This window comes from Eupeodes corollae, chromosome 1, assembly GCF_945859685.1.
Source record: "Eupeodes corollae chromosome 1, idEupCoro1.1, whole genome shotgun sequence".
Taxonomy (NCBI): Eukaryota; Metazoa; Arthropoda; class Insecta; order Diptera; family Syrphidae; genus Eupeodes; species Eupeodes corollae.
In genome coordinates, this window is record NC_079147.1 from 248136322 (window position 1) to 248424679 (window position 288358).

Consider the following 288358-nt stretch of genomic DNA (forward strand, 5'->3'; position numbering starts at 1 on the left):
TTACATAAAAGTCCAACAGTCCGTTTTTACATAAAAAATAAAATCTACAAAAAATAGTACGAAAATTTGGTAAAAATTGATACGAGTACATATAGACAAACTTTTAAGCAAGACAAATCGACAGACGGGATGGGAAGTTATCAGTGCGGGTCGCATCCCAGTCTCTTTTTTATTTGTAACTGCAAAGCTATGGGACTATCAGCCAATAGTGGAAGCATTTTTATTAATTTTTCAATAACCTTAATACCACCAAATAAATCTGTGGATACGTAATCAATGTATAGTGAAAACATTAATGGACTTTATCCACAACCTTGTGGAACACCAGTCTTGTATTAAATAAATTAGATATTCTACTTCCATTCCATACAGCAGCAGAGGTATCGGTTATAAGAAGCTTATATTAATTGAAAAATTTTTGTTGATAAGTCTAGGGTAGAAATTTTATAGTTTAAAGAACCCCTGTTAACCGCATGAAAGGCCGCTTTTAAATTGACAAAAGGACATAAAGTAAAGTTTTGTTCTCTAAAAAAAATATTTTGACTATATATTTGATTGCAAATATATGATCAACTCTTGATAGACCCGATCGAAAACCGGCTTGAAAAAGTAGAAGTAGTGGACCCATTTCGTCAATCTATATAAAAGAAGATGGGTGAATATTTTCCGAAGGCACGGTAAAATCGAAATGCCCCTGTAGTTTTCGGGCGCTGGGGGTCACCCCTTTTAAAATGTTGCGCAAATCCATTCTTTTAAAAATAGTTTCGGAATAGATTCTTCCTCAAAAAGCCTGTTAAAGAATAAATTAATTAATATGAACACAAAAATTTACTTATGAGTTTTTGTAAAATTCAACGGGACTACCGTCAATTCCCGCAGACTTATCATTTTTCATTGATTTCAAAGTATCTTACAACTCTTTCATTGAAATTGGCTTTTCAAGTTCCGGGACTTTCACTTAAGATAGAGCATATTCAAATGTTTGTTGAACCGATAACGAGTTCAGAAGAACTTTGAAGTGATCAGCAAGTTTTTTATCTGCCAAAAGCGAAGATGCCGCATTTTTACACCTATACCTAACAACCTCACCTTTGACCAAAATGTTTTTGAGTCCTTAGATGATGAAAGACCGGTTGCTTCAACACTAAAATTAAGTTTCCGTTTTTGAACTAAAAGCTGTATATAGTGCTTGCTCACCTATAAGTAAAGTGTTTTGAACAAAGTGTTTACTATAAATTTGTTTCATAATACAATTAATAATGACAACGAACTAAAATATCATTTTAAAAAACTCAACAGAAAAAAAGCCAGCATTTTTGGAACCAGATAAATTTATTTTAAAAACACCTAAGTATAAATATTTACAATAACATATTCTAGTTAACTAAGCCATATTCGAAGCCAAAAAAACAGAAGTAGTGTAAAGCCTTAGTTGACTGTTTTGGGCTTTATCTGATCATTTTTGGTTCTTTTTTTGCAATGAGGTTTTAATCTGAACTTTAGCATGCAAAAGACTTATAAAAAAGTATAGCAAGTATTTTACTTTTTAAAACAATTCATATTCCGCCAAAAAGCGCCCTGGTTAGAAAGGAACTAATTTTTATCTCTATTCTACAGAAAATGTCCTTCATATTTTGTCTTCCAAGTTTTCTTATGTCGATATAGTAAAATTGGCTTAAAAGAACCTTAATTCATTGTTCATCCTCTCATAACAAAGAAAGGACTTTTGTTTTGTCCCTTTTTTCATATCAAAAACTCAAATGAGAAATCAATCAAAAGAACAAGATATCTTTTGTACAGCCAATTGCCGCTTTTATAATTTCTTTCCTTTGAAACTAATTAAAACCAAACTAAAAAAAAAGAAATTTAAACTTTATTTATTTAACCAACAAAATGAAAATGCCAATTGCAACTTCTACCCTATAAAGAAAAGCTATTGTTTTATAATTCCATTAAATTACATTGCCTGTCGTTGAATTGCAACCCGTTGATCCGTATTGATTTACAGATCGATACTTATAGTTAGGAAGGTAGGTGGATGGGTTTTGGTTGCAGCTACCATTCAAAACTGTAGTGCATTTGATGAGGCATTTGAACTTTATTGCACCCCCTCAAGTACACACAGAAAACACAAAACACAAAACAAACAACAACAACAGCAAATACTTGAAATGATTTTCTTTTTATTTATTGTTGAGAAGCAAACAACCTCTTTCTGTCTTTACTTTCATCAATTCATTACATCAATTTGGACTTTCAATTTAGTTTTAATTCAAAAGGAAATAATTCTTCTTCCTAGAAAAGCTATAAATTGTTAATTGAAAACTTTGTTGTTGTATTTTTCCTTTTTTATTTTTAATCAAAAGCAACAAACTATCTACAAAAACGTTAACCGACCATCTGGATTAACATAATCAAACCTTTCGACCACACAATGTGGGTCAGGATAATGGAAAGGACATTCCATTATGGCCTGGCATAAAGAGGGACGAGGGAATATATCTATGCATATGTATATATCTTTTGCAGCATGTAACTATTTAGCCAAACTGATTGTGCTGAACCTTTTGTCGTATGTAAGCCTGAAAATTTGATTACGTCCGTTATCCTAGCAATTATCTAGGACAGGCCATATATGCATATCGCAAAATCCTGTGTTGTTAGTTTCAGTTTGTATGGAGAAAATTTTCAGCAGCAGTACGATGGTGAGCGCAGGAGTGGTGAAACGACATTTTGGGATAGAAAAATTGCTATTTAGTTACATAATATGGAACCATGATTTCGGTTGACTTTGCTTATGGTCCATATTCACATCCACATCATAAGTTGAGTCATAATAAGCTGGTTAATCTTTTCTCGCTTTCTTTGTATCCGTAGCCGATGCTTTGTTGAAGACATTTTATAGCTATTATTGGCCAGAAGATTTTGGTAAAAGCATCCTTACAATAAATTAAGTGAGGAGAAGGCGATATGGGATGATGGGAGGTATTTTCTATCCTATTTTGATATAAATTTATATACTTATGTTTATGGATTTATTATAAAAGACGATTAAGAAACTCATGATGATACATAATGCTCAAGCATGAATAAAGATTTACTTAGGATAAAATAAGACATTGGTTTTGGTTTAGTCTTAGAAGTTTTAGATAAAATATCCCATAAATATAATTTAAACTGTTTCTGATCCCAAGTAAATATGTTTTTCAATTAAAAGATTTTCAAAGTCTAAAGTATATAAATATGAAATAAAATCTTGAAGCTTAAGTCATTTTGTTTACAGAGGAAAGAAGCTTACGAGTCTTTTGTGTTTCCATTAGGTCTATTTTAAAACTAAATCTAAAGAATAGAGTTTTTTCTTATGACAGAAGAAAATGTGAAAAGGAAGTAAAATACAAAACATATCTTTTTATTTTAATTTCTTTTTCATGTAGAACTTTGTTTATGAATTAAATAACTTTTTTTTCAACAAATAATTGTTATCTGTTAAAATCTAAATTTACTTATATATCAGTTAAAGCTTGAAAGGTGTGATTAAAGAAGAAAGGTGTGATTTTTTGTTAGTAAAATAAACTTGAAACTTGTTATTAACTGAATATTAGCTTAGCCTTTAGCGGCCACACAGGGTAACTCACTAACCCACGATCAAAAACCTAACTGAACAAGATGTGTGGATATTTAAAGGCTTTTAGCTGATTTTCTCATCTAAGTGAGACCGTTCTACAACAATTCTTATGCTTTTGGTTCGATAATTTAAAGTCGATTTAAAAAAGCATATCTGTATTGAAAAACGGTTACGGCCACACTGGAGTCACTAATTACCCCAGGCCAAGGTAACTTGCTTATCACCATAACATGGCATTTAATATATTATTTTTTAAAAGACTAATACCTCTGATTCGACGAATCACTCCTGGTATACGCTAAGCGTTAATACCACCGCCATAACTAGATTTACTTAATAAATGGGTTTTTTTAGTGACTTACAACTTCTTAACGGAATAAAACAAAGATGCTTTTAAATTGACATCAAATTTGAAAATATATATCTCCACAAAAACAAAGTCAAGTAGCTTTAAATCACACGATCTTTGAGACCAATTCACGGGTTTTTAACTTTGCGAAGGTTTTTTTAACTTCCAATAGGAAGTTATTGTAATGGGTCCGATTTGTCAAATTGAAAATTTTGACATTTCTCGACGTTTCAAGGTCCCTCGAGTCGAAATAAAAAATTTTTAGAAAGATGTCTGTGCGTGCGTGTTTACGTACGTTCGTACTTCCGTACGTTCGCGACGTTTTATTCGTTGTCCATAGCTCAAGAACCAGAAGAGATATCGATTTCAAATAAATGTTGTTGTACAGATAATAAGGCAGAAAGATGCAGAAAGGGCTCTCAAGAACATTGCGTGGGTGGTTTTTTTATCATAGCAGTTTGAAAAAAAGGTGAAAATTTTGGTTAACCCTAAATATCTTACGAACCAAACACGCTAGAGACTTGAATTAAATTTTATATAATAAACTATAATGTGATACCAAACAAGTATATTTTTTGGAAAAATTCCATTTTGTCACCTCCAAAATTTTAAGACTAAATTATGATTTCATATCCAAAACAATTTTGTGCAACGAAAAATTGACATCTGATAAAATTTTGAGAAAAATCGAATTGACAGTTTTTTTAACAAAAGTTGGTAAAAAATGAAAAATGAGATAATAGCTTCTTATTATTTTTTCTTATAAGAAATATTGTTTTCAACATTAGGACAAAGTTTGCGAAAAATCTAATAGACAGTTTTTTTTACAAAAAATAAAAACCTAACAAAAAATGTATAAAAGTTGTTAAAAATTGATTTTCGACTCAAATGTATTTTCAAAAATTGAAGTTATTGGCTTTAAACTAATTTTATCTTATAAAAAATATTGTTGTTAACATTCAGTAAAATTTTGAAAAAAATCAAATTGACAGTTTTTGTACAAAAAATTAAAAACATAAAACAAATAACAAAAGATGGTAAAAATTGATTTTCGACGCAAGTATCTTTTCAAAAATTTGAAATATCGGCTTCAAACTAATTTTATCTTATAAGAAATATTGTTTTCAACATACAGTAATTTTTATATAAAAATCCAACAGTCCGTTTTTTCATAAAAAATAAAATCTACAAAAAATAGTACGCAAATTAGGTAAAAATTGATACGAGTACATATAGACAAACTTTTAAGCAAGACAAATTGACAGACGGGATGGGAAGTTATCAGTGTGGGTCGCATCCCATCTTATTTTTTTAATTTCATATTAGAAGAACCAGGATGGAAAATAAATTATCTGAAGATAAGAAAGAGGCAGAACAAGTATGTTTAAATTGTAAGGTGATCGCCAATTGGTTGTGTAGTTAGGTAGGTGTCTAAAACGTATAAGGAATAGTTCATTGGCGTGCTCAGCTTCATGCAGATAGATAGATAAACCCATGTTTATGATGATAGTGAAAGAATGTTATTGGTGGTAGAAGGTGCTTACAACAATCCAAACACATTCCTTCTTTCCTACAAGTTTTCAGCGCAAAAATGGACTTATTGCGTTCAGTTTAATTTTAAAAGAAACAAGCATACGAACAAGTACAACAAATAGCTATTCATGTGTTGTTTATAGTCAGGCTCTTGTGCGTTTTGCAATTTATCCGTAATACCAAAACTTTTTGAAAAAAATGTTTGTGATAAGCTTTCGTTTTTATTAAAAGAGACTATATCACTATTTTAAAATGGATTTGTATCCGGCAGATCAACTTCTACAAATCTTACAATTTTCTCCAACTTGGTTTTAAATAATCTAAAAAGAGGATTTCAAGTCGATGTCATATATACGGATTTTTCCAAAGCATTTGATAGAGTTCACTATAAAATTTTGATCCAGAAACTAGAAAAACCAGGTATACATTCTAAATTGTTAAATTGGTTGCGTTCATATCTTACAGGACGCATTCAATACGTCTCAAGTCCAATAGATTTTTCCTCTGGTGTTTCCCAAGGAAGCCATCTTGGACCACTTTTGTTTCTTACATTCATAAATGATCTTCCTGATTTTCTCTTAAATTCCTTTTCCTTGATGTTTCCCGATGATCTTAAATTGCTGAAATGCATTAAGGATCCGGTTGACTGTGAGCTTCTTCAAGAAGATCTTTAAAGCTTATCCACTTGGTGTAAAATCAACAAATTAAACCTCAACATATCTAAATGTCAATGTTTTTAATTTTCAAGAATAGTTTATAAACTTATATGGAACGCTGATGTTGTGCCACCTTATAATACTCGACGTCAACTTCTTGGCATTCAGACCTTAGAAAATCGCCGCAAAATATATTCTATAATGTTTATTAAATATATTTTATCCTATCCTGCCCGTTTTTATTGTCTCTTATAAATTTGCATGCTCCAACTCGAGTGCTTAGAAGTCGTTATTTATTCCATGAGGTACTCCATAAAGTAAATTATGCTGTTAACGAGACAATATCTCGCTGTTTCAGAGAAATTAATCAAATATCTGGTTTTATTGATCTTAATTTTTATTTGAGTAGGGATATATTTAAAAATATGCTCAGGCGGTTTAAATGGCCTAATTGTTGGTTTCGAAATTACTTTCGTGCAAAAGTTACTTTCACGAAACAATTTTAATGAAACTTAAAAGATTAAATATTCAATCGAAAAAAAAACAGAATTTTTTGAAAATTTTGAAATGTTTGAATCCAAAGGGACATCTAAAGTTGTCAAGGACAATCTTTGATCCACATTGGATCTACTGCGGGAAAATTGAACTACAAATTTCAAAGTAGACATAGCGAATTTCAATTAAAAGAAAAAAAAATTAGTGAAATGTTTGAGATTGCTTGGACTTATCTCACTTTTTACAAGAAAACTTGTTAAAATTTAATTGCTTATAATGGTAAAATACACCTGTCAAATTACGCTTGTATCAATGTATCGGGACGTAGAATACTAGAATCAACCTTCTTACATCAGTTTACTACTAAGCGCTAGAAAGTTTCAACTGCCATGCACTTTTAAATGTAGGTTATTAAGGTGTGAAATAAGCCCCGCCGTCTTGTTTACATTTCAAATTAACTTCAAATTATTAAACTATTTATAGAACTCTTCTTTCTATGTAAGTTTTTAGATGGAAAAAGTTTAATTCTCACCAAGAACCTGTAACACAAAACTGAACGTATTTGTAATACAAGTGAATAGTTACAAGCCGCAAGTTTACTTGCAACAAGTACAACAGACTAACATTACAAGTCAAAAATTTTATGTTTTTAATCATTATGTAACACAAAGCTACAAGTTTCGAAAAAAATTATATCTTACTTGTAGAATAATCGATAAAATCTTGCAAGTGATTCAAAAATTTTTAGAGAAGATGCCTTTTATGAACAAAAGAAGACCTATTTTTACTCAATCGACATTTCAATAATTAATCTGTCATCATTTTTATGTGTTTTTTTTTTACAAATAAATAAAATAGTTTTTTGACAATATTCACAGATTCTGTAACTTGTATTTTTAATTTTGTCAAATCATTCCACGTTGTAATAGGTCTACTGAATAAAGAAATAAATTATGGAAAGTTTGCAAAACAAATTAGCATAATGTCCTTTTTAAATTCTGATATAAAAAGTGATAGTAATAGCTTTCAAAACTATAAGCGCAATGCTTACCTTTTTTGGAATGAGCACTTCTAAGTATATAATGCCTACACTTTAAAGTGCATTTGAGTTTATACAATTGTTAAGTTCCATATGAAATTATTGCAATCGGTCAAATGTTTCGAATTCAAAATAATGACTTTTATCAATTTTTCACTTTGACAAAGTAGACCCATTACAATAGCTTCCTATGTGGAGTTAAAAAAATACCAAACAAACTAAAATTTCCTTCAAACTTCAATATTTAAATATTTCCATACACACAATTTAAGCTTATCAGTCCGTAGCAGCTCATCATCACTGCCAACCTTTATAAAGCACGCGTTTTATATATCTTTGACCTCTATTCCGATTCGTCTCGACAGTTTCCATAACTACGCACTCATGATGGCCCTCGTTACAAGAAGACCTTCAATGAGGAGCATCTTAACAACCGAATGCTCTCTTTCGAGGAAAAAAAGAAACACAAAAACAGAAAAACTTGCAGTATCAGCTAGAATATGTTGGCCTGTAGGTATTTCCAATGCTTCCAAAAAATTATATACCATCAAAACATTAAAAAGAATTTTCACCCCCTTATAGCCCCATCATCATCATCATGCACAAAGCATAACCTTAAGAATCTCTTACGTATAGAGGCAAAAAGCAATTTTCATCATTCAACCAAAAAAGAAAATAAGAAGAAAAACCCAAAACGTACACCAAGCTGAAGAATAAAATCCGCCATCATCGCCCGACCTCACCGCGTTCTCCAACCTCTCGTAAAAACAACTCGCAAAGAAAAAGAAGATGTGAAAAAATCACAAGAAAAACAAGCATTCTACATGGAATTTAAGGACATTTAGCTCGGCTATGACGTAGTCAAAAAATATAATTCTGCCTCACCGCAGGCCTTCTTGTCTAGGATACGACCATATACGAGCAGGCGAAGGATATGCAAGTGAGCCAAAAAGAGAGGCACACACAAACAAAACGAGACAGAGAAGACCTAGAGTAAAAGCATTCTTGTGATGTATGAAAATAACACACTCCATACCATAAGTCGGTGTATTTTTAGTACACCCATAATCAATCTGGAACAATGGTCCATTTTATTCGGATGAGGATCCATTAACGTCATCAATTGAGGAGCAAGCGGCGGCGGCGGGATGGAAATGGAATTGTGTGTTTAAATAAATGCAAAAAAAACGTGCTTTCTTGGTGGCGCTATTTCCAGTGGAGCGTATTCGTATAGAGCACCAGCACAGTGTTTGCCCTCGTTAGCTGCTTTATGGTGGTACACCCCCTTTTTGTCTGCCAGTAGATTCATCATCACACAGTTCCACATATTCTCCTTTAAAAAGGAACTATATTTCCAATGGCTTATGATGATGATGATGGTGATGGTGGGCAAACTTCCAGGACGTCATAGTCATGTATGGTTTTGGGAAGCTCTACAAGGTTTTTTCAGTTTTTTTTTTTGTTTGTATTTTATTTTGGCCAACTGTAGTGACATCGACCACATGCGCAGAACAACCTTATTGATCTGTGTACATTGCTTCTCTCGCTCGCAGTTCAGAGCACTACTCAAAACTTATGCTGTTGATGTACCTAAATCGAGATAAAAGAGCGTGTCCTGTGGTTGATTTCAACAGTAAAAGAATCTATTTGTATACAGTATAGCTTTAGGGTTTTAGTTAACTTGAGATTTGCTTGTTGGCCAACAATCATGTTTGAAGAGGAATCCAACAAGTTGCATGAGTTGTGATTAGGGTGGTTAAGGAAGATTGTGCAACAAATGGGATGATTTTTAGAATGGACTATTTTGAGTTAAAAAAAAATTTGATGTATCAGATGGCACTTAAGTTGAATAATAAATTTGTCGAGCTTCATTACCTCATCCTTACTTGGACCCTTGAAATTACCAACATATTTTATCTTGTTGTTGGTTTGATGCCAGACAGTTTACGACTGTTGAGTCGAAGCCTTATGCCGGATGCATGCATAGATGCAAGAAAAAGAACTTTATGTCGAATACATTTTGCTCCTATAAGGCGGCATGCATGTGAATGGCTTGAAGGTGTCAACATAAGCTTTCACAAATATAGAAAAGCCAATTTTTCAATAGTGATATTATTTGTTACTTTCCATAATAGGTTATTGTAATGGGTCCGATTTGTCGAATTGAAAATTTTGACATGTCTCGACGTTTCAAGATCCCTAGAGTTGAAATAAAAGACTTTTAAAGAGATGTCGTTCGTACGATCGCAAAGTTTTTCTTCTTCGTCCATAGCTTAAACACCATAAGAGATATCGACTTCAAATAAATGTTGCTACACAGATAATAATGCAGAAAGATGCTTTCAAAACAATTGCGTGAATGTTTTTTTTTTAAATTAGAACCTAAAAAAAACAGTACTTATAGTTGGTTAAAATTGAATTTCGATTTTATTTCTTTTCAAAAACTTAAAATTAACTCTTAAACTTATTTCGCCTTAAAAAATATTGTTTTCAACATTCAGTTAAATTTTGCGAACAATAGAAATGACAGTGTTCTTATAAAAAATAAAAACCTAAACAAAAAAAATAATACAAATTCATGAAAATTAATTTTCGGTACATATATATTTTAAAAACTTTGAGATATTGGCTTTAAACTACTTTAATCTTTTAAAAAATATTGTTGTCAACATTCAGTAAAATTTTGGAAAAAATTTAATGGACAGTTTTTTTTACAAAAAATAAAAACTTAAAAGAAAATTTAGCAAAACTTCAAACTTCTTCAAACTTTTTTTTATTTTGCAGAAAATATTGTTTTCGATATTCAGTAGTTTTTATTTTATAAAAATTCAATAGTCTGTTTTTTCATAAAATCAACAAGAAATAGTACGCAAATTTGGTAAAAATTGATGTTCGGTTCCTGATATCTCTCAAATTAATTTCAATCATTCTATTTGTAAAAATTTAGGAAATTTAAAATTGGTAAAAATTTGTTTTCGACTAAAAATATATTTTCAAACTAAACTATTTCCTTATATGAAAAATTATATTGGTAAAATTTGTAAGAATAATTCAACTGACAACTTTTTTAACCCAACACGAACTCCTGCAAACTTTTAAGCAAGATAAATCGACAGACTGGATGGGAAGTTATCAGTGTGGGTCGCATCCCAACCTTTTTTTTTTTTTTTTTGAGTTTAAGAGGCAATCATTTAAAGTATGTTATTTCAGTCAACCTAGAACCGGATCCTAATTTTAGTCAAATTGAACATTTGATAGCAACTAAAAAACTGTGAAAGTAAGTTTTTTTTTAAAGGAAAACAAAAAGACCGGATTTGAACTCATAATTTTAAGCTTCCAATCGTACCCTTGAAACTTCCACCTTATTTTTTTTAAACCAAATTTGTATTTAATGAATTTTAAAAAGTTAATATATTTAGTACTACCGAAAATTGAGCTTTTTCCTATAGAAATTTTTAAGACGTTGTAAAATACAACCCACCCGACGGTTTTTTCAATTTTACGAAATATTAACAAAAATATTTTGCAAAGGGTATAACAATTGTGAATCTAGTATCTTTAAGTTTTCTCAATACATTTTGTTTTTATAACAAAATCTGAACTAATATTTGCAAAGGATTTCATGTTTTGTATAGGGTATTTTTTTCGAGGTATACAACTTTAAAACATATTACAACAAAGTAAATATTTCAAGTTGACATTAAATATAGTTTATTTTAAAGATAATCGTGTGGCATTGTACTCGTATTAACTTCCCATAGGAAGTTATTGTAATGGGTCCGATTTGCAAATTGAAAATTTTGAAATTTCTCGACGTTTCAAGGTCCCTAGAGTCGAAATAAAAGATTTTTAGAAAGATGTCTGTGCGTGCGTGTGTACGTACGTTCGTACGTCCGTACGTTCGCGACGTTTTTTCGTCTTCCATAGCTCAAGAGCCAGAAGAGATATATCGACTTCAAATAAATTTTGTTACACAGATAATAAGGCAGAAAGATGCAGAAAGGGCTCTCAAGAAAATTGCGTGGGTGGTTTTTTTTACCATAGCAGTTTGAAAAAAAGGTGAAAATTTTGGTTAACCCTAAATATCTTACACAACTTGAATTAAATTTTATATAATATATTGTAACGAGATATCAAAGAAGTATATTTTTGAAAAAAATCCATTTAACGGTTTTTTTATTAATCAAAAAAACTGAAAAAAAAATGTGTAACCTCCAAAATTTTGACACGAAAATATGATTATCATCTCCAAAAATATTTTGTGCATCGAAGAATAATGTTTTTGACATCTAATAAAATTTGAAAAAAATTCAATTGACAGTTTTTTTTATAAAAAATAAAAATCTAAAAAAAAACATTACTCAAAGTTGGTAAACATTGAATATAGATTCAAATATCTTTTCAAAAACTCCAAATTTAGGCTTCAAACTTATTTGATCTTTTAAGAAATAACGTTTTCAACATTCTAAAAATGCTGAAAAAAATCGAATTGACAGTTTTTTTTACAAAAAAAAAAAACTTAAAAATTAAAAATATTAGCTTCAAACTTATTTTATTTCACAGAAAATATTGTTTTCTATATTCAGCAATTTTTATATAAAAATCCAACAGTCCGTTGCTTATAAAAAATAAAATCTACAAAAAGTAGTACGCAAACTTTTAAACAAGACAAATCGACAGACGGGATGGGAAGTTATCAGTCTGGGTCGCATCCCAGCCTCTTTTTTAAATATGATTTCTAGCATTTGACCGCTAAGGCTGATTCGGACGGTGTCTAATCTGGAGTTCCAATTCTTAATTATTTTTTGCAAAGTTTGTGGCCGTGGTCGGTTTGATTTTATTTGGGTAGACTAGTGACCAATTACGGGTCTGTAACATTTTCTTCAATACCTCAATTGTTTCCCGAGCTTTGTGACATGTTCAGTAGTGATCATCATTCACTGTAATTTAAGTCAGTTTTTTTGTTGAAGAAACAATGTCTTAAAATATGCACTTGGAAATTATTATCACTCCAAATACGTCAGTTTTCTTTGCTGACATATTAATTCAAACAAGCAATGATCTTTATTATTAAACAAAATGTTTGCTTATGAAAAAAAATAACTATATTTTTCTAAATATTCACAGTTTGGAAGAGTTTTTGTATTCATGTTGTAATGTCAAACCAAACAAGAGGAGATCAAAAAGTTACCAACTTAAAGTTATTTACATACCTCAAAAAAATGAGCTGTTTGAACTGTCAATTGAACTTTTTTTTCTTAAATCTTACCAAATGTTAACAAGCATTTCTCCGTGATATACAATTGTTTTAAAGTCCTGTTATTTGTTGTTCTTCAAACTGTCGTTGTGAGTTGAACATAATTTTTGTTGGAATTTTTGACTTATAAAAAACTGTCGTTTGTTTTTTATTTTCTAAATTTATAATAATGTTATGTTATGTTATGCAAAGTTAATTAAAATTATACGGCTAATTTGAATAATATTACGTGTAACTTTTTAAGCTCAACCGAAATTTTTTAATTCTTCGAATTGAAAAACCACACTTACTTACTGATATTTTTTTTAAACAGAAAATTCTTGTTAATTTTCTATTGAAAGCTAGTGAAATTTGTCAAGTTGAAAATTTTGAAATATCTAGATGTTTCAAGGTCCTTAAAATTAAAATCAAGGATTCTTAAAGATATTTCTGTGTCTGCGTATGTACCTACGTACATTCTGACGTCCGTAAGTTAGGAATACCTTTTTTAGTCGGCCATAACTCAAGAACCAGCAGAGACATAGACTACAAATACATTTTTTATAGATGAAGAAACGACTTTGTAAAATGTTATGTCGGTATTTGCCTAAAAATTTTCAAAAAATTACATGATAGATTGATCCCAAATATCTCTTAAATCAACATTTTGTTTCGACTTCAATTCAAGTTATAATGATTTAAAATAAAATTAAAATAAAATGAAATAATAAAAAATTAAATATTGACTTTGATTTTATTTCAATTTAATTAAATGCTAGAAAAATTAAATATTTTTTATGAAACTTAGGAACCTAAATATCCATCCTAATTTGGATGCTCATGTATCCAAAGAGTATGTTCAAAAATAATTTCTGTATAATAAAATTAAAGTAAAAAGTTCGATTTTAAAAACTTAAATGCCATTTAAATTTTCAAAATAAATTTAATTTTCAAACATTCGCAGAGCGGTTTTTTAACATTAATTTTTTTATATAAATATTTTAATTTGAGCTTGAAATAATGTTTCCTATGCAGTTATTAAGAAGTTATTTTAGTTTTGTAAACAAATAATGAATCGTTTTCAAGATATCCAATATGACAAAAAAAAATTTTAAAAATAAAAAATTAAAAAAAATACATTTTTGATTGTCAAACATTATTGTTGATACCTTAATAAGCAATGTGTTTATAGCTTAAGGAAAGTTATCACATCCATATAATTTGTATCAAGTTGTCAACTTCATTAATTGCCTTCTTCACTTTTGTTTTCTGTTTACGTCTCTCTATTTGATTTAACACTATAACAGATAAAGATAAAGTCTTTTAAAAAAGTTATCCTATAAAACAAAATAAATCGCTTGTTTCTTTTAACAATTATTAACACAGTGCAGGAAAAAAATTTATTAAGATCGGTGTTTTAGTTCTTTGAAAAAGTAAAAACAAAATAACGGTTTTATGGGTGGAACCCTTCTGGATCAATAAAAAAATATTTTTTATATAATTGATGATAGTAAAATTTTGAAATAATATTTATTAAAAATCTGTCGGTTCGTTTTTGAGAAAATTCGAATTTTGGCTTTTTGGCTCTCATTTTTAGTCTAAGAAAAAATAAATAAAAAACACCTCACGTGAATCGGTTTAAAACCTTAATTCCAAAATTTTAAGTCAATTTACACAATTGTTCGGGCTAGAGGGTGGGACAGCCAGACAGAGAGACGGAAAAATAGGGGGACTAAGTTTTTTTCGACTTCTCTTAAATCGTAATATCATGCTGGATAAAATCTCAGGTTAGAAGTTTTTTACGAATGCAATGCTTGCCTTATTTTTTCTATGTGTCGCAATTAAAAAATACAACTTAAGATCTACAAAAATTGAATTTCGAGTCAGAAGGTGGTGTTTAAAAATATTATTGGGCATTTTTAAGGGCAAGAATGGGTCTTATGCCAGCTTCTTTTGCATTGTCTTATTTTCTGTCTTTTTTGTTTTTAGGAATTATTTCCATTAACAAACAAAATTATGTATTACAGCTTCTTATCAGCTCAGTATGTATGAAATTATGGGAGATTTGATTACTGTTTAATACAAGCAACAAACTTTTATTCACCTCTGTTTCCTGTTTTCAACTTCACATCAAACCTTCCTACCCGACCCTATTCAGTTCATACTTCTCCACATAGTTATCTTCAAACTCTCATCACCTTGCTGCTTCTGTTACCTGGTTACTCTTCGTATCTATAACTTTGTTTATTTCCACAATTCAACTGTCAAATGTTGTTTACCTCAAATGCATAACCAAAAACCCTACAGATTACGAGAACCTGGAACGAAACAAGGGGAAATAAGTAATTATCCTTCCCGCGCACCGTATACAATGTAACACTCACACAAAATCTGCCCTTAGAAGTTCTCAAAGTTTTTCACTTCTTCCAGTCGAAGTAAGGGCATAGAGTCGTTCGGTCTATTCATCCAGTTAAGTTGTACGAAACGAAAGTTAAGAGGTTTTAGTTCTTCTTTCTTCAATTCGGAGGACATTTTTATTCAAGTGCGAGTATTTCCGGTGTTTTTATTTTCCATTTAAAACCTAATGAATTCAAGTTACTTAACGGAACGAAAAATGTTAAAAATAATTCCAAAATCTTAATCCACACACAAAGAATCGAAGAGCGATGGGTCAACGTTTTTTTCCGAAAATGTTATTCCTTCAAAAATATTTCCAGACTTCATGCATTTGAGAGTGAAGAAGAATATTTTTGCAAACTTCCAGCAGTTTGACTGGAATTAAATCCAAACAACAGCATTGGAAGTGATTTCTTTTTGTTTGTATTTCAGAGCAAACCCTCTCCCCCCCCATAAAAAAAAAGATTTCTCTTTGTGATTGTGTTGGTACCTATTTTCTAAGTGAGTGTCAAGTGTATACATATAGTGTTTTGGGGGATGCTGATGCGAATAGTATAGTCAAAGATTCTCACGTGTGATTTCGTGAATAACGTTCGAATCGCTGTCACCTACTGCAGATGCCAGAGTTCCGCAGTCACGGCAAAACCGTTAACCGTTAAATCGAAGCAATTTCAAGCAATCTCCTTCCCGAGTGGAAAATCGAAATAAATTCAATTCAATATTATTTTGTGTGTTTTGTGTAAGTCTATTCGAAAGAGAAAGAAAATTGAAATTCACATAAATTCGTGCCACAGGATGATGAAAAGGAAAAAGAAAGGAAGGCCCATTTTGTAGATAGAATTATACCGGTATCCCACGTTAATCCCAAAAATAATTGAATCTCAATCCTCGTGCAAATTAAATCAACGACACAGGCTATCCTTACATAACTTGTGTGATTTTTTCCTACTTCGTCGTCGTCTATTCAAAATCTTCACAAAACCATCGCAAAAGAATACATGTTGAAAAATAAAAAGAAGGGAAGAAAAAACTCACCCGAAAAATAGCGAGTATAGTATCAACATCCCTACGGTCGGTATTCGGTGTATCCTGGCGCACATCTTTGTTGTTCTTCTCGTTGTAGTTCTAGTCCTCGTCCTCGTAGTAGACGTCGTCGTCGTCATCGTAGTTGTTGTCTTCGAAAAGCAACCACTGCTGCAGTGTCCCAGAGTGTAGTTCCAACAGAAGTGCTTTTTTCAGTGTCTCTGTGAGTCTTGTGTGAGCGTGTGTGTCCTTAAATCGAAAAAGAAAGGAGATGCCTTTCGGCAGGAAATCACCCCTAGAGGCATTAGCTCTTCCTGGCGTTATACTTGCCTACAAGTATAGCCAATTTCGGCAGAGAAGACGTGAGGCAGCAAGTCGACGTGTTACTGAAAGGGAACTATCAGCGTTACATCATAAAATCGTAAGTTTTATTTCATCTTTTATAGTTGTATCTTTATTTTTTGTTCTCTTGGGATTCTTGTGTTGCCCAACTTTCTGTGGAGATACAAGTGCACCATTAATGATGACAGTGGAGGCGACTCGAAGGCAGCAGCGGTGGCATGTGGGATGTATCTTTATTTCATATCCATGTTAAAGCCACACCACACTACACAGAATGTCTGCCAGGCTTAAGTGAGGATATCCCTGTTGAAGGTTGCTGAAAATGGGTGACAGAGCCTTCTTTTTGGGTTAAATTTTTAATGGACATCCCCTGCCCTTATTATCCTGTGGGACCATCTTGAAGTAATGTTAATGGATATACTTCTCAACTACCAGTCGAAATCTATTCCTATTCATGGTCTATTGATGGTTGTAATGATGATGATTATCCAAAATGATGGGTTATTCTATTTCACATTAGGAGTGGGTTCTGTGGCGTATACGTAATTTTTTTTTTTTTTTTTGATTTTCTCTTTCTCTTAGAGGCAATGTGTGTTTGAGGAAATATCGAACGTGCCGTATTCAGATATGCAAAAAAAAGATTGTTTACAATCAGAAATGAAATGTAAAAGAGGAAAAATAATGTCAAAGGACGACGACGACGACGACTACAACGATTCTGATGCTGATGATGATGATGATTTATAATAAAAAGCGAGGGAAAAGCAATTTTGTTGATGTAGGTTCTTTAAAAAAAAAAAGGAAAAACACAAAAAACTCACTGAAAAGTATCTCATTTCAAATTTTCCTTTTAGAACTTCTTTGGGGGAATGATATGGTTTGTTTTTGTAGTAAGTTTTTTGTGTTTCTATACTTGTTTTTCATTTTCTCTCTTTTTTTGAGAAAACAAGATTGAATAAGAAAACAGAAAACAAATTATTTCTTTCCATCTAAACATTGGGGAGTTGATGAGTATTTTTAATTCAAGGATGTTTTTTTCTACACAAAATTACTTCATATGTATCCAAAAACTAGTGGGAGAGAAATGAAAAGGTTCTTCTTCTTTGAATTCTCAGATAAGGAGGGCTTTCCTTTGAGAGTTGGAAAATATCAACGGTTTTTTGTTTTTGCTGCATGATTTAAGTTGCTGATTTAATTTCATGTTTCATAGGCATTTTATGTTTGTAAAACATATTTGAAATGTAAAATTATTTCATTTAATTGCTTGAATACATAGATACTAAACAAACATGATTCTTCATACAAATAGGATGTTGGATAAATGTGTTTAACTATAAAACTTATTTCACAACTTTTAAGTAAACTAATTTTTTTAAATGTTTTATAATTTGCTTGCACGTTATTTCAATCTTAACCAAATATTTTTTTTTTTCTAAAAGTTGATCATATCATATTTTGATAAAAAAATTAAAACTTTTTTTAGGAAAGCGAAACGTTCTTGAAGTTTATACAAATATAAGAACAAAATTTTCTTGCATTTATTTTATGAAACGATTAATTTATTACTAATAGATGGAATTCACATGATAGAATTTATCAAAAACAATTTTTGTTCAGTTGGAATGTTAACACCTTATAAAAATGAAATGAAATAAATCTTCAAAACTGGAATAATTTGTTGTTAAAAAATAAATAAATTGGGTTGTGCAACAGGCCGTTGAGAACTTGGGCCTAGTAACTTACAAGTACAACTTTCAACCATTCCTGTGTGCGAGTACTGTTGTCATAGATGGAGGAGACCTACAGTTTTAAGTCGAATGGCTAATTTGAGAAAGCACTTTTCATGACAATTACTCTTGGAGAATTTGTCAATTCCTCTCAAGAGACAGTACCCGTGAAAAAAACTTCAGATGTCACAGGTAGGAATTGAACCCAAGATCTCTGGCATGATAGTGCAACGCACTAACCATTATGCCAAGGGAACTACAATAATTTGATGTTACACCTTCGAAAAATATAGGCTCAAAAAAATAAAATGTATGACTGGGTTGCAAAAACTTGCTCATGTATCTAAAGAGATTGTTTTAATTGATTTACTAAATTTATTTTACCAAAATAGTTAGATAGCTTTTTTTTAATTAATTTTTCATATATCAAATTTTTAAATGTTGACTTAAAAATCTTTTTAGCAAGAATTTATTTAGTCCTTATAAATAAACATTTTAAATTTGAATTTCGTTTTAAAAATGATGACCCCATTCTGAAATTTACAATTTAAATAAAAATTAATATCGTTTTAAAATTCCAAAAAAAAAAAACAATAATGAAATTTTTGACTATCAAATATTATTGGTAAAGCTTAAGCAATTTTGTAGACAAAAATTATTATAATCGGGTCAATAGTTTTGAAAAAAACTTAAAAACAAAACAACGGTTCGAACCAATGGTTTGGGCTGTAGGTGCCAGGGCAGACGCACTTTACTTCTCTTCCATCACTCAAAACTTGTCTAACAGTTCCTATGTGTCCCAAGTAATGATGATGTCTAATATTAAAAAAAAAAGAGGCTGGGATGCGACCCACACTGATAACTTCCCATCCCGTCTGTCGATTTGTCTTGCTTAAAAGTTTGTCTTTATGTACTCGTATCAATTTTTACCAAATTTGAGTACTCTTTTTGTAGATTTTATTTTTTATATGAAAAAACGGACTGTTGGATTTTTATATAAAAATTACTGAATATCGAAAACAATATTTTCTGTGAAATAAAATAAATTTCAAGAAAATATTTTTAAGTTTTGAAAAGCTATTTGAGTCGAAAGTAAATTTTTACGAAGTTTTAGTATTGTTTTTATTTTAGAGTTTTATTTTTTGTAAAAAAAACTGTCAATTCGATTTTTTAAAAATTTTACCAACAATATTTCTTATGAGATAAAATTACTTTAAAGCCAATACTTAAAATTTTTAAAGAGATATTTGAGTCGAAAATCAATTTTTACCAACTTTTATAATTTTTTTTTTAGGTTTTAATTTTTTGTAAAAAAACTGTCAATTCGATTTTTTTCAAACTTTAACTGAATGTTGACAACAAGATTTTTTAAAAGATAAAAGTAAATAAAAGTCAATATCTTAAAGTTTTGAAAAGATATTTGAGTCGAAAATCAATTTTTACCAACTTTTATAATTTTTTTTTTAGGTTTTTATTTTATGTAAAAAAACTGTCAATTCGATTTTTTTCAAACTTTAATTGTATGTTGAAAACAAAATTTTTTGAAAGATAAAAGTAAATTAAAGCCAATATCTCAAAGTTTTGAAAAGATATTCGAGTCGAAAATCAATTTTTACCAACTTTTATAAATTTTTTTTTTAGGTTTTTATTTTTTGTAAAAAAAACTGTCAATTCGATTTTTCTCAAAATTTTTCAGAATGTTGAAAACAATATTTCTTATAAGATAAAATAAGTTTGAAGCCTAAATTTAATGTTTTTGAAAAGATGTTTGAATCGATATTCAATTTTTACGAACTTTGAGTAATGTTTTTTTTAGATTTTTATTTTTTATAAAAAAACTGTCAATTAGATTTTTCTCAAAATTTTATCAGATGTCAAAAACATTATTCTGCGTTGCACAAAATTGTTTTAGAGATAAAATCATATTTCAGTCGTAAAATTTTGGAGGTGACAAATTTTTTTTTTCAGTTTTATTGATTTAAAAAAAAAAAACCGTTATATTGATTTTTTTCAAAAAATATATCTGTTTGGTATCACGTTACAATCTATTATATAAAATTTAATTCAAGTCTCTAGCGTTTTTGGTTCGTAAGATATTTAGGGTTAACCAAAATTTTCACCATTTTTTCAAACTGCTATAGTAAAAAAACCACCCACGCAATTTTCTTGAGAGCCCTTTCTGCATCTTTCTGCCTTATTATCTGTATAACAAAATTTATTTGAAGTCGATATCTCTTCTTGTTCTTGAGCTATGGACAACGAAAAAAACGTCGCGAACGTACGGACGTACGGACGTACGGACCTACGGACGTACGGACGTACGGACTTTGAGTAATGTTTTTTTTAGATTTTTATTTTTTATAAAAAAACTGTCAATTAGATTTTTCTCAAAATTTTATCAGATGTCAAAAACATTATTCTGCGTTGCACAAAATTGTTTTAGAGATAAAATCATATTTCAGTCGTAAAATTTTGGAGGTGACAAATTTTTTTTTTCAGTTTTATTGATTTAAAAAAAAAAACCGTTATATTGATTTTTTTCAAAAAATATATCTGTTTGGTATCACGTTACAATCTATTATATAAAATTTAATTCAAGTCTCTAGCGTTTTTGGTTCGTAAGATATTTAGGGTTAACCAAAATTTTCACCATTTTTTCAAACTGCTATAGTAAAAAAACCACCCACGCAATTTTCTTGAGAGCCCTTTCTGCATCTTTCTGCCTTATTATCTGTATAACAAAATTTATTTGAAGTCGATATCTCTTCTTGTTCTTGAGCTATGGACAACGAAAAAAACGTCGCGAACGTACGGACGTACGGACGTACGGACCTACGGACGTACGGACGTACAAACGTACGTACACACGCACGCACAGACATCTTTCTAAAAATCTTTTATTTCGACTCTAGGGACCTTGAAACGTCGAGAAATGTCAAAATTTTCAATTTGACAAATCGGACCCATTACAATAACTTCCTATGGGAAGTTAATAATCCACTAAATTAGTGTTTTATAGAAATAATTTGTTAGTAAAAAATGTTTTTCGTTCAAGCTTATTTCAGAAACTTCAAAACTAATTTCAAAAATTGAGTTTCTCAACTGAAACTGGTTGTTCTGGTCCAAAAAATTCTGTAATATTAGCACACCAAATCTTATTTGCTTTTCCGAAAGAAAATGTTTTGTTTTGAAATCAAAGTTTCACCACTTCGTATTTGAATTGCACTATTTAAAGAATTAAAAAAAAAACAGAGCATGTTTTCAATCCTAAAGTTAAAAATTAGAATGAAGTACATTCCGATTTTGCAAGGCAAATATCTCTATTAAAATTTAAATCCTTTTTGTATCTCACTTAATATTTCAAAAATTTCCCATTTTTTAATCTTCATTTTAACTTTTGAAAAAGAACCATAAATTTATGAAGTCATGGATTTAAAATTAACTGTAGGTGCCGACTTTGAAATAAAACTTTGATTTACATATCTGTCGGATAAAAGTAAAAAGTATATTCACTTTTATTCCAGACAACGAATATATTTTTTCCAACTTACCATGGCATTATTAAGATGATGGACTTGTTATCATGACAAATAACTTACTTTTAAAACTTTTATCATTGTTCTGCTTTAAAGCTGGAGAATTAAAGAGAGGGAATACAAATAAAGAAAATCAACGAAATAACTTCAAAAATATTTCATAGTGTCGCTTATTGAATAAAAAAAAGAGGCTGGGATGCGACCCACACTGATAACTTCCCATCCCGTCTGTCGATTTGTCTTGCTTAAAAGCTTGTCTATATGTACTCGTATCAATTTTTACCAAATTTGCGTACTATTTTTTGTAGATTTTAAATTTTATGAAAAAGGGACTGTTGGATTGTTATATAAAAACTACTGAATATCGAAAACAATATTTTCTGTGATATAAAATAAGTTTGAAGCCAATATTTTTAATTTTTGAGAAGCTATTTGAGTCTAAAGTAAATTTTTACAAGGCTTTAGTATTGTTTTTTTTTAGAGTTTTATTTTTTGTAAGAAAACTGTCAATTCGATTTTTTTTTTAAATTTAACCGAATGTTGAAAACAATATTTCTTAATAATAAAATTAGTTTGAAGCTAATATTTCAAATTTTTGAAAAGATATTTGAGTCAAGAATCAATTTTTACCAACTTTTGTTAATTTTTTTTAGAATTTAAATTTTTTGTACAAAAACTTTCAATTCGATTTTTTTCAAAATTTTACTGAATGTTGACAACAATATTTTTTGAAAGATAAAAGTAAATTAAAGCCCATATCTCAAAGTTTTGAATAGATATTTGAGTTGAAATCAACCAACTCTTTTACCAATTTTTATTCATTTTTTTTAGATTTTTTTTTTTGTAAAAAAAACTGTAAATTCCATTTTTCTAAACATTTTTCAGAAGCTTGAAAACTATGTTTTTATAAGATAAAATAAGTTTCAAGCCTAAATTTCAAGGTTTCGAAAATATATTTAAATCGATATTCAATTTTTACCAACTTTGAGTAGTGTTTATTTTAGGTTTTTATTTTTTATAAAAAAAACTGTCTATTCGATTTTACTCAAAATTTTATCAGGTGTCAAAAAACATTTTTCTTCGTTGCACAAAATTGTTTTGGAGATGAAATCGTATTTCAGTCGTAAACTTTTGGAGGTGACAATTTTTTTTCTTCAGTTTTTTTGATTTATAAAAAAACCGTTTTATGGTAAAAAAACCGTCCTTGCATTTTTCTTGAGAGCGCTTTCTGCATCTTTCTGTCTTATTATCTGTATAACAAAATTTATTTCAAATCGTTATCTCTTTTGGTTCTTGAGCTATGGCCAACGATAAAAACGTCGCGAACGTACGTACACACGAACGCACAGACATCTTTCTACAAATCTTTTATTTCGACTCTAGGGACCTTGAAATGTCGAGAAATGTCAAACTTTTCAGTTTGACGAATCGGACCTATTACAATAACTTCCAATGGGAAGTTAAAAAGAGGCTGGGATACGACCCACATTTATAACTTCGCATCCCGTCCGTCGATTTGTCTTGCATAAAAGTTTGAAGGTTTTCGCGTTTTGTTAAAAAAGTTATCAGTTAAATTATTCTTAAAAATTTAAAAATAACCAACAATATTTTTCGTATAATTAAATAGTTTAGTTTGAAAATAGATTTTTAGTCGAAAACAAATGTTTACCAATTCAAGCAGCATTTCTTAAAATTTTACAAATTGGATGAATGAAATTAAATTGAGTGATATCAAGAACCGAACATAAATTTTTACCAAATTTGCGTACTATTTCTTGTAGATTTTATTTTTTTATGAAAAAACCGACTGTAGGATTAAAAATAAAACTTCTAAATATCGAAACCAATATTTTCTGTGAAATAAAACAAAGTTTGAAGACAATATTTTTAATATTTCAAAAGCTATTTGACTCAAAAATAAATGTTTACGAAGTTTTTGTATTAGGTTTTTATTTTTTGTAAAAAAAAACTGTCAATTCAATTTTTTTTTTAAATTTTACAGAATGTTGAAAACAATATTTTTTATAAGATAAAATACGTTTGAAGCCATAATCTCAAGTTTTTAAAAAGATATTTGAGTCAAAATTTCAATTTTTACCAACTTGTTTTTCTAAGGATTTTATTTTTTATAAAAAATTTTACCAGATGTTAAAAAGGTTTCTTTTCGTTGCACAAAATTGTTTTGAAGATGAATTTATTTCTTATTCTTAAAATTTTTGAGGTGACAATTTTGTTTTTTAAGTTTTTTTGATTTATAAAAAAACTGTTAACTGGATTTGTTTGGAAAAATTTACTGGTTTGGTATTACGTTACAATATATAATATGAAATTTAATTCAAGCCTAGCGTCATGGATGCATGAGATATTCAGTGAAATCCCTTTGTGCATCTTTCTGCATTATTATCTGTATAACTAAATTTATTTGAAGTTGATATCTCTTCGAGTTCTTGAGCTATGGCAACGACGAAAAAACGTCGCGAACGTACGGACGAACGAACATACGTATACAACCACGCACAGTTATCTTTCTAAAAATCTTTTATTTTGAATCTAGGGACCTTGAAACGTCGAGAAAAGTCAATTTGAAAAATCGAACCCATTACAATAACTTCCTATGGGAAGCTGAGAATAGGCATTGCTTAAAATTGACCTCATTTAATTTTTTTTAAAGTGCAAGAAAGTCAATTTTTGAATTTTCAAGTGAAATAAAACTTGTCCTTATTTTACTACACCAAATCGTCCTCCAAGATTGTGCTACTTAACAACACTTGACAATTTCTACTTTGAACAACGGTCTTTGCTCTACAGCGCCTTTGAATACGAAATAATCTAATTTCTCTATGTATGTTATGAAAACGTTATTACTGCTATCAACACAAGAAAAGAGTTAAGGACATTTGTCTTTAATTTTGGGATATTCCGAAGAGAAAAACCGTAAAATATACTTAAACAATTATTTTTGTTTTCATTTTTGTTGATGACTTTTGTATTATGTAGTAAAAACTAACAATAGCAAACAGAAGAGAAAGAAGATATTTATTAGCCCTGCTACCATTTATTTCTATTTAAGACTGTTATAATTTTATGATTAACAAATAACATAGAACTTTTTCACATATAATCTCATTTATTGGTATCATTTTACGATGTAGTAAACTGTGTTGCGTTGATCTGCGCGTATCCTGAAATAGAAGAAAATTGTCGCTCTTAAAAATGTTTCTAAAGCCATAAAACTACTTCACCAAAATTTCAACTACTACCCAAAAAAAAAAACACTTTCAATCATCGAAAAAAGCAAATTGTATCTTATAGTCTTTTGTTTTTAATGCATATTGAGTAAATTCATGGAAATTGCATTTTGATATTAAGGTCAATCGTGATGTTATCTGGTCATATAACTCTGGCTCTATAAACCCATCAAGTTTTATGTATAACAAACTTAACGATCCCTAATTTCGGTAGGGGATATTTTTAAATTTTATAGTTTTTATAGGACCGCCCAATACGACGATGACGACGCGACCTAAGAAGCGTACATTGTACTTCAGTGTGATGGTATGTGTCATCTATTTTCTATTAGTTCGGTTCTTAATAACAACTGACATAAAACAAACTTGAACCTGATGGTCTTTTCTTGAATAAGAAAATGAAGAAAAAAACAAGCTCCAACAATTTCGCAACTACCCTCGGAAAATGCCACCCAACCGACCGACACAATCAGCCTTGATATTGGTTATATGCTCAGTTCATAGTCGAAAGCAATTTAGTTTTTTTTTTTATAAAAGGACAGTACCCGAGCAGAGGAGGAGAATTAAAACAAACTTACCCTTCCTTAATGCCTTGAACCTCTGAAGACTGTATGGGAGGTACATATAGTTCTATGGGGGGTACTCTATATTATATTATAGACCTTTCTGATTTATTACTAGGTAGGTATATAATATAAAGCTACCCTTCCTCTATCTATCTACATACATACCTATGTACATCAGTTTAGCCTTGAAGTTGGTTGTGCATTTGTATGACTTAATCAGGATAACCTTCGAACCAAGTGTAAGGACAAAATGTCAGATCAAGATTGGAAAATACGTCTGAGAAGTCCTCAACTCACATGAGTTCAATATGCACAGAACAATATTTTTTTTTTTGAGTCATCAAGTCAGGCTACTCGTAGATCTATATACATACGAGGATGTATGTGTATAATATCAAGATAAGAGGGTTAAAGCCTTTTTGCAAAAAGACTCAAACGTGACTGCGTGTTTTTGTTTTGTTTCTCTGTGATGGCTTTATGGCTATTTGCAAGGATAAAACTCATTTGGGAAATATTTTTGTATGCGAAATGCGTGTTATTTGGATTAGTTAGGCCTCGAAGAGATTTTTAAGATAACAAAAAAAAAGGAAAGAAAAACATTTCAACTAAAAGAAATATAAAAACTCGAATCAGAACAGAGAAAGCTAAAAAAAGTCCAACACAAAATACTTAGAAATTGCTTCTGAAATCAACCCGAACCATCAAAAAGGAGAAAAGTTTTTTATTTGTAAAAGTCGATTTTCCTGTCCGAATCTGGAATGAGTAATTTACAACAACAGTCGATTCCAGTTAAATGGGGAAGCATTTGGGTAACGTCGTTAATCATAAAAAAAGGTTTTGCTTTTTGTTTTCTAGAAAAGAAAATTGGAGAAGCATGTCACAGTTTATCAATCTTTTCACATTATTTTAAATATTTATAGCTTTTGTTAAAGCTGACACCTTTAAGACATTAAAATATTTCCAAAAAAGTAAACACTCAATTTATTAATGTTTTATTTTATTTAACGAAAGTTCTAAGATATTTTAAACTTTCCATAGGAAGTAAGAGTCTGAATAAAAGATTTTAAGAATCTGTGTTTGCGAATGTACGAATGTTTGGACGTCTGTACGTTGGGGAGCTTTTTTTGTCGTCCCTCTCTCAAAGTGTTACTGATTATATTGCAGAAGTATGCAGAAAGGACTCTCAAAAAATGAACCCAAAATACCAAACGAACCAATTACGCTAGCAACTTGAATTAAATTGTATTTATTGGTATATTGTGACGTGATACCAACCAAGTATATCTTTTGAAAAAAATCCAATTAACGGTTTTTTTTACAAATCAAAAAAAATATAAGAAAAATATTTGCCACCTCGAAAATTTTACGAATAAAAAATGATTTTATCTCCAATATAATTTTGAGCAACGAAAAATAAAGTTTTAAATATCTGGTAAAATTTGGAGCAAAATCAATTTCAACGTTTCTTTTATAAAAAATAAAAACCTAAAAGAAACATTACTCAAAGTTGTTAAATATTGAATTTCGACTCAAATATCTTTTCAAAAAATTTGATATTATGGTTTCCAACTTATTTGATCTTATAAGAAATATCGTTTTCAACCTTCGGTAAAATCTTGGGAAAAATCGAATTGACAGTCTTTTAACAAAAAATTAAAAACCCAAAAATTAATTAACAAAAGAAGGTAACAATTGGTTTTTGACTTAAATATCCTTTCAAAACTTTGATATTTTGGCTTGAATCTAATTTTACCTTATGAAAAATATTCGTCTGCACATTCGGTACAATTTTTTGAAAAATCGAATTGAAAGTTATTTAACAAAAAATAGAAACCTAAAAAAAGCATTTATAAAAGTTCGTAAAAATTGATTTTGGGCTAAAATGTCTTTTCAAAAATTAAAAATATTGGTTTCAAACTTAAGTTATCTCACATAAAATATTGTTTTCGACATTCAGTGAATTGTTGATAAAAATCCAACAGTCCGTTTTTTTTTTTCATACAAAAATAAAATCTACAAAAAACAGTACGAACATTTGGTAAAAATGATGTTCGGTTCTCGATATCACGTGAACAAGAAAAGGTAATGACTTCAAATTAATTTTATTCATCCAATTTGTACTTGTTTATATAAGAAATAAAAACTTTTGAGAAATGGTACTAAAATTTGTAAAATTGGTTGACGACTTAAAACTCTCGTTAACAAAAAAAGAATGTGGAAACCAAACTTTTATCATATGCAAAACATTGTTATTAATTTTTAATTTTTTTAGAAAAATCAATTGACAACTTTTTTAACAAAACACGAAAACCTACAAACCTTCCCAACAAGAAAAATCGACAGACAGGATGGGAAGTTATCAGTGTGGGTCGCATCCAAGCCTATTTTTTTTTAAATCCAAATTAAAATGTTCTCATTTTTTATAATTTTACAGAAAAAATGATTGAAATCGGTTAATTAATTTCTGAGAAAATTTAAAAACAAAACGACGGTTTCAGTAAGTTTAAACAAAAAGGAGAGAACATTTAATAAAAACCTATCGGTTTGAGTTTTCGATTTTGACCGAAAAATTTGTATTATGTCTACCGCTATTTTTGATCTTAAGAATTTGATCAAAAAAAGCCTAAGGCGAATCTGTTTGCAACCAATCGAACCAATGGTTTGGGCTGTTGGGGCTAGAACAGATAGACATACTATTAATTTAAACCGTACATTCTGTCAAACACTTTATACACTAAATTAATGTATAATTTTACTTTTGATATAAAGGATCTACATTAATTGCAAGTATTGTATTTAAAAACAAATTCAATGGCAGAGAATGCAAAAACTTGGGTCTGGTCATTCCGTCGTCAGTTAGTCAGTTAGTTCTCCTACACCATTGATACTATTGAATTCAGATGTGAACATTAAGATCTTAAGACCAAAAACAGTAAAAGTCCCAAAAATTCAAATTTTCTCAAAATCAGGTTTGTAGATTTGTAAGAAATTTTTTCTAAAATGTGTTTCCTCAATGTTAGCTTCTTTAAAAATTAGTAATATATTTTTGCTTAACCAACACTTTGAGGGGGTTTAAATTCATTTAAAAGTATAAATAAATATATTTGCCAGTATTTCTACAGCTTATAAAAACAGGGTCAACAATTTTTCGGTTTTAAAAGTGAAGCTAAAAAAAACCTAAAAAACAATCCATTTTTAATGAACAATTCCTCGATTGCTTAATAATCCCATATAGAAAATAACAAGAATTTATTTTGAATAATATTACGATACTTTAAATGACAGCTGTCAATCACTTCGTTCAAGCAACTTCAAACCATTAAATAAATGACCCTATACATATCAATAATAGGATAATTTAAAATACAAATTTCCCCAACATTTTTTTTATAAATTTCCGAAAGTATTTTTTAAAGTTTTTGTTTATTTTTGTAAAAAAAAATCTTTGAATTAATGTTTCCAAGATGTCTACAATGTTTGAGTTTATATTTATTTTGTTGATTTTTTAAAAATGTTTACCAATTTTTTTTTAAGGTCCTCAAACGATAACGAGCAGTACAAAAATTTGATGAAACTGACTTTTTGAATCTTTGGTTTTTTTCTCAAAATAATTTTGAGAACAAACAATAATTTAACTAAAATTTATTAAACAAAAATCAGCGAATAACTCGCTACAATTTTATTAACTTCCCATAGGAAGTTATTGTAATGGGTCCGATTTGTCAAATTGAAAATTTTGAAATTTCTCGACGTTTCAAAGTCCCTAGAGTCGAAATAAAAGATTTATAGAAAGATGTCTGTGTGTGTGTGTGTACGTCCGTACGTTCGCGACGTTTTTTTCGTCGTCCATAGCTCAAGAACCAGAAGAGGTATCGATTTCAAATAAATTTTGTTATATAAGGCAGAAAAAAGCAAGAAGGGCTCTCAAGAAAATTGCGTGGGTGGTTTTTTTAAAATATCAGTTTGAAAAAAGGATGAAAATCTTGGTTAACCCTAAATATCTTACGAACTTAAAACGCTAGAGACTTGAATTAAATTCTATATAATATATTGTAACGTAATATCTAAAAAGTATATTTTTTTTTAAAAAATCCATTTAAAAAAAAAATTTGTCACCTCCAAAATTTTACGACTGAAACATGATTTCATCTCCAAAACAATTTTGTGCAACGAAGAATAATGTTTTTGAAATCTGTTATAATTTTGAGAAATATCGAATTGACAGTTTTTTTTATAAAAAATAAAAATCTAAAAAAAATATTACTCAAAGTTGGTAAAAATTGATTATCGACTCAAATATCTTTTCAAAAATTTGAGATAATATCTTCTTACTAATTTTTACTTATAAGAAATATTGTTTTCAACATTAGGACAAATGTTGAGAAAAATCGAATTGAAACTTTTTTTACAAAAAATAAAAACCTAAAAAAATATATATAAAAGTCGGTAAAAATTGATTTTAGACTCAAATATCTTTTCAAAAATTAAAAATATTGGCTTCAATCTAATTTTATCTTATAAGAAATATTGTTTTCAACATTCGATAAAATTTTGAAAAAAATCGAATTGACAGTTTTCTTACAAAAAATAAAACTCTAAAAAAAAATAATAAAACTTGGTAAAAATTTACTTTCGACTTTAAGTCAAAAATTAAAAATATTGGCTTCAAACTTATTTTATTTTTCAGAAAATACTGTTTTCTATATTCAATAATTTTTATATAAAAATCCAACAGTCCGTTTTTTTATAAAAAATAAAATCTTCAAAAAATAGTACGCAAATTTGGTAAATATTGATACGAGTACATATAGACAAACTTTTAAGCAAGACAAATCGATGGACGGGATGGGAAGTTATCAGTGTGGGTCGCATCCCAGACTCTTTTTTAAAATTAGATAAAGACTAATATTTTTAAACATTGAAGGAAGCTTACCGCTGTCAAAGTCTAAAATATTTTGTATTTTAATTACACATGCTTTTCATTTAAACTTAACGCCTGAAAGTTAAAGCTTAACGAAGGAAAAGATATTATCTTAATAATTTTTATGGAATCAAAGATTTTCGTAGTGTAGAAGATTGAAGTCAGTTGAAGAAATGAGGTAAAAATCATTGCAAATTTAATGCATGACTTGGCCGCAGGAACTTGCTCCTGTATCGAAAAAGTACTTATATTACAAGATTTAAAATACTAACTGAAAAATTAAGTTTCTTTATAAAAATTAAGATGCCTTTTGATTTCTCTAAAACACCTAAATTTATTAAATTATTTTCGAAAGTCTTTAGAGCGTTTTCTTTTAAATTAATATAAAAATCTCAAGTCTACCATTATGTCTCGTTTGATTATAATCTCATGATTGCAATACTTGCCACACAGTTTCTGATGTGTGTTGCAAGTAAAAATCTTATATTTAAATGGAAAAAGAATCGATATCCTGAAAATTGAATATTAAATTTTACACGTTAATTGTCCTTGTTCCTCAAAAGCCCATGGCATTCTTGATGTTACCTTCTTTTTCTAACTTAACTAAGCATTTTATAAATAAACCATTCACAATAAAACTTAGAAGTAGCAACAACTAGCAAAAGTTTGAAAAATCTTCGAACAAAAATAAAACCTCTCAACATATTTCTATGAATAAACCCACTTAGTTTAATGTGATTCTATTAACCCCTAATTGCAGGTTTCTCTTCGACATTCTGTTCATGTGACAAATTAATTGACTTCACAACAACCTATTGAACTTCCTTGAAGGAAAAAGTCTCAGAAGTTCCATTCAACAATGGTCCCTCGGTCTTGCATACCTTCCGTATAGTTCAACGTTCCGTATAGTTTTCCTCTAGATCCTCATTCCCTTCCACATTTATAGTTGTTTTGAAAAGTCAACTAAAAAATATAAATATAAAAGGATACGAATAATGAACTCTATTGCGGAATAATAATTTGTACCTGAAGCATTTTTTGAATAATCAATATATGTATGTATGTATGTATATCGTATATGGACTGCAAATGAAGGCTCTAATGATGATGGGTTGCTATTTTTTGAGTGAGGGACGAGAGAAAAATGGTGGTTTGAGAAATTTATATTTCAATTCATTTAAAATGTCAAGAACACACATATCAGGTGCCTGCTTCACATCATCAGCCAGGCAGAGTTTTGATTGGAATTATTTTTTTTATTATTAAAGAGAGCTTGCTATTTTTTACCTCACCGCACCGCACCGTACTTGAAAATAATATTTCATTCTTCAGCAAATGAATAAGGATCCTTAATTAATAGCTAGCCAAGCGATGAAAAGTAAATGTGACATAGTAGAAAATCAATTCAATCAACGTCGGTCGTTGGTTTTCTATAACAAGGACCCACCTTGATTGTATGTTATGAAAAGGCATCAATTTATGGGGCCCAGTGGGGGATTGTGTAAGGATCATAATAAAAGCAGAAAAGATGTTTTTTCCTAACTTAACAAATATTGACTATCAAAGTTTTGATTCAAAAGAGTTCTTGAAAAATGGGGAAACTTTTAACGATCAGATGCACCATTATAGGAATTTCACCTCCAAAAATGAAATTATGTTACTCAAGGACTTTTCTGTAGCACAAGTCCGCCCCTGATTAACTATCCGAAAGCAAATCCCAATCCCAACTATAGGCGTTCAGATATTCACTTGAGGATATACAATGTACACATTTTTTCCCGTACTTTCTGATCGATGTCTAAAAGGACAGATGATTGGGGTAGAGGAGGTTTCGGATAAAAAATAAAACTGCTTTAGTTGATGCTTGTAGAATGTGTATAGCTTTATGATGTCTACCTGTGACCGACCTCCAGCCCTACCGACCGACAACTACGAAGTGTTGGCTATAAATTGATTATCATTTTCCATTTTTGGAGCGAGCTCTGGAGGAAAATTCGATAACAATCCTAATGGAGTTTAAAATTAACGATGATGACGACGACAACGACAACGACGGCGAGATTGCGATGAGAAAAAGGTGTTCATTGTGATGGTTCATGTAAATCTGATTAGTTTCACTTTGATGAGTGATTTTATAGATGGATTATATTAAATTTTATTTTGATTTTTGTGTATGTTTTGCTTGGAATAATTTAAATCATGATTTAAAAAATGTATCATGAATTTAAGTTGTAGTTAGATGCTTATTGAAAAAGTATAATTTTTTTTAAAGCTAATGATTACTTTTGTAAGAGAGTAACAGAATTGTTAAATTCTAAGCGAGACAGTGAGTTAGTCAATCAATAAATTAGTCAAAAAGTTAATTAATAATTAAATTAATAAATCAGTCAGTAAGCCAGTCAGAAAGTCAACCAATAAGTCAGTCAATAAGTGAGTCAGTAAGTCATTCAGGAAATCTGTCAGGAAATCAATCAAACAGTCAACTAATCAGAAAGTCAATCTAAAATTCAATCAACAAGTTACTAAGTCAGTTAGTAAACCAATCAAAAATTCAATCAATAAGTCAGTTAGTCACTCGGACCAAAAGCCGCTAGTAAATTACTCAGCAAGTCAATCAAATAGTAAATAAGTCAAAAAATCAGTCAAAAATTCAATCAATAAGTCAGTCAAGTAGTCAGTCGTTGAGTCAGTTAGTTAGTAAGCCAATCAATAAGTCAGTCAATAAGTCAGTTAATAAGTCAATCAATAAATCAGTCAGAAAGCCAGTCAGAAAGTTAATCAATAAGTTAGTCAATATATGAGTCAGTAAGTCATTCAGCAAATCAGTCAGGAAATCAATCAAACAGTAAACCAATCAGAGAGTCAATCAAAAATTCAATCAACAAGTTACTAGTACAGTTAGTAAGCCAATCAAAAATTCAATCAATAAGGCAATCAATAAGTCATCCAATAAGTAATTTAATAAGTTAGTTAGTCACTCAGACCCAAAGTCCCGTTAAGTCAGTCAGTAAGTTAGTCAAAAAGCCAAGCCAGTAAATCAGTTAATAAATCAATCAAAAAGTCAATCAATAAGTCAATTACTAAGTCATTCAATAAGTAAGTCAGTGAGTCAGTCATTAAGTGAGTCAGTAAGTCAATTAATAAGTCGGTCAGTAAGTCATCCATCAGGTTAGTCCATCAATAAGCCAGTTAAAAAGTCAATCAATTATCTAATTAAATAGGCAGTAAGTCAGTCAATAAGTGAGTTCTCAAGTTAGTCAGTAAGTCATTCAGAATTCAATCATTAAATCAATCAAACAGTAAACCAATCAAAAAAGTCAGTTAGTAACTCGGACCAAAAGCCAGTCAGTCAGTCAGTAGATCAGTCAGAAAGCCAACTAATAATTTAATCAATAGGTCAGTTAGTAAGCGAATTACTAGTCCGCCAAAAACTCAGCCAGTAAGTTACTCAGCAAGTCAGTCAGCAAGACAATCAAATAGTAAATCAGTCGAAAAGTCAATCAATAAGTTAGTCAATTATTCAGTCATTAAGTCAGTTAGTTAGTAAGTCAATCATCTAGTGAGTCAATAAGTCAGTAAATCAGTCACTAAGTCAATTAATAAGTCAGTCAGTAAGTATTACATCAAGTCAGTCCATCAGTAAGCCAGTTAAACAGTCAATCAATAATTCAACCAAATAGTCAGTCAGTAAGTCAATCACTAAGTCACTCAATAAATCAGTTAGTCTATTAATAAGTAACTCAATAAGTCAATCACTAATTCATTCAATGAGTTAGTCAATAAGTCAGTCAATATGTCAATTATTAAGTCAGTCAGGAAGTCAGTAAGTCAATCAAGATCTCAGTTAATAACTCAGCCAGGAAGTCAGCCAGTATATCAATCAATAAGTGAGTCAGGAAGTCAGTCAGTAAATCAGTCAAAAAGTGAATCAATAAAAAATGCATTGAAAAATTAACAAGTTATTAAGACATTAAATCAGTCAGTAAGCTAATCAATAAGTCAGTTAATCAGTCAGTCAGTAAGGCAGACAGCAAGTCTGTCAGGAAGTTAGTAAAATAGTAACCCAGTCAGAAAATGAATCATTAATACAATTAATGATTAAGTCAGTCAGTAATTTAACCTATAAGTCATTAAATTAGTCAATCAGAACATCAGTCAATAAGTCAGTCAAAAAGTCAGACATTAAATCAGTCATAAATTTAGTAAATAAATCAGCAAGTTACCGATTAGTTTCCATCTATACTACTGAATTTCTGCAAAATTTAAATGTCTATTAAATCAAGATTATGCTTAAAGAATGAAAGTTTAAATCCGTTTTAAACGAATTTTCTGAAAAACTAGTATTAAAAAAAACTATGGACGTTACCCAAAACCAATAAATTGAAATTCCTCCCCTTTGATTATCAAGGAATTCGAACAGAATCAAAACTTATGTAAGCTTATTTAATAATAAAGCCTTAAAACTTCCTCTTTATAATTCTTCTCAATACTGATTCGTCTATTTCTATCAACTGCCAAAAACACCTGGTCCTAAATATTCTTAAAAATAATCTAAAAATTAAAAACAGCTTAATCTATATTTTGGTTGGTAAAAAGAATGCAAAATCTCATTTTCTTTCCAAAAGTCTGCATAGAGATTTTGAACTAGTTTCGTTTTACACTCCATACAAATTTCCGGTTAAATTTTTATTGAAAACTTAGAGTTTAGTTTTCACTTTTTTCGGGCTAAATATTACAACCCATAAACGAAAAAGAATTTAAACTAGAAACAATTAAATTCAAGTTAAAAACGAAACAAAAAAAAAAACAATATTGAAAGTATTGTTAAGCATGGGAATTCTTTCCTAAGCCGCACATCACGAATGTGGAACGCTTAACCAGGCTAAATATGTTGATTATTTTATTATTATTATTATTATTTTTATTATTCAAATCGACTTTTTATGATACCAAACACGATAATTGGTTTGAAAAACATTGAAAAAAAAAAAACATTATTCTGAACCTGACTACAAAGAAGTCTATTTTTCTGGTCAATTACCCCAGTTCTTCACTTATTCACATTTCCAATCATCCCAAACAATATTGAATATTTATTTTGAATCAAAAATCAACAATAACTGAATAATTAAAATTTGGCAAGGAACTATGTAAAACTTGCTTCCTCCAAGCTATGAGTATGGCCAATAATATAAACATCACTATTGTTGCGCTGTCTTGGCTCTCTGTCTATCTATTATAAAGACTCTTCAAGAAGTACAATAAAAGCCTCATTGTAATTCAATGACCACAACATCCCTCAAAAACCTCCTTAACCCTGCCTCGGTGTCGTATTGTGTCGTGTTGTTGTGTTTCGATATAATCGATTCAGAGTGCAGTTAAGTAGCTTTTGTCATTTCTCATAAACCATACACAACACTTTTAGAAAAATAACAACAATATCTATCAACTATGTTCTAAAATTATATTATGGCATCAGAACAAATGTGGGAAAGTGTATATTTTAAAATCTTATAGTTTTGATAGACCGCACAGAAAATACAGAAAAGAGTACTTTTTAAAATCTCGGTCGGAAAAGAATAGAAACGAATATGGAATATGGTTTTCCATTGGTTGCACTTTTCCAATGTTAAAATTTAATATAGAAAAACCACTCCATAGAACCAAATCTCTTCTTACTTTTTTTTTTTAAGTTTTAGTTCAGGCGCCAACAAAATATTTGCATAAAACATAAGTTCTTCAAGAAGGGAACTATGATGCTTATGGTTTTTGGGGTTAAATAAAAGCTCTGTCTTCTACAAAAAGGGCTAACGAATGAATAATGTACGAGTATTTTGTTCGAGAAGACATAAGGGAAAACTATTTTTTTATTTCGGGTGAGATTTAAAAAAAATAAAAATGAAAGGAAAGGATTTGTTTCTTCATTTTTCAATATTTTCAACAATATAATTCTTAAAAGGAGAAACAACCATAAATAAAATTATGACAGCAGAACATATATTTGGATGACATGAAATACGTTTTAGTTCAAAAATGAGGTCAAATTTTGTTAAATTCGAATAAAAAAGAAAGAATGCAGTCTGATCGGAATCATTTCAAGGCTAATTTTGTTAAACAAAATGTAGTTTCCACAAAAAAAATTTTGCCAGTAATTAAATTTAATACCCGAAAAATTAAAAAGAACAATGAAAGGAAACACAAAATGTACGCACATGAAAAGCTTAATGTTTTTTTTCCAAAAAGTAATCTTGGCGAAATTGCAAAAGCAAGAAAGAGGCTGGGATCCGACCCACATTGATAACTTTGCATCTTGTCCGTCGACTTGTCTTGCTTAACATTTAAAAAAAATGTTCATAACAATATTTTGTGGGGATAAATAATCAGAAACCAATATATTTCTGTGTTCTCCTAATTCTTCAGTCGAAAACAATTATTGGTTGTTTTTGTAGGTTTTCGTGTTTTATAAAAAATGTTGAAGTTTTCTTAAAGCGGATAGTGGAGCACTATTTCTATAACCAATGATTTTTATCCCACCTTATTTATGAACAGTTTAAGGTATATAAAAGCCCAATGGGGCAAAACGAATAAAATTATGTTGAATTGATTCAATACGTTTTCTATGTATATATAAGATGAAGACGAACATGGCAATTGTACAAAGGATCATTGAACTCCTTTCTCCATCGTTTTATTAAAATAAAGCATAGAACTTTCCTTATTAAAAATAAAATTAATGTGAAAGAGAAATGAACAACTAAATCTTTAAATTTTGCTGTTATATGCAATGATCAAATACTGTACCGTTTTTGTAATAAAATTTATCGTTTGGCATTTTAAAGGGCTGACTATTTTTCGCACACCAAAATGTAAAACTATCAATGTGGGCTTGTAAAAGACTACGATCATGGGTGGACTTTATTATTTTAAAAATATTCATGTCATCAGCAAAAATGAGAACTTCACTTGAGTGTAGACATGTCGATACGTCGTTAATGGACAGAATGAACAGAAAAGGAACAAGATGGCTTCCCTGGGGAACACCAGATTAAGCAATAAAAGGTTCTGAATGATAATTTCTAAATTTTACCTCATACTATCTGTTTTCAAGGTATGATTTAATTCAAGGTAAAAAAAAGGTGGAAAACGAAGAGCTAGCGAAGAACTATATATAAAAAAGAGACTGGGATGCGACCCACACTGATAATTTCCGATTTCATGTGTTGATTTTATTCTCTTCAAAGTTTGTAGGTTTTCGTGTTGGGTTTAAAAAGTTGTCAGTTGAATTATTCTTCGTATGAAGAAATGGTTTAGTTTGAAAATCTAGTTTTTTTAAATAGGGGTAGAAAACTAATTTTTACCAATTTTAGTAGAATTTCGTTAATTTTTACAAATTGGATGAATGACATTATTTTAAGAGATATCAAGAACCGAGCATCAATTTTTACCAAATCTGCAAACTATTTATTGAAGATTTTTTTTTCTTACGAAAAAACGGACTGCTGGATTTTTATAAAAAAAAAACAACTGAATATCGAAAACAATATTTTCCGTGAAATAAAAAAAGTTTGCATCCAATATTTTTCATTGAAAGCTGTTTTAGTCGAAAGTAATTTTTTTAAAAATTGGCAATTGATTGTTCAAAAATATTTACTGAATGTTGACAACAATATTTTTTTAAAGATAAAAGTAGTTTTAAGCCTAGGCTCAGGCAAAAAGTCTTGAGTTTCAACAGTGTGAGCGAGCGCATCACGACAATCCGCATCAAGGCTAAATTCGCCAACATAAGCCTAATATGCGCGCATGCCCCAACAGAGGAGAAAGATGAAGACACCAAAGACATATTCTTCGAGCTCTTAGACAAGACATATGAGCAGTGCCCTGGCTATGACATTAAAATTGTCTTAGGAGATTTTAATGCCAAGCTAGGAAGAGAAGACATCTTTGGTGGCATAATCGGGAGATACAGCCTGCACGACACCACCTCCGACAACGGATTCAGGCTGGTCGTCATCTCAATATCCACAAGGGGACATGGAAATCTCCTGATCATTCAACCGTCAACCAGATTGACCACATTGCGACGCACGATACTTCTCCAGTATCCAGCATATCCGAACATTCCGAGAGGCCAACATTGACTCGGACCACTAGCTCGTTGTAGCCAAGGTACGGCTACGGATATCCCGATCCAAGCCAAAACAAGAAGGTACTGTGAGATATTTCGACGTAAGACGGCTACAATCGCAAGAGACTACCATGTCCTTTTCCGTTCGACTCTCTAATAATCTCTTAAGGAATCCTATGCTTCCTGCATTAAGCATTGAAAACCAGTGGTAACATTGCCTTGCAGCCATCAGAGATGCCGCCTCTGAAGTGCTAGGTTTCACACGGCCACCACAGCGAAACCCCTGGTTTGACGGCGAATGCCGGCAAGCGCACGCAGCGAAACAAGAGGCATACAAAACGGCGCTGCACAAAAGGACTAGAGCTGCTCGCGAGCTCTACGAGCAGAAGAGGAGAGAGGAACACCGGCTTCTTAGACGAAAAAAAAGAAAGCATGAGAAGCACGCGATCGAGAAGATAGAGGGATGTCACAACAGGAATGAGGTTCGTAAATTTTACCAAAAGGTAAAAAAAACTTCCCAAGGGTACCAGCCACGAACCGAAGCCTGTAAAGATGATCAAGGGAACATCGTAGTAGAACCACAGTCGATGCTGAGAATATGGAAAGATCACTTCTCCAAATTATATAACGGCAATGACGAACCGAATTCCGCTGTAAGGGAGATAGAACCACTCAACCTCGGCGACGCAGATCAACAATTCCGCCTACCTGACGAAGACGAAGTGAAGATAGCTATATCTAAACTGAAGTCAAACAAAGCTGCTGGAGCTGACGGCATCACCGCCGAACTATTCAAAGCAGCAGGCGATGACTTGGTAGGGAGCATGCACCAACTCATCTGCAAAATATGGTCGGAAGAAAGCATGCCCGATGAGTGGAATCTCAGAATAGTGTGCCCGATACATAAGAAAGGAGACCCTCTAAACTGCACCAACTACAGAGGCATCAGTCTCCTTAACATTGTGTATAAGATCCTCTCTGCCGTATTATGTGAACGTCGGAAGCCATTCGTCAACAACCCGATTGATCCTTATCAGTGTGGCTTCAGACCAGGAAAGTCCACTATCGACCAAATATTCACACTACGGCAGATCTTGGAAAAAACCCAGGAGCTTCAAATCGATACCCACCATCTCTTTATCGATTTTAAAGCCGCGTATGACAGCATTTATAGGGAAGATCTCTACCGAGCAATGTCTAGTTTTGGCATCCCTGTCAAACTTATCCGTTTGTGCAGAATGACGATGGAGAATGCACGCTGCTCTATCAAGGTCGGAAAAGATCTTACCGATGCATTTGATGTCAAAAAAGGTTATAGACAAGGCGATGCACTGTCATGCGACTTCTTCAACATCGTTCTGGAAAGAATTGTGCAAAACTCAACCGTCAACACTAGAGGCACAATCTTGCAAAAATCCATCCAATTACTCGGATACGCAGATGATATTGACATAATTGGAAGATCAAAGCGTGATGTCAGTGGAGCGTTTTTGAGCATTGCGACGGAAGCGAAGAAAATGGGTTTAGTGGTCAATGAGGGCAAGACCAAGTATATGCTGTCATCAAAAAAGGACACTGAACGACGACGTCTTGGACAAAACGTCACCATGGACAGCTATAACTTAGAGGTAGTTAAGGACTTTGTCTACCTAGGCAACGATATTAATGCAGACAACGACACCAGCGCTGAAATCAAACGAAGAATAACTCTTGCAAATCGCTGCTTCTTTGGACTTAGAAGGCAATTCAGAAGTAAAGTCCTCTCTCGAGCATGTAAAATCACCATCTATAAGACACTCATCATCCCGGTTCTCATTTATGGCGCTGAGGCCTGGACCCTGTCAAAGAAAGATGAGAGCGTCTTAGGATGCTTCGAGCGAAAAATTCTTCGGGTGATTTTTGGTCCCGTACGCATAGATGGAGAATGGAGGAGAAGATATAACGACGAACTGTACGGGCTGTACAGCGACACTGACCTAGTTAGCAGAATTAAAATCCAACGGCTTAGATGGCTAGGTCATGTAGAGCGGATGGACATCAACGCTCCAGCCCGGAAGGTCTTCGAATCCAATCCCGAGGGACGGCGCAGTAGAGGAAGACCGCGACTCAGGTGGCGCACCCAGGTGGGAGAGGACCTCAACCAACTTGGCGTGCGAAACTGGAGACAGCTAGCTAGAGACCGAGCTGGCTGGAGACGCTTGTTGGTTGAGGCCCAGGTCCGCATCGGACTGTAGCGCCACCTTAAGTAAGTAAGTAAGTAAGTTTTAAGCCAATATCTCAAAGTTTTAAAAAGATATTTGAGTCAAAAATCAATTTTTACCAACCTTTGTTAAATTTTCTTTTAAGTTTTTATTTTTTGTAAAAACACTGTCAATTCGGTTTTTCTCAAAATTGCACCGAATGTTGAAAACAATATTTCTTATAAGATAAAATATGTTTGAAGCCATAATCTCAAGTTTTTGAAAAGACATTTGAGTCAAAATTAAATTTTTACCAACTTGTTTGTTAAGCTTTTTATTTGTTTTTATAAAAAACTGTAAATTCGATTTTTCTCAAAACTTTACCAGATGTTAGAAACGTTATTCTTTGTTGCACAAAATTGTTTTGGAGATGAAATCGTTTTTATTCGTAAAATTTTCGAGGTGACAAATTTTTTTTGTCAGTTTTTTCTTTTATTTATTAAAAAAACCGTTAATTGGTTTTTTTCCAAAAATACGTTCGTGCGAAAGTTTGGGTTTACCAAAATTGTCATCTTTTTTAAATTACTATGGTAAAAAACCACCCACGCAATTTTCTTGAGAGCCCTTTCTGCATCTTTCTGCATTATTGTCTGTATAATAAAGTTAATGAAATAAATCCGTGGATAAGTTGGTGAAAAGCCATAACCTTGTTCTAAAGCGTTTGAACATATGTTTGAGAATGTGAGGAGGTTTATAACGGTTGATCTTTTTTTTCACAAATTCATGTTGCTGTTCGCAAATGGGATTCTTACTAAAAAATGTTACATTTTCACTTGAAAAAACAATTTAGGAATGCAAGAACGCTTTGCAATGGGCCTCTAGTTTTTTTATTTCCGACTTGTTACCTTTCTTGAAAACTTGTGTATGAAATGACTTCTTCCATATACTGGGAAATTTGCCTGTCTTTAGTTAAAGTTTGAATATGAATGTAAAGGGTTTAATTGAAGCAATGATGCACTTTTTTAATACTACGGGGAATACCATCGGGGCTGGCTGAGCAGTCATCATTCAAAAAAAGATCAAGGACGGTACTCTATAGCACAGGAATTTGACTGCAGCTAGATTGCGAAAAGGAGTGAAGATTATGAAAATATATACCTTAGCATTTTCTTCAAAAGCGTTACAGACATCAACAGTTTAACCTTATGAAATTGTGAGTATAATACTCAATGTAATATAATCGCTTTGACGCAGTAGTTAAATAGAATTAACTTTCAGCCTTCAAAGTTATTCTTCAAAAAAAGTCCTTATTGCAGTTTTATGGTTTGAGACAAAAAAAAATAAACCAAAAAATAAAATGTTTGGGTTTTAATCCTTAACAGGATTCTCTTAAGTCTTCTCTCACTCCTCAAAAAAATTTGCAAATTTTATTCTCTACTAGCGCTCCATGATTATGACAGCCACTTAAAATATATATATTAACAAAAACTAGTGGACTGACAACAAAGTATCGATTTCTTTAATGTTGACTCATTTACATTAATTCATTTGTTTATACCTAAACAAAGTTGTTTTTGGTTTAGTTGATTTTTTTTTCTTATTTCAAAACCACATTAAATGGCTTCAGCTCAATTGAAATATAAAACTTACATCAACACCTAAGCGCAAGGCAATGGTCTAATAGCATTAACTTAAACCACCTACATCTAAGTATACAGACATGTCACCCTCAATTCAACAACCACCCCGCCCCCTTTCCCCTTAATACATGAAGCAAACATTCTTACTACCTTAAAAAATAGAAAACAAAATAAAAACCATAAAGATATAAATCTAGTCCCAGGAATTTAAAAGCCCAAACCCAAAAAATAAAAAACAGAAACTTAAGCTAAAATATTTGGCTATAAGCGATGACCTCACCTATTTCAGTACTTCATTTAGAAATCGCCACTGCCAGCCAAATCCAATCCAACATCGGATATGGTTTGCGTGTCTTATGTTCATTTCCATTTTTTCTGTCCCAGTCTCTAATCTAGTCCTTATTTTCAGGACTTCCTTGGCTTCTTTTTGCTGTTTTTTTTTTTTTTTTTCTTTTTAATTCTTGTCGTATATTTTATGATTGTTTTCGACTGTTTTAAAAACTGCTTCTGCTAGCCTTGGACAATAGGCTGTCGCATCCGTCGTAGTTTTTGACTTACAATATCCAGTATCCTAGATCATCAGACTGCTCATTAATTGATTTGACTCGTCCACTGTTTTAAAAGATCGACATAACGACGATGAAGAAGTTGAATTCTCGAGTTACATAGAATTCTGAAGACAGAAGAAACAAAAAAAAGTTAATTAATGACATTATAAATCTCATTTTGAACGGTCCTAATGATTTAAACGCGCACCTAGACCGCATAGAGACAAAGCGAGTAGAAAAGAAAAACCAGCAGCAACCAGCAAAGTGATAAAAATCACATTTGAAATGAAATGAACTTTATGTCCTTTATTTTCTCCACAGCAAAAAAAAGGATTTATTTCGTGTCTGGGGAAAAGTTTTCGGTGATAAATATGAGACATAGTATATTTTCCTCCCTCTGAATGTTAAGGGATTGTGTTTTTTTTTACTTTTTATTTTCAAAAATTGATTTATGGAAGAAAACAGATTTAGTAATAGTTGTTGTGGAGAAAACTGAGAATTTCGCTTAATGGGTGTTTTTTTAACAAATGGCCACGTTTATTTGTATTTATCGGTCTGATGTTAATTTGTTTGTTTATGTGAATAGTTTTTGTAAGGAACACTGCGCAGAAAGAACGCTTTGTTGAAAGCTTTATAGATTAGAACTAAGAGAACGACAACCAGGACATTTTCACTTAGACGGAATTGAATCTTTTGATTTAAATACAAAAATAAATGATTCGTTTTACTAAAAAAAGAATAAGAAAATAAGAAAATAATTAAGCTTTTAGAACAGGTCAAAAACAAATTGTACTCTAGATTTCAATCAATCAAAATCAAATAGGAAATTTACGAAATCGGATTTTATTCTAGTAAAACATTAAAATTAAAGCTCATCGAAAAATAAAATATAAAAGAGGCTGGGATGCGACCCACACTGATAACTTCCCATCCCGTCTATCGATTTGTCTTGCTTAAAAGTTTGTTTATATATTTTATTACTGAATATTGAAAACAAAATTTTCTCTGAAATAAAATACGTTTGAAGCCAATATTTCAAATTTTTGAAAAGATATTTAAATCGAAAATAAATTTTTAGCAACTTTTATACATTTTTTTTTAGGTTTTTATTTTTTGTAAGAAAACTGTTAATTCGATTTTTTATGACATGTCAAAAACATTATTCTTCGTTGCACAAAATTGTTTTGGAGATGAAATCATATTTAAGTCGAAAAATTTTGGAGGTGACAAATTTTTTTTTCAGTTTTTTTTCATTTATAAAAAAACCAATAAATGGATTTTTTCAAAAAATATACTTCTTTGATATCACGTTACAATATATTATATAAAATTTAATTCAAGTCTGTAGCGTTTTTGGTTCGTAAGATATTTAGGGTTAACCAAAATTTTCACCTTTTTTAAACTCCTATGGTAAAAAAACACCCACGCAATTTTCTTGAGAGCCTTTTCTGCATCTTTCCTTTCACAGACATCTTTCTAAAAATCTTTTATTTTGACTTTAGGGACCTTGAAACGTAAAGAAATGTCAAAATTTTCAATTTGACAAATCGGACCCATTACAATAACTTCCTATGGGAAGTTAAAAAGAACAATTTTGTTTTCAATATCTTAAAAATACATTCCTTGCCTCTTAAATAGTTCCTGTTTCTTATCCTCCACTGCTTCCCAATTTGTAAATTAAAGGTTATTTAATTCTTGTTAAAAAGAAAGATTTAACCTTAAGGCTAAAGAAAATATTATCAACCAAAAACCACAAAATTAAGGGTCGAACATTTGTGCCACTTGAGTAGGATATTTTAAGGAAAACCGCATTTTAAGAGATTTCTGCTTCTTTTTATTGGAAAAATATCTTACATTTTAGATAACAAGTAAAATTTTTAGTAGAAGTGTAGATTGGGAGAAATGTACACAAACTAGCCAAATAACTAAGTGAAATCTACAAGCTAATTTGATGGCTTCGAATATTGTTGTCTTGTTCCATAACCAAGGGGGTGTCAAACACCCTCAAACATTTTCAATAATATTTAAATTTGGAGAATAGGGCGGCCAGGTTAATAGATTTACATTTTGGCTCTGTATATAGGTTTTTACTACCCAGGCTGTGTGTATTGGTGCATTATCATGTTGATACATCTACGGTAGGGGCCCAAAAAGGGGTATGAAAAGTAATTTTCCAATATACCATTGTATGACAACGCATTCATTTTAGTTGACATAAATTATAGTTCGCAGGTTCCATAAAAAGAAATGGCACCCACGTCACCACACCCCCAACACGGCTATGCAGCGGGTCTTTCTTTTGGGGCTTTCAATTTTTTTTTCCACTCCGAAGTCCAGGTTACATGTACGCTATTAAAACTGAGGCGTTTCTCTTTTTAAACTAGTTAAGAGGTGGCTTCTTCTTTATTTTCACTCTTTTTAGATGTTAAGCTTTCGAAAAAACACGACGCATAGTTTTAAGGCTTTTAAGACTTGTCTTAACACCACATTTTTCCCTGATTTTCGACAAAAAGTCGTGTGAATTCTCCTTTCATATTTTTTCCATATTTAAAATGAGCACTTAGAGATATCAAGAACCAAACATCAGTTTTTACCAAATTTGCGTACTATTTTTTTAAGATTTTATGTTTTTATGGAAAAACGGACTGTTGGATTTTTATAAAAAAAAAAAACTAATAAATATCGAAAACAATGTTTTCTGTCACATAAAAAAGTTTGAAAACAATATTTTTAATTTTTGAAAAGCTATTTGAGTCGAAAGTAAATTTTACCAAGTTTGATTATTGTTTTTTTGTTTGGTTTTTATTTTTTGTAAAAAAAACTCTCAATTCGATTTTTTTTCAAAATTTTACCGAATGTGGGAAACAGTATTTTTAAAAAAATAAAAGTAGTTTAAAGCCAAAATCTCAAAGTTTTGAAAAGATATTTGATTTGAAAATCAATTTTTAAGAACTTTTACTATTTTTTTTAGGCTTTTATTTTTTGTAAAAAAAACTGTTAATTAATTTTTTTCAAAATGTTCGAGAATGTTGAAAACAATATTTTTTATAAGATAAAATTAGTTAGAAGCCATAATCTCCAATTTTTGAGATATTGAGTCATTAGGTAAATTTTTACCAACTTTGAGGAATATTGTTTAGGTTTTTTTTGTAAAAAAAACTGGCAATTCGATTTTTCTCAAAATTCTACTGAATATTAACAACAATTTTTTTAAAGATAAAAGTAGTTTCAAGAAAATATCTCAAAGTTTTAAAAATATATTTAAGTTAAAATTTAATTTTTACCAACTTTTATTAAATGTTTTGTTAAGATTTTTATTTTTTGTTCGAAAACGTCAATTCGATTTTTCTCTAAATTGTTCGAATGTTAAAAACAATATTTCTTATAAGTTAAAATTAGTTGGAAGCCATAATCTCAAATTTTTACAGAGATATTTGAGCCGAAAATCAATTTTAGCAACTATTACTAATTTTTTTCCTAGGATTTTATTGTTTGCAAGAAAGACTGTCCATTCGATTTTTCTCAACATTTAAGCAGATGTAAAAAAATGTTTTTTCGTTGCATAAAATTATTTTGGAAATGAAATCATTTTTTATTCCTAAAAATTTAAGAGGTGACAGATTTGTTTCAGTTTTTTCGATTTGTAAAAAAAACCGTTCATTGGATTTTTCCCAAAAATGTACTGGTTTTGTATCACGTTACAATATATTATACAAAATTGAATTCAAGTCTCTAGCTACATTATCTCGTAAGATATCTAGGGTTAACCAAAATGTTCACCTTTTTTTCAAATTTCTATGGTAAGAAAACAACCCACGCAATTTTCTTCAAAGCCCTTTGTGCATCTTTCTGCATTATTATCGGTATAACAAAATTTATTTGGAGTCGATATCTCTTCTGGTTCTTGAGCTATGGACAACGGAAAAAACAACACTAACGTATGAACGTACGTACATACACACGCACGCGCATAAATCTTTCTAAAAATCTTTTATTTCGACTCTAGGGACCTTGAAACGTCGAGAAATATCAAAATTTTCAATTCGACAAATCGGACCCATTAAAATAACTTCCTATGGGAAGTTATTAAGTTCGATCCACTAAGAGTAAGAGTCCACGTGTCAAAGATAAACATCAAACTAAATGCATGTTCCATTTAAGTGTCGCAAAAATTGAGTTTTAATTTTAACGCATGTTAAAGCGGAACAACGTATAAAGGTTTTTTTCCGGAACTTGATATTTGTGCACAGAAAAAGAAGAAGAGTTGGACAAAGATATCGGGCACAATGTTAATATTTTAATATTCGTTTTTCGTGCTATGAGCTATTGCAAAAAAAACTGTATAGGGTGTCCTATTCAAGTGGCGAAGAGTTTATATTCATGAAGTTTTTAAACTTTCAAAATTTTGAATTTGTATAGAAATTAAATACGTTCTTGTTTTTCATACGAAAAATGTGTCAATCTCCTACTCCATTTGCCGTCCATATTAAAATAATAAATATTAATGGTTTAAGAAACACATTCATGTCTTGCAATACCAAAAAGCGATAATCAATTTTATGAAACGGTAGGTGTCGTTTTGTTAAACCGATTGAGATTTGGTATAATGTCACTTTGAATCTGTAATTGTTTGACATCTGTAAAGAAAAAACTAAGCCTTTCATATATGTATATACAAGCAATGTTTCCAATTATTATTGTATAACTTGTTTTTTATTAAGGTTTTTAATTTTATTGTCACCACATAATAAAAAGTAATATCTCGTCCTATAAAATACATACATAGGTACTTAAATTTTATACCAACTCGATCCCTAGCTAACTGTCTCAGTTTCGCACTCCAAGTTGGTTGAGGTCCACTCCCACTTGCGGGCGTTGATTAGACCTTTGTCACTGTACAGCCCGTACAATTCGTCGTTGTACCTGTTTTTCAACTCTATTTATGCAGACGGGACCATGAATCCCACGAAGAATTTTTCCTTTTCTAAGCAAAGCATCCTAAGACGTTTACATATTTCTTTGACAAGGTCTAAGCCTCAGCCCCATAAATGAGAACCTCAATTAGGAGTGGTGACTTTAGATGCTTGAGAGAGACCTTTACTACTCAATTGATTTCTAAGTCCAAAAGAGCAGACATTTGTAAGAGTTATTCTTGCTTTGATTTCAACACTGCTGTCATTGTCTTAATTTATATTAGTGTTAGGTAGACGAAGTCCCTAACTACCTTAAAGTTAAAGTGTCCATGGTGACGTTTTATCCAAAGCGTCGTCATTCAATGTCCTTTTTGTATGACAGCAAATACTTGGTAATAACTTCATTGGCCACTTAATTTATCTTCTTCGCTTCCGTCGCAATATTGAAATACGTATTGCATTATTCTTCACAGAACTTAAAGAAGTATAGCATGACACTAAAAAATCTTGTCTAAAACCATTTTTGACATCAAAAGGATCGGTGTGATCTTTTCAGACTTTGATAAAGCGTGCATTCTACATCATCGGACAAGTTTGACAAGAATGGCAAAACTAGACATTGCTTAAAAGAGCTTTACAGGCTCTTCCTTCTATATGCTGTCATACGCGGCCTTGAAATCGATAAAGAGATGGTGGGTATTGATTTGAAGTTCAATGATTTTTTTCAAGATCTGCCGCAATGTGAATATTTGGTCAATGGTGGGATTGTCTAGTCTGAAGCCACAGTGATTCAGACGCTCACATAATACGGAAGAAATGATGTTACACACAATGTTTTGGAGACTAATGCCTCTTTGCTTGGCGCAATTAAGAGGGTCTCCTTTCTTGAGTATTGGGCAAACTGTGCTAAGATTCGACATATCGGACATGCTTTGTACTGACCATATTTTGCAGTAAGAGTTGGTGCATACTCCTTACCAAGTCGTCACCTGCTGCTTTGAACAATTCCGCTGCAATGCTGTCAGCTCCAGCAGATTTGTTGGACTTGAAATGAGTTATAGCTATCTTCACTTTGTGGAGGTCGGGTTGGCGGAATTGTTGTTCTGTGTCGCCTAGATTGAGTGGTGTTATCTCCCTTACAGCGGAATTTGATTTTTCATCGCCGTTATATAGTGAAGAGAAGTCGTCTTTCCATATTTTCAACATAGACTGCTGTTCTTTGCCGATGTACCCCTGATCGTCTTTACAGACTTTGGTTCATGGACGGTAATCATGGAATGTTTGTTTTTATCTTTTGTAAAATGTATGAACCCCATTTCTGTTCCTTTTAAGACGTTGGTATACCTCTCTCCTCTTCTGCTCGAAGAGTTCGCAACCAGCTCTAGTTCCTCTATAACATTGAGAAGTCGTCTGCCTAGGTACCAATGCAAATTCAAACAACGACAGCTGAGCTGAAATCAAAGTAAGAATAAGTCTTGCATATTTCTAGTTTCTTGGACTTAGAAAGCAATTGAGTAGTAATGACTTCGTTTTATGATCCTAATTTAGTGTCGCTTACAGTACAGTCATTGTTAAATAATGTGACCGATACATAAATTGTGACTTTATATTAAATTAAGTTTGTACTTAATTTTGATTAAATTTTAAATTTTAAAATCACTTTATAACAATTGTGCAGAGCTTCCTCAAATTTTTTACTTATACTTAATATCTCAAGTTAAAATAAAGTTACCATGTTTACCATTGTTAATTCACAAAAATGTTTCCTGCACTTTATCAGAAGTAATTCATTCAAAACAGGAATACCATTTGATGTACGTCAAATTGAATGCATCATAAAAACAAAACATTTAAATCGACACATTAAATTAAAATCATGAAGGTGAAGATAACAACTAACCTTAGTCAGCTATGAATTTATAAATAATTTAGCTTACACCCTGAACACGATATCGATGACGAAAATGTTTACCAGCGAAACAATAAATCAATGATAAACACCGCACCAATTACAAGATGTCATAAAGCTATCCAATTTATGTCACAAAGTCGTCACATTTTAACTCTCTACCATCATCAGCAACACTATACTGACAACCGAGCGCTACTCTGCTCCGCGTCGCCGTGGCCACCACTCAGCGCCTCACCACATCGCGCTATATTATCCATCAATTTCAATTATACAAAACTCAGTAAAACCCTTTTGCTGGTGCTGGATGGTGTGTGAGATGGGCGCGATGGATGGATGCATCGCATATAATTAAATTTCCATACTCTTAACATGTCCTATTCAATTTTAATTGAACGCAATTTTTCATCTGAGCATTTGAATAAAGTGATGCAAAAGCCATACATAAACATATATTCATAGTTTACAGTCTGTACCATGTGCCTATGTTAAGCTCTCACAAAACAGTCATTAAAAAAAGCCTTAAAGATAGCTTCGACATCACAAAGTTCGTGAATATAGCATCAGCAGCATTTCTGCACATATGCATCTGTATATGCGCGGAATATGCATGCAGCAGCACATCGTCAGTAGAATATAGATGCACGAACATACATTGCATATATCTGCATCAAAAAACATCAGCATCAATCTAAGGCTAACCTGTCATCAGCATAAACAGCATCAGCGCATTTCAGCAACATCACATTATCCTTGTGATATCCTGCTATTGCACTCGATGCACTTTTATGTATATAAAAATAAATGTCCCCGTCCATATAAACATACCTTGGTATATGTATGTGTGTTTGTGTGTGTATGTTGAATGTGAAAGGAAATCTAATACGTCACACTTTTGTGCGAGTGTATGGCATAAGGATACAAGTTTGTTTTCCGGTTCAAGAAAAAGCATAATGAAAATGAAAATAAAAATAAAATTTGAACAGAAAATAATAAAAAATATAAAACATAAAACGGAACTTCTGCCATAACAGTTCATCCGGACTTTACAGGGTGTTTTGAAGTCTTAACTATACCAATGCCAAAAGATGAAAACTCGGATTCAAAACAGTTCTAGGGTATGAGATAGAACCTCCTTATTAATCAAAGAGCTTCAAAATTCTTCAAAACTGACCTTCCATCGACTTCAAGTCTAAACATACAGTATCTAGCTTGTTTGTTATTGACGAATTTCTCCTTCGTTGTTTTGACGGATTGAAGTCTGAAACTCGTATAATAAAAGCTGGTATGCCCCCAGGGCTCCGTTTTCTCTCCGAACCTTTTCCTCATTTTTATAAATGATATCCTGTCTGCTACTTTGTTTCGCTGACGATAGCGCTCTTAGCTTTTCGTATTCGTTTCCAGACTCAAAACTCTCTTCTTCTAAAGTGGAACTGCAACGACAAAATATGATAAGCTCTTTAAATTCCGATCTACACAGTATTGTACAATAGGAAATAAGAAACAGCGTGCAATTTAATGATTCGAAGACCTAAAGCTGTCTTGTATCGTTTAAGCGAAACATACTCTCTTTGTCACTATCTATGAGTGGCACTTGCATTAACGAAACTAAAAATCTTCGACATCCTCGTAACTTATTTAAGAGTCTTAGTCAGTATTCAAAGAAGAGCTTTTAAAATGATTGGTGACATTATCATCATCAACACGATTACGTCACTGGAACATTGTCACAAAGTTTCTTGTCTCATCCTTTTTTACTGCTATTTTAATGGACACTCTAGTGAAATAGCCCTTTGCATTCCTACTTTTAAGCAATTTAACCGTAATACCCGTGCTTCTAGAAATGCCCATCAGTCTTCTATTATGCCCAACTTCGGCCGTACTATAAAGTTCAGAGATTAATTTTTTAGCCGTACTACGAGAATGTGAAATACCTTTCTATGCTCTATATTTCCCTATCATTGCAATGTTCAAGAATTCAAAATCAATGTACACCGACCACCCTTCCCTCTTTCCTAATGCTCAAACTGCGTCTTTTGCAAATTAAAAGTATATAAAACCCTTTTAGTCTAGCCATTGAACCTAGGATCTTAGGCATCCAAAATGGCTTTATTTTTATTCTACAAACCTGTTTTAATGGAAGCGGACTGAAAGTACCTTTTAAATGCCTAAGACCCAATGCGAAAGGGGTTTGAAAGTAGATTACGTTCCAAATTGCTTTAAATTCCTGAATATTGCAACGCCTGGCAAAGTAAACAAAGTAAAAGAGTGGTAAGGTATTTCACATTCACGTAGTACGGGTTAAGAACATATCTCTTATATTGTTGTTAGATTCCAGAAGAACATGTCTCAAGATGGGAATTATAATCTAGCTCTGGATGTAAATTGTGTAAGTCTTATAGATAACAACAAGATCAAAGGGTATAAAAGTCTTCTAACATTGTCTCAGGAAACTCAAATACCTTGCGGAATTTTCGGAGACACAAATGTGGTAGGTGATAAGAGATTTTTAGTGTCTTTGATGCCAGTAATACTCATGGATGATGCCAAGGAGAGGTAAATCCCGCTTTAACGGCGCATTTCTTATTCCCCATTTAAAACTACTGTCAAGGTGAGAATTTTATGAACTTATCATACATTGTCGTTGAAGATCTACAACTAAAGAACAGGGTTACAAATCTGGAAACGATTTTAAAACACTGTATGTTAAAAGTTTCTGAATGGGGATAAATTATGAAAAATGGAAAGAGTGTCAGAGACATGACAGAGCCCTGTGGCACACCAGCATTTATTTTGAAGTTTTCAGACTTGAACTCATTCGAAACTACTTGTATTGAACTATTCAAAATATAATTTCTAATCCAACAGAGAATGGATTTATCTTAACCAATAGTACAAATTTTCGATAAGAAGGCTTGATGCCAAACTCTATAAAACAGTTCTTGAATATTAAGTGTGATAACGTCACTTCTCTAAAACGATGTAAGGATTTGTTTTATTGTTTGTTGCGCATAAGTGGGCCTATTGAAGCCAGTGCTGCTGATAATAAAGAAGCCTTTGATCTTGATATTTTTCGAGTCGATAATTTAACAGCATTTCCATAACCCTAGAAAGTAGGGACATATGTTTAATCGGGCTTAAACTAGGGAGGGAGGATGACTCGACTTTTTTGGGTTTGAGGTGGACAAACGCCGTTTTCCATCTACTCCAAAGAAGACGTATAACTTACGAATTATTTTTGTCTTGAACGATAGAGAAGTTACTATCTGAGCCAGCAGGTTTGCGTGTGTTAAGATGTTGTAAGACTATAGCTACATCTTGAATGCGAATGAAGATTGGTCCTATTAAATTATTAACGATTTATTTTATAGGCGTAGCACTCTTTGGAAACATTGAAGTGTTAAACCACCTAGCAATAAAATAAATAAATAAATTGGGCGGCGCAACAGTCCTTTGAGAACATAGGCCTAGTGACTAACAACTTTCAACCAATCCTGTGTGGAGTACTGTTGTCAGGGATGGAAGGGACCCACAATTTTAAGCCAAATCCGAACGGCAAATTTTAGAAAGCACTTTCCATGAAAAGAATTACTCTTGGAGAATTTGTCACTTCCTCGCAAGAGGCCTTGCAAAAAAACTTAGATGGCATAGGCATGGATCGAACTCAAGACAGTCCAACGCACTTACCGTCATGCCACAGGTACTACTAGCAATAAGCTTTCTCTTAAATGGAGTGTCAATGATATGGAGCACAGAAACCGAGAAAGAGGAAGAAATTTTCTGACCCTGATGGAAAAAATTCATCATCCGTTTCCAGGATTTCACAGAGGTTCTAATATACTCCGAGTTTTTATAGAAGTAAAAAAAACTAAAAAGAGAAGTTGACTAGACTGAACCATAAGGAATCCCTTAAGTTAATTCAATGTGCCTTTCACGATGTGGATACTGCAAGCATTGTTTTAAAAAAATAAATGAATTAGGTGGCGCAACAGTCCGACAAGGGCCCAGTGTATTATTACTCTCAATTATTCCCGTGCTCGAGTACTGTTGTCAGGGATGAAGCGGACCTAAAGTTTTAAGCCAAATCTGAACGGCTTATTTGAGAAAACATATGCATTACACTATCCATTACCCCACGGTTACTAAGAGCTATTCGAAATATCCTTGCGTAGATTTTGAATACCTAAAATTTCAAGAGTTTTATATACAAAACACCCTGTCTAGTTGGACAGTTTAGAGGTGCAGATAAAAATACGAAACAACAGTGTAGCTAACACAAAAATCTACCTCTAAAGTTTTTCTTCATAAATACAAAAGGAGCTCTGCCATGCAGCTCCGAGCCGCATCAACAGAACCATACTCTTGGGGGTTCCTCTGCAAGAAACACAGTCTATATACACTCTCTGATGTGAGTATTTTCGAGTTCAGAATTTATACATTTTTTCAAGACAAGAAAACCGTTTTTATGCCAGAGTGGTGCCAAGAGAACACAGGCTAGTTTAAGGTTGGATGAGAAATAGAAAGAAGGTTATATCGTGTCTTTTTTCCTTAGATACATGTTCCTATGTACATATTCATACCTATAGAGGAGGCGAGGTCAGGCAGGACTTATTTTTCCAATTCACGGCATCTATGATGTTCGAGGTGGTCGTATTTGGTGCGCTATAGTTTGTTCATTTTTGTATAGACCCACATACATACCTAGATGGAGCTGCTGTCAGAGCAAAGAAAAGTTTTCAGTTTTTTTGGCCTTATTTTGCTTTGCTTGTTTGTTGAGTTGGTATCCCCGCCTTTTTCAATGGATATAATTACGGTCTATATTTGCATAGGTAATCATATTTTTTTTTCCTTAGGATTCTTTAAGGCTCTCTTTTATATTCACAACAACAAGTTGTTGTTGTGATTATATTTATACAGCAGGAAAAAAGAAGAAAACAAGAAGAATGAAGAGCATTATATGGACGAACAAATTTAGCATTAAAAAGAAGGTCAAGTGGAACAGGTGATGAAAAAGTTAACCCCAACAATATCTATCTAGACCTCTACACACAACACCTGAAGCTGCAGATTAATAAATTTTCTGGAGGACATATTTCTCTGCCTATACTATTTTTTTTGGTAAAAAGAGCTTAGATTTTTTAAACTAGTTGATGGAAAATTTTGTTTTACAAGAAGTTTAGCATTTGGGATTTTATTTTAAATTCTGGTTCAGAACATTTAAGGATGAAAGTTATGAGTGCTGAGTTGTTTTTTTCTCTTTTTGAGCATTCATTTTGACCCTTTCTGTATCGTTTTTTACAAAAGAAAAATGTCAATTTTCATTTACACAATTAACAGTCAAAGATTGTTTAAGGTAAAATATGTCAACTTGACAGATTTACTGATTATAAAATTGCTTATGTAAAATGCTTTCCTGGCAGTAGCAGTTGTATTGACCATTCGAAGCAGTTTTATCTGTTCTTTTTTTTATAAAACAGTGATCGAGCATACCCCTTTAATTATCATTCTAGTCTCAACAGTTTTTTAAACTGAGTTTAATTGATTACTTCAAAACGCATTTTTTGAATCAGTTTTTTGGACATGTTCGATAACAATCTAAAAAAGTTATTAACCCGAACGTCTAGACATTAAAGCGTTTAATGACGAATATTGTCAAACAAAAGAGAAAAAAAGCTGGGATGCGACCCACATTGATAACTTACCATCCCGTGTTTCGATTTGTCTTGCTTGCTTTAAAGTTTGTGTTAAGTTAAAAAAAAATTCAAGTGAATTATTCTTAAAAAAAAATAAAATTGCCAACAATATTTTTCAAAAAAAAAGAAAAGTTTAGTTTGAAAATCTAGATTTGTTAAATAGATTTTTAGTCGAAAACAAATGTTAACCATTTTTAGTAGCATTTCTTAAATTCTTACAAATTGAATGAATGAAATTAATTTGAAAAATATCAAGAAACGAACATCAATTTTTATCAAATTTCCGTACTATTTTTTGTAGATTTTATTTTTTTATGAAAAAACGGACTGCTGGATTTTTATTAAAAAAAAAACTACTAAATATCGAAAACAATATTTTCTGTGAAATAAAAACAGTTTAAAGACAATATTTTGAATTTTTGAAAAGCTTTTTGAGTCGTAAGTAATTTTTTACCAAGTCTTAGTATTGTTTTTTTAGGTTCTTATTTTTGTATAAAAAAAACTGTCAATTCGATTTTTCTCAAAATTTTCAGGTGTCAAAAATATTATTCTTCGTTGCACAACATTGTTTTAGAGATGAAATCATATTTTAGTCGTAAGATTTTGGAGGTGACAATTTTTTTTTTTTGCAGTTTTATTGATTTATAAAAAAAATTGTTATATTGATTTTTTTTCAAAAAATAAACCTGTTTGGTATGACGTTACAATATATTAGGAGTATATAAAATTTAATTCAAGTCTCTAGCGTTTTTGGTTCGTAAGATATTTAGGGTTAACCAAAATTTTCACCTTTTTTTCAAACTGCTATGGTAAAAAAACCACCCACGCAATTTTCTTGAGAGCCTTTTCTGCATCTTTCTGCCTTATTATCTGTATAGCAACATTTATTTGAAAACGATATCTCTTCTGGTTCTTGAGCTATGGACGACAAAAAACACGTCGCGAACATACGGACGTACGGACGTACGAACGTACGTACACACGCACGCACAGACATCTTTCTAAAAATCTTTTATTTCGCCTCTAGGGACCTTGAAACGTCGAGAAATGTCAAAATTTTCAATTTGACAAATCAGACCATGGTTTCTTTTTGTATGAAACTGGAGGTGCCGACCGATTTTTAACAAAACATATTCTGCTGTTATTTTTCAGACGCGAAATTTTTCATTAAATTGATAGTCACTTAATGACGCGAAATAATTTTGTATTCTTTGTCTAAAAATTCACGTGTGGAGTACTTCGCGTTCATCTTCACTTTCACTTGAAAATAAAATTGTCACCTCACGATCGAAACTCAATTGCCTGTCATAATTGTCAACTATTTACCGACAAAATTGTAATTTATACTATTTTTTCTGTTTCATATGTCGGGAATTTTTGTCAATTTTTAAAAAAATTCTCACAATTAAGGTTTGTCATTTACAAATTGTCACCTGTCGCAACTGTCAATATTTATAAAATAGGGTCCTGGACGCTTTTTCATACAAATTAACAGGTGACAGTTTTACAAATTTTTCACAATGTATTTCACAAAACTATTGAAAAATTGTCAGAAATATATAATGACAAGTTTTTCAGACAATTTTTTCATTGTAATATAAACTGTCACTTTTGTCGTGACAATTTTGTCACAGTCATACTTACTGATAATTGCCAAAGAATAATTCCTCTTTGTGTGAAAGCTGTAAACGGTAACCAATTCTCAATTAAATATATTCCGTGTCTGTTCTTCCGATACGATATTTTACTTCAAATTGTAGGCCACTTAACTATTCCAAATAATTATTTATTCTTTGGTTAAAATCCTAAAGACGTATTACACCGAGGTCCAACTGAGAAATGTCATCGCTTTCACTTAAAAATATATCGGTCATCATTTTAGGTCTCTCTACTTTCAATACTTGACAGTAACTGAGTTTCCTTTCTCAATTTTCAATTAAATACTAACAAATATAAGAATTATAATTATTGTTTCATTTCATAAAAGAATGGTCAGTAGAAAATTATCAGAAAATTCCTGACATTATTGGTGGGAAAATACTTGATAATTTATTGTAATGACAGTTTTTTTATGAAACGGGTATTTTCCTACAATCAAACCAAATTGTTAATTTTTTTATGGAACAGACTTTGACAATTATCAAGTTGTAAATTAACATATTATCACCTCTCAAAATTGTCAATGTTTAAGAAGTAAGCCCCTTATCAAGTGTGAGCAGGTCTGTCGAGTTATCAATATAGTGAAAAAAGTTTACAATTTTACTAAAATATTGTTTGTATTAAACAGTTGCCAAATACAAAAAATCATAGATGAAGGTTCAAGAGTGTCTGCTGATTTCATTAAATGAGGTTCTCTGTTGTTACTTTGTATGCCAAAAGCTCAGAGAATTTTTAATTTTACGTGTTGACAACTTATTGGAAAAAAAGTACCAGTGAATTCAAAATTAAACTGAACTGACAATTTTTACAACCAACACTTATTTGTATAATTATCATACTTATTACTTCAAATGCAAACATTTGTCTAAAAACATCAAAAATAGAGCAATTAAGGTTTGGTAAAACGAAATGTATAAAAAAATTCCTTCCTAATTTTTCCGAGGAATTGCAATAAATAAACAACATATGCATCACTCTGCTAGTGGGCTCAAATATCAAACATTTTCAGATGCTTCCAAAAGATTGAAAAGTAGTTAATAATTAAATTTCGATGTTATTAAACGCGAGTTTGTCAAAATCCAACCTTGAACGTGTCTGATTTACCAAATTCCAAAGTTGACCTCAATTTTCCAAACACGTCATCATTAGTTTTGTTCGTTTATTCTACAAACTTATCATTTCAATTGTATTTGCAATTTCTACTTAAAAATAAAATAAATTAGGTGGCGCTGCAGGCCGTTGAAACTAAGGCCTTGTGGCTTACAACTTTCAGCCATTAATTTGTGCGAGTCATGTCAAGAATCATCCATCCAACCTACTGTCTTATGACGAACCCGAACAGCTTATTTGACAAAGGACTTTTCATGGCAAGAATTACTCTCGGACGATTTGTAAATTCCTCGCAATACACAGGCAGGGATTTAACGCAAGACCTTTGGAATGACATTTCTACGCCCTTATCATCACGTGACGAGATCTACAAACCCAGTTTAATACATGTTGGTTGAATTTTACAAATTTGACTGAAGAATCAGAGTAATCGTCTAGCTTCTATGATGTTGCACATATAAATATTCCTCTTTATTAAGATTCCTTCGACTTCTTTTGCTTTATATTTAAAAAAGCGAGATTAAGAACACTATGTTTTTTTCAATTGGTCACTTTTCAAAAGAGTCTAATACAAATACCGTCTTTTGAATCGTTTTAATATAATTTCTGATGATACGTCTTAAGTTGAAATCAAGACTCTAAAAATCCCACAGAAACTTTAGCAGATCCATACAAAAATGTATTTTGTTGTCGGTTGCACAAACTTATGAATGTTTTTAAGAGTAGTTTTAAAAAATTTACAAACATTCCTTATTTTAACTATTTCGTGAGATCTCTGACCAATGTTGAAAAAATTAAAAATTAATCTCAATAATGTAAATACTCTCAAAGTTTTCATATCAAATGTGAGATATGTTTGTGTATTTTCAAAAGCTACCTGTCATATAGTTAAACAGTTAAAAAATAGAAATTACTCATAAGGAATTTACGTATCTATGCTCAACCAAATTGAAATAACATTTCTCTTAACATCTTTGATATCACTAGGGATCCATCCATGATGTGAATCAAAAGTCCCTTTATATAGAACTCAATGTAATCCTCCATTGGAATTTAATGCTTTAATCTCCTTTATATCCCATCTAAGTTATTCAAGCTTAAGAGCAATTCTCCTGACTATGTACGACTATATCCGCTTTCATATCAATAATTCACTGCATTGCACCAATTAATTATTCATCGTTTAGCTGGAAATGTCATGCAGACTTTGAAAGAAAATAATTTCTCATTTTGAAATCAACTGCATTTCCGGAAACCACAATATCATCACCATTCTCGTAGTTATTCTTCATTTTCATTCTTATTCCTTGCTCCAGAAAAGGGACGACGACATTAAAACTTAAACACGTCTTTTTCATTTATACACTTCATGCATATTCTTGATAGTTTTTCTTTGCGTTATTTTTGCTCCTTTTTTGTTTGTAAAAAAACTTTTCTACTCTCTCTTGATATTTTGAAAAGAACTTAAGCGTCTAAGACTATAAATTATATAAATCCTCGCGTCTGCTGCGAATTGTATACTTTAAACTTTCCACATCCAAACAATATATTGCAGTTTTTGTGTTTGGCTTGGCTTACTACTCGTATAGGTTTATACAAAAGCCACTGCCGCCAGGATTCCTTATCCTTACCATGTTTATACTCTGTTCCAAACGCGCTATTAATTTCAATTTGCATAAATTTAAAATAAAAATACAAGACCGACAAGAACTATACTACACAGTATACACCTACCTAAGCTCACCACCTGCCACCGCAACCGCTCGCCGTTGCTTTGTGTAGTTTGTGATAAGGACGCATACGGAGAGAAGTGACAGTGGTCAAAGGGGCAAAAAAGTCCTTTCTTTAGAAGTACTCGGTTGAAAGTGGTTGAACATTTACGCGAACATTTTAAATATTTTTATAGGAAACTTACCGACACCGATGGTCAATGTGAATAGGTACTATAGGTAGGTGTTCGACCTAACCCGCTCGGTTGATGGCAGCTTTGGTTAACTAGCAGCAAACCTTGTATCCTGTGAGTCTGCACAGGTGTTTCCGAATTTTTTTCCATTTACATGCGTTTTCCATGTCGTGTATGGGAGGTAAGTGTAGGTATACGACATTTTTTATTGGCAGGTATTTAGTTTTGTACAGGGTGTTAGAAATAATTTTTTAATCAAGCTTACTTATTTATTTACTTAAATCAGCTAATTTGTCAGGTTTCTTTGGGGAATATGAAAGTTGATACTAGACAGAAGGAGCAGAGAGTCAATATTTTCATTTAATAAAAATAAATGAGAAAGTCTGCTCTCAAAACTCGACATGTCAATAAGATTTAGTCCGTGGTAATAAGATGAAAGATTGTAGAAATTAGCCCATCTTAACTCCCTAAGCGTCTTATATTTACCATACTTCCTTACAGGATTCAACAGTTAACTTTGAACTTGTTTGACTAGCAACCATTGAAAAGTATGATCTATCCAATAAATAAGATTCAAGCAAGTTTACAAAATGTTCACTAAAACATACATAGCTCTAATTTGATAAGCAAAACTTGATGTGAGAGTTTGTCAGGGCCGTCTTTACCCTTTTGGGGGCCCTGGGCACTTTTCGAAAATGGGGCTACTTTATGATTATATAAAAAATCACATAGCTTTGAATTGATATTTATTTTTTTGTTTTTGAAATAAATACATTTTTTGTAATTCATTAAAAAGATAATTATTTATTGCAGCATTTAAAACATAAACATAAACAAAGTAAAAAAATAAAAACAAAAAATAAATATTTCATATAAAAATTCAAAATAAAATAAACAAAATTTAATAAAGGGGTCTTTTTCTTGATTTGAGAATAGCAAAATCATTGATTACATCTTTAAAATCCATTCCTATGAGGATGTCGCTTTCTTGACATCAGCGACAAACATGTCAATCTTTCTTGAATCATTGTAGCTCTGAGTTCGTTTTTGATTCTTTCTTATTTAGAGAAGGAACGTTCCACACTGCAATTGGTCAACATCATACTGAAGAAAATTCTTAGTGCAATTTCAACATTTGAAAATTCATATTCAATTTCATTAGTTTTTAAAAAATTATAAAGCTCTAGAATCTTGTCAATTTTTTATTTTTGTGTCTACTAATTTTCATTGTAGTTCATCTCCATTCGCATCTCCGGTGTAAAATTTAGCAAAAGATTTGCAGTTCTCTTTAAGTCTTCTGAATTCAGATTTTTTAATCGAAAAAAAAGTCAAAACGCTGGCCAATCTTCGTCTGTTTCAAATGAAAGCTTAGTGTGTCGACAATGGGAAGAAGGGTTTCAATTTTAAATCTTTCTTTCCCAGTCAGAATTACTGAGGGTCCAGAGCCGTCAAAAATTATAGATTCATCTATTGCACTCAGCAAATTTATTGCAACATCCAGGGTAATATTTTGGTTTTGAAGTAAAGTACTTGTTTTATTAATGCTTTGCAATACAGAGTTCCAAAGTTCTTGAAGTATGGTAAATTCAAGCTTGGACATTTTTTTGCAAAAACTAAATGCTTCTTCTCTGGCCTCTCGTGCCTGTCCTAAATCGTTCGCTATAGACATCAAAGCTTCTTCAATTTTTTGATGACCTTTATATAAGGCGCTTAGTGCATCAGCTGGCATCGACCATCTTGTTTAAGAAAGACTTTTTAAAACTTTTTTTGGACATAAATGAGCCGTTAACACACTCCATCGATGAGAAGATACCGAAAAGAAGTTTTACAATTTTTGAATAATGTCAAATAATTTGGTTGCTTCTAAGACACACCCAGCCGCATGCACTCCTACCAAGTTTAATGATTGCCCTGCATATGCTACAAAAGTGGCAAATTTACATTTTACTTTTATTCTTGCCTGCAAATCAGAAAACCTTCCTGACATATTTGCCGCGTTTTCACGAATAATAAATGTTAGTTGATCAACATTAACGCTAATTGAAAAATATTTTGCCATTTTGACTTCTTTTACAGTAATTTTCAAAACCTGTTTTCCCATGAGATGAATAAATTCATTACAGATATTTGCTGAAAAACGTATGACCACTGGAAATGGAAGCCATATCGAAGCTAAAAACCTTACAACAGCTATAATCCGAGTTGTTACAGTTTCATGATTAGGGCCCTGCCCCTGGCTTTTTGATTCACCTCCGGAATTTTTAGAAGATGTGGCAGACGAAATTTCTTCAACTTGGGAAGATGACGACTTATTGTCATGTATAAATATTTCTAAAGAAACTGACTAATGAAATAAAAATGTGTGTTTGAACATTTTTAATTTCTTTTTACGAATGAAGATAAGTTTGGACACTAGGCATCAAAGCGCATTGAAATTTCTGTGTAAAACTGGATTTTGAAAATAAACAATGAATAAGTAAAAATTAATTAATTAATTAATTAATTAATTAATTAATTAATAATTAATCTATTAAGAGCAGCTCTATTCTAAATGTCCATACAAACTAACATCATAAATTGGTGTATCATTAACCCCTAGGCTTTACTTTTTTGGATTCCCGAAAAAATAAAAATTTTATATTTAATTTGACATACTCGTATTTTCTGGACGGAAATCTATAAAAGTGAAACTCACAATAAGTCTGAACACTTACGAATAAAATGATGTTTGTGAACCATAAATGGTCCTTGTATTATAATTTCACAATGTAGCTGCATTAATTGAGATTTCATGTTTGTGTCCACAGTCCGTTAAATCCACGGCACTTTATTGCTGGAAAATTAAATGGAAAGTCTATTTGTCTAAAATATGCAATTACTATGGCAAATTGTAATAGATTCTACGGTGATTGGTAATGCCGAATTTTATTCATGAAATCATAATGTGAAACCATTTTTTGACTATGTAAGCCCCCTTTTCAGTAAGGTGTAGATATGTGTAGGGATTATAGTATTACTTGCAGACGTTTCTCCTGCAATTGAAGTGAAATACGATGTCAGTTTTGGTAATTTCTCAATTAATTCTTTCTGTTGTTTAGATTTCTTCCTTTTTTCGGATCCACATACATATAATTTCGCAGGGAATGTGATTTAAATTGTTCAGCAAAGGTTGTTGTTCAGCAAGGAAAGTACAAATTCTGAATATTCATTATGCATCTAAAATTATATCGAAATATTTTTTCTTGAAAATAGACCAATAGAGGTTAAGTGATGTTTTAGCATTGTGAGGGCCCCTGCTCATTGCGGGGCCCTGGGCCTGGGCCAATGGGCTCAGTGGTAAAAAGGGGTCCGGAGTTTGTCAAACGTCTTATTGAATATCAGTAAAAATACAGTCCAATTGTATATTGCTTTCAAATGAGTCAGTACAGTTTTAAGCCGGTTTCATTTAAAAAGTGACGGTAGAATACCAAATGTATTTTCATTAAAAAAAGATTAATCCAAAAATAACATGTTTGCATTAAAAATAAATGTAAACGAAGTTGAACAATTATTAACTCTACATCAGGTTTTTCTTAATGCTAATATTATTTTAATGCAAAAATGTTTGCAAAAAACTTTTATTTCACATTAAAATTTATTAAAGTGCAATACAAAATTTGTAGCATTAATTTATTTTTTAGGAACAAATCCTTATGTGTATGTGTATACTCGTTAGATTGAAGAAAATAAATAATTTGACGTAAGAACAATTCTTAATTCAAATTTCATAACTGTCAAGGTACTATGAATATTGAAGTGGAAACTTCATTTTGACTTATTTATAAATATTAAAATGCATAAATTACATTTATTTTTGACCAAACATAGTTTAAAAATCTATGGAGATAAAAACAGGCTAATAGTTTTGCCAATAACAAAAGAGTTTATGCAAAAACTTGAATATACAAATCGAAATAGAAAATCGCATTGAAAACACCATGTACCTACATTGAAAATAAGGTGCAGTGAATTAAGACCTAACCATGTACCTACATTGAAAATAAGGTGCAGTGAATTAAGACCTAGTGAAATTAGACCAACTTTTAAAGATTGGCCTTATTGCACTTTACAAAAGTGAAGTAAGGCCAATTTTCAGCAGTTGGTCATATTTACTTTTGTAAAGTAAAAAAGCCAAATTATTTTGAGAAATAAAACCAAATTATTTGTACGGTGAGGTAAAAAGCAACCCCTTACTTGGACACAGTATAGGATGGGGGTAGGTGCGAGGTTACTGTTGAAAGGAAATAAAACCAATTTGGCTTTATTTCACTTTGTTTAAGTGTAATAAGACCATATATTGGAAATAGATTTTTTACATTTTATAAAAGTAAAATATGTACAATTCTCGAAATTCGGCCTTATTTTACTAGGTTTTATTTTTATTTTATTTTTCAGGTGGTTGAATTCTTTTCAAATGAAAAATAAAATCTCCAATTTTTTAAGATTGAATTTTTGCTAATGAATTTAAAAAGAGGCTAGAAAAATGCTTTGATTTTAATATTTTAAGTATATACAAATTCAACTAAACTTATTTTGTAGTATTTTAATTTCTCTTTTCTATTCAACTAAGCTTGGCAAAAGTAGAGTTGATTAATTGTACCATTGCAAGTTCGCTAATATAAGCCAAGTACTTACTTTAGTTGCTTTATTTCAAGAGAGTTAATGAACTTGATTAAATCAAGTTTAAGAGTTAATAATGATAGAATAAATAAATAAGACCTCTATCATGACAGTCCTGCACACTAACCATTACTCAACGGGTACTAATTTTAGAATAATAGGATTAAGACTCAACAAGTGTAAACAGGTAGGTATTTCAACGCTAGAGTAAATTGTTTAAGGTCTTTCGACTTTGCTGTTGTTGAATTCAAAAGTTTTAATAGTAAGAGTAAGCTGAATAGATAGAAACCAAAAACCAGAAATACGTCAAATAACTACATAAAACGATTATTTTAACAATAACATACAAATAATTTAATTATGTTTAGGGTTCCAGAGAAATATTAAAGAAAAGATGTAAGGCATTCTGCATTGCGACAAATCACCCAAAACCAAGGGTCAACAAAGGTCTAATAATTTAAAAAGATCAAAATTATTATAATTTTTTTTTTATTATTCACTTAGCATGTTTAACAAAATAAAAAAAACATAAATTTTGTGATGGTGATGGGAAATATAATTCCTGGAATTATAATATTTTCTTAGATACAAAGGAAAATGGGCATTTTGGTTTACCTGTTGCTCACAATTGTGATATCCATATATCCTTTGTTAGTTCAGACCTAATAAATCAGATTTTTGTATTTACACAAAGTTGTAAGCCATAGAACTAAGGCAGTGTATGGTAACAAGGATTGTAACTTAAACAAAAAAATAATTGCAATAGTGTGCCACTGAAATGACAGTATTTAGTCCCTTTTGATGAAATAAAAAAAAGGCTGAGATGCGACCTACACTGATAACTTTCCATCCCGTCTGCAGATTTATCTTTCTTAAAAGTTTGTAGGCTGAGATGCGACCTACACTGATAACTTTCCATCCCGTCTGCAGATTTATCTTTCTTAAAAGTTTGTAGGTTTTCGTGTTTTGTTAAGAAAGTTTGCAGTTCAATTATTCTTAAAACTTTAAAAATTACCAATAATATTTTGCATATTATGAAATAGTTTGATTTTAAAATCAATTTTTGTTAACGAGATTTTCAGTCGAAAAATACTTTTTTACCAATTTTTGTAGCATTTCTTAAAAGTTTTTATTTCTTATATAAACAAACACAAATAGAATTAATGAAATTAAATTGAAGTCAATATTTTCTATCGTTCACAATATATCGAGAACTGAACATCAATTTTCACCAAATTTGCGTACTGTTGGATTTTTATAAGAAATGTACTAAATGTCGAAAACAATATTTTCTCTGAGATAAAATTAGTTTGAAGCCAATGTTTTTAGTTTTTGAAGAGATATTTGAGTCGAAAGTAAATTTTTACCCAGTTTTGCTTTTTTAGGTTTTTATTTTTCATAAGAAAACTTTAAATTCGATTTTTTTCAAAATTTATCCAAATGTTGACAACAATAAATCGATGTTTACCAACTTTTACCAGATATCAAATACATGCACGCACAGGCATCTCTCTAAAAATCTTTTATTTAGAGGGACCTTAAAACTTCGAGAAATTTCAAAATTTTCAATTCGACAAATCAGACAATAACTTTCTATTGGAAGTTAAGAGACCTCAAAGCAAAAAATGGATAGTAATGGTTGGGGAATAACCTCTTATGATATTTGGGTTACAGAACTTTTTTATTTTTGGTAGTTTATTTCAACCATCCCAAAGTGTAAGAAATGAAAAAAAATTTTCATCGATTATTTAGTTTATAGAACTTACAACCTTTACAAGATGATTTTAGTGATAAGTTCCAACAACATCTTGTGACTTATTTCATCAACAATAACATCAGAAATATTTATGTAGAATCTTAAGCCCAACTTAGAAACATAGTCAAACTCCTATCTGAGCTCAATTTGAGATATACTTCTTTCTTTAGCCGCACTACACGAATGTGGAATGCTTTACCAGGCTCTATATTTCAAACTCAATTCAATGTGCAGATATTTAAAATCAATGTTTCTCGGTATCTTCTTTCTACCTAATCGAGTCTAGACCAGTTCAATATTTTCTTGCGAATTCTTCTTTGCATTAAATTTTATTTTTTTCTTAAACAAGTCTGAATGTGGAGATTTTCTGAAAGAAACCAAATAAAGCAATTAATTTTGACCTCTGCGCTTAAAAAACAAAATTATGGCAAAATACTAATTCATATTTCTTAAGAGATTTGCATTTGCATTTATGGTCCTACCCCTTACAAAAATATTATAATTATGTTACTTATTTCTAAAACTTAAATTTATCACTTTTGTAGTAAGCATTTTGCACATAAGTTACGAACTGCGAACTCTGGATGTTCGCTTATTTTGACTTTTCTTTCACATGGGCTTTATTTCTATTCGCAGACTGCGACGAATTGAATTACCCTTTTCTCCATATTTTTCTCAGCCTACAACAAAAACAAAACAGGAGTGGTATAATTATGTTCGTCCATTCATTCATTCTGGTTTCACTCTCATGTGCAAGGCTCTTAACTCATTCTGTAGATATGTTCAAATTTTTTGTCACTTTATATCGAAATAAATAGCGGCTCTTCACAAAAGAAATTAATTCTAAGGTGCTTTCCGAAAACTCAACGCAATATTTGGATGTGCCTTAATTCTTTTTAATAGGGTTGCCAGCTTCAAACAAAACACAAACAAAATTGACAACTTGCTTTGACAAAAATTGTGCACGAATTTTGAATTGTTAAAAAATATTTCAAAAATAATAAAAGTTCGAATCTTCAAATTTAAAAACTATAAAAACCTCTGAATTGACAGCTGTCAAATTATTATTTTTTTTCTAAGTTAGCTCGAAAACTGCTATAAATTCCGTTTTTTCCATTTCAAGTTAAAGTATGAGCTTTCTGCTAGTTTTCCTTACAATATTTTTTGTTTAAACTTTATAGCCTAAACGAGAATGTCAGTATTCGTAAACTGTGATAACGAATATTTGTCCTATTTTTTTTAAGCAATTTAAAGCCGAGTTCAATTAATTCTTAATCAATCAGAATGGATCCATATTTTTCAAGCACTTTTCATTAGAATACCCTTCTTTTTATCATATTTTACACTCTCATTTTAATGATGCACCCTGTTAATTCTACTGACCAGCTCTTTTCGCAACCCCAAAATCCTAACCCTACTTTTTTTTTATCAATGAACAAGAAGTCCTATGCACAGTCAACACAGAATTTGTTGTTTTGTTACTTTGCGGTGGAGGAACTATGAGTGGTATAAGGACGAACTACAGCAGCAAGGATATGAAGTGAAAGAGCGCTATTGAAGGTGATTGTGCAGAATGCATGCATATTGGTCGTCTGTTTTTCGACGTTAGGACGACGACTACGACGACTACTACGACATTATGGTATTAAAGCACGCTAAGTCCTAGAATCTCTAAACTCGTATAAAACATCAAACACAAGACTTCATTTTTATATTATAGTTGTTTTGTTTTGCTCGTAGGAAGGTGGGAAGGTAAGAGGTAGGTATAATGGACGCACTTTTGGTTTGATTGTTATTGCAGTTGCAATTAGGAGTGGAAGTCGCATTTAGTGAGTAGGACTCTCGAGAGAGAATAATATGGAAATGGCATGATGTGCTTTGCTGTGAATAAGGATTCAGATTGGGATTGGAATATGGGGTAGTAGAAGTGGAAGTGTTTTTGTGACAGGCTGTCAAATGGCCATGGATAGGATATGGAGCAGGCACCGAACGACTGGGCTGAGCTGAGCTGAGCTGGTGGCAGCGAAGTGCTTGTAAAATGTCGATCTATTTTTACGATGTCTGGGTATTAGAAGTATGTGAGCGAGGACATGCAAATGATGTTAATGATAATGATGATGATGATTCAGATTGCAGCAATTTGTTGAGGAATTCTGTTTCTCTTTTTAATTCCGCCATAGCTATAGATAATGATGGTGCTTAATCGGAATGCTTTGCCTGGGTATTATATAATTAAACGGATAGTAGATATCATTAAATGAACATGGGTAATTGAAACTTTGTTGGAACTGATTAATTAAAAAGACAATTTATTCAAAACAAAAATATCTATGTAATTAAGTCGTTTTTCATTAGGAATTTTGTGGAATTTAGTAATTTTTAAAGTCATCCTTCACTCTCTTTTCATTTAAGGACATTCCTTTTCTTTCTTTAAATCATCTTTTATCCACTTTTATTCATTTCATATGATACAAAGTCATTTCCTTTCTTAAGAACTTTTAACTATTTTTCAAGAATTCATTAAATCTTTTTCAAGCTATGGGCCATTTTCTCTTTGTTCTTAACACACTAATGCCCCAAAGCAAGGTCCACTCTCCAAAAACTCATGTCCTTTGCTTGTGCAAAAAATTACACTCTAAAATTAGAAATAAAAAAACAACAAGGACTAAAAACACAACCTCGTACTAGTGTCACGCTATGCACGAGAGCGGACACAGAAAATAATAATACAAAAAAAAATCTGAAATATAATTTCCCTTAAGTGACTAAGGACTTTGGCGTAGAAAAAGTAGAATTACGCCAAAGGACAAAAAATAACTACCTACTCTTAGATTGCGTCCTCTCTTAGGAATTAAAAAACAAGAAATGTTAGGAAAAAAAAATACCTACTAACAGCATTCTTGATGGTAGGATCGTATATAACCTTGATGAGGGTAAGTTTTATTGCGTGGGACGAAATACTCGTATATAAGAAACTCTTATAAGAGTGCCAAACAGTTAAAACGGCAGAGCAGGCGGTGCTGAGTAATAAAGGGAAGACTTGCTGCTGTTTACCTTGGGTTTGGTTTTTAAAGATAGAAATTTTGAGCACAGTAAAAAAGTGATAGCTTAAAAAAACTTTCGGGTGGGTACCTAACCTACCTATCTAGGCACTCTCAAAAATGTGCCAATTAGAGTAATGTTATAATTGTTGTAATAGTCCCTTTGTTGGGTAGGTACACCTTGTATCACATAAATAGGGACAAGCTTTTATCGATTTTTACGAAACGATATTTTTCAAACCTTCAGTTTTTTTTGGAAAAACTAAATGTGGGATGAATGAGGTATGTATTAGGTTTATATTCCAATGAAAAATGTTTGGATTTAGTTGATAAATACAAGTTTTATGGCGGTATTTCCGAAGAAGGTCATAAAAATTACCTGTTTTCTTGTGTCACATGAATAGGGACAAGCTATAAATAAATAAGTAAATAAAATGACAACAAATGTTGTGATTTAAGTAAACATTGGTTTTATTGAATTGAATTATTAAACTAATTTTAAGTAATGTGTGCTTCCTCCGGAATTTTGAATTACTTCAAGTAACCTGTGGCGTATGGATTCGTAGAGCGCTGTCAGATAATTGAGCGAATTTGGGTCCATGACCGTTTTATAGCTTCAATAATCTTTTCGGTTTTTAGGTATTGCCACCTCCTTTTGTGGACATTTCTTGAATGCCAGTTCAGGAGAATATGAATGCAGGCTTTTTTTGTCCGTGCGGTATGCATTGGTGCATTATCCTGTTGCATAGTTCATAGTGGTCTACTAAATAATTAGGAAAACTGCCAAAAATCTTGTTCAGAATCCATTTGTAAATGATTGCCGTCATTATAAGGCTTTGAAAATCCAGCTCAAGTCCATCCAAATCAATTCTTTGTTTTCATCTGAAAAGACAAAGGTTTGCCAAGCTCGATTTCACCTGATGTAATTTGTTGCAAAATTAAGGAGTTGGCTTTTTCTATAATGTTTTTTAACTTCCCAAAGGAAGTTATTGTTATGAGTCCATTTGTCAAATTGAAAATTTTGACATTTCTCGACGTTTCAAGGTCCCTAGAGTTGAAATAAAAGATTTTTAGAAAGATATCTGTGCGTTCGTGTCACCTCGAAAACTTTACGAATAGAAAATAATTGTATCTCCAAAGCAACGAAAAATACCGAATTCATAGTTTTTTTTAATAAAAAAAAACATTACTCTAAGTTGGTAAAAATTGAATTTCGACTCAAATATCTTTTCAAAACTTTGAGTTATTGGCCTTTAACTAGTTTGATCTTTTAAAAAGTATTGTTGTCAACATTCAGTAAAATTTTGAGAAAAATCGAATTTACAGTTTTTTTACAAAAAATAAAAACTTAAAAGAAAATTTACCTAAAGTTGGTAAAAATTGATTTTCGACTCAAATATCATTTAAAAAATGTGAGATGATATCTTCCAACTAATTTTAACTCATAAGAAATATTGTTTTCAAAATTTTTAAAAATTTTGAGAACAATTTAATTGACAGTTTTTTTTTTTTTTAAATAAAAACCTAAACAAACAAGTTAATAAAAGTTGGTAAAAATTGAAGTTAGGCTCAAATATCTTTTCAAAACTTTGAGATATTGGCTTCCAACTACTTTTATCTTTTAAAAATTATTTTTTTCAACATTCAGTAAAATTTTGAGAAAAATCGAATTGACAGCTTTTTCTACAAAAAAATAAAAACCTATACAAAAATATTAATAAAAGTTGGTAAAATCGATTTTTGACACAAATATCTTTTCAAAACTTTAAGATATTGGCTTCCAAATACTTTAATTTTTTAAAAAATATTGTTGTCATCATTCAGTAAGATTTTGAGAAAAATCTAATTGACAGTTTTTTTACACAAAATAAAAACCTAACAAAAAACAATACTAAAACTTGGTAAAAATTTACTTACGACTCAAATAGCTTTTCAAGAATTGAAAATATTGTCTTCAAACTCTTTTTATTTCACAGAAAATATTGCTTTAGATATTCAGTAGCTTTTTTTATAAAAATCCAACAGTCTGTTTTTTTCATTAAAAAATAAAATCTTTAAAAATAGTGGAGAAATTTGGTAAAAATTGATGTTCGTTTCTTGATATCTCTCAAATTAATTTCGTTCATCCAATTTGTAAAAATTTAAGAAATGCTCCTAAAATTGGTGAAAAATGTGTTCGACTAAAAATCTAGTTAATTTATATGAAAAATTTAAAATTTTGTAAGAATATTTAAACTAGCAACTTTTTTAACCCAACCTACAATCTTTTAAGCAAGACAAATCGACTGACGGGATGGGAAGTTATCAGTGTCCCAGCCTCTTTTTCTCATTTTACGATGTTGTATATGGTCTGCCTTCTGTATCACTCGAGCAACAGTCCGTCTACTATCATTTTCCACAGCTTCTGCCTTGAATTTAGTAATGGAAAGCCTTACATTTGATGTAGCTCTAACTATCGCCCGTGTTTCTTGAAATGATTGGCTTTCTTGACTCTTCCTTTATAGTTTTTTCCATACCTCTGTAGGTTCTTAAGGTAGTTGTATACAACATTTGAACTTCTTCTAATTTTGCTTGACTATAAAACGGCAAGTTTTGCCGAGGTTAGCTCGAAATTGGCCTGTTTCTTCCTTGGTTAGAACCTTACCTTTAACCATACTTGTTGTTTCTTTCGAGTTTATAATCGTACTGAGCCACCTAACAATTAAAGTATAATTTTACCGGATTTAAAACTCACTAATAGGTAAATTTCGATCTTGTCTCTATTCATGTCACACAAAACAGGTACTTTTTATGACCTTCTTCGGTAAACCGCCATAAAACTTGTATTTATCAGCTTAGATCAAATATTTTTGTTTGCCATATAAACTTAATACATACTTTATTCAATCCACGTTTGGGTTTTAAAAAAGAACCATAGGTTTTTAAAAATATGATCAAATAAAAAAATGAAAAAAGCTTGACCCTATTCATGTGACACGAAGTGTATACCTATGTATTACAGTATAGCTTTTTTATGTGGTGACGTTCGCGGGCAGGGTAAGTCCTTCATTGCCAGAACATACAACGGAAGCGCACCTTCACCTAGAAGCCGCCTCCGTTTTTCCTCCGGCAGAGCGCGTGGCGAACATTAGCAATGCTTCTCTGTCGGTGGTGATTTCAATGAGAAACTTAGTTGGAGGATGTGGGCTTTGCCTTTAGTTGCACGCAACTTTTTGTTTCGTTCTTAAATTTTTATGTTTTAGTCGTTAATCGTAAACATAGTCATTTTTAATTGAAAAAAACGATCGTAAACAGTGGAATAAACATCAAAAAGGATGTAAATGAGTTTTCCACACCTTTGTGAAGGCTTCACAAGGCTTTTGATACATGTATAAAAAGAAGAAAATGACTGTATATAGTTTTTTAACAACAATAAATTCTTAAATCCTTTTCATCAGCAAACATTCACTTAACTCAAGTGCACTTTCCCTCTGGTTCTTCCATAATCATCATCATCAACAACCAAATATACTTTTCTGTATATATGTATAAATGTATATCAATGTTTTAAAATCCTTTATCCTTCGAATAAATAAAAGTTGTAGGACGATATAATAAAGAAAAAAAGAATCAAAAATAAAATGTAACCATTTCCACGCGAATCTCAAGTGCATATTTTATTTGCAACAAAAAGAAAATACATGGATTAGATTTCCTTTTGTGGGTGCATCCGTGTGCAGTTAGTTTTGCATTGAATAAATTCCACCAACATGCTTCCTTTTATATACAATCCTACCTCACCGGAAATAGCAGATACAATGAATACCCTAGAGATCCTTTGTATCCGGTTTGCGATATATGTATGTTTGTATGTAGATGCGATGGATGATGGTGCTCTGTTCGTGCTGTAAATTCTATTGTGTGTTGCTTTGTTTTGTTGTTAGATAAAAACGACGGATTTTCGACATATAATACGGACCCGTAATACAATGCAATGAAATTTCTGACGTTCGTCGACGCCTTATCGAACATTGTACTGTGTATATGTGCTCTACGTAAATATGTCACTCCTAACGTGTTTCATAATAAACGAAGCGAATATCATAATAATTTCACCAAAATGCATATCCAGCTGTCAATTTATGGCAACGGATTATGACAAACAAAAATTCTATAGATACTATTTTCTATTATTTTTACAATTTATTTTGAGATAGATTATTTTCAAACAAAAACTAAAGAAAGGCGATATGAATAAATTTAAATGTCAATCATAATATTGCAATATTAAAGGTTGAAAGGGAGATATGGGTTAAATTGTAAAATGTTGCTTTCCATACAATGTATAATAATCTAACTTGAAGGCTTTATTTTAAAGCAAAGACTGTGGAAATTTAATTGCATATTCTATTTTTATTTTTACATAGAGTTAAATGAGTCTGATCTTGTGTAAGACAAAAACAAATTTAAGTCAATACTGTTTTTTGTTTATCTAATACTTGAGCCGAAAACCATATTTCTCATCAGTTTTTTTGTTGTCTTTGTAGGTTTTCTTGTTTTGTAAAAACAAAAAGTTGTCAAGTGAATTTAAAAAAAAAATAACAAAAAATGATAAAATGAAATTGCGTTCAATATCTAATTTTGTTCCCCAGATTTTTAGTGGAAAAACAATTTTTATCAATTTTAGTATAATTTTTTTGAAAGTTTTTAGTTCTTATATAAAAATACAGATTGGATTTTTGACAGCAAAATTAAGCATAGAATGAAATTATTCTGAAATCAATACCTTCATTGTTCACGGGATTTCGAGAATCGAACATCTATGTTTACCAATTTTGTGTAGAGTTTTTTTGTGGACATACATTTTTTTCAATGTTGAAAACAAAGTTTATTGTAAGATGAAATAGATAGACAATTTTGATATTAATATAGTTATAACATCAGAATAAATGTTAAAGACAAAACACGGACTGTCGTCTGCCTGAGAAGCATTATTATTTACATTTTGTAATTAAGTAATTTAACATATTAAAACATAAGAATATTATTTTTTTTTAAATTTTCATTTCAAATGACTATAAGAAACAAATTGTAATCAAATAAGGACTTTTAGATTAGTTAAATCAAAATAGACATTTTATTCAATTTTTTTTTATTTAGGAACTTCAAGTTTAGTCAAAACAATTTTCTAGGACTTTGAGATTAGTTAAATCAAAATATTTTACGTAATTTTATTTAATTCTTATTATTATTAAATTAATGGAAACTAGAACAAAATTTTCATTATAGTGTAAACAAATTTAAATGACTTTTAGATTAGTCAAATCAAAACAAAAATGTATTCGGTAAACGGATTCTTATGCATGTTATTGGTATGAATCAAAAATGTTCAGCTATGAGTCGGGCTCTGTATTTTATCGCTTCTTTGTAGAATTCATAAAGGCGTATCCAGTTCGCACCATTCAGATAGTTCATAACCTCTTTAACTTGTCTGCATTGGACAAACGCTTACAAAATGTAATACATCTTCTCTCTCATGCTAATAACAGAGAGTGCAAAGATCAATAACCTCATTACGATGGGACCTAAAGTTAAGTCTGATCAGTTCTCCTCTTATCTTAAATATGGATCTAATGATAGAATTGTTATAATTGCTGGTGAAATAGTTTCTGTCGTTGGGATTAAATACGCACTTTGAATAATATTGCCTTTCAGTCGGTGAGCGAGCTTTTTCAATATGCGCATACCTTTCATTCTCATCAGTGACGGATATTCCTTGGTAAAGCATCGCCTCCAATTGAACCGCATTCCTACTCCAATTCAGGGTCAAGCCACTGTCCGAAGCTAACAAGTTCCAATGCTTTACAACCAACCTTTGTGCATACTCTATTATCTTTCTCGGTAGCCTATGCTCCTCCATATTTACTAGTCTCACAATGTAGTCAACATTCCATTTAAGGGTTGAAATAAACAGTGACGGAAGACCAGTTTTCAAATAATACATATATTTTGGGGCATTTATCGGCAGAAAGAATATTTTAATTAAGAAAAAGCGTAATAGGTTTTCAACTATAGCATTCTTCTGTACTCTCCATACCTGTGCAACATAAAATAGGATACTTGGGCAGTAGCATTAAACACTCTATATTTTAAGTCAGCCGCTATTAGCTTTTATTATAGATTGCTTTCCAATTTACATATATTGCCGATTTAGCCTTATTAACTTCCCATAGGAAGTTATTGTAATGGGTCCGATTTGTCAAATTGAAAATTTTGACATTTCTCGACGTTTCAAGGTCCCTAGAGTCGAAATAAAAGATTTTTAGAAAGAAGTCTGTGCGTGCGTGTGTACGTACGTTTGTACGTCCGTACGTTCGCGACGTTTTTTTCGTCGTCCATAGCTCAAGAACCAGAAGAGATATCGACTTCAAATAAATTTTGTTATACAGATAATAAGGCAGAAAGATGCAGAAAGAGCGCTCAAGAAAATTGCTTTTGTGGTTTTTTTACCATAGCAGTTTGAAAAAAAGGTGAAAATTTTGGTTAACACTAAATATCTTACGAACCAAAAACGCTAGACACTTGAATTAAATTTTATATAATATATTGTAACGTGATACCAAACAGGTATATTTTTTGAAAAAAATCAATATAACGGTTTTTTTATAAATCAATAAAACTGAAATATGATTTCATCTCTTAAACAATTGTGTGCAACGAAGAATAATGTTTTTGATATCTGATAAAATTTTGAGAAAAATTGAATTGACAGTTTTTATTACAAAAAATAAAAACCTAACAAAAAATGTATAAAAGTTGGTAAAAATTGATTTTCGACTCAAATATCTCTTCAAAAATTTTAAATATTGGCTTCAAACTAATTTTATCTTATAAGAAATATTGTTTCAACATTTGGTAAAATTTTTAAAAAATTCGAATCGACAGTTTTTTTACAAAAAATAAAACTCTAAAAAAATACGAAAACTTGGTAAAAATTGATTTTCGACTCAAATAGCTTTTTAAAACTTAAAAATATTGGCTTGAAACTTATTTTATTTCACAGAAAATATTGTTTTCGATATTCAGTAATTTTTACATAAAAATCCAATATTCCGTTTTTTCATAAAAATAAAATCTACAAAAAATAGTTTGCAAATTTGGTAAAAATTGATACTAATACATAAAGACAAACTTTTAAGCAAGACAAATCGACAGACGGGATGGGAAGTTATCAGTGTGGGTCGCATTCCAGCCTCTTTTTTGTTAAAGAATTTAGTTTGTTTTTTCTCAAAATTTTAAAGACGTCAAAAATGCTGCTCTCCGTTGCATACAATTATTTTGGAGTTAAGACCATTTTTTGTTCGTAAAATATTCGAGATGACAGACATTCTGAGATCTTGCATGGATTTTTCTATTTCGAAAATCTGTCAAAGTATGAATTAATTTTTGCTCATATGTATACAAAATTGCACTGATTGTTGATAAGTAACAAACCACGAATAATAGGATTTCCTCTAGCGACGGAATGATTTTCACAGCTCCTGACGGCCATATTGTTTATTTTACTTTCTGTCAAAATATATTCTTTTAATCAGTCACTTTCATTATTACAAGTTGCAGCGTCTAGAAACACGTTCAATTGAACAAAATCGGTGTTCTCTAGTATCGACGATGTACGTGTTGTGTATTTTTAATGGAGTATAAGGTCAGTCTTCCAAGTCGACTATTCAACGTTTGGTAGCCAAATTTAAGTCTGGCGGCTCAGTGAACAATCAGACAATACTAGTGCACCAACAAACCTACCATACACAACATCGTGTGTTCGCTAATTTGATTTTGGAAAAAAATTGTTAGTACTTTCCTTTTGGAGTTCTAAAAACGCCTTGTAAGATGTCATTCCTGCGCAAGAAGTTATGGAAAGTCAACATTGTTGACTTAAAAATTTTGTTTAATATACTCAGCCATTTCAGAGATAGAAGGCATACAATTAACAAGTGTTAGCTTAAAATATTTAAAATTTCAGCATATCAACCATGTCTATATATTTGATACAAAAATTGATGAGGACATGATTAAAAACCCCAGGAATGAATGCTCCAAAACAACGCCGGACTAAGTATAAACAATATGTTTAGAACATCAAAAGAAAGAAGTTACCGAGGTTGAAATCGTTAATAAAAGAAACTACAAGAATCTAACTTCTTTAAAGTTAACTCAAAAATATTTTGGAATACGATTTTCATTTTAGAACCTACACCAATTTACCCATAAAACCGCATTGGTATATTAAAAAAGAGGCTGGGATGCGACCCACACTGATAGCTTCCCATCCCGTCTGTCGATTTGTCTTGCTTAAAAGTTTGTCTATATGTATTTTTACCAAATTTGTGCACTATTTTTTGTAGATTTTATTTTTTATGAAAAAAACGGACTGTTGGATTTTTATATAAAAATTACTGAATATTTAAAACAATATTATCTCTGAAATAAAATAAGTTTGAAGCCAATATTTATAATTTTTGAAAAGCTATTTGAGCCGAAAGTAAATTTTTACCAAGCTTTAGTAGGTATTGTTTTTTTTTAAAGTTTTATTTTTAGTAAAAAACTGTAAATTCGATTTTTTTAAAAATTTTACTAAATGTTGAAAACAATATTTCTTATAAGATAAAATTAGTTTGAAGCCAATTTTTCAAATTTTTGAAGAGATATTTGAGTCGAAAATCAATGTTTACCAACTTTTATACATTTTTTTTCAGGTTTTTATTTTTTGTAAAAAAAACTGTCAATTCGATTTTTCTCAAAACTTGTCATAATGTTGAAAACAATATTTTTTATAAGAAAAAATTAGTAAGAACCTATTATCTCAAAGTTTTTAAAAGATATTTGAGTCGAAAATCATTTTTTACCAACTTTTGTTAATTTTTAATTTTTTGTAAAAAAACTGTCAATTCGATTATTTTCAAACTTTAACTGAATGTTGACAACAAAATGTTTTGAAAGATAAAAGTAAATTAAAACCAATATCTCAAAGTTTTGAAAAGATATTTGAGTCGAAAATCAATTTTTACCAACTTTTATACATTTTTTTTTAGGTTTTTATTTTTTGTAAAAAAAACTGTCAATTAGATTTTTCTCAAAATTTTATTAGATTCATTATCATTCATCACATTATTCTGCGTTGCACAAAATTGTTTTAGAGATGAAATCATATTTCAGTCGTAAAATTTTGGAGGTGACAAAATTTTTTTTCAGTTTTATTGATTTATAAAAAAAACCGTTATATTGATTTTTTTCAAAAAATATACCTAATTGGTATCACGTTATAATATATTATATAAAATTTAATTCAAGTCTCTAGCGTTTTTGGTTCGTAAGATATTTAAGGTTAACCAAAATTTTCACCTTTTTTTCAAACTGCTATGGTAAAAAAACCACCCACGCAATTTTTTTGAGAGCCCTTTCTGCATCTTTCTGCCTTATTATCTGTATAACAAAATTTATTTGAAGTCGATACCTCTTCTGGTTCTTGAGCTATGGACGACGAAAAAAACGTCGCGAACGTACGGACGTACGGACGTACAAACGTATGTACACACGCACGCACAGATATCTTTCTAAAAATATTTTATTTCGACTCTAGGGACCTTGAAACGTCGAGAAATGTCAAAATTTTCAATTTGACAAATCGGACCCATTACAATAACTTCCTATGGGAAGTTAAAAATATACCCTTATAACAAAAACTTTGAAAAAGACAATATTTGTTTTTACTGAAATAGAAAGTAGAAAAATTCGATCAGGAACACGAATTGAAGGGAAAGTTATGATTTTGAATTTAACAATTAAACTCAAAATACCATCAATTCATAGTTTCTGATAGTATAGGGTCCGCCATCTAACTTTTTTTTCACCTAGTGCTTATTTCGTAAATGGTAACACTTAAATAGCTCATATCTGATTTGACAAATAATTAGTTTTATCCTTCCGCTGAACGAATATGGTTCTGTATACGATTGAACAACGCTGGGAAGTATTGCCTGCGGTCGACTTAGAGAAGATGCCGATCTTTTCTGATGAAGCTCATTTTGATCATGGCGGGGATGTAAACAAGCAAAATTGTCGCATTTGGGCACGGAAAACAGCCGATACACACAAATTGAATCACTATTTGATTCGAATTTTGGTCCAGAGGCATATTTGGACAATTTTTCGAAAATTAGCCAGGTGTGGACGTTACAGTCAATGGTTACCGGGCCATGTTGAACGAATTTTTGTTCAGAAAAATTAAAGAAGAGGATATTAGCAACATTTGGTATCAACAGGACGGCGGCGCTCGCTACGTGCCACACAGCCAAAGCTACACTCGATGTTTTACACCCTGTTCCAAAACAAAAAAAAAGCTTGGCGGACCCTTTATTTCAACCTTCTGAACAAAATTTTATCAGCAACTTCATTAAGGCATTATTTGAGAAATTTTTATATCTTTCCAAAGGGTAAAAGTTCATACGAAATTTCTGAACCTCAAAACTTCCTGTTTAATTTTCCTTCTTATCTTAAATCCAATAGGAAAAATTCACTTACCTTTTCCCTTTAAAGTCAATCGGAAGATGTCACGTTTTGTTTGTATTTAAAATAGGCTATCATTAATTAATCTGCCTAGAGAAACTCTAGCCATATTCTGTGCCATTTTTCGCTCAATAAATGTGTCAGGCTGTCATTTCATATTTATAAGCTAGAAGATATGTCAGCAACACGTATTGCATTATTGAATTCTTTCTTAATATTTCAGTTCTGTTATTTGAAACTCTTATTTGTGCCAAGCTCTTGGTTTTTAATAACTTCACCAAAAAATTAAAAAATAACGAACCAAATGCTTCTTCCAAAAAAATTTTAAAATCGCAAGTTGTTTGATTTCCAAAGGATTTAATTTTCTTCGTTGATAAGAACGCTTACCCTGGTTTTTTTCTAGAACCTGTTTAAAAAAGTTATTTTCAGATAAAATTATTATTTTTGTTGAATTTCGTTTAATGATAACACTGAATTAAAATTTATAGCATGCTTATTTAATATTTTTATTTATTATTACTAAGGAATAAAATTAAAATTAGAATAGCAGCTTACTGTCCTTAAATATAGATATTTCCAATAATTTTTATTTAACAAAACAATAAAATTAATTAATTTTCAAAGTATGTCACCTAAACATTGAAACATGTTTACTATTAACAAAATAGACTTTTTTCTAAAAAAAAATTAAATTTTTGTCCGCAAAATTTTATTCCATTAAAATCTCTGGCCAAATAAATAAAAAAATGTGACATCTTTCTTTTTGGAAAAGGTTTTAACCTTAATTTCTTCCTAGTTGTATATACAAATCTGGTATTCAATTTAAATACATAATGACATAATATTTCGCATACAACATTTTTGGTTTTTTTGAACAGAAATTCATGATTTTTTCACGCTGCCACGCCATCCACTATACTGCCACCTAATCAAAATCCTAGTCAGCTATTTTCCAGCTAAAAATTCCACACCCAATTCTGTTGAATAATAATATTCATCCAACTAGGCAAAAAGAAAATACTGTCGTCCACGTTTTCCACTACTCTTTGGCCTAGGTATAAGGTTCATTCACATTCAGGATTCAAAGGACGACCTATTCACATAGGTATTCATTTAAGAAATATGCTTCTTTTCTACTTATATTACAGGGCTATTTTGCTGGGTTAAAAACTCCTTCCTTTCATGTTTGTCAAAAAGAGTGGCAGCTCTTTACATTCATTCTCTTAACATCTAGATTTTCTCTTAATTATACATAAAGATATATAAATCTTCCTAATAAAATAATTCATCAGGCTTTGTGTTGTCAAGTGGCATAGTTTTGAAAAAAGAAAGAATAATAAAAACTTCCTTTTCTTTCTATCTACGCATTCATTGTCAGTGCGTGGTATTTCCTCCTCCTTCTTTTATCATCAACACACCATAGGACTCATTGAAGGTGAGCATTTTTGTCACGCGCGACGAGGTGCGTTCTTGCCGAACGGAGACTCCTCCCGGGTGCTTAAGTAGAACTTGCCACGCAATCTGTAATAATTGAAATGAAAGTATGTTGTAAATATCATGTTGAGACAATAAAATGTGAATTACGCAAATTTAATTTAAAATAAGTTGTATCCGTTTACGCTTTTATTACCAACGAAATCTCCAAAAAATATCCTATATATTTCAATCTAGCTTTAACCCTATTAAGGATACAAAAATAAACATATCCTTTTGGAGAGTTACGTGTCATAAAGGGATACAAGGAACAAATAGAAAATCCTTTTTTCAAGATGACAGTTCATTAAACTTAACACGCAGTTTATTAGGTCATAAAAAGGATTCTGCTTATTTTTTGTCAGAATCAATTCAAATCCCTTAATGGGGATGTTAACATTGAACACACACTAATTCCAATCAAAAATTCAACTATAAATTACTGACTTCCGGTTTGTCTGGGTGTGTGGGTGTTTTTTTTTTTTTGATTAATAACAATCACTTTCAGCATGAAAATAATATCACATATTATTATTTTGTAAGACTCAATAATTTTGATTTAATTAATAACCATTTAGTTGTTGTGATTGTCTACGACAGGATAACAAATATTAATAAAAAATGGACGCACATTATCCACTTACATGGAGTGGCTTTGACTTTACCTAGAATTTTGTCTCTTTTGTTATGTAATGCTAATGAGCATTGCGTGCGATAAGATAATTTATAACCAAAACTTAATGTCGCCATTAAACAATAATATACTCAAGTGAAGTTCAAGTTTCTTCTTGGACAATACAATTTTCTACAGTAACAAAAAACAAAAAACGAAGAAAGACAAACCCATAATTATAACAACTCTTGTTTGTAAAGGCTTTCCCTTTTGAAATATGTATTTTAAATTAAATTTTTTTTGGCTTCAAAAATCGTCATCTGGCATCAAGAACGTACATATTTTTACTCAATTCTTTAATGTTATTTATTTTTTAATTTTAATAAAATATCACTTTAAAATATTTATGTGATAAGTTAGATTCCTTAATTTTTGATGAGTAAGATCGTGGGGTCTTACAATATTTACAGTACAAAATGCCCCAAATGTTCTTACAACCGGTAAACTTGTTTTTTGGTATGTTAATATTACTAGAGAGAATTAACATTGTAAACTATTGATAGACGGGTCATTTAAAATTGGTACCTGACACAGTTAAGGCAACTTTCTAGTCCAGATGATTGACCAGCTGCAAAAATGTTCCTCCAATTAAGGCAACATTATTGAAATGCTAGTCAAGAAAAATACTTCCAAGTCAAGCCCCCTTATGCCAAAGGGCCTTGAGAATAAAGAAAAGCTATTACCAGTAGCTAAAGCAGTAAAGCTACGCAGTTCAAGCTTAAGCTTTGTTTCATCTGAATAAAAAAAGGATTATGCCAAAAAGCTTCAGCAAGAAAATTCTAGTTTTATTTTCAGCTTTCGCTTGTTAACTCACATGTTTTGGCTTAGAATCTTAAGCTAAACTTGTCATTTCCGTAACTGAAAAATAAAGCAAATTTAAGGTTTAAGTCTACGCAATCTATCTAAATACTGTACATGTACAAGCACTCTTTTCGTTTAAAAAGAGCATCTAAATTAACCGATGATTGATTAATAAGTCAAAGAAAATTACTGTTATATCATGCTTCAGCTAAGTACATATGTCCAATGATCATCCCACGAGACCCTATCGCACCGCTGAGCTTCTACTTTGGTACGCATACAGAGCGTTTTAATAATATTCTCTTGAGCATGTCCTGTTGTGCTAACTATTCTAGGATTAAAAGGTCCAATTCCAATACAACAGTTGTGTTAATTTAACATTTTTATAATATTGGCTATAACAATATTTATTAAACTCCGTTTCTGTAGACCCATTCTAAATGGAGGCTTTGATGCGACCCACACTCATAACTTTCCATCCCGTCTGTCGATTTGTCTTGCTTTAAAGTTTATAGGATTTCGTGTTGGTTAAAAAAAATCTCAGTTGAATTATTCTTAAAAATTTTAAAACTAATTACAATATTTTTCATATCAAGAAATAGTTTGGTTTGAAAATCTAGTTTTCTTAAATCGATTTTTAGTCGAAAACAAATTTTTACCGATTTAAGTAGCATTTCTTGAATTTTTACAAATTGGATGAAAGAAATTAATTTGAAAGATATCAAGAAACTAACATCAATTTTTACCAAATTTTCAAACTTGTTTTTGCAGATTTTATTTTTTATGAAAAAATAGACAGTTGGATTTTTATAAAAAAAACTACTGAATATCGAAAACAATATTTTTTGTGAAATAAAATAAGTTTAAAGACAATATCTTTAATTTTTAAAGGCTTTTTGAGTTGTAAGTAAATTTTTACCAAGTTTTAATATTGTTTTTTTGTTAGGTTTTTATTTTTTGTAAAATAAAAATAGATTTTCCTCAAAATTTTTCTGAGTGTTGACAACAGTATTAAAAAAAAAGTAGTTTCAAGCCAATATCTCAAAGTTTTGAAAAGCTATTTGAGTCGAAAATCAGTTTTTACCTATTTTTATTAATTTTTTTGTTTAGGTTTGTATTTTTTATAAAAAAAACTGTAAATTCTATTTTTCTTAAAATTTTACTAAATGTTAAAAACTTTATTTTTCGTGGCGCAAAATTGTTTTGGAGATAAAAACATTTTGTATTCGTAAAATTTACTAGGTGACAAATTTTGTTTTAAGTTTTTTATTTTTATTGAATTTTAAAAAAAACCGTTAATTGAATTTTTTCACAAAAATACTGGTTTGGTATCACGTTACAATATATTATTTAAAATTTAATTGAAGTCTCTAGCGGTTTTGGTTCGTAAGATATTTAGGGTTAACCAAAATGTTCACCTTTTTTTTAAACTGCTATGGAAAAAAACCCGCCCAGGCAATTTTCTTCAGAGCTCTTTCTGCATCTTTCTGCCTTATTATCTGTATAACAAAATTCATTTGAAGTCGATATCTCTTCTGGTTCTTGAGCTATGGACAATGAAAAAAACGTCGCGAACGTACGAACTCACGAACAGACATCTTTCTAAAAATCTTTTATTTCGACTCTAGGGACCTTGAAACGTCGAGAAATGTCAAAACTTTCAATTTGACAAATCGGACCCATTACAATATCTTCCTATGGGAAGTTAAAAAGACTACTTCTCAGGTTTTTGTCAAAGAAATCCCAAAATTTAAATAGAACTTTAAAATGTTCTCATTTTTGACGTATTAATTCCCGTGTATTTAATTTTTGTCTTCGTTTACACCCAGTTGTTGTTGTTGTCTGCCATGTCTTGGCTATTTGATAATGACGTGTAATGAAGATCACCAGTGAAAAATACTTTTAATTGTTTTGCCAAATTGTGAAGCACGAAGTGACAAAAGACAAGATACACAAAACATGTTTTATCATTCGACTGAAAAATAAACCTCAAAAGCCTGCCAATTATTAATTTAGCGCACTTATTTACATAAAGCTTTGTATAAAAGGGTTTCTTTTCTTTTTTGAAAAGTGAATGTGGACTTTTTATTTACTTGTAACCTGCGCAAAGAGTTTTTTTTTAGATAATAAAAAGCACATTATGTTGTCTGCCATACAATGATATAATATTGGAATCTTTTCTGGGAACTCATTTGAATTTCTAAAGATATCACTAACTCTAGCCCTCATTTTATGGCCAACTTATTATAGGTAATAGTGAAATTTTTGATGTGTAAAAAATCGGTAAGGAGCAATTTAAGAATGTCCAGGGTAGACACTCTCAATAAAGAATAACACGATGCCAAATAAGTTTAAATGTACTGGAAATGTCTGTTTTAACAACAGATTTTTAATCAAACTATTTTTTTCTTTCCCAAGGACATTTGTTGGAAATGCAGTTCTCGGAAAATATGAGCTCTTTGGGTTCTGAGAACACTGATCAAAAAGGTTATGTGGCTGGCAATGAAATTATACTTTTTCTAATGTTTTTCATTTCCTTAGTTTGATTTCGAATAAATCTATAGCGTCAGGTTTTTGAGATACAACTTTCTCAAAAGTGTTCTTTTTGATAAAATTCATTGTAGTTTTCTAAATCCCAATTCCATATATTTTCAGTATCTTATTAATTTTCCAAAAAAAAAACTCTCATAAGTTGTTAATCTTTACGTGCCTCTCATAAACTTAAAAAAAAAAAACCTGGGTAGTTATTCCGTAATTTTCAAAACGATAATCGTCAAAACGATTATCATTAACGGTATCCTCAATAATTCAATAATTTGCTTCACGTAACTTTATCACTATCGTCTCGTTCAATCGTTTTCAGTATAAGTTCGTTGAGTATATTCATAATGTCAAAAGGAACTCAACGAAAGACAAGCTTGTTCAATAACTTGAAAATGTTATTAAATTTGGTTTTTCTCTATGAGAAATTTTAAAAATTTGCAAAAAAATGTATTGTTCATAAACATGCCACCTATTTTGTGATGTTTTTAATTATTGTCACTTTTTGTGTTTTAATTTTTTGCCGCCGAAGAATAAACTATAATATCAAAAATTTTGTTCAATGTCTGATATTTTTGTAAATCAGCTGCAGTAATAATCCCAATTTTATCCAAGCGAAGGAAGTGAAGACTCTATTTTATCCACAGAGAACATAACTTGGCTTAAAAAATTTTTGTTGTTTCCAAAACTTCTTTGGCCTAGAGCTTTGTACAAGAGCGATACTAAAATCGTTGCCTGTCGAATATACCAATGTTCCTTCGCCCCAAAGTTTAAATATATACAAAAATGCTTACATATGGGTTACAATAGATACTCGTAGAAGGTCCCATTCATCTATTAATTTTCTTTGTTACCGAATTCATTGTATTTTTTGAGTTTTTATTTTCATTTTGTAACAAAACTAAACTACACCGAAACTTTTTTACTTCAATTTGCTTAGTTATCAATGGAAATTAATAGCAGACGATACCTACTTAGCTATCGTGCAATGCTATCGTTTTGACGATATCACTTTGACGATTATCGTCTTACGTGAAGTGAGACTATCGTCTAAACGATATCGTCTAACGATTATCGTTTTACGGAATGACCCCCCTGTTCTATTTAAAAGCGGTTCCTAAAACAGAAACACTAATCGTTGTAAAAGCCGTGTTTGTTCTCATATAGAGATTCGTAAGCCTAAGGTAAGAACATCAAGTTTTTGAATAAACTGAAAATAATGTTGAAAAAAGATATTTCCGAATTTAAGCACATACATTAATTTTATGAATTTGTAATAGTGAAATACGAACACAAGTAGTCAAATTCTCCGGGTACACAGCGAAAACCGTTTCTAAAGTGTGTGGCCTCATCCTAGTGGTTGGCAGTGTATAAATCAAATCAGAGTTGGGAATCGTAATTAGCAACAAAAATAAACTTTAAAACGAACAATTCAAAACCATACATTTCACCAAGTTTTAGTATTGTTTTTTTCAGGTTTTTATTTTTTGTAAAAAAACTGCCAATTCGATTTTTCTCCAAAATTAACCGAAAGTTGAAAACAATATTTCTTATAAGAAAAAATAAATCTGAAGCCATAATCTCAAGTTTTTGAAAAGATATTTGTGTCGAAATTCAATTTTTACCAACTTTGGGCAATATTTTTTTTTAGGTTTTTATTTTTTATAAAAAAAACTGTAGATTTGATTGTTCTCAAAATTTTACCAGATGTTCGAAACGTTATTCTTCGTTGCACAAAATTGGATTTTTTTCCAAAATTATACTGGTTGGTACGGACGTACGCACACACAGATATCTTTCTAAAAACTTTTATTTCGACTCTAGGACGGTTTCGTTAACGACGAAAAATGTCAAAACTTTCAATTCGACAAATCGGACCGATTACAATAACTTCCTATGGGAAACAAACGGTTCGTTTCCATACAGCCAACGAAACATTTAATTTATTGAAGTAAGCTTGGTTTCCAAGAACAAGCGATATGACACCGCTGGACTGTTTTTTGTCGCTTGTCTACGTTGATAAGCCAGACGCGATTGACGCCGTGTAAACGAAATATTAGGAGCGTTAACTCGGCTTAAAAACTGGCCTCATAAATCAAAAAATTGGGCCTCTCGGTTGAAATTTATTAGGGCGATTGAGGCGATTTGCCCGAAATTCATTTTTGAAAAATAGTAGTAAGAATCTGTCCTAAAAATAAAGCTACATTATTTGCTCTAACTTTAAACTACATGCGATTTATTTCTTCTTAAAAATTGCACGTCTAAAAAACACAAAATTACGTTAAAAAAAGAAACATTTTAAAGAATTTCGAAAAAAATTAATTAAATAAGGTTTTTGTAAGAAATCAAATGGCATTTGAAGATAACAAGAGATTTGTAAATTAGAAATTATTAGAATCGTAAATGTAATAATTGTTTAAAGGACAATTGTACCGAGAACCGTCATAAAACTTCATTATGTTTAAAAGGAAATAGCTCATTTTGTAAGAACTCTACCATTGTTTTTTTTTCAAGCTGTTTTAGTAAGAAAATTTCACTAGCAATTGTCATAGTTGATCCCTTTTTTCCAGTATATTACTACAGAATATAAAACTTAAATATATACAACAACAAAAATAAAAATCTGAACATAAAAAAATATTAAACTTAACAACCTAAGGGACTTACAACAGCAGCAGAAGCAAAAGTAACATAACACTTAAAATTCTCACCGTTTATCAGCTCCCATTCCCATAAACGCCTTCACATCCGTTCGGCAAGATTCTTCATTGTCAAACAGTTTGGTTGAATTCTCACAGCTTTCCGATGGAAACGACTCAGCTGAGGCTACCGATTCAACAAAATACTGCCAAGCTCTTTGGTGGCTGCATCCAACTGACATCATATGAAAACAACAACAACAACAAAAACAATATCATAAATAAATTTACAATGAACTTAAAAACAAGAACAACAAAAATACAATAAAAGGAGCAATTGAGTAATCCGGATATATACGGAGTTGCAGGACTCAGGACAGGACAGGACAGAAATAAATGTTATGCATGTATGTAGGTAGGTAGGAGTATGTGCTCACTTATAATGTTCAACCAGCGATTATTGGCTATCTCCTGCCTGGCACATCCTGGCTGTAATGGTACTCCATTATTCGGATAGAAATCAGCATGTCCCAGTGGCTCTGGATTGCCCAGTACTCCTCCATCCGTGTGAATGACATCGACAAAATGTGCGTCCGTAGGGCCAAGTCTTTGGTTGGAGCTTTGTCCGTTGAAAAGTGGTAGGGCTGGGTCTAAACCTATACATTTTTTGAAAAAAAAAAATTACATTATTTTCATTTCCAAAAATATTTATATCTTGAAATTTTGGAAAAATAAATTCATTATCATTTCAACACCTTCAAAATTTAAGACAAGACTTTTAAAAGGTCAGTCATATACCTACAGTATAGTGCCTACATTTCGGTGTCAAGATTATTTTATTAAGCAACTCCGGAAAAGGATGTGGAAAACCATTTTACTTATTCATGGATATAATTTTAGGTATTTGTAAAGATTTTTGTTTTTGTATTTTACTCAAAGACCCTGACTTCGTTTTTCATTTAGAAGAAGGCGTACAAACGATACATTAAAAGGGTTTTGTGGTTGTTGGTGTTTCATTTCTGTGCTAGACATCGCGACGTGGGTGGATTGACTTGAAACATGCTTTGGCTCTCTTTGAATTGATTTTTGAAATTGTTTGCATAAATAATGTGGTCGATGTTGTATAGTATAAAATATATATGGCCATTTTAGCTGTCTTGTAGTCTATGGAAATGATGTAATAACTGGACTATATCGAAGCCTGGCCGGAGGAAAATCCTTGTAAGCTAATAAAGTGAAAAAAATGTTTTGAAGGAGAACACCAATTTATTGTTAAATTTGGCAGGAGATAAAAATGATTTATTGTAGGTGGCTTCGATTAAAAATGTAAAAAAAAAACAAATTTACAAAGTATTATTTTTAGGCGAGTCCTTTGTTTTTGAATATTGATTTTCAATCAACATCAAAATTTGCATTTGGGTTTTTCATCAATCATGGTAGGCACAAGATTCAAAATGATGAATAAATTGACTCTGTCTGCTAGAGCTGTCTCGTTGAATTTCTCGAATGATGTTGGATTAAGTCTAAGTGGCGTTGAAAAAATTGTCAGAAGTTGTGTAAAATGGTACCTCTGGAAGGATGGTTTTTACATAATCATCAAAACGGAACCTTTAGTTCCATTGTAAATGCCAACAAGAACGTGCTCACCTAAACAAGAGCTATGTACATTAATTGCAATAAGATTTTAATTGGTTGCTCGCCATTTATTAAGTAAAGGAATTGACAGGTGTCAGTTTAAGATAAAACAAGTGTAGTATTACACGGGAGAACAATGTGTTTTTACTGTTGAATAGTTTTTCAAAGACGATAAATGATGTATGTCCACAATTTAGAAATGCCAAAAATGAGCGAAATATTTATTTAATGTTTCAACTGCAATAAAATACTTTTAACATTCTAAATCGATTTTGTGTTTAAGAAAATTTTAAAAATCAGCATGAACATCAAACCTTTGGATTGTGTCCAGCCAACTTTAATTATTTGTTTAATACTGGGTTTTCCAATAAGATATTTTATTTTGATATTAAAAAACAAAACACACTTTTTTTAGAGCAATTATTGAATGTTTACTTAGTTTCAAAGATCAACGAATTTTATTAATAATAGTAAACGATTACCTCTTTTATAAATACCACGGTCATTAAACAAAATTCATTCTCCTCCGTGAAATTGGATATCATCACTGAGGATGATTTTGTAATAAAAATGAGGATCATTTCGATGAATTTCAAGGACTCAAGACCAAGATATAACGTTGTTAGTGATCAATAACAATAAGTTCTTGTGTCAATAAATTAAGCATTAAAAGCCTTAAGACCAGAGTCTTTTTGCAAAATACGGTGTTATGACTGGCTACAACAGCAGTATATTTAGTTCCTGAGTCTAGGATGTAAGCAATGACCGGACTCATGTCTAGAACATTAATAGAGTTTGAATACAACAACAACTACTTTATTGTGCTACCACAAGGCTAGAATTTCATAGTTTTTACGGGTACCAAGAGTACCTTTGTATGTGATACCTAGTCTTTGGTTCAATCATATTAATTGAAAAACTTTTCTACCACCGGTTTAGATTTGTGGTAGCACAATCAAGTTGTTGTTTTGTATAACACACGGTTCCAATTCATAACATCACTAACTTGTTTCAAGTCTTTCCACTACATCCCAGTTGAATTTGCCTCACTGACTTAAGGTGCTTTAGTTTTGAGAGGACTCTGACTACAAAATGTCGACCTGCTGTTTTGTGTATCTCACCGAACAGTAGAACAAATCTTTACATCGTTATGGAAAAAGTAAGATTATTGCACTCGATATTTCAAAGGCGTTTGATAGACATCAAGCTCTTTTTTCGAAAATGTGTGCTTTCGTAATTGATGAATCTCTTTTTTGTTGGGTTAGAAATTACCTTTCAAATCTGATATCCACAATATAAACGCTGTTGTGCCGCAGGGTTCCGTTTTGTCTCTGAAGCTCTTCCTTATTTATATAAATGATCTCTTGCCTAAAACTTCAAACTCACTAAGTTGTTTCGTTGATGACAGTACCCTCAACTTCTCATATTCGTTTTTAGATTCTCATCCTAGTTTTTCGGACTACAAAAGACAACTTATGATAAGCTCATTTAATTCTGATCTTGACAGCATGGTACAATAGGAAATCAAAAACCGTTTAGAATTTAATGCTTTGAAAACTCAATGCTGTCTACTGTCACAAAAGCGTAAACCTCCCCCAATTCCACAATCCATGGGTGGTACTTGCATCGAGGAGATTGAACAACTATCAGTCCTATGTATGTGCATCACAAACCACTTATTCTAAGTGTTTAGGTTTTCTACGACGATGCAAGAAGTTTTTTACCCTTCCTCCCCTTAAACAATTCAACCGTAATACCCGTACTGCTAAGAATGCCCATCAGTTTACCCTAGAGCCCAATTTCGGACGTACTGTCAAGTACAGAGATTCTTTCTTTAGTCGCAGTACACGAATGTGGAATGCTTTGCCAGGCTCAATAGTTCCCACTCATTACAATGAGCAGACATTCAAAACCAATGTGCATCGGTTTCTTCTTTCTAAAAAATCAAAACTAACAGTCGCTCCCACACAAATTTGTTGATCAAAAAATCGAATTTACTTAAAACAATCTGATAGATTTGTATTCAATTTTCTCAAACGATTTTTTCCTAACTATAAGGGCCCCACACAAAAAAAAACAGTTGTCACATTAACAATCGTCGATAGTCAACCATATTCTGGCATTGACTACCAAATAGTCAATACAACACTATTATTTTAAAAAATTAACTACTGGGTTTTCAATAAACTAAAAAATTAGTCAATATAACAATTTCGGTAGTCAACAAAATTGAATATCGAAAATTGACAATTTGGTTGTCATACTAATAACATATCGATATTGTTATATTGATTATCCGGTAGTCAAATTAAATTTTAGTTTTAAGAACTTCTCAACCAAAGTTTTCATATTGACTACAATAGTTGTCGTATTGACAACCACATTATTGAATATGACAACCGTAGTGTCAATTCCTTTCAACCAAAGTTATCATATTGATACCAAGTTGTACAAAATTTCGGATAACAAAACTGACAACTGAAAATTGACCTATTGACTGTCATCGTTATCGGATAAAAATTGACTATTTAATATTCAATTGGACTACCAAAATAGTCAATAGAATGATTGTTTTCGTTCTGTGCATAGAAACGTTATTTTTTTAAATCTTCTCAGAAACTCCAGAAACGATTTCAATATTCTTTTCTGCATACAAAATAGCAAACATTTTTTTACCAATTTGATGTCTCGAAAAATGGTCATATACTATATATAAATATGTTCTAAATAACCGCATACTAAAAATATTTGTAAACAAATTTAAAAATAATTTTAAAAAACCGCGCAAAAAAAGAAAACAAATTCAAAATGAAATATTTTGACAAATAAAATGGTATTTAAATTCTTGAAGACAAACTTATTTTTGTATATATATAATATACATATATAGATAATTATTACAGACAATAAGTGTTTATAAACAAGAGTTCTTTAAGGAAAATTCTCAGAAATTAGCATGCAGTTTTAAGGTGTTGCCAACCTACAGGGGAAAGAATTTGACAGCAGTCACTTCAATGTTACTAAAAATCTAGCATTACAAGAGAACACTAAGTTTACAGATCTTTGAAAAAAATTACTCGCAATGGTAAAAGTTGGCACTAAAGCCTGAAATGTTCATAATTTTAGACGTTATTTTCTCATGTATGGTATTTTTATTGCTTGATATTTCCTACACTTCATTCATAAAATAAAAATGACCTCTAAAGATGTTGCTTTGAAAATGTTCTTTCAATTGAATCAAGCCTTATAATTTACATAAAACGTCATCCGTTGTTAGTAAATTAATTACATGACATCAAAATAGTATTGCTTATCTTAGGAATAAAAGATACGGCAGAAAAAAGCGATGCAATTAATGTTTATATTTTTTAGTAAAATGCACTTCATATAAGATAGTAATTAAAAAGCTTTTTTTGATTTAGCAAAAATGATTCGGTTAAGTTAACATGCCAATATACCTTAAAAAATAACCAACAAACTTAACAAACTAACAACAAAGAATACTTGAAACATATCGAATTACTCAATTTATTTATTGTACTACAGTCAACAGAAGATCTATACATTATGAAGATATATATAAATATATCTTGAGCACGTGAATAGAGTACTTGTGTCTTGAAAAGTTAAGTTAAACATTGAACTTATTGTTAGTTATATGCATATTCGGCCAAGGTACACAGTGATGGATAATTTTCTGTTAATTCTTAAAACAAACAGAACCAAAGTGTTAAGTTTTTGTTTACACGAGCTTAGAGCAGAGAGAATACCAGAGAACAAAATTATAAATATAAAATAATATAAACATATCCAACCTAATGTTTGTAAAAGTTGCGTCTTTTTAAGTTAAGTTGATAAATGTAAATTGAAGGTACTTAACCATGTCTATCTTGAACTTGAAGAATTTAGTTAAAAGCATTTTCTTTAGTGTGGTATTGTCAATAAGAATACGTTGCAATTTTGAGTTCTTTTATAATATGCACTTGATGGTTTCATAAGATTTAATGATGGATGAGTTTTAAGATGGCATTCATGAACTTGCTCTTCTATTGCTTAAGTGTTTTCCAGTTCTTAAGACTTAAAAAAGAGTGAATGCATTATGCATAGTACATTCAGTTAATTTAGCTTTACTTGATTTTTTCAAAGGGCTGTTACTTGGTCTATAAGTTTAAAAAAATGAAAAGGTAAAGAATTTCGAAAAGGAACTTGTTCAACTGTGCATTGTTTTAGACAATTTTTGTGATGAACGAACATGTAAACTAACAAATGTCAGTACCATGTTACTTGATTTTCCACTGAAATCCAGGAGACTTTTAAGTTAGTAAAACTTTGAAGGACAAATATGATTAATTTACTAACATAAGAAAATTTTCAATATAATTGTTTTTGTTTTTGAATTGTGAACTCTTGGTGTATTAAAGTGTCATTATTTGTCATTAAAACATTCGAGCAATGAGCCTCTGGATTCTATTCTCAATAACGTCTCAATAACGAAAATATTTATCGACTTAAAAGAAATGTCCTTTACAAATTAAGATTAGCAAAAATTATTTTTAAAAAAGTCAAATGAAAAGTGAAAATTGAGCTACCTATCAAATGTTGACATAACTCACTTTTAATTTATGAAAAATAAGGTTTTTGGCACCCGGTAAATTTTGTGTGAAGACTTAATTGGCAGAAAATCCTAAACTACACAAAAATTGGCGCATCTTGAATTTCGCAATAATTTCAAATATGTCAAAAAGGCCTTTTGTTAATTCAGTATTATTTATTCAAATTTAATATTATAAATTTATGTACAAAATAAACAAATGGGAAGAATAAAACAAACGAGTTTTTATTCACTGAGTAGTGGGTATTGCCTCCCCTTACATCTATTAAAACATTAATTCGAATCGGCATGACTTCAGACTTCAATAAGCTTTTCTAGGATTTCGTCGTCAAATTATCCCACCCCTTAGATCTCCGCTCACTTAGTGTCTAGGGAAGGGCAGGGAGCTTTCTTACCATTTATTCGATGGGATTCATGTCCAGGATCATGACAAGCCAAACCTTTTCTAAATCTTCCAAGTAGTCCGTAATGCACCCGACAACGTGAGGTCTCACATTGTCTTTCATCAGCAAGAAATTTTCACCAACAAATAGTACCAATAGAAACCCAATATTGTTCCAAAATGTTGGTGATTTAATAATTGCAGTTCACCGATGGTTCCACTATGCATAGCCCAGTTATTACGTGTGTTGAAATTCCTGCCCAAACCATGACGTTACCTCCCTAGAAATTTTCACGCTGGGCAACTGATGTAGAATTGTATCTCCCACCTGATCTTCTCCACTCTCCTGTACATGCATCTGGTGAGCGTAGACAAAATCTGGACTTATAAGTGAAGAGAACTATACCCTAGTCGGCCTCGGTTTAATTTTAGTGAAGGTGAGCAAATTCCATTCGCTTGACTGTTTCGTGAGTCTTGGTTTACGACCAGATCACTCTCAATTTAACGCTGCCCACAGTTTAAGCAAACAGTTGTCCCTCTCACTAATTAAAGCCTGTGTGACACTTTAACCACTGTTTGGTGACGATCTCGAAAGCTTTGAAGCTCCAAATATCTCCGCAAAAATAAAGAGGAATATTATCAAAATAATAACAACAACCCCTCTTTTTGGTAACTCAGTGTAGATATTGAATTAAAAATATTTTACTTATTTAACAAAATCTTCTTTGGTAACATGGGCTTAAGTTTTGTTAACAATTTACTTAAGGTGGTGCTGCAGTCTACCACGAACCTGGATCTCAACCAACATCCGTCTCCAGCCAACTCGGATCCTAGCTAGCTGTCTTTAGTTTCGTATACCAAGTTGATTTTGGTCCTCTTCCACATACTTGCGTCACCTGAGTCGCGGTTTTCTATACTACGCCGCCGTCGTCCTTTGGGATTAGATTCGAAGACTTGGGATTTAGCGTTGATGTCCGTTCCATTCCCCAGCTATGTAGGTCGTTATTTTTATTTTGACCAGGTCAGTGTTACTGTACAGCCCGTAAAGTTTGTCGTTGTACCTTCTCTTCCACTCTCCACATTTTTGACAGGACGAACAAATTAGGTGAAGAATTTTCTCTCCAAGCATCCTAAGACGCTGCCATAATTCTTTTACAGGGTGCAAACCTCAGCGCCATAAATAAGAACCGGGATGATGAGTGTCTTAAAAATGGTGACTTTAAATGCTCCAGAAACGACTTTGCTACTCAATTTCCTTCGCAAGAGTTATTCTCCGTCTGATTTCAGCGCTTGTGTAGTTGTCTGAATTAATAGCTTTGCCTAAAGTCCTTAGGTCGTTCAATTTTTGTTTTGATGATAGCATATACTTTGCTTTGCCCTCATTGACAACTAAACCCATCTTCTCTGCTTCCGTCTCAAATGCTCAGAAATGATCCACTGACATCACACTTTGATCCTGCAATTATGTCAATATCGTTTAGGTATCCGACGAATTCTTCTTTTCAGAAACGATGTTAAAGAAGTCTTGTCTACAACCTTTTTTAGCATCAAAACCATCCGTGAGATCTTTTCCGACCTTAAAGCAGCGTGAATTCTTCACTACTTACTGATATATTTTTTAAGAAAATATTTTTAAAAAATGCTATATTTGTTGTATATTCTCCAAAGTTCCGTTCTAGTAACTATAGTAAAGTTAGAGTCCAGTAAATTTAGAAAAAAAAATAGAGGACAAGACTGGATGGCATGGACTTGCTCCTGAAACCAAAGACTCCGTTTACAAATTGAGCTCATTATTAAAATTTGTACATGTATTAATTTACCAATAAAATAAGTTTGTTATCAAACATTTTAACGTTTTTCAATTAATCAAAAAAAAAACGCTATATTTTAGAAATTGATTCATTAGTTCCTGAGAAAACTCAAAAACAAAATAACGATTCTATGGCGGTAACAAGTTTAGAAAACATTTAATTAATATCTATGAGTTCGTTTTTGAGAGAATTTGAATTTTTGATTTTTTGCCAAAATATTTCTATGCGGACTGCTATTTTTAGTCTTAAAATATTTAAAAAAAGGTCTAATGAAAATCTGCTCAAAACCCTAACTTACAATTTTGAAGTTAATCGAACAAATGGTTTGCATTGAAGGCACGAGGACATATCGTTCCAAATAAACATTTGGTATAATATGTATTTTGTTAACGAAAAAGGGTAAAGGGTTTTTAAATTGGCGCGGGTAGATTTTGGCGCTCCGTGGCTGCCATTTTAATTTGGTGTCATCAGTTAAATCTTTTATTTTTTATTCAATTGTTTCTTATGGAAAGTTATATGATTAAATGTTCAAATGATAAGACTTTATTATCAAAATGAGTGTTCGCCAACGCAAACACTGCGTTCCATGCGCCCATTTTACCGTAGACGTTGTGACCCTTCACAGATTGTTCTTCAACATTTAGTTGCCAAAGTTGAGACGCCCGATTCAGTTAACAATCAGGCAACACCTGTACGTTCAAGGAACGCAAGATCGGCTAAGAATATCGCCGCGGTCCGTCAAAGTGTATAGCAGAACTCGAAACAATCTATTCTTTTGCAGTGCACAAGAATCGAAGTTTCGCAGACTTCAACTTGCCGAATTTTGCGTCGGGACTTGAGACTTGCTCCTAGACCCGTACAAGGTCAAACTGACCCATCAGCTCAAAGTTCATGACCTAACAACGCCACACCCTTTCTTCGCTGACTGGGCTTCGAATCGTTTGGAAGAGAACCCCAATTTGAGCCGAAAAATCATCTTTAGTGAGTAGGTGCATTTTTTAATGAATGACTGTGTTAAACAGCAAAATTGGCGTATATGGGACAACACCAACCCGCGCAAGGTTCACCAAGTGATAATGCATCCTCGAAAAGTTACCATTTGGTGTGGATTTTGGGCCGGACGCGGCGGCGTAATTGGACCGTACTTTTTCTAAATCGACGTTATTAAGTTGGTCACCATCAACAGCGAGCGCTACTTAACCATGATAACAAATTTCTTATGGACCTAGACGGCGCTTCGTTCCACACAGCAAACGCCACTATTGACATTTTGCGTGAACAATTTGAGGGCAAGGTTATCTCTCGCAGTTGTGATGTAAATTGGCCACCAATGAGATTTTACCCCTCTTAACTTTTTCCTGTCTAGTTTGTTGAAGTCGCAGGTCTATGCAAATAAAGAATCATTGAAAATTGGACCAGTCTGATCCGTGCCACCGTAAGAATTCTAGGTGGGCATTTGAATGACGTCACATTCCACACTTAATGACATATATGCGCCTTTAAATTAAAAAATTATTTTACTAATACCTGACACACGGCTTGTTTTATTCCATTTCAACATCTATTATTATTATTTAATTTACTTTAAATTCATTATTGTCGAAATTCTGTCGTACAAAATTGTGGTTGTCAAAAATCCTATATTTTAAAATGCTTTCATTATCGCATAATATTTTAACTATAGCAAAACTATATTTCTTTTAAAAAGTTTTTTAAGTAAAATATTTTTGAAAATAAGGTATAATAAAAGTTTTCAAAAATACAAAACATTTCTAGGCAATAACATTTTTGTAAATTCACAAACGCATCACTGCAGAGATAATTTGCGATCATCCCTATAGCACGTTCATAAACGCATATACTTGGCATCACTTAAAACGTCATTATTGCAAAGTTCAATATACTGATGCGCAAATATAAAACAAAAAAAAAGCATCAAGAATTTTACTGCCGGCAGAAAATCAAAGTCAGTATTGTGGAGAAAAGTTCTAGCGGAGATAAAATGTGTGGCTCCAGGTTTTGATTACAATGAGAGTTTTTATTACTATAACATCCATCATAAAGCAAATGTTGTTTTTAAACGTAAACATTTTTTTCAATCAGCATCGCATCGTAATCAGCTTAGCAACGATCAGCATCGCAAAAAACGGTGATGCCTAATCACCACCAACAAATTTGACGTTTGTAAATTTACCCTGTGTTAATTTTCTTTGGATAAACGTTAAAACGTTTCGAGTTTCTAAAAAGCTGTTAGTTTTCAAGTTTTAAGTGACTTTGCTCATGAACATATGTATCAAATTTTATTCTTTAAGATATAGTGTCTCATGATGAAAAACTTGAAGCATGTAGCATTGTAGCATAATGGCACATGAAAATGTAAAAATAAAAATCTGCGTCAATACTTATCAATCACTAGAGACTTATGATTGTCCTTTAAAAAGTTTAAAGAATACTTTTAATAAATTTTCTTGTTCTTCATAAGAAGCTTTTAATATCAAGTGTAATTAAATGGAACGTCATGTATTTTAAGTCCTTGTTTCGTACTCGTAACCATATGAAGGTTTAACCTTGTTTTTCCATCGTTTGTTCTTATAACCTTAATTTTAATGACATTTATTAACGTACGTCCTATTTCATCTTGTTTGCTTACCAAACCCCAAGACCATATTGCAGATACAGAATAAGCCAAACAAGCACAATACCTCTTTTTATACGTCTGTGTGCTCAATTAATTTCCTCCTCATAACTTTTTCACTTGATCATCGTCATCAGCAAACTCTCGTAAGCATCTGCCCAACCGACACTAATTTATTTGTCGCTAACGTTATTTGTTTGGAATATCAAATTCCGCAAAAAACTTTATGTACCTACCAACATTCATATTTTCTAATATTATATGTTTTTGAAATATCACATCAATCAAATTATATGTACGTGCTTCTTTTCTACAGAAGAACACAACACATAACAGAAAGTTGTGATGACCTTGGCAAGCTGAAAGCTTTTTCTATTTTATCTTGTTTTTGTAAAAATTTCCTGAAAAACAAAACAAGAAACTCAAACTCAATTTCAATTTATCACACAAACCTGTTATTCTTGACAGCACAACTCCCCATTCCTGAATTTGTTGGCCAGCGAAGCCTGCAACTTCAGCACCCAAACTGAAGCCAATCACATGAATCTGTGCCTTGGGGAATCCAGTGCCGATGAGGTAGCGCAAGAACCGAGCAATATAACGTCCAGCTATAGGTATGTTATCCACTGAATTTGTGTACCATGGCATTGCTGTTAGTGGACTCCAATCAACCAGGATAACGTTGTAATTTCCGGCCTTGAGAAATGCTACAGTAGAGAAGAGTGAGCAGTATACAATATTTGTATTTGATGTGCATTGGGAAAGAACGAGGAAAAATAGGAGATGAAGAAAAATGAGGAGTAGAAAATCCAAATGGAAGAAATAAATTGAATTAAGTTTCACATCTCTCTGGATGGCAGGAGATGCCGGAGAGAGATGCAATACATTGCCAGCGAGAGAGAGACAGAGAGAAAGAATAAAAGAAAATGTGATTATTGAAGTTATACCATCCTTAATTTGTTGACTACTTTGTTGTTCATCGCCAGATGATGACTCAGAGAAGCCATGCAGGTATATGACCAGCGGATGTGACTTATTTAAATTACTCTGCTGCAACCGTTGATCATTTTTCAGATACAGTTGATAGGGATTTCTGGGATTTTGACTAAAAATGTTTTATGGATAAATAATAAGAAAAATGTCAATTAAAGTTGATTTGATCTCACTTTGTATACAGAAAAAACTTGACATCTTGAACTTCTCTGATCGGGCAGCAACTATCGCATGAACCACGTGGCGCAGGACTGTAGATGAGTGGAGTTCCAGCTGAATTAAGAAAGATTAAATTAATTTATGAATAACTTGATTTATCATTAAATTGAAACGTAAATTAAGTGAAACTCTTAAAGAAATACACTCTCAGCTATTCCTGTGCAATCAAAAATCAGACTATTTTCGCTCTTGGAAAGAGTTTTTTTACACATGCAACCACTATTTCTCTGATAGTGACAAAAAACTTCACATTTAAATAGAATGCTGGCAAGAAGGATCCAGACTTTTAATCAGGGGAGGGTCATACACTCGACATATAGACAAGTTTTTACACACCGCTTAAAAAGTAATTTTTAAATTTAGACGACTCTTTACAATATATGAAAGCATTCCAAGATTCCAATAGTTTTCTAAATAAGACATTTAAAGTACTAAACACAATAGCTTAGAGGGTTATTGGTGCATTTCAGGCAGAAATTGTTTTGAAACGTAGTTTTTTCGAAAAATAAAATATTCTTTTCTTGATTCCATTTCTGTTAATGCGAAGAACGTTGCACAAATTCAAGAGAGACGATCCATATAAAGAACTGTCGGGCTTTTTTTGACTTAGTATTTTCGGAATCAATTTTCAGGAGTCTATTATTACTATCTCTATGAGTCTGCTTTTTCTTTTTTTGACCTCAAAGGAGTCAACAAAACTTAAAAATTGTAGAAAGAATAATACTTGGTTGTTGAATTTGAAAATATAGGTGCATTTAAATACATAATTTCTCTTGGGAAGAAACTTTTGTGTGGCGCTTACAAATTAAACGTTTCAGAATTTCTTTTCGCTCCAAATCTCAAGAGATTCAAAGCCTTTATATCAATAGATATGAAACGTTCATTATGGTTTTCAATTAGCCATTAGTTTAACAAAAGTGTCACTTTTGCTGTTTTGTTTAAATCTTAGATCTAGATCTTTCAAAGCAAATTCACTTCAAAAAGTAGATTTATATAATTTTGTAAGGTCTTTAAAGATCTTTTGTATTCAACAAAAAATCAATTGCTAACGTGTTCTAAAAAGTCGGTTTAAAAATATTTATTATATTTTACAATTTGCAAAATAAGTTTTTCTCTAAAAATTAAATGAAATTTTATTTCTCAAAACTAAAACTATTTTTTTTTTTTTTTTGGAAAATCAATAGAGCGAGTTTTTTTAAATTTATTTGTATATATACAATTTTGAATTTTTGTGATATATAGATTTTTTTTAAATGAAAATCAATATATTTTAAAATAAAAAAATGACATTTTTAGAAAACATAAAAACAAAAAAAAAAGGGTTGGGATGCGACCCACAATGATAACTTCCCATCTCGTCTGTCGATTTGTCTTGCTTAAAAGTTTGTGTAGGTTTTCGTTTTGGGCTAAAAAAGTTCTCAGTTGAATTATTCTTAAAAAAATTAAAATTGCCAACAATATTTTTCATGTAAAGTAATAGTTTAGTTTGAAAATCTAGTTTTGTTAAATAGATTTTTAAAACAAAAATAATATTTACCAATTTTAGTACCATTTCTTAAATTTTTATAAATTTTATGAATGAAATCAATTTGGGAGAAATCAAGAACCGAACATCAATTTTTACCAAATCTGCGTACAATTTTTTGCACATTTTATTTTGTATAAAAACAAATTACTGAATATCGAAAACAATATTTTCTGTGAAATAAAATAAGTTTAATTTTTGAAAAGCTATTTGAGTTCAAAGTAAATTTTTACCAAGTTTTAGTATTGTTTTTTTTTTGAGTTTTATTTTTTGTAAAAAAAACTGCCAATTTGATTTTTTTCAAAATTTTACTGAATGATGACAACAATATTTTTTAAAAGATAAAAGTAGTTTAAAGCCAATACCTTAAATTTTTGAAAAGTTATTTGAGTCGAAATTCAATTTTTATTAACTTTTTATTTTTGATAAATAAAACTGTGAATTTGATTTTTCTCAAAATTTTACCAGATGTTAAAAACTTTTTTTTTCGTTGTACAAAATCGTTTCGGAAATAAAATCATTTTGTATTCGTAAAATGTTCGATGTGAAAAATTTGTTTAATTTATTAAAAAAAACGTCATTTGTATCTTTTTTTTAAATATAATTGTTTGGTATAACGTTACAATATATTATATAAATTTAAATTCAAGTTTTTAGGTTTTTGGTTCGTAAGATATTTAGGGTTAACCAAAATATTCACCTTTTTTTAAACTGCTATGCTAAAAAAACACCCACGAAATCTTTCTGCCTTATTATCTGTATAACAAAATTTATTTGAAGTCGATATCTCTTCTGGTTCTTGAGCTATGGACGACGAAAAAAACACACGCACGCACAGACATCTTTCTAAAAATCTTTTATTTCGACTCTCGGGGCCTGAAACGTCGAGAAATGTCGAAATTTAGAGTTTGACAAATCGGACCAATTAAAATAACTTTCTATGGGAAGTTAATAACAGTTTCATGAAGATTACTCTTCGAGATCAATACCGAAATATGGTTTTCTTGTAGAAAGAAGCCAAAGTAAGAAAAAAATTTAGAAAGTTTTAAAAATATTTATCAACAAATTTTTGCAAAAACTCCAAAGTAACCAAAAAATTTGTATGGGGACTACTGTTATTTTTTGTATTAAAAAAGAGTTAAAAAAACGCCTTACGCTTATCGGCTTAAAACCTTAATTTCCCAAATTGAACTCAATCGACACAAGGGTTTGGGTTGAATACCAAGGACAGACAGACAGATGGAATCGGAGAATCCACTTTTTCGACTTTTCTACCATCGTAATGTCATGTTTGAAGAAAAGCTTGAGTTCGAATTTTTTACGAATGCAATACTTGCCATATAGTTTCCATATATTGTAAATAAAAATCACTTTAATATTCACTATTAACGTGAGTCAAAAAATAATACGGGACTGAAGGCAAGTTTCAGGAAGGCAACTTAATATCAAATTAACGATCTCTTATTCAAGTGTTCTTTTTAAGAACCTAAATATTTGGTCCTTTTCTTAGAAACAAATTTTATAAAAATAATTTAAAGCATTGCTTAAGTTTTTCCAAATTAAAAATTGATTGAAAAAAATTGTAGTTGTTTGTCGTTAAATTACTAACAAATCTTTAGATAAAATCTTTGGTTATACATCTAATCTTCATAAGCTTTACGGCACATATGACAACCCCTCCCTGGATCTTCCATTTGTCAAAAGTTGATGAATTTGTGCTGCATTATTTGAAAGGGACTGAATTTTTAATTCATATTATGTTCTTGGTCCAGCCCTCAGTTAAAAGTTGTACTTTTAGCAAACAAAATTTAGGTAAGTAAAATACAAATTTAGTTTTTAAACATAAAAAATAAATAATTAAAAATATAGTGGGAGTCATGTCCATTAACGCAATACGATCGTTTTAAATTCAAAGGAGTTCCTTCTTATAGGTGGAGGGTCATGACTCTACGACCCCCTTCAACCTGGATGCACCATTGTGGAGAGGCACTATCGAGCCGAATAGAGAAAATAAAACAAATCTGAATTTCGGAATTTTTCTGTTACTCTCCTTTTTGCTAAAATGTACACATGAATGTCGTTGATTCCTGACATTCTGTACGTAGTAGCCCCTAAGACTGTTATCATCCATAGATGCTTTTTATCAAAAACTGTAATAGCAGTGATTCTCTCTAACAAATCTGCTATACTGGACTTTATTTTAGCACTTTGTATTGTTTCAGACTGTTCTTTTTAGCCTCTCTTACCATTTCTGACGGTAATTTCATTTCTGTAATTTATTTTTTTTTAATTTAATGATTTGTCCTAATCTGTCTTCAAATAAGGGACCGCTAACTTTCTACAATTCAGTGACGTCTGCTATTTTATTATTTACTGTAACACATTTGTTTTTTTTTTGCTTTTTATTCTGATTGATTCCTATTATCCCAAACCGTAATTAAGTATTTTTTCTATCTTGAACTGTTATTACCCAACTTTTCTCGACTGTAAATTTGTGACATTTCAACTTAAATCAAGTGAATTTTACTATACTAAACTGTAATGTAGCCACCTTTCCATTTGAATTTGTGAAGTTTGGAAATGTATTTCCTCGAATCTGTCATTTCAAACTGTAATACGGAAATAAATCCGTTTTCTGAGTCTTTAATAACTTTACAATCCTATACTGTAATCTTTTAACGAATGCTATTTAACACTATTTTATTGGTTTTTGCTTCTATACTCTGTACACATAAGAACCTTCTATTGAAGGCTAAAATAAAGCGATGTTTTTTCTATTTCAAACTGCAAAAAAAAAAGTGATCCTATAAAGCATTAAAATAATGGCATTGTTTTCTTTTTAAGCGGTAATTCAAAAATTTTGTCATTCAGACTTTAATAGAGTGGATTTTGTTATATGTTCGTTATTAACCAGACTCGATTTGTTTTACTATAAAGTTGTTTCTGTCTTCAGTCTATTTTTAATTGTAATAGAGTGATGAATCCTTTTGCTCGAGTATTATAATTCTGACTGTAAAAACAGCATTATTTTACTGTAAATCAACGAAGTTTGCTTTATCAGACTGTAACACAGCATTATTTTATATTAACACTGTAATTAAGTTATGTCTAATATTTTAGAGTCTTTTTAAGTATCTTGCTAAATCAGACTTTAACTAAGCCGCATCTGCTCTCTGTAATTTATACTAAATAATGTAATTTGGTAATTTAAAAAAATCAACTAAATGTTGACGATATGAAAGCAGTGCGGGGGACATTTAATCATATCCTATTATCACTTGGTGAAACTTAAGCTACGAGTAGCTTAATACCTTTGACATGACAATTTTAACAACTACAAAATTTAGCCTGGGTCGTCTTTTACTAGCTTTTTATTTAATCTAAATTCAAACTTAATTACGATTTTCTATCTGACCTACCTTCGTGATATTATCTATCACTAATTTTGAAAAAGACAAAAAAAAACTCGTAAAAATGATACTGTGAGTAAATTACATTTCATTTCATATATTTACTCCTTTATTCAAAGCCCATACTGCCAAAGTCCTTTATATGCCTCTTAACACAAAAAGGTACAAACTGTTTGCGAAAACTTGATACGCATTAATTTACTCAGTCTCAAGAACTGTAATTATTATTATATCACACCACATCAGCAACAAAAACTACAAAAACACAACATTTTCCTTGCTATTAAAATGTATGTGACAAGCCCTTTTCTTAATACTCCTATACTATGCTGTTTATTCATCGGAAAAGAGGGTGTGTGCGAGGGTTAAGTTGAGTTGAATATAAATAGTAATGGCAGGAGGGGACAATTAAGAACGAATGCAATGACACTTTCCGTTTAACTTTCTCATATCAATTTATTATATCAAAGCTTTCAAAAAGTTAACGTTTCGTTAATAATATAATAATTATCATATGCATAAGTGACGTTCCTACCTCTATAAAGACTTTTAAGTCATGTTTAATAAAAATTAAAACAAACAAAACAAAAAAAAACAACAAGTTTGAAAAGTTTTAGATTAATTTAAATTATGATGATGGGTCTAACAATGAGGTTTTATTTAATAATAAATTCATAAACAGTGTCAAGTTTTTAATTAGTTGCAAATTTTTCACACCACATACGGAGATGAATACTTTATGACCTTGATTGTTTTTTCTTTTTGTTTTTGTTGTTGCTGTCATCCGCATGTATGCACATTTCATATTGACAGCAATGTCAATGTCACAACAAGACAAAGTTGTGTTAATTTCAATTCAAGGCAAGGTATTTTTAGAACTAGATTAGAATGGCTTAGAATTTTTGTTAATTACCCTCATTCTGAAAACTAAAATAAAATATATATAAGTACATACATTAATCATTTTCTTGAAACTAAGGTTGGTTCCGTTTTTGTCAAAGTTTTTATTATTTATATTGGTTTATCCATTTTGCGGTTTCAAAAGAATAGGACTCGAAATCGACATTTGTCAAACTAAGTTGTTAAACCAATTTTTTTTTTTTCAGTTAATAGTTTGACATTTACGAAATTGGATAGCTTAAGTATCGCATAATGGATATAAATTGATAAAACATACTACTAAAATTGTGATTCTGCCACAGTCACATATCGTGCTTTAAGATGAGAGTATGGTTTACGGAATCGTCTAACTACGCAATTGGCAAAATTTGAAGAGACATACATTTTGGTTACAGATATTGTAAGGCTTGTGCATTATCCTTTTGCTCGTACCACTGAAAATATCGCTGCTGTTAGTGAAAGTGTTGCCGAAGACCCGAATGTGTCGATTAATCCTCATTCTCATTAATTAGGACATAATGACGCATTTGGAGCTAACCTACATCCATATAAAGTCCAGCTCACAAATCAATTGAACCCGGATGACCATTCACAAAGTGGTCGTAGATACGTTGAATTGGTGCTTGAACATTTTTTTCGAAGAAAAATTTTCTTCAGCGACGAAGAACATTTCTCACTCGTTGGTTGTGTTAATAAACAAAATTGTCGTATTCAAAGTTCTGAGAATCCTCAAGTGATTGAAGAGATTCCATTACATCCACAAAAAGCCACTGTTTGGTATGTTCTTTGGTCCAGAGAGTGATTGGACCTTACTTTTTCGAAAACCACTGTCACCGTCATTTCGAAGAGTTGTGGTCATACGATTACCGACTTTTTTTTGCCTGCTATTGAAGAATACGGTAGTACCCGTGGCATGATGGTAAGTTCGTTGAACTGTCATCCGAGAGGTCTTGGGTTAGATTCCTGCCTGTGCCAACTAAATTGTTATTCATGGGTACTGCCTCTGGCGAGGAATTGACAAATTCTCCAAGAGTAATACTTGTCATGAATAAATGCCTTTTCAAATTATCCGTTCGGATTCGACATATATAAACTTTAGGTCGCCTCCATCCCTGAAATTACTCGCACACATTAATGGTTGAGAGTTGCAAATCTCTAGGCCCTGGTTCTCTACGGACTGTTGCGCCACCTAAAAAAAAATTGAAGAATACGACCTGGAGAATATGTGGTTTCAACAAGATGGTGCCACAAGCCACACAACTCGAACGTATATGGCTTAATTGTAAGTGACATTTCCTGGCCGCGTAATTTATAGTCGTGGCGATCTCAAGTAGCCACCAGGATCATGTGGTTTGTGGGGCAACGTGATGGCTGAGCTACCGCCCAGTATGTGTCAAAAAAGCCCAGTATGAAGAAAATTACCTCGATGCTTGCAATAATTCGCGTGGTGGTGAATTAACGTGGTGAGGTGCTTACCTCAATTTATTTCTTAAGTTAAAGTGGAGTTTCCCTGTGGAACCTCCAATACCTTTTTCTTGTAAGTTAAGTGAATACTTGATCCACTTTCAGATCCTAAAATGTTTTGTTCCGGTTCAATATTAAAGAATTTGTAGGGAATCTTAAAAAATATAGATACAAATTTCAAAAAATTCAGCATTGTCTGAATTTTTACCAAGTGAATATCTAAATTTTCCTGAACTACTTGCTTTTTAATAATTTTCTATTATTTTTATTTCATAAGTGACACATAAAGTAGTTAAATTTTTGAACAGATGATTAGTATAAGTATGAGCCGTTCTATATTATGAACAAAATCTAAATTTTATTTTAAGAAATAGGACTCATTATTCTACCTTTTTTAAACCAAAAGTCAATTTTTAAGTGATTTTTTCTAATATAGGGTCCGCGAAATAACTTTTCTTTTGAAAATTCTATAAAAACATCGAGTGTAGCTTCGGCTGTGTGGCACGTAGCGCCACCGATCAGTTATAACAAATGGCGGACCCATTGAAAATCACAATTTCTAACGTTAATTTTTCAAAAAATAGGTTATTTTGATTTTACAGAAAAATTCAAATTTTGACTTTTGATAGAGAACCTTAAAAAGTGTTGAAGAAAAATATTTTTTTATAATTTAAATCAGTCATCAAGTTAAGAAAAAAATATTACTCTTCATTAAAGCTCCAGCCCAAAATAGAATAGCAGTTAAAAATACCTTGAATGCAATGAATTTGTAATGAAATTCTTTTTTGCTTTTTTAATCGTTCTTTTTAAAAAAGGAATTAAAATTTATAACATCTTCATTGATTCTAATAAACATTTATAATAATTTGTACGACAGAGTTGTTAGTCTTAATATGCTTATGTGGGAACAAATATTGAAAAAGTAGAAACATTTTTTTTAACTTTCGATTTGTTCGCCAAATAACTTCCAAAATTTTCCGAAGCCAATCCTTGATCATAAATGTCCCATAAATTATAAGTCGTCAAAGTTTTTAATTTATTACTTATTTGCAAACATTGTTTTTCTAAGCGTGACTTACATTCTAAGGTATTGGATATTTGCCATAAAAAAGCTATTAAATGTATGTATAACATTAAAAGCAATTTCAATTCAAAATCTGTTTTGATTCATATAAGTTTTAAGAGTTTGTTAATTGTTTATTTTAGTCGTTCGCATTTTTTAAAAGATTATAACTTTTTTGAGCAAATAATTTTGTATTTTTTTTCTAGTTCTATTGAAGTCCAGTTTTTTTGGAAAAAATAATTAACGAAGACAATATTTTGTTTTTGGTTATAATAAACAAAAGAGTTGGCGTACGAACCTGAAACTTGAATTAAATTCATATTTAATTAATAGAAATAGTAAAGTTGTTTTGAAAGTTTTGATGGTATTTCTTATGTAGTTTTTGTTTATAGTCAAACATTTTTCAGACCCCATCCAAATGAGTCAAATTCATTTAAATTGTTTACGATCGAAGCTTTAAAAAAAAATTAGAATTCAATTGCTTTTAATAAAAAAGATAAGGAAAAAATCTTTTTTACAAATGAATATAAATGAATTATAAATGGCTATTAAAACTTAAGTTCATTTAATTTCTCGTAAACACATTTATAAACGTGACCTATCCCCAGACACTTATAATGCTATTAAATTAAAACATTATTTATTTACACATTATTAGGGTGACCATTTTATGAATTTTATTTAGGTTGTTTCTGTTAAGTTTGGTTTCTCGTAATTAAGGATATTTTTCATGATTTGACTTTTGGCTATACCTTGTTTATCAAAATGTTGAGTGTCCTTTTTAAAATTGTCAATTTTTTTTGAAAGGAGTTTTATTTGCTGCCAAGAATCAAAACTTCAAATTCAAGTTTGAAAAAATACGCTTCATTATTTTAATCAGATTTAGATTGGTCAAAATTGCTTTTCCGATTTTAACTATAATTACTTTTTTATGATCACTCTTATGCATAGGAAATTGGTATCTCATTCTTATGAATAATATTTAAAAATAAATTCACATTACGTGAATTATACAAAAACTATTGTTGTTAATTTCGAATTGACCAATTATGCAGATTTGATTTCTTTGTGACTCAGGAATCAAATTGTTATGAATCCGTTTCTGGTTTTTATTCACAATATTTTTATTTTGCAATTAATTCATTTAAGAAATATTTTTGAAGCAAAACTGTTTGTTTGATAACTTGAGATTCATCGCTATATTTAGAATGGGAGAAGTTTATATCTAAGGACTTAGCTGATTCATTCACATGCATTTCTTTTAATAACACACAAAAACTGCTTAACTATTATTGAAATTATCCTTTAAATAAACAAAAGAGTTGTTGTAAAAACCTGAAAACTATATTGAAATGATCATTGAAATATTTGCATTTGACCAAAGGGTAAGATCAACGGACACTTAGCTTTAATACATTCATTTTAGAATGTATTTATTTTTTGTCATTTATAAATAATTACCTGCTCTTTTTTGATGTTTTTTGTATGGCAAAATTTTAACAATTATTATGAGAAAATTATTTTAAAAATATATAATTAAAGTTATTCTATCATTTAGATAGTTCTGAAACAATTGGACAACGTTTTGAAAACCCAAACACTGGTGTTTATACATGTTTAGATTTCTAAATTGCATAGTCAAAATTAACCTAACAATAATACGAATCAAAAAAAAATAAAAAGTAAATAAGAAGTTAAGAAATATCTTATGAAAAAATTAACAGCCGGTTAGGTCTTAATATATTTATTAAGTACGCTAAATGTCCACGTTAAGTTTACAATAGGTATTTACTTAAATCTTAATATAATACTAACCTAATACTAACAAGAATTTGTTGAATTTACTGATTATTTGATTAAGAGCGCCATAGTTCCATTTCATAAAATTAGTTCTTAGTGTATATTTTTCTTAAGCTGACTCAGATTGGAATTCAATTGACAAAGAACAGATGGACATGAAAACTATATTAGATTCATCAAGCTTCAGAGAGCTTTGAGTGCATGGAGGTGATAAGATTCTATCAGGCCAGAAGACGAAATAGTATGGTGCCCATATAATCCAAGCGTATTTAAAAAGAAAAGAAGCATATACAATTTTAATAATATATGGATCACGGAATTCTCGGGAAAATCTTTTGACGAAACCAAGTGTTTTGTTACTAACTTACTTAAGGTGGCACTACAGTCCTGTGTGAACTAGGGTCTCACCCACCAAACTTTTCCATCTAGCTCGGTCCCTAGCTAGATGCCTCCAGTTTCGCTTACCAAGTTGGGTGAGTTCACCTTCCACTTGTGTGCGCCACCTGATCCGCGGTCTTCCTCTACGAAGATCTTTTCTCTCGAAGCGACCCAAGGTGCTTTCATCTGCTTTTGGCATAGTCCATGCTGTTGCACCGTATAGCAGGACGGGGATGATAAGGGTCTTATATAGCAACACTTTGGTCCCTCGAGAGAGGACTTTACTACTCAATTGCTTTCTTAGTCCAAAGAAACAGCGGTTAGCAAGAGTTATTCTGCGTTTAATCTCAGCGCTGGTGTTGTTTTCTGCGTTTACAGCGGAGCCTAGGTAGACGAAGTTCTTGACTACCTCAAAGTTACGTCTGTCAATGGTGACGTTTTGACCAAGACGTCGGTGCTGTCTGTCCTTTCTTGACAACAGCATGTACTTTGTTTTGCCCTCATTAACCGTTTAACTCATTTTTGCCGCTTTTGCCTCAATACTCACAAAAGCCCCATTGACATCACACTAAGTTCTTCCGATTATGTCAATGTCATCAGCATATGCTAGTAATTGGACAGACTTTTGAAAGATAGTGCCGCTAGTGTTGACTTTTGAGCTCTGCACTATTCTTTCAAGCTCGATGTTAAAAAAATCACATGACGTCGCATCACCTTGTCTAAAACCTTTTTTGACATCGAAAGGTTATGTTAAGATATTTCCAACCTTAATGGAGCGGCGTGAATTCTCCATGGTCATCCTGCACAAACGGACGAGTTTGGCAGGGATGTCAAAACTAGGCATGGCTCTATACAGCTCGTTCCTGTAGATGCTGTCATATACGGCCTTGAAATCGATGAAAAGATGGTGGGTGCCGATTTGGTGTTCTTAGTTTTTTTCCAGGATCTGCCGTAATATGAATATTTGATCAGTGTTTTGTTAGCTTTTTTCATAATATAATTATAATGATCAGTGTGATCATAATTTTCCGTCTAGTATAACACCAAGTTCAGAAAAACTAGATTCTCCATTCAAACGTTATGAATTCAACATATAAGTAGTAATAAATAATTATATTACGTTTGTACGTTCGCGTTTGTCAATATTTCAAATCAAACGATTTTTATTGCAACATTCCCAGAATTGATTTAGATCATCTTGCTGCTCTTTAATAAATTGAAACATTTTAACAATTTTGCATAGGGATATATAACTATTTAAAACAGTCGGCGAATCATTACTAAACAAAATAAAAAGCAATGGACCAAGGTTACTCCCTTGAGGTACACTAGAATTAACTTTAGATTTACTCCTAAACCTGACACTATAATATCTATTTTTAAAAAATTACGAAATCCACATAACGAAATTGTTGTTTAGTCCAATTGTACTGAATTTATTTAGAAATAATTTCATGAATTAATTTGTCAAAAGCCTGGCTTAAGTTTGTTTAGATATAATCGAATTAAATGTGTTTTTCGATCGCGGCTAAACAAAAAGTAGAAAATTGCAATAAATTTTTAGTTGAACATTTTTTTTCACAAACTCACGCTGATTTTTACATATTTATAACAAAAGAACATTTTAGAAAAATGTTGTCAAAGACAAGGGATTGAAAATTTTAAAAAGGTTATACTAGCTTGATATTCGTCAAATTTACGTTTACTATAACCTTATTTCCAAAACATGTTGGAGTTCATTTTAATATCACTTAAGGAAGTGCAAAAAGTTTTAATAAGTCACAAAGTCATATTGCAGTTCCCGGTAAACTTTTATTTTTTAAAGAATTTCTAATTTACTGACCTAATGAAACATAATGAATAAGATAAGACCAATCGTTTTGACAGTTACTATCATTTTTCTCTTTGTTTTGGTTAACATTTCGAATTAAGTATTTTCTATATACCTAAGTCAGGTATTTAAATATTATTCAAGACTTGAATATCCTCCTTTCATACTATTGTCCCTTGTCAAAAATGTGAGAATTTTAAACCTTGATTATTAACTTCCCATAGGAAGTTAGTTTAATCGGTCCGATTTGTCAAATTGAAAATTTTGACATCTCTCGAGGTTTTAACATCCCTAGAGTCGAAATAAAAGATTTTCCAAAAATAGTTTGTAAAACCATAGCAATTAAAAAAAAAAATTTAGTTAACCCAAAATATTTCTCGAACCAATAATGCTTGAGACTTTACTTAAATTTCAAAATAAATATTTTAACGTGATACCAACCAAGTATATTTTTGGACAAAAAATCCAAAAAATGGTTTTTTTATAAATCAAAAATCTGAAAAAAAATATTTAGCACCTCGAATATTTTACGAAAATCGACGAGTCAATCCATTTTTATACAGATGGTTCAAAAACAAAAGAAGAGGTTTGTGGAGGTGTGTATACTCTGAACGACTCAAATTAAGTATCTTATTCCGCCTTCCCAATCATTGTAGCGTGTACCAGGCGGAACTATTGGCGATAAATGAAGTCTTGTCCTGGCTTAAAGAAAACGTGATATCAACATCTGATATCCGTATTTTCTCAGATAGTCAGGCCGCTATAAAATCTCTGGACTCTGTCTCTACAAACTCTATAAGAGTCCATAACTGTCGATCATCACTAATGGAGATGCCGCCATAGAGGAATTCCAGGTAACTGTAAGGCATATGAACACCCCAGGAACGGTACAGTGCAGCCCATCGTACCACGTTTGGCTCATACTGGCATACCAATCGCTATTTGTAAACAGTTGCTAATGCAAGACGCTATGAAGAAGGCAAACACCAGTTGGAACAATATCACCACGAGTCAGGTCCCAAAAAACATCTGGCCAACACTAGATTTAAAGCGTTCAAGGTGCTTGCTGCTTCTAAGCTGATCGCACATAACCTCGATAATAGGTATCATTATCGAACACTGTCTAAATGGAAAGCCCGCCACGTGCCTAGGCGTATTCTCAAATGACTTCTGCAGAAGAGGAAGAGGAGGAACAGTTCTTCACCTTCTCTGTACATGCTCTGCTCTAGCTTAAAAACGCAAGAATTACCTAAGAGAATTCTTCTTTAATAATCTAAACTATCTAAATCATATCAGCAAAATCATCCTCTCACGATTCGTATGGGATTCAAACTGGTTCCATTGAGCCTCAAGATTCACAATTGGCCATTAAACTGGCCTTGGTGTGTCCGTTTCTATCATGGACAGCCACTATTGTTTTCAATATTCAGAAAAACCGAATCGACAGTTTTGCTAACTAAAAATAAAGACCTAAACAAACCAATACTAAAATTTAGTAAAAATTTGCTTTCGACTCAAATATCTTTTCAACAATTAAAAATATTGGCTTTAAACTCATTTTAACTCACATAAAATATTGTTTCGACATTCAATACATTCCGAATGCATAAAAATCCATCAGTCAGTTTTTTTCATTAAAAATTAAATCTACAAAAAAAAGCGTACGTAATTTTGGTTGAAAACAATAGAAGGTATTAACTTCAAATTCATTTCATTAATCTTATTTGTATTTGTTTATATAAGTAATACAAACTTTTAAGAAATGCTATTTAATTGGTTTTCGACTAATAATCTCCTTAACAAAAATAGGTTTTCGACATTGTTGGTAATTTAAAATTTTAAAGAATAATACATCTACCAACTTTTTTAACAACACTTGAAAACCTAAAATCCCTATTAGTAAGACAAATCGACAGATAGGAAGTTATCAGTGTGGGTCGTATCCCAACCTATTTTTTTTTAATGATGAAATGATGATCTCAACTAATATTGAATCATTAAATTCGATAAAGAAGTTTTTCAGTTGTGTAAATTTTTTAATTATTGTTATTTATTTATAAATAAACAAATATATACTAACATACAAACATCTTTAATGCAACTTCAAAACCTTGAACCCCAAGAGCAAATTTGTTTGTTCCAGTTCTGTACTTTATTTATTTTGAGTTCATTCTTATTTTATTACTTCTTGAGAATATAAATATTGTTTCTTAAACAATTGAAGTACTAAATAATGTTCCAATTTTATATTTTACTGCCCTAAAATTCATGGCCCACATTGACTTTAAAAAATACAATATATTTATAATAAATAATATTAGTAACATTAAACTGGTTATTTTAAGACCAATAACATTATTAAATTATTCAAAAATTGTTAATATATTTTTTTTTAATGTTTGTATTAATTTTTAAATTATTATTTGTATTATTTTTTTACTTGACTTAAATAAAATGCAATTATAATTTATTAACAAAGTATTTCAAGCACAAAATAAATAATTGATATTCTCACCAAAGAAAAATGTAAAAATTCGACATAAAGTCGATGTTGAAGGAAGTGTCATTGCAATTAATGATGCTGATGATGATTATGGACTTCCACGAATACAATTTAAAGTAATTATGTAATTTTATTTGTTCTTCTTGAAATAGAATCTTTAAAATGCAATTTTCAATCACTTATCACCATGAACTTTGTTCTTGATCAATTTTGTTTGTATATATTTTTATAATTATTATTATTTTGTTTATTTAGAACTGGGTAACCGTTAATTTCTTTGAATATTCGCGCCGTAGCCGGACCACACTACCGTCTCATCGGATATGCACAAAGTTATAATTACCATACATGCGAAAGGTGCAGAAATCACTAAAAATCACTATTTCATATTTTCTTTTATACAAAATACAATATAATTATTACTATATTGCGTATAAACAAAACAAATAGTGTATAGATAATTCAACTTGAACTATTCAAGGCTGGAGGAAGCTATTTTATTTAATAATTCTTTTCAAAACTCAGAACTGCAACCGGTAAGAAATCATCAACCCGCATAGAAAACATACATTTGTTGGGAATAAATAAAAAAATAAAATATCTAACAATTGGCAGCAAGTTACAATATCCGTTCGATCTGACTTAAATGATAGATAAGCCAACAAAAGAAATAAACAATAGGCCAACGACGACGGACCGATAGGAGTAGAATATATCGATATAATCGTATAGCGTTGTGTTATCGAAACTTCTCTGACCAACCGATGAGTAAACTAAACGCGACCGCCGACAGACTCGACTCAATTCAAGCCCTCGTCTAGCTGTGCCGGGCTTTAAGTAAAGTATCTTAGCATAAGCTTGCCATCGAAATATAGACGAACACCAACAACAAAACCACCAAAACAAAGTATCACACTCATAGCCGTATATCGTCTTGCGCCAGACATTGACTAAGGTCAGTCAGTGATGGAAATTATGTGCGTCTTGTTTTTGCGCTGCGGTTGGTTGGCGGTAAAATATACAAAATATACGAATTCATTCGGAAATTAATGCGAAAAATTTGAATGAACGTGTGCCATCCATAGCCGGTCATCATGTTCAAAACCTTAGTTGAGAAAATCAGCCCCAAAGTCCACTCGGCAAGTTTAAAGCGTCGACAAAGAAAGAAAAGTACTATATGTACATTGTACCCCCTGCCTCCCCCAACTATTTATGTTTTCTATAAATTTCCGCAATTGTTCTGATGAATACTAAATTTTAAGTTTGTGTGCCTAGGGGGCGAATATAGGTACGGTATACCCCCAATATGCGGACGGCTGATAAAAAAAGTTATAGGTGCGGAAGTTAAGTTTTTTAAGAGCTGCGAGAATGTAGATTTTTTTTTGACCAAAATGTTCTGAGTTGAGGTGATGTAGAAGCTTTAATTATTAATTTTTTTTGTTTTGTTTTGATTTTTTATATAGAGAAACAACAAAACCGGTGGCATTTAATTTTTGTATTTATTTGAGATATGCATAATTTGTATTCTAGAATGATTTTGAAATATTCTAATTGGTCATGTTTTAAGCATACATAATGATTTTTATGCTAATTAATTGTATATTTATATTATATATAGATACCTATAAAAAAGGTGGTGTAGATTATTTTATTGATATTTTGTTAGTTAAGTGTTTTTAATGAAGTAGGGTGTTTTTTATTTAATTTATTTGTTACACTAGGGAATTCCTAAATTGGACATATTGATTTGTTTAAATATATACAGTTTAGTGATTGATAAGGCGGTCTATACCTACTGGTAACGTTCCGGTTAGATTTGTTTTTGGTGAGATTGTTAATTAAGTTATAAATTATTTAATGTGTTTAAAAGATTTTTAATAAAATAAATTCCAAAACAACTTTTATATCTAAAAGGAAATAAATTTATTTGTATTTCTGGAAAATTACGTTACATTTTTTTCCTGTGAAAATATTTCCTGGTAACACAATTTTGACCAAATAAAATACCTTAATTAACACCTAGGCTGACATCTATGTAGTTCCTTGCTACTTATGACAATTAAAGAAGGGTGACGTTTGGGTCACAGGAAAATGAAAATCGTACACCCTAGTTCATTGAAAAAGGTCTTTGTTTGGCAAATATTTTATTTAGATAAAAAGAATTTTTTGTAATACTGTTTTTGAATATCAAAAATTTTAAAATTAAAACAACTTATTACATAGACAAACATTAAATTATACTAAATATACTAATTTGATAGATGATATGTTTTTAAATTTAATAAATCATTGTGCTGGAAATTATTGGTGTCTAATTGTATTTAATTGAATTATGAAAAAAACATTTTTAAAAATGTAGGATTGTTAAGTTTATAACAGATGATGAGTTTAAAGACATTCACTCTATTTACATACAAAAATTAATAACAAGTAAATAAAAAGTAAAAGTTTTTTTGAAAAAAAAAGTTCTAAAAGAAAAATTGTAATGCTATACAAATAAAAAGCACGACTGGGTCGTACGAACTTTTCATGTATCAAAAAAATAAGCTAAATATATTTCCTATATTTAAAGATTTAAAAATTTACCTGCAAAGAACTCTGTTTTTAAAAACTTAAGTGCCTTTTGATTTTTCAAAAAAAAATTATCTTTTCGAAATTTGTATTGGAAAATCGTTAAATAATAAATAATAAATTCTGTTTATATACAATTTTTATTAAGAGTTATTAAGAGCTTATGAATATACGTTTCACATTTAAGTTCATACAAAAATGACCCATTTTCAAGATATCGAATTTCGAAAAAAAACATAATATTTTTAACTTCCCATAGGAAGTTATTGTAATGGGACCGATTTGTCAATTTGAAAATTTTGACATTTCTCGATGTTTCAAGGTCCCTAGAGTCGAAATAAAAGATTTTTAGACAGATGTCCGTACGTTCGCGACGTTTTTTTCGTCTTCCATAGCTCAAGAACCAGAAGAGTAATCGACTTCAAATAAATTTTGTTATACAGATAATAAGACAAAAAAATGCAGAAAGGGCTCTTAAGAAAATTGCGTTTGTGGTTTTTTTACCATAGCAGTTAGAAAAAAAGGTGAAAATTTTGGTTAACCCTAAATATCTTACGAACCAAAAACGCTAGAGACTTGAAATAAATTTTATATAATATATTGTAACGTTATATCAAAGAAGTATATTTACAAAAAAAAAACAATTCAACGGTTTTTTTTTAAACCAAAAAAACTGAAAAAAAAACTGTCACCTCCAAAATTTTATGACTTAAATATGATTTCATATCCAAAACAATTTTGTGCAACGAAAAATAATGTTTTTTTTATAAAAACTAAAAATCTAAAAAAATCATTACTCAAAGTTGGTAAAAATTGAATATCGATTCAAATATCTTTTCAAAAACTTGAAATTTAGGCTTCAAACTTATTTCATCTTATAAGAAATATTGATTTCAACATTCTGAAAAATGTTGAGAAAAATCGAATAGACAGTTTTCTTACAAAAAATAAAAACCTCAAAAAAAATTAATAAAAGTTGTTAATAATTGATTTTCGACACAAATATCTTTTCAAAACTTTAAGATATTGGCTTTAATTTACTTTTATCTTTCAAAAATATTGTTGTCAATATTCAGTAAAATTTTGAAAAAAATCGAATTGACAGTTTTCTTACAAAAAAATTAAAACCGAAAAAAATTAACAAAATTGGTAAAAATTGATTCTCGACTCAAATATCTTTTCAAAAATTTGAGATAATAGCTTCTAACTAATTTTTACTTATAAGAAATATTGTTTTCAACATTACGACAAATTTTGAGAAAAATCGAATTGAAATTTTTTTTAACAAAAAATAAAAACCTAAAAAAAAATGTATAAATGTTGGTAAAAATTGATTTTCGACTCAAATATCTTTTCAAAAATTGTAGATATTGGCCTTAAACTACTTTTATCTTTCGAAAAATATTGTTGTTAACATTCAGTAAAATTTTGAAAAAAATCGAATAGAAAGTTTCTGTACAAAAAATTAAAAACTTATAAAAAATTAACAAAAGTTGGTAAAAATTGATTTTTGACTCAAATATCTTTTCAAAAATTTGAAATATTGGCTTCAAACTCAATTTTATTAATAAGAAATATTGTTTTTACAGTTTTTTACAAAAATAAAACTCTAAAAAAGACAATACTAAACCTTGGTTAAAATTTACTTTCGACTCAAATAGCTTTTCGAAAATCAAAAATATTGGCTTCAAACTTATTTTATTTCACAAAAATATTGTTTTCGATATTCAGTAATTTGTATATAAAAATCCAACAGTCCATTTTTTCATAAAAAAATAATATCTTCAAAATTTGGAAGAAATTGATACGATTACATATAGAAAAACTTTTAAGCAAGACAAAAAGACGGGATGGGAAGTTATCAGTGTGGGTCGCATCCCAGCCTCTTTTTTATCAGAAATAAGAGAAATAATTTGTTTTAATTACCAAATATTATGAAAAAAAAAGAATTTTTGTAGAAAGATTAGATCTTGATAAAATCTAAAAACAAAATAACGTTCATATGGGAATACCCTACAAATACAAAAATATTTTTTTTATATTGAAAAAAATAAAAAAAAAAAGTGTTAAAAAATAAAAAAAAATCCGTTTGTTTTTGAAAAAATTCCCCCACTTTTTTGACTTCTCTACCATCGTTATGTCATGTTTAATCTCAATTTTCTCTTGAATTCTCAACTTCCGAATTATTAACGAATGCAAAACTTATAATAATTATTTTAAAGATTTGATGAAAATAAATTGAGAACATTTGAATTTAACACATTTAAGTAAAAAAATAATAAATACAAATAAAAACTGCAAAAAGCGTCATTCATTCTGTGTTTTCCAGTTGGAAGCGCTGGAATTTGACATTTGGCAAAACCCGGCTGTCATTTGAAGTGTGATGTTTTAGTTAAATTTCTGCCATTTACAATAGTTGATCACTTAACAAAAGTTGTGATTCCAAAGTTGCTACTTTTGAGTATTATACGCGTTGCTGAAAGTCGTCATAATCGACTGCGACTACTCAATCATTAAATTTGTTGATGGTGAAAACATCTTTTTTTCGGAACACTCAAACTTATTGTCGAACGCCTCATTTTAGGCAGACGATTTAAAATCATCAATGGCATGATATGTGGTTCCAGCAAAACGTGGAAACAAGCCATACAATACTACTATTTATGGTCTATCGCTTTATTTCTGTTAGGCTTCAAAAGACCATGTTCACGCTATTGATGTCCGATCTCTAGACACACTAAAAACCAACATTTCTCCAAGATACCACCCAAAATGTGTGGAAACGTGCTTTATTAACTCAAAAGAATCGCAAGCTGTAAATTTTCCAAAGGTTCCATTTGCATGATATTGTTTTTCACACTTAATGGGATCAATTTCCAAACTTTGGACTGGATTAAAACTTTAAGAACTGAACGCTACGGTTGATTTAAAAAATTAAATTTGGATTATGTATGGAAAGGAAAATGACGCCATTTTCATTTTCGTTTGCATTTAAGTAAGTACCAAAAATCAAATTTATTAAAACAGTTATCTTATATCAGTTTTTGAACAGTAAAGTTTTCTAAAAATGAAAATATTCGACGTTGCTATGGTTCTAAAAAGCATTTTATTAAAAAGAGGTTTAAAAGACTAGGAATTTTGTGTGGTATCTAAAATATATTTGTTTTTATTTTAACAACCTTTCAAATGACTGCTGACATGAATACAGAAAAAAGTATCTCGCAGTTAAAAATTGTTCATTAAATTTGTTCGCTGTTCATTGAGTTTTTAAAAGCGTTAAAGACTTATTAATCAAGGCGTCTACCAAATATATCTAACGTAAGAATTTTTTCAAAAAGGTAATTTTTAATTTATAATTTTTTTGGGCAAATTCAATAGAAAAATGTTCAATTCTCAAAAGTTTCCATAAATATTATTTTAATTCACTGTGAACACTACGAAACGAAATTCAAATGTTATACATAGGTTTTATAAGCTCTTTTTAACTGTAATAGTTGTTTATTTGACCTGTTTTTGAGATACCAAATTTAGTTTTTAATATTTTTTAAAAAATGTTTACATTTTTGATCACCAACAATTATCGAGACAGTATAAAAGCTTGTGCAGAAAAAAAATGGGTTTATTAGTTTTTGAGAAACCTTACATACAAAATAGCGGTACTATATTCTTGAGCAATACAAAAATATTTGGTTTCATTGAAAGAACCAAAGTTAAGACAAAATTTAATAAAAATCTATTGGTTAATTTTTAAGAAAATTCGAATTTTCGATTTTTGGCCAAAATATTTCTATGGGAACTACTGTTATTTTCAGCCTAAAAAAATGAAAAAATACCAAAAGCGAATCAGCTAAAATCAATCAACCCAAGAGTTTGCGACAGACAGACGGGATGGAATTGGGGGACCCACTTTTTTAGACTTATCTACCATAGTTTTGTCAAGTTTGATTAAAATCTCTAGTTTAAAATTTTGTATAAGTACAATACTTGCCATATAGTTCCTATATGTCGCAAGTTCATTGAAGCTGCATTCCTCTCCTTAAACAGTTTAACCGTAATAATTACGCTTCTAGGAATGCTCAACTTTTCGGACCCTACTTCGGTCATACTGTCAGGTACAGAGATTCGTTATTTAGTCGTACAAGGTGAATGTGGAAAGCCTTACCACTCTCGGTCTTTCCACGCCATTGCAATATTCAGGAATTCAAAACCAATATGCACCGGCACCTCGTTTCAACCCCTCTCCTTTTGCTAGTGATCAAACTGTGTCCTTACATAATAAGGGTAGTAATATCTACTTGAGTGTGCGCTTATTAAAAAAAAAAAATTTAACTAAATGACAATTAAATTTTTTAAGCTAAGTTTATATTGCGTATTTTAAAATCTTAAAATTTAGTTTCCATTTTTAAATGCAATCTTTCGGTGCAGGAGCAAGTTCTTGCAGCCCAGTCGTCATTTTATTTTAATTTAAATCTCCTTATCTCAGTGGAATTTTATAGTATTGTAATATGACACAGTGAACGTTTTTTTCCCTAAAGAAATACGTAAAACATTATGACGCACGCACTATATTCGAATGGCACGAAGTTTCCACTATCACCCCAGATCACGATGCTTCTATCTGAGTTCTTAAAATCACATAAGAAAGAATACAATTTTAATCAAAAGTAGATATCCTTCATACCCTTGCCTTGTTCTGCATTCTGGATCTTCTTGCTAAAAACTTTTATCAGCAAACGGAAATCCCCAGAGTAAAATTAAGTTAAAAGATTCCATTCATATTTTCTTAATGGAAAGAAACACTTAAGTTTCACAACAATGCAGATGAAAAACAACACATCCGAACATTTTATACCTTAAAATATTAATATAAAAATTGAATATGGTTGAAAGTGATAATTAAATGAAATGAACATAATTCAATTATGTGGTTATGTGGATTAAATTGAAATTATTACCAGATTATTGACATTAAAATCAACTTGAAAAACAACATTTGTATCTTTTAAATCAATCCGGAAATCTAAATATCACACATAATACCTTTTCGATTGGACTAAAAGTCCAAATAGTAAAATCTTAAACATAAACAATACAATGCCCTCAAACTATAAGATAATTTTCTCGTATCTACATAATAACAATTTTATAAGCGGGTGACAATTACTGAATTCCTTGATCTTGACTCTTGTAGCTTTTCAATTATTTCAGGAAATACAAAATATGGTATGGAACTACTTTGTCATAACGACTTTAAACAAACTGTTTGGTGTTTTTTCTATATGCTAAAATATTTACAACTCAATTGAATTTCAGAGGCGCCACCTATAGTTTGTTTTCTTTTTTTTAAATTTAATTAAAAAAATACTGTGACGACGACGATCTACACAAATTTATGTAAAATATTCATTAGCTATGTCTGAGAGGAAAAATACTTCATAACATCATCAGCTCGACATTGACTTTGACCGAATGTAAACTTTTGATATAATCTGTAGATGGAGATAATTTTATGGAAATTAATTTTAAAGATTCGGTTATTCGTACGCAGATGATTCATCAGATAGTTTTTATTATGTTGTGAATTGTTTTGAACAGTGCTGTCGGTTTTAACATTCAAAAGAAAAGAAACAAATCATGTAAAAAAAATTATAACAAATAAATTTTGTTACACAGATAATAAGGCAGAAAGATGCAGAAAGGGCTCTCAAGAAAATTGCGTGGGTAGTTTTTTACAACAGCAGTTTGAAAAAAAGGTGAAAATTTTGGTTAACCCTAAATATCTTACGAACCAAAAATTGTAGAGATTTGAATTAAATGTTATATAATATATTGTAACGTGATATCAAAGAAATATATTTTTTGAAAAACATCCAAAACGGTTTTTTTTTATAAATCAAAAAACTGAGAAAACAAATTTGTCACCTCCAAAATTTTACCACTAAAATATGATTTCATCTCCAAAACAATTTCTTGCAACGAAAAAAAATGTTTTTGGCATCTGCTAAAATTTTGAGAAAAATCGAATTGACGGTTTTTTTTTATAAAAAATAAAAATCTAAAAAAAACATTATCCAAACTTGGTAAACATTGAATATCGATTCAAATATCTTTTCAAAAACTTGAAATTTAGGCTTCAAACTTATTTTATCTTATAAGAAATATTATTTTCCACATTCTGAAAAATATTGAGAAAAATCGAGTTGACAGTTTTTTTTACAAAAAATTAAAAACCTAAAAAAAACAAATAAAAGTTGGTAAAAATTGATTTTCGACTCAAATATCTTTTCAAAACTTTGAGATATTGGCTTTAATTTACTTTTATCTTTCAAAAAACATTGTTGTCAACATTCGATAAAATTTTGAAAAAATCGATTTTACAGTTTTTTTTATAAAAAAATAAAAACCAAAAACAAATTAACAAAAGTTGGTAAAAAATGATTTTCGACTCAAATATCTTTTCAAAAATTTAAAATATTGGCTTCAAACTAATTTTATTTTATAAGAAATATTGTTTTCAACATTAGATTGTATTTTGCAAAAAATCGAATAGACAGTTTTTTTACAAAAAATAAAACTCTTTAAAAAAAAACAATACTAAAACTTGGTAAAAATTTACTTTCGACTCAAATAGCTTTTCAAAAAATAAAAATATTGGCTTCAAACTTATTTTATTTCACAGAAAATATTGTTTTCGATATTCAGTAATTTTTATATAACAATCCAACAGTCCGTTTTTTCATAAAAAGTAAAATCTTCAAAATATAGTACGCAAGTTTGGTAAAAATTGATACCAGTACATATAGACAAACTTTTAATCAACACAAATCGACAGATGGGATGGGAAGTTATCAGTGTGGGTCGCATCCCAGTTTTTTTTTGTATTTTAAAATCCAAAAGTTTTTTTTGTATTTTAAAATCCAAAATTTAAGAAAATAATTAAAGACTTAAGCTTTTTTCTGTCAAAACATTAAATACGTTCAATCAATTAAATAAAGAACACTATAAAATGGATGTTTTGAGAAATTTTACCAGATGTTAAATTAAATAAGTTTGATGTCCATATCTTTCTGTGTTCTTAAAATATTCGAGACAAAATTCAATGTTTACCAATCGTATTAGTTTTTTTTTATTTTCACTAAGAAGAACTGTTAATTCAATTTTGAATTTGACTAGATGTCAAAAACATAGTTCTTCGTTAAGTAAGATTATTTTCGAGGTGATATAATTCCTTCTTCACAAACATTCGAGTTGCCATATTGCACTGGTCGACAAAATCACTTTTTTGGGAGCAAAAACAAATCAATACTTTTTTAAAGGATTACGATGTCGTTAATTCGAATCTCGCCTTTAAATATTTCTATAACTTCCGCTTCTTCAAATATATCCTTTTTAAAATGTTAAAAACAATTAAAAACGAGGTTTTAAAGTCTTAGTTAAAATTAAGAATATCTCTTAACAATATATTGTATGATGATTTGGCAAAGTAAAAATCTTTCCCTTCTAGATGCAATTTAAATCATTTTAGAATCGTACTCAAGTTGACTTATATGAAGCTTTGAGCAAACCTTACAATTGATACTTTTATAGTTTTGAAAAATAGTAGTACCTGTTACGTGATGGTTAGTGCGTTAGTTGGAAGTTATGGTTCAATACCTAGGCTTCAATGCTAGGCTAGTTTTATGAATTTTTGTCTAGCTTTAAGATAGGTTTAAGATTGAAGTATTACAAATGAATTAAAAAAAAGTGCGTTGGACTGCCATACCAGAGGTCTTTGGTTCGATACCTGCCTGTCCAATCTAAAAGTTTTTTTTTTGTCACGGGCACTGCCTCTTGCGAGAAATTAACAAATCCTCCAAGAGTAATTCTAGTCAAGAAAAGTGCTCTCTCAGACTAGCAGTTCGGATTCGGCTTGAAACTGTAGGTCCCCCCATTCCTGACTACTTTACTTGCACACAGGAGTGATTGAGAGCTCTATGTCACTAGGCCCTAGTTTTATTTTTTTAGTTTTGAAAATAGGTTTTGGTGTTAATTTTTAGAGCTCATTTCGAAAATTAACTATTTGTCAAGTTTTTAAAAATACCCTTTTTTACATTATTCGTATAGTATATTTTGTTCAGTTTTTTTTATTAAAAAAAATTGTTGCATTAATTTTGTTAAGCTCAAAATGTGAAATTTACATAAATTTAATTGAAGTCGAAACCATTATAAGCTCGTGAGATATTCTTGTTTAACGAAATGTGTCTTATTAACTTGCCATAGGAAGTTATTGTAATGGGTCCAATTTGTCAAATTGAAAATTTTGACATTTCTCGACGTTTCAAGGTCCCTAAAGTCGAAATAAAAGATTTTTAGAAAGATGTCTGTGCGTGCGTGTGTACGTACGTTTGTACGTCCGTACGTTCGCGACGTTTTTTTCGTCCTACATAGCTCAAGAACAAGAAGAGATATCGACTTCAAATAAATTTTGTTAAACAGATAATAAGGCAGAAATATGCAGAAAGGGCTCTCAAGAAAATTGCGTGGGTGGTTTTTTTACCATAGCAGTTTGAAAAAAAGGTGAAAAGTTTGGTTAACCATAAATATCTTACAAACCAAAAACACTAGAGACTTGAATTAAATTTTATATAATATATTGTATAGTGATACCAAACAGGTATATTTTTTGAAAAAAAAATCAATATAACGGTTTTTTTTATAAATCAATAAAACTGAAAAAAAAAAAATTGTCACCTCCAAAATTTTACGACTGAAATATGATTTCATCTCTAAAACAATTTTGTGCAACGAAGAATATTGTTTTTGACATCTGATAAAAATCTAATTGACAGTTTTTTTACAAAAAATAAAAACCTAAAAAAAAAAATGTAAGAAAGTTGGTAAAAATTGATTTTCGACTCAAATATCTCTTCAAAAATTTTATATATTGGCTTCAAACTAATTTTATCTTATAAGAAATATTGTTTTCAACATTAAAAAATTCGAATTGACAGTTTTTTTACAAAAAATAAAACTCTTAAAAAAAACAATACTAAAACTTACTTTCGGCTCAAATAGCTTTCAGAGAAAATATTGTTTTCAATATTCAGTAATTTTTATATAAAAATCCAACAGTCCGTTTCTTTCATAAAAAATAAAATCTACAAAAAATAGTACGCAAATTTGGTAAAAATACATATAGACAAATCGACAGACGGGATGTGAAGTTATCAGTGTGGGTCGCGTCCCAGCCTCTTTTTTTTTTTAAATAATATATTAATAAAATGCACGGTTGCGTGTCTTACGTTAATATCTGAGCAAATTTAAGAATTTAATTTCTGAGCAAAATTATATTTTTATATTAAAAGAAACCAGAGACGTTATTGAGAAATTTCGACCATGAAATTTGTATATGTTATTGTTGGTCTTTTTAAAAAATAGCAACAGAGCTTTACTGCTTAACCATTATTTCAAAACCTGAACTCAATCGGCACATTGGACTAAATTTTACGGGAGAGGATAGACAGAAATACGGAATCACCGGACCGACTTTTTCAACTTTTCTACAATCATATAATGTCATTGTATTCTTTGTAACTACACTTTAATCCTTGTTTGTTTATAATCGTAGATGCAGTGAGGCAGATAAAGGGTTTTCCAATAAGAAGTTCAATTTTTAATAGCCTGCTTTTTGGACAGCTGTAACTTTTTAACCTGTCATCTTTTGAACTTTGGGAAATAAAAACTACGCCATTATTAAAAACCATCTTCCCTTCATAACCTTTTGAAATTGTTAAATTATATATCAAAGAACGTGACACAATTGGAAAAAGTGAATTTCGTACTATTAGGTTATCGAAGCACCCTCTTGACGGGCAATAGTGAAACAAGTGGAAAAATGATGAAGGGAATTTGGATATTTTAAATAAAAAATTATAGTTAGCAAAATTCACAAAATCAACACATAATGTGGAAATACAGTGATTTCTGGGTGTACATTGATAATTAAAATTAAAGAATTTAAACTTCTTACTTTTGGACTCAATTCTGTTTTGCTACGAATATTTACTTAATACTACTTCTGTGCATACGTTTTTGTTGGGCTGTGCCCTGCTGCAAACCCAGTATGATTGGGTTGTTAAATCATAACGTATTACCTCCCTAGTGGCTAGTGGCTTTCGGATAAAGAAATATGCCGGAAGTCTCCGCCATACAAATTGAGATCCATTTTAACCCTTTTTTATTGTACCATTTTCATTCCATAATTTGAGCACGCACAGAATTTTAAAAACTATAATTGTATAAACTAGATAACCTAATAAAATTTTTAAAAAATCCTAAAATTAAGAAACTAATGTGAGTATAGTAAAATGAATTATAAATATAGCTATAATTATATTAATTAAATTTATTTTAAAGGATTTTAAAACAGCTTCACACAGACAATTGTGTTTCTCTGAAGAGTTAATAAAATAAGTTCTGTTGCCACCAAATCGTGCCAACAGTTGGGAGATATTGGTGTTAAACATTGCATATATAATTGTTTATATTGTCTAACGTTATATCATTTTTTATTGAAAGGTAAATCCATGATGTAATAATTTGTTTAATATTGACCTCGGAATATGGTTTAATAGAACAAGATGAGAATCTCTAAAATAACAAAACTTCCAAGCAACCAAATTGTAGGCAGGTACATAACTTATACCAATTTGCAAATGGGCTCTGCCATCTTGCAATGAATTTGAATGCTTATTATATTAACACAATAGATCTCATTTGTATTTTTCATAAAAATAAAATAAATTATTATTTTTCTTACTAAAATACATTTAAAAAAAAGAAAAAAACAAGTTCTACTTTTAATGAAATCGATTTAAAAAAATCAAAGTTTGAACTCAGTTGACCCCAAGCTAAGGTCAGTTTCAAATATGTATAATTATTTTATGAATTTGGTAAAAGTAACTTGCTGAGTTTAAAAGTAATTTGGAATAGTTATTAATTTTTAAGGCTATCTCTTTTGTAGTGGAAAAAAAAATTGAATATATAACATCAACGAAATTATTCAATCATGATTCAATTAAAATAAATGTGTACCTCAACTTCCTTGATTAAAAAAAATGTAGACACTTGTTTATATTTTATTTCTGGTTAAAGAAAAAGTATCGGGTAGTCTTAAAATTATTTTAAATTGAAAATCTATATCTATACTATCTAATATCTATACTAATATTATAAATGCGAAAGTAACTCTGTCTGTTACTCAATCACGCCTAAACTACTGAACCAATTTCCATGAAATTTGATACGGAGATTTTACCCCAGTGTGCACTTAAAAAATGGCGAAAGTGTCTATTTTACAAAAAATAATTTACAAGAGAGGCTATCGACTCTCACCGCTTTTTTGAACTCTGTACAAGAGATGAGTTTGCAAGAACGCTTCTTTACGTAAAGGTTTTACACCTGGGATGCAACACGGAAAGAATGGAAATATCGCGTTCAAGGTGTGCCAGTTCAAAATTGGTCTAGTGTCAAATCCGGAGATGCGAGTAACAAGGTCCATGTTAGTAACGTGGAATGTTTCTGTTTGAGAATGCTGTTACATCACTTGCGTGGGCCAACCTCTTTTAATGATCTAAAAAAGCATAATTATCAACAATTTACAACATTTCGAGAGACGTGTGAGGCCAGGGGGTTATTCGAAAACGAAAACCAGTGGGAACTAACTCTAGAAGAAGCCGCACAATGCAAATTTGCTCACAAAGTGCGAGAGCTTTTTGCTATATTAGTAGCAACATGTGGACTGCCAAATGCTCAACAATTGTGGGATAAGTTTAAAAATGACATGGTGGATGATATTTTACACAGAGTTCAAGAACAAAATCCGACTGATATAATTTGCAACGAGGCGTTAACTTTTGTAGAAGATCACGCTATTAATATAACTGGGAAAGATTTGTCTGAATTTGGGGTGACCGAACCACAGAGAATTGGTTTAGTGAGCAGTGATTTAGTTAGTCAATTAAATTATGATACTGTCGCTCTAGAGCAGAGAATAACAGAGGATGTTCCTTTTTTAAATTTAGAACAAAAAATTGTTTTTAACCCAGTTACACAAAAAATTTCCAGCGGGAAGGTGGCTTGCTATTTTTAGATGCTCCAGGAGGCACAGGTAAAACTTTTCTTTTGTTGTTAGCTTAGATTGTGAAAAACAATGGCGTTGCTTAGTATTAGCATCCTCAGGAACAGCAGCTACACTGCTTAGTGGTGGTCGGACAGCCCGCTGGGTTCTAAACTGCCGTTGAATTTAGCTCTTGAAAAAAAGTATGTAATATCAGCAAAAGTAGTGAGCGTGGAAGAATGTTGCAGCAGTGTAAATTGTTGGTTTGGGATGAGTGTAGAATGTCCCACAAAAAAGCAGTTGAAGCACTAGATCGTTCACTGAATGATGTCGGTAATAACTAGGGGTACACCGGCAGATGAAATAAACGCATGTTTAAAAACATCTGTGTTATGGGTAGGTACATGTAAAAAAGTTTTGTCTGACTACGAATATGCTACACAATAAAAAACAAAATGCTTCGTATTTAAACATGTAATGCAGTAACCTATCTTCTTCTCCTAACTCCTATCCTTCATCCTATCTCGGCACAATTCAAACATATATGTACGTACAAAAAAGTACAGCTCAGGTTTTTACATACTAATATCCAAAAAAAACTATCTCATGCGGATGAAGTCACGGAAAAAGCCTATTTGAAAATAAACAAAAATAAAACTTATTTAAGAAGAAACATTAAAATCTAAGAATTTTGAACTGGGTACACAAAAAGCAAAAGCTCCTAAGTCGATTTAAGTGGTTTGAACTGTTTTATAACTTCTTATATATTGTAATACATATTGGTATCTGTCTTTGTATAACCCCATCGATATAAATTTAATTTTGTAATGTCTCTTGATCTTGGAGGCCAATTGACGTTACCTACAACATATACGTAGTCTAATTCATGATTTTCAACCGCTAAGCCTGGCAATAAACTCATTGTTAAAACAAAGTCTTCAAAATTTCGGTGTTTATTTGTTTAAATCCTCAAGAAGTGTATCCACGTCATTGTAAATGGTTATCAAGCTTCAATTTGTATTTATTTTGAACATTTTAGGACATTAGAAAACGCCTTCAATAGCTTCAAATTTCTAAACAATAACTGAGTTTTACTATCGAATATTATTGACTAGGGGTCAATTTCAAAAACCTATCAAATAGTTTTTATTATGACGGGTAGATGGCTATTTTGTGTCTTAAATGCTAAAATTATGTAAAATGTAGCTGTAAGAAAAGAGGCAGAACACACTAAAAAGTAAACAAATATAGGAAAAAAAGAGAAAGATGTATTAACATATTATGTCTTAGTTCATAACGCAGCTAATATTAACAATTGATTTATTAATCATCGCGTAATGCACACAAAATGGGTAGATTTAAATCACTACTTCCGCAGTGAGTTGTAATAATAACGCTTTGTTCTATTATCAAGCAATCCATTATTATAAATAAAAAATGTTTAAATTTTAGGTCTGTTTGGTTACTCAAACTTTGTACAGCGTCGTATGAAGTCATACGTTTCACAAATTCCTCTTTGTTAACTCAAGAAAGTTGCAACAAGAAAGTACAACGAGAAAGGAAAAAATGTACTCCCGATTTTTGCCCCAAAACTTGCAAATTTCGGCTGCAAGAATTTCTGAGTGCAAGACTTTTCACAAATGTCATTTTCATATTCTTGTTTTTTCGGTGAATCTTTGCTAGTTAGAAATTGGAAAGTTAGCTCTCCCAGAACTTTCTAGGGATGTAATTTCTTCTAACATTGATTCCTGCCTCGTCTATTACATCAGATCTGTATCATCTATCATTTCCAAAAACTCAATTATTATTGAATCATTTTCTGATCCACTGGAAGTCAACTAAGCCAAAATTTCCCACACTATGGTTTGAATAAAAAATATTTTTTTCACACTGCAGTTCATGCACAAAGTGAAACAAAAACGTTGGTTTGCTTTGATTTTTTCTTTTATTCTATCAAAATCTTAAAGCTTGACAAAAATTCTTAAAAAACTACTGTAAATTTCAAAAACTTAAACAAAATATCTTACTGGCCCTATGCGGGTGCTCTAAGTTAATCCATTATCTTATAACTACTACCTTTCAGCCTTAGAACAATTTTAATACTTAAAAACAAGAACTTAATCTAAAACCAAAAAATAAAAAAAAACTTGGTATCTTTATTATTATTTTTTAATTTATATAAAACTTAAAACCAAAAAAAAAAATTATAAAACTTAACCTAATTAAAACTAACCAAAATCAATAATACTACTTAAAAATACTCAAAACTACATAAAAACTAGAACAGCTCTTTTTGTGTTTATTTTTTAAGCTAATCCTTAAACCTATGTAACCCGGCCAAGACCAAACGCTTGCTTCGCCCTATCTCTTCGGTCCCTATCGGAAACAGTCCTACTGAACCGAAGGCACTCGGCTACGTCCAGTGCGAGGACGACTCGACTGTAAAGGATTCGCCTATATACAGTTTTTACGGCTGAATTGGTAGATTAGCGGAACTGCCTCCCTATCCTGTATCAGCCCTTGATTGTCTAAATAGAGAAAAGCTTCGGGCGGAATGTTGCCAATTAAACTTGCACTTTTGTAGTACTCATTGATAGACGACATCACGACAAGCTTCAGCAAAGAATTATCTATTCTGTTTATGTTGGCTTTGTTGTATAGAACCTGGTTGTAATAGTAATGTTTGTACTCCGCTGGTGTTCTGTGTAGTCCAATGCAACGTTCGCAGACATTGTCTCTTAAACATCTGAATCTTTTCCATTTGAGATGGGGCAACGTTGGATCATACCGTGGACCCATAGATAATCATTGGCCAGATAAGGGCCATGCAGCAAATCACCTCTATTTTCAAGGAGGCTGCTAAAAAACAACCGTTTTGTCAGGCAATGGCCCCCCTAGCTCAGGCCAGAGCAGCACTCATACTCATACAAGTAATGATCCAACTAGATGCCAAGGTACCTTACTACAATTTAATTTGCCAGTGGCTGTCGATTCGGTCCAACGATCACTAGATTTTTCCAGTTCTTTCTCGCATCCCTTGAGGCTCCAGACAGCGGAGTCCTGAAGAGAATAGTTTTTGAAAGTGGATTTTCAATTTCCAGTCATCACTGAATCTTTTCGAAGTCACCCTGCAAAAGTGTCTTGATAAACTCAATTTTCGGGGCCGTTCTGTAAGCAATTAGGTCGTCGGCGTACGCTATTTCCTAAGTGAAACTTGCTGTCAGATCACTGGTGTAAATGCTGAATAAGATCGGCGAGTTAACCGCTCCCTGTTGAAGACCATTTTTAATATCAAAGATTTTGGTAGATGTTACATTGCCAATTTTGACAATAAACCGTTTACCATTAAGCATGTCATAAATCATATACAACAGTGTTTTACTTATGCCAAGTCTGATTAACTTCAGATACAGACATTGTGTTTTAGATTTGTTCTACTTGATATCACAAACAAGCAGCATGAATAGTGTCATATCCCGGCTTAAAGCCGAACTGATTATCCAGAATTATTTTGTTGTTCTCTGCCTACTTGGACAAAGCTCTATTTATAACCTTCTCTAATGTCTTACTGATACTCAGCAGCAGACTTATCGACCGGAGATTCGCCGGATTGGAGTTGTCCTTCCCCCTTTTTCGGCAGAGGATGTACCACAGCTGTTCTCCAACGGACCGGACATAATATGCATTATTCAGACCGTTGTTAAAGAGAGTGTTATAAATGTCCACAGCTTCCTGAGTTAATTTCGTTGTACAATGTTGGATATACCATCGACACCTGCTGAATTTTTTTTCTTTAATAAATCGAAGATGTGCTGGAGCTCTATCTTCGTGCCTAATAGGGTACCAGTGGCGTTTTGCCCGGCGATGATGTCATTTGCCAAGTTTTCGTCATTGAACTTAGTAAAACAGAGGTTCTCGGATCGTCACTGCGTTATGTCGTTACGCAGGTAGAAGCGGTACTGCAGGGCTTTATTCTCCAGGTTGTGAATAGGGCGAATGATAGGATTCACCTTGTACACTTGCTGGAAAGCAACCCCAACGTCATCTGCTTTCTCCTGCTAATCTTCGACAACAAAGAAGTCATCGTCCAAGACGGAGTCTCCTGGATCTAATCCTGCTGTCAGAAGTACGTCTCTATTCTCTGTCGTCCTCTCAAGCTTAAGACGAGGAAGGTCGTTCTGATCGTTTCTTCTAAAGTCTTGTTAATTTGTTGAACTGTACTCGGGTCACTAGAATTTACGGCAATTTTTAATTTGATGTCTCTTTTTAAGAGAATTCTCCCTTCCTTTTAAAAAATTGATAGCTGTGCTACAAAAGCAACAAATGAACTCATTATTATGACACTTCAAATGACAGCTAAATTTGACAAGTGTCAAATGCCAGTTCTACTGTTTTGAAACCTTTAAGTAGCTTCTTAATTATCATTTCCTAATTTAAAAAAATGAGCTTTATTTTTTACTTTCGATACATTCAAAATTTAAAGCAACTATAATTACTAGTAAAAGCAAATATGCATATATTCTCTTTTGTTTTTCGTTCTACAAGGCATCCCCCCTCCGTTGATTGAAAACAAAATAATTCCACGGATGATGTCTAAATTAGAGAAAAAGAAAAGTATAGTTGTGTATTTTTCAATTTCAATCGTGAATCCATAAAATCCCTAGCCAAACCACACATGTTCCACCAAAAACTTTTACCAGACATAGCATCGCATACGTTCTGTAGCACTTCACCCAAAACACAATCTATAGTTTTATCTGTATACTTTATTATAGTTAAGACCCATAAACTAAAACCGCACGATTGAAAAATCAAAAAAACAACAAAATCTGCACTCAATGGTGTCTGACTTCGGTACCTAACATCCGAAATATTTGACCATGACCTAACATAACATAACCAAGCTCCAATAAACCATAAGCCATATTCAGAGAGCAAAAACAAACCCCAAATATTCATACGTCGCCGTACACTGTACATGCGGTATAGATGATAAATCTATATATGGTCGGTAGGTTGTTCTGGCCTGGTCTGGCATTATGTTTCCTAAACTACATATAACATTTTCACATTCAATTATTGAATGACGTCACAGCAAACTGAGGCACAAAATACTCCAGCATTTCCTCTTCACATTATTTTTTCTTGTCCAAAAAGGAGGCATATGGCTACGGCACCAAAAATAAATGATACCTGCCAGTTTTAGCCAATCCACTTCTCTTTTCTGCAACCCTCATTTTATTCAAATTTCACCTGCCTCACAAAAGTAGAACACTACAGTCGTCCTATGTAGTCCTCTGCACATAACAGAGGAACTGATTGGGCTAATCACGACGACCTTTTTGCGTGAAAATCTGTTTATTAGCCCGATGGGAATCGATGGAGACCCTCCTAACTCCTAACTCCTGACCCCAAAGAGCACCACTCTTATATAAATCAATATGTAGCTAAGCTATAGAGGTTCAATTAAAGCGTTAACAAAATCTTGGCATAAGTTTGGGCCTAGAATCCGGGAGGGACACTGAGAGGTTCAACATAAACAGCAACGTTGAGACTCGTCGTCGTCGAAGTCTCATCGTCGTTGTCGTCGTCATCGTCAACCCACAACGTGATGCTATGGCAGAAATTTAAAAATTCATGAATTAAGAGGTATACTTTTAGGCATCATTAAGTCTACAGTCAAAGCTCGACTAAAGTGACCATACCAAACAGTTTTTCTTTTATAAAACCTTTTTTATTCTAAATTCAAATCAAAAACTTAATGGTCCTTTTTCTTCTTTTAATTTCAGGATAAACTCTTAAGCAAGCTTGAAGAAAGTGAACCAGAACCACCAACATCACAAGAAGACGAATGCGTTATCTGCATCAATGCACGTGCCACAATGCAAACATCGCCATGCGGCCATCGAGTGGTGTGTCGGCGATGTTTTGTGAAGACCATACAGAGTGCGGTGGCACAGCGTCTGCTGCCACTGCGATGTGTCATCTGCCGAGCTCGAGTGAATCGACTCACTTCGAGCTCGGGAACATGGCGTATTCAGGAATCGGCTAGTAGTTACTCGATGGGCGGCAAAAGTTGGTCTTCGGCGGCGTCTGGCTGCTTGCCGCCATCGGCGAGTTCGTATTCGATGGGCGATGCACACAGCGGGCACCATCAGTTTCATGCGCATTCCGTCGTCCAATCGGGTCACAATCGAGTCGCCCAGTCAGCTAGTTTGTATTCCATGAGTTCCGGCACCTCATCGATTTCAAGTGGTTCCAATTTGACAAGCTGTTCAAAAACGTCTTCCGCCTCGAGTGGCGTTGATTCGTCATTAAGTTCAGCGAGTTCGGCATCGAATCGACACTACCTGGCCCCACCACCCGCATCGGGTGGCGGTAAACCACATCACACCCATAACCACAATCATGGCACCTGCCCGAGTGGATGTTCTGGGGCGATTCCTAGAAAACCGCTTTCATCTTCGTCATCGTCATCATCACCCACGTCGAATGGCACGATAAATACCTATCCAGGCCGACGGCTTGGCAAAGGTCGCATAGCTGACCTACAAAATCGCCTGCCCCCAATTAAGGAATTTCGATCGCCAGCCAAGGTGCCACATCCCTCCCCAGTTCACATTAGCAATCCTCGGTTTCGGTGAGTACCAACAATTAATTTCCACCCAGCTTTGACCTCGTTTTTTTGTACAAATGCTTTGCTTTTCTTCTTCCTCTCTCTTCTCTTTCCCTTTTCTCTTGCCTTAGATACTCATCGTACACGAAATCGGCAACAAATCACCACGAAATGGTTCCACTCCTCGCCAAAGACCCCTCACCACCTCGCAGGGCATCGGCTGCCACAATGTTACTATCAAAACAAACCTCTGCCACATCATCCTTAGGTCTTTCGGCGAAAATTAGTCCAATTACATCCAAGAATTCGGTTCCCAAAAACGGCTTCATGCTCACGACAACAGCACAATCAAAATTAAATTCAAAATACACAAATGGCAGTTTGAAAACCGTTGAAACAACCAAAATGGATGCAATCAATGTTGGAACTGGCAGCGGCGGCAAAAAATTTGATTTGAATTCAAATAATAATTCAAGTTCTTCCAGTAAAACATTTCCATTATTCAGTAATAAATTGATAAGCAACAACCATAACAACATAAACAGCAATAATAACAGTAATACCCATATAAATCGTACCAATAGCAATCATATTAATTTAACTGTAAACTCTCGTAATCTTCATTTAGAGGAGAAAGCTGACAATAAAAAGAATGAATCGGTCGAGCGTAAGAAAAAGGAGGAAAAACTAAAATTAAAAGCCGAAAAAGAAGCGAGAAAGGTGAATAAATAAAATTTAAAAAAACAAAAATCATCATTTTTTATTTTTATTTTGAATTCAAATTTATTTTGAGAATTTTTTTTAAATTTTATTCATCTTTATTCATCAATTTTTATAGGAAGAAAAACGCTTACAAAAAGAAGAAGAACGTATGGCAAAATTAATTGCCAAAGAAGAAAAGAAAAAAGGTAAAAAAGAAGTTAAGGAATTGCTCCTTGCAAATGATGGCAATAATAAGAAATAATAAATTTTATTATTATTAAAAACAAAAATTTAAAAAAAAAATAAAACAAAACAAAACAAATTAAGTAATTTGCGATTATCCTATCAAAATACAAAAATCAATTAAATTAAATTTAAATAATTTATACCAACTTGTTTAACATAAAATTAAAACAAACATTTATAAGAAAAAAAGACGAACATATTAAAAAAAAAGAAAACTTAAATTAATTTTAAATAAAAATCGTTAAATTATAGATTTTTAAATGAAAAGTTTAATTTTGTATAAAAATAATAACAAAAAATCGAAAAACGAATCTCTTAATTGCCAATTTTTGAGTTTATTTATTTGTAAATTAATCCACTAGATAAGTTTACAAAATTAAATGTAAAAACATCATTAAAAAAAAACTCTCATATTTCAAAATATATTTTGTTTTATAATTTGTTAATAAATGATTTCTGTTTTGTCTTTTTTATTTGTGTTTATTGTTATCGAAATCGATTGTTTTATAAAAACGCAGGATCAGTAAAATGTAAATAAAGATTTTGAAAATAGAAATGTCTGTTTTATATTTTTTTACAGTTTTAAATTATTATTTATATTTGTCTTAATTTAAAATATAGGCCCTGGAAACGACGAAAATAACTTAGAACCAGTGCTCCAAAATTGAATAAAGATGTCATTTGTGAAGTCAAGTGTTGACAGACCCTTAAAAGAACACTTTCACAAATGACAGTTTTAGGTAAGGGTAAATATAGAAGAATAAAGATTACAAAATTCAGAAAAAAAACAATGTTCATATAAAAACTCAATATTGCGAGGTAGAATATGTCATTTTTCATATCTAACAACCGTGAACTGTCAAAATAATTTCTAGTGTAGCCAACACTTAACCACACAAATGACAGCCAATAATACTTTTGCATTTATTTTGGGATAAAGGATTTAAAAAAAAAAAACGAAATCAATTTTCTACAAATAGAAGTGATACGTAGATGTTGTGTGTAGATGTCGTGGCGTTTGTTGTGTGGCACGTAGCGCCTTCCTGCTGCAACCACATGTCGTCTAGATCCATGTGGTTTAATTTTGGCCAAGAGAAATTAGTTATCATCGTTTTGTAGCACTCGCTGTTGACGGGAGCCGCCCTACGGACTTAGTTTTCAAATTACCAATTACTTCCCCGAGCCGGGCCAACATCCACACCAAACGATAACTTTTTGTGGATGCATTAACACCTGGCAAAACCTGGGTGTCGGTAATTTTGCTTGTTGATACAGCCATTCGACAGATGTCATCGAAATAAAATGGCCACCACGGGGCGCCGAAATCTACCTGTGCCAAAAAAAATCATATATTTGATGCTTACACATCAGACGTCACTTCTTTTTGTAATGGAAGCTGACATACCGTTGCTTACGTTGCGTTAAGATTACTAAATGTCATTACTTCGATGCGTTTGACAGATTTTATAGGTCTTGAGTTCATTTCTCATTTGAAGAGAAAAATCTGCAAGGAACTTGGATTGGACTTAGAATTAAACTATAAATGTCCTTTTAAAGTTTACTTGAAGACACCAAGTCTCAAAAAACTTATTACACCCAAATATGTATGTATTACGTTTGGCATTTCCAGAAAAGCAAAAAACATTTTATTTAACAATTGGAATAAGTAACACATAAAAACCCAACTGCCAAATACTAAATTATTTAAAAATAAAATAAAAATATTGTAAATAAGTAATATTTGTTTTCGTTTATTTAAAAAGTAATTCTTTTTTTCTTAAATTTATTTATCACTTCCAATTCTATTTAAATTTCGTTCTGTTAAATATTTTATTTAAAGCAAAAAAATATATCTCCTATCTTTCATACTCAACCACAACACACAAAAGACTCAAAAATGTACAAAATAAATATTGTAAATAAAATCGACCACATATTATATAAATATATAAATATAAAAATTATTATCACACTGCAATAAATGGCTTTCAATTTTTTAAAAGAATAAATTTAAAAAATATATATAAATCAGCTAAAGCCACAATCGTTGAGTCTCACAAAAGCTCTTAACAAAAAAATTAAATAAAAACAAAAAAAAAAAACAAACTTTGAAATTTAAAATATTTACAATTCACGCCAGTGCTTTAATAACTCTGAGATACTAGCAGAGTTATAGTTAAAAGTGTTAATACCGGCACTAGCACATTCTAACTATTTATGATTTTTTTAAAATATCTTTTTGTCTTTGAGTTCAGTTCTATAAAACCAAGCAAAGTAAATTTTCATTAAAAAACATAAACCTTGGATTACATTTCATTTTAGTTTCACATCCATTTAGTTCAAACATAGCTGCTGTCATAAATGAAATTTATATACGCCATCTTAGAATTTGTCATTATGAGAAATGTCATTCTTTTTTGACAGCTGATATTTTCATACATAAATACTGTCTTTCGCTTGGAAATATAAACTGACCTTAAACTTTTGGAAATTTATTTTAGTAGTATTTTGTTGTCCATTTTCTATAAATTCAAACAATTTCTAAAAAAATAAAATTATTTACTTAAAATGATATTCTAAACTTTGAACTGTTAAAAAACATTTGAATATTATTTAAAAATTATTTTAGTTTTTCTTAACATTTTTGATTTTTAATAAACATAAAAAATGATAAACTTAAAGTTTAATAAATTGTTAAAGAAAAATTATATATTGTCATACATGTATGATTAAAGTGTTTACTCTTCTTACAACTATATCTCCTTATTACTCCTCTCTCTTTCTCTGTCTCTTCTATCCCCAGTTAATCAAAATCTCCTTGGATTTATTAAACGAAAAAATATATACAAACATATAAAAAATTCAACAAAATGAAATATTAAATTAATAAATTGATATTAATCATCACCCATTTTCAATTCAAAATTAGAGACTGGACTTGTAGAATTAAATTCAAATAAAACAAAAAATTTAAACTATAAAAAAAACTAATGAAAAACAACAGTTTCGCAATATTTAAATTAAAAACAAATAACTAATTATAAATTATTTATTTTTTAATGACTTAAAAAAAAAACATATAAACGGAAAATCATATAAAATTTAATTTAAAAAAAAAAAAAAAACAAAAATTAAAATAATAAGAACTTGAGGTTGTTGATATTTTAATATTTACATTAAATAACAGTTAAATTGTTTAAGATTTAATTTAACTAGTTAAATAAAACAAACTTCTATAAATAAAATTAAAAACAAAAAAAAAGTTTGAGTGAAATCTTATTACTGTAATTATTATTATTAAAATGTATTATGATAGTAGTACAATAGTATTGGAATAATTAAAATGTAGATACGTTTAATTGAATTGAATACATATTAAACAAAATATAAAAATTGAAGTAAAAAGATAACAAACAAAAGAAAAAAATATTTATTTAAACAAAACAAAAATTTGGTTTTCTTTAAAAAATATATATAAGTTAAAGTTGGTAATACTGGAAATGGAAGCAAATATTAAAAATGAAATTTTATATGCAGTCTTAAATTTATTGTGCGATTAGAGGACCTTTAATTGATAACTATTGCGTCTTGAAGTACTCAAAAATATGATAAAGTAAGCCTTAAAGTGAAAAGAAATTACATCTAAACATTGCTAAGATTAAGTTGGTTCTAGATGTCACTTTGACTTTGACGTTTGTAATGAACAGAAAACGAATTATACTAATCTTTATATACGAAAGGACTTACATTTTTCAAGGACCTGGGGTGGAATCGGATAATATGATTGGTGATGGTCATATTTGTGATCATCATCTGTAATCACCTTTAATTTTTCATCTCGGTAAGGGGATCACCACAAAGTATTCAAAATTTGGCATCACTTAAGAAGAAAAGCGTTGCCTTCATAATTCTCTTTGTGTTTCTTCTATTTAATTTCATTTTTTGCAGGGAATGTTGCAATTTATTTTCTTTTAAGATTTCAAAAATAAAGAAATTAACCTAAAACACAAAACACCCGCGCGAAATATGAACTTAGGAGAAATAAATAAATTCAGCAATTAACAATCAATCGATGAATCGATTGATAAAGTTGCATGAAAATGTGATATCACTTTGATATCAAAATTATTACTTTAATTATAAATTGCCACAGGGGCGGTCTTACGTTTCGTAAGAAAAAGGGCGCCAGCAATTTTTTTTGTTCCTGAAATAAAAGAAAAGGAAATTGCAAACCTTTTTTTTTTTTTTAAACACAAACCAAGAGAAAAGCACCAACGAAACAGTACAACCAAGAAAAGAAAACACTTTATTTATACGATGTGCCTGAGAAACCTTGCAAAAGCAGGATAAAAACTCAGGATCTTTTCAAAAAAAAAACAACGACAAGTTTTATGGATAATGGACCGTTAAGGTCTTAATTCCCACAAATAAAATTGGGATAAAAGAATTAAAACAAGTTAAACGGAAATACACAAAATTTTACTTATCTTTTTTTTCCTATGCAGAACCCCAAATAGATATTTCTCCTTTCCTTTCCTTCCTTTTTTTTTTTCTTTTTCACTTTTTCCTTTTTTTTCTATTAACGACACTATTAATTTTTCTGGATTATTCTCAATTTTTTTTTTTCTGTCTAAGTCCGAAAGTTATCTTCACGGTTTCAAAGCTCAAAAAGAATTGACGGCCAGATTCCAAGATCTGTCCTATCTCTTCCCTTCCATCTCCCGACATTGTAGCTTTCAGCCAATATGGAGTGGCGGATTTCAATCACTTCATCAACAGCCAATCGGAGATCGGCTTGTTGATCTCAACTTGTGATGAAATTCTCGCGATCCCGCTTACTCGCTCTTCTCTCACAGCTAAATGCAAGTCATCCTGGAATTCGCCGTCCGCTGGATTCACTTCCAGGTAACTTCGATTCCAGGAGCTGCATTCAGCCACCCCCACTTTCTTTTTCGATATCGGACAAAGACCGAGAAATTAAAAATCGAGAAAAACCTTTAAAGCAATCAACTAAACTTTAATTTTTAAGACCGCTCGGAAGGAAGGGAAAAATAACTATACTTTAAGATCTGTTACTCTACACCCGAGTTAAGTTGCCCGCAACTTAACCGTCCATAGGTCCATAAAACTTGTCCCGTATTACATTATTTTCAAAATGATTACAATTAATCGTGAAACAAAAGAAATTAACTATATAAAGACAAGAATTTAACCAAAAAGATTACAAAATTTACAATTTTAAGAGTTTATGTTGGGCCGTGGGCCATTCTCCAGTTGGAGTAACTTCTCATGAAACTTTACGTATCAACCAGACCGTCCATCTGGTTTGGTTTCACTTCCATGGAAACCATCCTTCTTTTGAAACCTGAAACGAGACTTGGTATTTTTTTCCTCACGAAAATGACAGAGAGAACCATGGTCAGAAGGACTATGGCCGTCCCGCTCTCTCTCATCCTCGTGTAGAAGGAATATGACATTTGTCAAATTGAATATTGTAAACAAAACAAGTGGATGCAAAATGCATCGTTTTCCTTTTTTATTAAAATTAAATTTAGAAAAAACTTGTTGCGTTCATTTATAACGCAACAGGAACAGGTCCAATTTTGTAAAAAACAATAATTATAATTTTACAATTCACGTAGCTACGGTAAGGAAATAGCTGTCAGAAGTTAAAGTCACAAAAATGTTATTGTCACATTTTACTGTCATATATCACAAATCAGCGATTCCACCCCTGATATTTTCTTTATCAATTGTATACACTTTTTAAATATTGTGAATTGGTTGAGTCCCAAACTTAGTGTTTTTAGATTTATGAATTTGACAGCTGACAGTTAAGGTTTTTTTAAAAAATTTTAAGAAAATTATTTTATTGGGCAGTATTCACATTTAATTCTTTTAAGGTGATAGTTTTTGACGTTTTATCATTTTATTTCGCTTTATTTTCGACGTTAAAATTTTCATAATGAAGCAGTACACACACATATCCATATGACCACAGTCGAAGTTAAGAGATAGGTTAGGTTAAGGTGATGCACTAACGATCGAAGGCATTATAACTAGTTTTAGATCATTGTAGAAGTAGAACCATTGCGATACCCTGAAGTTTTTAACATCTCTAAAAGTACGTGACTACTTACTTACTTCCTTACTTAAGGTGGCGCTACAGTCCTGTGTGAACTAGGGCATCACCCAACAAACTTCTCCATCTAGCTCGGTCCCTAGCTAGATGTCTCCAGTTTTGCGCTCCAAGTTGGGTGAGGTCACTTTCCACTTGTGCGCGCCACCTGATTCGCGGTCTTCCTCTTCTGCACTGTCGTGTCGGTTTGGAATCGAAGACTTACCGGGCCAGAGAATTGGTTTCCATGCGCTCTACGTGATCCAGCCATTTTAGTCGTTGGACTTTTATCCTTCTGGCTAAGTCTACGTCGCTGTACAGCTTGTACAGCTCGTCGTTCCATCTTCTCCTCCACTCCCCTTCGATGCAAACGAGACAGTAGATTACACAAAGAACTTTTCTCTCGAACCAACCCAAGGTGACTTCATTCGCTTTTGTCATAGTTCATGCTTCTGCACCGTATAGTAGGACGGGGATGACAAGGGTCTTATATAGCAACAGTTTGGTCCTTCGAAAGAGGACTTTACCACTCAATTGCTTTCTTAGTCCAAAGAAACAGCGGTTAGAAAGAGTTATTCAGCGTTTGATCTCAGCCTGGTGTTGTTTTCTGCGTTTACAGCGGAGCCTAGGTGGACGAAGTCCTTGACTAACTCAAAGTTACGTCTCTCGATGGTGAAGTTTTGAACAAGAATTCGGTGTTGTGTGTCCTTTGTTAACGATAGCATGTACTTTGTTTTGCCCTCATTAACCGTTAAAACCATTTTGGCCGCTTCTGCCTCAATACTCACAAAAGCACCATTGACATCACGCTGAGTTCTTCCGATTATGTCAATGTCATAAGTATATGCTAGTAATCGGACAGACTTTTGAAAGATAGTGCCTCTAGTGTTGACGTGTGAGCTCTGCACTATTCTTTCAAGCACGATGTTAAAAAAATCGCATGTCAAAAACCTTTTTTGACATCGAAAGGTTCTTTTAAGTTGTTTCGGTCATCCTGCACAAACGGACGAATTTGGCAGGGATGCCAAAACTAGACATGGCTCTACACAGCTCGTCCCTGTAGATGCTGTCATATGCGGCCTTGAAATCGATGAAAAGATGGTGGGTGTCGATTTGGTGTTCTTGGGTTTTTCAAGTATCTGCCATAATGTGAATATTTGATCGACCTTGGGCACTGATAAGGACCTATCATATAAGCTGGTGCATGCTCCTTACCAACTTATCTCCAGCTACTTTATTAGACTTTAACTTAGGTATGGCAATCTTTACTTCGTCTAAGTCGGGAGGACGGGATTGTTGGCTTTCGTCGTCTATGTTATGCAGTCTGCAGAAGTGGTCCTTCCATATCCTTAGCAGTTTTTGACGTTTTATCATTTTATTTTGTTTTCCTTTCGACATTAAAATACTTATATAGAAGCAGTACAAACACATGTACATATGACCACGTCCAAGCTAAGAGTTAGGTTAGGTTAAGGTGATCGGCTAACGATTGAAGGCATTATTGAAAGTTTTAGATCGCTGTAGAAGTAGATCCATTGTGATATCCTAAAGTTTTTAACATTTCTAAAAGTAAGTGATTAAACCTGTGATATTAATGTGGAGTTCAAGCTCATTCTGTCTAGGGGCTCTTAACTTCTCTTAATAAGCACTAATTTATATTGAATGAAATAAATAGTTCTTTAATTAATTCGAGCAAAACTTCGAGACACTGATTCTCTTGGCGCATGGATTGTGAATGCGTGACGACTCTTTATATTCTCTCTTGCTGACGCTATATGCAAAAAAGGAAAGGATAGAAATAGAAGGGACGCTAGTTCTCTTTTGCTATGTCTGACCGTTTGTTAAGTAGTCGGTTCTGTCTTGTTCGTCTGTTGGAGTAGGGTGATTTGTCGAGGTTTGGCCATTTATGGGATTACTAGTTCTAGCCATTTAGAGGATTTGTTGAAGCCTAATAGGCTACTTCCTGGAATATCCAAGAATTTGGTTCTAGTGTGAAATAATGTTGGGCAGTGGCATAAGAAGTGGGCAGTGTTCTTCCTTATGACTGCATACTTTGCGCACTTTATCGGTATTAAGCCGCATTTTGACCTGTTATTATGTTTACTTTGGAATTTGGTTTTTGGAATTTGGGCCATAGTTTCGTGGCTGAAGCACAGGTTTCAGGGCATTTCCATCTTTAATATGGTTTTCTTAAAGTATTTCGTTATACCAATGATGCATTTTAATTCACACGATTTGGAGCCTATACGGTTGAGTCTATTGGTTCAGAGTTGTACCAATCCTCTGAAACTCATCAACTTTTCATTACTATGTACACACCTGTAACCTGGTACTCAGCTGAGTGAATTGTTTTACTGTGAGATAAGAACTGTTAGGAGTTGACAGTAATTTACAAGCTTCGATTTGATTGTTTTGGCAGAAATCGATTTTAATGCTAATTAGCTATCAATTGATATAAGCTTGTGAATGAGCAATCATTAAGGCCTGTTTTGCAGCTTATGTCACTGCCAATACTTCAGCTTGAAACACACTACTTAGCTCGGGAAGTCTGAAGGAGTTGGTAAGATTGAGTGTTTTAGAAAAGAAAACTGCTCCTAGTCAAGCAAATGGTTTACAACTGTAATAAAATATTGACGACCATGTCTACATATGTGAAACATTGTCAATTCATTCTTTTCTTTCAGGAAGTGACGATTGTATATTATGTAGTCTGTGATTACATCGTTCTTAATCCTATGTACTTCTGTAGAATCTGTGGATGTCCGATGAAGTTGGATTTCCAGCAACAAGTCTAGCTCAGCCGTAAGGTATTGTTTGCAACAGTTTTCTTTAAAGATAGGTTCAGAGGTAAAATATTGAGATTTGCTTCCTTATAATTCTTGATACATGCCATTCTCTGTACCCTTTTTAGATTTGTAGCTTTCTTTAACGCATTTTACCATAACATGGAAACATAAGTGATCAGTGGTCTGACGAATGCAGTGTACATCCTCATTAAGATTTCAATATTCGTTCCCAGTTTATGATGAAAATTTAATTTCGTGAGTAAAACGCTCACAATGCTTGATCTGATAATTTCAATATTGTGTTCCTCTATACTAGGGGTTGCATTGTCTTTGATTTTCCTCTTATTTGTAAAGAGCACTAGGTCTGTTTCAAGGTGATTCAAGGAGCGGCTAAAAGTTACATAGTCCATTCGATAGGTCCAATTTTTGAAACAAATCTTGTAGCCTGAATATTGGCTTCTGTTTTTAAGCATTGCTAGCTTATCGGCAGCTTCTTATCAAACAGTCGATTTTAAGGAATACAATAGTTTTGATGGTTTGAGGATTGTCTCCACTTAACACAATTCTCCGGCAAGTTGCCCTTACAAAATAAATGTCCACAAGTCTATATTAACGACTCATAGCGAATTGTCAAACCTTAGTTAACAAAAATGTCAAAGTTTGACAATCTTAATCTCAACTATCAAAGCACAGGCTACAACCAATAAATAAAAAGCTAAAAACTCACTTTATTTGTGAAAAAATGAATAAATAAGTCTGAATAAATAGACAAAATACCTAGATCAAAATTCAAATGAATTGTATTTATCAACCCATTGCATTGGTTGGAAGTTAAACAGTATAACTTATTCTTAAGTAGGAATTAACCGGAAGTCTAGCTGCTATTATGACCAAATCATAAATAAGTATTCTTATTAATTGAGTAATGATTAGTATTTATAATTGAAAACCCAACATTGCTCGTAGCGCTCCACCTATAACCGTCGTCAATTTCAAAGCCTATGATAAAGAAGAAGTAAAATCCATCTCAACCTAGACTGCAACAAAAGAACTTCATGCAATTGTGTTCATCCTGTTTAATACCTGATCTAATATCTGACTTGACACTGTGATGGCCATGACACAAGTTGAGTTTTTAAGATAAAAACACTAAACCTTTTTTATCAGAAATATTTTAATTAAAGAATGTAACATAAAAATTGCTGTACAATCGTACAACTACATACATGTGCTATACATACCTAGACAGGTTTGGAAAACGTTTATTTTTTTTGTTTTAAAACTAGAAATGATTATTATTATAGCTGCTACGATAACCTATACATTTGAACGAACCTTTTTTTTATTTAATTGAAAGCTCTTGATGTATTGCTGCCAAGATAATTAATGATACCTACTATTTCTGGTTGAAAAAAAACAACAAAAATAGCAATGCTGAACGTTTTGATGAAGTTATTTCGAAGTAACAGTGGTAATGATGCCTTTTAAGACTTATAAGTTCGCTGACTTTAAAACATTAAATGGAACTGTATTTTTGCTAACGGTTTGATCTTATGTTTGACTTTAGAAATTTCATAAAATGATTCAAAACAGCTTTGGAGGGATATTTATTTTATGAGAAGAAATATTCTTAAAGGAAACATCTATTAGGTTTTTAAAAACCGGAGAGTGGAGAATTTAAATCGCAACCTAGTATTACTTGGGGCTTAAAAAGTGTACTGTATTAAATTACTCTGTATGTTTGACAGCCAGTAGAGAAGAATATATCATAATAATGCTAATATACTTTTACCTAGATAGCCCGACCGTTGTTGCGTTGCCGATCGACAAAATTACAATTAAAAAAGTAAGTATACGCCATCAATTTAAATGTTTATTGAAAAAAAAACAATCACATACTTTGCATATAATTGAGTAATGTTTACAAATTGACACCATTTCTTTCGGCTTTTACAATTTTTTGCTTCATGATACAAATGTTGTCTTGGGTCCAATAGAATTTACATTCAAAATGTTAGCTTTAAAATACAACTGATGTTAAGTCATGTATGTATGTGTCATTATACTCCAATTTTAAGCATACGATACAAAAAAACTCAAACAAAGATTTTGGATGCAGAATACTAAACATAACCTAAAAGACAAACAAGACTAACTTTGAGCAAAATACAGGGTGCGTCAGAGAAATGGAAAGGATTTTAAAAAATTGTAACTTAATTTCTAATTAAGCTAGAAAAATAAATCTTACTGGGTTGAAAAGAGAAAAACGCATAATTTTTTCGATACACTCATTTATTTCGAAAGATTGTGTGTTTTAAAAATAATGTCATTCAGACGGTCTATTCCGTAATTTCCAAAACTATAAAAGTCAAAACGATTAACATTAACGATATCGTCAATAATTTGCTTTACGTAACTTAATCAATATCGTCTCGTCAACCGTGTTTAGTATAGGATCTTTCATTATATTTCAAATACTCTAATACTATGACTATAATGTCAAAATAAACTCACTGAAAAATAATGCTTGTTAGATAACTTGAAAATGTTTAAGCTTGGAAGAGAAATCTAGGGGTAATTTTTAACATTTTCAAAAAATGTCTTGCTACATTTTGTGTTTTTATAATAATTGTATTTTTTTGAAGTTTTATTAACTTTTCCCATAGGAAGTTATTGTAATGGGTCCGATTTTTCAAATTGAAAATTTTGACATTTCTCGACGTTTCAAGGTCCCTAGAGTCGAAATAAAAGATTATTAGAAAGAAGTCGGTGCGTGCGTGTGTACATACGTTCGTACGTCCGTACATTCGCGACGTTTTTTTCGGAGTCCATAGCTCAAGAACCAAAAGAGATATCGATTTCAAATAAATTTTGTTATACAGATAATAAGGCAGAAAGATGCAGAAAGGGCTCTCAAGAAAATTGCGTCGGTGTTTTTTTTAAGATAGCAGTTTAAAAAAAGTGAACATTTTGGTTAACCCTAAATATCATACGAACCAAAAACGCTAGAGACTTGAATTTAATTTTATATAATATATTGTAACGTGATATCAAAGAAGTGTATTTTTTGAAAAAAAAATCCATCTAACGGTTTTTTTATAAATCAAAAACACTGAAAAAAAAATTTGTCACCTACAAAATTTTACGACTAAAATATGATTTCATCTCCAAAACAATTTTGAGCAACGAAGAATAATGTTTTTGACATCTGATAAAATTTTGAGAAAAATCGAATTGACAGTTTTAAAAAAAAAAATCCAAAAAAAACATTACTCAAAATTGGTAAAAATTGAATATCGATTCAAATATCTTTTCAAAAACTTAAAATTTGGGCTTCAATCTTATTTATCTTATAAGAAATATTGTTTTTAACATTCTGAAAAATGTTGAGAAAAATCGAATTGACAGATTTTTAAAAAAAATAAAACCCTAAAAAAAATTAATAAAAGTTGGTAAAAATTGGTTTTCGACTCAAATATCTTTTCAAAAATTTGAGATAATAACTTCTTTTTAATTTTTACTTATAAGAAATATTGTTTTCAATATTTGGACAAAGTTTGAGGAAAATCGAATTGACAGTTTGTGTACAAAAAATAAAAACCTAAAAAAAATGTATAAAAGTTGGTAAAAATTGATTTTCGACTCAAATGTCTTTTCAAAAATTGTAGGTATTGGCTTTAAACTAATTTTATCTTATAAAAACATTGTTTTCAACATTCAGTAAAATTTTGAAAAAAATCGAATTGACAGTTTTTGTACAAAAAATCTAAAAAAAAATTAACAAAAGTTGGTAAAAATTGGTTTTCGACTCAAATATCTTTTCAAAAATTTGAAATATTGGCTTCAAACTTATTTTATCTTATAAAAAATATTGTTTCAACATTCGGTAGAATTTTGAAAAAAATCGAATTGACAGTTTTCTTACAAAAAATAAAACTCTAAAAAAAAAACAATACTAAAACTTGGTAAAAATTTACTTTCGACTCAAATAGCTTTTCAAAAATTAAACATTTTGGCTTCTAATTTATTTTATTTCACAGAAAATATTGTTTTACATATTCAGTAATTTTTATATAAAAAACCAAAAGTCCGTTTTTTCATAAAAAATAAAATCTACAAAAAATAGTACGCAAATTTGGTAAAAATTGATACGAGTACATATGTATATACAAACTTTTAAGCAAGACAAATCGACAGACGGGATGGGAAGTTATCAGTGTGGGTCGCATCCCACCCTCTTTTTTTCATTTTGTAACAAACCTAAACAAAGCCGCAAAATTTTAACTTCATTTTGCTTAGTTATCAATGGAAATTAATAACAGATACCTTTTGAGCGATCGTGCAAACGCTATTGTTTTGGCGATTTCACTTCAAAGATTATCGTCTAACGTGAAGTGAGGCCTTCGTCAAAACGCTATCGATAATCGTCTGACGAAATGACCACCCTGATTTTCTACACATTAACACAAACGTAGCACAAACAAACGCTGTTAATAATTTTGCGTAAGTAATCCTTAGTTTTGACGGTGGTATAAATTATTGCAACATTTTACTGAAACCTGCTAGGTCTTAGGTTCTTTCTTTGTCCCGATTTATAACGCACTAACTCGTATTGTAGATATTTGCAGTGTTTTCCGTTAACCGGTCTTTCGAAGAAATAAAGACCGATAGCGCCCCACACCACTATTCTTATTCAAAAGGCTAAGTTCGGCGGAATCACGTGTTATTGTTTTCCTAACACCTGTAACGAAGATTTTATATATCAACGTCATCGTTCAGGTAAAACAAAAGGTTCGTTTTCGTAACTCAAACAGGGATGGTGATTTCTGAAATTCTTTTCTATTTCGCTGACGCATTCTTACCAAAATTTCGCGTTGTTTTATGAGTTATAAATCATTTTTATGTAAAGGGTTTTCAAATATGAGGTTTCACTGTAAACATAACGCTATTTAAACATCTGTCCCTTTTGGAGCTATCATTTTTTGAGAAGTAAAAACTTCGCCAATATTATATTCACTGGGAATTTATTTCAGTCGATCTGTCAAATTTAAGAATGTTGAAATTCCTCGAAGTTTCTAGGTCCCTAGAATGCTTTTTTTTATAATTAACAGGCACTCAAGGAGTTACGTATAAGTACTCTTTATGTGTGTATTTTTATGCACAGTGCGAGCGATAGGAAAATATGGAAGGATTTAAGTAGTATTCACATGAGCGCGACCAACGAACGACGAATGAATTACAAAATGTGAGTTTATATACGTTTGAAGACATACTTCCACACAAATTCTTAACAAAACGATAGCAATTTAGTGTCTATTTGATTTATGATACATACTTTTACTTTTCAATATCGTATATTAATAAATTTGAGAAAACAAACTTATTCGTCGCGAAAAAAATTATAGTTGATACGAACTGTCAAACTTTATTCGCGTTCCACATTATCCACACTTGCAACGAATAAAATAATCGCACGTACTTAACCTAAAAAAATCATTCTTGTTTTTGTTTCAGTGGTGAATGGTGTTTGGCTGTGGCTCCTTGTCAAACTTTATTCGCGACGAATTAAAAACTCTCATGTGAAAGAAATGTCAAAATCGACGAATATTCGTTCATTCGTTGGTCGTTGGTCGTGCTCATGTAAATTGTGCTTTAAGAGGAGATACCTGTGCACATTGTTCAACGTTCTGAATATCAAAATGGTAGGGAAAACAGAGTTACACATTCTCGATGTGCGGTTTAAAAATGAATCTTTGTACAGGATGGCAGAAATTGAGATCAGATGTAAACTTGTGAGCATTCCTAAAAGTGCTAGTACTTTTAAGGGGTGGAATGCAACTGACCAATTAAATTATAAAACTATGAATTTGTTTGAAAAAATAATTTCTTTCTCCAATTCATAAAAATGGTCCTAAGCAGGAAGTAGATAACTAACATACTATTTGCAAACTATCAAGTATACCGAAACTCTTGGAGAAAATTATATGTGACATTTCTCCTAAAGGAGCATATTTCACCTTTTCAACATGGCTTTATTGCAGGAAGATCTATCTCTTCCATTTTCGTTTTAAATAAACTCGAAGAAGGCTACCAAATTGATGTTACCTACACTGATTTTGTGAAGTCTTTTGATAGTGTTAGTAATAATATTTTGAATTAAAAACTGAAACAATTTGGCTTTCACTCAAATATGTTGAAATGGTTGGAGTCCTATCTAAGTTGTCGTGTACAATTCGTTTGTATTGCTCAAGTGCTCTCTAGTCCAATTATTGTTACCTCAGGTGTCCCGCAAGGAAGCCATCTTGGTCCCCTTCTTTTTTTAATAATTTTTTAATAATGAAAAAATGTGTATTCCAAGAACTTTTCAGTTCTATCAAGAAATTGACCTAAAACATAAATCCCGCGTCATACAGGAATGGTTGCTTTATAATTGCCCTAAAGTCATCCAAACACCAACTCAAAGCCCCGACTTAAACCCCATAGAAAATTTATGGGAAATTTTGGATAGTGGAGTCAGGAAGCAAACCATATTAAGCAAAGCCGATCTCAAGAAAGTGCTTTTGGAAGAATTTGAAAAAATTAGTGCTTCAACCACCCAAAAGTTAGTTGAATGTATGAACTAAGTACTGAACACGAACAAAAAATCCAAAACTGCACTACAATTACAACCCAAAAGTATTCGCTTCATATTTATTTTGGCCCAATAATTTGGTGATTAAAAAACTTCGCTTTAGATTAATTTTGTTTTTTGTTATTTTTAGTACCAAAGAAAATGGTTTTTATTAAGTTTTTTGTTGTTCCTTTTAGTTTTATGAATAAATTGTTAATATTTTTGTATTGATTTTTTTTTTGTTTTTCATTCTTAAACTGACATTTAACTTAATAAATACATTTGACCCAATAATTTTGTGAGTAAATATAAACAGATTTACTTTGAAAAATAATACACTTTTGTTGTTTTCGAATTTATTAATCAAACCATGTTTATATACGAGTAATTGTTATTTTAAACATTTAGAGTTATATACAATAACGCCTATTTTTTTTTTTTTTTTGTTATAAATTAATTTATTTCTTTTGTAATCTAACTGTAGATGTTAAGATCTCTAATTGATGTGAATAAATAAATTTATTTGTAAAAATATCGATAAAACAATGAAGGGCATAAGACTTGCGGTAGTGTGCGAGGGATATAAAAGTTTCGGTTATAGTTCTATCGCATATGATTTTCAAAACCCTATTTTGGGTTTAAATTTTTATTTATTTTTGGGGCACCTGTCCAGATATGAGAGTTATATTCAAGCTTCGGACGAATAAAGGCTTTGTAAAGTACAAATTTCTTACACCGTTGGAGGGATCCTAAGCACCTTGCAATGTCGAATATGTGATCTCTCTATAAGAATTAATACGACTATCAAGTACAGAAAAACAATCAGTTTCCTATATGCAGTTACCACTTATGGATAATCGCATCGGGGATAGGGAAATCGAATTTATATTTTTTTAACGCTAAAGAACAACTGGGAATATTGATCCTTCACTAAAAGCTTTCTTGATGAAAACCCAGTATTGTTGAGTCTTCGTTGATTATTGGTTTAAGGCATTCTACAAATAAGTAACTAAATATTGTTTGGGTCCAGGAAATGCTTCAAAATGATTTGGATTTTTATCAAAAAATCATAATGAACGCCATTTGATTGGACCTTTGTTATTAGAAAATGAGACCTGTGCAACAAGTTCTCTATTTTCTTTTGTTTAAAACCAAAATTGGAAGGTATTAAAGGACAGCGTTTATTTTTAAAAAGCTACGAAACAATTGGAGTTTTTCAAGTTATTATAGACAAACAGCTTCAATTGTGTGAATTGATTTTGTCAAATATCATGAAAAATATATGTGGGCTGCAACCGTATAGCCGTCCATAGTGAACACTTCAGTTACGAAAAGTGTGTTCAGAAAGCCAGGGATGCAATTTTTCTAGCAATGGCATCCCTCGTATATTAGAAACGGGCAATGGCAAACGATTTTCATGTCAAGATTTCAAGACCTTCTCAACGGAACATCAAACAAGTTCTCCATATCACCAAGGGATAGTTTTGAAGTATGTTATAGTAAAATAGTTGAAATAAAACTATAAATAACGCGTTTGATTTACAGAAGCTGGTTTTTTGCTGATATTGTTTTCCATTGTCCATGACATTGATATCCCTGATTTCAATAAAAACCCTGTAAAACCCTGACATCTACACAAATTGTTTACACTTTGTTATTTCAAAAAATTATCAAAAGGTGTAGCTACAAAGCGAACCAGGGGTCAAACAAAGCTTTGATAAGAGAACCTCTATCAAAAAAGCAACTGCAATGACAATAATCAAAACCAAAAACTAAACTCCCCTAATCGTGCCTATGTATTACGAACCTATTAACTAACTATTAAATTCATATTCATGTATCAAGTTCGATGTTCGAAACAATGATACTAGAATCCCCACTCCAGAACCAAAATGCGGCTTCAATGAGTAGGAGTACCTATAATCTCGTCATAAACAACAACAAAACCAGTCATCAAGAGTCAAGACCTGTACCATGTAGCTACTTATACCTTGGCTAAATAATCTCTGCTCACAAAATTCGCTCGCAACTCTTGGTTTATTAGTAACGTTCAAACCGCGCTTCAGTTCAGATCCCATATTAAATTCGTGCTCTCTGCTTGCGTGTGTGTTCCTCAAATAATAAAATTAAATACAAAATCTATAAACAATATCATTTAATATAAAAATGAGTTCGAAAATTGTCTACACGGTTGCTATTGCATCGTTGGTGATACTCGGCTTAGCCGTTCTAGCCAATAGCCAAGGTTTGTTTATAAATAAATTCTACAATAAATAATTGTAGTGGCTATTTTTATTATATTGTATCTATAACATTTTTAACTTGCGACTTACATTTTATCGATGAATATCTGTGATTTAATTCAAAATGACAGATACTAAATAAAAAACATACTTTATTGTATTATATTTAGATATTACGTGAGTCTGAGCATCCGTAGGTTTTTAGTGTGACCATTTTCTTCTGCCATAACAAAATCTATTAACTATTATATCGATAAGAATAAAAATGCTAATTTAAAGAATTTAATAAAATTCAGTGACAGATTGTGTGTGGAAGATATTTTTTTTGCAGAGTTCCGCCTTCCATCTCGATGTATAGTGAGAAAATTTGTCTTAATGAATCCGGTTAGATTATAAGTTTAAATATTATAAGAATATTATAAAAGTTTTATTTTTATAAACAAACAAGTTAAGTAAGTATTTTGTTACTCTTCTTTTTTTCGTGATGACTTGTTAAGTTAATGCATACTAACTGCCTAGAATTTCTTGAGGTTATGATTAACTTTTTGTTTGTTCTTTTGTAACCAACAGTGCGTGATTAAAAATTGAATAGTTTAATATCGTTTTTTTGTTCTTCTAAAAATATTACATTATAAATTTATAATACAGAGAGAACAAAGAGGTTGGATGCCTTGGAAAACACGATTGATGGGAAAACCCAATAAAGAAAATCTTAGTCAGGCTTTAATAAAGCATTGGTGTCTTAATTATGATAATTTGTTCAAGTTTATTATTCAATAATCAGGTGCTGCTTGATGGGATTGTGGTTACTAGGGTTTAATCTGTAATGTATGTAATTCTATCACTTTAAAATGCATCAAAATTACTGAGACACATTCAAGGCTTTTAAAAACGTCATTCTTTCAAATCAAATGCCTGGTTTTTGAGAAAGCACTGTACCATAGTTAAAAGAAATGAAATTTAGATAACACTCAGGAGGCTTTTTCGAAATAACAGCATTTAGTAAAGTATATACATATAAAAGTAAGACCCGGTTTTTTTTAGAGTTACATCTGAGTTAACTCACCAAATAAACTTAAACCTAAGCTAACTCCCCAGAATACTTTGAATTCATTGATGTCTTATTACATGATTAAGTTCTGCGTATCTACTAACTGTATTTAATTAAGTAAACTCTAGTTTAACTCTCAAGTAACATCTAAAAGATTCAGCATTATTAAAAGAGCTGATTGTTGATAAAATCGTTTTTTTGACACTTCCAAATAGGTGCAGTCCGTTCAAAAATTGACAGTTAAAAAAATGATATTTGACATTATACTCATACAAATAAAAGCTATTGATATTTTAGAATCGCATTGAGTTTTGAAAAAATATATTTTTATAACTTGGCCTATGGTCTCTGCATACGACGTCAGCTAAAATTGGTAACACCATCTAGTATATGCATTCACCATCTATTTCCTCCAAAAAACCCTATTCCCTAATGTTTTTTATAAATTGACGTTTAAATGTCTGATGACACTTGTAAGGTTACACTATTTAATCAGACGCAAATTGGGATTTTACGTTATTACCTAACATAAGTTGAAAATTCTAAACTGATTAAAACAATTATTTTTGACGTAATTCAAATTACTTGAAATTAATAGAAATCCAACTATAATCATGATAACCTTCAATAATATTGCACTTTCTTATCAATTTAAAATGTTTCTTGAGATTTATTCTTAAAATGACTATTAAGATATTTTGAATTTTCCGAATGTAAACATTTCAAGATTACAGGCACACTTTTATTGATAAGTTTTTCTAGGACAAGTTGGCGAACAGAGATTTAATCTTATTTTTGGGGTCAAAGTTAAGTGAAAAATAAATAATATAATTACTAAAGATTGCAAACATTTCAAAGCATTTTTTGTGTTTTACTGTAATTTCTGCTTTTGCAAGTGATGATTTTCTTAGCAACTTGTTCTTTTCATACAGAATTCCGATGATTCCTTATTTAAAAACTTAAATCATTTACCTGCCTTTAAAATATTAGATCTTTTAAACAAAAATAAACTACTTAGTCGGTTCCATCTTGAATGACAGCAGAAACGTTTTTCAATAATTATAAAAGAAACAAAGACCAAGTACCATAGATAAAGAAAACGATCGGTAAGCAATCGTGAAACATGTATTTTTGTATGTATTATGTTCTATTCATTGTTTTTATATTAAATTAAAAATATATTGAAAGGTCCTGTAACTTAAACATTTAAACAATTTTATTTATTCCATTGTTTATAAAATCTAAATTTCTCTCATTGAAAGAAACGACCAAGGCGACACCTGGGTAGCTGTCAATTAGCTTATTTTAGTAGAATTTAGAATGAGAGGATATCACTAGCTCCATCCACCTTCTCACCCATCAATGTAGTAGCAATTCAAAGTCACATGAAAGTACAATAGATTTTGTATGTAATTTTGTTTCTGATTGAGACAATAGAGGAACTTAAGGACTTTTATTTTTAATTTCTTTCAAATAACAGTCAACAAAAATATAAATCGAATTGTAATATTGACATTTGGATTATATTATAAATGCCTTTCAACAAATTCCAAACTGTCAGAAAGATTCAATATGGCTAAGTTCCATTGTCGCATAATAGGTTGTTTACACTTGGACACATACGTTAATTTAAACAACCTATTATACGACAATGCTACTTAACCATTGGCGTTTTTCTTTTTTAGTTCAGAGCGGAGCTCGAACTGTCAAAATATAATTGTGTTTCTTTTTGAGCTCTGAGCATGTTCAGAGCGTGCTCTGTGAGCTCAGAATAAAATAACAGAGTAAACGGAGTAAAATGCTGAACACAAACAATTTGATATTTGAAAGCCGGTAAATTAAAAAAATCATCGTCAAAACAATAAAAATGGCGGAAGAAGCTGGTCGTTTTAGTGCAGAAGGAAAGATAATTTAGAAAAAACTAATTGCAAGAACATTTTTATGAATCAAATTTATTTCAGGCTTCAAATGGACCAACCAAATTTTGAATGCCTTCAAACAGCGACAGCGAGTTGTTTCATAATTAAATCAGAGAGCGCTTTGAGCATACTCTGGTCAGAACTCTTCTCTAATCCATTCGCTCAGACTCTGCTCAGTGATCAGCTCTGAACTAAAAAAGAAAAACGCCACATATTGAATCTTTCTGACAACAAATTCCAAATTAAACTGTCAGAAATATTCAATATGGTTAAGTTGCACTGTCGCTTAATAGCTTGTTTACACTTGGACACATACGTTTATTTAAAGCAAGAAATTAGCTGAAATACTGTCAAATTTGACATTAAGTCATTCATTTAAGCCTGTATAGTGTCAAGATTGTATATTTTGTTCTATTATTATATGTGTTATCTAACAAATAACTATCAGAAATCCCTCGAAAACTAAATTCAATGGGTATTTTTTTTCTTCAATATTATATGTATAAATATAAACAAATAAAAATGTGGTTTAAATAAAGTATTAATAAACATATCACAAATGCTAATGAGGTTATAGATATGCGAACAAATTACAATAAAATTAACATAAACTCTTTATTTATCTGGCAAATACATATGAACATTGTACGTAAACAAATCTTCTTCTCTAAAATTCTATAAGTTATAACTGTTTTAATCTTAAATCTATTTTAAACCGGTTTAAATAAGAACGAAATTCTCTATTAAAAGTTTATGAATCATTGGTGTTCAGTATATTGGCTATGTGTCAGATATTTATAAACGGCTTTAGGATATTAAAAAGTATAATCGGATTTGAGCTTTAAAAAAAAAATACTCTGTCAGCTATTAATTCGCAAAAAATAGTCGTAGGTTTAATGTTTATTTTTTAATTTAATCTCATATTGCATCGCACAGCTTAGTGGGGGTGAAATAATAATAATAAACATAAACTTATTTGACATTTTTATATCCTCCTGAAAAGAATTTTTAGAAGTTTACCGGTAACTAAATATTTGTATATATTAAAAACAGACACGAGTTTTGGCTTAAAGGTATAAATTGTGGACTTATTTTAAGCCCACTCAAGACTTGATAGTGGGTAAATGTGCTTCCAAAAAAGTAAATACTGCGCAATACCTTTACGTTGCATCAAGTCAAATATTAAGGAATAAGTTTCCAAACTTTGTTTCTCTCCTTGGTTTAATAAAGAAATTTTAATGAAACATATCATTACTCGAGAGCAGTTCTTATTTTTCTAGACAAAGAACTGCCATTTATTTTTTATTTCTATGATTAAACTGGGCTCCAAATAAAATCAATAAATTCCGTTTGCTAGTTGGACTTATAAAAAATGTAGGTAATGTAGTTTCAACGTAATGAGCGTAATGGAACAATGTGTATAAACTGCTCCAATTATAATTAAGTTAGTTTGACAGCACATTACCGTAGATCTGTTTGTTAACTTGATCAGGGAGCTGCTATTATGTTTTGAATTTAAGGCGATCAAATATTTGTTCGAAGATGAATTCGAAATAAAATGGAAAATGTCCATTACCTTGAAACTTCACAAGCTTGTGTCGAGTTGAAATGAGCTTGACTTTACTCGATCGCCCTCGAGGAGTGGAGTTGAGTCTTATTTGCTTGAACTTGTGTTCAAGAGTTTTATTTTAAAATTCCTTCAGAGCTCTGTTCTTAGATGTATCCTGTAATGAAATTTAAGGAAGACGTCTTCAACATCATTTCAACCCAACTCAGCTTAAATAAGAAAAAACTAGGTTATAAAATCCGATTTTCGAATCTTAAATGCGAATAATTATCATGAAAATGGCAAACAGTTGATCGTATTTTTGTATGTTATCTGTCAAAATATTGTAGGCTTTTAAATGTCTGCTAAGTAACTTTAAATTTTAAGTCAAATCTGGGTGTAACCAAACAAAAAATTTTAGGGACCGGTTTTTGTTCTCAACTTAAAAATATGGTTTGTATCTATTCAACCTAAGCCGGATGTAATTATTTGTATGTTCTCGATCTTCTGTGATGTCAATTAAAAACCTTGCAGTGTAAATCATGTGTCCACAAAAGAAATAAGATTTCCATCGTATTATAACCTATTTTCTTCATCTTGTTTAACAACCTACGATCTCTGGGTATCCTGATTCCTTCCACCAGTAACCTCATTCAAGGTGAAAATGCATGATGGTTGTATTGAGTGGTTAGTGTTGTAGTTGCATTCCATGTAAACTAGAATGCAAATTAAATCCGGATCTTAGCCAGGTATTTATAATAAAATAAAATTGATATGAACTGATGTCGAGAGGAAGAGAAACTTGTTTTAAAAAAAAAAAACATTTACATGCTATTGATGCAATCCCCAGAATCAAGAACCGAGAATCGATATCTTATAAGTTTTATCAAAAGATGTTTCTCAACTTTACTAAACGCAACTCACGTATGACCTTCCAATACTCAATCAGAATATGTAATTATAATAATCAATTGCATATCTTAAGGCCAACGTATAAAGTGACTTCATTCGGCAAACTGCCAGCCTATTTGCACCACCTTCAATTTCCTTAAACAATTGCTAAGGTCACATGAAAATTATTTCAATTGTCTCCATCAACAAATAGCACCTTGTTCCTCAAAAATGTTTCCTTTTTATTTGGCTTTGTATATTTGAATACCAGAATAAGCTTTTATATAAAAACGTCTACAGAATCTAGCTCATGTAACACAGTTATTTGATCCAATTTAAGTTTATTCAACTTTAATCCTCTTAGAAAGACACTTCTAGCCTAGACCATCATCACGAAATATATGTACATAATTCGCTACCAAACCTTTGAAAATTAATCACAGCGAAATATAAATGCAAATGGTGGCGATAATCCGAAGCACTGTGGGCGTTCGTGTTTAATTGATTTGCATATGACATGATTTTGAACTTATTCAAATTCTTTGTACATTTATTTTCTTGAGGCAAATTAAATTTCGTTTTATTTTGTCATCATAATATCAATCAGAAGATAATTTGGACATTTTTAATCTTCCAAGACATTTCCGTTTCTATGGTGCATAGTTTTGACACTTGAAAAAAGTCAATGATCTGTCATTTAAAATGTGTTGCCATAATCGCACCTCATTACCATCATCATCACCAGCTACACCCATAATTAAATTGATTATGCAAATATTTTATAGACTTGGGCTTTAGAAAATAATTACTAATATCTATAGGTATAAATACAAAATGAACTTGCCCTTGATTGAATATTATTGAAAAGCCTATAAGTCTCATAGCTCTATATCAGATTCCATTACGAAGCTTGCTTCAAAAGGCGATTCAAGTTCATGGTCGGTTATGTGAAAAGTCGCACTCACAAGTTGTCCAACCACAATATAAATACAGCCCCATCCATGAGCCATGACTAATGAAATGTGAATTTTGAATTTATATCTTTAATGAGAGTTTACACTTCGCGTTCTTTTATAATAAAACGTTGATTTTTCTTTTTATTTATAGCATCAGATCCACCAGTTACAAACGTCTGCCTTGGATGCATTTGCGAGGCGATAAGTGGCTGCAATCAGACAAAAACCTGCAATGGCGATGTTTGTGGGCTTTTCCGTATAACCTGGCCTTACTGGTCTGACGGCGGTAAACTGACATTGAACAATGAATCTCCACAATCACAAACTGGTAATGTACATTTTTATTGAATATTCATTAAATGATTAAATTATAATTTTTGTTTGTTATTATTTTATAGCATTCCAAAACTGTGTTACCGATCCCTACTGCGCAGCCGATACAATTCAAAATTATATGAAGAAATTCGGACAAGACTGCAATGGAGACGCTGTAATTGATTGTTACGATTATGCTGCCATTCACAAGTTGGGTGGTTATGGCTGCCAATCTGGTGTCACTGGATTATATGCGACTAAATTGAATCAATGCTTGCAGGCTTATAGTCCAAGCGGATAAATTTAATACTAAATTACTGATAACGATGGAAGAGAAGAAGATTTTTTTTATTTCCGAAAAGTGTGTTAATGCTTTAGGGAAGGACGGTAGCGCCAAAATATTTTTTAATATGATTTATTTAATAAAATAATTAGAAACGAAAGGATTTTTTTTTTATTTTATTATTTTTGGTTAATTTATGTCAGAAATTTTAATGGCAAAAGTGTTTGACTTTCTTTCCAAAAATCTAGGTATACAAAAATACATCAATTATTTCAACCAACAGAATTTCAACTGAAGTTTGAAAAATTAAATGTTATTTTATTTAAACGATAAAAATATGTTAGAACACATTAATTTTCAAAGGAAGGGGCAGTCAAAATAGACATTTCACCTCGGGAAAATTCGCTTATGAATGAAAATTGGTACAGTCACGTCACTTAGGGCACCGTCCCCAAAACTCCCACGTTAACATTAAAGTTTTCTGTCGATAATTTCCGTAACTTTTGAACAATAAATGCTACAACAAAGTTTAAAAGCTACATCGGTTTCAAAAAATGTCAAATGTCGAAAATATCAATTTTTCGCATATTGTGCCTGAACGGTATATTGTATCTAAAAGTATTTCTGGTTTGATGAAATGTATGTCTATTTTGACTGGACTATAAAACTTCCTTTTCCAAGAAAGAAATTAATTTTGATATTTGCTAAGTTACATAGATTACGGCATAACATCATAAAATTGTCCTAATAAATAATTTAAAGGTTTGAAATGGCCCAAGGACTCGTGTACCGCGATTTTTGACGTTTTATTTCATCTGTAAACTTGTACCAAATTGTCAAAATCACAATCCATTATTTTAAATGGAAAAAATGCCCAAGGAAGTACAAAACATCACAGTTTTTGTACTAGGATAAGCCGACTCGACTTTGGTGTCCAGGGTTTCTCCCAAAGAAGGCAAAAACGTAAATTTAGAGTATTCAAACTGCGATTTGTAACCTTATATTCATAAAATCGTAACATTTGTATAACTAAAATAGCATAGTCCATGAATAATCGGTCCGTCTAAGCCTTTTCCGTAGTACAATTAGAAGAAGTGGACAGCGAAATCAACAGGGCCCTGGCAGCAAACCAGAAATTAATTGGTGCTTTGCCTCAAAGAACAAGCTATGTCCGTGAAGTCGTTAGAAGAAGTACCCACGAGATACTGTCTCTAACTAAAGAAGAAACGGGTTGCTTAAGCCTGTCCGTCATATACTTAGAAGAAGTGTGTCTGGGTAGCCGAATAACTTGCGTAAGGAAGAAGGTATTTCGGCACCAAAAAATTACAATAGTATTATGTGATAAGGATGTTCAAATGGTAGACATGTGCATTTAAGAAAAAAACCCACCTCTGTTTATTAACTCCTATTCTCACCTCCCCGCGGTGAACATCGGGTGCCTAGAACCTCAACTGGAGATTGGGTTCTAACCCCAGTGGAAAGTTGTTGGGACAGCAAACGAGAGAGGGGGGAGAGGTGTTTCCACTAAGGCACCTCTCCTTATCCAAACGGCAGCGACGAATTCTCGAGATGGAATCAACGGCGCGCCGCGGCGTCTACAGTTCCAGTAAGGTTGAATTACTTAGTGAACAAAACACCTTATAGGTCTTTTATGCCTTATTTGGAGCCCAGGACTATAATAAGCGATTTATCCGGCTCCCCATCCTTGACTCGGACCACTACCTCGTTGTAGCCAAGGTACGGCTACGGATATCCCGATCCAAGCCAAAACAAGGAAGTACTGTGAGAAGATTCGACGTTAGACGGCTACAATCGCAAGAGACTGCCATGTTCTTTTCCGATCGAGTCTCTAATAACCTCTTAAGGAGTCCTATGCTTCCTGCATTAAGCATTGAAAAGCAGTGGCAACATTGCCTTGCAGCCATCAGAGATGCCGCCTCTGAAGTGCTAGGTTTCACACGGCCGCCACAGCGAAACCTCTGGTTTGACGACAAATGCCGACAAGCGCACGCACCGAAACAACAAGCATACAAACGGCGCTGCACAGGAGGGCCAGAGCTGCTAGCAAGCTCTACGAGCAGGAGGTTAGAAACACAGGCTTCTTAGATGGAAAAAAGAGAGCATGAGAAGCGCGTGATAGAGGGATAGAGGGATGTCACAACAGGAATGAGGTTCGTAAATTTTTAAAAAAGGTAAAAAAAACCTCCCAAGGGTACAAGCCACGAACCGAAGCCTGTAAGGACGATCAGGGGAACATCGTAGTTGAACCGCAGTCTATGTTGAGAAAACGGAAAGATCACTTCTCCAAATTATATAACGGCGATGACGAATCAAATTCCGCTGTAAGGGAGATAGAACCACTTAACCTCGGCGACGTAGATCAACAATTCCGCCTACCCGACCTCGACAAAGTGAAGATAGCTATATTTAAACTGAAGTCAAACAAAGCTCCTGGGGCTGACAGCATCGCTGCCGAACTATTCAAAGCAGCGGGCGATGACTTGGTACGGAGCATGCACCAACTCATCTTCAAAACATGGTCGAAAGAAAGCATACCCGATGAGTGGATTCTCAGCATAGTGTGCCCGATTCATAAGAAAGGAGACCCTCTAAACTGCGCCAAATACAGAGGCATCAATCTCCTTAACATTGCATATACGATCCTTTCTGCCGTATTATGTGAACGTCTGAAGCTGTTCGCCAACAACCTGATAGGTCCTTATCAGTGTGATAACTTTTCAGACCAGAAATTCCACTGTCGACCAAATATTCACACTACGGCAGATCTTGAAAAAAAACCCAGGAGCTTCCAATCGATACCCACCATCTCTTTATCGATTTTAAAGCCACGTATAACAGCATCTAAATGGAAGAGCTCTACCGAGCAATGTCTAGTTTTAGCATCCCAGTCAAAACTTATCCGTTTGTGCAGAAGGACGATGGAGAATGCACGCTGCTCTATCAAGGTCGAAAAAGATCTCACCGATGCATTTGATGTCAAAAAAGGTTTTAGACAAGGCAATGCACTGTCATGCGACTTCTTCAACATCGTTCTGGAAAGAATTTTGCAAAATTCTACCGTCAACACTAGAGGACAGGACCAAGTATATGTTGTCATCAAAAAAGGACATTGATCAACGACGTCTTGGACGAAACGTCACAATCGACAGCTTTAACTTTTAGGTAGTAAAGGACTACTATTAACACATACAACGACACCAGCATTGAAATCAAACGAAGAATAACTCTTTCAAATCACTGCTTCTTTGGACTTAGAAGGCAATTGAGAAGTAAATTCCTCTCTCGAGCATCTAAAATCACCATCTATGAGACACTCATCATCCCGGTTCTCATTTATGGCGCTGAGGCCTGGACCCTGTCAAGGAAACATGCGAGCGTCTTAGGATGCTTCGAGAGAAAAATGTTTCGGGTGATTTTTGGTCCCGTACGCATAGATGGAGAATGGAGAAAAAAAATATAACGACGAACTGTACGGGCTGTACAGCGAAACTGACCTTGTTCACAGAATTAAAGTCCAACGGCTTAGATGGCTGGGTCATGTAGAGCGAATGGACATCAACGCTCCAGCCCGGAAGGTCTTCGAATCCAAGCCCGAGGGACTGCGCAATAGAGGAAAACCGCGATACAGGTGGCGTGCGAAACTGGAGACAGTTAGCTAGGGACCGAGCTGGCTGAAGAAGCATGTTGGTTAAGGCCCGAGTTCTTCGAGTTCTAACTAATAATGAACAATATATTAGAATTATACTTCTGTGAAAAAATCACTTGGCGCCGATTCAAATTCTAATAATTGATATGATAACCAGTTATAGGCTTATTTCGAGGAGTTGCTCAGAAACGAGTTCAAATTAATACTCTTTCCCAAATTGTACTTACTTATTCTTATATTGTATACTTATATGAAGAAATGAACTGATTCTAATTTGAATTCTAAGTTTAGAACTAGTATCGGTTCTAACGTTAAGACTATATGAAAATATGGGTTGTTACAGTTTTCACGGTAGCGTATTTATTGTATTTTGAACCCAATTTGTATGTAAAATGAAAAAATAACTGGTGTTTCTAGAGATAATTTTCTTTAATTCAGTTAAACTCTGATTTATTTGGATAAACTCTAAATTATTATATTATTATATAAGTGACCTTTCGGCTTTTTTATTACAACTTAAGAATGTTCTGTAAACATTATAAAGGAAGATTGGAGAAATGCAAACAGCACCTTTTACGGTCTTAGCATCTTAGTTGCTGTCTACTTTAAGTTGCATGCAACTTTCAAACAAATCAACAGCTTTTTTACAAACAGATTTTAAGAAATCTAATTGACTCCGTGCAGCCAACTCATGAAGTACCGATTGTGTTATGTTTTAAATAAGATATTACCTTAGAAAATCTTGCTTTCATTATGTGGCTGTAACCGTATAATAAACTTTGATTAACAAGAAAGTATAAAAACTTACTTTCATAAGCAAAGAAAATTTAATTTTTTTTGCACATCAGTGTAAAAACAATTTGTTCAAAAGTGCATACTTACCTCTTGGACTAATGTTTAAACTTATAACGTCATTCTAAAATCTGAATATAATTTATACACGACGGGTTTGAAATTATTTCCCAGACATGGTGTTAAAAGAAAAGGAAAACCCCGAAGAACAAAAAATGCAAAAGCTTCTTAAGAATATATTTCTATATTCTTCTCATTAGAACTGAGGAGAATTGTACTTAACTTTTACATTTCACCGGTTTTGAACTTAGTAATACTACAACTGCGGTCTAGTTCAAAACCCTCTTGATACGTGTTTTTTATTTTATTATATTCACATCAAATAAAAATTATCTAAACAAAAATAGTTATAAAAATGAATTTTAAAACTAACAACTCGTTTGATATTGCATTAATTGTGCTGCTAAGCTTGAGCTTGCTAGTCAATAGTCAAGGTTTGTTTATGTTTTTTTTTTTTGTTTAATTATTAAATCAACTTCGATTGCTGTCGTTATTTTTCTGCATACTTTATGCTATTTTTATATTTTTAATTAAACCGTGCGATAAACTTATACATAATCGATTTCCATTGTGCATGTTGCTTTTCTTCATAACGTATAATAGAAAATTATAAACGTTAAAAGTGTTTCAAATCCTAATACATTTTGCACTTTTGCGGCTCTGAATATTGAAAATTATATCACATTTTAAAATCTTATACAATAAAACCCGTTTTCAAAAACTCAAAAACAAAAGAAAATCCAAACTCTAAAATTGTATGCAATTAAATGCTATATGAAATCATTTTTAGCATGATGCTTAGTTAAAGAATTAAGATTGATTATTTTAAACTTACATCGCGTACCCTTTTTGAAAGTTGACAATTATTACCTTTTATCATTAAGGATTTGAGACGGCGAATAGTGTTTCGATTCTTAAATAAATTAACAGCTGTCAGTTATGGGCTAGTTTTTGTTTAAAGTTCCTTAATTAAAGTTTTAAAAATAAATAACCATTTTAGATATGTTACTTCTTTGCATCTTATGTCACTTTGACAGTTTATGTATAGTAACTCAGCCGGCTCAAGTGGCCAGAAAAAATAACTATAGCAAGTTTGGAAGAGACTTATGTCACTTTGACAGATTCTGTATCGAACTTACCCCAATGACTGAAAAAAATCCTACAGTTAGTTTAGGGTGAGTTCAAGACTTGTTTCAAACAACAATAATTCGACGACGACTCCACCGAAGTTAAAGCTCAACGAACGAACCTCGTATTAATTCTGTGTTTACAGGCCCTTCAAGAAATGTTTTGAAAAATGAAATAGGAAAATCGGTTTAACGAAAGTATTTTAAAGTGATCCGCCCATAATAAGCTGTGAGATTATTTTTTTAATAATATCGATTATGTAACAGCTTAGAGCCAGAGTCCGATTCAAGAGAAAAATGTGAAATTCATTTTTATTTAATTTGAATTTTCTATTCTATTAACAAATTAAAATAATAATAGTTGTTCAATAGAAATTCAAATGAGATTGATCTGAAATTATAATAAATTTAACATAAACTCTTCGTATAATTTTCGTATGTAAACAAAAATATTTTGATTAAAAATAACTGTTAATCATATACGAAACGAACATCGCTCAAACATTATGTTAACAACAAAAATAAGTTTCAGGATCTTTAAAAGTTCACTAATAATTTATCAAAGGTTCGTGCACCCATATATTATTAACAGATGAGGGATTTTTATCCATTCCGGTTTATATTAAATAAAAAACAATCTTCTCTACGATTTCATCACAAGAAAATCCAAATTAAAAGTTTATGAATCATTTTTTTAAAGTATTAGATGTGTCTGTGACAGGCACGATTAACTCTGGTGAGAACTTGCAAAACTAGATTTGAGCTTTGAAAAGTTAGAAACGATAAGCTTCAAAATTATAGATATTTTTATTTAAACTTAAAACAAAAATTAAGATGGTGATATATGAGACCAAAACTAATGTCACGCTAACTAGTTGGCTATTTCCTCACGAAGTTTCGCCGGCTAAAGAGTCAGTGTCACTTAGAATGAAATATACTATAAGTTCTGTTATAAATCATCTTAGAAATCACACGTGGCAGAGGGGAGCCACAAAGGTCATCAAAAGAGAGCAAAAAGAAATATATTTGGAATAAAATAAATAAATAAATTAGTTCCGCAACAGCCCATTGAGAACTAAGGCCTAATGGCTTTCAATTCTCAGTTGAAGTCATGTTTGGGATGGAGAGGACCTACAGTTTTATGCCGAATCTGAAGAGCTAATTTGAGAAAGCACTTTTCATGACAAGAACTCTGGCTTGACATTTTTGAAATTGTACAAATTTAAGAGCTTATGAGACCTACGCATTCGGCAATGGCATCCGATTTTAACGTTTCTTTCAAAATGATATATACTCTTGTAGCTGCAAATTGCCATATTAGTCCTGGAGTCTCCTGTTTAATAAGAATAACAGTGGTTGGGTATGGGTAGAAATGGCGATCTCAAGGCAACCTAGCCTGAGATCCAATTAGCGCTGTAGTGCGCCGTTTGGATACCGTTTGACCTGTGATAGAAAGGGAAAGATTTATAGAGAAGCTTTATAGCGATTATGGTAGAGCCATTTTGTCGCATTGAGAAAAAAGATTAGGTCTCTAATCTTTGTCTCAGATTACTCATCAAGTTCCTGAAAGAATGTTTTTCCAAAGTATTTCATTCTAGTTTTTGCCAAAGCAGGACATTAGCAGAGGAAATGGATTATCGTTTCACAACTTCGGCAAAAGGTGTGTACTTCTCCGCATGAACTCCTATAGGCCAATGTCCGGTACAAACCGCATCAATCCTGGCTATGTCTTGCCTTGGCCTGCATAGAAGATCGTTTGTACGGGTTTTATTATAGGTGGGCCATATCTTCCTAGATATAATGCAGTTGGGTAAATTACTCCACCTTCGGTTTGATTCAGTTTGGTAGATAGAAAAGATTTTACCCTTCATAGCACCAAAAGGAATGTTAACCATTTCCGCAAGTGAGCTATGAAGGGCCGATCCTTGCCTGGCTAGCTTGTCGGCCCGTTCATTTCCCACGATACCAATATGGCCCGGAACCCAGGTCAGGGTGACACCGAGGTTAATATTCAGGCTCGCAAGCTCATCGCGAATTTACTGGACCAATTAAGATGAGGATGTGGCCGAGTTAATGGCTTTTACAGCTGCCTGACTGTCTGTAAAGATGGCCGCATTTCCGTTTTGGTTTGGGATTTGTTTAAGTATCTTACATGCCTCCCTTTTTGCCAGCAGTTCAGCCTGAAAAACGCTAGCAAAGTCAGGAAACCTAAAGGATTTAGCTACATTTAGGGACTCAGAAAAGATCCCGCACTCCATCTTTAAGCCGTCAGTAAAGATGGTTGTATCAAAACCTATAGACACGATGTCATCCTCCCAATCTTCTCTCGATGGTAAAATAACCTTAAAACCCTTACTAAGGTTCAAAGTAGGAGTGCAGTAGTCAGTGTCTACCGAAATAATATCTGAGGGAATCAATTTCCTTGTGTTGCTGTAACTATTTTTGAGTTTTGACAACCAGCTGTTTGATTCCTTCAGTCTAATAGCGCTGCAGAAACTATGTATTTAATAAAAAGGTCGATTGGTAGAAGATCCAAAATAACGTTTAAGGAGTCCGTTGGGCAAGAACGCATGGCCCCTGTGGTGCCCACGCAAGCTGTTTTCTGAACCTTCTTTAGCTTATCAATATTATAGGCTTTGCTAAGAGCAGGCCACCACATAATCGACCCATATTTTAAGATTGGACGTACTACGGCTGTGTACGTCCATAAAATCTTCTTCGACTGAAGTCCCCACTTTTTGCCGAAAGTTTTGCTGCAGGCGTAGAAGGCAACACAGGCCTTCTTAACCCGTACTTCAATATTTCGTTTCCAGTTTAGTTTAGGGTCGAGTATAACTCCCAAATATTTTGCACGTTCCCAGCGGATTTTGCCTCTGAAGACCGCGGATCAGGATAGGGTAGGGGCCCGCACTGTTTGATATAGTGTATCTCAGAGAGCTTTCCCTCGATAGAGTTCCACACGTTCAGCAGACCTTTGCTGTTTGTGGAGAGCTCATCCACAACTGCTACGTCATCCCTGAAAACCTCACTAAGAGTACGCAGTTGCGCTTTTTCAGAAGATGATGCTTTCACTGGCTTTGTCCGGTCGTCAAGCTTGCTCTTTTTCTGAGACGTGCAGATCTCTTCCTGAGATCTGTTTCGCTTGACGGCCTTTTCTAGGAGTGATATGAATAGCACTGCCTATACTTCGTGTGGTTTTGGGTTGCTCACAAGTGCTGGAACTACCAGCGCTAAATGAGCTCCCCTTCAAAGTCTCCTGGCTGGAGGGCAAGAGTTCATCCTCCAAATCTGTGGATGGTTTTGCGTTGGTCATGTCTAGTTCGTCCATTTTGTTAAAGATTTTTTTAATGTTGGTCCCACGAGTAGGTCGGAAAAAATAGGTCAGCCCCGGCAGAGCCGATATACCGGGGTAAGGCAGAAGATAAGACGGACCCTGCCAAGGCATCCGAATGACCTCGTTAGCGACTGGTTTGCCACCCAGCCTTTCATTCTTCGGCACGGATTATGTAAGACGCCCACACCACCACTGAAATTAGTGAACCCGTATCTATGGCCAAATTGCATTGCTAAGGCTTGCTACATTTAAGAAGTAGGAAACTTCAGCAATTCAACCTGACCTTAGCTGATCCCCATCTTGACAACGTGCAAGACAACTTTTGTGATCATTACCGCCCGGTACCTACTGGAAGGGTTTGAAACGGGGATTTTTGCCGGGCAAGAATAACAGTGAGTGCATTCAGCGAGTAACTGCGTCTCAAAATTTAACAAGCTTTACAAGGCCAACCAGTTAGTGCTTTTTGAGAGCTACCACAAAAGGCAAAGGCTGACTTGTATCAAGAACACTTAAAATGCAATCGCGTAAAGAATACGAAATATTATGGAGTTCCTGAAAACAGAATGAAAGAATAACGGTGTTTTTCAGTTTTTTCTTGTTTTCATAAACGTATGTTCTTAATTAGTTTTTTAAACGGAAACCGTTAGCATTTTCCAACACGTTTATAAACTATTTGGGTTTTAAGTAAATAAGAGATTTGTTGCCTTCTAGTTAACTTCCCATAGGAAGTTATTGTAATGGGTCCGATTTGTCAAATTGAAAATTTTGACATTTCTCGACGTTTCAAGGTCCCTAGAGTCGAAATAAAAGATTTTTAGAAAGATGTCTGTGCGTGCGTGTGTACGTACGTACGTACGTCCGTACGTCCGTACGTTCGCGACGTTTTTTTCGTCGTCCATAGCTCAAGAACCAGAAGAGATATCGACTTTAACTAAATTTTGTTATACAGATAATAAGGCAGAAAGATGCAGAAAGGGCTCTCAAGAAAATTGCGTGGGTGGTTTTTTTACCATAGCAGTTTAAAAAAAAGGTGAAAATTTTGGTTAATCCTTAATATCTTACGAACCAAAAACGATAAAGACTTGAATTAAATTTTATATAATAGACTGTAACGTGATCTCAAAATGTATATTTTTTGAAAAAAAAATCCGTTTAACGGTTTTTTTTCTAAATCAAAAAAACTAAAAAAAAAATTTGTCACCTCCTAAATTTAACGACTAACATATGATTTCATCTCCAAAACAATTTTGAGCAACGGAGAATAATGTTTTAAAAATCTGATAAAATTTTGAGAAAAATCGAATTGACAGTTTTTTTTATAAAAAATAAAAATCTAAAAAAAACATTACTCAAAGTTCGTAAAAATTAAATATCGATTCAAATATCTTTTCAAAAACTTGAAATTTAGGCTTCAAGCTTATTTTATCTTATAAAAAATATTGTTTTCAACATTCAATAAAATTTTGAGAAAAATCGAATTGACAGTTTTTTTACAAAAAATAAAAACCTAAAAAAAAAATTAATAAAAGTTGGTAAAAATTGATTTTCGACTCAAATATCTTTTCAAAACTTTGGCTTCAAACTTATTTTATTTTACAGAAAATATTGTTTTCAATATTCAGTGATTTTTATATAAAAATCCAACAGTCCGTTTTTTCATAAAAAATAAAATCTATAAAAAATAGTACGCAAACTTGGTAAAATCGATAGTAGTACATATAGACAAACTTTTGAGCAAGACAAATCGATAGACGGGATGGGAAGTTATCAGTGCAGGTCGCATCCCAGTCTCTTTTTATCGTTTTGATTTTGCACCAAGTTCCACACACAACTCATTTGGTTTGGATTTGATTACAAATTGATTTATAAAGCCAATTTGCGCAGCACAGTTTGCTGTTAATTCGATGCTGCCAATGAGCGACATGACTCCCCCTGTACTTGAAAGCGTAAACGTTTCTATGGGACAAATCTTCTTTTGCACTCGTTGCTAGAGTACTAAAAGATCTTGACATTCACAAATCCGCTGGCCCGGATAGTATCATCGCTATTGTTTTGAAAAGGTGTTCTTCAACGCTGGCAAAACCACTGCTTAAGCTTTTCCATCTGTCCTATTCTACTGGCCTCTTTCGGAGTGGATGGAAAACTGCATTTGTCCAGCCTGTCCCTAAAAAGGCGAATCCTCCTCCCCCTCTTAATATCGTCCAATCGACCTTACGTCCCTTCTTTCCAAGGTCATGGAAACGCTGATCAATTTTCAGCTTAAGAAATATCTTGAAGAACAGCAGCTTTGGCAGTATGGCTTTCGTTGCAATAGGTCCACTTCTTATCTCAACGAACAGTGGAACAAATCTTTACATCCTTTTGGGGAAAGTTAGATTATTGCACTTGATATTTCAAAGGCATTTGATATAGTTTGGCATCAAGCTCTCTTATCGAAAATGCGTGCTTTTGGTATCGACGAATCTCTTCTTTCTTGGGTTAGAAATTACATTTCGGACCTTTCAATTCAAGTAGTATTGGACGGGTTCAAATCTGATATTCGCAAAATAAACGCTGGTGTGCCGCAGGGCTCCGTTTTGTCTCCGACGCTGTTCCTTATTTTTATAAATGATCTTTTGTCTGAAACTTCTAACCCACTAAATTGTTTCGCTGACGACAATACCCTCAGCTTTTCATATTCGTTTTTAGATTCTCATCCTTGTTCTTCGGATGTGGACTATCTTGACAGCATTTTTCAATGGAGAATCAAAAACCGTATAGAATATAATGCTTCAAAACTCAAAGCTGCCTACTGTAGCAAAAGCGTAACTCTCCCCCAATGCCATTTTCCATGAGTGGTACTTGCATCGAGAAGACTGAATTTACTATCAGTCCTAGGTATGTGCACCACAAACCACATATTTGCCTTCCGAAAAAATGTTGCTAAGTGTTTAGGTTTTCTCCGACGATGCAAGAAGAATGAGTTGGTTACATTAGTAAAGAGTTTGTTGGATTGTATGTTTGTTTGCTTGTTTGTTTGTTTGAACGCACTAATCTCAGGAACTACTAGTACGATCTTAAAAATTCTTTCTGTTCTAGATAGTTTATTTATTGAAGAAAGCTAAAGGGTAACATTACGCTAAGACTAATATGAGCGCAGCACAAATAAAGAAAGTTTCAAAGCGGAAACGGTTAAAGTTTCGCTAAAATATTGTATGACAGAGTTGTTCAACAACAACATATGTCTATCTTTTAAATTTGGCTTACTAAAATCTTTCCTATGCTTACCAAATTTATTCTAAAATAAAGCATAAAAGTATCGTTAACCAAGAGTGCCCACTTGGCATCTAAGTTGCTGACAACTCTGAGCAAATTTTTGTGTTACAATTTAAAATGTACAAAAAACACTAATTAAGTATTCTAAAACCTGCCTAATAGAAAATAGGGGGCAACTCAGTTGTTACCGGCATCTTTAAGCAACTTTAAGTAACCGGAAACTAAGTTGGTCAATGGATGCCAGGCATTTAACCGTGCTTTTTTTGGGCTTCAACATTATTTTATTATAGCCGCCGATGTACTTGAAGACATTTGCCTCCGATGCATTTGCGAAGCTACAAGTGATTGTGATCTGACAAAACGCTGTACTAAAGGAAATGATGTTTGTGGGATTTTCCAACTCACTTGGGCTTATTGGCATGACGCCGGTCAACTGACAGTAAATAATGAATCTACAGAAAACCAAAGTGGTAAGATCTTGATTTCTTAAACCCAAAATTGAACGAAAAGTTGTAATTTACATTTTTTGTATATTCTATTTAGCTTTTCCAAATTGTGCTAATGATCCTATTTGTGCAGTCAATACAGTCCTCAATTATATGCAAATATTCGCTCAGGATTGTAATGGAGACGGTCAAATTAATTGCTACGATTATGCTTCCATTCATAAATTGGGCGGTTATGGTTGCAAAGGTGGAATTTCAGGATCATATGCAACTAAATTGGATCAATGTTTACAATCTTATGAACCAAAATTAAAATAAAAAGAATTTTCTAATAAAATATTTGATAACGTGATTTTCTAGTTTAAAAAAAATGTCTACTACAAATACTGTTAGAAGCTATATTTTAAATCTTCTTTTTAAATATTTTATAATAATAAATAAACCATAAATGAATACAATTTTGTCCGTGAGTGTTTTTAAATTAACGAGGAAAAACAGTTTTCTGAAAAGGACGAAAACTAAAAAAATTAAATTCAAGAAAATTTTAACTTTTTATTAAACAAAAAATAAGTAAAAGAATCTAATAGTTATAAATATAAATTTTGAAAGAGTTGAGTTGAAAATAAATTGATAGAACCGTAAAAGCCTAAAATTTACTTATTTTGGAAAAACAATTTCAAAATTGTTTTAGGGACAGTAAGAACTTCTTGTTATGAAAAAATAAAAAAATTAAGATTCGGTTGAATTTTGACAAAGTCATAAAAACCGTTATAACTTGAAAAGGATACGGAAACGACTTAAAATGGGCAGGTTCAGACAACATTAGACACTTTATTTGCAGTCAACTGCATTCCTTGAACATACATTTTGACAAAGTCAACTAGTTAGTTTTTGAAGTGTCATTAAGTTGTCTTCATTGGAACGCAATTTTTGGCAGCTTATCAAATATATAATTTATGTATGTATGAAAAAAGTTAGCTCATCACTCGAAGTATTTTAATGAAAGATTTTAAAATAACCCAAAATTAAAGGATTACTTTTTAAAAAAATATTTCAAACAATTAAACATATTGTAAGTATATATTCGTTATTTTATCATTTTTTATTTTATCAGCACTAAATTAGTATTTCTGTTTGACCTTTATAGAGCTTAAACCACAAGAGATCAATCTGTGTGATATTAAGTCATGCATCTTATTTTTATTATTTAAAATCTATACTTATAAATATTGTTTATTGGGTACGCTATTTTTGTAGTGTTTGATAATGAATTCTTAGAAATGGTCGTATGTACATAATTCATACATATATTTATTACATTACAAAATAACATCACGCTAATTGATTACTGATACGGAGTTTAGTTCCGGATTATCAAGTTTGCTAACTGAGTAGGCTGGATTTAATGCTTCGGCTGCCTAGAGGCTCATAAGAAAAATAATAATTTATATGTCACGTCTTCGAATATTTTGCATACAATTTATAAATAATGTAAAAATTTTGTTCATACATTTACTTTTGTAATGGGTGTTTTTTAACTGCATTAAAGTTTCTATGGTTGTTTTGCATGTCAAATTTTGTTGACATTTAACTCAAGAACAGAGTTTTCAAATTGTGCAAACTTATTAAAACAAATATAATACAAAAATTATATTATAATTATATATTTTATTAAAGGATTATTGTAAGTTCTCAAGTAAAAGTTTGAGCACTGTCCATATGAAAATGAGCACATTCACTAATGTAGTCACTACGTAGTGAAGTCATTCTGATTGGTTACTTCCAACTACAAAATGAGTTTTTGGTAAAGAAAAAGATACAAAAAGTTAATTGAAGTTGAATTTAAGGATGCTGTGTACATAATAGACGATGAAGAAGCTGTTTGCCTCCGAATTTTAGAAGGTAATTATGATCTACATTTTTAAACTTAAATGTTTTATCTTACAACAATTTTTGATTGGCAACTCTGGTGTGTTTGAGTAAAGTTCAATTTTAAATTCGCTCTGATAATTCTAACCAAAATAATACTATTTAAGCTTTCAAATTTGCTTTAAAGCATTGGATTCAGACAGTTAAAAGTAGTACTTACAAGTAGCATTGAAATTTTGGTGATTCCATTTGATTTCATTATTTAATTTATGAAAACAACTAAAATTTAAAACATTGTGTAAGGAGAAAAAATGATATCACTATGAAAATGAAGCTAAAAGCCTATTTAGTTGTAAGATGACGAGTGAGTTCTGGAAGAAAGCGCAAAAAATTAATGGCAAGGTTTATGTTATCAATAGAAATCTCAATCGTGAGACTCTAAAAATAAATTATTTCGGACTGCTCAATCACTTGTCTACGAGCAGTGATACGGTTCAATTTGCACAACCAGCTTTTAACGAAGAACTTTTAAACGGAACAATCCAGAGGGATGAGGTAAATGCATCCATTAAAGGGCTCAAGGATGGTAAAGCTGCTGGTTCCGATAGAATACCTTCGGAATTCTACAAGTATGGGTCGGACGAGCTGATCAACAAGATAACAGACATATTCAACAACATCATGGATCACGGATTGATACCACAGGAATTTAAGGAAGCTCTAATGTTTCCCATTAACAAAAATGGTAGTACAATGGACCCTGCAAACTATAGAGGAATTTCTTTCTTGAATGCATCATACAAAATATTTACTGCGGCTTTGCACAGTCGAATTAGAACGTGGATTGACTCATACAAGCTATTGAAGGAATTTCAAGCTGGATTTAGACAAGGATATTCCACCGTAGACAACATTTTTGTTCTACGTAGTATCGCTGATTTCTTTTTGGACCGAAACAAGAAACTATATGTTTTTTTCGTTGATTTTAAAGCAGCTTTCGACAAAATAGACCGAAATGCTTTGATGTATAAGTTGTATAGAATGGGAATGTCATATAAGTTTGGACGCGTACTGCAAAACATCTATATGGATACCAAAGCAGCTGTATGGGATGGAGAAAACGTTTCCGATTGATTTGAAACGATGACAGGTGTGAGGCAAGGTTGTATGTTAAGTCCAAGCTTATTTGCACTTTTTATTGACGATATCAACGATTGTTTGCCGGGAGGAGTGGAATATGCTGGTACTATCATCAAGGCCCTTCTTTTTACGGATGACATAGTGTTGTTTGCGTACTCACCACAATCGCTACAACTAATGATTAATAAACTTAGTGAGTATTGCATTACTTGGAAATTAGTTGTCAGTCTAGAGAAGTCGAAGATTATGGTTTTTCGGAAAGGTGGAGAAAGAGTAGGTGGGCAAGAGCGGTGGACATTTAACAATGAGAGAATCGAAGTCGTTAAAGAATATAAATATTTACAGATCATTATAATAAAAAATAACAATATGGAAATACATCTCGCCGAAAAACTACAAAAAGCCAAAAATACAATTAATATTGCTTGGAGTAACATCTTTACCAATAAACACATAGCTCACAGCAGTATATACTAAGTATTTGAATCGGTAGCTGAGTCAACATTGATGTATGGAGCCCAAGTGTGGGAAAGTAAAAAATATAATACCGCAGAAAAACTTCTCCGATTTTATTTCAAAAGAATATTTCGACTACCACCTAATGCTCTGACTTACATGCTTATGCTGGAAACCGGTAATATTTATTAAAACCCTTAAATTTCAAGTTTACTACACATGTAATGTCCTTAAAATGTCTGATGAGAGTCTCCCTAAAAAAGCAGCACTTCAGGCGATAAAGAGCAAATCAAGTTGGTTTAGAGATTGGATAGAGCTAGCGGAAGAAGCTCATATAGATCTTGCACCTGATGATTACTTAATGTGGAATCCTTCTCTGCATGAGATAATTTCTATTATAGGTAGATCGTTTAAGATGTAAGTTTGCAGCTGAAGCAGAAGAATCCATCTACAGCAACAAATTTGGCAAGCTAAATTAAAATCTAAAACGTAAATAAAGTCTTTTTCGAATTTAAACTAAAAATTATTTTTGGCTGACTCGAATTCTCTTCTAATCTGAAGGTCCAATTTTCGAAGGTAGTGACTGCACGTCATTTCCCCACAGGAAAAACCCAAACTGCGGTAAATCGCAGCTCCATGGAAATGATGGTTGTTCAACTGATGAACAAACAAGTCAGAAATCATGGCTATATAGCAGTCCCCGTTGACTATACCGTTCTGGCCATTATCGTTTTTAAAGAAATACGGACCAATTATTCCATCAACACATAAGGCACACCAAATTTTCAGTTTTTTAACTTCCCATAGGAAGTTATTGTAATGGGTCCGATTTGTCAAATTGAAAATTTTTACATTTCTCGACGTTTCAAGGTCCCTAGAGTCGAAATAAAAGATTTTTCGAAAGATGTCTGTGCGTGCGTGTGTACGTACGTTCGTACGTCCGTACGTCCGTACGTCCGTACGTCCGTACGTCTGTACGTCCGTACGTCCGTACGTTCGCGACGTTTTTTTCGTCGTCCATAGCTCAAGAACCAGAAGAGATATCGACTTCAAATAAATTTTGTTATACAGATAATAAGGCAGAAAGATGCAGAAAGGGCTCTCAAGAAAATTGCGTGGGTGGTTTTTTTACCATAGCAGTTTAAAAAAAAGGTGAAAATTTTGGTTAACCCTTAATATCTTACTAACCAAAAACGCTAGAGACTTGAATTAAATTTTATATAATAAACTGTAACGTGATCTCAAAGAATTATATTTTTTGAAAAAAATCTATTTAACGGTTTTTTTTCTAAATCAAAAAAACTGAAAAAAAAAAATTTGTCACCTCCTAAATTTAACGACTAACATATGATTTCATCTCCAAAACAATTTTGAGTAACGGAGAATAATGTTTTAAAAATGTGATAAAATTTTGAGAAAAATCGAATTAACAGTTTTTTTTATAAAAAATAAAAATCTAAAAAAAACATTACTCAAAGTTCGTAAAAATTAAATATCGATTCAAATATCTTCTCAAAAACTTGAAATTTAGGCTTCAAGCTTATTTAATCTTATAAGAAATATTGTTTTCAACATTCAATAAAATTTTGAGAAAAATCGAATTGACAGTTTTTTTACAAAAAATAAAAACCTAAAAAAAATTAATAAAAGTTGGTAAAAATTGATTTTCGACTCAAATTTCTTTTCAAAACTTTGAGATATTGGCTTTAATTTACTTTTATCTTTCAAAAAATATTGTTGTCAACATTAAGTAAAATTTTGAACAAAATCTAATTGACAGTTTTTTTTATAAAAAATTAAAAACCGAACAAAAATTAACAAAAGTTGGTAAAAATTGAATATGGATTCAAATATCTTTTCAAAAACTTGAAAGTTAGACTTTAAACTTATTTTATCTTATAAAAAATATTGTTTTAAGCATTCTGAAAGATGTTGAGAAAAATCGATTTGACAGATTTTGTACAAAAAATAAAAACCTTAAAAAAAAATGTATAAAAGTTGGTAAAAATTGATTTTCGACTCAAATATCTTTTCAAATCTATAAAATATTGGCTTCAAACTAATTTTGTGTTATAGAAAATATTGTTTTCAACATTCGATAGAATTTTGAAGAAAAGCGAATTGACGGTTTTTTTACAAAAAATAAAACTCTAAAAAAAACAATACTAAAACTTGGTAAACATTTACTTTCGACTCAAATAGCTTTTCAAAAATTCAAAATATTGGCTTCAAACTTATTTTATTTTACAAAAAATATTGTTTTCAATATTCAGTGATTTTTATATAAAAACCCAACAGTCCGTTTTTTCATAAAAAATAAAATCTACACAAATTTGGTAAAATCGATGCTAGTACATATAGACAAACTTTTAATCAAGACAAATCGACAGACGGGATGGGAAGTTATCAGTGTGGGTCGCATCCCAGCCTCTTTTTAGATATAACATTGTCTTAACTTTGACTTGAGGATTATCATCACGATAGCTTTCTTTTCTGAAGTTTGCATTCAACCAAAAGTGAGCTTCATCGCTAAAAAACACACTTTTACGAAAATTGAGATCAACAACAATTTTGTTTTGAGCCCATTCGCCTAATTTACGCCTTGTTAGGTGATCCTATACCTTCAATTGTTTAAATACAAAAGCAACCTAAAAATAAATCACTTGATAACTGACAAAATGACCGTCAGTATTGCCAACTTACCTCTTCATCCTCTAAAAAATACATTCAGTTTATAACCTCGTTTCTACATGCAACTCGTATCGAAAAAAACAAAGTCTTAAACATTTAAGTGAATTTAAGATGAGACAGCTTCAAATTTGTGTCTAAGTAATAATTTTTTTTTAATACGTACCTAGTTCTACTAGAAAGAGGAAGGTTATGTCACTTTCTAACTTGAACTTTTTTAAGCTTACCTGAAGTCCTCAAAGACAACTTGCACTAATCGAACCTAAAACATAAGTTGATTATAGCCAGTATTTTAAGATGAAAACCCTAGATTATTGCAAAGGAGATAACCTTACAAATGCATTACTGATAAAATGCAAAAAGCTCTTAATCAAATTCTTTCTCTTCAACTTCTAGACAATAAACTTTTAAATTGCTAATAACTTTAGTTACATTTAAACTTTGATTAGTTCAAGTTTCTTTAAAGAGTAGCACTCTGTTTTAGTGCTAGTAGTGTAGAAATATCTCGCATAAATATTTTCATAGAAAAATGAGTTCGAAGGTCTTTAATAACTTTGCTATTGGATCATTGCTGCTGGTCTTTTTAGCCATGCAAGCCAATTGTCATGGTTTGTTAATATGCATGATAATAATAATTAATAATAATAAATTATAATAAAAATAATATTATTAGTTGTGAGAAGATATATCACAAAAAATATATCAACTTAGGAAAGCAAAGGTCACCTTTGTGTTTAATTTTCTTTTAATTTGTTCTTTAGTTCTTTATTTAAAAGGAATAGCATTACACACTAAGATACAATATCTTCTTTATAGCGCAAGCTTTATATATAAATTCAAATTCGTGTGCTACTTTAGGAGTGATTTAACAAAGTAAAATTTGATAAATGTTAATTATTTAATGATATACATATATATATATGTAATTCAAAAACCGTACTCAAAAATTAACTAAAATGTTAATAAAAAAACAGTTATTTAAAATGATTAGTATTTGGAAAAATAAACAAAAGAATATTTAATTTAATTTAATAGGTAGTTAAAATATGTATATAACATATAACATCCATCTTTATTAAGTGTCCCTAGGTATTCTTTAAGCCTTAGTTTGAACATGGCTGAGCAGCTTATTAATCTAAGAAAACGGGGTAAGGAATTCCATTGACGGATGGAATTTATGAAAAAATGACGCTCAGATATTAAGAAAGTATATCGTTCGGGTATGAGATCACATGATCTCGTACACTGTGGAAAACGGATTCTATTGTAAAGGTAGGAGGAATGATGTGTTTGCACGATATTATGAAGCAGAATTAAAGTCCGAAACTTGAAAAGATTTTCTAAAGTGAAGCCACATAAATATTTAGCGAAAGATGAAACATGTTCTCTTCTTTTCAGTCCGTAGATATATCGTGCAATACAGTTATAGGCGAAATTGAGTTTTCGTTTTTGCTCATAACTACAATTCGAAAATAGTTCACAGCCAAACAGCAATATTGGAATTAGTAATGTTTTTGCGAGAATCATCCTAGTTCTAACTGGTGTTATCTTCTGTGTGACGTAAAGCATTTGGAGAGCCCCATATGTTTTACCCAGAATTGATTGTATGTGATTGTCCCAATTAAGCTGTTTGTTAAATATAATTCCAAGATTTGTTGCCGTGTCGACTATTTCAATAGGATTTTCATTTAGAGCAATTTGAGAGAAGACTGATATATCAATAGGCCTACGGGATATTATTAAACATTTTGATTTTTTTGGGTTTAAGCAGAGTCCATTTATTTCTGACCAGTGTAAGATTCGATTAAGATCATCATTTAGTTCGCTTATTCCATTCTCTACAAGACCTAAAGGACAACTTTTCCGCAATTGGACATCATCAGCATACATATCAATGGAGCAGTTTACAAGACATGAGGGAAGCTCATTAATGTACATAACAGAGTAGTGGTCCCATAATTGATCCCTGTGGGACACCCCTGCTTAAAGGCGAGCAGTCAGATATACAATCACCAACTGCAACTGCTTGAGATGTACCTTAAAGGTATGAGTTAATCAGCATTTCTGATATTGACGAGAACTTGAATTGCACTTTAAATTTTTTGCATAATATTCTATGGTTCACAGATCTGATAAGATCGTAAGGCTGCTATTTTAGTGTCAATTTTGTTTGCTATACGTTTTTCGGATTCTTCAATTTGCATAGTAATGAAAATGAACAGGTGAATCTCTTTAGAAAGAGATCTCTTTAGAAAGAGATTCACCTGTTCATTGTTCGTTTGTCCCCTTTGGGAGAGGAGAGCTTTTAAGAAATTTTGGAAAATGGTGACATAAGTTGTTTCTTCGAAGTTGGTGAGAGTTGAGGTCTATTGCGTTTTGCAGACATATTGACTATTGTGTTTGTGTGAGTGTGAAATAAGTGGAAAAATGAAATACTTTAAGGATGTGTTGATATTGATTTAATTTGAGAGAGAGGCATGACAAAGCGCGCAATTATATATTTTTTTTTCCAATTTAAATAGAAACATTTTAAAACTTTAATAAATAGATACAGAGCGTATATAATTGGAAAAGTTTTTAGTTTAAGTCTTTCGATTTGGTGTTAACTTCAATTCTGACTGTGTTTACAAACTTGGCATGTCAATTTAATGCTTTAAACTTCACTACTTATTGCCACACAGCCGTACACGTCCACTCAGTAACACATTCGGAATGAATGTGTGCCGTACACACGCACGCGCAGACATCTTTCTAAAAGTCTTTTATTTCGACTCTAAGGACCTTATAACGTCTAGAAATGTCAAAATTTTCAATTTGCTAAATCGGACCCATTACAATAACTTCCTATGGGAAGTTAAAAATAAAATCTACAAGAAATAGTACTCAAATTTGGTAAAAATGGATTTTAGGTTCTTGGTATCTCTCGAATCAATTTCATTCATCCAATTTGTAAAAATTTTTTTGATGTTCAAATGGTAGACATGTGCATTCAAGAGGACACAAGCGTCCACAGGTTTTTCTCAAAACCCACCTCTGTCTATCAACTCCTACTCTCACCTCCCCGCGGTGAACATCGGGTGCCTAGTACCTCAACTGGAGATTGGGTTCCAACCCCAGTGGAAAGTTGTTGGGGGCAGCAAACGAGAGAGGGGGGGAGAGGTGTTTCCACTAAGGCACCTCTCCTTATCCAGGCGGCAGCGGACGAATTCTCGAGATAGAATCAACGGTGGCGTCTACAGTTCCAGTAAGGTCGAACTACTTAGTGAACACCTTATAGGGCTTCTTCGACATATTCGGAGCCCAGGCCTATAAGGAGCGGTTCATCCGGCTCCCCTTCCTTGGAGTTATACTAAGGATCTGGCCCTCCAGGTTGGGGGTTGTGCCGTCGGGGTGACTTCCTGGCCACGTAAAAACATCATAGTTTCGAAGCAACAACAAGCCTCGGATACGGACGGATTCACTGTTGACAACCCACGCAAACGAAATAAGGACAACGAACTTCGGATATGTACGTGGAATGTTAGGTCCCTTAACAGACCACGTGCAGCCGAACAATTAGCGGAAGCCCTAAACTGCTGCAAGGCAGATATTACAGCCATCCAAGAAGTGCGATGGGATGGACCGGGCAAACGCAAACTAAAAGACTGCGATATCTACTACGGCGACTGCTACCGAGAACAAAGACAGCGTCTATTTGGGTGTGGATTTGTTGTTGGAACTAGGCTCAGGCAAAAAGTCTTAAGTTTCAACAGTGTGAGCGAGCGCATCACGACAATCCGCATCAAGGCTAAATTCGCCAACATAAGCCTAATATGCGCGCATGCCCCAACAGAGGAGAAAGATGAAGACACCAAAGACATATTCTTCGAGCTCTTAGACAAGACATATGAGCAGTGCCCTGGCTATGACATTAAAATTGTCTTAGGAGATTTTAATGCCAAGCTAGGAAGAGAAGACATCTTTGGTGGCATAATCGGGAGATACAGCCTGCACGACACCACCTCCGACAACGGATTCAGGCTGGTCGATTTCGCTGCGGGGCGAGACGTTCTGGTAGCTAGTACGCAGTTCACGCATCTCAATATCCACAAGGGGACATGGAAATCTCCTGATCAATCAACCGTCAACCAGATTGACCACATTGCGATCGACGCACGACACTTCTCCAGTATCCAGGATATCCGAACATTCCGAGAGGCCAACATTGACTCGGACCACTACCTCGTTGTAGCCAAGGTACGGCTACGGATATCCCGATCCAAGCCAAAACAAGGAAGTACTGTGAGAAGATTCGACGTTAGACGGCTACAATCGCAAGAGACTGCCATGTCCTTTTCCGATCGAGTCTCTAATAACCTCCTAAGGAGTCCTATGCTTCCTGCATTAAGCATTGAAAACCAGTGGCAACATTGCCTTGCAGCCATCAGAGATGCCGCCTCTAAAGTGCTAGGTTTCACACGGCCACCACAGCGAAACCCCTGGTTTGACGACGAATGCCGGCAAGCTCACGCAGCGAAACAAGAGGCATACAAAACGGCGCTGCACAAAAGGACGAGAGCTGCTCGCGAGCTCTACGAGCAGAAGAGGAGAGAGGAACACCGGCTTCTTAGACGGAAAAAAAGAGAGCATGAGAAGCGCGCGATCGAGGAGATAGAGGGATGTCACAACAGGAATGAGGTTCGTAAATTTTACCAAAAGGTAAAAAAAACCTCCCAAGGGTACAAGCCACGAACCGAAGCCTGTAAAGACGATCAAGGGAACATCGTAGTAGAACCACAGTCGATGCTGAGAATATGGAAAGATCACTTCTCCAAATTATATAACGGCGATGACGAACCGAATTCCGCTGTAAGGGAGATAGAACCACTCAACCTCGGCGACGCAGATCAACAATTCCGCCCACCCGACCTTGACGAAGTGAAGATAGCTATATCTAAACTTAAGCCAAACAAAGCTGCTGGAGCTGACGGCATCACCGCCGAACTATTCAAAGCAGCAGGCGATGACTTGGTAGGGAGCATGCACCAACTCATCTGCAAAATTTGGTCGGAAGAAAGCATGCCCGATGAGTGGAATCTCAGCATAGTGTGCCCGATACATAAGAAAGGAGACCCTCTAAACTGCGCCAACTACAGAGGCATCAGTCTCCTTAACATTGCTTATAAGATCCTCTCTGCCGTATTATGTGAACGTCTGAAGCCATTCGTCAACAACCTGATTGGTCCTTATCAGTGTGGCTTCAGACCAGGAAAGTCCACTATCGACCAAATATTCACACTACGGCAGATCTTGGAAAAAACCCAGGAGCTTCAAATCGATACCCACCATCTTTTTATCGATTTCAAAGCCGCGTATGACAGCATCTATAGGGAAGAGCTCTACCGAGCAATGTCTAGTTTTGGCATCCCTGTCAAACTTATCCGTTTGTGCAGAATGACGATGGAGAATGCACGCTGCTCTATCAAGGTCGGAAAAGATCTTACCGATGCATTTGATGTCAAAAAAGGTTTTAGACAAGGCGATGCACTGTCATGCGACTTCTTCAACATCGTTCTGGAAAGAATTGTGCAAAACTCAACCGTCAACACTAGAGGCACAATCTTCCAAAGATCCATCCAATTACTCGGATACGCAGATGATATTGACATAATTGGAAGATCAAAGCGTGATGTCAGTGGAGCGTTTTTGAGCATTGCGACGGAAGCGAAGAAGATGGGTTTAGTGGTCAATGAGGGCAAGACCAAGTATATGCTGTCATCAAAAAAGGACACTGAACGACGACGTCTTGGACAAAACGTCACCATGGACAGCTATAACTTTGAGGTAGTTAAGGACTTTGTCTACCTAGGCACCGCTATTAATGCAGACAACGACACCAGCGCTGAAATCAAAGGAAGAATAACTCTTGCAAATCGCTGCTTCTTTGGACTTAGAAGGCAATTGAGAAGTAAAGTCCTCTCTCGAGCATGTAAAATCACCATCTATAAGACACTCATCATCCCGGTTCTCATTTATGGCGCTGAGGCCTGGACCCTGTCAAAGAAAGATGAGAGCGTCTTAGGATGCTTCGAGAGAAAAATTCTTCGGGCGATTTTTGGTCCCGTACGCATAGATGGAGAATGGAGGAGAAGATATAACGACGAGCTGTACGGGCTGTACAGCGACACTGACCTAGTTAGCAGAATCAAAGTCCAACGGCTTAGATGGCTAGGTCATGTAGAGCGGATGGACATCAACGCTCCAGCCCGGAAGGTCTTCGAATCCAATCCCGAGGGACGGCGCAGTAGAGGAAGACCGCGACTCAGGTGGCGCACCCAGGTGGGAGAGGACCTCAACCAACTTGGCGTGCGAAACTGGAGACAGCTAGCTAGGGACCGAGCTGGCTGGAGACGCTTGTTGGTTGAGGCCCAGGTCCGCCCCGGACTGTAGCGCCACCTTAAGTAAGTAAGTAAGTAATTTGTAAAAATTTAAGAAATGCTACTTAAATTAGTAAAAATTTGTTTTCCACCAAAAATTTATTTAACAAAACTGGATTTTTAAACTAAACTATTTCATGATATGAAAATATTGTTTGTAATTTAAATATTTTTAAGAATGATTCAACTGACAACTTTTTTAACCCAACACGAAAATCTACAAACTTTTAAGCAAGACAAATAGACAGACGAGAAAGACATTTATATCACAGCTGTGATATAAATGTCTTTCTCGTCTAGTTTAATAATTTTTTTTTTTTTTTACTTGTTTTATTTTATATTGTATTTGTTATTTGTTTTAAATTTGTGTCAGTGCTGTCAGGAGGATGCAATAAGGAGTTTTTAACAATTATAATGTGATTTAATACAAGTATTGAATAAAGAACAAAAAAATCCCCTGAAGAATTAAGGAATTCTTACGAAACGTTGGGTAAAAGAATGGAATAATGTTTTTTATTTATTCGCATTCCAAAAAACAAAAAGACCAAAAGAGCCTAATAAAACATAATAAATAAGTATTAAAAAAGAATTGGTCAAACAAATACAACAAGTTTAATCAACTTTAATCGTCTTTAGAAAGAATTTAACATAGAAACCGTTACGCACTGAAGTCTGATGGATTACTACCAAACCAATGCGGCTTATCCTTGTTAACGTTTAAACAGATTTGAAATTGCAACGATTTTTAATTGTTTTTGAACTTCTTTCTATTTTAAACAAAACTTGAGTTTGGTACTTGATATGTTTTGAACTGCATATTTTTGTTTCATATTATTATTATATTTATTTATCATCATTACATTTATTTATTATTATCAGCTACAAAATAAAACTTTACGAAATATTTAAAACCTGATTCTCAAGTTACATTATTTTGATGTAGTCTTAAAGGGTCTTTCTTCGTTATTACTTCCAAAGCCTTTACCTTGACCCAAGAATCAATAGAAAAATTGTATTCACCTTTAAAGTTACATTTTTAATATTTTTTGTTTGTTTTAATGTTTGCAGAACAACTCGTCTCAGACATCTGCCTTCGATGTATTTGTGAATCGCTTACCGGTTGTAATCTGGCAAAAGTCTGTGATCACGTAGCTTGTGGACTTTTCCACATAACACGAGGCTATTGGGCTCATGCTGGTAAGCCGACAATAGAAGGCGAATCTTCAGAATCCAGTACTGGTAATATTAAGACAAAATTCCTGTAAAATTGTATTCTTGTATTGTATGTCTTGCAGCTTATTCAAATTGTGCTAACGACCCTTACTGTGCAGCAGAAACAATACAAAATTACATGAAAGCATTTGGACGCGACTGTAATGGAGACAACCAAATCAATTGCCACGATTATGCTGCTATTCATCAATTGGGTCCTTATGGTTGCCAGGATGGTATATATGGGCCATTTGCATTTAAATTAAATCAATGTCTGAGAGCAAATGGACAATAAAATTAAATTTGCATAGTACCTAATGATTTTTGTCTAAGAAATTACGGGTTTTATTTTACAGATGATGATGACATTGACATATGTATGTACATAGTTGAAAACTATTGTTGAAATTCATCCTTTTTCCAAATGTGTGTCTTTTAAATATTGATGCACTTCGTAGACTTTTTTATTGGATCTCATATACAAAATTGACACTAAAGAAAAAGCCTCAAACAGGGTACTACACTTTTTATAATTCTGATTGTAATATGAGTCCGTCTAAAGAAAAAGTTCTTAACCACTGATTTGGTTCATCTCAACCAACAGTGGAACTTATTATCATATACTTTTGGAGAAGGTAGGATTACCAGCGTTTTGTTGGAAAAGCAATCCATAGTATAGTAGGATTTTACACGAATAACAAAAACAACATCCATAGTATGAATAACACCGATAAAAGTTAGAGTAGAATTGTACTATGGATGGGTTTTTGACATTTATGTGATTTCGTTCTCAAATGTTGGTACGATTGATATTGCATTTGTATCTCGATGGCTGTGTTCGTTGAGTAGTTGTGCATTTGGAATTATGATTGTGTTTTCCATTGGGGGAAACAATCAATCTGTTACTGTTAATATTATTTAATTTTGTTAATGAAAATGGACTAACTGGGCTTGTTGCTACACCGCACATTACCAAATCGAATTTGATTTTATTTAAATTGATATTTCACCCAAATAACCTTTTCAAAAAAGGCGCAAATTCAACTTGCAAAGCCTTACAGGCTAGAATGAATAACAAAGAATTACATATTACGATAATAATCTTGTATTAGAAAGAGACGAAAGTATTTTAATGATAAGCTTGAGGCTGGCTGACAGGGCTTATTTTGCAAGAGAAAACAATAGAAAAGATAATTAAGTTTTGCTATGTTTCCACCAAAGGTTTATCTCAGTTTAGATCAAATAAATCTTTTTGGTGTTTTCACCGACAAGAAGATTTAAAATAATTAAGTTTGATAGCATTTTCTAAAATGAAGATGGTGTTTCGATGTTTCTTATGAAGTTCTTATGAGTGCAGCACCATAAAAGAATATGCTACCTACTCCATGTGAAATTTTTTGTAAGTTTATTAAAACAAAACTATATTTTTTGAACACAAACATGCAAATAAACAGACCATAATGCATTATCTATTAAACCAAATCCTCCACACAGGTTTTTCTTCTCACATTTCAATTCGACTCCGATCTCCGACGGGATTCGATACATAAAGAATTAAGGCCACCTTCAAGCTCGCTTCAACACCACATGTTAATGTAGTAGTCTACGAAAAAACCCCTTCGTTGGAGCAATTGTTAAATGAACTTTTTTATAGAATTTCAATTTCCAGATGTTTTCTTACAATTTCTTCTTGAAAATGGTAAATTTTACTAGTTTTAGTTAGTTTCGTTTGCTAAGTTAATTTTAACATTTGATTTTCACAAAGCTTTCTTCTATTTGTGTGTTTTTTTTTATTATTATTTTGACGAATTTTCTTTCAGTTCTACAAATTTAAATACAAAAATCTGGCTACTGCGGATCATTTTGTTGGCAATTTTTCACTGTACTATATATGGAATACCAAAAAACGCACTTATTATGGCAGTTGATATTCAAAGCCGTTTCGCAAAAACTGGCATTCCTTCGAAAATGCCTGCATTTGCCTTCTTCGTTGGACTAAAAATATTGGCCATAAGGGACTTGAAAGTTAGGCAAGTTTCTAGTATCTGCTGCCAAAAAGTTACCTTCCAATTAAGGCAACTTTAATGGAAAGTAAGTCAAGAAACATCTCCCTTACTATCAAGTCAAGTCTACTTCTATCAAAATGACAGTTGCTCATGTTTTTTTCATCCAACTGAAAGCTGAACTTTATTATTCTTTGATTTATTTATTTTCTGCACAACTTTATTTAATGCTTTCTGTAAAATGCTCCCTTGCCAATTTCGAAAAGAAATAACTAATATTTATTTACAATACAAAAAAAAAATCGTGGTGAACTTGTAGCTTGCGTGAGGAGTGTCTTGAAGACAGTTATTTTGTTGGTACTTTTTGTACTATGAACTTAAAGTAGAGATTTGCGAACCTTCCCATTCTTTCCCGCAATTAAATATAAGTTGTCTTAAATGGATTGAAGTTTGAAACCCACAACATAAATGATAGTAAGCAACTCGGCTCCGTTTTGTCTCCGATCCTTTTCCTCATTTTTATAAATGATCTCTTGTCACTAGTTAACAATAATATTGTATAATAAGAATAGTTAGTGAAAACAATTATTTTTTGAAAATACCAAAATAAACAATCTTCAACAAATTTGAAGAGCAATGCCTTTTCAGGTGGTAGAAACACAACGGGTGGCAAGGGCGGATCCAGACTTTTCATCAGGGGGGGGTCACACACTTAGATGAGTTTTTACTCACCGCTTAAAAATGTTCTTTAATGTTTTGCAAAGGATCCTAACAAAATTTAATAATTGCTAAAATGCGCACTTTAGTTATCAAATTATTTAGAACACTGTTGTCCAGCAAGGTATAGTCTTAATATTTAATTTGAATGACTCATATGAAAGCATTAAAAGATTCCAACAGTTTTCTAAATATGCCATATTTAAGAAAAATTTAAAATACAATAGTTTAGAGGGTTTTTGGTGCATTTCGCGCAGAAATGTAGGAAATTGTTTTGAAACGTTGCTTTATCCAAAAACAAAACGCGCTCTTCTTGTTTTCATTACTATTAATGCAAAGAGCGCTGCAAACATTTAAAAATCCAGAAAATGAGAGAGGATCTGATATGTAAAAATGTCGGGCTTTTTTTGATGTAGTTTTTTTGAAATCATCTCCGTGAGTCTCTTATTAATATCGTTATCAATCTGCTTATTTTGATCTTATAAAGGCGTTAACAAAACTTAAAAATTGTAGAGACAAACAGGTTTTTTTCTTGAATTCAAGAAAATAGTTGCATTTAAGTACATAAATTCACTAAAAAAAAAATTAGATTAAAAAAAAGTAAGTTAAGTAAACAAATAAGTTGGGAAGAGAAGTTTCGTAGTACTCACAAATTACACGTTTCATAGCTTTTATATCAATAGATATGAAACTTTTATTATGTTTTACGCATGAACTTGATAATTTCTTCAAAAAAGTCTGTTTAAACATTTCCTATATTTTAAGATTTAAAAATGTACATACCTGCAAAATAAGTTTTTCTCAAAAATTTAAATGTAAAAAAATCTAGATTACCCTATTTTTTTCGAAAATCATTTTAAATTTTGTCTTAACAATATTTTTGGTATAAGCACTAAATAAAGTGCTTATAAATATATGAACATTTTACATTAAAATTTCGTCAAAAAATGTTGTCCCTGAAATCGAGTTTTAAGTTTAGTACTTTATTAAAAATCAATTTCATAAAAAATCATCATCAATTTGATCATTGACAAGAGCTTGCTCAGAAAGGGAAGAATTTTGAAATCGTTATATTAGTTCTTGAGAAAACTTAAAATCAAAATTAAGATTTTTTGAATGGTACCCTTTTGGAGCAATACGAAAATATGTTTTTCTTGTAGAAAGAAGCCAAATTAAGAACACAAAATTTAGAGAAAGTTTTAGAAAAATCGGCTGAAAATCTTAATTTCAATCAACACAATTGTTTGGACTGTATGGGCCAGGAAAGACAGGCAGACGAAAGGAATCGGAGTACTCACTCTTTTCGGCTTCTCTACCTAATGATGTATTTAGTTAAAGACTCTAGTTTGAAATTGTTTACTAATGCAAGACTTGCTATATAGTTCTTATTCATGATCACTTATTCAAGGTTTCTTCTTAAGAACCGGAATATTTGTTCTTTTTCTTAGAAACAATTTTTATGAAATAATTTAAAGCATGACTGAAGTTTTTTCAAATTCTAAATTGAGTGAAAATTAAAATTTGAGTTGTTTTCGACCGCAAACCACTCTTTGGTGCATGTCTATAGATAAAATCCTTACTTAAACAACTTAACTGTATAAGCTTTTTGGCTCATGTGACCCCCCCTGGATCGTCAATTGTTGGTCAAAAGTTGATGAATTAGTGCTGTGCTTTTGGAATAAGGCTAAATATCCGATTCATATTATGTTCTTGGTCCAATATTCAGTCAAAAGTAGTACTTTTAGCAACAAAATTTAAGGAAGTAAAATATAAATGTTATTTTCATACACAAAAAATAAATGATTCAAAATATAATGGGGGTCATATCCATTGACTCAATACGATTAGTTTTGAATTGAAGGGAATTCCTACGAAAAAGCAAACAAATTATCTCCCAGGGGGGGGGGGTCATGACTCCTAAGACCCCCCCCCTTGGATCCGCCATTGACGGGTGGATGAGAGAAGATACATAGTTTTTTAAAATAGCAATGTGTTTGTCCCAGTTAAGGTTTTGATCAATATAGATGCCCAGTTACTTAAAGTCATCAACTTTTTTAATTTCAAAACAGCTGCCACTGCATTTAACAATTTATGGTATGATTGATTATGGTAACCATTATATTCATCATAAAGTAACTTATGACTGAGGCGATCGTAAGAATGAAAAATTATTGGTACGCCCAGAGAGATACTACCTTTTATGCTGAAAAACATTAACTTTGTTTTGCTGCTCACAATTAACTCATGTTTAGCAAACCAAAATCTTAGCAAGTGAACATCATAGCTAATATCTGAAATTAGATTCAAAGGACTATTGCTATAGTATGCAATTCCAAGGTCATCGGCAAAGGCTCTGACTTTACCTCGGAAAGGAAGTCAAAAGAGGGAATTAATATAAACCAAAAATAAAATTGGGCCGAGCAAGGATCTCTGCACCCAACTTTTGCATTGTGTGATCTTATTTTTAGATAAGACCCCAGCCATTTCCAGATAAATCCACGCAAACCAATTGTATACAGTTTATCCAAAAGCATGTTATGGTTCACCATGTCAGTCTTTAGTTATGCCTACTAAAAGTCCAGCACACTCTTATTTAGCATCTAAACCATCTTGTAAAATTCAGCAAAATTCTTGAAGAGCCTCTGCAGTAGAGAGCTCAGTCCTGAATCCAAATTGCAATGGATTAAAAAGTTTATTTTATCAAGGTAAGACAGAATTCTTCGTTTAAATACCTTCTCAAACAATTTCGAACAAAGTTATTGGTCTATAATTTCCTTAACCTTTTCTAAATCTTCAGGAAACTTTCCAGAGTATATGCTTAAGTTAAAAATGTGGGTCAATATAATATCTACCAAATTTGGCACAACCTTTTTAAGGGTTATATTAGAAGTTTCATCTTTGCATTATAAGTTGAATTATTTAACCAGTTTATTGTTTTAAGTTTTTCAAGTCCTGTAATTGGTTCAAAACAGAAACTGTTCGAACTGGTTTCTTGAGGATCAACCTCATAGCAACAGTCAAATGAAGTATGTACACTTTCAGAAAGAGAACTATGTCCAGCAGACCCAAAAAGGCACTAAATTCATCCGCAACATCTTTTGGATAAAATAAAACAACAATATCATTTTTTAGTACAATTGCTATTCGACATGTTCCTACCTTAAATACTTTTAAAGACTTCCCATTCCTCTTTTTTTTGTCCTTTGCCGTATGGATTTCATAAAAAGAATATTTTATTGTTCTTAGTTTACTTTTTTACACAGCCTCAAATACGTGGTTTTCATACTTAAATTCATAGGATGATTCGACCTTAGTTGCTTAATTCAATTTTCTGTTTAATTTCTTTTAAACCTTTTTGATTTTCTAGTAAAACCCAAAACTTATGTAAAATGACACCTTCCAAACGTCCCGCAATATAGAATAGAAATGATGAACGTATTTCGACGGTCCAGCTGGCTTCTGCATTTCATTGTCACTCGAAATGAAATTGGAAATAGTTTACAAAATTTAATCCCATGCAAAAGATTACTCTTTTAAAACCAATGAAAGTTCTTAATTGATTTTAAAAATTCGGAGAAGTTTTTTAAAACCATTTGAGACGAGGAACGCTGAAAACAAAATGAACTCATTTTTCAAATACAACTCTCTCAATTTTGAAAACAGCTGCACATTCTTGTTTTCGAAACATGAATTCGTATAAAATGGAATATTTTAAAAGCCAAACAATTCTTGAGTATAAAATAGTATTTTTTTAATCAAGGCATTTTTTTTTTGTTTAATAGTTTTTCTTTTCTTTTTTCAACTGAATTGGACACAAAAATTCAAGGACAAACAATCACGTCGTCGATTCAAGATTTTATTAGATTCGATGACGTCCGATTGTTTTGTTGTTGTTGTGGACTGATTGATTGTGTTTTTAGATCTTGTTGAAAGCTGCAATATCAACAGATTGAACAAAGTCCTCGAAATCTTGGATCTTCTCCTGCAACAAGTCAATTGAAACCTTCTCATCTTCGATGACGCACATAATTTGCAACTTGTTGATGCCATAACCGACTGGAACGAGTTTAGAGGCTCCCCACAAGAGACCGTCCATCTCGATGGTTCGGACGTGCTTCTCCATTTCTTTCATGTCGGTTTCATCGTCCCAGGGCTTCACGTCGAGCAGGACAGACGATTTGGCAATGAGGGCGGGTTTCTTTGATTTCTTGGCAGAGTAGGCGGCCACACGTTCCTCGCGGATACGTGCTGCCTCGGCATCTTCCTCTTCGTCGTCAGATCCGAATAGATCGACATCTATTTTTGGTAAACAAGGGAAAACATTAAATTTGTATACACTTTGGCAAGGAGATTGCTTTTATTCGAACTTACCATCATCGTCTTCGGCGACTGTGGGCTTGGCGCCAGCAGTTTGTGGAAGTGCCTGACCGCCCCATGCGGCTCTTTCGGCGGAGGTAAAGGACGCAATGTGTTTGTACCAGCGTTGGACGTGAACACCACTGGCTGGGGCCTTTCCAAGTGTTTCGAACACCGAGAGGTCGGCCTTTGATGGCGTGTAACTGAAAATAGAAAATTTTTGTTAACTATAACTATACCGCAACGACTAAGACTACGTGTCAAATCAAGGGAAAAAGAAAATGGATCAAGTTTAACCTCAATTTTCGTTCGGTCATTTGAATTTCATTTTTCAGGGATATATTTTACTTACCCACTGATGTAACTGTTGTCGGCCAAGAATTTGTTCAATTCTTCAAGACCTTTTGGAGTTTTAACATCACCGAAAGCCATTTTTATTGTGTTTTTTGATAGAAATTACGACCGCCGTGCAAAATGTGCTGCAACTTTCAATCAGTTTGACAACCGGAAGAGAAGTATTTCAGCGCGAAAGAGCATTGCCATACATAAATTGATAATTAAATGAATAACGAACAAGTGCTGCCAAAAATTATAATATTTTTTAAAATAACGAACACAATCATTTTTTTAAATGCATTTATTACTATTTAATATTCAACAAGATAAAATTAAGGACAGAAAATATGTAAGTTCTGTAGAATATGTGTAATAAACATTACGGAATGAGTATGTTGAATTTAAAAATACATAACCATTAGTGATCTAGCATCAAGAAGTTAACATTGCTTAGGAACCACAATTGTGCCGGTGTGTTTTAAATTTCTACATTTTTGATACTCGTAAATATATATACATACAAAATTTGTATATAATATGTATAGTATTATCATGGACCTAATTTCCTTCGTTCGCCGTAGCCTCAAAGTGGAGTTAGAAGTTTTATATACAAAAGTTAAGTAAAAAAAAAACTGCAACAGCTAATGTAGCCATAGTCAATAGGTGCCGCCTAATAATGGGTTTTAAATACAACGATGCCAATATAAACATGTTCCAAGAGACAAGATCTACCTATACATTACTAACAACGAATGACTTAAAGGGAGTGGCACTTAGTGGCTACAGTGACATTACATAGCTTGTACTGTTTTGTATGACTTAACCAACGGCATCCATCTACGTTAAAAAAAATGAATGGTAATGATATAGGTTCCATAAATAAAGCTGACGAATAGCGATTATTCAGATCAGGTATAGCCAAGCTTTTGTCCATGCGAGGGACACTACTAACTTAGTTATATTATTCACTCCCTGTGTTCTTAAAACGCTTGCAAAAGGGAACTCCCTTAATTGGTTATATAGCTTATATAAAAATAATCATTACAATAAGTGAGTATTTTTAAAATTATTATTTTGTAAAAAAAGCGCTCCTTTTGGCAAGCATATTGACATACATACTCCTTATCTGTAAGATATGGTCGAAAGAAAACATGCCTGATGAATGGAACCTCAGTATTGTTTGCCCGATCCTGAAAAAAGGAAGCCCAAACTGCACCTACTATAGAGGAATCAGTCTACTTATCATCGCCTATAAAATCTTCTCTGCCGTAATATGTGAACGTCTAAAGCCCATCGTCAACAACCTGATAGGTCCTTATCAGTGTGGTTTTAGACAAAAATATTCACATTAACCCAAGAACACCAAATCGACACCCACCATCTTTTCATCGATTTCAAGGCCACATATGACAGCAAATACAGGGACTGTAAAGAGCCGTCCGTTTGTCCAGGATGACCATGGCGAACACACGCTGCTCCATAAAGGTTGGAAACAACTTAACAGAACCATTCGATGTCAAAAAAGGTTTTAGACAAGGTGATGCGCTGTCATTCGATTTTTTTAACATCGTACTATGAAAGAATAGTACAGAGCTCACACGTCAACACTAGAGGCACTATCTTTCAAAAGTCTGTCCAATTAGTAGCATATGCTAATGACATTGACATAATCGGAAGAACTCAGCGTAATGTCAATGGGGCTTTTGTGAGTATTGAGGCAGAGGCGGCAAAAATGGGTTTAAAGGTTAATGAGGGCAAAACAAAGTACATGCTGTCGTCAAGAAAGGACCTACAAGACCGACGTCTTGGTCAAAACGTCACCATCGACAGACGTAACTTTGAGGTAGTCAAGGACTTCGTCTACCTAGGCTCCGCTGTAAACGTAGAAAACAACACCAGCGCTGAGATCAAACGCAGAATAACTCTTGCTAACCTCCTCTTTCAAAGGACGAAAGTGTCCTTTGAAGGGTCTGCTATATAAGACCCTTCATCTCCATCCTGCTATACGGTGCAGAAGCATGGACTGTGGCAAAAGCGAATGAAAGCACCTTGGGTCGGTTCGAGAGAAAAGTTTTTCGTGTGATCTACGGTCCCGTATGCATCGAAGGGGAGTGGAAGAGAAGATGGAACGACGAGCTGTACACGCTGTACAGTGACGTAGACTTAGCCAGAAGGGTTGAAGTGCAACGACTAAGATGGCTGGGCCTCGTAGAGCGCATGAAGACAAATGCTTCGGTCTGGAAAGTCTTTAAATCCACACCCACAGGACAGCGTAGTAGAGGAAGACCGCGGATCAGGTGGCACACAAGTGGAAGTGACCTCACTCCACTTGGAGCGCGAAACTGGAGACATCTAGCTAGGGACCGAACTAGATGAAGAAGTTTGTTCGTATAGGCCCTAGTTCACATAGGACTGTAGCGCCAACTTAAGTAAATAAGTATATCGACATACTCGATATGGACTGCCAACTTCACGTTGAATATAAATAATGTATTATGACATGGGCTGCGTAAACCATGTCTTTAATTTGAGTAAAACAAAAAAAGATCGGTTAACTTGACCTATAGTTGCCTAAAACATTAATTCCAGTTTTTCGAGTCTGAGAAGCGTCAATTTTGTGTGTTAATTTAACTGCCCAGATTTTCATCGCCCAAAATAACTTTGAATATAAGTTTTCGATACTTCTTAAAACTTCTAGCAAAAAGTCAGTGTCAAAATATGATATGATTTACTGTATTGGTCTTGTTTCGTAAGTCAAAATTTTGCTCGTGAACTCGAAAAAATTAAAGAAAAAATTCGTCATAAGAAAACTTGGTTAAAATAATCCCTAAATTTGTCTCAATCCATTTAAGTGAAATAAAATTGATTCTTTTCTGTACCTCATTCTTAAGCTGGTGATATCCAATAGGATACGGTTCACATTTTCCCGCCATACACAATGTAGACGCAGCCACTTTGACAGTTTGAGTATTTTTATATTTGTTATTTCAAGCACAGACAAATATATGCGTATCTGGATAGTAATCAACACATAAAAACTCGTTTTCGAATTTGGAGAACGATATATTTTGAGATAACCACATTCCCCAAGTACAAAGTTTCTTTCTTTAAATGTGAATATCTCAACAAAAAAAAAACGAGTTTTTGGAATAGAGAAATAATAAAGTTTTTAAATTTTAAGAAGCACTCATAAAAATTATAAACAATTACAGTTTAATTCACGTACTTTAATAGTTTTTATTTGAAATGTAGATACCTCAAAGTCTAGACTTCTGCACATTTGGAAAATATTTCTAGGAACAAAAAACTTGTTAAGAAAATATGTATTAACTTTTTTAAGCCAACTAAGAATTTTTGAACAATGATTTTAAATATTTTTAAATTAGACATATTAAAAAATTACAAGAGGTTACGGAATGTAACCTTATTAAAAATTTCAAATTACGAAACGTTTATACAAAATAAGTTAGGTGGCTCAACCGTCGGTTGAGAACTCGGTCCTAGTGGCTTAAGACTCTCAATAATTCCTAAAGTTTTAAGTCGATTCAAAATATCTTATTGAAGAAATCACTTTTCATGACAAGAATTACTGTTGAAGTACCGGTGAAAAAAACTTTTGGTGGCACAGGCAGGGATCGAATCCAAGACCTCTGGCATGACAATCCAACATACTAACCATCACGCCACGGGGACTACGAAACGTATATATGTGCGTAAATTGTTCATTGTTTATTTAAATGTCAAATTTTTTACATTTTGTTAATTATTTATCAAAACTATGCTTAACGAAATTCTAAAAATGGTCATCCACACTTGAGAAAAACATTCCCAACCGGTTAGTACCAAAAACGCTTACATTTGTTACTATGTACAGCTAACAATACGCCAAACCTTTTATAGTAAATAACTTTCTACGTAGAACTCTACAAATTTTGAAAATAGTTTTCCAAATTTCTCCAAATTATTTGCATCAACAAAAATTTAAATTTTGTTCTGCTAACTATTTTGCGGACCAAAAGAATCAAATTGGCAACTGATCAAGAAAAAAATAAAACAGACATTAAGGAGTAGCTTCTCTAAATTATTATATATTAACTTCTTAGCTTGTTGATTCCCCACGTTGATTTTAGAAATTCAAATGGACAGACAGAGCCAAACCGAGCTACTTCAGTTTAAACACACTCGGTCAATTTTGGATCAGCTCAGATTCTAAACATTTACATCCTCTTTTTCTACAGATTTCAAAAGTGCAGAATAATGTAGGCCCCGCATAGAAGTCATCCTCGACATAATAATATGGCAACACTTTCTACGAACTGACACATCAATTGTACCAACCTTAAAACCCAAACAAAACCAGACAAGTCTAAAAAATCACAACCAGTCATCTCTGTCTCTCCCATTTGATCCCTATTTATTCGAATATGTTATATATACATAAAAAAAGAAGTTGTGCGCTAGCTAGAAGAAGGATCCGAAGTGTTTTCATCCTGTGAAAAAATTCCAATTTTCCTTCATAAAAATTGTAATTCTATTGAAATTTCTTATTGCAAATCTTTCCCCAAATACGCAAATCTACATTTCACTATTTCCCAATCCCCCACAACGCTATTTAGAGTGCGAATCAAAAAAACAAAAATAGACAAACGTCTCAACATCGACGACATCCGACATCGTCCAACAAAATTCAACTTCAACCAACGAAAGTGATGCTGATGGTTTTTCTTTTCTTCTTTTTTATTTTATTTTCTTCTGCAACATTTTTTCCTATTCATTTATTTAAATAATAAAAGAATCAATCAAGCGGGAACTACGCTTGAAATTTTACCAAGTTTTTGATGAAACAAATATAAAATAAGTGCTTCTCCAATTTGTGATATAAAATCTAAAAAAAAAAGAAAAAAATATAAAAACTGGTGACGATGGTGCAAACATCACCACGGCGCGGGGGGCACCTCTCTTTACATCCACAGCGCTACACGACACTTTTTAAAGGATTTTCTATTTTCCACATTTCCCTTCCTGCTTTTTGCTTCTCCCTTTTCCCATCTTAAATCTCTCTAGCTTTTCATCCAACCGGTTGTAATTGTTACAAAAAATAGAAAATAGAAAAACCAAATAAAAGAATAAACCGAATTAACCAACTTCCCATTTCTTGATCTCGTTTTAGGAAAATCTTCCGAAGTTCCGTGTGTGTTTTTTCAAGAAATTAAATAAAACTTAAAAAACAAAACAAAAACAACAAAAAAAAAAGAAGTAAACAAAAAAGTTCGATTGTGAAATTGTAAAAAATATAAATCCATCAAAATACACAAAAATATGAAGAGACGAAATGCCGATTGTGGCAAAATACGGCGACCGATAAAGCGCAATAAAATTACGGAAGGAATGTACGGCAGGTGAGTTTTGAGTTGTTGATTTCCTCAGGGTTTTGTTCTGGTTTCATTCTGATTCTCAGTCTGATTCTGGTTGTGGTTCCTCTTCTGGAATTCTTATTCCCTTCCTTGTTTTGTTATTGTTGTTTTTTTTTTTGCTGTTAGGGTAACTAACATTTATTGTAGCCATACTAAACTCGTGTATCATGTGAACTCAGGACTATGGCGGTGGTATGATTGTTGCTAGGATAGAAGTGTGACAGTATGCTCGAGTCCTCTTCGTCATCCTCATACTTTTGCTCTTCCTTGTCACGTTTTGTTGTTCTGTTTTTAGGATATTTTACAACTTTATGTGTATGTACATGGAGTAGGTTGTAGGTTGTCGTCCATGGTTGCCCCACACCGCACATTGGGTATTACTGATGTTGACCTCCCACACAAATCCTCTGCCTGTTTCTCCTCCTTCTCCCGAAATGGCCACTGTTGAATTTCCGGGATACGTTGCCATTGCTATGAAATTAAATCATATTGAGCATTGAGTGAGAGCAATGACGGTGGCGGCGAAGGCGGCAGCTGATGGAAATGATGAACACCACACAAAACAGGATGATGAAAGGTAGAAAGAGGAGGAGGACGAAAGCACGAGGAGTTGAAGAAGGAAATTGAAACTCAGTTTGCTTTGCTGGAGGATGATGGGATGGGGAATGGGATGTAGTAAATGGATTGATGAGGTTTTGTCTGGAATGTATTCGCACAATGTATCCTGTGGAGCATAGCACTTTTCTATACACAAAAGCACATTATTTAGTTATGTTGTATAACTGTAACAACAATTTTACATTTAATGCGCGTAGGTAGGCATGTACTGTACCTACAAACATACATATAGGTATAAATTCATAAATAATACAAAAGGTATTTATTTTTTGTGTGTTTCTTGAAGCAATAATTTTAAATGAATTGAAAATTGTTGTCATATAAGCTCCAGGCTTATTTGATTGACATAAAACCTTGAAAAAAAATAAGATGTTCACTCTCTATTTTCACTCTAGGGCAATCATACAATAAAATATTTCGAATTGAAGAATCTTGTCTCAACTTGTTCTGCTGTAGGTAGGTATTAATTTATATTTTTTTTGGAAATTAGGTAGGTATTTAAATTAGAAACGTGTTGGACAATATAAAGCACGTGCTGGCTTTAATTAGATTCTCTTCATTTATTTTATTATTTACTTAACAATTGTGTCTATTTTTAGACACAACAGCAACATGGAAGTAAATAATCAAGAAAAATCAATATGAAAAATGTTTATTTTTGTCTGAAAAAGGAAACAATATTGTTTTAAGGAACAAAATGTTAATTTCCGTAGGTTTGTTCTTCCAATAAATCTAATTTGAAATAAAAAAAAACGTTACTTATTATCATACCAATATTTCTACGTATGACTATTCAAAAATTATTGATAACGAAAATATTCGACATATGATTGGTAAAATATTGTTGATGTTAAAAATAAAACCATCCGAACTTTTGTATAAACAAATTAATTAGCTTATCAATCTGACTGTTGCCATACACATAATTACAGTCCCATATTCTTACCGTCGTTGGCCTTAAAATAGTAAAAGCTAAAAAGAAACTAAAACAACCTTATCACGAACCAAGAAAGATCCAACAAGTACTCATTCAAAAAAGAACTTTAAAAATGATGGGCGATAAAAATACGAGGGTCGTTTGAAAAGTCCGTGCGAAAATAAAAACTGCTTAATTTTGTTGGATACACTTTTTTTATTTTTCAACGTAGTCTAATTTCAGGCTTACACACTTAGTCCAACGCTGCTCTAGTTTGTTGATCCTTTCCGAATAATAGGATTTGTCCAAGTCTGTAAAGTAGCCATTGGTTTTTGCAATCACCACCTCGTGGTGATGTGGAACGATTTGGAATCCTAATTCCAATAGTTTTGAGGTCGCAACTGCTGAGGTATGAGCTGGTGCGTTACCGTGATGGAAAAGAACTTTTTTGTTGGCCAGTCGTGGACGTTTCTCTTTCAGCTCGGTTTTCAAACGGTCCAAAAGCAATGAATAATATTCACATGTAATAATTTTATCCTTTTCTAGATAGTCAATGAAAATTTTTTCTTGCGAATCCCAAAAGACAGTCGCCATAACCTTCCAGCCGAATGAACAGTCTTCGCCTTTTTTGGTGCCGATCCCCCCTTAGCAACCCATTGTTTAGATTGCTCTTGGGTCTCAGGAGTGTAGTAATTTATCCATGTTTCATCCACAGTGATAAAACGACGCTTAAAGTCCTGCGGATTTTGCTGGAACAGCTGCAAACCATTCTTGCAACACAACACACGAAATTTGTTTAACTTCCTCAGTTCAAACGAATCTCAAACACAAACCAATAAACCGACATTGCTAAAACTTGGTGTGTATTCCTTCAAGACATGCTACTAACTGTAAATAACATCGATATGCACCAGTAGTGCCATCTGTCTGACTTTGCACGGACTTTTTAAACGACCGTCGTATAACCGAAACATTAACATCACTCGAATACCGCAGCAATATTTCACAGGTTTCGTTGTTTTAACAATATACAGATATAGACATTAAAATAGAAACACCAAACAGAGTTTTAAAACTTCAATTTTTTATTGACTTAAAAAGATTTTTTTTTCAAGTTTGGCCTTTTTCATTACCATTTCCTTTTATTTCGAACTAAAACTACCCATTATCAGTAAAACTATAACATACAATATTTTAAATTTATAAATGTAAAAATAAATTGGGTGGCGCAACAGTCCGTTTAAGAACTAGGGCATAGTGACTGACAACTTTCAACCGTTCCTGTGTGCGAGTACTGTTGTCAGGGATGGAAGGTTCCTACAGTTTTAAGCCGAATCCGAACGGCAAATTTGAGAAAGCACTTTTCATGACAAGAATTACTCTTGGTGAATTTGTCAATTCCTCGCAAAAGGCAGTACCCCTGAAAAAGACTTTAGATGGCATAGGCAGTCCAACGCACTAACCATCATGCCGCGGGTACTACATGTAAATGTAAAAAAGGACACAAATTTCGTGAACATTAAAATAGATACACAGATTTAAAAACGTAAAAAATACCTTTAGTTGCGAACCACCAACAAGCCTCGTATAGGGACGGATTAACTGTTGACAACCCTTACTTACTTACTTAAGGTGACGCTACAGTCCGGGCGGACCTGGGCCTCAGCCAACATGTGTCTAAAGCCAGCTCGGTCCCTAGCTAGCTGTCTCCAGTTTCGCACGCCAAGTTGGTTGAGGTTTTCACCTACCTGAGTATGCCACCTGAGCTGCGGCCTTCCTCTACTGCGCCGTCCCTCGGGATTGGATACGAAGACCTTCCGGGCTGGAACGTTGATATCCATTCCCTTTACATGACCCAGTCATCTAAGCCGTTGGACTTTAATTCTGCTAAGTAGGTCAGTGTCGCTGTACAGCCCGTACAGTTTGTCGTTATATCTTCTCCTCCATTCTCGATCTATGCGTACGGGACCAAAAATCACCCGAAGAATTTTTCTCTCGAAGCATCCTAAGATGCTCTCATCTTTCTTTGACAGGGTCCAGGCCTCAGCGCCATAAATGAGAACCGGGATGATGAGTGGCTTATGGATGGTGATTTTACATGCTCGAGAGAGGACTTTACTTCTCAATTGCCTTCTAAGTCCAAAGAAGCAGCGATTTGCAAGAGTTATTCTTCGTTTGATTTCAGTGCTGGTGTTGTTGTCTGTGTTTATAGCGGTGCCTAGGTAAACGAAGTCCTTAACTAACTCAAAGTTATAGCTGACGTTTTGTCGAAAACGTCGTTGTTAAATGTCCTTTTTTGATGACATTGCCCTCATTGGCCACTAAACCCATCTTCTTCGCTTCCGTCGCAATGCTCAAAAACGCTCAACTGACATCACGCTTTGATCTTCCAATTATGTCAATATCATCTGCGTATCTGAGTAATTGGATGGACCTTGGAAGATTGTGCCTATAGTGTTGACGGTTGAGTTTTGCACAATTCTTCCCAGAACGATGTTGAAGAAGTCGCATCGCTTTGTCTAATACCTTTTTTGACATCAAATGCATCGGAGAGATCTTTTCCGACCTTGAAAGAGCAGCGTGCATTCGCCATCGTAATTCTGCACAAACTGAGATGCCAAAACTAGACATTGCTCTGTAGAGCTCTTCCCTATGAATGCTGTCATACGCGGCTTTAAAATCGATAAAGAGTAGGTATCGATTTGAAGCTCCTGGGATTTTTCCAATATCTGCCGTAGTGTGAAAATTTGGTCGATAGTGGACTTTCCTGGTCTGAAGCCACACTGATAAGGACCTATCAGGTTGTTGACGAACGGCTTCAGACGTTCACATAATACGGCAGAGAGGATCTTGTATGCAATGTTAAGGAGCCTGATGACTCTGTAGTGGGTGCATGCTCCCTACCTAGTCATCGCCAGCTGCTTTAAATAGTTCGGCAGCGATGCCGCCAGCTCCAGAAGCTTTGTTTAACTTCAGTTCAGATATAGCTATCTTCACTTAATCGAGGTCGGTAAAGAGGTAAGCGGATTTGTTGATCTGCGTCGCCTAGGTTGAGTTGTTCTATCTCCCTTACAGCGGAATTCGGTTCGTCATTTGGAGAAGTGGTCTTTTCATATTCTCAACATAGACTGCGGTTCCACAGCGATGTTCCCCTGATCGTCCTTGCATGCTTCGGTTCGTGGCTTGTACCCTTGGGAGTTTTTTTTTACCTTTTGGTAAAATTTACGAACCTCATTCCTGTTGTGACATCCCTATAACTCCTCGATCGCGCTTCTCATGCTCTCTTTTTTTCTATCTAAGAAGCCGGTGTTCCTCTCTCCTCTCCTGCTCATAGAGCTCGCGAGCAGCTCTGGTCCTCCTGTGTAGCGCTGTTGATAACCCACGCAATCAAAATAAGGAAAACGAACTTCGGATCTGTACGTAACCACTAGCAGCCGAACAATTAGCAGAAGCCCTAAACTCCTGCAAGGCAGATATTACCGTCATCCAAGAAGTGCTATGGGATGGACCGGGCAAACGCAAACTAAAAGACTGCGATGTATACTACGGCGACTGATACCAAGAACAAAGACAGCGTGTATTTGGGTGTGGATTTGTTGTTGGACTCAGACTCAGGCAAAAAGTTGAGTTTCAACAGTGTATGCGAGCGCATCACGACAGTCCGCAATCAGGTTAAATTCGCCAACAAAAGCCTAATATGCGTACATGCCCCAACAGAGGAGAAAGATGAAGACATCAAAGACATATTCTTCTAGCTCTTGGACAAGACATATGAGCAGTGCCCTGGCTATGACATTAAAATTGTCTTAGGAGATTTTAATGCCAAGCTAGGAAGAGAAGACATCTTTGGTGGCACAGTCGGGAGATACAGCCCGCACGACACGACCTTCGACAACGGATTCAGGCTGATCGATTTCGCTAATCGATGAGACGTTCTGGTAGCTAGTACGCAGTTAACACATCTCAATATCCACAAGGGGACATGGAAATCTTCTGATAAATCAACTGTCAACCAGATTGACCCCATTGCGATCGACGCACGACACTTCTCCAGTATACAGGATATCCGAACTTTCCGAGGGGCCACCATTGACTCGGACCACTACTTCATTGTAGCCAAGGTACGGCTACGGATATCCCGGCCCAAGACAAAACAAGGAAGTACTGTGAGAAGTTTCGACGTTAGACTGCTACAATCGCAATCGCATGTTCGTTTCCGATCGAGTCTCTAATAACCACTTAAGGAGTACTATGCTGCATTAACCATTGAAAACCAGTGGCAACATTGCCTTGCAGCCATCAGAGATGCCGTTTTGGAAAAAGTACGGCTCGATGATGCAGCCAGCCCATAAATCTCACCAAATATTCACTTTTCTTTTTGTGGGTGCATTGCTTTTTCGGCAATCGTTCTTGGATTATCAGTGGCCCAAATGAGGAAATTCTGCATATGGACGAATCCACTGAGGTGAAAATGTTCCTCATCACTGAGATGAAAATGTTCCTCATCACTGAAAATGATTTTCTTTGAAAATTAATCATTCACTGTCGTCATTTCTTGCCACCATTCTGACCATTGACGAAGCTTGAAATGGTCAAGAGGCTTTAGTTCTTAAGTCAATTGCACACTGTTAGCTTGTGAATGCTAGTCTTAATTCAAAGTGTTCATCAACGAGTTGAGGTAGACTGTTCTTCAGCCAAACTATCGTGAATAGCAGCGATTTTTTTTGCTGTATGAGCTATACGAACATGCACTGGTGTTTTCACATTTTCTACTGACCCGGTTTGGTCAAATTTTTGCACGATTTTTCCATTGTACGAACATTTGGACGATGAACGAACCGAAAAAGTCACAAAGTGCACGATATACTACTTGATTTGAACGCCGCCCACTTTCATAATAAGCTTGAATAAATTTTACGGGTTGATCGATTGTGTATATTTCCTTGGTTCAAATAACACGATATGAAAATTTGGTGCAATAAAGAAGATTGTGGAAATTGTTCTCCAAGCATATCTTTTCAATTTAAGTAGACAAATTCAGTACCGTAACGCCTACCTTTTACCAAAACGTTGTTCCCAGCCTTATTTTCAAAGGAAAATGATCCAATGATGCAAACAATCCCTAACCCTCCAAACTATCACTCTCTATCTTCACGAAGTTAACCTGAGGGTTTTCCGAGAACCAGATTGAGTTTTTTTATTTATATACGTAGCTTTCGAGATGAAAATGCACAATATGATGTTATTCATTGAATTTTCGTCTTCACTTTTCTTTACGACAAAGTACAAATAATATTTTATTAAATACCTCGTAGAAAATCTGGAGCCAATTAGTTAAGTTTATCATTTCTGGAATATGAGAAAAACCAATGTTAATAAACTCTAGAGTTCAAAAGAATACCTTCAAGTAAGAAAGAATAAAATCGAAAGTTAAGAACAATAAGTTGATTTCAACTCCGAGTGAAGGAAATTTCACACACACAAAAGTTGTTAAGTGTAATTTTCTACGCTGATTGAATTGAAACATCTCTCAACTTTGTAGTTATTTCCCTCACATACAAAACGGCATGTAATCACGTCAAATGATCTACACCATCCTTCTAGAGTATGTTTTATTTCAAGCCGTTTCTTCTTTGTTCATGTAAATTAGGAGATCTTTCTCTTCTTTTCAGAGACTTTAGTTTTTGACTCAATGTCTTCTTCGGGTAGATAAATCACAATTTCTTCAAAGTTATCTTTCCATATAAAAACTATTTTTTTCAGAGAAGTTTATTCTAATATTTCGAAGATCACCTGAACCTCTAAAAAACTTCTCTAATTGTGATTAGACAATTTACCTCACTGCTTCAGAGTGTTGATTGGTTGTTGACGTGCTGTGTTCTTCAGGACCAACATTGTTATTCACCTCTTGACGACCTTTGATGTGTATTCCTTCATCTATTTCTTCAGACAGCAGGAAATGACCAACATATGCAAAACACTTCTAAGTGAAGTGATTCTATAAGATTGACGCGCCTTTAATGTAATACTCAGTCCTACTCTGAAGTAACTGGTGCTTCCAGTCGGTTTTCCAATGTTAATGAAGACCTTCCTTTTCAAATATTAACCATCCGTCCAACCGCCTTACTTCGAACACTCCTAATATGTCGAAGTTGTATTAAAGGAATTCTTTCTTAAGTTAAAATAATCTTGTTGGCTGCCGATAAAAGTTTTAACAATCCAGAACTCAATTTTTGGCCTGGATCGAAAACAAAAATTATAGTCGTTAAATGAAGGACCTGATTATGAGGTTCGGGGCGGATCTTTCTCAATTCAAACTTTCAAATTCGATTCGCGTCGTATTTCCTTATTAACGAATTCGCGGCGAAGCGGAATTAATTCTTCCTATATTCCAACGATTTGACACTTTTGGTTTGACTTTTTCTTCCTATATTACGTTTTAGCACTGTCATGTGATTTTTTTAACATCGTGCTTGAAAGAATAGTGCAGAGCTCACACGTCAATACTAGAGGCACTATCTTTCAAAAGTCTGTCCAATTACTGGCATATGCTGATGACATTGACATAATCGGAAGAAATCAGCGTGTTGTCAATACGGCTTTTGTGAGTATTAAGGCAGAGGCGGCAAGAATGGGTTTAACGGTTAATGAGGGCAAAACGAAGTACATGCTGTCGTCAAAAAAGGACATACAACAACGACGTCTTGGTCAAAACGTCACCATCGACAGACGTAACTTTGAGGTAGTCAAGGACTTCGTCTACCTAGGCTCCGCTGTAAACGCAGAAAACAACGCCAGCGCTGAGATCAAACGCAGAATAACTCTTGCTAACCGCTGTTTCTTTGGACTGAGAAAGCAATTGAGTGGTAAAGTCCTCTCTCGAGGGACCAAAGTGTTGCTATATAAGACCCTTATCATCCCCGACCTGCTATACGGTGCAGAAGCATGGAGTCTGACAAAAGCGGATGAAAGCACCTTGGGTCGCTTGGAGAGAAAAGTTCTTCGTGTGATCTACGGTCCTGTATGCATTGAAGGGGAGTGGAGGAGAAGATGGAATGACGAGCTGTACGGGCTGTACAGCGATGTAGACTTAGAAGGGTAAAAGTCCAACGACTAAGATCGCTGGGTCACGTAAAGCGCATGGAAACCAATGCTCCGGCCCGGAAAGTTTTCGAATCCACACCCACAGGACAGCGCAGTAGAGGAAGACCGCGGATCAGGTGGCGCGAACAAATGGAAGGTGCCCTCACCCAACTTGGAGCGCGAAACTGGAGACATCTAGCTAGGGACCGAGCTAGATGGAGAAGTTTGTTGTTTGAGGCCCTAGTTCACACAGGACTGTAGCGCCACCTTAAGTAAGTAAGTATTACAGTGATTTGACAGCTTTCCACTGTAGGATTTCAACCCGCCAACAAACATTATGACATTTCAAATTCGCCTTCGAATTCGTTATTTGGTCAAATTCAAAAGGAAGAAGGCTAAAGCGAAAGCAATAATTGAAAAATGGCAAACTCGGTAGCAAAATGATTCGCCGCGAATCCCATAATCAAGCCCCAGAAGTTGTTGTTAGCTTCTTAAACCAGTTAATGACTGTGCGTGTGTTACATTAAAAAGCCGTCACACGACCCCAATCCCAGAGGTCCGAGCCCCTATTTAACTTTATGGCAGTAGACGGGGTATTCCGCTTTCTGTAAAAAATTCTTCAGTCAAAGACTTATATTGCTTATAGTAGTAGTAGTATTAGTAGTGATTTATTTGGTTTAATAATTTCAGTGTTTGGTACAAAATTCACAATAGAGCATTGGCTTTTGCCGTCAGCCGAAAATGAGTGTGTTCTTTAAATAAATATGTACATAAGTAAAGTTTAAATAATGTTTTTGGCCATCTAGTTTTACTATTAAGAAAATATATAGATGTGTTTATTTAGATTGCTTCATTCATAATTTGTTGCCGGTATTTTAGTGCAGTTTTTACGAAGTTATATAGAAGACTCCAGTTTTCTCCGTTGAGCATTTGCAGGATTTCGTCCAACGACAGTGTATTTTTGTCCCAGATTGCTCTTCTTATTGGGCCAAGTATGGGACAGGAACCCACGAGGTATTGTACATCTTCCCTTACTCTTATAGTTATTGCTTATACAATTATTGCAATGTTTCAAGTATTTTTATTCTGGGAAGGTGTTCCCTCTCTCTATTTAGGCCAGAAACGCAATATCACAATAAACCTCTGTAAAGAAATAGAATCGCAATCATACATTGTACCAATAATTATTTTAATCCCGATGTGAACATAGCTTAGGTAATATTATAATCTACCAATTGGAGTCTTGCTTCTTTGTGATATGTTAGAAAATGTAGGGCTTTAAGTGAATTGGGAGCGACAGAGTCCAGTTATTTTATCGCTGTTTGGCTATTTAAGTAGATGAGAATAAAGGTTGTCAATATCATGTTTTTACATAAGCTTACAAGGAACTTCTTTGGTAGCCAAAAGTTCTGTCTGGGACATGGTACAGTGCTTGTGTGCACTTCTAGTAAAAATTTAAAAAGAAATATCCTTGGTTGTATACTTAAAATCTCTTCATACTTCTTCTAGAAAACAAACCGAAATACAATTCTTCTAATCGAATTTAGAATTAATGAATTACTCATGGGATATAAATTCTCTACCAATCATCATTTTATTTTGTATCCTTCAATCAATAATGTTATATAAATTTTGTATTTATTAATTTCCTTTTCTCCTTTTACAGCACTACAGTTCTGTACATGAAATTCCTCGTACTCTGGGCCATTGTGATAACAGCCGACTTTATGTTTATGTTTCGATTTGAATTTTTATGGCCTTTTTGGCTACTACTGCGGTCAGTTCATGACTCTTTTAAATACAAAGGATTGGTATGTCAATGCATCATTAGCAGGATAAAATTTATTTCATTTGTTTTACTAATTTTTTATTTCATTTAATTATTAATTTTTAGGCTTTTTCAGTGTTGTTTGTATGCATAGCAATCACATCCGATTTGGTGTGTTTATTTTTCATCCCAGTGCATTGGCTTCTATTTGCTGCAAGCACATATGTCTGGGTTCAATATGTGTGGCACACGGGTGAGTTTTGTCGAAAAAAAATTATTCCACTAAAATAAAAACATTCTTTTAATTAAACTGAGTTTTTTTTCTTCTTATATTCAAAAAAAAAGATAAAGGAATATGTCTGCCGACAATTATACTTTGGATGTTATTTGTATACCTGGAAGCAGGAATTCGATGGAAGGACAGCAGACATATGCCACATTTAGATTTGTGTCGACCTTTTGCTGCACATTGGTATGTCTTTTTTTAATCTTTGTACGATTTTCAACAAAAATATCTTAACTCTTAATATTTAGTATTGGTTATCCGGTTGTAACACTGGGCTTTGGCTTCAAAAGCTACGTTGGCTATAGAATGCGCCAACGCAAGCAACGTGAAGTATCAAAAGAAAATGAATTTTACATGCAGCTGCTGCAACAAGCCCTTCCACAAGAAGAAAACCAAGATGACACAGTTGTAATAACCACTGCGGGTGGCTCGTCAACGGCATCACTCTCCATGTCCTCATCGACAACGGCAGCTCTGACAAACGCCCATAACAACACCTCCACACACAATGGATCAGTGGGGTCAATAGTGCAGAATAACTCTGACCCACAGCACCATAATCACAGTCACCATAACAATCAGTTGGCGGCGTCAGCGTCTCATCTGACGGCGTCAACAGCAACCTCATCTTCGTCCGCTTCATCATCATCAGCGTCGTCAGCGACAGCGACGAGCAATGATGACAAGAGCTATGTTCAAATAGCGGGCCAGTTTCAACCCCAAAGTGGCAACACTATCAACAGCAGTAGCAACAACAGTAGTGTTCATCATCAGCAACATAATAATCTTAATAACAGTAACTCTAGTTCTAATTCAAATAAAAACGCTCAAACAAGTAATCGCTCTGAATTTTTCAAGAGACCCCTTAAACTTCTAACTTCAATTTGTTTGATAGGATCCTCCACAAATAGTGGGAGTTCCGGCGGTAACAATGCCGCGTCCGGATCCACTTCCACGTCCACTACCAACACCAACACAACCAATAATAGCTCCAACAATTCCGCGTCTTCCACATCAAATGGACATGTGGGCGGCGGCGGCAATAGTGGAAGCAGTGGTGGAGGTGGCGGTAACAGTGGTGGCAATAGTGGCAAAAATAACCGCAGAAGTGTGGATAAAGAAAACAATAGTGCGACATCTAACAGTCGCAGCAATGCCAGTTCATCTGGCAATGCCAATCAGAAAGATCATTTTACTATATCAGGTAAAATGAATAATAGCAATAATAGCTATCACATAAGCGAGCTCAATTGTAATAACAAAGAATGGGATTGTGCTGGAGCTGGAGGTGGAGCTGGTGGAACTGGAAATTATACAACCGCTACATCATCATCATCGTCGTCCCAAAAAGAAAAAAATAGCAATAACTATGATAGTTCACATGCAGCAAATAATTGTCAACAGCAACAACAGCATCAACATCAACATAGCACAGCTTCTGATTCTGGCTATGGTGGTTTTGGATCAGCGAAAAAGTCCACAGCATCTTCATCTTCAGGAGGAGGTGGCGTTGGCAGTGGCGGCAATCATAGTAATGGAAATATTACACAATACGAAGTGGAGGAAGTGGTTGAAATAGTTGAGAAAGTCAAAGGTGAGTAATAATTGATTTGATTTGTAGAATTCATAAACTGACTGTTGAGGTAGTTTTTGAAAATCTTGTGCATATTAAGGTACGGCGTGGAGATCTTGGAGCAAAACTATCAATTGTGTTAGATTTCATTTTAAAATGCCTTTCAAAGACCTTAGATTTGAATAGCGGAAGACACAGTTATATTTCTTTCTTCTCATCTTATTCCGAAAGTAAAATATTCCGTTCAAGACTTAACAAACTTAGATTGATACTAAAACTGATTAAGTTGGTGAAAAAAACAGTCATATGAGGTTTCATGGTTCCCTGATCGTAGATCAAAAATTAAATTGACCATTCCATTATTCTGAACTCGTTCAGATAACTACCTACGGCACTCCATCTCCACGGTTGTGTAATTATTCAAGCTAATCTCTTTGCTAAGCAGTTAACCCTCAATTCAAAGCCAATTCAATAGGTTCATTGTTGATTTTCCCTAATGGGACAAATCTTTAAATCGTTTTGGAGAAAATTAAATGATTGCCCTTCATATTTCAAAAGGATTTGATATTCTTTGGCATCAGACTTTCTTATCGAAAAAGCGTCCGTTTGGTTCAGGTGAATCCCTCGTTGGATTAGAAATAACCTTTTGTACCTTTCAAACAAGTAGTATTGGATGGAACCACAAAATAAATGCTGTTGTGTCTCTTGGCTCTGTTTTACCTCAGGAACTTATTGTTTTTCCGTTTATGATATCCTTTCTAAAACTCCCCGCAAACAAATTCTTCGGCTTTGAATTTTTAACAGCAATGTATGATAAGTTAATTTAATTCCAAACCCAATGCTGTCTTGTATCATTAAACCGAGATATACTCCTTGTCACTATCCATCACTATCACTAAAAACTATGGCCGAATCTCTTTGTAATAGAAATTTGTATGGTATTGGTTCTTATGGTAAGGTCACTTTTCAGTAATTGGTCTTATTAACTTTAAGCAAGGTTAAACTTATTTTATTTCACTTTTTTATTTGTCATTTAAAAAGTTTGTATCTTCTACCTGTTAATGTTACGTCGGCACCTCACTTCGCTTAAAATTGTACCCCTACTCTCCTCGACGTATTCTTTGTTGCTGATATCAAGAAAACTCGTTTCTATAATCAACTAAATGGGCCGGGTTTCTCATGTCATGATATGATATGCTTAACCTATAATAATCAATGGACAATGAAATTGACGACCCTGAGCAAAGTTTTAACTTTACGTTTCACAGATGAAGATATCGTCGAGGCAATGCTGTCCCTTTAATCAAGTGCGGTAGGCATAGATGGGATCAATCCGAAGTTCTTAAAATGTGTACTTCCACTATTCTAAAATACATAACTCATTTATTTAATTCTATATTAACCAGTTCTTAACTTCCTATCCCAGATTATAGGTCTATTGCTATCTTGCCATTCCTATCTTAAGTCTTCGAAAAACTACTTTCAAAACAAATGGAAGGACACCCAACATACAATAGAATGCTAGATACAAACCAATCCAGGTTTCGTTCAAAAAGAAGCTGTAGAACGGCGCTTTTATTTCTTGTTGATGATATACGCAGAGCGATGGACATGAATCGTGCTACAATCTTAACGTTGCTAGATTTTTCAAAAGCGTTCGAGACTGTCGATCACTTTGTGCTGTGATAAAAACTTGATGATTTTAAATTCTGTCGTTTTGCGGTAAAACTTCTGCACTCATATTTATCTAATCGACAACAATGCGTTGCAGTAGGAAATCAGACATCTTCAGTTCTGACGGTCCCAGCAGGGGTTCCTCAGGGTTCTATTCTTAGAACACTATTATTTTCACTTTACATTAACGAGCTTCCTCTACTGGTTAAATCTTGTAAAGTTCATATGTTTGCTGATGACGTCTAATTATATTTGGACACTCCTGTAGATAGCATAAGAAATGCTATTAACTATGTTAATGAGGATCTAATAGTTCTAAACCAGTGAGATCTCAAGCATAACCTCATCCTCAATTCAAGGAAATCTAAAACTTTGTCAATTAACTCACGCGCCCTTCATAAGTCAAGTTTTCCACCGGTTCTGCTGGATGGCTGAGTTATTGAATTTGTAACGTCTGCTAGGAATCTAGGTATTATTTTTAAAGAGACTTGGAATCACCATGCAATTGGCATGTTACGAGTATATAGTGCTTTGCGTCTACTGTAGACATACCAAAGATTTACTCCTGTCAGTAGTAAGATGTTGCTTGTAAGGTATCTTCTATTACCTATCCTGCTGTATGAATGTGAAGTGTGCTGTAGCGTTGACTCAAATACAAGGCGAAAACTTAATGTTATATACAAAAACTTTGCCAGATACATCTTCAATATAACAAATTACAACCATAATTCATGTTATTTAATGGGTTTAAGACAGGAGGTTTAGTTGGCCAACATAACCCAAATTGATTGTATTTGTCTTGTAAGGTCTGATTTAAGCTTGAAACGTTAATTTTTTTTAGTAACATATTGTTTGTATATTAGATTTGTTTTAAATGTCTTCTATCGAGATGACCTGAGGATGTTTAATTTGTAAAATTTCCTGATGCCTAATAATAGAGTATTGGATTCTTTAGTTTTGTGTTCATTCTCGTTTTCGTCATGTAGAAGTTCACTTTGTATTCACGCCATTTTTAAATATACAAGGCTAATATTTTAACCAATTTAATTTCGTTTTTTTACAGGACGTCGGAATCGCTCTAAAAAAGACACATCTTCCAAGGACAATCATCAAAACCACCACTCAAACAGCTCAAATAACAACAACACCAGCAATTCATCATCAAGTCACTCCAACTCAAATCATACTCATCACAATAGCAACCATCATCATCATCATAATCATCATAACCATAACAGTAATAATAATACAAACAACAACAATAACAACTCAAATCATAGCCACAATGCTAAAGACTCCAATTCTGATACTTCGAGTATATCCTCATCGGCTTCGGTTGCATCATCAACATCAACAATTGCCAATTTGGCATCACAAGTTGTTGCGAAAATATGCGAGAGTTGCCTTAAGCTTGAGGCTGATGTTAAAAAATATCGCACCGAAATAAGCCACATGAAACAAATCGAAAACGAATTGCGACAAAAATTGGAAGCAAATCTAACCACAAAAAGCTGTTTGCAGGCCAAACAGAAGGAATGTGATGATTTGGAGAAGAGAATTCAAGAGCTAACTAGTTTGCGCCAGCACGACATGATAACACTACAAAATACCGAAAGACGTCTAACAGAGGAGAGACGCCAGAAGCAATCAATTGAAGCACAACTAAATAATGAAAAGAAAGCCCGAAAAATTGCCGAGGACAAAGCAAGTCGACCGGAATGCAGTGAATCATGCAAGCAGCGGAAACAGCAGATTGATGTTGAATTGAAACAGTTGCGACGTGATTTGAAATCAGCCGAAGAATCGAAAGAGATGGCTCAACAACAGGGAAGAAAATTTGAACAAGAGGTAAAAAGTGACCTGTTTTAAAAGTAGAACTTCTTTTTAAAGAATTATTTTTATTTTTATTTGTTTTTGTTTTTTAAGCTGCGAATGTTTGAAGCTGAAATACGAAGCCGTGATTCTCAGCCGGGCACTGAAATGTTGATGTCAGCACTGGCAGCAATGCAAGACAAGAATTGTACGCTTGAGAAGAATCTATCGGCCGAAACGAGAGTTAAGCTGGACTTATTCTCGGCCCTAGGCGAGGCTAAGCGACAGCTCGAAATAAAAGAGAGTGAGTATGAATTTTAAATTAATGAAAAAAAGTCAAACAAGGTTTCTCAAAAAACGTTTTTTTTATTATAAAAAATAATATTTATTTGTATTTTTAAGGTCTATACCGCTCCAAAAAGGACGAAGTACATGATTTGAAAGCAAAAATTGCTCAACTTCTTGCTGTAATGCCCACAGATAGTCTTTGCTTGCCAACATGCAGTAACACAGGCAGTTCAATGCTCCGCATGAATGATACCCCCCCACTACAGGGTCCATCCAGTCCGATGATGGGACTGGGACCACAGGCACAACACCAGCAAATCTTAAGTGGCCATCAACTTAACCAGAGGGTCTCAAATTCAGGAGTAAATAGTAATCAGCAACAGCAAATGCAACAACAGCAACAACTCCAGCAGCAACAACAACAGCAGATGCAACAGCAGCAGCAGCAACAACAACAGCAACAACAACAACAGCAGCAGCAACAGCAACAACAACAGCAGCAGCAACAACAACAGCAGCAGCAGCAACAACAACAACAACAGCAGCAGCAACAACAACAACAGCAGCAACAACAACAGCAACAAAATGTGGTAGTGTCACAATCATCAGTTGTTGGCGTAGGCGGTGTGCCTGTCTCACAATCAGGTACCTCGAACTTAGACCCAAACGCTAGCGTCTACACACCCAAAAATCCGAATTCCATGGTCGGTGGCAATGGCAATCAAAATTCTGATGCCTGACATAAACGTCGTCAAGTTTGAGACTATCATTTCCATCGTAGAAACTAAATGCGCCACAGAGACAGAGCATATAATATTATATAATATAAAGGATTTTTTTAAAACAAGAAAAGAAAAGAACACAAGCTAAAGCAAGCAAAAGAGAAAAGGAAAAAAAAGAGAGAGTGGGGAGAATAATAATATAACCAACTGGAGAAAGTGAGCGAACATTTTTTAATTTGTTTAGTTTTTTAAATTTACTCGTATTTATAATTTAATCAATAATTAGTAGAAATATTAATATTTACTCAATCCTTACATGTAGAAGCGCGCTCCTTTTTCATTTTCACTTCCAAAAAAAAGGAAGTTCCAAAAAACAAAAATTGGTTTTAATGATGGCCCATTTTCAACTTCCAAAAAAAGAAGAAGAAATTAACTTAAATTTAGCCGCTATAACAGCAACAATGATAATTACATTATATTTGAATTTATTTGAGTTTTTTTTAATTAATATTTAAATTAAATTAATAATTAATTTTACTTTTGAAAAAAAATGAAAGAATTTTAATTCGTTTAATTTTTGATTTTATGTTCTTAACTTTTTAAACAAAAAAACATTATTTAAGTTTTTGTTTTTTAAAGGGGATTTGAGATTTTATATAAATGCGACCATGGGTTTAATTTAAAATCGTGAACTCGGACCTTTTGTGAATTTATCATTTAACAATTTTTGTTTATTCTAAAATAATGAAAACCACAAAAAATTGCACTGCAAATTATTCAATTTGTTCATAAGTACCAATTACCTAGGTTAATAATGGTTTCAAGATAGCCTTGTCATAAAATAGTGTTTCTTTCTCTGATTCCAAATCAATTTTGTATGACAACGTTTAGGAACTACCTTAAATGAAAACTGCAAACAAGAAACACTACAAAATTGGTTATTCGGTTATTTTTGCATAGAACCCGGAAAATTCTTCCCACGAATTGCAAAGTGAAAAATCATAATAACCTTAATTTGTCATGAAATTTGTATTTCGTTGAAACTATTTAGTTACCTACAGTTTCAAATTCCTTGGCAACCAACCAAAGTTAACAGCTCTATTCTGCTATCTGTCCATCAGCTCAAATCTTTCAATTCACAAGAATGATTAATCCATTTTTCAGATATTATTCCTGCAAATCTTCTATCTTTCGAATGAAAAGCATTTCCAATATCCTGCTTTTAGAATTTCAAAAATTTGGTTTATATACGAGTATTTCAGGAATTTTGGATCAACCATTTCTAGTTCATAGCAGAATATCGATTTTCAAGTGAATGTTTAACAGATTAATGTAAATGTTTAACAGATTATGTATTTTACCTTTTGTCATTCGTAACTCGAATCATCTATTGATCCCCATTACTGTAGTTTTTTCAGCGAAACAATTGAAAAAGGATAGTTAACTTTTTAGCTAAACGATTTTCACTACTATTTAAAGAAGCCTGAAGAACAAAGAGTACACTGAATGTTCTATTATATTTGAACCACCAACTATCGCCACCAGAAAGCGGCGCGCGTCTTGTCGCTTTTCAGTTGTTTTGTTAAAACATTATCGTGATCATTTCTAAAGAGTAATTTTAATTTAAAATTGTTAAATCAACAAAAGTGTAGCTTTACTTCGAATCTCAATAACTTTTTTTTTTTTTAATATTTAAGCTGCCACTTTAAGTAATAATACTTTTAAACTACTTAAAACACTGATTAAATTTTTTAAAGTTCAATATGTATTCTTAAATAAAGTGCACAAGAATTAAACAAAACGCTGACATAAAGATGGCCAACTGTAAATAAAATTTCCCTCGAAATGTGGAAAATATCCCTTGGATTTAATTTATATGGCCAAATAAGAGCCTTATATGACCAGCGGATAGAACCTTTAACTTAAGCCGAACTTTTAGGAAGTCACTTATGTTGAAACATTGAAAATCATAAACAACAATTTTCTAATTTATAGACAAATCAATTAAAAGCTTATTGGAACATTTTTATTTCTAAAACGAAAATACCAAAAATCATATACGCTTAATTTGTTTGGCTATTCGAAGAGAGAAATTTTCAAAAAAATTACTACCCAATCCAAAAATTGAGAGAATAGTAACATTTTTGAAATAGGTTTGTCTTCATAAAATAGTAATAATAAATAAAAACTTTTTTTTGGGCTGTCGTGAATGAAATTTCCCACGGTTTTTTTTCCATCTTCAAAAACTGAAAACGTGACAAAATGAAAAAATTGTCTCTTGGAATTTGTTTATATCAAGAGTTTAGATTCTGGGGGACATGAGCTGTTATTTGAATTTGTTTGATTTGAGCTTACAAAGAAAAGTAGAAAATAATGGGCATTTCCAAATTTCGTCGTTGGGAAAAATTCTAAGGGGAAATTCTTATTCCTGATAGCCTCCATTACTTATTCGCATTTAGCATACATTTGTATTTAAAACTAAGATTTTTTCACTAATGAAAAAAATATTTTAAAGATCAAATTAAAATATATATATTTTAAAGTATATTCGACATAATCATAGGATCCGTCTGAGGAGACTTAAACCACGAATGTCAATAAAAAGTATCACATCTTTCTTCCTAACAAACAACATTTTTTTATGAAGTTTTGAGTTTGTAGACAATTGTTGTTACCGAATTCGGTGTCAATATTGTACCTAAAACTAATGATTTGATATGTACTTGTTTTACCATTCGTCGTATGTATGAATGTTCTCCTACAGGATCTGTGGTAGACAAAATTTGCCGCTAAAGTTCATAAAGTAGATCCGTCGATTGACAAACTGCATATTGAAACCGAATCGAACATTACAATCAAAACGGACATTTAGAAATTCAAAGAGTTCGTAGTATTAAGAAGGATTAAATTTAAAGTTAAGAAAGAGCAACATCTATTTTGGTAAAGTTTTGCATTTTAATGTCAACATAAAACTTGGAGTCACTAAATGCATGTGGCTTTTTATCTCCAGTGACGATTAACTACTTGAAAATAGATGTCTTTTTTATGACTTACTTGTTTAAATTGAAACCTAAATGCATATATAAATAAATATAATATAAAAGATATTAAATGGCCCTGCAGTACGGAACTGAATTTATGGTTGCACATTCACAAGTTCTGAGAATATTGATGATGGGCTTTAGGTCAATGAAAAAAAAAATTATTTTTAACCTAAAGCCCATCATCAATATTTTCATCACTTTGGAAAAATGGTCGCTTCCAACAACCATTCACAAGTTCATTACGGATTTCTTATCACTTGTGGGCTGTTTACTAATCTCAATTGAACTACAAAATTTATATTGTACTTTCAAATCTTATCGATCCAAGCTATTATCACAACAATTCATTCTTGTTCTTATTTTGAGGGGCTGTCGTGAATAAAATATCCCACGAAATATTTCTTTTCTTCATAATTGGGATCGAAACTCATTCCGAAAGAATCCTTTGGAATTCACTTAAATCGGAAATTAATCTTTTAGACCTTGTGTCTCATTACGAGGTTAACTTATATCCCAATAGCTCACATTGTTTTTTATACTAATGATCTCCCACATGAAGTGGCAATGTTTATGCAAAATGTAATCCTCAAAGCTTTCTCCAACGTTTGTACTTAATTCTTTTTGCAACACACCCAATCATAATCGTAAACGGTTGAATTGCTTTTCTTAGTTTTTCAAATAAAAAAATAAAACAGAAATTAAATGTTAATTATATTACAAAAAATCCACTCTCTCTCTCTAATTTATTTCTTTTATTTACCCTCTCTCTAATATTATAAAAATATAATTTAAAAAAAAAACACACACACACACAATCTCCTTACTCATTTCCTACAATTAATAATTTTTGTTGTGATTATTTAAGTTCTTATTTTTTTGTTCGATTTTCTTATTTAAGTTTTTTCTTTTTTTAATTATTAAATAATTATTTTTTATAATTAATTAAACGATATGAAGAAAACGACTGATTTTTATAATTTAATAATTTTTTGCACATTGATTTCCTTTTTTTACGAATTTATATTTAAACAAAAAAAAAAAAAAACAAAAAACTAAAATCTAAAATTCTATAATTATTATTGTTTTCTTTTTATTTTCGTTATTCTTATATTATTATAATTTTTTTTTCAAGAATTATTTTAAATTTAAGTTAAAATAATTAAAACCAACAAAATAATAATTATTATAAAAAAAACAACATGGGAAAAGAAAGGCCATCTCTCTTGATTAATAACAAAAGAAACATTTTATTCATAAGGTTGTTCTAATTCCTTCTTCGAATTTAGTTTTAATGCTTTTATTTTTTTTTCTAATTTTTTGAACTTGTCTCATTTTGTTTATTTTTTTGATTTTTAATAATAATATTCAGCCAATACGAGAGCATACAATTTATATTTATTATAAAAAAGCAAGAATAAGCTTATCATTAATTTAAAAATATTAAACGATTGAATGAAGACTTACAAAAACAAAAAACAAAGATCACAAATTGAGAGTCTTTAAATTTTTGTCTATGAAAAGAATAATACAAACAAATAATTATATATTTCGTAAAAATGAAGAATGAAGAAAAAAAAAGTAAAGAACACAAAATAAAAACATAACATTTTTATTGAAAATGATAACAAAAAAAAGAAATGTGTTAACTTGAAAAAGTGTAGCAACTACTGCGATTCACACATCCTCCCATTTTTAATTAATTATTATTAATTAATTACTATAAATTAATTTAATATAATACAAATAAAAAAAAAACTAATTAACAAGAAAAACAACAAAATATGTAAAAGATTCGCAAACTAAGCAAAACAAAACATTAAAAAACCAACTACCAACTGATGATTGAAATACTCAAACAAAAATATATAAACTGTCTTTTTATTTTATTCTACTTGTTATTTTGTTTTTTATTTTTCCAAGGGGGGAATTTTAGCTCTTGAAATCCATAAACCTTATTACAAGTTATGTTAAAAGGGAAATGGTCTTGTCAGTAGTCACCTATGGATGCGAGACTTGGAGATTTAGGCTGCGCGAAAAAGAAAATTCGTATGGCGAATTGTAATCTACCTTGAAACAAATATTCTAATATTCTGACAAACACTAAGAATAGAAGGTCACCTTAGTTTTGATAAATTAGGAGTAGCGTACTCGAAATGTTGTTTCTATCTCATTTTCAGGTAGACGAAAACGTGGAGGACAGGAACTTTAACTGGTCACTATGCTTCCTTGATAGTGACGTGGATACCAGCGCAGATATGGTTTCAAATTTAATTCTCTGTTGAATGAGAAATTTTATCCCGAATAGAGTAAATTTTATTAAATCTAAAAAAACTCTAGTTTGATGCGAGCTGTAAAGAGGTTAGTAGGATTAAAGATGTAAGTTTCCTGATTTATAAAGCTAACCGCACTGAGGAAAACCGGGATAAGTTCAAACAAGCTAGAAAGACCTGCAACGGTCATATTCGACGAAACAAAATTAAGCCAAAAAAAACTACTTGTCATTTGTAAACCCCATATGTAACACTACGTCGCGTCGTTCTTGGTTCCAACGCTCGTTCAAAATGGCATTCCTCTTGCAGGCTCGATAGATAAAGCAAATATGCTTGCAGCACAAAAATCCGTTGCCCCTATTTGTCCTATTGTTCTCAAGAGGTACTCTTCTACTCGTACGTTGGCAAAACCACTGCGTAAGCTTTTCCATCTATTCTACACTACAGGTATCTTTCTGAGCGGATGGAAAATAGCATTTTCCAGCCTATCCTTAAAGAATCCCCATCCAAATATCGTCCAATAGCACTCATATCCCTGTTTATATGCCAAGGGCGTGGAAACGCCAAATGATTATCAGCTTAAGAAATATCTCGAAGAACGGAAGCTTCTTAATGACCGACAGTATGGCTTTCGTACTAATAGGCGCACTTATGACATATCTCATTGAACAATAGAAAAAATCTTTACATCGTTTTGGGAAAGTAAGATTATTGCAAGATATTTCAAAGACATTTGATATAGTGTGGCACTTCAGCTCTCCTACCTTGCTTGGTTTTTTTATTGATGAATCTCTTCTTCTTTCGATTGGAAACTACATACCTTTCAAATAGTTCAACACAAGTTGTTTTGGAAGGTTTCAAATCTGTATCTCATAAAATAATTGCTGGTGCCCCAGGGGTTCCGTTTTTACGCCGACTCTCTTCCTCTATTGTCTGTCACTTCTAATCCACTAAACTGTTTCGCTGACGACAGTATCCTCCGCCTTTGAAATTCGTTTCTAGGTTCACGTCTTTTTCCTTTGGATGTAGAACTTCAACGGTAGCGTATGATAAGCTCATTAAATTCTGATCTTGAAAAAAAGAGCTTTAAAAATGATAGGCGAAACCGAAACATTTACATCACTCGAAGAACGCCGCAATGTTTCAACCATGAGATCACCAGTGGACTTATTGCGACGAGAACCGTACTCCCGGTCATTGACAAGCTTGCGTTCTTCGAGATATTTTGTTAGCTGATAAATAATCAGAGTTTCCATGACCTTGGTAGTACCCGTGGCATGATGGTTAGTGCGTTGGACTGTCATGCAAGGGGCTTGGGTTCAATCCCTGCCTGTGCCACCTTAATTTAAAAAATTAATTTTCGCGGGTACTGCCTCTTGCGAGGAATTGACAATTTCTTCAAGAGTAATTCTTGTCATGAAAAAGTGCTTTCTCAAATTAGCCGTTCGGATTCGGCCTTAAATTGTAGGTCCCTTCCATTCCTGACAACAGTACTCGCACACAGGAATGGTTGAGAGTTGTAAGTCACTAGGCCCTGGTTCACAACGGACTGTTGCGCCACCCCATTTGATTTTTTTTTTTTTCCATGACCTTGGAAAGAAGGACGTAAGTGCTACAGGTTTATAATTTGATTCGTCTTTTTTCGGAATGGTCTGAACAAATGCTGTTTCCAACTACGGGGAACGAGAATAAGTTCGATTACGAAAAAATAAAATCGTTAACGCGGTCAAAAAATGGAGAGCCATAACACTATCGGGTAAGGTGAAATTTGCGATTAATAGTCTTTTAAACAAATAAGTTCTTTTTCTCTTTCAGATGTGACCCCATGGTCTTATGTTTCTTATTGCTGTACCTAATTAATTGTTATGTATTGCAATTCGAAGCATCAAAAGTAAAAAATATTACTAATTCGGGGTGTTAGTATTTAGATTGTTATTGGAAGTTGTCTCATTGGAAAACTGATTTAGCAACCCTAATTAACGTTGCTTCAAGACAGCATTGCTTAAAATCCGGTAAATTTTATTTGATGATACAAAATTGTTATGGAAAATGTAAGTTTTAAATTTCAAGTCATGGACGGAAGAACATGATCAAAAACTATATTTAACTAAATTTGTCTTCACAATTGACGACAAAAAAGGTGGAAAATATCGAAATATTTCTGACGCAAGATCTCCCTCGAAATATGCTATACAGGTATTGTACTGAGGCCAAAACTTAACAACAATGGACTGTTATAAATGTATTAAGATAAACTAAATTATTTCATTTGTGCTCAAAGTACTTCCTATCGACAATTTCTTTGTCATACAAATGGACCTGTGGCCACCGTACCACATAAGAAACAGACTACCCTTTGCTTGTAAAAGTCTTGGGTGAACTGTAAAAACAACTAATAGACGTTAGGTATATCATTATTCTGAAACTTAAAACATTGAATTGATGGGTCATCTGTTGTTGTTTTGACATCTAACGACTTTTTGCTTCGTTTTCAGAATTCACATATAAATTTTGTGGGCTACGATTTAAAGTCTTCAAAAATCAAGTTTTAGATGTCTTTCACTTTGTCTGGAAAAAATGTTTTGAAAATTGGTTTAAATGCTTGAAAAAATGCATATATTATGTTTATAAAATATCTTGACAATCATTTACCATAAAATAACACATTTCTTGTTATCATTGTAAGAGACTAAAAATATAAAGATCAATCACAATACAGGGTCCGGCAGAAAGATGTCCCATATTTTAATGGCAATGACAAATAAGTAAACAATTTAACAGAAAAAATGTATTGAATTTTTTAAATTGGAACCAGACTTCCTAGTAAACTGATTTAAGTTTGGATGGAGAAAGGTCGCGATCGCGTAACAGTAGCGATCCGTATTAACTGGGCCCTTATTATGAATTACGAAACGAACGGCAGAAAAAACGAAACTCGAAGAAACGAAAGTCATGGTGAAGAGCGATTATAAGATACGAAAATAGAAAGCAAAAAAAGTTGCCAGGCAAAAACGAAGAACGATAATTTTTTAAAGGAGCAACTAACTTCACAAATAATTAACAAATGTCAAAATATAAATAAAGTCGAGAAAGTTTCAAAAATAAATGTAATTTGCATAAATTCTATAAAATGTTTTTTCACTGCGACTATTTCATTGAAAGCAAAGATGAATCCCAAACTAACGAAGAAGAGGAAATGCGTATAAAAAGAAGAGTTTTAAGAGATTCATCGAACCCAATGAGCCTTCCAAGTTCTTATCAGTCAAAGCCTTCCAAAGAATTTTGGATTTGGCTATGGCTTGGCTCGTCGGCAAGTAATTTTTTGCTATGTTTGGATTGGTTTCCATAAAAGCTACCAGCAAATCCAACTGCTTAGCATTAGTTGTAGGCCTAGAAGGTTAGAAATAACTTATTTGTATGTTTTTGACAATTTTATTTATTATTTACTTGCATTTTTTTGTGCACTTAACAAAACAAAAACCAACCAAACAAAAAAATAAATGACATTTGACATCTACCCCCAAAACGAAAGCTGAACGAGAGCTGCAGGCACTCGTAAATAAAAATACGAGTATCGTCATTTTTACGATTCTCGTTTTTCTTAATCGCAATTTGACGATTTAGTGTCACTACAATCGTTTTTTCTGATCGCAATTTAACGAATAAGCGTTATTTTGAACGAGTTTCGTTTTTCATAATAGCCCCCCTGTAACTTTTTGCACTTTTTTTCGAAAAAATACGGACCTAACAACCCAAATTCAGGAACATTACACCAAACTGCCACATAAGGGCCACTAAAAACGACACGTAGACCTCTATCTATCTATACCCGGAATACCATTTTATCTAAATAGCTTAAAATATAAAAGTCTAAAAATACGGGAGGTGTTTTTTGCAGGACCCTGTACTCTCGTGAACTTCTCTTACTTTTTCATCATTCGAAATTTCAAGAAATTATAACGGTTGTCTTTGTGCAAATTAAATAAAACCTTTAGTGTTCTTTTAAAACTCCCCCTGTTTTCCTTGTTTAGAGTAAGCGCGGCAAATGGGGCCTACGCCTACTCGTACGTAGCTAATATAGCTTATAATGGTATTTCCCAAACCGGAAGCCAGAACACGTTCAAACCGGTTTAGCCTCAGTCTTTCGCGCTTAATGTGACGCGACGGTTGTGAAAGATATACGGGGCGCTTTGTTTTTTTTACTTTGGTTGTAATTTTTTGGTAAGTTTTCTGAAGTGTTTTAACATTAAATTTTGAGATTAATTGGTAACTTCGTTTTTCAATTTTATTTATTCAAATTTATACTAAAGATCCAAATGGCCTTCCCTGGGCCATATTTGCCGCAAGTTTTTTTGATATGATTTATGAAGTTCCTCTAAGTTTTTGTTTTTAACTTTTCGTTAAGTTTCTTTATTTAGTTAAAGTTTTTAAAAACTCAATTAAAAATGTTTTGTTAGAATGTTTAAAAAAAATAATAAATTTATGCTTTTATTTAGAAAAATGTTAAGGGTGGGCCATATTTGCCGCACTTACTCTAGTCTCGTAAAATAAAGGGTCGGTCTCGGTATGAGAGATAGTAGTAGTAGTAGCGCCGCCGAACTGTTATGCAACAATTTGTATCTTCAGATGTTTTTTTGTGGGACGTCTAGTGAAGACATTCACGGAGAAATCCATTTGCAATCGGGAGACTTACAAATGGTATAATTTGAAATAGAGAAAGGCTATAGTGAATTAACAAAAGTCTGAGTGAGTGAGGAAAACACATTTGGTTCTTTGTGTTTGTATTTTGGTTTGGTTATATTTTTTGGTTACATACGCAAAACGGCAGTCTTTCTATACAAAGATTATAAGTTAAAAAATGTAGTTATAACTTACGGTCAAAAAAAGTGTTTCAAGGACAAATTTCGAGACATATTTTTACTTAAGTTCTTATGATATTATTCTATATGTAGTTATATAGTATAATCTATCTACAATAGTACGTTATCAAGGATGTAAGGAAATGCTTTCTTTTATTTTAGTAAACCTACCCTGGCTCATTTTTAAACTTACATAAACATTGTTTGGATCTTTATTTTTAGAGAAATATAAGACTTTGTAATTGTACTTACCTACATAAATTTGATGACTTTGTCTCAGACATTTTAGCAAATGTCTGGCAAAGTTTTTAAATTTGGGGTAATTTTTCTATAAATTTGAAATCAACATAAAGTTTTACTACTGTTTCAAAATATTTACGAAAAAACAAACATTTAATGATGCTATGATAACCCAAGATAAGTGATGCTGAAAAAGCAGTTTTAAGCTTAAAGTGTAAACATAATGGGAGAGTACAATAGGATGGCCGCCAAGATTCGGTCAAAAGCGTGCACTTTTGACTATCGAAAGGGGGGTTTTATTTCTCCTCGTGTAGTAGGTAGAGTCAATTTTAGAAGTAATTAGTTTAATTGAAAAAAATCCTATACCTAGTCTATTTAAAAATATTTCCTATATTTTAGAATTTAAAAATAAACCTTTTAAAAACTATTCTTAAAAATTTAAAAATTACCAACAATATTTTGCCAATGATAAACTAGTTTGTTTTCGAAATCTATTTTAACGAGATATTTACTTGAAAACCAATTTTAGCAGCATTTCTAAAATAGTTTTAATTTCTTATATAAACAAATACAAATTGGATGAATTAAATTAATTTGAAGTCAATATCTTCTATTGTTTACGAGGTTTTGAGAACCGAACATCATTTTTTACCAATTTTGCGTACTATTTTTTTTGTAGATTTTAATTTTTCTGAAAAAAAACTGACTTGGATTTTTATATAAAAATTACTGAATGTAGAAAACAATATTTTCTGAGATAAAATTAGTTTGAAGCCAATATTTTTAATTTTTGTAAAGACATTTCAAAAGTAATTTTTATCAACTTTTAGTAATGTTATTATTTTTTGTAAAAAAAACTGTCAATTTGATTTTTCTCAAAATTTGACTAGATGTCAAAAACTCTCCGTTGAGCAAATCTTGTGAAAAACAAGACGACATTTTTTTAAGCTGGGTTCAAACGAGTTCCAAGCTTTCTCTCCTTCCGTTGTGAAATCTTTATTTTACTGGACTAGTAGTGAAAATCGTTATACTGAAAACCATAAACTCCACAATCCTGTATATTACAACCGTCGGTCGTTAGGGTACGGTAATACCAAATTGACTTTACTTTTTCAAAATTCTGCTTTGATACTCATTTTGAGATACCCAATCCATTTCATTAGAACTTTTGGCACCTTTCCCACTTAAGCACTTGTGTCATTTTGTTAATCCAAAAATACCTAATTGAAGAAATAAATAAAAAACAAACATTTGAACTTAAACGCTCTTAAAAAAAGAAAAAACACTTTTATTACATACAAAAAAAAAAAACATTTTTCTTTTCTAAAATCTTAAAAAATCTACTTAACCATCTGCCGAACAAATAAACATTACTTAATTCGACAACTCCACTTGATGACAAACTCCCTCAAGCTAAAAACTGCAATCATGGCTGCTTCATCTGTTTTGGCATCAGCCAAGTGTCGACAATATTTGTCACTACTCTCCGCTCCATCTGGTCCGTTCTTCTTGATGCTTACCACACCGTTTAGTAACTCCTCGCCATATAACTTCTGTGCACAACCAATTAATCTGTCCAATTGGCTTTCACTCAAAGTCTGACAGGTATCCCCTCGTCCTTCGGTTGTGGTTTTATTTAGAATATTCATTAATTTGGCAAAATTTTTTGGAGTTATCCGCCCCGACAAATTCGGCAACAGTCTGAGGACTAAACGATTGACATCCGATTGAATGTGTTGGAAATTATGGAAGCTCTTGCCGTTGGCTTTGATTGCATACCACAAATTGTTAATAATATTGATTATACCCTCGATTATGTCGAAGTGATAGAACTCGACTCCAGAGAGGAGACCATTTAGCCACGGAATAATACCCACATGTTCGATCATAATCTTGGATGAACCTGGAATCTTCACGCAGGTTGAAAGCACCGAGAGAATTTGCAAATTCGAGTCCAATGTTGACATGCTACTTGCATAGAATCCCAGTAGCGCCTTAAACGTACTCGTCGTCACTAAGAGGAACAAATCGGAGCTGCTACGAACTCCATTCCGTATAATCTCGACTATGAACTGCCTAAAGGTATTATGCTCAACTTCGGGACTGTGGAACAGCACATTGAATTCGGGAACACAGAGGAAGTTGAAGGTCTCTTTGAGTCGCAGGAACATTGTGAGTTGTTTGTATAGAGTGTGTGTTGGATCTGTGGTAAGATTTATGGTTTTCGCTAAGAAGAGCCCTGAAATGTATGGGACCCGGGGTATTCCTCCGTTTTTCTTGTGCTTCAACCAATCGCCTCGTAATGCATCTAATCCATTTTGGATATTATCATAACCCTGTTGCCACAAGGGTTTCTCGTAGAATTTACTGTTTTCGAAGTGTGTCCGATATCTGAGATGGACACATCCAGCTGCCATTCGCATTTCCTTATCCTGGCTAGAAAGGGCGGCAAACACCAGCGACAGCAAGCCATTCTGAACTGGCAGCACTGGCTGCGTATAGATCTCTGGAGCGAAACACACTGCCATAAGAGGCACAATGAAGGCTGGATCGTAACACTCATGGTAGTAGTTGTCTCGCTTGGGACACAGTCGCAGCTCGGACTCTTCAAACTCGCAGTCACCCTGCTCTATGCGTCTTTCGAGGAAATTCGAGCCGAACAACGCCAAATGAGCCAAGTCCGGATCTTCAAATCTGATGCTTGGCAGTTGTGAGCTAGGATCCAATTTGCGCCAAATGGGGAAGTTGTCAAGGGTGTACTCGGAGACATGTCGATCGACAAGTGACATCACCTGAGCAACTGATGTCTCCTGATGTTGCAAGTTCGTTTTCTCCTGGTTATCCTCTTGGAGAGAGTAGAATGCTATCGCTGATTCTCCCCAGATAAAGGGTCTGTACTGATGTAGCCCAATGTCGGCTTCCTCGTACAACTGCAACAGCGCCAAGGTGTATCGATCAGAGTCGGTCAGTTTGGCTTGATATGAAGCCAAGACCACTGGAATCTGCTTGGTCTCAAGAGCACTGGGGCATTTTTTGGCCAGCACAAACAACAGATGCATTATTTGGGTCTTAACCGCAGTCGGGTGGATTTGCAGGACAATGCTCAGGAACTTCGAATGTGTGCAGATCATTTCAAAGAGCAACCTGGCTTCTTGAGTATCCTCTTTGTCCAAATAGACTCTGTCAACGAGGAAGGCTACTAACTTCAGCAGTTCTCCATTGAGACTGTCCGCCTCGAATTGGTTTTCCTCGGTTTCACTCATGTACATGCCAGCTTTGAGAGCAGCCTTGCAGAAGTTCATCCAGTTTTGGGATTTCAAAATTTTCTTATAGTCTATTTGTTGATTGGAGCTGCTGAGAGCCATCCATTTGAAGAGAGAAAATCCAATTAGCCGAATCTTCTCTTCGTCCAGGGCGTCCTTTTTCAGCACAACGGTGAGCATTTGGATAGAGAGATTCACAAATTGAACAAAAACCTTTCCAAAGACTTCACTATTCTCACGATCTTCAATGGAATCGATGGCTTTTTGGAAAATCGCCCGAATTATCTTCACCTGGAACACCTCCACCGAATCGAATTTGATATTCTTATTGCAAAAATCAACACACTCTGACTTGGGCATAAACGTTTCGATCAGGTGAATCGATGCCTGGACATTTTCCTTGTAGATTACTCCAGCTTTTTGGGGTTTTTCAATCGTTTTCATGAAACCATTCTTGTATTCTTGATAAATTGTACTCAACATCGTTTCGTCTAGTGGAATTCCATTCGTAATGGCGATATTCAGGAGGGGGTAGGTGAGTTCTTTTTTAGAGATGTTCTGAGGGAGCAACTTGATGAATTCATCCTGCAAAACCGATGAATTTCTCTCGAGCAAGAGACATGCTAAACGAATTGTGTACTTGGTGAGTTTTTTGTGGGCGAAAATCGAAGTAAACACCTCTGTGGGCAACTTGGATATGCTCTGATGACAAACCAGGAGAAAACCATAAAGAGACTCCTCGAGACGTTCCAAATTCATCTCGCCATCGGATTTGATCACCAAATCGATGTAAATCTGAGCGATGTTCAGGACACTTTGGTCACAATTCAGAGATTGCTTCAGATCAGCGATCCTTTCGAGGATTGTTATCAGGACATCAAGGAATATACTCTTCTGACCGGCCTTCCCGACGAAATCTTCATAAGAAAGCGAGGAAATGTTCTCAAGAATCTCGAGACAATTTTCACTGGACAACTGGAAGGATTTCATTAAGCCTATCAGCGGTTGAAGCTCTTCGGTGTGTTTCTTGAGCTGCTTCTTATCCTCGCTGGTGGCTATTTTTATGGATGTAACAATTTTCTGTCGGAAGTTCGTAGTGAAATCGGAGAAACTACCCATTTCGAAGATATTCACACAATCGGTTATTTGTTGAAGGAAGTGGACATAGTTCAGGTTGCTCGTCTCGTTGCTAAAGAGACTCGTTGTCTGGATCATACCCAGACGAGTGTTGAATATATATTTAAGGGTCTTTTCAAAATAACTCAGACGAACCACATCCTTGTCTTCTTCCAGTGAGACTTCAACAACTGACTTCTCTGAAGAACATAGAGCTTGCATGACTTTCAAAAAATTCACCATCAAATTGGCTGCATTTTTCGACTGTTCCAATGTCAAAGCTTCGGTTCGGGTGAGGTGGGCCACAATGGACATTACCTCCTGAATATAGATCATGACCAAACGTTCATTTTGGAGACTTGCACCCACTTGCAGTTCCTTGCCATCGAGCAGAGTTAAAGGCACGGTTTTCCTAGATTTTAGGAAAACTTCTTCGAATTTCAGTTGCCCCTCGAGGATAGCTTTTTCCACTCCAATCAACTTTCGCATCTTTTCGGCCACTTCGTTGCCTTCCAAAGTCTCGTAAGTGCCACAGTCTACGTAATTGTTAATCAACAAACGAACTAGTTTCATATAGGTTCCCAGTTGGTCACCGATTTCAACACCCTTCACAATCAGAGGATACAGTTTGCTCATGGTTGGAGTTTCAACATATCCCTGAACGGACAACCCCTTCTCAATGTTGGAAAACAATTTGGAGAGATGTTTTTCTTCAATTGACGCCTGATGTTCAGTTCTCTCCTCCAAGGGATCAATATCGGCCTTGGTAACTTGGAGAACTTCAATGAAAACCGCCACGACAATATCAACAGTTGCCGGGTTAACAAAACGCAGCGCTTCCAGCCACAGATCGACTTCTAACTCGGCGGAATCGAAGATACCCGTGTTCATAAATATCCCACGCAGAAGTTCGCCTGCCTCACGGCGGATTTCCGCGTCTCCTTGAACAAACGCCTTGATGAAACTTTTCATAACATTTCCGAAGAGCTTCTCTTGTGGCTCGAGAGCCTTTGGGAAGAGGAACAGAATTGTCTTGATGGCCTTCATTTCGAGCTTGATGTTTCCCTGTCCTTTGTCGCTGGCGTACAGAGGCCTCAAGAGCTCCAGGTAGTCAATGATGGTTGCTGTTTTATTGACAAACGAACGATTCTGTTGGCAAATGATCAGAACCAAATCCAGAGTGATCTCCAAGTGCTCCAGGACATTAACACCTTCTTCTTTTTGAGCTTGAATCGTGACAAAAAGGGAAAAGAGGATGTCTTCGATGGTTGGGAAGTGTATGAATATGTGGTTGAGCAGGTCGAACTTGAATCGACGCAGATTGTTCTTCTTCTGTTGCTCCCGTTCAATGATCGCTGCCATGTAGTTGCAGTACTGGCGGAACATGGCCAAAAGCAGTCGATTTGCTGCCAATCGGTGCTGGAAGTCTGCATGTCTCAGTGCTCGACCTTGTGTTAAATGAGTCAACACCTCGATGGGAAGGCAAATTGCCTTGATCCAGTGCGAGAAGTCAGTAAGGGTGATCTTCTCCAGAGCACCTTTCAGCAGTTTAGGATGCAACTCGTTGATGAGTTTTGTGATGAAGTCGCACTTGATAACCCACAATGCCATGGATGTCCGCAATGGATTAATGATGACTCCAAAGTACCGGACAGTGTTGCGGGCGATATCGGGACAAGCCCGAAGTGTCGTCAGAACCAATTCGGTTTTTTTCTCGCACATCCATGGTTTTTCCAGGAAACCAATTATTTTACCCTGAAGCTTGTTTTGACGCTGCTGATATTGACCCATAGCATCAAAGGTGATACCATGTTTACGCGATGTAAGCAACATTACGAGAAACTCATGAACCGCTTCAGTCACTGCTTGCTTTTCATTTGGATCCACATACTCTTTTAGTTTGGCGAAGTTTATTCCCGACGATTCTTTTCGGTTAGAGTACCTTGCAGCAAGAGCAGCAGGTCCTAGCCAATCGTAGAGCCTGGCAAACGACTTCACGCAATCCAAATCGAAGACGTTGACTTTCTTTGTCTTGGAGATTTCTGGACATTCCAGGACGAACTTCTTCAAGGTGCTTATGACCACACAAACTGTGACATGGTCATCAAAGAGCAAACCAGACGCTAGAGCTTTTATCAGAATACCCTTATCGAGGATGTTTCTTATCAACAAGATGTTCCCGTCGACGAGATATGCCAAGATAAAATGAATGTAGCACTTTCGAACTGTGTCCTCGTCGTGCAGCTCATATTTGGAATGTGAAAGGAAGTTCTCGATCTCCCTTACATTGGACAGAATGTCAAATGAGGACAGAAGTTGTCTGCCTAGCTGTGGCTCAGTGCAGACTATTGCGGTAAGGAGTTTCAGAGCACATTTTCGGTGATTGAGATTGTTGGACTTCAAGAGACTCTCGAAGACACTGCTGTTGCTTTTGAGGAAGTAGCGACAAGCACTTATAGCCGATTCCAGATGGCTTTTGTGATTACTGAGGATTTCCATCACAACTAAATGGAATGCTTCGCACAGGTAGAATGTGTGAAAGATGTTGGTTTTATCGACACGTTCGAGGGCTTCAGCTAGTTCGAGGGGTTTCCCACGTTTTTCAATGTATTTTGCAATGATCTGTGGCCGTGCTCTGGTGAGATGGAGAAAATGACGTAGTTCTAAAAAGAGAAAACTCAGTAGTGCGATCCGGGTAAAGAGGAAGCAAAAGGATGAAACTTACCTGTGATAAAATTTGTTCCTCTTAACTTTGCTCGGAAATTGAGCATTTTGAAATCTTTCGAAAATTTCATATCTTCCTCGTCCGGTTCAAAACCAGAATCATTTGTGTTATCTTCTTCTTCCACTTCTGCCGCCACTGCATCTTCGGCTACTTGATTTGGTTCTTCATCGTTCAACATCAACTCCTCTGGTTCTTCTGAATTGTTATCATTTTTGACCTTCTTCTTTTTGGGAACTTCATTTGATTCGTTTTTTAATTTACGTTTTCTTTTATTCATTTCAACAGCCATTGTAAAAGTTAGAAAATTATTTCGAAAAACAAGAGAAAAGAAAACGTGTTACAAAAAATTTTATACAAAATTGTAAAGAAAAGAGGACATGTGCTTGATTCTTTTTTTGTCACTTTGCCAACTGTCAAAAAAAGTGACAGGTAACTTCAAAACATAGATCAGCTGTTTTAGCGTCTATTCGAGAATCGAAATATTAGAGCAGTTCAAAAACTAGTCAACCATAAAGGACCCTACACACCGACAATATGTTCGTTCGTTTGGTTCACAAAACTGACAATTTTGTATTTAACATACAAATATTAAAAAAATAGAATACCAGTTTAAAGACATAATCAACCCTATCAGGAGTTTCGCCCGAATGCCATTCCACCAAAAAAAATCTCTTTTTCTTTTCCCTTACTTTGAGTTTCACCCGAAAAAAAATTTTGTTCCAAAAATTCCCTTATCAGGAGCATTCAATTCGGGTGAAATATCACACACTTGACAACTAAAATGTTCACTTAAATTTTGGCGGCGAAGAGGAAGGCAACAACGTTAAAATGTAACTTTTTCGACGAAATTGTTTATTATTAGCGAAAATTTATTAATTTTGTTTTGTTTTCAGAAGTAAATCAGTAAGCACAAAACAAAGTGACATACTCTTGCTGAAAATGTCCGGGTTGCGAGGGGTTTTGTGAAAGAAAAAAAAATGACTGTATTTTGGAAACAGCTAACATTGGACTAGGCATCAAATTAAAAGTGATTTTGAATGGAAGAAGGTACAATTTTTTTTTTGTGTTTAACAAATTATTATCAGGCGTGGACCGACCAAAAATGACACGTGTGGAAGAAGGCGTTCCAAAACCGAATTTACGAAAAAGGAATAGGTATTTTACCATACAAAACTAAGAAGTTCTCTCCCAACACTTTTCCAACTCGTTGGAATGAAGACGGCAGTCGAGGGTGTCGTTGCTTGCTCTTCATTTCAACTGCATCAGCCAAAGACGAAACCAAATGAGAACATAGAAACGTACCAATCAGAAGCATTTTACACATCCGATGAAAGTGTATATGAAAGGGAACAGATATAAGACTTCGAGGAGATCACCATCGTTTCGGCTTCACCACCTGTTCCTTATAAAATTATCGACAGTAGTGTCTCCGCTCTGGGTATTCCAGTTTGTATTTTCTGTGTGTTTTATGTCCGATTTCATAAACAAACACTAAAAGCACTTTTATCTAAAAGCTTTTTAAATTTTATCAGGCCTTTAAATTTGTTCAGTTTCACCAAGCTAAAAATGGGAAATTTCAGGGATATTTTTGTTAAAATAGAGTTCTCCTCACAACCCTGGAAAATGAAAACCCCTTTTTTCTTTCTATTAAGCGAATTGTGTGAGAAAAAATGAGAAAGCATTATATGTTGAAATAAATGACAAGAATCTCAAAATACAACAGAGTAAAAAAATCAAAAACAAACGTTTGAGTAATCGTGTGGCTTGGACGGTGGCATATAACTATATATGATGTTCTTCTTCGTCAGATGAAGATGACGAATCTAATATTTGAATTAAAAATTAAAATCATAAAAATAATATTATAAATAGTAATACAATGTTGAATTGGTTAACATATTCGTTCCGTATCTAAAAATATTGAGAATAAACATTTTACGAAGTAAAACATCAGCTGTCAACCTGTCATTTTCATTTTTTAATGACACTTTAAAAATTTAATGAGCCAAAAACGGGCATTTAGTTTTAAAAGGGGTTTAAAAGCTTATTTACTTTAAAAACGCTTGGTGAAACCAAAATATCCCATTTTACATTTTAAAATCTTGTTAAATGTTTAAAAGTTGTTTATGAAATTGGGCATTAGACTATATGAGGAATTTCGATGGCTGTTATCTATGGTTTAACAGATTTGTTTTTAAGAATCTGTTCTTGAAGTCCATAAAGCACTTCGTCTATCAGTTTACGGTGTTTAGGGATTATGTTTTTAGGCTATGCGCCCAAATGCAGCTTTTTCGGAACCAAATAGTTCTATCGTTAGTTGCCGAAATCAATAAATAATAAATAAATAAATTAATACATAGGAAACATTTACTAAATTTTTCCCTCTCTTGCACTTACAGAAAATTATTCAACAATTTAGTTAAATGTCGCAGTTACATATTATTCCTTCTGACACAAGTTAAGGAATTAGTTCGAAGTGATCGTCTAGTTTGTGTCAAAAAAACGCTCGAATGGGTGAAAGAATGGTTTCTGCATGTACGTGGACTCTCATATAAGTCTATAAGCCTATAGTTAGTTTCGACACTAAAAGTTGCATGTGTGCGCCTAGCCTTATGGTTGAATGGTTGTGTCAATAAGCGAAATTGCTGTAAATGTAGCGAAGACAATCCTCAATCTATTAATGAATCACTATTAAATCCATTATAATTGACTATTTGGGAGGGTTTACATGCTAGCTGGCGTTATTTGTATTTATTTCTATTGGAATAAGTAAGGAGCTAAGGTTACATTTGTTTTCAAGAAGATGCGGTTCAACAAATAACATCGAATGTATTGTAAAATCATTTTGGTCATTAGTTGATGCCAAAACACCAATAAAGCATGGGAAGCTAATATTCAAGCCAAAACGACATACTACAGATTTATTGGAAAGGATGTGAACATTTCGAATGATCGCATGGACTATAAAACTCGAATAACTGTAATACTACGTTTCCACCGGGCACTAAACCGAGATTTAGCTAGATTTGTCACAAATCTCCTTGAAATCTCACAGATTTACAAAAGAAATTTTAATCTCCTCAAATGAAGATTTCAAATAAAACTCATTGAAATCTACTTGGAAACATTAGTTTGTCAAATCAAACAAAATTTTGTTTCGGACAATAATTGTTGAACCGACAATAAACAATAAACAACTCAAAAACGAAAACGAAAACGAAAGAAATCAAAAACGAAATAAAATGTAAGTATACAAAAATAATAAATACATACATAGGTACAAGAATAAAAAAAAACTAATTACGATTGGTTGTTATGACAACGTTAAATTAATCTCCTTTTCTTTGGTGGAAACGCCTCATGATATATTTTAAATCATTTGCCTTAAATCTCGGATTATTTTTTGGTGGAAACGTACTATAAAAAAGTAAATTCTATGAAGTTATTCACTAGATAATAATATAAAATTAATCAAAACAAAACTACTGAAATGCACCCGTGGCGTGATGGTTAAGGCGTTGGACTGTCATGCCAGAGGTCTTGGGTTCCAAACCCGCCCTCTTTTTTTCACGGCTACTGCCGTCTTGCTACAAATTGGCAAATCATCCAAGAGTAGTTCTTGTCATGCGTTTTCTCAAATTAGACGTTCGGAATTGGTTTATTACTGTAGGTCCCCTCCATCCCTGACAACATTAATCGTAAATAGAAATGGCTAAGAGTTGTAAATCACTAGGCCCTAGTTCTCAAAGAACTGTTGCTCCACCTAATTTATTTATTTACAACTGACATGTATTATTATTTAAAACTCTCAAGATCTAAAGACAACAGCAAGATTTTTTAAGACTTTGGGCTTGTTAATTTTTGACTTAATGAAAATCCAAATCGATCGACAGAGCTAAGCCGAAACACGTCAGTTTCCTCACACACATTCGATTTTTTCTTAATTCTCGTATTGAAATAGCTCAATTAAAACATTTGTATAAAGGAAGGATGGATGTAAAAAACAGAAAAATGCAGAAATCATTGTAATGGAAGGATTAAACTGATATGAACTGAATTCCATTATATTCTTCAACTTCATTTAATTCATCAAATCCGGTTATGTAAACAGATGTCAGATTTAAACATTTCGATTTGGCGATGGGTTTTACTGAACGTAGCCTCTGTTGTACTAAAAATCTCCCATCTCAATCTCACATCTTTCAAACTGACAGAGTGACAGCTGGCAGCATAATTTCAAATTTGTTATTTTTTGTACTTGATGAAAATGAAAAGTGCATATTTTGAATTCTTTTTTGTTTATTCCAAGGAATTTGTTATATTTTAATTTTGATGTATATTTTTTATATAAACAATTATAAAAATCCCAATAAAAGAATTAGAAATACTAAAGTTCATCAATTAAAACAATTTATCTACTCAATTACTGAATAAAAACATAAACAAATGAAAGTCAAACAAAATTGATTGTTTTTTGCGGATGCTTTAAAACAGTTAATTGTTGTTTATTGTTAATAATAAAAACAATAAAATGCCAGTTTATTGTTGTATAAAATCGTGCAATAACAATTCCATTCACAATCGAGACCTGAAGTTTTATGAATTTCCAAAAGTTTGGACTAGAACTCCAGAATTAAGGAAACTATCTGAGATACGAACTAATAAATGGTTTGCAGCTATCAATAGAAAAAATCTTAATACTAAAACAAGTAGAGTTTGTTCAGTACATTTTCATTCAGGTTTGTATACAATTTTTGAAATTATTTCAGATTAAAGTTCATGATTTATATTTGTGTGTTTTTTTAGGAAGATGTGCACAATTAACGGACCGATTAAGTCTAGATTGGGTACCGTCTTTGCACTTAAGCAAACCCGAAGGCGAAGTTTCATCGAGCTCCGAAGGTATACAAATTTACACTTTTTTTGATAATATTTAATTTTGTATTTACCGGCTATGATTAAAAAAAGCTTTTAAATGAATTTTGAAATCGGGAACAACCTATTGACTCCAGAGGTGGTTTTTTTTTATATTTTGAGCACTTTAAATAAGTACTTACAGTCATGAGTTTGTATGCGTTTTACTAGATCTGGCTCATAAGTGTCTGAAATAAGATCTTAATCATCTACAAATTTACCTATTTTGAGGCTTACTTCTATCATGGTTCTGAATAGTTCAAACCTGGCTATGCGGTCTTAAAATCTGTAAATAGATGGTGGCTGAGATCTTAAATTCTAGTTACTTTAAAATTTTCTGTCAAAGCGTATAGATCAGATCAGTTGTGATTTGTTTGAAAATAAGATATACCGATGTTGTCTGATAATAGTTTCAGATTAGGCGACTTAGTCCTTGTTAAATACAGGACCCTCCTCTATCCATTCTATGAATTGAGAATGTAATTTTTAAGTGTTGATTTCAATACAAAAAATGATTGCATTTCCCAAAAAATTAATTCTTTTACAAGACTGACACAGGATTATCGATTAGATGCTGTAGAACATCTCTGTCTTCGCAGCATGTGCAACGTGTTGTGTATTACGTCATGTTTGGCAGTATTTTGTACAACATCCGCGTATGATGGGGATTTCGGTGACCACTTCTTTTGTATTCACAGATCAAGTTCTTCTGCGAGTCTGTTTTTGATTATCCTCGAAGAAGCATTACAGTCAATGAGAGAAGACTTCACTATGTATTTCGCTGACTAACAATTGTTTTCCGAGCTCTTGGTGTTTTGTATGAAATCTGTAATATGAGGTATATTCTTTACCCTGTAGAACACCTTACTTAATTAAGGTGGCGCTGCAGGCCTGTGTGCGTGCCACCTGCTCCGCAGTCTTCCTCTACTGCGCTGTCCTGTGAGTGTGATTCGAAGACTTTTCGAGCCGGAGCATTGGTTTCCATGCGCTCTACGTGACCCAGCCATGTTAGTCATTGGATTTTTACCCTTCTGGCTAAGTCTACGTCTCTATACAGCCCGTACAGCTCGTCGTACCATGTTCTCCTCCACTCCCCTTCGATGCATACGGGACTGTAGATCGCACGAAGAACTTTTTTCTCGAACCGACCCAAGGTGCTTTCGTCCGCCTTTGTCATAGTCCATGTTTCTGCACCGTATAGCAGGACGAGGATGATGGGAGTCTTATATAGCGACACTTTGGCCCCTCGAGAAAGACTTTGCTACTCAATTGCTTTTTTAGCCAAAAGAAACAGCGGTTACCAAGAGTTATTCTTCGTTTCATCTTAGCGCTGGTGTTGTTTTCTGCGTTTACAGCGGAGCCTAGGTAGACGAAGTCCTTGACTACCTCAAAGTTACGTCTGTCTGTTGACCAAGGCGTCGGTGTTTAGGTCCTTTCTTGACGAAAGCATATACTTTGTTTTGCCCTCATTAACCGTTGAAACCATTTTTGCCGCCTCTGCCTCAATACTCACAAAAGCCCAATTGACATCACGCTGAGTTCTTCCGATTATGTCAATGTCATCAGCATATGCTAGTAATTGGACAGACTTGTGAAAGATTGTGCCATTAGTGAGCTCTGCACTATTCTTTCAGGTAAGATGTTCAAAAAATCGCATGAAAGCGCATCACCTTGTCTAAAACCTTTTTTGACATCGAAAGGTTCTGTTAAGTTGTTTCTACCTTTACTAAGCATCCTGGACAAAAGGACGAGTTTGGCAGGGATGCCTAAACTAGACCTGGCTCTATATAGCTCGTTCCTGTATATGCGGCCTTGAAATCGATGAAAAGATGGTGGGTGTCGATTTGATGTTCTTGGGTTTTTTCCAGGATCTGCCGTAATGTGAATATTTGGTCGACTGTGGACTTTCCTGGTCTTAAACCACACTGATGACCTATCAGGTTGTTGACGATGGGCTTTAGACGTTCACATATTACGGCATAGAAGATTTTGTAGGCGATGTTAAGAAGACTGATGACTCTGTAGTTGGTGCAGTTTAGAGGGTCTCCTTTTTTCAGAATCGTATAACAGATCTTCATCTTATTTCTTCCAGTGCTGTAAAGTAAACTTTATTACATAACCCGTCGCGTGCTGTGCCTCTTGCAAGGTATTAAAAAACCTTACAACTGTAAATATCGTCATGGAAATTGATTCTCATACATAAAATCTCCATCACTGACAGACTTGCACACACAAGTTGAGAGTTGTAAGTTACTAGGCCCTCATTCTTTGGAGTTGAAGTTCTTATTAGGAAGCATTTCGTTCGGTTTTCATTATGTTGGTTTTCGTCATAATACATTTTATGAGAACTAAAGCCAAATGTTTGAACATTAAATCTCAGATTCAGAAAAGAATTTAAATTCAATCTTTAGTTCAGTAGTTTCTGGAATTTAGATATTTTAATTTTTCCAAGCTTAGTTTAATAGGTGATATTTTTATTTCTGACAACAAATAATTTAATACAGTCTTAACTTCTGTTGAATTCCATTATTTTTTTTTTAAATAGATGAAGATATGAATGACGAATCTAATGAGAATCAAGAAGAGTTCCTAGAGGAATATTTAAATGTATATAAGACAAATGTAGAAACAAAAGCAGGTAAGTACTGATATTCCAACGCCAACCACAAGCAAACGCCAACAAAATTAATTCAATTTGTCATGAAATCAGTAACATCAAAAAACCTAATTCTTAAAGTAAAGTACAAAATTCCAAAGCATAATTTTTTTCACTTACTCAATTTTCGAAGAAATCGTATGAAAAGATGTATTTATTTAAACCTTAACTTGATTATAATCTTTTTTCGACTTTCCAATAACAACAATACAATAAAAAGTTTTTTTTTTAAAGTTTTCCTTGAGGACAAAGAACATCGAAAGAATATGCCTCAATCCTGATTTATAAATTCAATTGTTCAATCGAATGTAAATATGTTTATTTTTTACTTTTTTAGAACCAAAAAGAAAACGTATAATTCGACCCATAAACTGCTGTGTTCCCAACTGTAAAAATGTTCGTCCTTCACAACAATCAAATATCAAGTTCTTCCGCTTTCCCAGTGCAAAACAAAAAATAAACGGAAAAATAATTCCCAAAAGTGAAAGACTTACTGCTTGGATACTTGCTATCAATAGAATTGATATAACAAATTTAAATGCTCGCTATAAAATTATTTGTTCTGAACATTTTAATTCAGGTAAATTTTAGTTTTTTTTCAAACATAAATTTGTTTTGTTTTATTTATTAATTTAAAAAAAAGGAGCTCCATCGAAGGCTGGCGATAAGTCCCATCCAGACTGGATTCCCAATCAAAAGCTGCCAACGACACTCACTAGAGCATTAAAGAGAACTTCTGGCCCTTCTATTTCTTCTCCCACAGCAAATAAGCCATCAATACAATCTTATGAAAGCGATTTAGTAGAAAACTATGATCCGTTAGCTGAAGAAGAAATACAAATGCAAGTTAGCGACTCTGAAATAGAAGGGTTGACAAATTTTGAATCTGAAGATCTGAAAAAAGAAATCGAACAAGTAAGTATTAATATTTAATAAATAGTAGTCGACGAACCATCAGAAATTAAGGCAAAAAATACTACAATGTCTCAAAGTTAGTAAAAATTTCTGGTCATTTGTAAAAAACGTACGAAACACCACCTAATCCTCGGTTCCATAGCTCGTCCACAATGACACTCTATTAAGCTCAATTGATAAAGCCAATTTGCTTGCAGCACAGTTTTGCTGCTAATTCGACGCTACTGGAAAGTGTCATGAGTCCTCCTGTTCTTGAGAGCGTAAACGATTATATGGGACGAATCTTCTTTCGCACTCGTACAGTTGCAAGAGTACTGAAATACTTTGACATACACAAATCCACTGGCCCGGATAGTATTTCCCCAACTGTTCTTCAACTCTGGCAAAACCACTGCGTAAACTTTTCCCTCTTTCCTACTCTACAGGTCTCTTTTCGAGCGGATCGAAAATAGCAATTGTTCAGCTTGTCCCTAAAAAAAGCGAATCCTCCTCTCTTTTCAACTATAGTCAAATAGCACTCACGTTCCTTCTTTCCAAGATCATGGAATTGCTGATTAATTACCAGCTCAAGAAATATCTTGAAATATCTTGAAGAACGGAAGCTTCTTAATGACCGACAGTATGGCTTTCGTAGCAATAGGTCCACTGGTGATCTAATGGTTCATCTCACCGAACAGTGGAACAAATCTTTACATCGTTTTGGAGAAAGTAAGATTATTGCTCTTGATATTTCAAAAGCATCTGATAGAGTTTGGCACCAAGCTCTCTTATCGAAAATGCGTGCTTTTGGTATTGATGAATCTCTTCTTCGTTGGATTAGAAATTACCTTTCTAACCGTTCAATACAAGTTGTATTGGATGGTTTCAAGTCTGAAATTCATAAAATAAATGGTGGTGTACCCCAGATCTCCGTTTTGTCTCCGACTCTCTTCCTTATATTCATAAACGATCTTTTGTCTGTCACTTCTAATCCATTAAACTGTTTCGCCGACGACAGTACCCTCAGCTTTTCATATTTGTTTCTAGATTCACATTCTTGTCCTTCGGATGTGGAATTTAAACGGCAGCGTATGATAAGCTGATCTTGAATTAAACAATTAGCCGTAATATTCGCACTTCTAGGAATGCTCATCAGTTTACCCTTGAGCTCAATTTCGGACGTACTGTCAAGTACAGAGATTCTTTCTTAAATCGCACATCGAGAATGTGGAATCCTTTGGCCAACTCTGTTTTTCCCTCCCATTTTGATGTTCAGAACTAATAACCCCTTGAGTGCTTGTGAATGTATAAAAAAAAAAACGTTTCAGTGAAAGCTAGAGCAATAAGAAACTAACTTATAGAAACAAGACTTTCTGGTATAAGTTCACGAAAAGTGGCATTTTTTAACCAAGCAAAACATTATATAAAGACTTTCTATGCAAACAAGCCCTTACACCGTTCTTATTGTAATAACTTTTTATGGTCGGATTAAACGAAGATCAATTTGTTTACTTCTAATAGAAAAATCTATGTGAGAAGTCCAAAAGACAAGAAGTTTAACTATAAATACACAAAGAAGACAGTGATGCAAGGTGGTGGTAATATAATGATTTGAGGGTACTTTTCAGCATCTGTTGTGGGTCCAATTTTTTGAAAGACAAATGTGGATAATGTCCACATCTTAAATTCAGTTATGCTACCATTAACTGAATAGGAGGTGTAAATCAAATGGGATACAGGATAATGACCCGAATTACCTCTCAAAATTAGGATTGATACCATCAACAAGAACTGATAGTACTCCTTCATTTAAAGGCGTAAATGAATGCGTGTATGATACAAAAAGAGCCATATCACCCCCTAGAGGCTTCTTATCTGCAGCAAGCAAATGAGTTTTAGCTATCGATCCCAAAACAGGATTGTCGCTAAATTAAACTTTCAGACAACTACCGTTATCATTATTATAAGCAAATCATTTGCAACACTTTCTCAAATTAGATTTTTCTTAAATCCTAAGAAAAACTTGTTAGCCTAGACGCTCCAAAATTAGTCCATTTAGTTTCATGAATAAAAGAAATAAAAATCAAGTCACGTTCAAAGCAAGTTTGATGTTTCCATCAGGGTTCTTGCGAATACAATTTTTTTGCCTCGTAATGTACACTATCTCAAATATTCAATTTGTTCGAGGGAGATTTACGATATCAGGTAATATTTTGATAGAAAAAGAAAGTCCTTAGGAGTCCTGCCAGTACCCACGACCTTACATATCGACATCGTAAAGTTTTTTTCAGCCTATCATTAAATTAAATTCAAAAACTGATAAAAATATTAAAAATAATATAAACTAATATTTTTATCTTTCAGTTAAGACATGAGAACGGTTTTTTAAACAAGAGACTGGTCGACAAGGATAACACAATAATAGAGCTAAATACAAAATATCTAAGGGTAAGTGTTTAAGCTAACAAATTAAATAAAAACAAATAATTGCTTCTTTTTATTTAACAACAGCTCTTAGAAACGCATAAAATCCAAATAAGAGAGAAAGATGCACGGATACAGCTTTTGGAAAGTACAAATACAAGAATCTCACTCTCGCAAGGGAGTTTCAAAATAGATGACAAAAAGGTCAATTACTTCACCGGTTTGCCAAGTTATGCGGTATTAGAAATAATTTATAACTTCGTTGAACAACAATTAGTGTGTTGTTTGAAGAAAGGCGTAAATAAATTTGATGCGTTGATTTTGGTATTGATGAAGCTACGATTTGATCTTCCACTGACGTACATAGGCTACCGATATTGCATTGCAGGGAACACAACAGCGACCATTTTTCATTCTAATCTTAAAATGTTAAGTAAAAAAATTGGTCCTTTCATTCGATGGCCTGAAAAAGCAGCACTCCGTGAAAACACCCCGGCGTACTTTAAACGAATTTTAGGAAATAAATTCACAGCTTTGTTAGATTTTATCGAAGATCCAGGTAATTTTTAGGTGATTTTGAGAGACTTTTGAATTTGTGTGTGCTATTCTTCAGGTCCTAATGTGTCAGAGGAATCTATAATAGAAGGAGAATACACGAAATATAAGTACTTGATTGCTATATCACCAGCAGGAGCTATAATCTACGTTTCCAAAGGCTATAACAATAGTTTAAGTTTAAAAGAAATTGCCGAAAGTTGTGGAGTTCTCGATTACACTGAGGACGGTGATATCATTTTAACTGAGCGTGGACTAACTAAACATCAAGTTTGTACCTATAATGGCTCGAAGGTGTTGGTACAATCAGCCAACGAAGAGAACGATTTATTAGATACACTGTTGCAGAATACCACCGCATCCAACAAAGAGATCGAACCAGAAGCTGATAAATGTCGTATTTTTCTTCAAAAATCAATTCCAAATCTTAGGAACAAATTCTTTGTTCTTTCGAATAAATACAAAGTTGCTCTACTTAAATCTTATAAGAATAATGAAGAAGAACGTTATTTTGATTTTGTTCTTAAAGTTTGTTGTGCACTTACGAATGTATCACCTGCTCTCTTAAGTTTTGAAACTAAAAAAAGTTAGCTTTAATTTATTTTTGTTAAGTAAATAAAAAAAAAGTTAGTTTTAATTTATTTTGTAAGTAAATAATAAAAAAAAATATGAAGTTTTTGTTTGAGATTTTTTCTAATTGATTGACTTTGTACTTTTTAGAGAGTTTTGATTAAGCTTAAAAGACTTAAAGCTCTAATATCAAGTGTGGACTCTTGCTAATCGCTTACCAGAAATTTAAGTATTCTAAGCAACACGTTCATCATTCAAGTTCTACAACATTTTTCTGTCTACACTCAGGAAAAGTTGGGTCAGAGTATTTTAGAAGTTTAATTTGTGTGAGATTTGTCAAGCGAGCTTTAAGGCAACACATAATTGACTAAAAATGTTACAAGCCAACGACTTACTTGTAAATGAAAATGAATTGTCGGTTCTGGAATAAAGGCTGTATCAGATCTGGCGAAAGTATTAACTAAAACGACAACTTTCAGGCTTGCAGATGCAAATAAAAACTAAACGTGAGGTTTTTCAAAGGTCTTTAAGGCTTAAATCTCTCATATCTGCACCAAAATTTATTTTTCAAATTCTTTAAAGACGCGTAACTTTGTTTTAGGTCTTATGACTGAATGGTTTAGCTTACAACTTTCGCTTTGAAGTTTGGCACATTAATTACCACATATTTTGGCATCTCCATCAAAAAGCAAGCTTAAAACTTGATCCTTAAAATCACACAAATCTTTTTTTAAACAGATATCGCTGTTTTTGAGTTTCCCAGAAGCTTGTCCAATGCAATTACATTCGAAAAAATCAATTTTGTAAAAACGAAAATTTTCATTTTTTTCCTATGTAAATGTACGAAATTTTTAAATTTTAACCTTACAGTTGCAAAAAATCGGCTTTTATTCAAAAACTATTGGTCCGATTTTAAAAATTGATGTGTCTATAGAAAGATAAACTTGTTGCGAATTTGTTTATGCAAAAAAAATTATATGCATCCATACGATTATAACGGTTTAGAGCTTGTTATAGATAAAAAAGCAAATTTTTGTTAAAACTAACGGTTTCTTCCTTGTTTTCTAACGGATTTTCAAGATCAATGCTTTTATATAAAGACAACGAATTAACGGTCATTTTGGTGTATAAAATATTGTTGTATGTCAACCCTAAGCTAAGATATAGCAGTTTAAACTTTTTTGAAATTGAAATCGAACAAAATTCCAGTATATAGGTCGATGAAATTCGTTGTTGAAAAATTATTTTTAAAAAATTCTAAAATTCTTTAGTGATCCTCAAAATGCAGAAAGAAAATGAAATTTAAAAAATAATAATATAATAGTGAAACAAAGTTAACAACTCTGTACTGGTGTATTACAGAACAAAAAAGGGGTTTTAAAAAACAAGCTCGAACTGATTTTTTGCTTACCTTTTCTTATAACTTTTTCTTCTTTAAGGACCCTAAGGAAATATAAAGTTTTTGCCTTCAAAATTTTGCAACAAAATCCGAATCAATCTTTTAAAAATGAAAATAAAAAGACTTGTTTTATATATTTTGTATTTTTTATTTGTTTTAATTCATAACTTTATTATTATTACTTTTTTTTGTTGTTTTAAATATTTTTCTCTCATTGTTGAAACAATTAAATTAGTTGTTAACTTTGTGATTAATAATAATAATCATATTTATAATTAAAATAATAATAATATTATAGACAGAAAAAGAAAATTATAATAATCATAATCATAATAATAATATAATAATATTTTTTAATAAATCGTGGAACAGCATCGCCCTCAGGTTTGACCGTTTTGGTGCGGTTAATCTGAGCTATTTGGTGGCTCTTAAATATTTATATAAAAAAATACAATTAATCTTGATTTGTTCTTGTTCTTTTGTTTTTGTGTGTTTTTCTGTTTGTTTTTTTTCTCTGTTTAATCTTTTTGTTTTTTCTTTGCATAAACATATTTTCTTCTTTTTTTTTAACTAAACATTTTGTTTATCACTTGATTATTATTTTATTCTCTTTTGTGTGAATCTTTGTTTCTATGTTTTGTTTTATGCTAAAGTGAGTACAAATTTGTTTGCATTTTTTCTTTCCATACTTTTGGCTGTTTTTTTTTTTTAATTTAAATAACAACAAATAAGACAAAATAAAATTGCAACACTAAGTTTTTTTTTTAAACTAACAAACAACACTGATGTGTTCTATTATGTTTTCTTTTTGTTTATAAATGTTTCAACTGTGTAGTAAGATGTGTTGTTAATAATATGTATTATGTATAGTATAATAAAAAAAAACCTTATCATGCACAGCGTTTTACACCAAAGCTCAAGATATAAGAACTTCTTTTTTTGTTGTTTTTTGTTTTGTTTATAATAATTGTGTCCCTTTTTAAGGGAATCAATAATAATATAATAATAATAATTTGTTTTAATTACTTTAAAGGCTATGATACAATTTTTTGTTTTGTTTTGTTTTAATATGTAAATCTCTATGTATATAAAATGTTATATAATTGTTTTTTCTTAAAAGGGCGCATGTGGTGTTTAATAATTTGTTTGTTTAATTTTTTGTTTTTATATCAGTTTTTGTATTGTTTTTAAGTTCAATCATTTATATAAATTTTGTTTATGGAGTTTGGTCTGTTGTGGTTTTGTGTTCTTCTCCTAATGCGGGTGTAATTGTTTCATTACTAGCGTCGGCACTTGTGGTGATTTCAGCTGGAGTTTCCTGAAAGAAGGTAAAGAAATGTTTGTTAATAGTTCATTGAATGTATTTTTAATTGATTTTGTTTAAAAGTTATCTATACGAAACAGAACACATGCTAAGGTGATATCAAGGGATGTTTACCAACAACATACTTCGTATATCCCAAATAAATCCGACTTTCCCGCGCTCACGCCATACAAGAAGTCCAAAGGTCCAAACAATACTGAGGTATTAGCACCAAACAATAATGAAGCAACAAACAACAACTCCAATGTGTGGACTAACACCTCGCACAAAATCGGTTTTGCTGAGACCACAAACAGTGGGAACAACGTTCTATTTTCGATGGAAGAAATCAACTCACTCACAGCAGAGATGATAACATTACTTAGCCGATGCAATACTAAAGCAGATCAGTTTAATACGATTGCACAATTAGCAATTAAGTATCTATACTCAGGTAAATAAGTATGAATAGTAGTTTTAAGATAAATTGTTGGAATGCTAGAAGCATTCGGAATAAAAAATTAGAATATTTTGCTTTCTTAAGCAAAAATAATATTGATGTTAGTTTAATAAATGAGACTTGGTTAGATGAAAATGTAAACATCTCAAATAAAGACTACAAATGTTATCGTGTAGATAGAGAAGAGAGAAGAGGGGGCGGTGTTGCCGTGGTAGTTAAAAAAACGATTAAGCATAAAATACTTCCTGTGATTAAAACTAAACTTGTTGAAAATATTGGCATTGAAGTACCATTTCAAAATGGGCGTTCTATAAAAATTTTTTCAATTTATTTTCCGGGTGGTTCTACTTCCCCAGAAAAAAGAATTGATTTCCGTAACGATTTACGTAAATTGATTGCATTAAATGATACATACTTGATTGGTGGCGATTTCAATTGCAAGAACAGAAATTGGGGCTGTGTCAGAGCTAATGCATGGGGAAATATACTAGCTGATTTAGAATCAAGACACCCATTTAACATTTTGTACCCCCCTCAACCTACATGTATGCCCCCAAACAATAGATCTAATCCATCTACTATAGACTTATTCCTAACAAATTCCCCTGAACTTTTCAATCAACCTGTTGTTGAAAATGATCTTAGTTCGAATCATCTCCCGGTAATAATAAACATAGAGTCAACCCCTGTGGAAAATTGCAATGAATTTTTTGACTATTCAAATGCTGATTTGAAAAAATTTAAAAAAAGTATCCACCTCAAATTGAGAAACCGTACAGAGAGGAATTCAAATAATATCAGTATCGAACAAATTGACGGAGCAGTTAGAACGTTTACAGCATCAGTACTCGAGAGTGTTGAAGAAACCGTTCCAAAAAAAACTCAAAGTCGAAACAATAATAATTCACTTCCCTCCTATGTAGTGGAAGCAATTAAAGTAAGAAACAAAAATAGAACCCAATGGATAAGGACCAGGGACGAATACTTTCTATCTGAAATGAATAGAATGAACCTGTTCATCAAAAATGCAATCTTTCTTTTCAGAAATCAGAGCTGGGGCAATAAATTACAGGGTTTAGATAAAGGTAGCAAGCCGTTTTGGAATATTATAAAAGTAATTAAAAAGAAAAAAGTTCATATTCCGTCATTTAAAATAGGTAATTCTATATTAATATCCAACGACGAAAAAGCCAACGCATTAGCCCGCACATTTTGTGCAAACAGTTTAGTTGCTGGCAACAATGCAACTAATAATCAAATAGAATGTATTGTTAATAAATCAATGCAATTACTCAACGAAAGTGTCCTTGATGTAACCGAAGATATAGTATCTTTTGATGACGTTGCATTTGTTTTAAAAAGTCTTAAGACCACAAAATCTCCCGGATTTGACGGAATTAAAAATCTTTTTTTAAAGAATCTTCCAAAAATAGGCATAAGATACCTCAAAAACATGTTTAACAATTGTTTCAAAACAGGTTACTTCCCCACAGAGTGGAAAACAGCCAAAGTCATTCCTATCCACAAGCCAGGAAAAAGTTTTAGTGATCCTTCTAGTTATAGACCAATTAGTTTGTTGTGTTCATTAAGCAAATGTTTAGAAAAACTTATAAAAAACAAACTCGTTTTGCATGTTGATCAATTTGAAATCTTGCCACCAGAACAATTTGGCTTTAGAAAGTATCATAGTACAACTAACCAAATTGACAGAATAACAAAGTTTGTAAAAAATAACTTGTCTTCAGGAAAGAGCACAGGAATGGTACTTCTTGATGTGGAAAAAGCGTTTGACACTGTCTGGCATAAGGGCTTGATTCATAAGCTCGTTACCTTGAGATTTCCCTTGTATATTGTAAAAATTATTTTGTCATTTCTGTCAAACCGAACATTTAAAGTCTGTGTGAACAACTGGTACACTGAAGAGAACAATATCACTACAGGTGTACCCCAAGGGTCAGTTCTAGGCCCATTTTTATATAACATATATACTTATGATTTCCCTAAACTTCAAAATTGTGAAACTGCAATATTTGCTGATGACACTTGCGTTTATTCATCAGATTCAACTGGTTTTTGCATTGAAACCAACTTGCAATCTGCTCTGAATACTATTCAGATTTATTTCAATAATTGGAAAATAAAAATAAATGCATCAAAGACACAGGCTCTTTTTTTTACGAAAAAAAGGAAACCTTGTTTACTGCCATACAATAACCTTCAATTGAACGGAGAGCAAATTGAGTGGAAGTCAAGTGCTAAGTATCTTGGGGTACACCTGGATAAAACATTGACGTTTAACTTGCACATTCAGCAAACATTAAATAAGCTGAATATTGTGATAAAAACACTTTATCCTTTTATAAATCGCAAGTATAAGATGAGTGCAGAAAACAAACTAATGATATTTAAGTCCATTTTCCAAAGTATAATTTTCTATGGTTCCCCTGTCTGGGGAAAATGTGCCAAAACTCATATACAAAAATTACAAATAATGCAAAATAAAATATTAAAAATTATGCTTAATCTGCCCTGGTACTTTTCTACAAAAGAGCTTCATAGAATAGCAAATATTGATGAGGTTCCTGTAAGAATTTCGAAGTTACAAGACCGTTATATTTTATCGTGTAATTGTTCGGGTAACAATTTAATCTCAAACTTAGCTGCTTAAGGTGTTTTCTTTTGATTTATTTATTAATAAATGAATGTTACATTTATCTTATTAATTATTATTTATTTATATACTGATTTTGTTTTCTCTATTTGTTTCTTGTTATTTATTTATTTTTTTAGGTAAATTAATTAATGGTTTTTAATTTATTAAAATATTTATTTATTAATCTCTGTATTTATTTGTTCACTTGTTCATTATTTATTAAAATTGTTCATTCGTGTTTAATTATTTTATTCATTTATTTATTTATTTATTTATTTCTATTTATTTATTTATTTATTTTTATTTATTTATTTCCTTATTTATTTATTTATTTATTTATTAATTTATTACTTATTGTCCATTTTTTTATTAATTTATTTATTTTCTCGCTTGTATTTAATTATTTGTTATTCACTTGTTGATTTATTTATTTATTTTTTGTACTTTTTATGTATCTATTTATTTATTTATATATTTATTCTTTAATTTATTATTTATTTATTTATTCTTATTTATAAATATACTTTTTCTGTGATAAAATCTAAACAACATCTTAAGACAGTTTTCTGCTCCCCACTTCTCTCTTCCTATGAAAAAATTCTAATATCTAATGAAGGTTTTTTTTAGTAACTTTTCCTTCAAAATGTAATAAATCTGTGATATAAATTGATTGCTTGTTATAATATTTTCAGTAGTAAGGTAGAATGTAAGACACCATATCTCTGTAAATTGTGCAATCTAGGTTTAAATTAAATTATAAGAATTTCAGTTACAATAAAGATCTATCTATCTATCTATCATTGTCCATTTTACTATAGAGTCTTAGCCCAAGAGTATACATCATTAAGAGCTCGTAATATCTGTGGCAAATAGTTCAAACATCGTTTATGGAAAGCTTTAGATATTTAAACTTGAATTTAGTGTCTGGAGATTTTGAGATATTTGGACTTTTGAAAAAAGTAAGTCTTGTTACAAGGTATTTGTATTAAAAGTGGAATATTACTATTTACCAACTTAACGATCTTAAATACAGTTTATATTGAAGCTTAATTTCAAGCCAAAAGATCTACCAGATATTCTGCCTAACTGATATTGCTGAGTCATATGTGAGGAAGAGAATATCGGTCATGTATGAGAATAATATTGCGTATACGTGTGATGGAGACTTAATATCTGAGGACTTCAAACCGTGTTAAAGAAGTCTGTATCCTGCTTTTTATAATTTACATAATCAAAGATGTCAAAGGTGAAATTAAAGTTCTGTGATGTAACAATGAGCAGGTTCAAACAACATAAGGGACTTCATTTGCAGTTAACTGCATTCTTTGAATGAACATTTTGACCAAGGCACTTCAGAATTTTACTTCACCAACCTCGACCTTCACTTTATCGTGTCCAAAACCATTATTGCCTACAAAACACTTCTTAGACAAGCTTAAAGTAGAGAAATATTTCTTATTCTTATTTTAACCTTTTTATACAAATATCAAAACATTTAATGGAATTCCGAAGAAAATAAATAAATTACAAAGTAATAAAGTCCAGCTTTCAGTTGTATTAAAAACATGTTTTGATGTCATTTTTACATTAGTTACGATTTCATAGAAAGTTAGGGACATTTTTTTTCGATTGACATTTCTATTTTCGATTATTGTTTTCTGCCTGGAGATTGGTTCCTCTTTTTGATGATTTTAGAGTAGGAGTAAAGAGATTTTTTTATCACATGCCGCTAGAGGTATCCTTTAGAATGAAAACATCTCGTATGGATACAACTGAACCTGCCCATACTCTTCTTCCAAAGCTTCAATGGAAAGACAGCTACAGAGAGCTATTCTAAAGAAACCTAAACAGACAGCTCGAAACTCAAATAACTTTGAATGTTCTAGCTAATCTAGACATGCACATGTTAACGAGCATTATCAAGAAAGCAGCGCCCCAAAAAACATCGGCAAAAAAGAAGGTTTTGGCAAATAAGCAAAAGTGGTTTGACAGTGATTGCATGAGAGCTAGGAACCTATCTTTTGCGTACTTGAAATTATTCAGAGCGACCAATAACATCAATTTTAGAATCCTCTATGCGACAGCGAACAAAAAATTCAAAAATCTTTGTAGAACAAAAAGCCGAAATTTTGATGAATAAACATCGGAATGGTAAATAGCGTGAAAAACTCAATGGAGTTCTGGAAAGCAATTAGGCTTGTGAGTGGAAAAAATATTGCAACTGCTACAGTACGGCACATTGAACAATTAGAAATCCATTTTACAAGTTTGCTCAACACTTCACACATAGCACCATCGTTTCAATATGCACCACTTTTAATAATTGATGGGTTATATCCCAAAATGAGGTATAAAAAGTTATTAAAAAAGCAGAAAAAGATGAAGCACCAGGGGAAGATAGAATACCGTATGAATATTTTAAAAATATTACACCAGATTTCTTATGGCTTCTAACTTTGGAGTACAACAGAATTTTCGACACCGCTGACGTCCCCGAGAGTCTTCGAAAGGCAATTATTTTTCCGCTACATAAAAAAGGTAATTTTTAAGATTCATCAAATTATAGAGGCACCTCATTGTTAATTAAAGCAGTAAAGATCCTTGGCTCGGTATTATATAATAGAACCAACACATAGCTCGAATCTGAGCAAATATTAAACGAATTCCAAGCTGGTTCTAGGAAAAGCTACTCGACAATTGACCAAATTTGTTTTATTGCTGATATTTATAAAGTAAAGGAAAAAAACCTTTTTTTGTGGATTTTGAGCAGCCTTCGATTCAATTCCAAGGAAAGAACTTTTTTACAAGCTTTATAAATATGAAATCTCAACTATTCTTGTATGAAGAAAATGTCGCACGAGTTTGGGAAGGAAATTCTTTTTCAGATGAGTTTGGTACGTCAATGGGCGTTAAAAAAGGATGCGTTTTAAGTACTCTGCTCTTTATCTTATACATAAATGACATAACTGATTAGGTGAAATTTTAATTATGGTATTGATATAAGAGGAAAGAATATTCCTGGACTGACGTTCGCGGACGATATAGTTCTCCTAGCTGAAACTATATACGGGATGCAGCTAATGATAAATAGGTTTCAACTTTATTGCAAAACATGGAGCCTGGAAGTAAATCTTTCTAAATCAAAAATAATTCAAGATATTCTGAAACGGTGGTAGGAGATATTCCAGGAAGGCGAAGTGGACGTTTGACGAGTAACCGATAGATATAGTAAAGGAATACAAGTATGTGGGAGTTTTGATTGCATCTAACTTGAATCTAGAAAAACATTTAAAATCCAAATTATCGGAAGCAAATCGTGCTATGTGTTCTGTGTGGAAAATTTTCATTCTTAGATATAGAGTTTCGCACATAGCTAAAGACAAAGTATTTCGAGCTACCACAATTGCAAAACTGTTTTACGGAGCACAAATATGGGGGTATTGAACGTTTGAAGCTGTGGAAAAGTTGCTCCGTATTTTAATTAAAAGTACTTTCAAGTTGCCAAGTACGACGGGCAACTATACATATGTTACATCTTGAAACAGGAATAGGACCTCTCTTTTAAGACACACTTAAATTACATTTAAACTGTGTGTCAAGATTTTTGACGATGGGTGACGAAAAAATTCCGCGAATAGTACTCACACAAGCTATCAATTCTGAAGTTTCGTGTTAGAAGAAACTGGCAATTGAATGCTCAACTACTTTTTCAATATCAGCAAACGAAAGTATCGAGGTGCTTAAGTTGAATTTTGACGACTTGCTGAAAAAAGTCGGCAACATGATGTACGATAAGTTTATGAATGAAGCTGAAGCATCTATTTACAGATCTTACTACAGTAAAGTTCACCATTTCTTGAACCACAACACCACAACACCTACTTCAGCCAAGATGTATTTCATTTCCTGGGAGTTTGTCAAATATTCAAGGAGTTACGAAAGCGCTATTTTGGGATGGATATACTTGATTTAGAAGAAAGGATCAACATCTTGAATGGAGAACTAGGTTGGGACCTTTTGTATTAATACTCATTGAATGCTCTTCGCTATAGAACCAGAGTAGTTGAAAAAAATTATTTTTAAGGTTTTAATGTTTGAAAATTATAAAGATTATTTTTTGAATTGAATCTAATTAGCTTTTTTATCGTATCTATGTATAAATAAAAAAAAAACAGTTTGGTAGACGGCCTTCGGCCAAACCATTAAAAGACTTGTGTAATCTTACAATTAAGAATATAATGTTTTGTTCTTGTTTCTTTTGAAGTCAATAAAACTAAACTAAACTAAACTAACTATCTAAGGTATCAAGGATTAATTCATTTAGCTCTCGAACAATCATCAAAATCGTGATATTTAGAAATGCAGGAGGCCATTTTTAAAATTTAAACTGAAAGGTTTCCCTCTTATGCTTAAAGAGCAATGTCTGCGTTCATTAAGTGCAAAACAAATTCTATGATTTGGGGCTACAAATACTTGAACGAGGTGGAATAATTTCTGCTCTACTTCTTGAAAAGAATACCCCTGTAATTTTAAGTAGAGAGGAATGAATCTAGAATACTTAAAACTAGAACAAATAAAAACATTTTCGAGGAATGGAAAAAAGTAGCGCCAGAAAGCCGAAGTTTGAAAGGAGATGTCGGTGCACATTGGTTTTGAATTCCTGAATATTGCAATGAATAGGAAAGACTGAGTGTGGTAAGGCATAGCACATTCGCCAAGAATCTCTGTGTTTGACAGTACGGCTGAAGTTGGACTCGAGGGTTTACTGATGAGCATTCCTAGAAGCGGAAGTATTATGATTGTTTAAAAAGAGGAATGCAACTGGCTATTAGAGCAGAAACCTTACGACGATGTTCAAACGAAGTAAATAACTTATGATGATATTATCACATATCAATTTGAATGCTCTACTTTCAATACTATCCAAGAGGCTTAAGTAAGTTGCAGGAGCACTAGCTCGGAGATGGGAGTTATACTCTAGCTTTGGACGTATATAAGTCTTGTAGATAACAGCCAGATCAGAAGGTTTAAAACATTTCTTGCATCGCCTAAGTAAACCCAAACACCTTGCATAATTTTTGGCGACATCACGTATGTCTTCGTTCCACAAGAGGTGGTTGGTGACACACATACCGAGAATATCGAGATGTTCAGTCTCATTGATGCAAGTCCATGGATAATGGCAAGGGGGTATATGAACATGGAACATGATTGGAAAAAGCGCCTTAGAGGAGGAAGAAACAATAATCTAAATTAAGTATCTTACGTATCTTCTGCTGCAGCACCTCGTTGCAGAAAGCGAATAGTGGAACGAAGTTTTTAATATACCATCAATAGTTAATATTTTTACAACTGGGTAAAAGTTTAAAGGCCAAACAAATTATTAACTAGTTCTTAATTGAAATAAAATGTATTTAAATAAAATTCAAACTATCTACAATAATATAGGACAACTTAAAATCTAAAAATCTGTATTTTAGAATAAGAAAGGGTGGCGCAACAGCTCGTAGAGAACCAGGGTCTAGTGACTTACAATTATAATCTCGACAATTCATGTCTACGAGTAATTTCATGGAGGACATATCAATTCCTCGCAAGAATTATAATACCCTTTGGGGCACAATCACGAATTGAAACCAAGACCTCTGGCGTGACATTTCTACCCACTAAAGCATCATTTTCCTCTTTTAACTCGCTATACATAAATAGTTCTTAACTACTAACTTCAATATCAAAAATCTCAAATTTCTCATAATCGATTTTAAAAATATTGCAACCTATAAACAAAATTTGTTGGTGCAAACTCTTGGCCAGAAATGAGCTAATGAGCCTTAGAATTGATAACTCTTAACTTACCATATTGGCTTCAACTCTCTGGCGCTCGTGCATTGCATTCAAAAGCTCCCTCAAGTGCTGATTCTCCCTACGTAATCGTTCCCTCTCTAAATCTCGTTCATTTATTTTTGGCTAAAAAGGATAAAATAAAATTAAACATTACAAAATTATTTCAATTGTTTTAAATTTCGAAAAAAATAGTTATAAATATTTATTAAAAAAAAAAAACGCACCAAAAGTAATGAAATTTGTGAATTCAATGTTGTTACAATCCCATTGATTAGATGACATGGTACACTTGGTTCCAGGGAATTTGCATGTAAAAGTCGATTTGGTCCACAAAGTATAGGTCCAGGTGATGAAGAAGTACATAGATGATTGCCACCACCAATAGCGGCGGCATTGCCATCGTTTAATGTTAAATTATGCAATTTATTTACAGCGGTCTATATAAAAGACAAATAAAAAAAAATGATGTAAAAAGGGAATTTGAAAAAAAGATAAAGATGAAAATTCCAAAAAAAGAAGGGAAAACAAACCATGGTATCATAGGCATCATTAATTTCTATATGTTCACTATCAAGTGAATCATCCGTGTAGTTTCGCTGCTTCAGTAGACTACTGCTACTGCTTATGTCCAGTTGTGATGGATCTATGGATCCATTACTACCGCTTTGCTGGTGCTGCAATTGTGGGAGGGGCTTTTGTGCTACAGCTTCGACTTCGTCCTTGCTGCTCGTCGTAGTCGTCGTCTTCGATAGGCTCACACTACTACTCAGTGTAGGCTCGTCAAGTTGTGTCATATCGTGTTCAGACTCTTCGGGAATGCTGTCGGTACTAATTGTGCTTTGGCGCTTAATCAGCTCTGGCGTCGTCGAGGCTCTATTTGTTGCTGCTAATTCAGCAGCAACTCCTATAGGAAGAGGGGCTTTGAATGTTCCACTACCAGGAGTTGTTGATGTTGCTGTTGCTGCTGCTGGTATTTTTGAGAGTGGCACTGAAGGAAGCCGCAACTCGTCGATCTCGCAATACCCATCGTCGTCTTCATGGATTATCTGATCAACTTCAACTGAATTTGAGGTGGTCAAACTGTTGCTGTTATTGGCGGCGGACGCTACAGCAGGTGACGCAGGAATAGCCGGTGCATTACTTGTCGGAACAGTATCATTGAGAATTACTGTCGCCGCAGTTGTAGTATTCGTATTAGTATTCGTTGATGTTGCACTTGTACTCAGTGGCAGAGGAGACACTGCGCGAATGCTGCTGTTTGTTGTCATAGCATTACCGAGATGATGCAGCTGCGAATGTTGCAAATGCTTCTGCGCTTGTGTTTGATGGCACTGATCGCAGACCACTGTCGAGACAGCGGATATCTCCTGCTCAGTCGAATTTATCTTCATATAGTCATTTAGCACTTCGGTCAACGACTGTACTTGGGCGTACGCAGCCAGTGCAATGTCCGAGGAGTCCTTGGGCGCCTCGGGCTGTGCGGCAATATCAACAATCTCATTAAAATGCTCGATCGGCAAACGGAACATATCACAAATTATTTTCTGCTTCTCTACCAGATTCTCGCGGATTGAGCTGTCCAGGCGCTTCAATCGCTCACTGGGCGTTAGCACCGGTTCGGCTGTGTGTGCCGGCGATATACTAATCTGTATTGCACTCGGTTCAACAAGCGGGCTGTTTTGCATTAGCGTTCGAGTGTTATTGGAATTGTTCGAATACAGGCTACTGTTGTCACGTCTAGCTGCTGCCGCAGCAGCTGCTTCCTCGGCTGCATTAAGCAATTGCTGACGCAGCTTTGTGTCATCGGTAGATGTAGGAGAATCATAGTCATTATTGTTACTCTCATTGCGCGACCCACTGCGGCTAATGCTGCGACTTCGGCTGCCACTGGCATAGCTTCCACCACCAATCCCACCACCAAAGCTATTACTGCCACCAACACCGACACCGCTGCCGCCGCCACCAATGTCTAGTGAATTATTGTTATTTGGTAAATTGGAGCGGTTTTTCTCAGGGGCGGGTGTGCTCTCGCGATCACTGACGTTATTGTTTGTTGTTGTGCTCGCTCCAGAGGTTGCAATCGCTGTCGCTGTAGATGGCGTCTGCCGTTCGGGGGTACTCTCGAGTGATTCTTTTGTATTGGAATGCGGTAATGTGGCACTGGCGGGATCATCGACCACTTCATGACTGCTCTTCGAGCGTTGTTTGTACTGTTCTGCGGCATCTGATATGTGTTTAAACCATCTAAAAAAAGAGAAAAGTAAAAACATTAAATCATTATAAGAGGATGATTTCAGGTATTTGCTTATATTTTGAATAAACAAGAATCGAGTACATTTTTTGATTGCAAGGAATTAAGAATAAACTGAAATATTTTTAAAGATGCTTCCTTCATTGTAAGTGATTTTTTTAGACCATTTACTTCTTGACCTAGAAATGCTTTGATATGAAGTTATTTTTTGTTTTCTAAATGTACCTGGACACCAGCGAGGATCGCCTTCCAGTTGGTTCATTGAAACTTCCTCTTCGTCGTTCTTTTTTAGTTTTGCTCGGTGTTGAATTTGCACTTTCTGAAGTTGGTGATTTGGCATTCGATAGGGATAGAATAGCTCCATTGCATAAACTTTTACGACGTACACCCGTAAAAATATCATCCGGTGAAAGGAAGTTCATAATTTATTTTGTTATACCAAAAATTGTCAGTTGTTTGCTTTGTTTCTTTAACTATTCAGTTTATATTGTTTTGCATAGGTAAATATTTTTTTAATTTATTAATTTGATTTTATATTGTTTTTCTTATTTGTTTATTCATTGTTTTGTTTCTTTTGAATTCACTTTTTACTGCAGATCAAAAATTTAATTGTTTAGATAAATATTTGTTCAGATGTTGTTTGTTTTGTTAAATGGTTTGCGTATAATAAGGATATTAATATTAACATTCACCTAACTAGTTGTTTGTATGGATTGATAAAGGTAGGCCAACTGCAAGATCTTTACATTTGAAGTATCAAGGTAGTTTTTCAATAATTTAAGGTAGAACAGGGTTTTGAAAGGAATCTAAAATAGTGAGTTATAACGAATAAAAAATCAAAGTTCTGCCTAGAGATCAATTTCACAAAAACAAAACGTCCTGATGTCAAGGGTTGTACATTTTTGCAACAGTTTAAGGGCGGCTATTAACGAAGGATCTTAAGCTTACATTCTTATATAAGTTAAAATACAACAGATTGTTTTAAAGTTTGCTGTTTTTAAATTTAATTTAAGCATTTGAATCTTATTACTAGCTGAAAAGATATTGATTACAGAAAACAGAATTGATTTTGCATCAAATTGACGATGGCACAATATTTTGACACCTTGTCATTCTGACGCAAGACCTGTTTGTTGCCACAATTTTGCTGTTTTCCTTTCGACTGTTTTTTGACTCGTCTTTTGGACACGCCTTATTATCATTTAACCTTGAATCCTTACTAGTATCATTTTTTCAGTGGTTTGAAATGTTTTAAAATTTTGGGGGGACTAAACAATTAAAAATTGCAACCCCTTTAAACCCAGTTTAATATTCAGAACTTTCTATGGATAGGTTTGAATACAATTTTAGCTGATAAAACAAAAGAAGTTTGGCATTTTTGCATCTGAACAGAGCTTTAACTGTCAAAAGAATTGTGTTTTCCTTTCTATTAAATATGTGTCGGGTCCAAAAACTGGACGATTTTTCTGAGTCCTCAGAGTGTTATTAACTAAAAATTCAAGCGTTTAAGTGTAACGCGTGCACGATGAGAGAAAACAAATAAACAATTGAACAAATTATGTTTCTAACATCTCTGGAATTTCCATATTCCCAGAAATATTAACAAAAATTCTCATACAAATTTTTCACTTTTGCTGTCAGAAGTCTGAGAAGAGAATTTTTATGAACCGATTTTTCAAGAACTCTCGCCCAATTTTAAAAGGAGTAAAGGCCCAACTATAATAGACATAAGCTAGCATATGTGCGCATAACTAAACGTGCAGTAATTTCGCAAACTTAAGTGAATTTTCGTTGTGTTTTTGACGTAAGCTTATGTTTGCTTATGCCTATTATAGTTGGGCCTTAAGAGTTATGCCAAGCTACTCTGATTGCTAGGTGCGAATGAATAGTGATTTGTGTTTACATCTCATTCTCCTGGTCTGTCAATTCGTCCTTACAATATAAACTGGCCAATTCTCAAAGCAATTGTAAAAGCGAAAGAACCAGGATGAGGATGAAAAACAACTAATTTTGGGGCTTCAAATGAAATATAAATGTCCAGAAAATGCTCAGTGCAGACTTTGTTCTGATCGTATTCAGCATGTTATGACGACTTTAAATTCAGTAAAAAAAAGAAATGGACAGGTTCAGACGACAAAGTGATATAAAAATGTAAATCAAGGTTGTCAAAAAATTAGAAAGTGAAATTTAAAGTTAGGCAAGCTTAAATCTCCCTTTCTACCAAGTGTATTCATGTTAAAATATCAGCTGATCATTTAATTGAAAGCAGAACTTCATAATCTGTGAATTATTTATTTTTTGTGTAGTGTCATATAAAGATTTGTTAAAACGAGTTTCTCGTCAAATTCGAATAAAATTTAATCAAGAAAAATCTCTTTAACTATCAAGTCGAGACCACTAATGTCAAAATTACGGCTTATTATAATTTTTCATTCAACTGAAAGCTAAACTTTATTAATATCTGATTTATTTATTTTCTGCACACTTCTATTGATGTTTTATGTAGTAGGGTTCCTTGTTAAATTGGAAAAGGAATAAGTAATATTTTTTTAAAAGACAAAATACAGGTCGAGATGGAATCTTAGCAATTATGATTTTGGTCATTTTTGTACGATCAATTGAAGGTAGAGGTCAGTGAAGTAAAGTTCCGAGTTTGAAGTTTACGACACTTGAAAACTAGTTGTCTTGGTTAAAATTCAAGTTCAAAGAATACAGTTGATTGCAAATGAAGTCCCTTATGTTGTCTGAACCTGCACATTGATACTTTGACGTTCTGACAGATAGATCTGTTTGTTTTCACAATTTTGCAGTTCACATTTTAATGATTTTTTAACCAAATCCAAAACTCTTTAACAAATGTTTTCTGCTTTGAAGTAGCGCTTCCTTCCTGATAAGAACACGTCTTTTAATCAATACCTGTTTAGATTGCCCATTTCACTGATCTTTGGTACTCGTTAGAATCAATGTATTCAAATGAAAAGGCTATTTATTTTTCCATCGAAAAGTGCTTCAGTTTTAGTTCATAATTCAAAGTAATTTTCCTTTTAACCTGCTTTCAGACATAATAAATTATTTAACCGAACCACTTCACTAAACATACGATAAAGCTAGCGCAGCACTTGGAAGCCATAAAAAAAAGAAAATCAAACCACTTCTCCTCCCACTATTAACATGAAAAACTGAAGATAAAGGAAAATAAAGGTCATTATCATCCTGTGGCAAAAATAAAAAAAGCACGGAGAAAGGATATGGAATATCCAGTAGGTACTTGAAGGCCATTTGGTTTGCAAAACAATTTCGTTTTCAAGGTAAAAAGGAAATCCTTCGACCGGAACATATCCTTTTTTTCTTCTATTTCTATTTACTATTTTCTCGCCTTAAGCAGTTTTCTTTTCCACTTAATTTCAAAAAGAGAAGAATAGCAAAAAGTAAGGACTTTTTTTTTTATTTGCCCAAGAGAAGAGCTTAAGCTACTCCCATACCTACTTATTCCCCTCCCATGCTACTTTCTTAAAGTGAATGGCTTAATCATATTCATTTTATCAGTGCTATGGTGGTAAATAGATGATGATTGCAATGGGGGTTAAGTTATCCGGTCCAACCATCTTCATCTAAAATTTTTGTTTTCGTATTAATATGAAGGAAAAGTGGTGGGGGTTTGGGTTGAGATTTTAAACCTAGAAGGTCGTCGCTGGAGCACATAGTCTTTGAAAGGATATTGTCTTTAAAAAAATCAATTCAAGTATAAACATACTCAAGAAGAATAGATGAGAAAAAGTCTCTATGCACGAGAGCAAGTCTGCCTTTGGGAATGTCTTGAGTTTGGGGGTGGCATTAACATCATACTTTCAAGTGCTTTAACTTGATTTTCTTTATGCAAAGTGGTTTTTAGTGCCATCTCTGTGATGTGTCACTTATTTTGACAATTGTGTCAGTTTAAAGAAGAGGAATTTTCTTTTTAAGCATCTTATGCGAACAAATATAAGTAATTGGACTAAAATAATTCTGCACATAAGGATATGACCAACTTAACGTCAAATCAATAAAGTTTATTGGCTCTGAATTTAGTTTATCTATATAGAATTGTTTGACACGAATGTTCAGTCAAACTGCAGAAACAATATTTTGTTTAAGTGAACTGTCCATAAAGTTTGACTTATGACTGCCAATCTGTCAAAAGTTTTAACTTATGTATGCCATAAAACAAGTACATAATGTGGATTTGATTTTAAGTTTAATTGACACATTGGATTTTTTTGAACACTTAAATCATTCTCATTAGCTCAAAAAGAGATATGTGAGACACTTTTTTTTAATGTCATTTACAACGTAAGGTATTATCGAAACAAATAAACTTTTTGCTGCAGTTTAACAGGCTTTTCCCATACATTTTTGGTAAACCACAAGTTTTATATAAAACCTCTCGAAAGCTAGTAGCAATTCAAAGTTGAACTAAACAAACAAACAAACCTTTCGAAACATTCAGCGCTCAAATAAATGTAAACAAAACAGCTGATGGCTGCTGTCAAAATAAATATTTCATTTTTAAATAAATTTGGTCGTGGTAATATTATTTATACAATTTTCTTACAAAATAAGAATTATTGCTTTTGGGGAGTGTGAATTTGGTACGAATCTGGAACTAGGAATTGCTGCTCCGGCCATAAGGACCTACACGAAATCGTTCAGAATTTTTTCAACCCCGCCTATAAGTTGCTCGGACGACCACAATTTATGGCGATTCTGAAGGGACATTTGGCCAGCAGAAGCAGTAGTCATAAGCTCAGTATTTTGGATTGAATTCGTTGTGAAAGAAGAAGAAAATGTTTTAAATAAAATTAATTTTTTATGTAACAGTTTTGTTTGTTGTTGGTTCTATGATATATTTTCTAGACAACTAGCTACTTCTTAGTGAATTGTTCGGACCGGTTGAAGTGAACAAAGAGGATAGCTGTGGCCAAGCGAGCTTGTAGTTCTTGTTGGTTCATGTCGTGAGCCCATTCCACCCGTCCCTAGAACTTCAGTTGAAAATCTTCTTAGAATTCAATTTATTTTTACAAATAATTTGAGAACAACAAAACTTATTTATCAATCCAAAATTTGACAGCCGGTGTTAAATAAATTTAAATGTCAAATGAAAACGTGTAAATGTTCGGTGTGAACGATTTTCGGGTTTTAGAAAACTTTTTGCCGAAAACCCTGGTTTTAGGTTTGGTGTGAAAAGGCTATAAGATAAATACTTGAACGCACTCAGAATTGATTTTTCTTTGAACACACTCAGAACATAGTTTTTTCTCAACATTTTCTGAATTCTGAAATTTTGTATTTAAATACTTTGGCATTTATAATTTTTAAATCTAAAAGTTTTATAAAGAATAAACTAATTTTAATAAAACAAGGTTTTGAAATTATAAGCATTTTCAAATATTCTGTGTTTTTCTGAGTAGACCTTTCAGAAACTGTCATCTCATTGCAAACAGAATGATAAATGTGAAGCACTGAACGCTCTGAACAGAAACATTTTTTTTTTTGATTTGTCAGTTCAGGTTCTGTTCAAAAACAAATAATTATAGATAAAATTAGCTAGTCAATGTTGACAGCTTAGAGGTACTAATCGGTTTTTGTTAGTTACGCAATCTAATCAATTCTGTATTTTTTTTTTAAGTGAAGTTTTGAATTATTACACATTTTATATTTTAATAGTGTGATAATGTGTTACATTTGGATTCAAGCCCAGATGAACTATTTACATGAGAAATTATATTTTGTGGAGTCTAAAGGCTTTCATGTGCGTGTCGGACGCCATTTTTTTCTCTTTTCTAATTCCTGTCAAAATTGAGAGAAAATTTAAAGATAGTTTCCTTGATAGTCAAACAGCTGATGCTATTTTCTTAAAGCTATGTTTCCATCAGAGTTTCATATTTGAACAACTCGTTTCTTCATGCCTATTGAACTGGGAAAAAGTGTTATTCTACGTTTCCAACGGGCACTAAACCGAGAAACGTCACAAATCTTCTTGAAATCTCGAAGATTTACCATACAAATTTTAATCTCCTCAAATGAAGATTTCAAATAAAACTAATTGAAACAAACTTTTTTTTCGGAGAATAATTGTTGAACCGACCCATTTAAATGCTAATTTCGTGTATTGACAGATGGAAATGTCAACAAAACTATCTGTCTCACTTCCATATGATTCAAATTCTAAACAATAAACAACTTTCAAGAAGTCACAGACGAAATAAAATGTTAGTATACAAAAATAATAAATATGTACAAGAAGAAAATAAAACTAATTACTTACAGATGATGATTGAACAAATACAAAAAAAACAACGAAAAACCTGGGCAGCGGAGGATGAAACGCTTTTGTTGGAGTTGTGGGTCGACAAACAGGCTAACTTGATTGGCTAGAGAAAAAACTCTAACGTTTTCAAGGAAATGACAGAGAAAATTCACAACTTAACAAATCGGTATAGGTAAAGTTCTTTTTTTGTTTTCTTTTTAGAATTTATTATTAAATTCTTTCACTAACAGAAAGGCAAAGAAATTGTTGGGCCTTTCTGGAGCTTCTAAAAGTTTTAAGTTACCAACACTTATTCTCTTTTAAAGAAACTTCATAATTAAAAAAATATTAAATTATCAATCAATAAAATCAATACAAATTTCATATTTTTTCTTTTCGAGAGGAGAATAATTTGGCGTTTGGTTGTTATGACATTAACCAAACGTCAAAATAATCTACTTTTCTTTGGTTTATTTATTTTAAATCACTTGCCTTAAATCTCGGATTATTGGAAACGTGCTTTTACACTATTCAAAAAAGCAAACATAGTTTGCATATTTTGAATGAGTTCAGCGTCAGTTCCATGTGGGAAAAGGAAACCAAATATTTATTTATCGAAATAAAAGGAAAATCCCTCGTGTAATGAACAATATGTCAAAAAAAATCATCTGTCAGTAAAATGAAAACTAAAATGGCGGCTTCTTTTAGTTATCGAATGACGTTTCTTCTGGAATTGAATTCTAATATTCTATTTCAATCGCCATACTTCTGTCAACACTCTGAACATACGCATAATTAAGAAGTTCAGAGGCTTAAACATTCGTTTTATCAAAATTTGATAAAAAATATACTCCCATGTATTGTCTAGACTTCCATCATACTATCTCTCTCTAACTTTTCACCTAATTGATTTTTATTACAAGCCTTATCAAAATAGAATTACTTATATAGTATTTCAAAGTAAAATTATGTATGTATGCATATAAACAATGCTCAAAGTTCAGGCTAATTGAATTATTATCATTATTTACGCACAATCGAGTCCGAAACAAAAATTCGCATCTTTCATCTAAATCACATCAAATCAAAAACAAAAAAGAAGTGAAATATGTGGAAAAAAATATATTTCCTCAAGGTGAGATTGTAGTCAATTTGGCGACGTTGAATGCCGATGATAGACGTCTGATTATTATTCTCAATCTGTTTCTACTTCCAAATAAAAAATATCACCCACCTCACCTCTCGGGCTTTTATGACATTTTGTTGTTGTTTTAAAAAATTAGTTATCCGATTAATATATCTCAATTTCATCATATTGTTCGTCATCAATGTTGTTTTGTTCATTTTCATTTTGGCGACAACAAAAGTCCACCATCCCGTCGGTCGTCCCAAGTCCATAACTTTAATATCCCCGGTAATTAGTAATTTTTGAAAATGGACTCATTTTTGTTTGCTTTTCCCATTTAATCTGTCATCGACTTTTCATTCTTTCGATGGCGATCCGATGATGGTTATTGGTGAATCCTCTTCAGGCTCTATTCAAAATCATAATTTTCCACAAAAAATTTTAATAGAAAAATTAAATTCACACAATTCGAAAGACTCGATATTCGACACGAGCAACGACTCGGTTAAAAGTGTCGCAATTTTTCGAAACTGATTTTTGGAACGGTTCCAAAAAGTCCGTTCGGGCCACATGGCGGCTTCAAGAATACGAGTAGTAAAATAATAATAATTATTGTTGTATTTTATATTTTTTTTTTGCTTCATCGGATTCTTCTGGTGGGTGATGTTCGGCTCGCGGTGTGTTATTCATCGCGGTGAAAAGTTTTGTTTGTTTATTTGCTTTTGTGTCTATTTATTGGGTGAGGCGAGGGTAGTAGATATTCACGGGGGCGATGATGCTGGGAGAATTAGTATCTAGATTTTTGAAAATAATACCGAGGCTGATTGGCAATGGGGCAGCAATAACAATGATTTGCTGGAATCACTTCAAATTCTTCTTCTTCAGTCAATTCGGGTAAAATCAAAAAGATTCATAAATTTCGTTCTCTTAGAAACTGAAGTATGGCAAATGAAAACCGAAGAATTGAAAAACCAGAAGAAAGAAATAAGAAGAAGATTATTTGTTTAAGGTTAATGGATGGATAAAAGACAACTTTGCTAATTGATGAAAAATCGCGACAGCAGAGAAGAAGAAGAACGTGTACAACACGACTAATTAATTAACTTTTGATCTTTTAATACAATATTTTCATGATTTTATTTGTTAGAAGAGGGGTGAGTGGGGGGTATGGACGGAGTGAGTGGGAGGGGTTGTAAAAATTTACATTTAGACCGGTAATGACTTTTCGAGTGTATTTGAATTTGAAAAAAAAAAAAAACAAAGATCCATCAGAACAGGACACCATCATCTTCAATGCAAAAGTTTTGAATAATAAAATGCTTTTTCGATTAATATAATCCTATTTACACATTTATGAAATATTTTAATGGAATGTAAAAGTTTACAACGTACGATGGAAGAAAGATGGAATTTTAAGAGGATTTTTTAATACTCAGTAAGTTTTACACCCCTACAAATTGATCACTGGATGCAAGCGAGGAATACAATTTTCTGAGACGTAAAATCAAAGAATTGTTGCTGATTGATCAAAACGAACAGAACTTATAGATTAATGTATAGTTTTTTTTTCTATCAAAACCAAAATAATATACATTTCTTTTATTGAAGATGAAATACTTTTCAAAAAAGAATTGTAAAGTAAAATGTAATATCTTTTTGAAATAAACCTCCACAACGGCACACAATTTTAAACGATTTAGTAAAATGTTAAGGCCACTTTTAGCTTCAAAAATGATTTACCCAATTTTATACGATTTTAACATCTTACTATCTTTTAATAGTTTGCTAAAGTTAAAATCACAGAATTGCTACTTAAACTTTTCTTTTAGCAATTTGCTAAACCAATTTAATTTGACATTTGTTAAACCAGTGGATGGGATGTTCCGTTGGGAATGAGAATGAATAGGTCCATTGTAGGTTTGTTTGTTTTCATTATTTTCACGAACTGAAACTTTTAAGACATGTTCGGATTCCAGTTTCTTAATAACAATTAAATACAAACAAAATAAATACTAGTTAGAAAAATGAAAATAAAGGTTTAAAAAATTTGGTGACACTTAGCAAATTTCAACTCAATAAAATGTTAAGCTCTTAGCAATAGGTTATTGAAAATTTTGCGAGAATTAGTTCAAAACATCGTAATAATGTCATTTTAGATTGATCTTTTGACAGTTCAATGGTTTGCTATGAACAAGCTATAAAGATCTGTCGTATGGAAATATAAGCTGATTCCAAAATTACAATATGAATTGAGTATAACAAGAAGAAGAAACTGTCAAAACAATAAGTTGACATATCAGGAGGAATATTCAAGCTGTACATGGACGCGATTGGTAGATCTATTGTCAGACTTTCCAGTTTGTACCGTTGCAACGTTAAACAATTAGTTCAAAAAATCATCACAATGTCAAAAAAAGATCCGTCGGATCACAACACAAGCTGTTAAAAAAATTACAACATGAATTAAAACAGTTTAATTTGTTGGTTTTTTAGTTTAACAAGAAGAAAGAAACTGTCAAAACAATAATTGGCCATTTAAATTGACAATCAAGAGGAAGAAACAAATGTCAAAAAACGACGCAAACTTGAACTGTCAGAAATGTCAGACAAGGATACAAAATGTCAGAGGTTACAATGGCTGCGTTCAATCTCATGTTGCTTGGATAGGTGGATTTTAAAATACCTTGTTGAACGAGTTGGATAGTTGTATTGAGATAGAAACTTTCATCTGTTCACAAAAAGCAGAGAAACATTTATGGCTGAATCAGAAACACGCTTCAGCTTCGGCTTCATCTGACGTTTACGAGTTCAGCCATAGGAATTCAATGCATGCCATCACAATGGAGCTTCGAATTCACGTTTCGTTTGACAATCTTAAGGAAAAGAACGTAATGTGACTCCAAACGGAAGCTCTTGTTCAATTATCTGAACATTTGCTTTGTCTGGCAGCTCAACGGCTGTAAAAATTGTCAACAAACAAAATATTTGCTCTTTGGAGGGATGAAATAATAGAAATGTCATTCAAAGCAACCTCGAAGTAGGCCCACCGTAACGCAGACGAAGCCGAAGCTGAAGCCTGTTTGTGATTCAGCCATTAAGCTTCGATTGTTGTAAGATAAAACATTTAATGGATAATTCACATGATTCGTAGGACGATGATGAATTTATAGGTGCGTTACAATTTAATAAATAAGAGATAACCTTATTCTGAAATCTTCGGTTTTAAACGATTTACGTTTAACTTTTCTGTTATCCTAACAGAAACGAGGACTATTATGAAGTGACAATACCTAGATATAGTTTGGAAGAATTTCGATCTCATTTCCGATTGAGCAGAAGTTGCTTTGCGGTAAGATTTTGAGTTGGTTTGTTTGAAATAAATGTTCAAGTTTCTTGAAATTCAACCATGTGTTGAATCACCTGTTCTGTCAGATACCTACATATCCTTCAAATTCTTGGATACCTTTGGATACTATTTTTGACATATCAGCTGTTTTTAATCAGGTGTTAGTTTACAAGTAAAACATTAACAAATAGGTATCTGGATACCCTATCTGTCTGAGATTGAACGCAGCCATTTTTGTTATCGTCAGAAACGTCAGAAATCAACAAAATTGACAGTTAAATTATGTATAGAAAACCAAATAATTGACCTAAATTTGGGAAGCATTCAGTCAGATATCTGACAGTTAATCGTTAGACATTGAAAACACGCAACTTTATTGTAATTGATAAGATACATATTTGTGATACATTTAAGGGTCTCACATGACACTATTGTAAGATCAGAATTAGAGGAATTTAGAATATATCGAAGCTTTATTAATATGTTCGCATCATCTGTCAGTTAACAAATTTATTGCTGTAACTTTTAACGGCCATTTTGAGACGGGTATCTTCAGCAATTGATTTATCACAATGCAATTTAGTCAAAGGTATAAAATAGGAAAAAAATACACCTTCAGCTTACAGAATGAAACAAAAAACAGATAACATCCAATAAAAACTAACATTTCTTCAGAACGCCTAAATGGCCAATCGATCTTTCATTTTCAATTTAGTTTCAGGAAAATTGAGCAATTAAATAGATTTATATTTATTCACGCATTTTAAAGAAAATAATTCCCTGGAAAAGAAATAATATAAACTTTCCAACTAAAATCGATAGAAAAAAAAACACAGCACATGGCATAAAATATAAATTTAAGAAAAATACATAATTCAAAAAATAAATATTTTTCTATATATTTTTTTTAAATTATATTTTTGTATTTTAAATTTCTTTGAACTTGATTTTTTCTTTTTTTTCTTCTTCTATTTTCCTCAAAATAATGCAAAATTATGTTTTATATATTTTTTTTATCGTTTATTTTGTTCATATCTTTTAGGAAAAAATAAATAAACTTTTTTCTTTCTATCTATTTTTCGTTGTTTTTTTTTTTAAATTTATATAAACAAACAAAACACAACTCTATTAATATTTCAATGTTCGCGGCGTTTTTAATCTTTGAGCTAGTTAGAGTAAGTGAAATGTGAAAGGGACATCGTTCTGGTTGTGGAAGGGAAGCAGTCCATAGAAAAAGTTGTAAACATCATCACTTTAACCACATGCAGCATAATAGGGTTGCCATGTACCAAATAAGCTGGAAAGGCCAATCTATTAATGCTGGTTAATGCCAAAAATCAATGTCGAAAAAAAGGCCAAAAAATAGCCCCAGTTTAAATTAAAACTAATTTGGTAGCTTTAATTAGGATTTATTTATTTAAAAAAAAAACAAAAATGTAAAATAAAATACAGACAAATGAAAATTGACAGTTTTAGCTGTCAAATATTCTATTCTTCTTGACTAGATTCTAACCCAATTAAAATTAAGCTGTCATTTTAAATTTTTCGTTGGCAATATTGGAAAGAGATAGCTCAATTTGTTCCAATGAATAGCCCAATCTGGCAAGCCTGATGCATATAGGAGCATATAAACCTATCACCACACATCACAACCCTGGATAGTTCATTCTGATGGTGGCTAAAAAAACAAGTACAAGCCGATTCTGCTAGTGTTCGACACTATGTCTACATTATGGAAATATGCTATTTTCTGGTATCAACCCTTTTGTATTTTAGTCCTACTACCAACTTCCTACCACCCATCGCAGTCTCCGGTCGTCGTCGCCATGGCATGGCATGGCATCACATCGGCTTTAACTCGTTGCCAAGTTCATCGTTTTTTAATTTTATCTTTTCAGATTTTCCTCGTGCTCGTGTGGCAAAATACTCTCTATGGCTAGGATTATCTGCTTTTATATTCTTTTTGGGAGGATCTGTCCAACACCTCCCTCCTGCCCCCACCCCCTTTAACACAGCCTCATAATGTCCCTAACCACAGGCTTTTATTCTTTTGAAATGTTTAAATTCAGTGTTTATGATGAGAAGAGTGTTCTCGGGAAAACCCCTGCCTAAGGGAAACGGATATTATAGTTGAGTGCACTCAACTCTAAAAAAGAGTCAAAGACTGTGATATGTACTATGTATATGCTTATGCATCTTTTTTTTTTTTAATGTTGCCTTCTTCTATTTTAATCAGGATCAGGCGTCTATATCCTGCTACTGATGTTTTCTGCTTCTGCTACTACTGCTGCTGCTGCTATTGGACCTATTCACCTAGAAATAAGTTTCTCTCTAATGAAATGGGGGCCATTCAGTAGCATAAAAGGCAAAGGCTTTCAAGGATTAGGACTTGTGTTTTTTTTTATTTTTATTTTTATTCCTTTAGCATGGTGGACTGGACGTAAGGCTTTTCTTATATACCAAACACATTTTTAATTAGAATACAAAAAAGAGGGCATTATGTTTCAAGGGAAGAACTATACACTGTTTTCAGTCGAGTTAACACAAGTTACTTAAGTTAAATATGAGTGAAGTAGTAGAAAAGTTTCACGAGGGACTCATATTCCTATTACTTTACTTTTTGAAACTTGAGTTAAGTAATCTACAGAGGTGTTATAAGAAGTAGGTACATACTCGTATGTATGTATGTACGTACTTCACTGTGTATTTTCATTAGACCTGTTTGTTTTGATATTGATTTTAAGTGGGATTTTGAAGTTTAGACAATGTCATAATCCGCTTGTCATAAAAGAATGTTACTTTAAACTTTGTTATCTATTATTTGACAGCTTAGTGGCATCTATGTTAATTGGTACAAAATTCATTTAGTGTCATTTTGTGACTTTGACATTAGCAAAAAACACAGACTTATTAGATTTGTTGTGACTTCTATTAGAGTATCATTATTTAGACAGTTAAAGTGGAGGGCATTTTAGAAAATATTAACTAAATTTTTCAAAATTAAAAATGGCAGCCATGATTTTGACAGATACAATTTTTAATTATTTTTTAAGGACAAGTTATTCTCATTTGTGACAACATTGCTATTACTTAGTTTTCAAGACTTTTTTTTAAAGAGAAACAAATGTCATTTTCAACAAAGTGATGATTTTGACATTTGTGAATACTTAATAATTGTGTAAGTGGTTTTGACATTTGTGAATGACTGAGATAGTGTTATATGAAATTTATAACAATCAACAACTCTTAGCGTCGAAAAACCTGTATAACTGTTATAATCTGTTAGGTGATTTTGACATTTGTGAATGGCTGAGATAGTGTTATATGAAATTTTAAAAATGGCAGCCATTATTTTGACAGGTATAATATTTAATTATTTTTAAGGACAAGTTATTCTCAATTGTGACAACATTGCTTTTACTTGGTTTTCAAGACCTTTTTTCTTAAAGAGAAACAAATGTCAATTTCAACAAAGTGATGATTTTGACATTTGTGAATACTTAATAATTGTGTAAGTGGTTTTGACATTTGTGAATGACTGAGATAGTGCTATATGAAATTTATAACAATCTACAACTTTTAGCGACAAAAACTGGTACAACTGTTATAATCTGGTAGGTGATTTTGACATTTGTGAATGATTGAGGTAGTGTTATATCAAATTAAAAACAATCAACACATTTTAGCGACGAAAACCTGGTACAACTGTTAAAATATGGTAGGTAAAATTATATCGATATAAAATTAAATCCTGTCACCAACACAGTATAAAATAAAAACACTAAAATTGTGTTCGAGGTCTTTCTAACATAAACTTTGTATTAATACTGAATATTATATTTAAAACATATTTTATAACAGTGGCGTTCAAAACTTATCTCCAGTATTACATTTATTTTAAATTTTAAGATTATTTGTTTACTTTTCTAAATATTTATGTTACTCATTATATTTAAGAGAAAAATAAAATAAAAACAAAAATTTCAAAAGAATTCTCAATTTCAAAATATAATTATTTGAAAACAAAAAAAAACTATGATTATTGGGAAACATTCCAATTCTAAATACTTTCCCTCAATATGTAACTATTTAAAGAACAATCTGTGACATTGTATGGTCTCTCAAAAAAAAAGAAAACATTTTGGGATCAAAATGAAAAGAAAAAAAAAAAACAATTTCAAATACACAATCAAATACAATATTTATTGATTCCAATTGGTCGAAGTTGAAGCAAATATTCAGAAATCATTTAACGTTATTTTGTTTCTTTAATTCTTTTTGTAAACGATAAATCTTGAATTTTAAGCACAAATTGTAGCGCACATTTTAGTATAATTTACTCCCGCAATGTCCTGAATCCACATAAAAACTTTTGAATTATATTCGTAAGCTTGCAAAATTTTTACACATCAATATAGAAATAGATATTTATAATGATAAAGTTAAGTATTTATTCATTTGTCTAACAAAAATTCGATATACGTATGTATATTTTTAAAATGAGGTCAAAAAAATAACATCTCTGTGCTCGTATCATTGATGGCAGCAGGTTGGAGGAAACAACAACCTCTTCTTTATTTCTTCCACTTTAGTGGATTAATAGATCATTGAAATTTTATATCAACAAATTGTATATTTTTTGTGAAAGTGAAATCATTGGCGTGCTTTGGAAATTTGTTTTAAAGCGAACTCACATTTTGCAAAAGTTACATTGAAACATCAATGTCATGCTGAACGCATTCATTTCAAGATTATTTTCGTTTTTTGACATACACTCTTTTTGTTTAAGTTTCACTTGTCCCACACTGAACACTTTCATTTGAATTTTTGTTTGACATTTTAAATAAACTAAAACATAATGGCCGAATTTGACTTTAGATGTCACTGGTGAGTGCTGCCAAGTTCCTCCAACAAGAGAAACACTCTGATATATCGATTTTAATTTGTTTAAGTTTCATTCGGCAAGGAAAACTTACTAAATTCTCTTCATCACGTCACACAAAATGCTATCTACGCCACTGAATAATTAGAAAAGTGACTCGTGCTCTAATCAAGTTCTTAAGAACACATGTGTGAGGGGGTTAAAAATAATATTATTTCCACATGAATATGGTAAAATGTAGGTGAATAACGCAGGTAAAAATATAATGGAAATCAATCGATAAACATACAAAAAAAAGATAGAAATAGAGAAGATGAGTGGTGGTAAAAGCATCATCTTCGTTTATATCCTTTTTATTTTGTATGCGCCTCTTTCGCTTGGGATGCTGATGTGCTGTTGGTTTCTTTCAACATCTGAACTGAATTCAACTGTGAAATGTCAATAAATAAACTCGACTAAAGTTCTTTCTTTCTCTTTCTATTGCTCTGGAAAATTTGTTGATGGCTTTTAAAAATTGAATGAAAAATAAACTGATAATTTAGCAATCGAAACATTTTGGAAATAAGAATTTTCCCCATCATCGCATTTTTCGCATCGTTTAAAATTAAGAATTGTATTTTGCAAAACAGAGATAGAAAGAGACAGAAGGTAGAGCTTAACGTAAATATTATTTTGTGTCGAATGAATTTTTGGGGTTTAAAAAAAAAATATCATGAAATAAAACCGAATTTATGTGCGTAGATTGATGTTCCTACATATATTTTATTTACATTTTTGGTTTACACATAAAGGTAGACAATATGTTATGAAGCATGATAATAATAAATTTGAAAATCATTCAAGAGAAATAAGAGAGCCCCAAGGGTTAAATTATGTACAAATATGTACGTCATTTAGTTATGGTAATAACTTTTATCCAACGAAAACATCCCATTTATAATAAACCTACAGTAAATAAATTATGTGAATACATCAGACTTAAATTATCAGTCGTGGAATTCACGGAACGCATCCGTTTTACAAAAATTTATAATTTCCCTTTCGATTTGAAATTCGAATTACAGATGATAAAAAACTTTTTATCAGATATTTCCTTTTTGCAGGTAGTTGGTTTTATACAATATTGATATGATGTGTAAAAAAGTTGACAAGTTTATTTCAAAGAGGAAATTAAAGCTCTTAATTCATTTACAGTGGAAGGGAATTTTTACGATAGAATTTTCATAAGCATTTACTTTTCATCTTCATGAATAAATGATTGATTGATGGTTATGAATTTGAAACTATGAAACCAGCGACGATGAAGTAGGGATACGCGCGCTGGATGAGATGTCAAAGTAAGATGCAGATACTGCCAGGGAAGATTATAACATCGGGAAGGCATAGCACGTATTTACTTATATTTTATGTTTCAAGGTTATAATTGGTTCTCCTTTTCAGAATGAACATTTATAAAAACAAGAATATTGTTGCATAAATGAGAAATATTTATGAAAATCATCAATACAAAACTTTACAGAAGACGTGACTGTTTTTTCTAACAATTACTTTAAGGACATAACATAAACAGTCTCTGCTCAATCAAAAAGAGATCTTTTATTATTTTTTGTATATTTTGCAGAACTGTCACCTCTAATTAATACAATGACAGTAAGTTGATTTTTTTTAATTTTTAAAGATGAGGAATGGTGAACGCACCCTTTATCAGAGAAGATTATTTGTAAACATAATGGCTGAATCACAAAGACGCTTCAGCTTCGGCTTCGTCTGCGTTACGGTGGGAATGCTTCGAAGATGCTTTGAATATTTTGTTTGTTGACACATTTTTACAGCTGTTGAGCTGTCAGACAAAGCAAATATTCATACAATTTAACTAGAGCTTCCGTTTGGAGTCACATTACCTTACATTACGTTCTTTTCCTTATGATTGTCAAACGAAACGTGAGGTCGAAGCTCCATTGTGATAGAATGCATTGAATTCCTATGGCTGAACTCGTAAACGTCAAGTGAAGCCGAAGCAGAATCGTGTTTGTGATTCAGCCATAAAAGTCAATTTTGAAGCTGTTTACTTGACATATGACAAGTAAAAACTTCTCCATAGCCAAAAATTAAATGAAAGGTACTTAAGAAACGTATTAAAATTGTTGAAACATTTGAAAATCACAGTTCGAAATTAACAGTTTTGCAAAAAAAGATTACTGACATTTATCGACAAGGTTATTATTAACATTTGGTCACTGCGAGTTTATTTTATTATAAATCTTTTTGAAATGTTCATGTAAATGCATACAGTCAAATCAAAGACTTCAAAAATTGTGTTCGTTTCGTTTTAACTATTTGGTTGATATCATTTTTTTTTTGTTAATGATATACCTTCCCCTTTACAATGAAAAACATATCATTTGCCCATTATTTACACGTTTTTAATATAAAACAACAGCTTTTTATTTGAAAACCCTCATTTGGGACAAAACTAATTTTCGTTAAAATAAGATAGGAAACCAATCAACCTTCGACATGCATAAATTGCTTTGAACGCATTCATTCAAACTAACAATAAGAGAACAAAATGGCTGCATTTGAAGTGGTGTTGAACTATGTTTTTTTTGAAACTAGACAATAGTCGTATAATGCAGCGCCATCTATTTAAAGTTAAACCAAAGGACCGCTAAAGCACTAGAGATCAAAAAATTCTTAAAGAAGTATGAAACTAAAATTTTTGAAAACTCCTTGACAACTCCTACATATATAAGAACAAACAGAGTAAAAAAAAGTGGGAAAAATAACCCTCTCTCTGTCACTAAATCAATCCAAAAACAAACATACCCAAAAGTGTTCTTAAAGAGAAATTTTCTAAATTACGTGCGAACTTTGACAAGTAGAATCCGGTTCCTTTTTTAAAACATTTTTCGCTGAACGATTTAAGCCTCAGGTCACATCATTAAAGTGAATGAGTTCACACTTCCAGTTCTACATCCACAGATTTATAGGGATATTAATAATTTTCCCCTCAATTTTCCAGAAAACCATTATCGGTTTCAATCAATTTAACTGAATATGTACGCATTACAGTGGAATAAATTTTCTATAATTTCAATCCATTTGTGATTTTTTTTTATTTTCAATTTTCATTTGCTTTGAATATGCAATAAAAAAAAGAAAAGAATCCTGAGGCTGAATATTATATATCTGAGGAGACAGACAAAAAAAATCAAATAAACATAAATTAGATCATCGCCACACAAGACTCAAAGAAACACACAAAAAAATTGAACTTTTCAAGGCTAAGAAAAATCACAGTAATAAAAATTGAGATTATTTATATGAAAAGAAAAAAGTAAAGTATAAACTTGACGAAACAACTTCTTTGAAATTGGAGACATTTTTCTGTCTGAAACTTATATGACAAAACAAAAATAAGTTGTATTTCTATTTCGTTTTGAAAGCTAAGCGTTTTTTCAATAGTAAACTACTTAAGTTTATATAAAAAATAAATGCCTATCTTTTGAAATATATACGAATACAAAAATATCTCTGAATATGATAAAGAAATTTCAAAATGGGAAAAAGAGAGAAAGGTGTTACCTGCAGTGTTTTTTAGGATTGTTTTCGTAATATTTTGGTTAATTTGTTTACATTTTTAAAGTTGTTTTTGTTTTACTTCTTTTTTTTCGGGTAGACTTGTCGATTTGTTTACTTTGAATTATTGCATTTATGGAAATTTTTTTTCAAACCAAAATCTTAAGGTATACATTTTTTCCTCAGGCCGACCTGGAGTTTTCGTTATCGAATTTATTACGAGGGATATCCCCGCAGCAAGTGAGTCAATTTTTTTTGAAATCTTATCGATTGTTGTCTTTGATACTCAAAACGATACGAACGAATAAAAAAAATATAAAAACATTCTAAGAAAAAAAACGTAATCGTTATTGAGTTCAGGGTTGCCATATGAGGCAATCACTGGCGCCACTACCGTAAGCCTTCGACATGTGTGTGTGTTTTTTTTTTTAAATGATTTTCGAATAGAAGGAGAAAATCTATTTCATTATTACACAATTTTGAAGAGGTTTTGTTTTTTGTTCAAAACTTTTTAGCTTAAAGTGTAGTGAGTGATTTGAGTTAAAGTAAATACAAACAAATTATTAATATTGAAACCAGCGAATCGCTAGACATAGTGGCGAAATTTTTTTAATACTTTTGTAAGGCTCCTAAGTGTCTAGTGGGCAGAAATTTAAATACTTTATGCAAGTTTGTAGCATTTTTATGAGTTTATTTTATTAACAATTAATGCTTCTTTTATAGACTTTTTCTTACTTCCAAAAGTGATCTTTGCTTATTAGCAAAGGTTAAGGCTTTATAGCAGCTATGGAAGTTCTAAAGAATTTGTTCGTTGTTCTCAATGCTACTATTCGCAAGTTTATGGAAGAAAGACCCTTAAAGGTAGTCCCTTATACCAACGTTAAATTTAGTGTTTCTTTAAGGCTTTATTAAAACTTGTGGACGAAGCATTCGAGTTTACTAGAAATTATTGATGTTTCTTTGAAACTACCTGAAAGAAGTTTTAACGAGTTTATTTTATTCGTTGATAAAAATGCTTTTTTAAGGAAATTTGAAAAAGCTTTAAGCTTTCGTTACTATTAGAACTTCTATTCGCAATTCTACTGTAAATAGAAAGAAAGATTTGTTGAACATTCATCTTTTATAGCAAGTTTATATTTTAAGGCTAATTTATTTAAGTTTGTTATCAAGAATAGATGCTTTTTGCTATTGGAAACAAGATTAACGAGTTTATTCGTTACTTTCAATGCTCGTTTCGAAAGTTTTCCGTAAATGGGAGAGTATATCATATAACTAATTCTCTCATAAGGCAAGTATTATCTACTTTTAGTTTAGTATAAATTATTTATTGATGTTTCTTTGCAACTAACCGAAAGAAGCCTTAAGAGTTGATTCGTTGTTTTAAATTTGAATGTTGACGGGACAAGGTTTAGTTAAGAATTAGCAAGTGCATCTTCAAGGGTTGTTTGAAATTTATTATAGACATCATATTATTAACGGCAGAAAAGAAGGATTTTTTTTTTCATTTTACTCGTTAGTTTTTTTTGGTAATTTAACATTTAATAAGTAGGAAATTTAGATCTTGATTTAACAAATGTTAGAAACTAAGGGAAGAAGCAATAATGGTTGTTCTCTACGTTTACAAATTTTAGACAGCTAATGGATATAAGCAATACCGTACTTATTCGTTACTTTGTTTTTAGTTATATAACTTCTGATTTTATGAATCTTTTAAAAACTAACTTTTTTTCTTAGAATTCAATATGAAACTTAATAAAACACCAATTGGAATGTTAACAAAACTAATTTCTTTTAACTAACAGTGGGCCAAACTACAATTCTTATTGAAACCGATTTTTTATTATTATTAATGAATTTTAAAATGTATTTTTCGCTATTTTCTTAAATATTAAAGTTTTTGAGACAACCTGAAAAATTGACGACTGTAAGTAGATTTTTATACAAAAAAAAAAAAACAATTGGCACGTTTTTCTTTGTTCATCCTTAAATCGATTTAACGTGGCCGATATTTTTCAACGTCCATTTCGTTTTTTCTTTTTGGCATAAGATTATAAACTTCAGCCAATCAAATACATTAGAATATAAAAAAAGAAAAGTCCTTGAATCTAGGTCATATTCAATTGAAATTTATCTAATTCACAGTACACGAGCGATGACGGTACAGTTCAAGTTTTTCTTATTTTTGAATGTCTGTTTCTATTGTATCCTTGTTTTTCCTTTTGATATAAGAAGAAACGATTGTAAATTGTTTGCGCGTGATGTTAAATTTATATGCACTCAACATTCAAATAAAGGTCCTGACTGCAGGAAAACACAATGTACGTACATTATGTCATGTATACGAGAGTAAAGGAACATCCTTATAGAATGTTAAATGCTCGTGTTCTAGAATTAATTACCCACAAAAAAAAGTTAAAGAAAATTAAATTTGTTATCTCTAGCTTGTTGATTTTAATTGTTATGTGCAGAAGAGTTAAATTCGTTTCTATATAAAACTTACAACTTAACAACAACAAAACGATTCGAGTAAAACTAAAGGAAGGGAAAAGTTTTTTGAAATCTTATTAAATCAACTCGACGACACGAGGATAAAGTTTAGAAATGTGGAACAGTTGTAGATAAAAAAAAGTATCGAGAACTAAAATACAAAAAAGAAAAACTATCGATTAGATAAACGACATCAGCAGAAGCGACAACGAGAAGAATCCTTTTTCAGATTTATACAATGCAGTCTCATTATTTTAAAATACTGCGTGAAATTCAGTAGTTTAGTCGTTTAGTTCTTTCAATTTTATTGGATTTTATGTTGGCTTTGTTTTTGGTTTTGTTTTTATTTCTGTGCAGGGAAAAGAGAGAGAAACTTTTTGACTTTTGGGATTCGACAGGGAAATCAATTATTTCAGGGATTATTTTTAATTGTCAATAAAGCGACTATGATGGGAGTTTTATTGGATATAACTTTATTGAGTTTTAATGGATGAATTTGAATGCATTTGGGACTTTTTCTTTTTTGCCAAAGACAATTATAATAAAATCAAATCAGGCATGTAATTGCAATTGATAGGGTTGAAAGAAAACAATTTGTACGTATAAATTTTGTCTTAATTAAAAATCAAAATAAACTTTAGAACGAAAGAAATGTGAAACATTAAAAATTAACGAACAAATCACTTGACTTCGAGCGTAGTTTTTATAAAAGGATTTGAAGATATGTTCAAATTTAATGGCTCATGTGACAAATTGTAAATCTCGCTATAAAGATTTCCTCACAGTCAACGAAAAAAATGTCTTACTTTTGGTGATTTTTTGTACTAAATAAATTAATTTTATTTAAATTTTTATAAAAAAGTGAAAAAGAAAAGAACATTAACACAAAAATCTAAAATAACGATTCTTATTTCGTTACTTTTCTACTGCTATTGCCCATGTTCTGCATTTCACTTATTGTGAATACACTTTGCGAAAGTGAATTTGTGTGTTCCGCAATTCTTTATCGTGAATTGGATTTTCGAACATGCAATGGATGTTCTGTATTTCGGTTTGTTCTATTTTTTAACGCATTCAAATCACATTTTTTATTTCTTTGAATTGATCTTGTGCTAGGAATCGGAGGTTTGCAGGCAGTTTTTGAATCGAAGCAATCGATGAAGGTATTATAAAAGGTTCTATTTCTATTAGAACATATAAAAAAGCGTCTTTGCTTTATCTAAAATTACTTTGTTTATCAGAAGAATTCTACATAATTTTCACACACTATTTGATTTGTCTCGCAAAATTCGTCGACTTATTTTTTTTCTTGAAATGTTTTCCTTTTAAAATTGCTAATAATATTTCATCCATCTTCAAAATAGCAAAAATTTTACTTCAGAAACAAAATAAAAATGGATGATCCTTCTGTACTGACAGTTCGAAGCAATTTCAAAGTTTTCGAAATCGTTCGAATTGAAGAACATGCAATTTCATTTCACATGAAATTGACAAGTGATATCAATTCACTTTAGATCGAAATTCGGAACATGGGCGTATGAATTGAAAAACGTCAAAAAATATGAATGTGAATACTGCCATCAGATCTGTTTGTTATCATTTGTATCCATTGGAATGTGCATGACGGGAGTTTTTGATTGGTTATTCTCCTTCAAAAATACTACTGAATTTAAATTCAAAACCTCTCAGACAACTAAAACAATTCAACACTGTGAAATGAGAAGTAAAGTTCAAGAACAATAAGATCTGTTTAAAGTTTTATGAACGCATTCTTATATTTTGTTGTACAACTGAACGCGTCCAAAAAGGACAGCAGGTTGACGTTCTGTCAACCTGACACTTCGAAAATAAAGTATTTTCCGCGTTTTATTACTTCAAATTTTAACTTTAACAGTATTTTTTTATTGGGATTGAGAAGCAATGAGAGAGAATCACTTTAACTGACAGTATAGTAAACAATTTTAATTACATATATATAATGTCAAATTCAAACTTCTCACGTCAACAATCAAATTTAATATTAACTCTAGATTTTAATCAATATGTTTGTCTAATAATTACTTTAATTGCGTGATTTTGAATAAATTATGAGTGAGAACAAATAACTAATGGAAACTTTGACAGTTGTTTTTGAGTTACCAGAAATATTTGTGTAACAAAAGTTTTTTTCGTATTAGAGTCAAGAAACAGAAAACTCTAACCTTGTTTTGTTCGAAAAACTATCAAAAGTATAGTAGGATTTTACACGAATAACAAAAACAAAACGCAGTATGAATACTACCGATAAAAGTTAAAGTAGAATCTTACTACTAATGGGTTTTTGACATTTATACGAGTCTTGAATGGATCTTATGTGATTTCGTTCTCAAATGTTGGTACGATTGATATGCATTTGTATCTCGATGGCAGTGTTCGTTGAGTAATTGTGCGTTTGGAATAATGTGTTTTCCATTGGCGAAAAAAATCAATCTGTTACTGTTGATATTATTTAGTTTTTTTAATGAAAATGGACTAACTGGGATTATTTTGTAAGAAAAAGCAATAGAAAAGATAATTAAGGGGGAATCAACATCATTTTAACTCAATTCAGATTTATAAAGAATTGAGGCGAGCTTGAAGCTCTGAGTCTACCAACAAACCCCCTTCTTGAAGTTTTCATTTTATGTCAAATTGTTTGGTTAAAACTCTGAAATCGACTATCACCTTACACAGACGTATTTTCTTGATTTTGATAGTCAACTATTAAAAATCAGCTTACCCAATTTCACCCCTGGTCTGAATTTCGCTATTTTTTTTTTGAAATTCTTTGATAAATTATTCTGGCAAATATTCAATTGTATCAAATTTCAAATATAAAAACTGGAGAACTGCGGATTTCTCACTGTACTATGTATGGAATGCCAAAAAAACACTTCTGTTTATAAATATTCTGTGTATTTTTGAATTGATTTTAAAATAAACCCATACAACTTTTAAATATGCTAATAAATCTGTTCGTGGATCAGAGCTAAAGAAAATAATTACCAAACAAGGCACAAGTGTTGCATTAAATGTCAAAGCAGTAATTTGTATCTGTCAAACTTAGTGAGTGTGTTCAAAGAACGGTGCTCATATTGAAATTGCTTAAAACTATTTATGTTGACATTTCATGATTTGATTTCTATTCCAAATAAAAGAAAGTGGAATAAAGCAAGACAACAGGAGTTGGAAAGTCAAACTTAAAGTGAGGGTCGAATGTGAATACTGTCAAAAAGAAAAACTTCAATTAATGCTCTTTTGGTGAAACAAATTTTTAACAATTGTCAAAATGACATCTATGGATAGAGCCGTTACCTGTCACTGTCAAGCTAATACTTTAATTTAATTGAAAAAAAATTAAACATTTAATTAAAAATCGATTTTAGCACTGATTATATAATTTGCATTAAATTGCGTGATGAATGAATTATTGAATTTCAAATAAATCAAACAAAGCTTAATCTATGAATCAACACGTTTTTCCTATAGTTTGAGTTTTGCTTTATCAAATGACCGACGCGACGCAACGGCACGCGGCGGAGATATGCATCTTTTGGTGTGATAACGAGTTTGATTAATTGCTATTGTTTGTAGAATGTTAAAATCTGAATGCAAAAAAATGCAATCAAAATGACGTGTCACTAAAAATCTTATCTAAAGAAGGAAATTGCACAATCATATAGAGAATATTTGTTTAATTCTAATATACTTTTTATCTTTTTTGTATGTTCTGTTCAAAGGTTATAAATTGCACGTTTTTTTTAAAGCAAATAAAAACAAATAGAACAAATACCAAAATGATTGCAAGTTGTACTATTCGTTACTTTATCTAAGGTTGATATCGCATATATGTACACATCATTAAGGGACTTTGTAAAAATCAAAAGTCACATGTGGCACGACGGGATATAAACCCGTACTCGTGACTATTACTATTTAAGTACACTTTCGAAACTTCTTTTGTTCGGTTTGAGACGTTCAAATCCTTTTCAAGGTTTGCCAAAGTCTTGAAATTGAACATTATTTCAACATCCGCCCCCATTACTGAATTTTTGTTATAAATATATTTCTTTTCGTTACATCAAATACAATGCGTGCGTAAGGAATCTTAAAATCTCTTTCGGGTTGAAAATCGTTAAGGACATTATATAGAAACTTTTGGAAAAAGGATATACCTACCTATGTACATTATAAAGATCAGATATATGTATGTTAGATATTAATTGAAAGTGGTAACAGAATTTTTGGATGTAAAATATTAATTTTTCTCATTTTGTGAGTATATTTTTATTATACGGTCTGTACATGTGTGCGATTAGCAGAAAAAGCTTTTTATTTTTATTAATTATTCTGTGCTAATTGTTATTTTTATGTTTATGATGAGTGCTTCGAAACATTCCTTGATGTATGAGGAAAGATTTTTTCTTTGTTTTTGAAACTATCATGTCATTTGTAATTTATATTTTTATGAACGGTTCTAAAAGTTGGTACATGGCTTGGTTAATGGAGACAACTAATTTTACTCAGTTTATTGCCTTTTAAGGGATATCCACA

General features: G+C 32.5%; 10 protein-coding genes and 1 long non-coding RNA gene across 17 annotated transcripts in view; 6 read left to right on the plus strand and 5 right to left on the minus strand.

Moving 5' to 3' along the window:
• Window positions 1–15378: 15378 nt before the first annotated feature.
• LOC129938739 (nuclear transcription factor Y subunit gamma) lies at window positions 15379–140993 on the plus strand. Of its 2 annotated transcripts, XM_056046466.1 has the most exons (5): window positions 15379–16774; window positions 136120–136970; window positions 137078–137502; window positions 137575–137666; window positions 137785–140993. In XM_056046466.1, exons 1-5 carry the CDS (start codon window positions 16625–16627, stop codon window positions 137908–137910), a joined length of 1644 nt encoding a protein of 547 aa, XP_055902441.1. In that variant the 5' UTR covers window positions 15379–16624; the 3' UTR covers window positions 137911–140993. The 2 variants fall into 2 exon arrangements, with proteins under 2 accessions (XP_055902441.1, XP_055902440.1); XM_056046465.1 differs by having other exon boundaries at window positions 137078–137666.
• On the minus strand, window positions 80850–116480 carry LOC129938740 (inactive pancreatic lipase-related protein 1). Its single transcript, XM_056046468.1, has 7 exons — window positions 115675–116480; window positions 100743–100842; window positions 100524–100681; window positions 100029–100283; window positions 88939–89157; window positions 88574–88736; window positions 80850–81895 (listed from the first exon to the last, which is right to left on the minus strand). Exons 1-7 carry the CDS (start codon window positions 115724–115726, stop codon window positions 81823–81825), a joined length of 1020 nt encoding a protein of 339 aa, XP_055902443.1. The 5' UTR covers window positions 115727–116480; the 3' UTR covers window positions 80850–81822.
• Window positions 140994–155428: 14435 nt separating the features above from the next.
• LOC129941202 (lysozyme-like) lies at window positions 155429–162772 on the plus strand. The gene is made up of 3 exons (XM_056049774.1): window positions 155429–155653; window positions 162166–162342; window positions 162413–162772. Exons 1-3 carry the CDS (start codon window positions 155575–155577, stop codon window positions 162628–162630), a joined length of 474 nt encoding a protein of 157 aa, XP_055905749.1. The 5' UTR covers window positions 155429–155574; the 3' UTR covers window positions 162631–162772.
• A 4598-nt stretch (window positions 162773–167370) lies between these two features.
• On the plus strand, window positions 167371–175751 carry LOC129941336 (invertebrate-type lysozyme 3-like). Its single transcript, XM_056049935.1, has 3 exons — window positions 167371–167565; window positions 175138–175317; window positions 175391–175751. Exons 1-3 carry the CDS (start codon window positions 167487–167489, stop codon window positions 175609–175611), a joined length of 480 nt encoding a protein of 159 aa, XP_055905910.1. The 5' UTR covers window positions 167371–167486; the 3' UTR covers window positions 175612–175751.
• A 6128-nt stretch (window positions 175752–181879) lies between these two features.
• On the plus strand, window positions 181880–189392 carry LOC129941337 (lysozyme-like). Its single transcript, XM_056049936.1, has 3 exons — window positions 181880–182054; window positions 188931–189101; window positions 189158–189392. Exons 1-3 carry the CDS (start codon window positions 181976–181978, stop codon window positions 189367–189369), a joined length of 462 nt encoding a protein of 153 aa, XP_055905911.1. The 5' UTR covers window positions 181880–181975; the 3' UTR covers window positions 189370–189392.
• A 6128-nt stretch (window positions 189393–195520) lies between these two features.
• Window positions 195521–196667, minus strand: LOC129942015 (probable elongation factor 1-beta). The gene is made up of 3 exons (XM_056050806.1): window positions 196503–196667; window positions 196166–196353; window positions 195521–196090 (listed from the first exon to the last, which is right to left on the minus strand). Exons 1-3 carry the CDS (start codon window positions 196580–196582, stop codon window positions 195711–195713), a joined length of 648 nt encoding a protein of 215 aa, XP_055906781.1. The 5' UTR covers window positions 196583–196667; the 3' UTR covers window positions 195521–195710.
• Window positions 196668–200874: 4207 nt separating this feature from the next.
• On the plus strand, window positions 200875–219020 carry LOC129940202 (macoilin-2). Of its 2 annotated transcripts, XM_056048465.1 has the most exons (10): window positions 200875–201011; window positions 201657–201885; window positions 212184–212328; window positions 212412–212538; window positions 212631–212757; window positions 212820–213406; window positions 213467–214165; window positions 216882–217666; window positions 217745–217934; window positions 218033–219020. In XM_056048465.1, exons 2-10 carry the CDS (start codon window positions 201806–201808, stop codon window positions 218656–218658), a joined length of 3366 nt encoding a protein of 1121 aa, XP_055904440.1. In that variant the 5' UTR covers window positions 200875–201011; window positions 201657–201805; the 3' UTR covers window positions 218659–219020. The 2 variants fall into 2 exon arrangements, with proteins under 2 accessions (XP_055904440.1, XP_055904439.1); XM_056048464.1 differs by having other exon boundaries at window positions 212820–214165.
• An 8024-nt stretch (window positions 219021–227044) lies between these two features.
• Window positions 227045–227657, minus strand: LOC129942216 (uncharacterized). Its single transcript, XR_008780991.1, has 2 exons — window positions 227402–227657; window positions 227045–227344 (listed from the first exon to the last, which is right to left on the minus strand). It is a non-coding gene; the product is annotated as an uncharacterized LOC129942216 (long non-coding RNA).
• A 2692-nt stretch (window positions 227658–230349) lies between these two features.
• On the minus strand, window positions 230350–236547 carry LOC129954076 (uncharacterized). Its single transcript, XM_056067729.1, has 2 exons — window positions 236158–236547; window positions 230350–236095 (listed from the first exon to the last, which is right to left on the minus strand). The coding sequence occupies exons 1-2, from the start codon at window positions 236444–236446 to the stop codon at window positions 230424–230426; spliced, it is 5961 nt and encodes a 1986-aa protein (XP_055923704.1). The 5' UTR covers window positions 236447–236547; the 3' UTR covers window positions 230350–230423.
• Window positions 236548–240425: 3878 nt separating this feature from the next.
• LOC129942597 (uncharacterized) lies at window positions 240426–248230 on the plus strand. Of its 3 annotated transcripts, none has more exons than XM_056051611.1 (8): window positions 240426–240896; window positions 240964–241059; window positions 243617–243709; window positions 244065–244307; window positions 244371–244642; window positions 246986–247069; window positions 247133–247604; window positions 247659–248230. In XM_056051611.1, the coding sequence occupies exons 1-8, from the start codon at window positions 240689–240691 to the stop codon at window positions 248189–248191; spliced, it is 2001 nt and encodes a 666-aa protein (XP_055907586.1). In that variant the 5' UTR covers window positions 240426–240688; the 3' UTR covers window positions 248192–248230. The 3 variants fall into 3 exon arrangements, with proteins under 3 accessions (XP_055907586.1, XP_055907587.1, XP_055907588.1); XM_056051612.1 differs by having other exon boundaries at window positions 247674–248230; XM_056051613.1 differs by lacking the exon at window positions 243617–243709.
• Window positions 248231–249693: 1463 nt separating this feature from the next.
• The window catches only part of LOC129949975 (uncharacterized), a 462937-nt gene continuing 424272 nt past the window's right edge, over window positions 249694–288358 (minus strand). For all 3 annotated transcript variants that reach the window (XM_056061748.1, XM_056061732.1, XM_056061739.1), the window contains 4 exons: window positions 260360–262073; window positions 260054–260266; window positions 259842–259952; window positions 249694–250887 (listed from right to left, as the gene is read on the minus strand). In XM_056061748.1, the coding sequence (XP_055917723.1) occupies window positions 250786–250887; window positions 259842–259952; window positions 260054–260266; window positions 260360–262073 (2140 nt within the window). In that variant the 3' untranslated portion in view covers window positions 249694–250785. The remainder of the gene's footprint in view (window positions 250888–259841; window positions 259953–260053; window positions 260267–260359; window positions 262074–288358) is intronic.

Excerpts from the sequence above, each read along its gene's own strand:
- LOC129938739 (XM_056046465.1), top strand. The coding sequence starts at position 16,625 with ATGCCTTTCGGCAGGAAATCACCCCTAGAGGCATTAGCTCTTCCTGGC. Across the intron at positions 16,775-136,119 it reads CAGCGTTACATCATAAAATC|GATAAACTCTTAAGCAAGCT; the intron begins GTAAGTTTTATT and ends TTTTAATTTCAG. Across the intron at positions 137,667-137,784 it reads CCGAAAAAGAAGCGAGAAAG|GAAGAAAAACGCTTACAAAA; the intron begins GTGAATAAATAA and ends CAATTTTTATAG.
- LOC129938740 (XM_056046468.1), bottom strand. The coding sequence starts at position 115,726 with ATGACACTTCCTTCAACATCGACTTTATGTCGAATTTTTACATTTTTC. Across the intron at positions 88,737-88,938 it reads TCGCTGGTTGAACATTATAA|TTGGATGCAGCCACCAAAGA; the intron begins GTGAGCACATAC and ends ATATGATGTCAG. Across the intron at positions 81,896-88,573 it reads GGAATGGGAGCTGATAAACG|ATTGCGTGGCAAGTTCTACT; the intron begins GTGAGAATTTTA and ends CAATTATTACAG.
- LOC129941202 (XM_056049774.1), top strand. The coding sequence starts at position 155,575 with ATGAGTTCGAAAATTGTCTACACGGTTGCTATTGCATCGTTGGTGATA. Across the intron at positions 155,654-162,165 it reads CGTTCTAGCCAATAGCCAAG|CATCAGATCCACCAGTTACA; the intron begins GTTTGTTTATAA and ends TTTTATTTATAG. Across the intron at positions 162,343-162,412 it reads ATCTCCACAATCACAAACTG|CATTCCAAAACTGTGTTACC; the intron begins GTAATGTACATT and ends ATTATTTTATAG.
- LOC129941336 (XM_056049935.1), top strand. The coding sequence starts at position 167,487 with ATGAATTTTAAAACTAACAACTCGTTTGATATTGCATTAATTGTGCTG. Across the intron at positions 167,566-175,137 it reads CTTGCTAGTCAATAGTCAAG|CCGCCGATGTACTTGAAGAC; the intron begins GTTTGTTTATGT and ends ATTTTATTATAG. Across the intron at positions 175,318-175,390 it reads ATCTACAGAAAACCAAAGTG|CTTTTCCAAATTGTGCTAAT; the intron begins GTAAGATCTTGA and ends TATTCTATTTAG.
- LOC129941337 (XM_056049936.1), top strand. The coding sequence starts at position 181,976 with ATGAGTTCGAAGGTCTTTAATAACTTTGCTATTGGATCATTGCTGCTG. Across the intron at positions 182,055-188,930 it reads CATGCAAGCCAATTGTCATG|AACAACTCGTCTCAGACATC; the intron begins GTTTGTTAATAT and ends TAATGTTTGCAG. Across the intron at positions 189,102-189,157 it reads ATCTTCAGAATCCAGTACTG|CTTATTCAAATTGTGCTAAC; the intron begins GTAATATTAAGA and ends TATGTCTTGCAG.
- LOC129942015 (XM_056050806.1), bottom strand. The coding sequence starts at position 196,582 with ATGGCTTTCGGTGATGTTAAAACTCCAAAAGGTCTTGAAGAATTGAAC. Across the intron at positions 196,354-196,502 it reads GACAACAGTTACATCAGTGG|TTACACGCCATCAAAGGCCG; the intron begins GTAAGTAAAATA and ends TTCTATTTTCAG. Across the intron at positions 196,091-196,165 it reads AGTCGCCGAAGACGATGATG|ATGTCGATCTATTCGGATCT; the intron begins GTAAGTTCGAAT and ends TACCAAAAATAG.
- LOC129940202 (XM_056048464.1), top strand. The coding sequence starts at position 201,806 with ATGAAGAGACGAAATGCCGATTGTGGCAAAATACGGCGACCGATAAAG. Across the intron at positions 212,539-212,630 it reads TCAATATGTGTGGCACACGG|ATAAAGGAATATGTCTGCCG; the intron begins GTGAGTTTTGTC and ends TCAAAAAAAAAG. Across the intron at positions 212,758-212,819 it reads CGACCTTTTGCTGCACATTG|TATTGGTTATCCGGTTGTAA; the intron begins GTATGTCTTTTT and ends CTTAATATTTAG.
- LOC129954076 (XM_056067729.1), bottom strand. The coding sequence starts at position 236,446 with ATGGCTGTTGAAATGAATAAAAGAAAACGTAAATTAAAAAACGAATCA. Across the intron at positions 236,096-236,157 it reads AGGAACAAATTTTATCACAG|AACTACGTCATTTTCTCCAT; the intron begins GTAAGTTTCATC and ends TTCTCTTTTTAG.
- LOC129942597 (XM_056051611.1), top strand. The coding sequence starts at position 240,689 with ATGCCAGTTTATTGTTGTATAAAATCGTGCAATAACAATTCCATTCAC. Across the intron at positions 244,308-244,370 it reads TTCTGAACATTTTAATTCAG|GAGCTCCATCGAAGGCTGGC; the intron begins GTAAATTTTAGT and ends TTTAAAAAAAAG. Across the intron at positions 247,605-247,658 it reads AGATTTTATCGAAGATCCAG|GTCCTAATGTGTCAGAGGAA; the intron begins GTAATTTTTAGG and ends GCTATTCTTCAG.